This window comes from Ursus americanus, chromosome 4, assembly GCF_024610735.1.
Source record: "Ursus americanus isolate L20-20 chromosome 4, mUrsAme1.1.p, whole genome shotgun sequence".
Classification (NCBI taxonomy): domain Eukaryota; kingdom Metazoa; phylum Chordata; class Mammalia; order Carnivora; family Ursidae; genus Ursus; species Ursus americanus.
The window spans coordinates 31,687,196-31,947,784 of NC_142130.1; the positions used below are offsets into that span (position 1 = coordinate 31,687,196).

Genomic DNA, 260,589 nt, shown 5'->3' on the forward strand with positions numbered 1-260,589 from the left:
TGCTCATGCTCTCTCTTGCTATCTCTTTCTCTCAAATAAATAAATAAATAATTTCTAAAATTTTTAATTTTTCATTATTCAATATATAATATTTTTGCAGTTTCTTTTCTGAGGATAGTCCATGTTTTTTTAATAAAACATTTTCTATAATTTGAAGAATGTATTTAAATATATTTTCTTATGATTCTAAAGATCTTTCATATTCATTAATAATTCAAAAAGGCTTTTCAAAATTGTATTATTAATTTCCCACCTCATTTTCTTTTAGATTGTCTTTTAATCTCCACAAAATCTTTTCTAGAGTTGTGGATAGCATAATCTTGACCACTTTTTCACAAGATTAATTGAAAAATCACATCGCTATATCTGAATTCTAATACCTCAGAAATAAATCTACAGGTTTGAGTTGTAGCTGCAGTAATAACTGCATCTAGTTTTTATAGTCAGTGGTGTTATACCATTTTATTTGGAGCCCGATTTTGCATGGTTGGCTATAGTGACACAGCCTTTAGGATTAAGGCCTTTAGGAAGGAGAGGATAGGGCACCTGGGTGGTTCAGTCTGTTAAGTGTCTGCCTTCAGCTCAGGTCATGATTCCAGGGTCCTGGGATTGAGCCCTGTGTCAGGCTCCCTGCTCAGCAGGGAGTCTGCTTCTCCCTCTCCATTTGCCTCTCCACGCACCCCCCTCCCCGCTCATTCTCTCTCTCACTCTCTCTCTCAAATAAATAAAACCTTTAAAAAAAATAAAAATATTAAAGAAAAAAATGAAGGTTTATTTATTTATTTTAGTGGGGGGAGTGGAAAGAGAGTGCAGGGAGGAGGGGCAGAGGGAGAGGGAGTCTTAGGCAGACTCCACGCTGAACATGGAGCCCAACGTGGGGCTCCATCTCATGACCCTGAGATCATGACTTGAGTTGAAATCAAGAGTCAGATGCTTACCCGTCTCAGCCATCCAGGCACCCCATGGAGTATGCAACTCTTGATCCCAGAGTTGTGAGTTCAAGTCCCATATTGCCTGTAGAGATTACTTAAAAAAAAAAAAAAGATTTAAAAAAAAATAATAAGGAAGGACAACCCTGTCAAAACCCCTCTCACCCTGAGAGCTTTTCCTGTATCCTCACTTAATAAAACTCTTATCACTTTACTCACTCTCAAAAAAAAAAAAAAAAAGTAAGGAAGAGGTCACATTGTTTCTTGTCCTTGTTTTCCTCTCCTTTTTCGCACTTCTGTGTCAGTGTGAGCCAAACAGCTTCCCAAATCCATGACTGGTCTTTAGGATTTCCCAACAAACCCAGAGAATTGCAGTAACCTGGAGGTAGTGGTAGGACCAATCTTCCTCATTTAATTGACAATACTCTTGATAGGGAGTCTGTTTTCTGATATCGTATCAATATCTTCAATCGCAAGATATCAATCATATATTCCTGAAGCTATAACCCTATAGTTATCTTGATTTGACTTGGTTATTTCTTAATTCACCCCAGTAGCACATTTACACACTCTTAGGTTGGGTCAGTTCTCCAGATGACTCCTCTCATCTTTTACTAGACCATTTTCCTATATAGATGCAAAATACGTGGGTGGGAGATTAGAACCTAAATTAAGTCTCCTTAATTTTATTCTCATAAATGAAGGGAGGGATCATCAAATTTGAGTGCGCCTCTATAATTGTTTTAAAAGTATAAGTAATATACTAATATTATCTGTTTAAAAATAAAAGATAGGGGCACCTGGGTGGCTCTGTGGGTTGAGCCTCCCGCTCTTAATTTCAGCTCATGGGTCATGATCTCAGGGTCATGAGATCCAGCCCCACTCTCTCAGCTTTCAGGGCGGAGTCTGCTGGCTTCTCTCCCTCTTCCTTCCCCCAACTCACCCTCGCATCTGAGCTCTCTCTCTAAAATAAATAAATAAAATCTTAAAAACAAAAGGATAAAAAACACTCAAAGTCTCCTTTTGCCATCCCTTTTATTGCTCCCCTCTCTAGGGGTCACCAGTATCCTTTTGAGTACAACTTTCCAATGCTCTTTCTATACATCTATACGTATACTGTATATACAAATACACATTCTATTTTTACCCAAATGACACCTCCTCGTTTTATAGGTGAGAAAACTAAGTGAGACCTTGAGGGGAGACATGGGTTGACAAATTTACTGAAGGAAAGTGGACTGGACAATCATTTATTTAAAACTACTATATGTCAGACTCTGCGCCCAGTGCTTTATTGGCACGAAGGGTTCTGGTATTTGACTTCTGTTGGATGGGTCGTCGCACTCGGTTAGCTAGACAGAGGTTGGGGAGCAGGTGCGAAAGACGCTTCAGTGCGATGTTGTAGGATTTGTATTTTGATAGGAGCTGCAGGAAACCTAGCAGAAAGCTATGGAGCTGCAAAAAAAGAAGGAAAAACTGTCATCGGCGGTTGGATCTGTCAATAAAACTTGTGAAGTTGAAACGCAAAGAGCCGAGCCCGAAGCTTATTTCGGAAACCAGGAACAGATATCGCGTCTATGAGACTGGCCTTGGAGCTTGAAGAGGAAGGCACCAGAGGTTGTAAAGGATGCCGCCGGCACACAGCAACCTCGCAGCCAACCACACCGGGAGAGCAGAGAGCGCTCCCGGACCGGCCTGGAAATGCGCCTGCGCCGATCGCCGCTGGGGGGGTGGGGTGGGGTGGGTGGGGGGCGGGAGGGGCGGAGCTTGGGGGCGGTCAATGAGCCTGCGCAAACCGCGCGGCGAGGTGGGGGAGGGCGGTCCGTGTGTGTCTGTGTTGTTGTTCGGCGGCAGCGGCGGCGGCGGTAAGATGGCTGCCCACGGGGGCTCCGCGGCGTCCTCGGCGCTGAAGGGGTTAATTCAGCAGTTCACCGCCATCACCGGTAAGAGACGCGGTTACCGGAAGGTGGAGAGTGGGGTCTGGAGCGGACGACCGTTCCGCCCCGGGCTTCCCCTTACCTTCATGCATTTCTCCCTCGGGCTTCACCCACAGCTCCCGTCCTCCCTTCTGAGGAAGAGGCGACGACGGCGTCGGGTCTCCGGGTTCAGGCGGGAGACAGCCCCCCCGCGCACCCCATACCTCGTTCTCGGTCTCCTTGCGGTGTGGAGGGAGACACCCCCACCCACCCCCAACGCCCCCCTTGTCAGCCAAGACCCGGGGAATGGGCCGATCTCATCCGCCCCCGCCGGCCCGGGGACCTGGGGGCGGGAGAGGTGGGGGGCCGCACCCGGGCCACCGCCCTCCTCCTCCTTCATCACCTTCTCTTCTCTGTGCAACCCTGGGGTGCAGTGCATCTCTCACCTCCTTTTTCCATTCTTCCTCGGCCAGGTCATTCTCCCCCAGTCCCTGGCCTGCCCTTCCCCTTTCTGGGCCCCTCAGAGCCATCGCCGTGGCCCTGGCGTGCTCGGGCCCTCCCGCCTTAACGGCGAGGCTGGTGGGTTCGGCAGTGCCTTTACCGATTCTGGGGGATAGGCCGCTAGAAAGGGGGGTGCTGAGGAGTACCTTCAAGACAGAGGTTTTAAGAGAAGAATGAGGGGGAACCCCCCAACCTTAATAGGGAAGGCCTGGAGGAATCCTGGGTGGCGTTTCCCACCTCCCCATAATAAAATCATAAAGACTGGGACGATGGCGCCGGAGCCTCCTGCTGATAAAATAGGGATGGCGGCAGAAACTTCTCTGAGAGAAAGTCAGTTTTTGGGTGTCAGCATCCCCCAAACCCTCGGTTATTCTTTTCCTTTGGACCCCTGCGAAGGGCACACGCAGATCCTCTTACCGCCTGGAGGAAAGGCCCTAAGCCATTCTACGAATTCTCTATGCCTTGTTTCTCTCCGATGGTGCTGAACTTTTTTTGCATGAGTTATTAGAGGGCGGAGCAAATGATGAAGTTCTCTGTGGAGTGATTTGAGAGAAGAGTACTCCATGTGCCTGAGTGTAATTTTGCCGTTCTAGTTTGTCATTTTGGAAGGAGGTTAGAATGTTAGTTCCCTCTCTGAGCAGATCTATACTTCATCTGGTTATTTGTTAGGTGCAGAGAAGGTTTCTACTGTTAATGTACCTAGAGTTTGACATATAATATCTGGTTAAGTAAAATTTTATATTGTTTTAACCAGACAGGTTGTATGCACGTTGCTGTTTTATAATTTAAAGCTAGTTTTATCTTTTGCTCTGAAATGACTACTAGACGTTTGATGCATTATCTAGCTGGTGGGCATGAAACATCACGTCAAAACTGGTAAAGTAAAATTTGCAGTAAAATGGGGATGAGGAATGGAGTGATCAACTTTTCTTAATATTTTAAAACTTTTGTAATTGGACTATTAAAGATGTAGTGCATTTCCCAGTGTCTAAGCAGATCACTGTTACTGGGAAAATTAGGAAATTACTGTGTATATAAGTTAATATTGCAGCATTACCTTTTTATAGAAAAATCTTTGTAGTGAATCAGATATAGAATTTGTTATTATTAATCTTTAGATTTTTCTAGAGTTGGTTTAAGATGCCACCTATTTCATTTCAGTTTTTATGTTAATTACCACCACTTCAGGAACTCAGACTGTTTTTATGTTAAGGACCACCCCTTCAGGAACTCACTCACGTTATTTCTTCTAATTCAGCGTTTTTGTTAGATATGGACAAAACCCAAAGTGTGGTGAGATAAAATGGCTCACTTACTTGCTTTAATTCTGATTCTTTCTGCTAGCTTACATGGCTTGTTGCCTGGCTACAGGCCTTTCTATTCCTCAATCAGGTTGGAGACCCTTAGTAGACAATGGTATCTGCAAAAGGGAAGATACCTTAGATTGTTCTTAATGTATTATGAATTTCTATTAATAATTTTGGGGATTCTGGGGCTCCTGGCAGCCTCAGTCAGAAGAGCATGCAACTCCAATCTCAGGGTCGTGAGTTTGAGCCCCACATTGGATGTAGAGATTACTCAAATAAATTTAAAAAAGCTTAAAAAAATAATAACTTGGGGTTTTTTGTTTTTTAACAAGACAGTGATTAACTGTTAGAAACACATGATTAACCCCTTTAGTCTTTTTCACATATTTTAAAAAGTTTGGGGTTCTGTCCACATCTATTTTAAATTGTAGTTTTTATTTTTATTTTTATTTATTTTTTTTAAAGATTTTATTTATTTCTTCGACAGAGATAGAGACAGCCAGCAAGAGAGGGAACACAAGCAGGGGGAGTGGGAGAGGAAGAAGCAGGCTCATAGCGGAGGAGCCTGATGTGGGGCTCGATCCCATAACGCCAGGATCACGCCCTGAGCCGAAGGCAGACGCTTAACCGCTGTGCCACCCAGGCGCCCCTAAATTGTAGTTTTTATGATAAAAGGGTATTTGATATTTATTCATTGCTGGATGAATTAAATTGACCTTAAGAGCTTATGCTATGATTTCAAAAAGATTTTACTTATCTGGAAGCCCAGCATTCTGGTGAAAGCAATGCATTTTCAAAAATATGAGCCTTACCTTTTCTGTGACGTTTAAAAATAGAACAGAAAACTGAAAGAATTTTATGTCTTATTTCTCACTAAGTAGAACAGATCTCTCCATATCATGTATGAGTATGAAGTAATGCTCTGATTTTTTTTTCTTATTTATTTTTATTTGGGTATAGTTAACACAATATTGTATTAGCTTCAGGTGTAATGACTGATTTTTTAAAAGTTTTATTTAAGATTTTCATTTATTTGAGAGAGAGCGTGTGCATGCACAAAGACGAGCAGGGAGGAGGGGCAGAAGGAGAGAGAGAATCAGACTCCCCGAGGTGGGGCTCCATCCCACGACCCTGAGATCATGACCCGAGCCAAAGGCAGACATTTAACAGACCAGGCGCCCCTATTTTTATGTATTGATTTTTAAGGAGGCTCCATGCCTAATGTGGGGGTTGAACTTGCGACCCTGAGATTAAGAGTCACATGCTGTACTGACTGAGACAGCCAGGCAAACCTGACTCTGATTTAAAAAAAAAAAAACTTAAAAAAAATCACACACACACAAAAACCATAACATGAAATGATTTTGAAAAAAGTAAAAACTAATCTCTCACAACAACAATATATTCTTTTTTAAGATTTTATTTATTTATTTGACAGAGCACAAGCAGGGGGAATGGCAGGCAGAGGGGGAAGGAGAAGCAGACTCCCCGCCAAGCAGGGAGCCCAATGCGGGGTTCTATCCCAGGACCCCAGAATCACCACCTGAGCCGAAGAGAGACGCCCAACTGACTGAGCCACCCAGGCACCCCTCACAGCAGCAATATTTATTTTACATATTATCTTCCAATTCTTATTTGCATACTTAAAAAAATTTTTTTTAAGACTTTATTTAATTGGTCAGAGAGATTGTGAGCACGAGCAGGGGGAGTGGCAGGCAGAGGGAGAAGCAGGCTCCCTGCCAAGCACGGAGCTGGATGTGGGTGGGACCTGATCCTGGGACCCTGGGATCATGACCTGAGCCGAAAGCAGACATTTAACCAACTGAGCCACCCAGGTGTCCTATACTTACTTTTATTTTTACTGTGTTTTTTCTTATTTTTACATTGTGGACCATAGTATACATAATTTAGAATTCTAAGATTTTCAGTTAATATTACATCTAAATATTTTTTCTTTGGTTAAACTCTGATAAGCAAGTAGCCAAGGGAAGTGTGACGGTCTTTGAAATACTCACATTGAGAGGCACCTGGGTGGCATAGTCGGTTGAGCATCTGCCTTCAGCTCAGGTCATGATCCTGTAGTCCCAGGGTTGAGTCCCATTTTGGGTCCTCTGCCCGGTGGGGAGTCTGCTGCTCTCTCTGCCCCCATCCTGCTCGTACACTCTCTGTCTCAAATAAATTAAAAAAAAAAAAAGAAGAAGTACATCGAGAAACTGTATACCTTTACCATTGATGATGTTAGAGTCATTTGAAGTTGCATAGAAAACCAGGCCTGTTACTTTATAGTCCACTACATTTTACAGTATTTCTCAGTTTGATCTCCCTTGATATTCATCATACGTGGGTTTGAATGACTGTTGACTGCTATCAGTTCTTAAAACATGAGGAAAGAATGTGCTGCTGGATCTGAATGTAATTGCAAAAGGACAGTTAAAATTTTTATTTAATCTCTACACCCAGTGTGGGGCTTGAACTCATGACCCCGAGATCAAGAGGTGCATGCTTCTCCAACTGAGCCAGGCAGGTACCCCCTAGAAGAACAATTTTTAAAGTTTTGAACCATGACAGTATCCCATTAACACCAACATGGGCTGACATCCAGCCACACATAGACAGAATGCACACATGTAATTAGAATAGTTTCATGGGATGAGGGATATATAGACACTATAGAATTGGTAAAAATTAACAGGCAATAGAAGGTGAGGACAAAATGTGAAGGAATAGAAAGTGGAGGCTGAGAAAAATACAAGAGTTTGTTACTGTAGAATTCCATAAAACTTTGTGCATAGTAGGCATACATGTACTTAATGAAATTATAGAATCTCAGTTATAGAAGAGACCTTAGTGTAATCTCTCTCTAAAATTGTTAAATGAATGCATATTTGTTACAGAAATTAGAAACTGTGGTGTGTGCAGTATTTGGGTTTGTGGCCAATTTCCATTCATATTCTTTTCTACAATACATTTCTGTTGGGTTAGTATTAAAATATGTTTAAGTTCTCTGTCAGGAAAGATGGTTGCAAGTGTTCTAGATATCATGAGAAAACTCTTTTGGAATTTTAAGAACTATTTCAGAAGGTGATGATGTTTGAGCAGAATTTAGAGAGGTAATAAATTTTGAGTTGTGAATGGAATCTTACTGATAAATTCAGTTATTGATAGAGTACTATGTGCCTGGCATGGTTCAGATCCTGGGGAATACTACTGTGAGAAAGACAAGTTTTCTGTGCTCAAAAAGCATAAAGGTTAATGGGAATACAGACACATAAATAGGTATTATAATACAATGGGAGAATGGTAAGTAGCTATTATGGGAGCACAAAAGACAGAGGTAAAGAAAGGTTTCCCAGAAGAAGTAATTTCTTAGCTAAAACTTAGAGGAGATGGAACTTAATTTAAAAGAAAGAAAGAAAGAAAGAACTTAGAGATGTTTGAACTTAATTTAAAAGAAAGAAAGAAGAAAGAAAGAAAGAAAGAAAGAAAGAAAGAAAGAAAGAAAGAAAGAAAAAAAAAAGCCTTAGAGATGTTTCTGATAGGAGGAACATGTACAAAGGCCTGGAGGAGAGACGGACAGATACACACACATACCAAGACAAGAAAGGAGAGACAGTAGATTTAGGGAGTTGATGATAATTCCAAATGAATAGGGCATAGCTAGTGGGAGATGCAGTAAATTGAGCTGAAGAGGTAAGTGGGTGGGTGCCAGATTAGGAAGGGCTTTGTAACCCATGTTAAATCTTGGCAGTATTCTGAGTGTAGTGCGGAGTCAATGAAAAATTTAATTGGGGGAGTGACGTAACCAGATTTAGATTTTTTAGAAAGACCTACTTGGCTATAGTGGAGAAGAGGCAGGCATCGAGACTAGTAGAAAGCTGTTGCTTTAATCCAAGAAAGACACTGGTGTCCTTATTGAAATAAGTTTGTGGCAGAGAAGTGGAAGATAAGGGAAGAAAGTTATGGGAAGAAGCCAGAGGAGTCAGAATGAAGCTTAGGATTCTGTTTTGGACAGTGCTATTCATGAAGGTTATGGAAGAGGTTTGGGGAGAAGATGATTAGTTCAGTTTCAGATAAGTTGCTGCCTGTGAGACTTCCAAAGCGGACTGTTCAATAAGCAAATGACTGCGTCTAGAAAGAGGAGTGACATCTGAGGAGTTGTAGCAATGGCGGTTGAAGCTCTAGATGTGAATAGCATCTTGCAGGGAGAGTGTACTGTGAGAAAACAGTAGGCTCCAGGATACAAAGCTGAAGGAACACTAATATCTGACAGCGCAAAGAAGAAAGTACAGAGAAACCAAAGATTAGGAGGAAAACCAGGAGAATGTAATGGTACTTCCAACATCAGGAGTATGGCAGTAACTCAGATATTAGGTGTGCTCTTGAGGAAACCAGAAATCATTGAATATTCATAGATTTTTTTAAGAGGGCAGGAGGGGCAGTGGGAGAGGGTGAGAGAGAATCTTAAGCAGGCTCCACGGCCAGCACAGAGCCGGATGTTGGGCTGGATCTCACAACCCTGAGATCATGACCTGAGCCGAAATCAAGAGTTGGCCCAACGCTCAACTGACTGAGTGACCCAGGCGCACCTGGGGCTGAAAGATATCTTAAAAACCATCTTGACTCATTTCTGAGTTAACCAAATGAGAAGGAAAGTGACTTAGGGTTATATGTCTAAATCAGTGCTCTTCAAACCTTTTTGGAGGAAAGGACCTCTTTTTTTTTTTTTTTTAATTTCCAGTCCTCATGGACAAGTACTTTTATAATACAATAAAAACTAATTGCTTGAAAAATGAAATAAAAATAACAGAAAATATAAGCCCAAATTCTTTTTACAATTAAGGTATAATTTGCATGCAGTAAAATCTGCCCTTTTTAGTGTGTAGTTATGAATTTTGATAAAGGTGTTCAATTCTGTAACCACAGTGAAGTTGTAAAAACAGTTCTGTCATCCTCAGAAAATTCTTCCTGCCCTTTGTAGTCAATCCCTCCCTCCACCTATAGCCTAATCTTTTTGTCTATTGTTTTTCTTTTCCAGAATGTCATGTAAATGGAATCACAGTATGTAGCCTTTTGAGTATGGCTTCTTTCACTTAGCATACTACATTTGAGATTCATTCATATTGTTGTGGTATGAGTAGTTCCTTCCTTTTTATTGGTGAATAGTATGTCATTAAATGGATATACTACAATTTGTTTATCCATTCATTAAGTGAATGGATAATTGTGCTGTTTCCAGTTTGGGAGATTATAAATAAAGCTACTAAAAATATTAACATACAAATGTGTGAATGTAAATTTTCATTTAATTTGGATAAATACCTAGAGTGGGATAATTGGATTATATGATAGGTGTATAGCTTTAAGAAATTGCCAAATTGTTTTCCAAGGCCACAATTTGCATTCCCATCAGCAATATATGAGAGTTCAGTTGCCCATTTGGTGTTTTTATTTTTTAAATTATTTTATTTTTTGTTCATTTGGTATTTTTAATTTTTTGTAGTCATTTTAGTAGGTGTGTAAAGGTATATTTTTGTGGTTTTAATTTGCATTTCCCTAGCGACTAATGATATTGGGCATTTTTTCATATGACAGTTTGCCATCCATAAATCTTTCAAGCCTGAACTTTTTTTTTTTAAAGATTTTATTTATTTATTTGACAGAGAGAGACAGCCAGTGAGAGAGGAAACACAGGCAGGGGGAGTGGGAGAGGAAGAAGCAGGCTCCTAGTGGAGGAGCCTGATATGGGACTCAATCCCAGAACGCTGGGATCACGCCCTGAGCCGAAGGCAGACGCTTAACGACTGCGCCACCCAGGTGCCCCTCAAGTCTGAACTTTTAATTATTAGATTGCACAGACATAAAATTACTCTATCAAATTGTTATAAAAGTTTCTAAATACTTACACTGGAATTTTTTTATTATTATCATTTTTTAAGATTTTATTTATTTATTTGACAGAGAGAGGCAGCAAGAGAGGAAACACAAGCAGGGGGAGTGGGAGAGAAAGAAGCAGCATAGGAGCCTGATGCGGGGCTCGATCCTAGAACGCCGGGATCACACCCTGAGCCGAAGGCAGACGCCTAACAACTGAGCCACCCAGGCGCCCCTTAACTGGAATTTCTGCTTTAATCTTGTCATGGACTGGAGATAGCTGGTCTGAGGGACCACACACACTTTGGGTACCACTGGTCTTAGGTAATGGCAGAACAGGGTCTAGAATTCTGGTGTCTTTACTCCTAAGCCTATGCATTTTTCATCATATTACTACTACCCTCACTATAGTTTCCTTTTGTTGATCCAACAAAAATTAGCTTTGTTTATCTGTCCCCTACCTCAATCATTTCGTATCTCTTGTACTTACTAAATTTAGTTTTCTGAGTATAACGTTTTGTGGGTGTTTTGTTTTTTTTCAATGTTTTCAGTTCCTGAATGCTTAAAAATTTTACATCAGGATGGGAGACTGATGAAGTTAGCTTTCACCTTACTTCTTACAACTAGCACTCCTGTTTCCTAGGTGGACAGTCTAGCTTACTTTGTTATCATTTCTGGAGGAAAGGTAGAACTAAAAAGTAATCTCTTTGTGTCTTTATCATTTCTGTTCTCTATCCTTCTGGGATAATAAGGGTTTGTTGTATAGAGAGATTCTTTTCTCTTTTCTTTCTTTCTCTCTGACTGCTGTACTTTGGTTCCTTGAAAGTATTGGAGAGACTAATTTTTTTGGCACTTGAAACTGATGTAGAGAATAGGCATAAGGGACAACTATCATTTGGAAAATCTCTTGGTTCTTTCTTCCAGCTGTGGTGGAGATATGGACTGCATTACGGGTTTTGGGCTATTTCCTATATCAAGTCATTAATGGAGAGAGTGTGAACTAAGAGGCAGCAGCAAAGAAATGGCCACTGGTAAATTGTATACCACAGGCTGGGTTAAGTAATGCACTTTGGTGCCATTAGCAGGCTTAAAACAGACGAAAGAAAAGATAAGGGGTAAATAAAAAGGGTGCATGTAGTGAGAAATAGTAAAGTGGAGCTCCTGCCAAAGATTATAGATTGAATTTTTGTGTGCCCCCCCCATTTCATATGTTGAGATCCTAAACCCTCAGTGTGGTGGTATCAGGAGGTGGGGGCCTTTGGGAGGAGATTAGGTCATGAGGATGGAGCTCTCATGAGTGGGACTAGTGTCCTTAAAAAAGAGACCCCAGGGAACACTCTCGCCCCTTCTGTAGGACACAGTGAGAAGACAGCTGTGTTTGTTCTTTTTTTTTTTTTAATATACTTAAAAAAAAGCTTTTTATTTTCTTAAGTAATCTTTACACCCAGTGTAGGGCTCAAACTCACAACCCCTCGATCAAGAGTCACATGCTCTAATGTCTGAGCCAGCAAGGTGCCCCAAGACAGCTGTCTTTGAACCAGGAAGCAGGCCTGTACCACATACCAAATCTGTTGGAGCCTTGATCTTGGGCTTCTCAGGCTCCAGACTGTGAGAAATAAGTGTTTGTTGTTTTAGCCACCCAGTCCTGGGTTTTTTTGTTAGAGCAGCCTGAGCACACTAAGATGCAGGGTTAGATTAAGCTATCCTGTTGCTGCCTGTAATATTAAGACCTCAAAATAAGCCCATTTAAACAAGTGTACAGATAGTTTAAATCTGCAAACTTGTGTTATTAGTCCCTCCCCTTTAAAAAAGATATGTTTTTTATTCTGAATATAATAAGGTAGAAGTTCAAAATTTTTATAGCTGACCCATCAAAAATAGTTATCACCTCTGAATATAAAGATAAAACTTGCAACTTGATTAAACTTGTTGATCGCTATTCCTTTCCCCTGTATCATTTAGTTCTCCATACTTATTCTCTGCCTTCTCAGTTAACCTTCCCTTCTTCCTATTCCTCTTTAGTTCATGGGGAGCGTTACTAGCATTTTGGCTCGGACAGTTTTTTGTTGTGTAGGACTGTTCTATCCGTTTCAGAAGATTTAGCACTTGTATTTATTTCCTGTGGCTGCTGTAACAAATTACCACAAACTTTATGGCTTAACACACATTTATTCTCTCACAGTTCTGGAGGTCGTAAGTCTGAAATGAAGGTGTGAGCAGTCTTTGGGGGAGGGGAGGTGTTTTTCAACTACCTGTAGCATCCCTGGCTTCTCTCCACTAAACGCCGGTAGTGCTCCCTCAGCCCCCAGTCATGAAACACCAAAGATGGTCTCTCACATTACTAAATGCTCTACTACTTCCCAACATTAAGAACTGCTGGAACCTTTAATTATCTCTCCCTTGTCTTCTGTTTCTAAAATGATGCACTAAGTGATACAAGCGATACATTAAGAATGGTTATACAAGCAAGATGACTCAGATAATTTGGCTTTATTTAAGAAAGTGAATGGTGTACTTTGTTTCTTGGGCCCCTCTCTAATACTACCTTCTTCAGTCTTGCCAGGGTTTAGCATGTGCTTTCTTTTAAAAAAAATATTCATAGGTAGAGGCCTCTTTTTTTATTTTATTTTATTTTATTTTATTTTATTTTATTTTATTTTATTTTATTTTATTTTATTTTATTTTATTTTATTTTATTATTTTTAAAGATTTTATTTATTTATTCGACAGAGAGACAGCCAGTGAGAGAGGGAACACAAGCAGGGGGAGTGTGAGAGGAAGAAGCAGGCTCCCAGCGGAGGAGCCTGACATGGGGCTCGATCCTAGAACGCCAGGATCACGCCCCGAGCCAAAGGCAGACGCCCAACGACTGCACCACCCAGGCGCCCCGAGGCCTCTTTATTTTTGAATGCTCTTACAGGTCACTGACAAGCGCCAGTGATGCACGTTATCCTGTCATATTGTCAACAGAGATATGATAGGGCTGTCTCTGGATATGCTGCCTTCAGCTTAGATTCTAGTGTTAAATAGTTAAGTAAGGATTATAAATAAGATGGCAGTTCTGGGCCTCAAGTGTTGATACCATCTGCCCCCAAAATATCACAGTTATTATTTCCCTTATTATAGCTTTATTTTTGTGTCTTAAAGTCATTCCCTGTAGAATCCCTTTTAATAAATTCTATTTCAATCTATAGTTCAATAAACCTATGGACCTAGGAAATTTTGGAATACTTACCTATACTTTTATTAAGTTTTCTACTGCCACTATAACACCTTCTGATGCTTCTCAATCATACTGGAATGCTGCTTAGTTACAGGTTTCTTTAAAGCAGATCTCTTTTGGTATTGTTTTATTCTGTATAGCATTCATTTTTTTCCTAGTGATATTTCTTATTATATTTCTGCTTTAAAAAAAAATAAGTATTTAACGTGAGTGAAGCACATGTTCATAGCATCAGATGAGTGAGGGAAAGAAAACTGAGATGTCTTACTCCGCCTGCCTATTTGCCAATAAGGAGCTGTGCCAAATCCTTTAATGTAAATTTTCTTAATCTACACAGGCACTTCATAGAGTTGGTAATATCCCCATTTTATAACTGAAGAAACTGAGAGCTAGAGAACTTAGTTACTAGATCAAAGTCACACAACTTGACTAGGAGTCAAATTCAGGTTTATTTGAGTAGTATCCATGCTCTTAATATCTATACTATACTCCCTGAGAACGAAGGGAACATGAAGAATGTTTTTTTCTTCCTTACAGTGTATAGGACTGGCCAGAGGAAAAATTTGATATCTTCATTCCAACTGTTTGGTGTCTCTATCCTCAGGTACCCAGTATCTTTTTCATGCTCTAAGGTACCTCCCACCTCAATGCAGCACTTCTTGTAGGCCTTCCTTAGCTTTCCTGCAAAAGGCACCTGGGTGCTAAATCTACTTATATCTCTTTTTTTCCTGACCCACCTCCCTTAATCTCGTATTTTCACCCTCAGTTTATGGGGTTTTAGAGTGTAGCTCTACGTCTAATGAAGAAATTAATAAAAGATTAACTGGGTGGCTCAGTTGGTTAGGCTTCCGACTCCTGATTTCGGCTCAGGTGGTGATCTCAGGGTTGTCAGATCAAGCCCTGCTTCCCGCTCTGCGCTCAGTGCGGAGTCTGCTTAAGACTCTTCCCCATCTCCCTTTGCCTGCCACCTCTAAAAAAATAAAGAAATAAAATAAAAATAAAAAAAGCTTGTTTGTTTACCTAAATCTCGTCAGTGGTTGCATTTTAGGCAGCATAATAAAGTGAAAAAAATGTAGGCAGTTAGGAAAGGCCTTTTAGTATAGGCAGAACATATTGTTGACAGGCGAGCTTGCCTGAGGATTGGTTTTACAAGTTCCTGATTTTCATACCATCTTTTATTTTACTTCAGACCCCACAGATTTTCTGAAGAGTTCCCAGTCAGTTGTGTTGGAGTTCTGATAGTTGGAGGGTGGTAGAGAGGATGACAACACCTATTTGGATGCAGTGGTCATTTTTAAGTTGAATTTCCTTGTGAACATGTTTCAGAAGGAGTGAAAGCAGCCAGCATTGGTTGCTATTATGGCAGAGGGAGTTTCACTCCCCCACCAACATATTCTTTGTGCTTTTTTATGGTGCTTTAGTGCAGTGTGAGCACCTAGAAAGACAAGAGCCAAAAATGATATGAACTCTGCGATTTAATTCTCTGAGAAGGAAAAGATTAGTGGATGCCTTGTGAAGCTGGTTTTAGCATTCTTTATGAGGCAAATGCAGCAGTTCATACATCTCTCTGCTAGAACAAGCAGCCAGAGTGGTCTACCTATGGGAACCTTTTAACTTTCAGAAGTTGCTGTGTAGATAAGTAAATTAAAATGGAATACAATAGACATTGACCTCTTAGCATTTAAGAAGTATAATGGAAAAGTATTAGGAAGGCACTAAAACAAAGCCTCAGGTTTTATGACAACTAGTATGGAAACACATGAGTCTCAAAATTGTTCATCACATTTGTGCTGGTTTTGCCCCGAGATTACCTAAGGTTGGCTCTTGGGATATTTGAGCTCCTCATTCCCCTCAAAAAGTTGCATATGTCTGTGTTTTGAAATTTCTTTTTTTTAAAGATTTATTTATTTTAGAGTGTGAGTGTATGTGGGGGAGGGGTAAAGGGAGAGGCAGGGAGAATCTCAAGCAGGCTCCCCACTGAGTGTGGAGGCCAGTGCAACTGAGGGCTCAGTCTCATGACCCTGAGATCATGACCTGAGCTGAAAACAAGAGTCGGATGCCCAACTGACTGAGCCATGCAGGCGCCCCGAAATTTCATTTTAAAAGTTTTACTAATGGTGAGAATGGTGTTTACTAATGGTGAGGATGTAAATTTGTACATACTAGAACTTGAGAACTTGATTGAGAGCTTGATTGAGACCTTGGGAGAGATAACTGGTATGAGAAATGAGAACTGGGCAAGTTCAGTGAATTTTTGAAGTTTGTAAGATGGAAAAGCTGGCACAGACAAGGATAGAGACTTCATGGAAAAGTATACATCTATTCCTATATCTACTTCAAGGGGAGGAGGAAGGTCTAAAACTTAACAGAATAGTGGGTATTTAGTGTGTTGTCAAGAAAAATGAGGGGACTGATTTGATATAACTATCCATATTATGCAAAGGCATGGCATTCTGAACTAACACCAAGGAATCTGCGTAGGTTACGAAGACCTGTGTGGCTGGAGGGGATGGTATAGGGATGAGATGAGAGGAGAGGGGTATCATTTGGAAGCAGTAAATAAGGGTCAGATCTTATTGGCAGCTTAAGAGAGATGAAGACTTCCAGTCAGCAAAGCACAACTATTGATACAGAGGAGACAATCAAATTTACATTATTTAGCAGTGTAGAAGGTCTATCAAAGGGAGCATGACCAAGAGCCTAGAGAATGCAGTAGTTCATGTAAGAGGTAAAGGCTTGAACGAAGACTATAGCAATGGACTTAGAGCGAAAAGGATGGGTTGGAGTGGTTTCAATTAGATGGAAACTGTAGGAGTTGTTGGTTGACTGATGGGATGTTTGAGGTTGAAGGAGAGAGAAGGGTTGGAAGTTTCTTAAATTTGAGTAATACATGAAGCCTTTTTGAAGGAAAAAGTCTCCCTGGGCCTCTGTAAGTAAAATGACCATCTGTATACCCAGATATACAGCAGACTCCAAATGAGAGGCAATTCTCTGTGCCCAATTCCCAAAAAAGATTTCTCACTAACATAAATATGCAAATTTGTAGGAACTTAAGTCAAATGACCAGATGCTTTTTTGTAATTTTTTAAATTGATTTAACATTACATCCTAATATTATGTAATTATGGTTTTCCCCCTTGTGTTTCATGAAATAATTTTTTTCAAATATTTTTTTTTTTTTTTAAGTAAACTACTCACATGGGGCTCAAACTCACAACCCTGAGATGAAGAGTCATATGCTCTACCTACTGAGCCAGCCAGGCACACCTCATGAAATAATTCTGTTCAGTTTTTTCCACTGGCATCGTAGATAGATGTCTTTGTCAGCTTTCTGACAAAGCAGTATCTGCTCCGTCATCTGCCAGTTTTTTGGAGCATGTGATTTTCGCTTTAGATAGTTTGAGATAGAGCACTTTTAAAATTTGTATGTGATGCTCTCAGTGGAAATTTAATATTAAGAACATGAATAGATCTTAAGTACCCACTTGCTGTTTGTGCTTTCCACAGTGTAACCATATTGCTTTATAAATGAAAGTTAAAGCATAAACATATGCACACAGTATAAAATTCAAAGGATATGGAAGTGGTGTTTTGGCTGAAGCCTGACCTTTTTTCCCTGGTATGTCAGCTGGTGAACTGAAGTACTGTGAGATAGCTCTAAGTCAGTTTATTAGACATTGATCATATGCAAGCAAGCACAGTGGTAGGTGCTGGGTATACCAAGACAAAAGCCAGTCCCTGTGTTCAAGAAGCTTCTCCTCTTTCCTTGGAGCCAAAAAGTAAACCAACATTTACTACTTAGTAGTATACTCATGTATATAATAGAAGAGTATCATAGGGATGGGAGTGGGGAGGTGGTGTAGAGAATGCTTAGCACACAAATGGACAGAGTAACACTTAGGGTGGTTCTTGAGCATGCATGAAGTAGATGAAGGGGAGATGAGGAGGGTAAGGACATTCCAAGCATGTAATTCAGTATGAATTCTGTAGGATGGGGAAGAGGAGAGGGAAAACCAGAGAGATGAGCTGAGGCCTGATCACAAAGGACTTTCCAGATCATAAAGATTTTGGAATTTATATTGTATACTGTGGTGTCAGAGAGCCATTAAAAAGGTTTGGTTTTGTTTTGTTTTAGCCACTAAAGAGTTTTAAGTGGATGTGTGTGTGTATGAGAGAGAGAATGAGAATCAGACTTGTATAGTATAACCGCAGCAGCAAGGTGGAAGATAGAATGGTGATCAGTTAGGAGTCTCTTGGAGTAATCCAGGTAAGAAGTATTGTGGGCTTCATTTAAAGCCTTGGAACTAGTAGTAAAGGGACGCCTGGGTGGCTCAGTCAGTTAAGTGTCTGTCTTCGGCTCAGGTCATGAGCCCAGGGTCCTGGGATTGAGCCCTGCATCAGGCTCCTTACCCAGTGGGGAGCCTGCTGCTTCCCCTGCTTGTGCGTGCACGCTCTCTCTCTCTCTCTCTCTAGCAAATAAATAAATAAAATCTTTAAGAAGAAAAGAACTAATGGTAGAAAAGAGAAAACAAATGAAAGATGTTAAGAGGAGGATCAGCACTTCCATTTCTGGCAGTAGGTGTAAACTAGAGAGAGATCATGAATAACCCTCTTGCTGAGAAAAATCCTAAATGAAATGTGTATTAAAAAATATGTTTTTTTCAAAATACATCATTGGGCGGGTGAGAAAGTAAGGAATACTTTGAGGCTAAAAATGAAATTGGGAATGTGGATGTTAGCTAGATTTAAAGGAAGCCTTCACCCTGGTGGAATCTGCCCAGATTGAGTGGCTTTAAACTTCTCTTTTGATAGCCTCATAGGGCCCAGGAAATGGGAAGCAATGCCTGTGGTCTCCCTAAGGAGAAGAGTCTGATAGGAGACCCTTTCCCCTCATGAAGCTGAGACTTTGTTTCAACCTTGGCATTTGGAGAGTGGCAGGAGATATGTCACTGAGAATTTATAACAAGGGTCTTTATAGGGTCACATTTTCCATGAGGTCTTACGTAACTTAAGTATATATTTAAAGTGCTCTTTGTTGGGGCACCTGGGTGGCTCAGTCGGTTAAGCATCTGCTTTTCAGCTCAGGTCATGATCTCCAGGTCCTGGGATCGAGCCCTGCATCAGGCTTCCTGCTTAGCAGGGAGTCTGCTTCTCTCTCTCTCTTCCTCTGCCCCCCACCCCCACTGCTTATTCTCTCTCTTTCAAATAAATAAATAAAATCTTTAAAAAAAATAATAAAATGGTCTTTGGTAGTGTCCACAGGTGCCTTACAAAATTTATCAAATCAAATCCTCTTAGGAGGAATGTCCCTTCAACCCTTGCTTCAAAAATCTACAGAATTAAAAATCCAAGGCACATGAGATCACAGGAAAAAAAATCACAGAATGCGCAAAAATGCACATGAACAAGAGCCAGCAGAAACCCCCACAGACTGCAGAAAGTTTGTCTTAGTAATTCCAATAAATTTGATCAGTATGTTTGAAGAAATGAAAAGTTTGAAATATGAGTATAAAGGAAGGGTCTCTGAAACATGAACAGGCATATTAGGAAAAAAACAAAAACAGAACTTCTAGTTATAAAAAATTAACTGAAATGAAAAACTCAGTGAAGAGATTAAGAAACAACAATAACCACAACTACGAAAAGAACAGGCTGGCACAGCATAGAGTGAAGAGTTCTAACATATATCTAATTAGAGTTCCAGAAAGAAAGAAGTGTGACTGGAGGAGTATCGTAATTGTTAAATAGAAATAGCTGCGAATTTTTTGGAATTGATAAAAGATAACAGTCCTTACATGGTGGAAGTGCGGTGAATCCCAAGGAAATAAGTAAAATCAGCCACGACAAATTAGTGTGAAACTGCAGAAGACCAAAGAGAAAATCTTAAAAGCAACTAAAGAGGAACAACAGATTGCTATAAAAAGGATTTTCTCTGGTCCAACAACTGATTTCCCAGCAGCAACAACAGAAGCCAGAGGACATTGGAATGCTGTCTTTACTATACTGAGAGAAAATGGCTGTCAGCCTGAAAATAGAATATCCCGTAAAACTGTCTTTCGGGAATGACAACAAAATAAAGACATTTTCAAACCAAACGCACGTGTGCGCGCGGACACACACACACACCCCCACCCTTTAGAAGGAAATTATAAGGTACATGATTCTGGTAGAAGGAAAGTCATCCCAGATGGAAAACCTGCAATGTGTTTTAAATGGTCACAAAATGTTCCATCAAATAGATTCTACAATTTAGATTCTAGTACTATTGGACATTTATGCTTCTGATTTTCCAATATTCACTGAAACTATGCTGGACATGTATATGGACATTTATGCTTGTAGTATTTGATATGGAATATATAAAGGAGTAAATCTTTTGGGGCGTCTGGGTGGCTCAGTCTAGGCATCTGACTCTTGGTTTCAGCTCGGGTCATGATCTCATGGGTCGTGTTACAAGCCCTGTGTGGGGCTTTGTGTTCAGCATGGAGTCTGCTTGAAGATTCTCTCCCTCTTCCCCATGCCCCACTCCTGCGTGCGTGCATGTGCCCTCGCTCAAATAAATCTTTAAAAAAAAAGTCCTTTTTTGAGTAGAAACCCAAATTATTGGGTCAAAAAGGAAGGAGTACTTTTTGATACATGTTGTAAAATTGGCTTTACCAATTTACATTGCATCTAACAGACTATTCTGGCTTTACAAATGAATAAATGTGTGTAGGGTCAGTTTTAAATGTTGAAGATTGACTTTTTTTTTTAGAGAGAGAGAAAGAGAGAGTGGGGGTGGGTGGTTGGGGGGGCAGAGGGAGAGTGAGAGAGAGAATCTTAAACAGGCTCCACGCCGATGGTTGAGTTGGTGAAGGGCTCGATCTCATGACCCTGAGATAATGACCTGAGCCAAAATCAAGAGTCGGAAGCTTAAGTGACTGAGCCACCCAGGTGCCCTGAAGACTGACATTTCTTCCCATTTTGACTTGGTTATAGTTTTGACAAAATGTCTCATCTCACTTCTCTTGCTGTGTTATTAAAAAATGCTTTCTTTTTAATGGAAACGCTAACTGAAATGCATTTTTTAAAAAAAGATTTTATTTGTTTGACGGAGAGAGAGAGAAAGAGAGAGAGGGCATACAAGCAGGGGGAGTGGGAGAGGAAGAAGCAGGCTCCCAGCATAGGAGCCTGATGTGGGGCTCAATCCCAGAACGCCGGGATCATGCCCTGAGCCGAAGGCAGATGCTTAATGACTGAGCCACCCAGGCACCCCTGAAATGCATTTTTTCTAACAAAATATTTCTAACTTTCTAGAATGTAGTCTTTCATTTTTCGTTATCATTTTTTCAGTTTTTAACAAATATATACTTGGTCCATTTAAAGACATGCTTTATTTAGTTTGATTTTATTATGATGGAAGACCACTATTTTAATGCTGGTAGTTCCTTTTCTAGCTTTGTGTATTTACTAATCAGCTAACATTGTAAAAGTAAACAAACAGGTTTTTTAAAGAGAAGTTATTCATCCTAAAAGGGAAAAGGTACTATTAATATGCTTGGGAATTCTGTATTTTAATATAAACCATTAGTAAAAAGGTGTCTTTTTTTTTAACTTTTTCCCTGTCTTTTTGCCATTTCAGGTGCAAGTGAAAGTGTAGGGAAGCATATGCTCGAAGCCTGCAACAATAATCTGGAGATGGCAGTCACTATGTTTTTGGATGGTGGAGGAATTGCTGAAGAGCCCAGTACCAGTTCAGCAAGTGTCTCCACAGTCAGACCACACACAGAGTATGAATTTATTATTTATTGTTAGGAGCTACCCCTTTCTTGAATTGAGCAGTTGCATTTTTATCTGGTTAATTCTCTGGTTTTGAAAAACTTAAAAGTTGAAAACATCTGAAAAAGTGTCACGTGTACATTTTTATACTTAATATATCTTAAATTCTCTAGAGCACTGTCATGTCTGTTATTTAATCTTCAAAAGAACCCTCTGGGATGACATTATCATCTCCATTTTACAGATGAGAAAGCAAAGGTATAGCCATTTTCCTTAGCTACACAGTAATTACATAGCAGATACAGCAATAAAGCCCAATAAAGCTCAGATTTCCCAATTCTAAATTTTCTTACATTGTCTAGGAGAGTTTTAAGTTGCCACAAAAATTTTTGGAAAAATCTGGTCCTTTATACCTTAATGATAGTTACATGTGCTTAATCATTGGAAGCGCCTTTAGCATATAGAACTGCATACTCTGTAGAGAATGATAATAAATGGTGAACAAATTAGGTGTTTTTGCCCTTTACATTTGATACCAATGAGAATTTGAAATGAATACCTTATGGGCAAAATTCCAAGTCTTTGGAAAATATTAGAGATGAATGCTACTCAAAGGAAAACCATTGATTTTTGAAACAAAATTCAACAGATCCTTAAATAAGACTTTAATGCATACAGCCCTTTATAACTCTCAGTGTTTATAACATGAGATACTAAATAAGGGGAATTCCCTGTTTAAGGGAATAGACTAAAGACATGGTTATTATTTTTAAATTAGGGATGGATTTAAAAAGCCAAATAACATTCAAGACATAGTTGCCTATTTTGTTGATCTCGTTCCAGATTCTAAGGTACTAATTGTTTCCACATGAAGAGTGAACTTTAGAGATCATTATTAATACTTCATAAAGTTTTTTCCTGTCAGTGTTGGCTGCGTATTTCAGATGTTGGTATCCCATCCCCCCAACGTAGCTCAAATTTTTCATGGAAATCAATATGAAATCATGGTTTAGTTTACAAAAACTTGAATAACAGGTATTCATGGCTGATTTGGGGGGAATACAATGGTTCTCACTGTATAAAACATGTTTTTAAAATTGTGTTTAAAAACAGTTTTGTTGTGGGGTGCCTGGCTGACTCCGTCAGTAGAGCATGCAACTCTTGATCTCTGGGTTCTGAGTTCAAGCCCCAAATTGGGTGTGGAGCCTACTTTAAAAAAATTATGATTTTGATAGATGAATGTCTTTTCCTACTGAATTACATTATATTTTACAATTTGACGTGGATTATTTGTATTCCGAATTGATTAACATTTTATAATGTCTCCTAATTCCTAAACTATAATTTTCACTCTTTACGGTTCACTTTTTTCTGGTCCATTCTTTCATTTTGTTGGGTAGCTAGCAATTTTGGAACAGATACCCTCAAATATGTAGTAATCAAGATTTTCTGTATAGGGACTGCTACTTAATTCAAACCCCTAATTGATGTATCTCATCAGATTAAGGTTTGTTTTCTGAGTAATTAAATTGTCTTAGATTTAGATAATTATATATATACTATAAAATCAGGTATAGCAATAATGGAAAGATTTATTTAGGTAAAAGATGTCTTCTAAATTGTTTTCTTAAGAAAATGGACTATTTCTTTTTGATGAAAAAGGATTAATAGAGCTTCCTCTTATAGATGCATTGTCTCCTCCTTCAGATTGTTGAAATTTTGTGTGTGAGCAGTGACTGATGTACTTAACTTAATTTTGAATTACCTTTTATTCTCAATCTTTTGGCTTATTGTAGATTTCTTTGTCGAACTAGTTCTTTGATTATAGGATGTTTTTGTTGACAAATGAGTATTCATACTTCGTAAAGTATGTTTTGAAGTTCCACCTATTAGATATCAAAAATAGGGCCTTAAGATGAGTTATTAGTATTAGAAACACCTGAATTGAAAACATTAGGCCTAACTTAAATGAACACTGTAAGCAGGACGGTAATAAATTTGGAACGTATTCTTCGTTGCTATGAACATTAATCAGCAGTGATTAATATTTGAGTTAAAACTATAAAATAAACTTACATTCAAAGGAACATACACCATTTTTACAGTGTTTCTAAATGAGTATTTTTTACTGGTGGAGATGGGTTATTAATAAGTCCTCTGGAAGTAAATTTTGAAGAGTTTATAGGCTTTTAAAAGATGAGTAATTACTTTTTCTGTTCTGTATATATTGGAGTTTATTCAATAAATAATCCAAGGTAATACCTGTGTTAACTATCTTCATCACTAGCATAAAATTTACTGCTTGTTTATTTAAACTTATTTTAATATATGTGATTTAATTATCTATTGTTTGATGTAGTAGTAATGTAATACTGCTTTTATTATGCCTATATTTTTCCTTTTTTTGTCTGATTTTTTTTGTTTTTTGTAATCTCCCCCACCCCTTTCTTTTCCCTGTAAAGAATCTAGGGTAGGGAACTTGAGAGGAAAGGGGAAGTATTTTTTCTTTTTCTGTTTGTTCTCTTTCTTTATAAATCATTTTAGCTATCTACGCCAGGTACTTTTATTCCAGTTGACCTCTGTATGGAAACCATGTAGTAATTTTTTAACACCATGGTTCCTAAAAGTCATGTTTGGTGTTCATGTAACTGGTTAATTCGGATGCATTCACAATAGTTATGGGGAGAACATGTAGCAAAAAAACAGTTTTCCTTTTGATATTTTCCTACTTCTTTTAATAGAGAAGAAGTTCGTGCCCCAATTCCTCAAAAACAGGAAATACTGGTGGAACCAGAACCTTTGTTTGGTGGTAAGTTCATCTTTTTTCCTTCGGTTTATTGGACTCTGTTGTTATCTTTAGGGTTTTAATGAAGTTATCAAAAGATGTGAAGGCTTGCTCAGAGATTATTACTTTAAGTGTAGAGTCCATTCTTATCTTGTAATTCTGTACTTCCTTCAGGAAAATTGCACAGTTGCTTCTTTCCAAGCAGAGAACCAGATTAAAATACTGGTATTTGTTGTAGAAGGCCAAAGGAAGGAAAATTCGCAAAAAGAAATACTGCCTTGTAATGGAAACGAATCATTATTAGATAAAAGACCCCAATTATTTTTTATTTTGGGGGGCACTTACTTGACTGCCTTATCCTTACTGTCTTGATATGCCTTGCTTTACTCTTTCTAAATTTCCAGAAGCACTGTTCCTATTTTGAACAAAGGAGAAAGTAATACCTGATCCATGCAAAAATTGTGGTATCAGTCTGGGTGCATAGACAGACAGTAGAAAACGGAACATTTAATTAGATTTAAAGAAAACTTACAATTTTAGTTTAATAAGCACTTATTTACCTTTTACAAGCTAAATATTTTAGGCATTAATAGGCATATTAAAAGATAGAAAATAAAGTTATAACCTGGGTGGGCAAAGTCATAGAAATGTATATTGTACATATTGAGACCAGTAATGCAGAGAATTAAAAAGTTCTGTAGGTGAACTTGAATAAAGGAGAAGAAATAAATTACAAGACAAGGATGAAGAAAATGATATAAATGCTACGTTTTAATTTGAAAAAGCACCGTAATTGAGAAGTTTTTTTTTTAAGATCAGTTTTTCACTTGGCAGCTTTGGAATTTACTGTAGTGAGAAATACCAGAATATGCTGTCGAGATTCAGAAATAAAAATGGGAGGAAGAAAACTGTAAGAACTGAATATTGAAGTATAATATAGGCTTTCTGGACTTTGATTCAGCTAGTCATTGTGCTTTTAATATACCAGAAGTAATAAAGCATTGTTCATCATTTTTTTTCATATAAATGTTATGGATGGATTTTGGAATTGAGGGGTGATGCCCTTGGAAGCTTTATCTTTTCTTTATTGCAAGGAATAAGGCAGGATTTCTGAGTGGGATAGACTACAGGAAATAAATCCTGTACTATTTTACTGTTGTCAAGAGGCAAAGAGTTTCCATTTGAAACCCCTTTCCTCCTTGTACCTCTGGTTTAATAGACATTGAAGAGGGGGATGGGAATGACTATAGAGTTAGGAAGTCAGTCCTAACTTTCTAATTATTAGATCTTATTATTATTTGATAAAGGTCTTTGGAGAACTGTTTTCTTCTTAGGACAGTATTGATTTAAAGTGTGATTCTCAGAGTGTGGTCCGGGGGGGTCTGTAAAATGAAAACTATTTTCATAATAATTTTCGTAAGAAGTTATTTGCCTTTTTAACATTGTTGACATTTGGACTGATGGTTCAAAGGCAATGATAGATCAGACTGCTGCATCTTAATTGAGTCAGGGCAATGGCACCGAAGTGTAAATTCTTCACTGCCATACACTCACAGTTTTTTAAAAATAAACCTATTTTACTTGATAATATTCTTGAGGAAGCAATCAGAAATTAATTTCATTAAATCTTGACTCATGAGTACACATTTTTAAACTATTCTGTTTTATGAAATAGGATGTATACATAAAGCACTTCTGCATACTGAAGTGTGGTTACTTTAAGGAAAAGCACTTGTACAGTTGTTCGAGTTGTGAGCTAAACTAGCTGCTTTTTTTATGGAACATTATTTTTACTTGAAAGATTCCTGACAAACTGTGGTTATTTAGACTTAAGCATTTGGCAGACATTTTCTTGGATCTGAATAAAAGCCTGTTACTGCTTTAAGACAGAAAACTGACATTGTTGTTACCAGTTACTAAAAAAAAGAGAGAGCTTTCAGGCAAAAATTAGAATTTTAAAAAATTTATATCCACGATTAGGAGCTTGATGGCTTCCCATTACTTAAAGGGTTTCTGATGAGATTAGTGGTGGCATTAACAGATGTTGATTTTTTATTATGATTGTATAATGAAATGGTTCCTGTTTGGAATGTTTGCATAACTCAGTGAACAAATATTTTCTTTTCTTTTTTTAAGGGGGTGTTGGGGGAGGGACAGAGGGAGAGAGAGAATCTTTAGGCAGGCTCCATGCCCAGAGCAGAGCCCAATGCAGGGCCAATCTCACAACCCTGAGATGGTGACCTGAGCAAGAGTTGGATGCTTAACTGACAGATCCACCCAGGTGCCCCTGAACTAATATTTTCAAATGACCAGTGCACCATATTACGAAATTGTGCATAGGTAAAAGAACAGACAATAAGATAAATTGTATAGATAGATAGATAGATAGATAGATAGATAGATAGATAGATAGATAGATTAGTTATCTATTGCTGTGTAACAGATTGTTCCAAAATTTAGCTTCCTGAAACTTGTTATCTCTCAGTTTCTGTGGTTTAGGAATCCAGGTGTGGCTTAGCTAAGGATCTTTGGTTAGGGTCTTTCATAAGGGTATAATCAAGGTGTCAGCCAGAGCTATAATCATTTCAAAGCTTGAGTAGAGGAGGATCTCCTAAGCTTACTCATGTGGCTGTTGGTTGGCTGGAGACATCAGTTCCTTATCATAGAGCAAATGAGAGAGCAAGAGAAGGCAGCCTATTTTAGAAGCCACCATCTTTCTTAGAAGTGACAACCCATCACATCACCTCTGCCACATTCCATTTGATCCTGCCCATATTCAAGATACTCACACAGAGGTTATGAATATTGGGAAATTGGGATAATTGGAGGCCATCCTAGAGACCGCCTACCACATAGACCAATGGATTTTAATGGAGCAGATAATGAAAAGCTCATTGATAAGATTTTAGATTCTGTGCTGCAGTTAACCTTTAAGAAACTACTACTGGTTGAGTTTTGGTGCAGTATCAAAGGAGAATATTCACAGTGATCTCAAAACACTACTAAAATACTCCTGCCCTTTACAACTACGTATCTGTGTTAGGTTGACTTTTAATTTCCTTCATTTACTTGAGCTATAGGAGTAACAACAGATTGAATGCAGAAGCAGATCTGAAAATCCAGATGTCTTCTCTTAAACCAGTTATTAAATTAACAGGGAGTTGTGAAAATGCGATGCAGTGCCACTCTAACTAAATTTTTATTCTCCACCTGTCCCACTTCCCTATTCTATGAATCTCATTTTGAATCTTTTATTAGCATTTTGTAGCTTAGCCTCTTTGACCTCAGTGACCAGCATTCCTGTTATGTGGACAATAGAGTGAGAATACAAAGAACTGATGTTTGCTATATAGCAGATGGCTTGGAAGAGTCAGAAACAAATATTGAAGAGGCAGGTGGTAGTACAGGCATTCCTTGTTTTATTATGCTTCGTAAATATTGTGCTTTTTACAAATGAATGGTTTGTGGCTACACTGTGTTGAACAAGTCTGTCAGCACCATTTTACCAACAGCATTTGCTCACTTCATGTCTCTGTGTTACATATTGGTAATTCTTGCAATATATCAGATATTTTCATTATTATTATATTTGTTACGGTGATCTATAATCCATGATCTTTCATTGTACTATTATAGTTGTTTTGGGGCACCACAAACCACACCCATATAAGGTGGTGGACTTAATTGATGTGACTGATTCACCAGCCACCCATTACCTGTCTCTCCTTCTTCTTGGGCCTCTCTAGTCCCTGAAACACAGCAATATTGAAATTAGGCCAGTCAGTAACCCCGCAATGTCCTTTAAGTGTCCACGTGAAAGGAAGAGTTGCTTGTCTCTCACTTTAAATCAAAAGCTAGAAATGATTAAGGTTAGTGAGGAAGGCATACTGAAACCTTAGATGGCCAAACCTACGCCTCCTGTGCCAGTTAGCCAAGTTGTGAATGCAAAGGAAAAAGTTCTGAAAGGAATGAGAAGTGCTACTCCATTGAACACCTGAATGATGAGAAAGTGAAACAACCTTGCTTGCTGGTAAGGAGAAAGTTTTAGTGTCAGGATCAAAGATCAAACCAGCCACAATTAGACTTAAGCCAAAGTCTAATCCAGAGCAAGACTCTAACCCTCTTCAATTCTTTGAAGGCTGAGAGAGGTGAGGAAGTTGTAGAAGAAAAGTTGGAAGCCAGCAGAGGTTGGGTTCATGAGGTTTAAGGGAAGAAGCCGTCTCTGTAACATAAAAGTGCAAAGTGAAGTAGCTAGTGCTGATGCTGAAGCTGCAGCAAGTTCTCCAGAAGACCTAGCTCACATAATTCATGACGGTGGTTACACTAAGCAACAGATTTTTCAGTGTAGACAAAACAGCCTTCTATTGGAAGAAAATGCGTCTTGGACTTCCGTAGCTAGAGAGGAGAAGTCAGTGCTTCAGATCTTCAAAGGACAGGCTGGCTCTCTTGTTAGGGGCTAATGCAGCTGGTGACTTGAAGTTGAAGCTGGTGCTCATTTACCATTCTGAAAGTCCTAGAGCCCTTAAGCATTATGCTAAATCTGTCCTGCCTGAGCCCTATAAAAAGAACAACAAAACCTGTATGACAACAGGATTTACTGAATATTTAAGCCCATGGTTGAAACCTGCTTGAAAAAAAGATTCTTTTCAAAAAAGGACTGTTCAGTGACAACACACCTGGTCATCTAAGAGCTCTGGTGGTATTGGCCAACAAGATTAATACTGTTTTTATGCCTGCTAACACAACATCCATTCTGCAGCCCATGGATTAAGGAGAAATTTTTATTTTCAAGTCTTATTATTAAAGAAATACATCTTGTAAGGCAATAGCTGCCATAGATAGTGATTCTTTTGATGGATCTGGGCAGTGTAAATTGAAAACCTCATAGAAAGGATTCACCATTCTAGATACCATTAAGAACATTCACGATTCATGGGAAGGGGTCAAAATAACATCATTAGCAGGAGTTTGGAAGAAGTTGATTCCAACCCTCATGAATGACTTTGAGGGTTCAAGACCTCAGTGGAAGAAGTGAGTGCAAATGTGGGTAGAAATAGCAAGAGAACTAGAATGAGAAGTGGAGCCTGAAGGTGTAAGTGAATTGCTGTAGTCTCTTGATAAAATTCAAGTGGATGAGGAGTTGCTTCTTATGGATGAGCAAAGAAAATGGCTTCTTGAGATGGAATGTATTCCTGGTGAAGATGCTGTGAAGACTGTTGAAATGACAACAAAGGATTTACAATATTACATAAACTTATTTGATAAAGCAGCAAGGTTTGAGAGGATCGACTCCAATTCTAAAAAATTTTATTTATTTATTTGTTTGTTTGTTTATTTAAATAATCTCTGCTCCCAGTGTGGGGCTCAAACTAACAACTCCAAGATTAAGAGTCACATGCTCCACCGAGCCAGCCCAGGTGCCGCTTGGTTGACTCTGATTTTGAAAGAAGTTCTACTGTAGGTAAAATGCTAGCAAACGACATCGTATGCTACAGAGAAATCATTTGTGAAAAGAACAGTCAATTAACGCAAAACTTCATTATCTTAAGAGGTTGCCACAGCCATTCCAAATTCGGCAGCTACCACCGTGATCAGTCTAGCAGCCATCAACACAGAGGCAAGGCCCTTCACCAGCAGAAAGATTACAGCTTGCTGAAAGCTCCAATGATGGTTAGCATTTTTTAGCAATAAAATATTTTTAATATTTAATGTGTACATTTTTTTAGACATAGTGCTATTGCACACATAATGGACTACAGTATACAGTTGTCTCTTGAACAACTCAGGGGTTAGGGGAACTGACCGCCAAGCAGTTAAAATCTGCATATAACTTTTGATTCCCCCCCCTCCCGCCCCAAATGTTAACTAATAGTCTGCAGTTGACTGGCAGTCTTACCAATAATGTAAACAGTTGATGAACGCATATTTTGTATATGTACTATATACTGTATTCTTAACAATAAAGTAAGTTGGAAAAAAATGTTATTAAAAAAATCAAGGAAAACACATTTGCAGTATTGTACTGTATTTATTGAAAAACACCTGCATATAAGTAGACCCGTGTAGTTCAAATCTGTATTAGGGGCGCCTGGGTGGCACAGCGGTTAAGCGTCTGCCTTCGGCTCAGGGCGTGATCCCAGCGTTATGGGATCAAGCCCCACATCAGGCTCCTCTGCTAAGAGCCTGCTTCTTCCTCTCCCACTCCCCCTGCTTGTGTTCCCTCTCTCGCCGGCTGTCTCTATCTCTGTCAAATAAATAAATAAAATCTTTAAAAAAAAAATCTGTATTATTCAGTGGTCAGCTTTACTGTAAATATAACTTTTATATGCACTGGGAAACTCACAAATTCATTTGACTCATCTTAATGCAATATTTGCTTTATTGCGGTAGTCTAGAACCAAACTTACATTATCTCTGAGGTATGCCTATAATAATGGTCCTAGGACTAGAGGTGTGTGTGGCCTGAGGAGAGGTTCTTGGTTAGACTTAGCATAAATGAGGAGGAAACAAATGGGAGCAGGTTATGAGCCCAAGAAAGAAAAGGAGCTGTGTCCAAGGCTAGCAAAAGAGGTAGGAGACTTCCCAGGAGATCAGGTGCCTGTTATAGAAGGGCTAAAGTGGGAAAAAAGTGGGTGGGTGTGTGTGAAATATTGAGTGGTCTGCCTTTGGCAATTTCAAAGTAGAAGAAAGCTATCTTTTATGTACTACCTCCCCAATAATCATATGCTCTGTTTAGGCAGCCATTGTATGCCTTATCCTCAGATATCCTTACTTTCTTAATTGTTACGGTTAAAAAGTATCTGCTAAAGAGTTTTAAGAAGGCATTATTTGAGATGCCATATTATTCCTGCTAGAAACCTATACATTTGAAGTAGGAACTCTTTTTTTTTTTTTTTTAAGATTTTTTATTTATTTATTCGACAGAGATAGAGACAGCCAGCGAGAGAGGGAACACAAGCAGGGGGGTGGGAGAGGAAGAAGCAGGCTCCTACCGGAGGAGCCTGACGTGGGGCTTGATCCCAGAACGCCGGGATCACGCCCTGAGCCGAAGGCAGGCGCTTAGCCGCTGTGCCACCCAGGCGCCCCTGAAGTAGGAACTCTTGATTAAAAATAGTTACAAGATTGGAAAGAATAACATTCCTTGCTGCTGCTTTATAAAGGAAAGGAGGGAAAGAGGAAGGGAGGAGAAAATAATGCAATATTTAAATTTAAAAGTTTTCAGTTTAAATAAATTTAATATAAATAAAATTCAATACAGAACTAAAACATGAAAGTTTCTCCTTTTTTAATCAAATATTTTTTCCTTGAGGTAATATTGTGATTCTTTAATATAAATACACAAATGAGGGGGTACCTGGGTGGCTCAGTCAGTTCAGCATCTGCCTTTGGCTCAGGTCCTGATCCCAGGGTCCTGAGATGGAGCCCTGCATTGGGCTCCTTGCTCAGCGGGGATCCTGCTTCTCCCTCCCTCTCTGCCTGCCACTCCCCCTGCTTCTGCGCGCGCTCTCTCTCTCTGTCAAACAAATAAAATCTTCAAAAAAATAAATAAATACACAAATGTGCATAAATTATGTACAGATAATACTTCAAACAAAAATGAGCTTTTTAAATATACGGTTCTGCATTTTTTTTTGGTTTTTTTTACTTAATTGTTCTTGGGTGGAATGAATTGTCTTACATAACGGCATATACAGACTTTTGGGAAAGATGCTTTGACATGGGGTGGGGGACTTTATACTTTTATCTAATCTTAACTGCTATTCATCATTTATTAACATGAAGCATTGTTCTGTTTACATGCTGGCCAGGCATGCCATAAGCCAGTTTAATAACGGTTACCCATACTGAAGGAATTGTTAAGTCCCTGTTTATTGTAATGTATATAAATGATCTGGCAAATGATCTGAACTTACACATATAGGAAGATAACATTTTTATTATTGCTTTCTAGACTTTATAAAATACTTAAGGATTGGGTAATAGATACTCTATCAGGTATCAGAAGACCTTGGTTCTGTTTACTTTTCTTTCAACTAACCCATTATGTGACTGGAAAAAATTTTTCTTCCAAAATTAAAAATGTTTTTGGTGTTTATAATTCTACATGTGTATCTATTGACTAAGAAGTTGTTCTTAAATATGGTTTAGAAGGTAGGTACTCACTCAAGTGTTACACCGAAGGATAGATCCCTTAGGCTAACCTGAATTAGGTGTTTCCAACATGTGTGTAACTTCATCACCGTGGGGAGTCATCCTCAAAATCTTCTTTGTTCCTGTCTTCTACACAAGTTTGGTTAAGTGTCTTAACTGGGTCTTAATTTTCTTATTTGTAGAACAGCATGGTTGGGCTGAAAATGGTTCAGTTAATTTTATATGAATGACTTGAAGGTTTTTAAATATTTTATTTTTTTGAAGGAGGACACCTTTATAAATCTATGAGTGTTTTAAAACAAGAAATACTTACAGATAAGGAAGTTTTTAGAACTGTTTCAAAAATAAGATTTAAATTTTTGTATCATTTCTGTTTTTTTCCCCAAAAGCTCCTAAAAGACGAAGGCCTGCACGTTCGATATTTGATGGTTTCCGAGATTTTCAAACTGAGACTAGTAGGTGTCTTGTACCAGTTTATTATCTCTCTCTCTCTCCTTCCTTCTCCCTCCTTTCTCCCACGTAGAAAACTGCAATATGGAAAAGCACCCATATATTCTCCTATAGGTCAAGATCATGGTTTGTTTCATATAGATTTTCTTAAAAAGAAAAGATGATTAATTGCTAGGCCTGATTACTTTGAGGAGTCACCTTATTTTAAAAGGAGAATTCAGTCTGTAATCATTACTAACTTCCCCTTGAGCTAAATTGTTCCAAATGCTAACCTAACTGGTGATAGAAGAATAATAAGAATGATGGAGAAATGTAAGAAATCTAGTAATTTACGAAGTTAATTAGCTTTTGAATGAGCACTTAAACGCTGACTACAATAAAAGAAAAAGGTGGTTTTCCTCAAGATCCTGACATCTCACCTCACATCAGTCAGAATGGCTAGTATGAAATAGACAAGAAATAAGAAGTGTTGGCAAAGATATAGAGAATAAGGAACTCTTGTGCAGTGTTGATGGGATTGCAAATGGGTGCAGCCACTACGGAAAACAATATGGAGGTTCCCCCCAAAATTAATACTAGCAATACCGTATGACCCAATAATTATAATTGTGGGTATTTATCCTAAGAAAACAGATATGCGCCCCTTTTTTTATTGCAGCGTTATTTTCAGTAGCCGGTTACGGAAGCAGCCTAAGGTGGCCATCAGTAGATGAATGGATAGAGAAGATGTGGTATTATGTACACAGTAGAATATTAGTCAAAAAAGACAGAAACCTTGCCATTCACGGCAACATTATGGACCTTGAGGATATTATGCTAAGTGAAATAAGTCAGACAAAGAAAGACAAATGCCATATGATTGCATGTATATGTGGAATCTAAAAAACAAAACAAATGAACGAACAAGTGAGAAAGAGACTCCTAAATACAGAGAATAAATTGGTTGTTGCCATAGGGAAGTGGGGGATAAGCGAAATTGATGAAGGGGATTAAGAGGTGTAAACTTCCAGTTATAAAATAAGTCACAGTGATGAAAACTACAACATTGGGAATATAGTCAGTTAATACTGTAATAACTTGTATGGTGACAAAGGGTAACTACATTTAACAGTGGTGAGCATTTTGTAACGTATATAATTGTTGAATCACTATGTTGTACGCCTGAAACTAAAAGAATATTATATGTCAGCTGTACTTTAAAACAATAATTGGTGGAAAAAAAGAAATCCTGATATCTGTCAGTTAAAGGAATGACCACAATGAAAATGGTTATTGTAGGGGATTGAAAAACAGAAGACGAAAAAGCTACACCACCCAAAGCAGCCACTCTTAACATTTTGGCTGCAGTTGTTTGGGATAGGTTTATGTCTTTCTGTGGAGGAAGTTAGAATGAGATTCTTGGCCTTGTACCTTTAGAGGTTTTAGTAGTGATTTACCAGTGGAATCTTAAAGAAAAGCAAAGCTGTTGAGAGAGTATATGAAAAACCATCGGACCATGCTTGATTTTGTAGTTGATCTATAATGAGCTCATTGCAGCACAGATAGGTCTTGTAACTTTGGAGAGAGTTGAAGGGGAACCCAAACTGATTCAGCTCATCCAGGGAAGCATGTACCCTTCCAGAAGACAGAAGAAGGTGACGACAGGTGGTGGTCGGTGGTTCTCTCTCACGGCCAGAATTGTTAAAGATGGGGAATGTGGCTAGAAACCACAGATACATCAGGCTCACTTTCAGAACTGGGTAAATGGAGGTGAAAATTTGCTCCTGTGCTCAAGTTCACTTGGAATATGAGAGGGAAATATTTGGATTAGGTGACCCTGCTGTAATTTTCAGCTTTTGTCCTTTTATTTGGATTGAGAGTACTAAGTCTTAAGGCTCCCACCCCACCTTGCTTTGTATGTTTTTCATTTCAGAATCAGCATTAGATATTTGCATTTGCATGAGGTCACGCACATTGTTCAGTAATTCTTGCAGTTGATGCATGCTTTTTATATTTTGAGATTCATTGCTTTTATTTTCTGGCTAACTGAAACTTCTGTCGTCCCGTGTTGCAGTTCGGCAAGAACAGGAATTAAGAAATGGAGGAGCAATAGATAAGAAACTAACTACCCTTGCAGATCTCTTCCGGCCACCCATTGATTTGATGCATAAAGGCAGCTTTGAAACAGTAAGTTGTTGGACATTGTAAGCCTAGCTATGAATCCTTTTGCACTTTCAATGCCATTTTTTTGTTTCTAAGAACAAAAAAGTTTCCAGAATATAGAGAATTGGTACCTTAATAAGTATGACACAAGTATGAAATACATAAAAGATTGCATTGATTTATATTTCTACCAGCAATATATGAGATTGTTTCATAAAATCCTTTTATTATCCTTGTGTGGTATCACTTCAGAATCTTTGCCATTTTCATAGTTTTTGAAAAAAAATCTTAATTTTTTTTTGTTTGTGTTTCTTTGATTGCTACTGAGAGTAGTGTGCCTGTGTTTATTGGCCATTTGTGAATTGTAGGTATCTTTTGCCCATATTTCTGTGGGGATCCTATTGTATTTTAAAAGAATATCTGTGTAGTTGCAAAAGATATTCTCCCTCAGTTTTTTGGTTTAATTTGGCTAAAGCCAAAGAAAAACTTTCCAGAGCAGTTTTACTTGATTGTCTGCTAAATTATAAGCTTAATGAGGGCAGGGGTAACATGTTTTTTATTTTGGTAATTTTTGGGACCCACTTTCTGGTATTTTTTTAAAAGATTTTACTTATTTATTAGAGAGAGAGAGAGAAAAAAAAGAAAGCACGAGCTGGGGGGAGGGGCAGAGGGAGATGGACAAGCAGACTCCCCGCTGAGCAGGGACACTATCCCCCCCTCCAGCCAAAGGCAGACGCTTAACCAGCTGAGCCACCCAGGGGCCCCCAGTTTCTGGTATTTTATAGAAACATCTGTTAAATGAATGAGTTTGGTTGGGATTTTAAATATTCTGTTGAAGTATTCAAAAAGTTGCTTTTGTGTGTTAACTAGTGTGTTAATGCTCTTTGAGTCAGAATAGCATTTCCAAAGACATAAATCACTTAAGTTTCAGTCTTATCTGTTAGCATAAAGTAGGCCAAACAGTACTCACAAAAATGATGTTTGTAGCTGCGTATTTGGAAGTGAATTATGATTGTTTTTTAAAAGATTTTCTACTTTGACATACTCTTTTGGAGTAGCCTAAATGTGAGATTAAAAATTTAAGCCTATTCTTCAGTTTAATTTTCTGAATTGTAAAACCTGAAAGTGTTTGGCTGCGCATAACAGAAAATCCAAGTGATAGTGATTTGACCAAGCAATCACTTTTTTTTTTTTTTTAAGATTTTATTCACCTATTTGTGGGAGAGACAGAGCACAAGCAGGGGGAGGGGCAGGCAGAGAGAGGGAGAAGCAGACCCCTCACTGAGTGGAGGGAGCCCACACTGGAGCGTGACCCTAGGAACCCAGACCACCGACCCAAGCCAAAGGTAGACACTTAACCGACTGAGCCACTCAGAAGCCCCAAGCATTTCTTTTGTCATGTCAGTAAGACTAGAGTTGAGAGTCTGATACTAATTAGTCAGCTCAAAGATGTTTTCTTTTTCTTGGCCTGGTGATCTAAATGTGGCAGCTGCCTATCCTTTCTCCTGTTCTGGCGCTAATTCAGCCATTGAAAGAGAATAGCAGCAATATGAAAAACAAAGGGGATCTGAGTTTGTTTTGCCCTGTTTTCCGTTTTTTAGTAGCTTTTGAGTTGCCCTAGGGCTTAATGAAATAACTGCACTTGGCTTAATTTGATCACTTTGGGCTCATAGAAGCAGTTACTCTGCTTGTTCTTGAGGGAAAATGTGAATCTTTTTTGATATTATCTGACGTTTGATTCATTTTGTTAAGTTATATCACCTTTTTTCTTTGTATTTCATGACCTGTATTATTCATAGCAATCCATTTATTCACTGATAATACTGAACTTTATTGTTTATAAATCTGTAAATGACATAAACATTCCCACAAAAGGTGGGCATTTAATTATGACTAATGATGTGTTTTAGTTTTATAAAAATTAGGTAATATGCAAAATTAAGTCACTGAAGATTAGGAAGGTGAATGTTAAAAATTGGAGGAACACTCTGGCTGCTCAGGCAGGGCCCATAGGTTTGGGCACCATCTGAGATGTAGATTTGAGGCACAGTTTTACAGGTTTAGAAACTGGACTTTTCTTTGTGTAACTAGATGTAGAGTATGTTCAAGTGTTGTGGTTCATGGTAACCAAATGAGAGACGGATTAGTTCACTTGTTTACTCAGTAGCTATTTATTTATTTATTTATTTATTTATTTTAAAGATTTTATTTATTTATTTATTTGACAGAGATAGAGACAGCCAGCGAGAGAGGGAACACAAGCAGGGGGAGTGGGAGAGGAAGAAGCAGGCTCCTAGCGGAGGAGCCTGATGTGGGGCTCGATCCCATAACGCCGGGATCATGCCCTGAGCCGAAGGCAGACGCTTAACCGCTGTGCCACCCAGGTGCCCCTTAGTAGCTATTTATTAAAGCCTTGAATTACAAGGCCTCGTGCTAGGTAATGGGGATTATGTTTGTTGGGATAAAGATTTGACTGCATATGAGAGAGAGACTAGGAAGAAAGCAGACGGTAGCGTAAATAAGATAAGTCCAGACTGTTCGAGTGGTTCTGCTACCTGAAGTTATTAGGAGTGCAGCATTTTCTGTCTTGCACTGCTATTCCCTAGGTCTTACTTGCTTCTCTTCATATGAGTCAAGATGGCTCACCACCTTGTTTGCTTTCCAACCAGCATGGAAGGAAGGGGCTGAGAAGGGTACACTTTTTCCCTTCAAAGGCACAACCTAGGGCGCCCGGGTGGCTCAGTCAGTTAAGCGTCTGTCTTCAGCTCAGGTCATGATCCCAGGGCTCTGGGATCGAGTTTGTTATTGGGGGGGCGGTGTCCCTGCTCACCAGGGAGTCTGCTTCTCCCTCTGCCCCTCCCCCGGCTCTGTGCTCCCTCCCTTCTTCTCTCTCTCTCTCTCGTGCGTGCGCTCTCAAAAACAAATAAATAAAATCCTTAAAAAAAAAAATAAAGGCACAACCTAAAAGTTGTACATATCACTTCTGCTCATATCCCATTAACCAGAACTCAACCACATGGCCAAACCTAGCTGCAAGGGACACTAGGAAATCCAGATGCTTAGCAAAAAAAGTTGGAGGTTCTGTTACTAAGAGGGAGAAGGGGAAAATGGGTATTTAGTACCTATAAGCAGTTTCTGCCATAGAGAGATCGTGATAAACAAATTATACAAAGTTCTTGCTGTCAAAGAGTTTATAATCTAGAGGGAGAAACAGACTATAAACAAATAAAAAACAAGCAATATATAACATATATTTAGTGTATATGTATTTTATGTGCATGTTTGATATGTATATGTAATGAGAGAGTGGAAGAGAGAGGAGGAGAAATTTCAGGTCATAGTTGTTGCCGGGAGAAAGAATAAAATAGAATGAGGGAAAGAGAGAGAAGGCTATTTTTTGTTTGAGGCCATTAAGTTCTAAGTGTTCTTACTGGTGAATTGAAAGCAAGGTTGATTTCATAAATTTCACATATGTTTATAATTGTGAGGGGACAGAACTATCTTATTTTATTTTATTTTTAAAGATTTTATTTATTAGAGAGAGAGAACACACATGGTGGGGAGGGTCAGAGGGAGAAGCAGACTCCCCACTGATCAGGGAGCCCAGTACGGGGCTGGATTCTGGGACTCCGGTATCATGACCTGAGCTGAAGGCAGACACTTAACCAACTGAGCCACCCAGACGCCCCAGAACTATTTTAGATAGAAAGATGAGGGAAGATTATGAAAGGATGAGATTTGATAAAAACCTGAATGTAGTGAGGAAGTGTGAATCATAGGAAGGTCCAGGGGAAGAGTAGACAAAACAGTTAAGTATAAAGGAACTGATACTGGAAAGACCTAGGCCTAGTTTGGATACAGTCAAGGAAACCAATACAGCTGGAAGTGAGTGAGCAAAGCACTTAGGATGAATGATCTGACCTGGGCATTGGAACATTTCTTAGGTTTTCTTTTCTTTTTCTTTACCTTTTTCTTCTCGCTCTCTCTCTCTCTCTCTCTCTTTTTTTTTCAAGTAGGCTCCACACCCAGTGGAGCCCATTGCGGGGCTTGAACTCACAACCCTGAGATCAAGACCTGAGCTGAGATCAAGAGTCGGATGCTCAACCGACTGAGTCACCCAGGCGCCCCTTAGGTTTTCTTATTTCTCCACTTAGCCCTTAAATTCCATGAACATAGGGACTTTGTTTTATTTACTGTTCCACAGTGCCTGGAAGAGTTTCTGGCACATAGCTGGCCCTCATTAAATCTTTGTTAAATGATTGAAAGAATGGCATAATCTGGAGTATATTGTACACAAAGAATCAGAACAATTTCCTTGATATTCCTTATAAGAAATGCATATTTGTTAAAATTGTCCTTTAGTTACACATGCTCCTAGTCCTAATCACTAAGAGTACTTTATTTATTTCAAAAGTACTTGCTATAAATGTGGGTAAAAGTAATTAACGTTTCCATAAGAAAGTACTGTGCATATTTTAATAGTTCCTTTTTAGCTTTGTGGATATATATTTATTATTGAAACAAATTTTTTTTTCTATACCCTTTATTTTTCATACTTTCCTGATCTGTCTAGGACTGAGAGAGAGGTTAGTCTTTACTGTTCCCTCTTGTCATGATAAATCCTATCACATACCTCTCTGTTTGGTATAGCCACACTTGCCCTTGGGTTTCCCTGTAATGGCTTTTGAATATTGACTCAGAACAGCCCTAATAGATTCCAAGAGGGATGATTCATTATTGTCCCATGGTCCACTCTCACCTCTAGTCCTTGACTCTTATAATTTGTATACTTAGTGAGATTGGGTTAAGACCTTTCACCCAGACATTGTTGCTTTGCATGAAATTTGTATCTTCTTTGTCTCCTTCCTTCTAGCAGTAATTTCTTAATAGATCTTCAAGTGGTTTTTTTGTTTTTGTTTTTTTAAGATTTTATTTATTTGTCAGAGAGGGAGAGAGAAAGCAAGAGAGTGGCAGGCAGAGGGAGAATCAGGCTCCCCATTGAGCAAGGAGCCCGACGTGGAACTTGATCCCAGGACCCTGGGATCATGACCTGAGCTGAAGGCAGACACTTAACTGACTGAGTCACCCACGTGTCCCAGATCTTCAGGTGTTTTTGCTAGTCTGTTTTGCCCCCCAGTGTAAGCTTCATGAAGGCAGGGATTTTTGTGTTCTGGTAATTGCTATAAGCCCACATCTATAACTGTACCTGAAACATGGTTCAATAAGTACCTGTCGAATGAATGAATCTGAATTAATGAAAGCATGAATGCAAATAAACGAATTTTTTAAACACAGAAAACGAATGACTCTGCATAATTTTTGAACTCTGGACTTTATTTTTTAAAAGATTTTATTTATTTATTTTAGAGAGGTAGAGTGGGGTAGGGGCAGAGGGGAGGGAGAGGGACCAGCAGACTCCTTGCTGATCATGGAGCCCACGGGCGGGGTGGGGGGGGGGGCTTGACTTCATGACCCTGAGATCATGACCTGAGCCAAAGTCAAGAGTCAGCCGCTTAGTCAGCTGAGTGACCCCAGGCACCCCTAAACTCTGAACTTTTGTTATTTTTGGTGTTACACATTTTTTTCCTTGTCAGTGTTGTATTTGAGGCAGAAATGTAAATTTACCCTGTTAATAGGGGTATGTACTCTTCAGTCTGTCTCTATAGAATGTGTGTTAATTTTTTCTTTATTCTCACATACTTTACTTTTCTTCTCTTTTCTTTCCTTTTCTTTTCTTTTTTTTGGGGGGGGGGGGAGAGTGGCGTGGGGGTAGAGGGAGAGAGAATCTTAAGCAGGCTCCACACTCAGCCTGGAGCCCAATGCAGGGCTCAGTCTCACAGCCCTGAGATCATGACCTGAGCCAAAAATCAAGAGTTGGATGCTTAACCCACTGAGCCACCCAGGCATCCCTCAAATACTTTTCTTCAATTAAGACAGTATAATTACTTACCACCCATTTATCAAATCTATGTGAATGTTATAGGTAAGCAAGTAAGTGGAACACTGTTACTTCCTAGGAGCAAGGAGTTATTATATTTGTATAATAAAATTCTTTATTATACTATACTTTAAAATAAGGCTTTGACCAGTTAAATACAGCTTCCTGGCTCAATACATGGATACTTCTTTTTAGAACTTGGGTTTTCACTTGTGGAATCAGTAGTGAATGTTAGAAAATTATTTTCTCTGGGGGATTCATACAAAAAATAGGATAACAGTATTTGTAAGATTGTATAAACCTTAAAACCTAAGATATTCTTAGTTTTACATCTTATATAATATTTTCAAAATGTGTATGTTGGTCAGTTATTAATCTGAGTTAACTGATCCTTAAGATTTTCCCATGTCAAACTGATAGGAAAAGAATATTATTCCAGGACAAAATTATTCAAAATTATACCTTTCATTTTGGTTCTTATGCAGAGGTTTGAGTAGCATTTGCTTATTTGCCTTCCTGCTATTCTTTCCCTATTTGGCAGCATTTCTTAGGTCTTTGTGGTGATGAGGAACTGTGAAGCAAAAAGTACACACTCAAGATTGATATTTGTACCATACACTGGGGAGTCTCGGAGATCATTCTGAAATACTCTGTGATCCTGTGATCTCATGTTTTGAAATCCACCCTTAGGAATAACAACCTTAAGAGAAGACCCCTCAGCAGTTCTTACTGAAGTGTTTAGGGTGATTCTATAAAATAGCACATGCCTGATAATTGGGATGAAAATGGTGTTTGGAACTGTGTATGGAAAACACATTTTGAAGTATGTATACCATGTATGGAAGTATAGAAAAGAAAACAACAAAGTAACACATGCACACTGCTTACCTCTGTTTAAAAGGAGAGATATTTGTGGATAGGGATCAGAAGAGACAATACAGTATAATTATATGACTTGTCGACCTTTTTTATGGAATCTTTTTTAGGTAAAGATGTTTAAATGTACAGTAGAAATCTAGCCATTGAACAAGTAACAGTGTATAAATGAAAAGCAGTTAATTTAAATTTGAAGAATGCTTGAAAACGGACAGTATAATTATATACGTATATGCAAATTAATGTAAATAATGTATAGATACTGAAAACTCTAGATGTTGTACTTGAGAAAAAAACTTATACCGAAGGCAGCTTCTGAATTCTGAAACATACCAGTTACCAAGTAGAAAGTGTTTCTAACAAATGTTATGTTACTTTACTCTTACAGGCCAAAGAGTGTGGCCAGATGCAAAATAAGTGGCTAATGATAAACATTCAAAATGTACAAGACTTTGCATGCCAGTGCCTCAACCGCGATGTATGGAGCAATGAAGCTGTGAAGAATATTATCCGGGAACATTTTATTTTCTGGCAGGTGAGAAGGAGAGTTAATCAAAATTTTTGTGGTATTTTACTTTTGTAGTATGGTGTGTTGGGGAGGAGGCATTAGGTTTTAAAATGGGGAAAAATTAGTAACAGTTAAATTGTGACATATGAAAAAGTAAAACCACCCATAATGGCTGGAATAGTAAGGACAAGTAAAAATAAGAGCAGCTATGAAGAACTCCTAAGGGAGGGAAGAGAAAAAGAACCATGCCATGTAAACCATATAATACTCCTATCTCAGAAGAGTTTATGTATTTTGATAGAACGTACAACTATACTGTTCAGGAGAAATATAACATGAGCTACATAAGTAATTTAAAGTTTTCTTGTAGCCACATTTAAAAAGGTCAGAAGAAATAAGTGGAATTAATTTTAATATATTTTTAAAATTCACATAGAAAATCAGTACTAAAATATTGAGGGTTTTTGTTTGTTCGTTTGTTGGTGTTAAGTCTTTAAGACCTGATGTATATTTTATACTTAGCAGTATCTGACTAGCCACATTTTAGGTACTTCAATACCACATGTTCTAGTGGCTACTGTAATTGACAATGCGGATGTAGAAGTTCTTGGAATAATAGAAGAACATTTGACAAAGGCCTGGATTTTAGCTTGAGTTTGATACTACCATCCGTATGTCCTTGGACTTGTCACTTAGGGTCTTGCTGGTTGTACTTACTTTTTATATAAATTATCAAGCTAAATTATCAAGTTAGATGACCTTGCTCTGATTTTTTATTTCATGAAAAATTAACTGAAAATAAAAACTTCTGAATGAACTTAATTCTTTTCCCAATGCAAGTTGTGCTATTGATGTTATTAGTGTGCCTTTTCATGTGTGGCAGGCCCCTAAATTCAATATGATTTTTCTGAATGGTAATCTTTTATTCAGCACCTGTTGATTGGTTATCTCTTTGGGTCGTACTATGCTAGGCACTCGAGCATATCATCTTAATATATTGTGATTTATTAAGATGTATATGGTTGAGAGGAGTGACATAGATGGACAGATAACTTAAACAGGAAGGGCAATAAACTGGGAAGGGAGGAAGAACAGATTTATGTTTCTATAAGTTTCCAGAGGGATTGAGGACAAGAAGTTGAGGGAACTCACACCAGAAAACTTTAATTTTCTGTTTAATATAGGAGTAAGATTCTAACATATACCAAAGGTGTATTTGGATAGTTAATTGCTGTTAGTATATAACAAGGATATATTTGACACTTTTTTTAGAAGCTGACTTTTTTTGTAATATCAATGATTTAACAGGTTTATCATGACAGTGAGGAAGGTCAGAGATACATACAGTTTTATAAGCTGGGGGATTTTCCCTATGTTTCCATCCTGGATCCACGGACAGGTAAGATTTATGTCTCATTTATCTTTCAGTTTTCTCTAATTGATCTTTAATATTTGACTTGGATCTAGTCTCAGAATTATTTGTAATAATTTAGATAAAGGGTTTTTATTCATTCCCTTGAGAAATGTTTAAATATCTGTGAAGTATGTATTTAGGAGTCTGTTTCTGGTAACTTTGGGAGATGGTAGTATTTTATTTTATATTTTTGTACAGTTCTGTCCTTTCGAAGAATAGCTGTTTATCTTTCTTGTCCTTTTATAAGGGATCCCCTTAGGTTTTCTATCATTAAAATACTAAGAATGTTCGATTACTGGTTATAATCCCACCAGAGAAGCAGAGGGTACAACTAGTATTATTATTTTAATTGAGTTTCATATAGCTACTGCTTTGTCTGAATCTCTTCTTAAATGGCAATAAGTGCTATCAGCAAATAAAGTAGCTGCCCTGTCATGATGGCTGGGAGTCTCTTATAATTATATGTATGTGTTATAATTAATGTATCCTCTAGTTTATGAAGATACTATGTAACTTATGCTGGTGAAGGGTGGAGTGTGTGGTCCCATACAAATTTTAATTATGCATGTGCCAAAAGAAATATTTAATGAGAATGTTCAAACTGAGTGTTGATTTTATTATATATCCTGGTTTTTAATTTGTAGGTCAGAAGCTAGTAGAGTGGCACCAGTTAGATGTGTCTTCTTTCTTGGATCAAGTGACAGGATTTCTGGGTGAACATGGACAACTGGATGGACTTTCTAGCAGTCCCCCCAAAAAATGTGCCCGTTCAGTAAGTATGACTGAGAAGTGGTGATGGGCAGTTAAGTGTAATTGTATATAAATGTCTTGTGTAAAGTGTTTTGAGTAATGTGATGACATAAGTTTTGGACAGTTACAGTTTGTAGCTGCACAGCATCTTAGACACCCTCTTTATATTTGGATAATTTCCCACATAAGGGTTCAGTCTTCTTAGTGAAATTACAAGATTCATATCCCCAGTCTCCCTTGCAGTTAGGGTACAGGCATGTGACCTGAGACCTGGATTTAGAAGTAAACAGTGTGAGTGTGTAGCAGTGGACAGGACGACTGCTGTGGGAAGCCCAGTGACAGAGGAATCCACTTCTTCAGGGGCAGCACTGCCAGGACTTTTGGTATCCAAGTCTCAGCAGCAGTGGAAATGGTATTTTTCCTAGACAGCTCTCACGATGGTATAGCTGGGCATTATTACTGGTTATATAGCTTTGGGGCTTGGCTCTGTGGCCCACACAGAGATTATTTCTTTAATATGCTTTTATGAGGCAGACCTGTTTGATAATTGGAATCAAGATTAGTGGCATGTAAGAGAGCTTCAAAGATAGGGCAATCTCATGTTGGTTGTAGGTGCTATTTGGGTTTTGATGGCAGTGAGAATAAAATTAGTTTCAGAGGATATGACTTTAGCAGTCTGTATCATGCAGTTGTGAAGCAGTTCCTTAAGTTATCACCTAGAATAAAGTACCCACAGGCACAAAATGCTAATGGTGCTTGCCAAGGAGTGGTACAGAATTCTTTTTCCCCCGTTACAGAAGTTTTATTTAGGTAGACATAGTACTGCAGAACTAAAACATTGTTTCATCTTTATCTATAGACACAGTATTTTGCGAGTTTTTTGTTTTGTTTTGTGTTTTGTTTTTGTTTTTTAGTTTTTTGGTTTTTTTTGGTTTGCTTTCTCATTAGAGAAGTTTTAGTTAAGTAGAATTCTTTTCTTTTAAGGCATAAAAAACCCAGAGATAACATAAGAGAGTTTCTTATCCTTTGTAGTCATAAGGCTGATATTTTCAAAAAGCAGAGCCTGGGCTTGTGCTTTGCTGAATTACAGCAACATTAATTGAGTTTACAACTTCACCAGGTCTCTTACAAAAGTAAGGCTTTTAGTGGGAGAGTGGGACCATAACATTGGACAAATACATAGGGGTCATTGGCGTAACTAGTACCTCAGACCCCATATCGGATACTAAATTCTCTGAATATTACAAATATTGATCAACTGTGTGCAAGAGAAACACCAACAGGGGCACCTGGGTGGCACAGCGGTTAAGCGTCTGCCTTCGGCTCAGGGCGTGATCCCAGCATTCTGGGATCGAGCCCCACATCAGGCTCCTCCGCTATGAGCCTGCTTCTTCCTCTCCCACTCCCCCTGCTTGTGTTCCCTCTCTCGCTGGCTGTCTCTCTCTGTCAAATAAATAAATATAATCTTTAAAAAAAAAAAAAAGAGAAACACCAACAAATAATACCTTAAACAAGGAAGACATCTATTTTCTCAACAAGAAGCTGACATAGGTAGTCTAGGATGTGACTCCTGTGGATGTCATCAATGAACCAGGTTCCTCCTCTTCCCCCCACCCCCTCCTTTATCCTTAGTATTGGCTTTTTGTTCCCATGTTCACAGTATAGATGCTGTGCTCCTGGGCATTATATCCAAGCACGGACAAGGAAGGAGGGGGTAAAACCTCTGCCCAAAAGTTAACAGCTATAGATAAGAATTCTGCTTACTTTAGCTGGACACATTTCCTTGCACAAACACAAGTGAGGTGTTCTGTTAAGGAGGCAAAGAAAACTGAATGTGAGATAGGAAACTAGTAGTATCCATCATAGTGTCGTCCTTTAAAATCAACCTACATGGTACACAGTGTTATTATCTGTAGTCGGTCCAAGCCATTGCATGTCATATGGGCGCATCTGTTTGCTTTTTTGTGTGTGATAAGTTAGCCTTAAGTTTATTTTATTTAAAAAAAGTTATAGGGGCACCTGGGTGGCTCAGTTGGTTAAGCGTTTGGTTTCGGCTCAGGTCGTGATCTTGGGATCGTGAGATTGAGCCCGGTGTCAGGGGTCATGCTCAGCACAGAGTCTGCTTGGGATTCTTTCCCCCTCCTTTTTTCCTCTCCCTGCCCCCCCACCCCCGTGTGCTTACTCGTGCTCTCTTTCTCTCTCTCTAAAATAGTTAAAATCTTTTTTTAAAAAGTTACAGCTTTATGAAGCATAGTTAATGTGCAATAAATAGCATGTTTAACATATACAAATTACAGTTTTTGATATGAGTATCTTTTCATGTGCTTTTATGCTTTCTCTCGTTTGGTAAAGTGTTTACTCAGATCTCCGGCTTATTTTTTTATTGAGTTGTATGTCTCTTACTGGGTTGTAAGAGTTCCTTAGATATAAGCCTTTGTTGAACATATGGTCTGCATATATTTTCTCCTAGTCTGTTGCTCACTTACTCATTTCATAGCAGTCTTTTGAAGAGCAAATTTTAAAATTTTCATGAAATCCAGTTCATAAACTTTTCTTTTATACTTTGTGCTTTTTGTCTCTTATCTAAGAAATCTTAGCCTAACCCGAGATTTTATCCCATGTTTTTTATATTTTAGCTCTTAAGTCGGTGATCCATTTTGAATTAATTTTTGTATATGGTGTCAGGATAGAGTCGACTTGGGGTTTTTTGTTTGTCTGCATATGGCTGTACACTTATTCTGGCACCTTTTCTTAAAAAACACTATCCTTTACCCCATTGAATTGCCCTTTGCACCTTTGTCAAAAAATGATCATATATATGTGTAGGTTTATGGGCTCTTTTCGAATGATGTCTTTCTTTACACAATTATATTCTGTCTTAATGATTACTGTAGTTTTATAAGTCTTGAAATTGCATGGTATAAATTCTTCAACTTTGTTCTTTATAGTTTGTTTTGTTATTTCAGGTCCTTTGTGTTTCCATGCAAGGTTTTTTTTTTAATTTTTCAAATTTTAAAATTTTTATCATGGGAAGGATCTACGGCAGAGAGATCCACATAAGCTTTATTTATTTATTTATTTATTTATTTGTTTATTTGTTTATTTACTTATTTTTAAGTTTATTTATTTTGGCAATCTCCATACCCAGTGGGGTCTCAGACTCACAGCCCTGAGAGTAAGAGTGGCATGCTTTTCTGACAAAGTGCCCCAAGATCCACGTAAGTTTTAGAATCAGTTTATCTCTTTCCACAAGGAAAGCTGCTGGTATTTTGATTGGATTTGCATTGGCTTTATGGATCATTTTGGGGAAGATTAACATCCTAACAATATTGAGTATTCAAATCTATGATCTGTCTATTTATTTGTCTTAAATTCCTTCTCAGCAGTGTTTCACAGTTTTTGTATATTGCCTTTGTAGCCTACAGCCTTCCTAAATTTTCTTATTAGTTCTAGTAGCTTTTTTGTAGATGGTTGTGTTGTCAGCATATAAAGACTTACTTTATTTCCTCCTTTCCAGTCTCTATACCTTTTTCTTATGTAGGACCTCCAGTACAAAGTTAAATAGAGATTGTGAGATTAGACATCCTTGACTTGCTTCTGGTGGTAGGATGAAAGTATTCACTCTCTTCATCATTAACTTTGACGTTAGCTATGTTTCTTATAGTTTATCAGGTTGAGGGAAGTTTCCTTCTGTTCCTAGTTTGCTGAGTTTTTATCATGAGGGGATTCTGTCAGAAGATTTGTTACATCTGTTCAGATGAACATTGGTTTTCTTTTTTATTGAATTCTATTGGTTAGCTTTTTAATGTTAAACCAGCCTTGCATTCCTGGGCTAAAACTTACTTGGTTATCAGTGCATTACTTTTTCATGTATTGTTGGGTTTGATTTGCTAAAATTTTGTCAGGAATTCTTGGGTCTGTGTTTATGAAGGATATTGGTTTGTAGTTTCTTTGTCTTTTGTTTTGTCTTCCTTGTGATGTCTTTGACTAGTTTTGGTATAAGGTTAATGCTGGCTTCACAGTGAATTGGGAAGTGTTTCTATCACTTCTGTTTTCAGGAAGAGTTTGTGTAAAATTGATATTGTTTCTTTTTTTTTAAGATTTTATTTATTAGAGAGAGAGAGTGAGCGAAAGTGAGCACGAGCAGAGGGAAAGGGTAGAGGGAGAAGCAGACTCTCCACTGAGCAGGGAGCCCAATGTGGGGCTCAGTCCCAGGACCCTGGGATCATGACCTGAGTCGAAGGCAGAGGCTTAACCGACTGAGCCACCCAGATGCCCTAAAATTGATATTATTTCTTCCTTAATGTTTGATGACATTTATCAGTGAAGCCATCTGGACCTAGAGCTTTGTGGGAAGTTTTAAACTACAGATTCAATTTAATTAATGGATAAAGGACTACTCAAGTATCTATTTCTTCTTTTTTTTTTAAATAATAGTTTGATTACTACACAAAGTTGGTAGGATACAATAATTTGCTATAAAATATTTACCTTAATAATCCTATTAATCCTGTTATTGGTAATTGGTGGCTTCTTTTTTTCCCTGACAGTCTGGCTAGAGGCTTATCAGGTTTATTGATTTTAAACAACCAGCTTTTGGTTGTCATGATTTTTCTTCTGTTTTCTAGGTCATTGATTTCTGTCCTTTCTCTTTTTCTTTCTGTGTAGTTTGGGTTTAATTTAATTTTCTTTTCCTGTGTGGGTACTTTTTTATTTAAGATGGAAACTTAGTCATTAATTTCAGACTTTTCTATTACATGTGTTGAGTTCTGTAATTTCTCTGTAAGTGCTTCCTTAGCACTTCCATACCATGTTTTTTTTCTAGCTGCAAGGGAAACTGATAATTGGAATTTTTTGGCTGGACATGTTTTCTTTTATAGACATGATTAGGATTCTGTAAGTAAGAAATCAGAGGAAAATGGATATTGGATAGGAAGCCAGTAGTGTGTGCTGTGGAGACAGTCTTTAAAATGAAGCTACATGCTGTACAATGTCATTATTGTAAACCTACAATCCACCTAAAAGCCATTGCAGGTCATGTGGGCATTTTACTTGCCTTTTCTGGTGGTAGATAACCTTAAGTTTATTTAACATTTTTTTCTTAAATTTTTTGCTTTATGATTAGCAGATAGTAAAAGTCAAAATGAGGTTCCTTTAGTTTTTTATTAGCGACCCATACATTTTTTACTTTTTTATTGTGGAAAATTATCAGCATATTCACAAGTAGAAGGAAGTTATTGAACCTCTATGTACCCGTTAACTAATTCCAGTAATCAGTGCACATGGCCGGTCTTGTTTCATTTATATCCCATCCTAGTCACATTATTTTGAAACAAGTCTCAGAATTCATTTTTTCATTCATTAATACTTTGGCATGTATCTTTAAAACATAAAGACTCTTGGGGAGCCTGGGTGGCTCAGTCGGTTAAGTGTCTGCCTTTGGCTTAGGTTTGTGGTCTTGGGGTCCTGGGATGGAGCCCCGTGTGAGGCTCCCTGCTCAATGGGGAGTCTGCTTCTCCCTTTCCCTCTGCCTGCCGCTCCCCCTGCTTGTGCTTTTTCTCTCTCTTCTCTCTCAAATAAATGAATAAAATCTTTAAAAAAAAAGATATTCTTTATTTTTTTAAGCCACAATCACATTACCAGTAACATACCCTTTAAAAATTAACAGCAGTTCCTTGATATCATGAGATGTCTAGTGTTCAACTTTTGATTACCTTACAAAAATTTTTTTTTAATAATATGAGTTAGGATCAAAATAAGTTCCACTCAGATAACCCATATTTTGTGACTTCAATCAGTTTAGTGATATTTGTGATAGAGCTTTACCTGGGGGGAAAGCTGTTGAAATTTGCATTTCTCATGATCACAATGAAACCCTTCATCATAATTAAGCTTGGGAAAACATAGTTGTTGGTTTTTCCTATCATTATCTGCTGTTTTGTTTGGGTTCTAATGCTAGAGATCTGTTAGTTTTTTTGCAAAATGATGACTGAGTTTGTTGATATCCTTCTCTGTGTCAGAACAGTGCTAGTTGAAGAATATAGTGATAAGCAAGGTAGACATCCTTTTCTGTGTTGAGTCATTTTTTTTTTAAAGATCTTATTTATTTATTTGACAAAGAGAGACAGCCAGCGAGAGAGGGAACACAAGCAGGGGGAGTGGGAGAGGAAGAAGCAGGCTCCTAGCAGAGGAGCCTGATGTGGGGCTCGATCCCACAACGCCGGGATCACGCCCTGAGCTGAAGGCAGACGCTTAACGACTGCGCCACCCAGCCGCCCCTGTGTTGAGTCATTTTTAAAAACTAGTGTTTTGGCTTTATATTTAAAAGCTAATTCTTTTATTTTTCTGGGCTGGAAATAAACTGTTTTCTTGATTCTATTCATTTTTATATAAAGGAAACCTGTGCTTGCAACACCATTATGCCAGGTGGTAGGATGGTTATTTTTGTTTTTAAAATACACATTCCAGCTTGGCCATGTAAGACAAAGTTGTTGCACGCAAATAGCTTAAAATTTAGTAAAGACATATATTCAGCAGAAAATAATAGTGGCAAGCTGACTGTTACATTTCTTTTCTTTTTCTAGATTTTATTTTTTTGAGAGAGGGAGAGAGGACAAGCAGGGAAAGGGAGAAGCAGGCTCTTCGCTGAGCAGGGAGCCCAGTGTGGGGCTCAGTCACAGGACCCTGGGATCATGTCCTGAACCAAAGGCAGACGCTTAACTGACTGAGCCACCCAGGCACCTTGACTATTAAGTTTATTATGTTCTGTTCGACTTTATCTATTTTTTTGGTTTAACTGTTTTCTTTTTCTTTCCGCCCATGTTTTATGACTGCATCTCGCAGGAGAGCCTTATAGATGCAAGTGAAGACAGCCAGTTAGAAGCTGCCATCAGAGCCTCCTTGCAAGAGACACACTTTGATTCAACACAGACAAAACAGGATAGCCGTTCAGATGAAGAATCTGAATCTGAACTTTTTTCTGGCAGTGAGGAGTTCATATCCGTTTGTGGCTCTGATGAAGAAGAGGAGATAGAGAATCTTGCCAAGTCCAGGAAATCTCCCCACAAAGATTTGGGGCATAGAAAAGAGGAGAATAGAAGGCCGCTGACTGAACCCCCAGCCAGAACTGAGCCTGGAACAGCCGCAAACCACCAAGGATTGCCAGCTGTGGATTCAGAAATATTGGAGATGTCACCTGAAAAATCAGATGGAATAGTGGAGGGCATAGATGTAAATGGTGAGTTACATTCTAAACCTGCTTCACTTAAAACTTGAATGTTACTGAAGGGCTTTATTTATTGGTTGAAGTTAGTCTTCTGTCTTAAGTTCTTCTTCTTATTTTTTTAACCCTTCCTTTAGGACCAAAAGCACAGCTGATGTTACGGTATCCAGATGGAAAAAGGGAACAGATCACTCTTCCAGAGCAAGCTAAACTGTTGGTAAGTATATCTAATTGGAGGTGTTTACTTGAAGCAGAGAAACTAATTGGCATAATTGGCTTTATGATTCTCTGAAATTGATGGTATTCAGTCTGGCCTCTAACTGGAAACTTAACTGTGATGAATCTTCGGATTACTTTGTTCCCTTCTCAAGTTATCTTAGGCAAGTCACAGAGGGTTTGTCCAGTCAAGATTTTCTATTCCATGGCTGCATGGGATAGAAACCCAACTGAATGGGGCGCCTGGATGGCACAGCGGTTAAGCGTCTGCCTTCAGCTCAGGGCGTGATCCCGGCGTTCTGGGATCGAGCCCCACATCAGGCTCCTCCGCTGGGAGCCTGCTTCTTCCTCTCCCACTCCCCCTGCTTGTGTTCCCTCTCTCGCTGGCTGTCTCTATCTCTGTCGAATAAATAAATAAAATCTTTAAAAAAAAAAAAAAAAAAAAAAAAGAAACCCAACTGAAATTATTACCTGGAAAAAGGGAGCGGGGTTATTTGAAGATTCTACTGGGGCTCCTGGGTGTCCTAGTAGCTGAACCTCCAAAGTGGTTAAGAACCAAAATTGTTTTTCTGTGTGTTTCTCTCATGGGGCCTGTTTTGTTTCCCTTTTGCGATTTTCTGCTTCACAGCATTCTTCTTTCTATATAGTGGTGGGTTTTGTTGGCCTCTCATCTTGTACGTGGTTCATCTTAGTGATGCTGAGGGCTTTTTAGTCTAAAGTCCACAGCTAATGGGCCTTCCCTCTGTTTCTGACTCCTGGAAAAGAGAATGGGTCTGACTAGCTTAGCTTAGCCTATGAGTGAATCGCCCTTGGGTCAGGTATTCATACCTAGCCACTTGCTGTGGCTGGAGATAATTCATCTGATTCTTCAAGACTGTATGACTGAAGTGCAAGAAGGTTCTGGTTGCCAGTGCTGATACCCAGAACTGTCTTCCCGGTCTAGTATTTGGATGGGAATGGGAGATGAGATCATGGCTAGAGCAAGCATAGATCACTTCTTTGGGAAGTTTGGTTGTGAAGCTAGAGGGAGAGCATAGGCGATAATCAGAGGGGAAAAATGATTGAAGGAGAGACTGAGCATGTTTAAGTCTGATAGGAAGCATCTGTAGAGAGTGAGATATTGAAGATACCTATAAAAGGGGATATCGTAGTGGCACGGTTTCTGAGAAGGCAAGAAGGGATTCAGCGCACAGGTGACATGAATGTCTGTAGGTGGACTGAAGGACGTATCTTTGATAAAAGGGAAAAAATTGGTAAAATGTTTAAAAAGAGGACAGTAACTTTACAAATAGAAATTGAGTTTATGTTTATTTGGGAGACAAACATAATCCTGTATATTTCAGTATCACTTACTGGCCCTAAACTATTGGATACAGATTTATTATCTCCCCTTCTAAAGAGTTACATTGGCCCTTCCACAAGGGTAAGCTTTGGTTATGTGAAAGAATAACTTAAACTCGGGACGCTTGGGTGGCTCAGTAGATTAAGCATCTGCCTTCAGCTCAGGTCGTGATCCAGGGTCTTGGGATTGAGTTCTGCATTGGGCTCCCTGCTCAGCAGGGAGTCTGCTTCTCCCTCTGCCCCTACCCCAACTTGTGCTGTTTCTCTCGCTCGCTCTCTCAAATAAATAAATACAATCTTTAAAAAAAAAAAAAATTTAGGGGCACCCGGGTGGCACAGCGGTTAAGCGTCTGCCTTCGGCTCAGGGCGTGATCCTGGCGTTAGGGGATCGAGCCCCACATCAGGCTCCTCTGCTATGAGCCTGCTTCTTCCTCTCCCACTCTCCCTGCTTGTGTTCCCTCTCTCGCTGGCTGTCTCTATCTCTGTCAAATAAATAAATAAAATCTTTAAAAAAAATTAAAATTCACATCTTATCTGATATGATAGAAAGGAATATAAGATATTTAATTCTTTAATATATTCTTTTTTATTTCTACCTAACAGCTCTGTCTTTCTCTTATTTTTCATAGGCTTTGGTGAAGCACGTCCAGTCTAAAGGATATCCAAATGAACGTTTTGAACTTCTCACCAACTTCCCTCGAAGGAAACTCTCTCATCTGGACTATGACATTACATTACAGGAGGCAGGCCTTTGTCCTCAAGAGACTGTCTTTGTACAGGAAAGAAATTAACATCATGGCCTGACCTCTCTCAGCTTACCCCTTTTTTCCCTTTCCTGTGAGATACCATGTCACTAAGTATGCATTTTGGCTCATAGGACCATAGAGCCAAAGTTGGGCAAGCAAGTCACCTGCCTTCTCTTTTATTTCTTGCTCTCTCCTATATTCAGTCTCTTTTCACCCTCCCCCAACCTTTTCACTCTTCTATTTTCTTCTTTTTCCTGCTATTCTTTCTTTCCTACCTAATCTGGTGACCAAATGGAAGTGTAAGGATTAGACCTTCTAGTACTGGCAGCAGGAAATGTGTGTTCCAATAAGTGGTCTCTTGCACGACACTTTTTTGGGATCAAATGATAATGTTACTCCTCAGACTTCTTTGGTAAAGGAATGGCTAGATTCAGAATAAGAACAACCTCCCTTTTTTATAAGCCCCATTTTTGATAGGGAAAAGAAACTCTATAACACGTTTTGTTTTGTTGTTCATGTAAGAAATATCACGTGACAAAATATCCAGGCTTCCATTTACATGGAAACAGCATCCCTTATAATTATTGCTCATCATCTTTAAAATTTTTTTTCAACGGATTCCCATGTTCCCAGCTAGAATTATTTCCATGGTATGTGTTATTGGCAGAATGAGTGTTAAATGTCGGGTGAGTAGCATGGGGTGGCTTTCAATATCCTAGCCTAAAACAGCTTTCTTCATTATTACTTTATAAACTGTATTGATCCTGCTAGTCCTGAAACGGACATTTAGGGAGGCTGTTGTGGTGATTGGGTTAGGAAGGTGCTTGCTGTTTTTGCCAGTACAGCATATTAGTTCCTTTGGCCCTTCCATTGTTTGGGTCCACAAGTGATCTGTGGGAAGGCAGCTGTTCAATAATCATGCAGTACAGTGGCTTATAGTTGTAACCACTATGGTTATTGATTGTCCTATGTGCTTTAAGGCATACTTATGTATGTCCCGGGGGAAAAGAAGAAGACGCAGCTGAGAGTTGCTAGCCATGTTTCTACGGTTAGAAAGAAAGATTCATTTTTTTACCCCTGGTTGGAATAGTTTCTAAAAGGCTCTGGTGACCACATGAGCTTAATTCCTCTACTGTTTTCTTACAAAAGGTGTCAAAACTGAAAACCTCTGTAAGGGGAAAACCTTTAAATTCAATTTATAAGACAACATTTAGTAAGGGAGGTGGAGAAGATTGTCAGCAATCTTCAGGTGTTGTGGGGTTTTTCTGCCAGCAGAAGCCACATTCAAAATGTAGTTGGTGAAAGCTTGTTACAGTATTATGTAGAAGAGGCCATCTTGAATCTATGTAATACTGTTTGACTTATCACCTTCACCGTATGCTCAATTCTTATTTTGAGCTTTAAATAGAGTCCTCTGAAGGGGTAATAATGATTCTGGTGGCAAAATCAGAATTTTAACCTTGTTACATTGAATGGGCGTGTTTTGTCAATTGGGGATTTGGATCGATTGATTCTTCTACTTGAGGAACATAAATTGCTATTGCTCAGAGACCTTTAGGTTCCCATCTACTTTAAGGTCACTCTCTTGCAACTAGGGGATTAAAAAAAAAGATGCTTATGTGTTGCTACTACACAATTAGAGACTGTGGTTTCTAATGGTTGGATTTAGAGGGACCCTTCCTAAAGAATGAGTTATGTATCTCCTCAAGGAAATCATGGAAAATTCTGTTTATTCTTCAGTGAGTCCTTTTGAATTAATGTTCTTACATTTTTTTCTAAGTCTGTGTAAGTGCTTATGTATAAGTATATAATTGTATAAATATTTATAAATATATTTATATAATTACAATTTCATTTATACCTTGAGTCAAAGTTCTCTCTTTAGATTGGTGACTGAGTAATACCATTTCGGTGTTTTTTCATAGGCTCTCGAGTAACTTAGCAACTTCTGATTTATTGAGGAAACATGGTTTTCATGTTAATTCCTCCAATGTATCTCTGAACTTGGATAATATACTTGCTGTCTGAGGAATAGAGCTATATACTAGCAAAGGTGCAGTAGAGGGTTAAAAAACTGTTGGTAGTAGACAAGGTGAGAAATCTAAAAATTCAGGGAGGCACAGGGTAAGAACTGAGGGTATGCCCAGCTTTGGTGCTGTGATGGCACCTATCTCCATTCTCAGCAGAGTCACAGCTAAAGCCCAAATCTGTCAAAAATGTGAAGTCAAGAATTTTCCCTGTGGGACTCTTTCATTCTTTCACTTACTAACTTCTCTTTATAAAACATATCTCAAGAACCTGAGACATGTTCATTAATGATAGGATGTAGTTCTACCTTTTTGATGAGGTCAGCCGTGGCATATCCATTTATGAGAAACCAAAGTGACTTTTTCAACTTGGATTACTGTGAGATGACCGAGTATATATAAAATGATTTAAGTAAGCATATCAGAGACTTAGGGCATGAGATGCTGATCCAGCTTAGATCCAACTGGTGTGTTTAGAGTACAAGATGTAGAGGGTTTTATTTTATTTTGAGGCAGAAGTGTAATTATCCTGGGCTGGATATAGAGGCCTGTGAGGGAGGGATTACGGATTACACATGGGAAGAGTAAGTAAGGAGTATTGCTTCGCTCATGAACTTAATTCATTAAAGGAGTACGCTTCCTCCAGTTTGTCTTTTTTCCTCTGCAAATTCCTTTGCTCTGTGGAGGAGAGATTTTATTGAATAGATTAAATGAGGCTAGTAAGATTAGTTAAAAATAGTTGTTCCTCGTAGGTATTGGAAACGGCTCGGAAGAAAAAGTGGGGAGGAAAAGGACAAGATAGAGTTTGAGAGTGACAAATACAGGGAGATGGAATGAAAACAAGTTGGGGGGGAAAAGTGACAGGAAACACCTTTTGAATTTGGTTTAAAAAGGAACCAAAGAAGAGAGAGAACAGCCAAATGAGGGAAGAATGGGGAACTAATTTTGAGTAACTAGCATGTGCTAGGCACTTTCTGTGCCTTTTCTTCTTTAATCTTGTAAGAGCTCTACAAAATGTATATTTTATATTCTCCCTATTTTGTAGCTAGGACAAAATTGAAGTTTAGAGAACCTGGTCAGGATATCACAGCTAGTAATTGGCAAAATCAAAATTGGCATCCAGAATCCATGCTGTTTTCACTCCCTTGCTGTTGTCTCTTACAACAGGGGAATCAGTTTACTGAAAAGGTTATCTTCCTGTTGTTTGGCTCTGTAAATTACCATTTGGTTTTATTTCCTTAAAGCTTGTGGGATTTGCACTATGCCTATAAATTCTTATTTACACCACTGTTTTGAGGGACTGATTATTGCTTTTTAAAAAAATGATGCACTGATAAAAATGTGAAAGGAAAATATGTGGCATTATTTGCCAAGAATAAATGGAAAGGATAAAAAATATTTTTATCTTTTTTTAAACCATTTTTGGGAAAAGATATAGTTATCTTTTCTTTGTCCCATCCATACCAGATTATTGAACTCTCTATGTGTATGTTTTTAAATCTCCTGTAACATTTTACTTCCTTGACTCTAGAAAGTCAACAAGTATTTATTGAGTCCTTAAAGTTGGAAATATCTTGAGGTCTAACACCTGATTTCTTCTGTTTTATCCAGTTGGAAAGATACACTACACATGAGATAATTGAAGAACATGTAAATGCTTACCTTTCTGGTGCTGAACTAGAATTACAATACAAGTTTAGAAAGGGGAAAGGCTTGCGTAGGCTTTCATTAGGAAAGTCCACAAAAAAAATAAAACCGAAAAGTGGCAAATGCTGTAGCTCAAAGTTTTTGACTCACCTATATTCATTCTTTAGTTCCACCTGGCGTAACTACTAGATTTAGGGCATGACGTTTATCTGTAAGGTACACCCAGCACCCAAGTAGGAAAGGATTATTGATCCGAGGACTAAAGATTTTAGCTAGCAAGAATCTCACTTGGACACTTAGGAAAATACCAGAGGGAGCCACTAGCAACTGGAAAGTGAAGGAAAGATTTAAGTTCTCTCCCCAGGTACAAATCAGATGTATAAAGGCACTGTTTGTAGGCAAAAGTGCACTTGGGTAACAGCTCTGCTATTAAGAGAATTGGACTAGATCAATAGTTCTCAGTCTTTTCAAAAGTAAAAGGACTTAAAATATTAAAATTTGGCAAGAGTGGGGACTTGCAGGGTTAAATATTAATAACATTAAGTCCATAGATGAAGAAAATGTAAATGTGCATATGGAATTGCAGACCCTTTGCAAAAACTCTGGGAACCCACAGATTGTAGACCACCGAATTAGATTATCTTTGAAGTCCTTTCCACTCTAAAATTTTATGCTTCTTATTTCTCCTCTTTATATTATCCCTAGGCTAATTAAAAAGTTTTTTTTGTTAATCAGTTCCTTTGCTTTTTTTGTGTCCAGGTTTCATTTGCCCAGTAACTTAATCTAACCTCACTGTGATGACTAGAATCTCCAAAAGGAGAGCATCATTCTAGATCTAATAATGATCTTTTAAACACAATTCATTAAGTTAAAAAACTTCACGCTGTGTTTCTAATCAGTGTTAAGTATGACTGAAATGTAATTAATGAGAACCGATATTTCATTGACACCAGAGTTAAATTTTATTTTACCTTTGTGCTTAAACAAAGCACTTTACTGGCTGAGCAGTTGTTAGGAAATTGATTTGTGTAAGTTGTAGAATTCACACTTGGTTTTGGCAGAAACAACTTTTTCAAGATTTAATTAGGCTGACTTTCAAAAATATTTCTTACAGAGTGTATCTCCATTATGTCATTCATATTCTGTCTCTCTCTCTCTCTCTCGTCCTCTTTCACTTAACTGCTCAATAGTAAATCATAGGATGCTGGTCGATGAATAAGTGATGGCTTGTGTAAAACTAAATGAGAGTAGGAAGAACCAACCCTACTGATGAACATGGCAGTTTTCCAATATTACAAGCCTTGATGAAAAGGCTAAAGACAGCTTTGTCCTATGAATATTCAACTTCATTGATTTACCTTGCATAGCATATCAATTATCGTCTTGACTTGAAACTTAGTGTTGCATTGTACACAGTTTAGAGTAGGTGGCAAGAAGTTTTTTCGTACAGAAAATAACAATACCAAGGCACTGCCTTGATTTCTCCTGTTCTATAGAAATTTAGTGTTTCACTGACGGTTATTTTGGTCTTTGACTCACCTGTGTGTCAACACTGCTAGAGAGACAGCTTAGAATCAAGAATATTTTTTGATAGAGATTATGATGACCTTGATAGTTTTCCCATGAAGTGAACTTGTGATTAAATTATTGGATGTGATGATGAGATCATTAATTAGAAAATCTTTTCATCCTGCCTTCTCTTTTACTTTGCCATTCTCTTTTCTCGATTTTTTGGACATCCATTCACTGAAAATTAGTCATGGTTTTTAATGAAATATGCTATGTTTAAGAAATTCCATTTCTAAGTTTGAATATGTAACATTTAAAATTTTTTCATGGATTTAAATATAAGGGAACAACTTGAAGCAACATTTTTATAGTTCATTTTCTCTCTCTACCTAAAAATTCTCTCATTCTAAATATAGAACAGCTAGCACCATGATACCCCGCCCCTTTCTTTGACCTACAGAACGTTGTTGTACTGCTTAGAATCTCAGTCATTCTCATAAACATGATAATTTTTGGTTCAACCCTTTCTTTGCCATATGATCTCCAAGTACAGTTGGGCAATCCAGTATGAAGTACTTCAATAAAATGATTTAGCATTTCTGAAGAGTATTTTCAAGAGATGGCAGATTTACTTGGACTGGAGATACAAATACCAATGGTAGTATTTTGCCCAAGAACAATCCCACATTAATCTCTAAATATGGGAAGTTGCCTTGTACTTAATTCTGTGCCCACAAACAGCAAATTTTTGTTATTTGCTTATTGGTATTTCCTGTATAGAGCTCAAAATGCCCTGAGATTTTATATCCCTTACAACTTAAGTTTCCAAATAGGAAGAATAGTCAATCTACATGGGACTGAGCATAAGAAAACTTTTATCTGTATCAAAACAAGTTAATCTAACTGGGCTTACCATGAATCCTTCATTTATAAGATGTGGTAAATAAAATGGGAAGCATTTCAAATCATTGGATAAATTCTGACCTGGAATTATTCTCCTTTTCTTAAAATCTTTTTTATTTGCTTTTTTCATAGACTCAGTATGAGCATCTTAACTAATAAGGGAGAGATTCTTGAGCTGGAGCTATTCCCTGCCGTCCTGCTTTTCTTTCCTTTTGTCAAGCTTGCTGGCTTTAGAAGAGTACACGTCACCAGGTTCTATTTCAGAGTAATGACATTGGAATGCTGATGCTCAGTTGGGTATCTTAATGTTTTCAACAAAATGGTTTGATAGTATGTTTTTCTCAGATATCTGTGTTCTTAATAATGGAAAATATCAATAAATTAAATGGTGTGATTCAAAATATTAAATAGGTTTTTTGCCCTAATCATATGTTCATTTTTTAATAATAACTTTTTGATGATTTATTGACCTGTAAGTTAAACTTCACATGAAGTTACCATTGCCACCAGAAAATCCCCTTTTACCTGCTAATTAGAATGAAAGTACTATGTGACCTCCACTTTTCAGTTAATGAGTGTAGCAAGCTTGTACTAGGGACTGTTTATCTTACCCATTTGGGGACTTGGGCCTTGTTACTTTCTAATGTTCGTCCCTTCAGTTTCGGAAAGGCTATTTAAAACTCTTGCTGGGAAACAGACAGTAAAGCTATGATATAATCCTCTAGTCTTAGATATAGAGAAATGAGTACCAGTTGATACTAACATGATACTTAGATTTGAGGGGCTTTCATCCAAGCTTTGGCATGAATCTGTTAGATACTATTTTTTCACTCCTTTAAAGAACCTTTTCTAGAACGGTTTTCCTTTTTTTTGTTAACAACTTCTAATCATCTGGTGTCTTTTTTTTTTTTTTTCCGACCCTTTAAGAAAAGTCCTTTTTTGAGTAGGTATTGATTGTTCATGGATACTCTCAGGAGTGTTTGTAGGCTCTGTGCATGCTTTGTATGAGTTCCGTTTAAATAATGCGTTTTGAATCATCTGGGATGTCCCAATTCTGGCATGTCCTCACTACTTGTGTTTTTTAAACATTTTTCGTCATTTTTCAAACCTCACTTCCCATCTTATTCAGAGAGGTTAATCAAGGAATGAAATTTGTTTGGGGAATAGGGATGGGGGTGGGTTGGGGACTCGAGTGAAGTCAGCTTGGGGTGTTTGCTTTAAAGTGTTTCTCAAGCAGTTCCTAACAGTATTTAGAGATTCCCTGGGAATCCTTATTCTGGACAAAGTGGCGGTCTTAGTGAGATTTGCATTTTTAATGCAGGACAGGCTCGGAATTTAATCTGTAGTAACTTTGTTATTGAATCCAAGAAGATAATGGACAGAGACAGTGCTCCTGTTGTAGTGTTTCTGGCAAGTACTCCCTAAAATGCACATATCGTTCTCAGTTTTCTGGGCTTTTAATCCCATGGTGCTAGGAGATATTTGTTTCTGCAGCTCTTCTCCAAAGTGGGAAGAAGGTTTGGGACCAGGGAGCAAGGGGCAACTGGATCATCCATGAAATTTTTTTGTTCACAATACACTAGAGACCCTCCTGTATGTCTAGTAAGTGATAATTAAGGTGCTAGGGAAAGCCTTAATTAAATTTGAAGACACATGGAGGCGGTAGAAAATCTGAACTTGGAGGAGGAGAAAAGCATGCCATTAGATAAAGCAGAGCTGTAACTTCTGGCTAAGACTCAATGGAACTTCCACTTGCTCTAAAACCAGGGAAATCTTAGATAACTGGGTGTGATCTATCTATAGATACATATGCTCTATAGGTAAATATTTCTAAAAAGAGGGTCTTTCAGTTGGTGATCCTCTGGTTTTGGCTGTACCAAATTGTGAATATTCTTGCTGTGTTGTACCCAGTTGCTTTATATTGGTACTGCAACTTGAATGGGGGGTGGGGGGGCATTTGGGGTGGGGGAGGGAGGGGAGCGGGATAAGTCTTTTGAAGACATCAGCTCACTGTGCTGAGAGAGGGACCAAACTCAAGGAAACCTCTGATCTATAAATTCAACTGCTGCATTTTTTTATAAATACATGTAAATGTCCTGTTGTAATATTTGATCTTGGAAATAAAATCAAAAACTTTTCAGTATTAGTTTTTTTGGTATTGTTTTTGTGAGATAAGACTCCCTAGATATTATTTTAATTAATACAATTCAGGTTTCAAGAGCTTGCCCTCATATTCTTATGTTTAGGACACTGAAGTATTTATTGACATAGGTTAATTCATAGTCAAATTATCAAGGGTAAAGTTTGCTAGCTTCTCTGCTAGTAGTATGTTGAACATTGATGGTAATTGCTTTATAAATGTTGGTCACGTCATGAAATCATTGGGGTGAGTTGGCTTTTTAAGAAAGTAGGATTCTATAATTGTCATATTTGGGCAATTCCAGCATACAGTCTTTCAGACCAGGAATAATGACTAAGGACCCAACTGAAACAAGTGAAGGAAAAAAGGAATTTTTAAATGAATGGGAGAAAAGCCAGGAGATATGATTATACTGTGTTGTAGAAATTGAGATCACTGCCCAGCTCTCAGTGTTATTCCTCTTTCTCTTGTGGAAATATTCCTCATCCCCATGCTTCAGCAACATATCCTGATGGGACTTGGCCATCTTCTTCCAAGACCCTGTCTCCCTGGCCACACGGACGGACCAAGGGGTGGGCGTAAATACTAAACTGGGCTGAGAGAGTATCGTTCCCATTCCTCCAGCCACAGAACCTTAACTAGCCTCACTGTGTGCCAAATAATAGAAATAGAGTGATGAGCAAAACACAGCCCCGTCCTCAGGGCATTTAACTTCAGTGAATACAAACAATAAACACATGAAAAATATACTGATTTGATTCAAAGACTGAAAAAAAAATTCTTTTTTTTTTTAAAGATTTTATTTTTATTTATGTGACATAGAGACAGCCAGCGAGAGAGGGAACACAGCAGACGAGTGAGAGAGGAAGAAGCAGGCTCCCAGCGGAGGAGCCCGATGTGGGACTCGATCCCGGCACGCCGGGATCACGCCCTGAGCCGAAGGCAGACGCTTTAACGACTGCGCCACCCAGGCGCCCCTGAAAAAAAAAATTCTGCTTTATTTTATTTTTTTAAGATTTATTTGTTAGAGTGGGGGGAGGAGGAAAGGGAGAGAGAGCCTTAAGCAGACTCTGTGCTGAACACAGAGCCCAACATGGGGCTCCATCTCATGACCCTGAGATCACGACCTGAGCCGAAACCAAGAGTTGGACACTTAACCGACGGTGCCACCCAGGCGCCCCAAGAATTCTGCTCTAAATAAGATGTTGGGGAGTTAACATTTAGGCTGAGACCTTGAAGGATGCAAAAAAGGTGGCCATGCTAAGAGTAGGAGGAAAACTTCCAAGCAGAACAACTGCAGAGGCTGGGGAGCAGCAAAGTTTTTGATGGATTTGAGGTATTTAGAGAAGGCAGATGGGTCTGGCATGCAGTGAGCAAAGGGAGTGGCACAAAGTGAGTAAGAGCCAGATCATACAAGGCCTTATTAGGCCCTGGTAAGGAGCGCAGATTGTGTTCCAAGTGTAATGAGAAGCCATTATTATGTGGACAGTGAATTGGAGGAGAGCAAGAGCAGAGACGGTTGCAATGATCAAACTGTAAAACAGAGATCACCTGGGCCAGAGAGTGACAGCAACTGGGAAGTAGTGTATAGAGTAGACCTGCATTATGAAGGTAGAACTGGAAAGACTTAAATGTGGGGGAGTGAAGGAAAGCAAACTCAAGAACGACTCATTTCTGGCTGTGGGTAAGTAGCAGTGTCATCACTGAGGTAGGAAGATGTGATCAGGCAGGTTTGGTGGAGAAGAAATTTTGGATGTGTTCATGGTGACACTTCCAAGGGTAGGAGTAGTATAGGAAGTTGGACATGTAAGTGTGAAGCTTGGAGGAGAGGTAGACTGGAATTAGAGATTTGAAAAATCATCAGCATTACAGATGGAGTTTAGTCCCATGAGAAAAAATCAGGTCATCTAAGGAGAAAGTTAAGAAGGTCCAGAAGCTAGGTCTGGAGATTCACCAACAGAAAGAGGCCCAGTCAAGGACATGCTGTCAGGGAGGGAGGGGAAACACCAGAGTGGGGGGTCAAGGGAGCCAAGAGCAAGAATTTCAAAAAGGATCTAGTGGCCAGCTATGTCTAATTATGTCTTGGGGTCAAGTAGGAAGGACAGTGAAGTGTTTATTGGGTGCAAAAAGTCATTGGAGACCAAGAACAATCTCAGTGTGCTGTTGGAAACAGAAGGCTAATTGGAGTGGCTTGAGTTTGTAATATTTTTATACTAATAGAGAAAAAACAATACTTCCTCTTCAATGAACTAGTATAAATGGCAATTCTTTCAACATCTCCTATCTTCCTTTTTTTGTCCCTCCAATTAAGGAAATATGCTCTCTTGTTTAGTCAGCTGTAAATTGAGGTTGGAACCCACCCACAGGAAGCTGATAGTCTGTCACTCTTTGGGGAACACTGGCCTGATGGTCATCATCTTTTCCCCTTCCCTTCTACCAGTGAAATGTTCTCAACTTCCTCTATTCCTTGCTCAAATCCCACCTCCAGACCCCAGAGCATCCCTCAGAATGGAACATCTGTCTATCCTGTTCTCCTAAGCCTTTCAGTCTTGGTTTATGGTATTAGGCAAATTCTTTTCCCACCCAAGCCCCATTCTTTTTTTTTTTATTTTTTTTAATTTTAATGATTTTTTATTATATTGTGTTAGTCACCATACAGTACATCCCCGGTTTCCAATGTAAGGCTCAATGATTCATTAGTTGTGTATAACACCCAGTGCACCATGCAATACGTGCCCTCCTTACTACCCATCACCAGCCTATCCCATTCCCCCACGCCCCCCCCTCTGAAGTCCTCAGTTTGTTTCTCATAGTCCATAGTCTCTCATGTTTAATTCCCCCTTCTGATTACCCCCCCTTTCTTTATCCCTTTCTTCCCCTACCCATCATCCTAGTTCTTATGTTCCATAGATGAGAGAAATCATATGATAGTTGTCTTTCTCTGCTTGACTTACTTCACTTAACATTATCTCCTCCAGTGCCGTCCATGTTGTAGCAAATGTTGAGAACTCGTTCTTTATGATGGCTGAGTAATATTCCATTGTATATATGGACCACAACTTCTTAATCCAGTCATCTGTTGAAGGGCATCTCGGCTCCTTCCACGATTTAGCTATTGTGGACATTGCTGCTATGAACATTGGGGTGCATATGGCCCTTCTCTTCACTACATCTGTATCTTTGGGGTAAATACCCAGTAGTGCAATGGCTGGATCATAGGGTAGCTCAATTTTTAACTTTTTAAGGGACCTCCACACTGTTTTCCAGAGTGGCTGTACCAACTTGCATTCCCACCAACAATGTAGGAGGGATCCCCTTTCTCCACATCCTCTCCAACAATTGTTGTTTCTTGCCTTGTCTATTTTTGCCATTCTAACTGGCGTAAGGTGGTATCTCAGTGTGGTTTTGATTTGAATTTCCTTGATGGCTAATGATTTTGAACATTTTTTCATGTGTCTGTTAGCCATTTGTATGTCTTCATTGGAAAAGTGTCTGTGATCACAAAGACAGCATGGTACTGGCACAAAAACAGACACATAGACCAATGGAACAGAACAGAGAGCCCAGAAATGGACCCTCGGCTCTTTGGGCAACTAATATTTGATAAAGCAGGAAAAAACATCCGGTGGGAAAAAGACAGTCTCTTCAATAAATGGTGCTGGGAAAATTGGACAGCTACATGCAAGAGAATGAAACTTGACCACTATCTCACACCATACACAAAAATAAACTCCAAATGAATGAAAGACCTCGATTTGAGACAGGAATCCATCAAAATTCTAGAGGAGAACATAGGCAACAACCTCTACGACATCGGCCAAAGCAACCTTTTTCATGACACATCCCCAAAGGCAAGAGAAACGAAAGATAAAATGAATTTATGGGACTTCATCAAGATTAAAAGTTTCTGCACAGCCAAGGAAACAGTCAGAAAAACTAAGAGGCAGCCCACGGAATGGGAGAATATATTTGCAAATGACACTACAGATAAAGGACTGGTATCCAAGATCTACAAAGAACTTCTCAAACTCAATACACGAGAAACAAATAAATCAAAAAATGGGCAGAAGATATGAACAGACCAAGCCCCATTCTTAATTTGTGCCCTTCATAGACTCCCATTTGCTTCTCCCTAGAGATATCGCCACCAAAGTGATAACTAGTAGCTGTCTCCAGGGGAGCCAGGTTTTTTTGTCTGTTTGTTTTTTAAGTAAGCTCCACACCCAGCATAGAGCCCAACATGGCACTTGAACTCACAACCCTGAAATCAAGACCTGAACTGAGATTAAGAGTCAGTTAACCGACTGAGCTGCCCAGGTGCCCCCAGTGGAGCCAAATTCTAAGATTATTGACACATCTGTAAAAAGGTAATGCTGTAGTTCTGTCACGGCATTCATCGGGCCTCTGTTACCATAGAGGTTTACCACAGGGAAGTGAAGAACTAAAGCTGGCCTTATTTAGTAAAACTGCTTTTTTGCAAGTATATAATTTCTGAAAGAAGTATCTTGTGTGTAAGGCTAACCATTGAATTAATTGTCACACATTTACCCTAAGGAACAAAGACCTACAGCTGCTATCACAAGCCCCAAAGAAGTTTGGTCCTTTAAGGGGTTAAAGCCCAGTTCCCCCACTTCCCTTTGCCCCACAAGCACCATTTTAATGGTATAGATATGAGAGTGTCTGCTGTTAGATAAGCCATTGAGTTGGGAATGGAGATGCCTTCTAAAAATCTGAGTGATATCTGGCAGTCAGCCAACAGATTATTCTGATTCCCTAAGTACGAGATGTTCTAATAGATTCCGCATATAAAATCCTTTTGCTAAGCTCAGAGCCAAGAACAGCAGGAGAGGACTAACCCATTCGAGGCAGCTCACATCTTATTTAATGTTCAAAATAAACTTACAAGGTAGGCATCATTTTATAAATGAAAAACTGAGGTCCAGATTATTCCTGGGGCTCAGTGAACTACCCCGTTCACATAGCTGAGAGGAATTTGTAGCAGGAATCGAGACCCGGGTCTCTCAGGTGCCAAAGCACCGCAGTACTGCCTCCAAGAAGAAATACCTTAAGATAGTTGGAGTCTGGGTTGGGGAGAAAATATCTCAAGCATCAATGTGTGGGACTGTCGGGTGTACAGACAGCAGGATCATTTCCCCAGTCTCATTCACTATTACTCTGAGCAGGTCAAACTCTTCTGCGCTATGATCTCTTTATCTGCGTAAGAAAGCTAACCTCACATTTATTTTACTTGCTGTAAGTCTGTTGTAAGGATCTAATGAGATAGTTTGTAAATGTGTTTTATAAGGTGAATAAATGTTTCTTCTTCTTATAAAGCTTGTGAGTACTCAGCCTAGTATCTTTTACCAAAATTCAGTTCTCTGGAAAGACACAAAAATTCATTTAGGCTCTAAATGATTCCCTTTTGCAACAAAAATGAAAACTGGATTCTACTTAATGAACTTTTCAATAGTTGTTTACCAGCTTTTGCGTCAGGCACATATACGTCTGCGTACGTAGAAAGCAGCGCATACGTAGTTGTAAAAAATGTAATAGCCAGTTATGATTATCCCTTCTCATGTACATGCACCACGGGTTTTCTCAGTATTGCTTGTTTTCTCATTAGAAGTAAAATCTCTGTGCACTGTGTGTTCCGTCATCCAGTGCGTGAATTAATTCATTAGCCAAGTGACTCCTGAACGCCTACCATGTTCTAAGCTCTGTGGTAGGTTCTGGGTGCACAGAGCAGAGTAAGATACAGCCTCTGCCCTCAAGGATCTCACAGTTGTTGGAGAAGAGGCATATAACAGCACAGGTAAGTCAAATGCAGCGGGAAGTGGGCAAAGATTTTTTAAACAGGAGACAAAAAAGTGACCATAAAGGAAAAGATTGATCAATGGGACTTAATTAAAACCAAGAACTTCTCCTCATCAAAAGACATCATCATTAAGAAAGTGGAAAAGCAAACCATAGATGGGAGAAGACATTCATAAGACATAAATCTGACAAAGGCCTCACGTCTGGAATTATAAAGAACTCCCACAAACCAGTAAGAAAAAGACAAAGAATCAATAAAAACTGGGCAAAGGACTTGAGCAGGCACTTCTCAAAAAAGGTTCTCCAAATGGCCGGGTGGAGTGCTTACTCATCACGAAAATGAAAACAAAAACCACAATGAGATACTACTAAACCACTGGAATACCGAAAATTAAAAATGTTGGTGGGAATGGGAAGCAACTAGAACTCTCATACATTGCTGCTGGGAGTGGAAATTGGTAGGACCACTTGGGGTTACTGACAATATCCTTTACCAGAATTAAATATCCACCTACCCTATGACTCAGCAATCCCACTCCTAGGTGTATTCCCTAGAAAAATTAGTGCGTACGTTTTCCAAAAGACATGTATAAGAATATTTATAGTGGCATTATCTATAATAGGCAAAAATTGAAAGTAATGTAAATGTCCATCAACAGTAGAATAAATTGTAATATAGTCATATAATGGAATAATAAATCAGAATGAATTATATCATAGATGAATCTTACAGATATTATATTGAATGAAGAAAGCTACAAAAAAGCATTCACTGTATGATTCCATTTTATATGAAATTCAAAGATAGCCAAAAGCTAGTTAATGATAAAAGCCAAAATAGACACACTGGGAATAGGGATAATGATGAGAGAGAAATTTCTGGGGATTTGGAGATGTCCTGTATCCTGATCTATAATGATGGTTACGCTGGGTGCACATGTACAAATTCACTAGGTTGTATTTTTTTATTTTTTTTAACTTTTAAAAAAATATTATTTATTTCTTTATTTATTTGGGAGAGAGCATGAGAGAGAGAGAGCACACGCGCAAACACGCCCAAGCACGGGGGAAGGGCAAGGCAAAAGGAGAAGCAGACGCCCATAGAACAGGGAGCCCGATGCAGGGCTCAGTCCCAGGACCCTGAGATCATGACCTGAGCCAAAGGCAGACAATTAACTGACTGAGCCACCCAGGCACCCCACACTAGGTTTTATAACTAAGATTCGTGGGGGCGCCTGGCTGGCTTGGTCAGTGGAGCGTGTGACTCTTGATCTCAGGGTTGTAAGTTTGAGCCCCTCGTTTGGTGTAGAGATTACTTAAAAATAAGAAAGATCTTTAAAAAATAATTAAGATTTGTGTATTTTACTGTGTGTATATAATACCTACATTTAAAAAAATAATAATAAAGTGCAATGAGAAATACAGAGGAGAAAAGTTCCTAACTCTGAGTGAAGAAATCAGGGAAGACTTCCCTGGGGATGTTTGAACTGGATCTTGGATAAGAGCTTATCAGAAGGGGGTCAGGCTCTCCCGAGCGGAGAGCACCACGAAATGCTCAGCAACCTGGTGTGACCGGGACAAGAAGATGGTGGGCTTGAACAAAAAAGTTAGAAGGCTCGCAGAGGAGCCAGGCCACACATCCAGTCAGCTACGAGCGAAGCAAGGAGGGCGGTAAGGAAAGAATGGTGGCTGCTCTGCTCCGCGCTGGTCCCCAGAGAGCCCCAGTTCTGCCATGAGTGGAACAGACAAGGGCCGCCGCCAGTGCGGGAAACAGTGTTGCTGCTTTGGGAAAGAAGCGAGGATAAGCTATTTCTCATGGTGCTGGTCTGACTCACTGAGACATTTTAACTCACGAGGCCATGCCTCCTGGTTCCTTCCTTAGAGTCACATGAAGATGAGCAGCGGGTGGGTCACCAGGAGAGGGCTCTCCAAGAGGAGAAGCGCTCCCTCAATGGAGGCCTGTGGGCTGTGGCGTGGGGGCGCGCACCCTCACACGCCGGCGCGCCCGCGGGCCTCCCGTATATACAGAGCCTCCCTGCCCTCCTGCAGAGTCCTGAGACGGGAGAGCCTCTGGCCGGCCCTGCGGGAGCCCCAGGGGCGCCGCGGGAGCACAGGCCTCCTCTGAAGACGGACTTCTTCCTCTCCCGCCCTGATTCCTGCCCCTGGACGCAGGTAAGCGGCCACGAAAGGCCCAGCGGGCAGGGAACAGTAGGGCCTACGGGCCAGGAGCACAGACTTGCGACTCTGCTGAGCCCTGGCTCTGCCTCTGAGCCGCTGTGCGTACCCTCACTTTGGCTCCGGTCTGTCAACTTTGGGTTTCCACACCGCTTAGAATGCTTTCCCCTCCCCACGTGCGCCTGCGGAATGCCTTGTAGTCAGTGAAGTTTGAGGCTGGGCAGCACACCTTCTGCAGGACAAGATCAGGGGCTCCTCGGGGTGCTTCCGTGACACCCTCAGTCGGCCACCTCTGCTCAGCACTTGCTTTGTGCCTTGTCAGTGACCCCATTAGGCTTTAAGCTCCTCAAGAAGAGACAGCGTCTCTGGTTCACCGCGGTATCTCCAGCTCCTGGCATCGGGACTGGCAGAAAGCAGTCACTTACACGTAATGCGTATTGACTGATGAAGGGGTAAAGGAAAGGCCGTCTAGGTGACAGGGTGAGGTGGAGACACACAAAGAATTTGCAGTCACTTCCTCCAGATGCCTTAGCTGATCACTCCGACCGTTGCCTAGACATCCGGCCGAGGATTTGGGCGCCCAGCCAGGATCTCAGGTTAGAACTGGGCCTCCCCCAAAGCCCGGTTTTAAGGTTTGACTTTATGATCCTGCTTATCTCTTCAGAGATGAAATTAGCCAACCTCTTGGCTCATCTCCTGGCTCGCATTTGTGCAAGTGTTTCTCAAAATGTTGTGCTTTCTTACGGAACAAAGTCAGGGAGAGGAAGTGAAATGCAAACCAGTTTGAATCAGTGGGAAAAGCACAGCAAGAGCGTTAGCAGGAGGTTAGTGGACAGCCGGGTTGCTCTGAGCTCCACTCGTCCCAAAGGCCATGCTCAACTTTTTTTTTTTTTTAAAGATTTTATTTATTTATTTGACAGAGAGAGACAGCCAGCGAGAGAGGGAACACAAGCAGGGGGAGTGGGAGAGGAAGAAGCAGGCTTCCAGCGGAGCAGGGAGCTCCACGTGGGGCTCGATCCCAGGACCCTGGGATCACGCCCTGAGCCGAAGGCAGATGCCTAACGACCGAGCCACCCAGGCGCCCCCGTGCTCAACTTCTTAATTTCCCCTCTGCGTGTTTATATTTTTTCGTTTCCCTTATAAAACTCTTTTCCTGATGGAAAACTTCCATAGAGGAGATTGTCAGGGGGGTTCGGTTTGGTTATCTACATCTAGACAGGCCTTCCTATGCGTCGGGGGGACCTGAAGGCGGCCGAAGGTACTCCTGAACAAAACTCCCCCCGGCCTGCAGTCTCCAGCTCTTGTTTGAAAGTCCACCTGCACACAGGTCCTTACTTGGGCCGGTGAGAGAATGGCAGTCATCTGGGAGGGGATGTGGGTTAAAGTCGTTTACTTGCTAACACCCTGGATTGGTTAATTGGCTCCAAGACGGAGACACACCGAGAGCCCTGCGCTGGAGGACCGGACAGTCTGGGGGGGAGGCTGCCCAGACATGCACTTACACCCCAAACGTTGGTGGGCAGACTGTGGGGAGGATCGTTTTCCTGCAGGTGCCCTGTCTCCTGACGGCAGGGCCCCTTCCTCACCCTGAGGGCCCGACGACTAGGACTGAGCAGCCAGTACTTCTGGAAAAGAGGCCTGTCATGGGCCAGCTGGGCAAAGGCAGTCGGGAGCAAACACAGCTTGCCTCCTGATCCCTGGGGTAAGGGTCACTGTTCTTCATATCCTTCCCCTACTGTCCCAACGCGTGCCCCCTGTCCTGGAGGCCCGAACTTACTTCCGGGGGTGGGGGGGAAGTTCCTTTATTCCCTGTGAGAAAAATGGCTTAGAGAGCAACTACCCTGTGGAGAGGGCACACAGAGCAGGCCGCTCGCCACACTCCGACAGCAGCAGCTGCAGCAGGAGCTTCCCTGTCGGGTCGGGAGGAGTTGCAGGAAGTGAGCGTGGACTCTGGGATTAGGGGAAGCGAAGATCACTGAAGGCCGCGGGGGCACGAGCCTGCCACCAGCCCAACGGCCTGCTCAGCGCTGTCTGGCCCCAGTCTCTTCACCGGAAGACAGACGGACAACGCGAGGCTAATCAAGTTTTCGTTCTTAAAAATTGAGTTCCTAAGTTGTAAAACTGTTTTAAAAAAGTATGATAAAAATAAAAATTCAGGATAGTCATTTTAGGAAGGAATTCAGGAAACTATGTAGCGCTTCAATAATATTAGCAGTAACGACCTGTTTTGTAAGCTGGTTGTAGTTACACGGGTGTTGTTTAATTTTTCCATACAGTGTATAAGTACAAATATGTACCCTATGTTTACTTCTTTAAACTCTGAAATATTTTATTTTATTTATTTTATTTTTATTTTTTTAAAGATTTTATTTATTTATTCGACAGGAAAGAGACAGCCAGTGAGAGAGGGAACACAAGCAGGGGGAGTGGGAGAGGAAGAAGCAGGCTCATAGTGGAGGAGCCTGATGTGGGGCTCGATCCCATAACGCCGGGATCACGCCCTGAGCCGGAGGCAGACGCTTAACCGCTGCGCCACCCAGGCGCCCCTGAAATATTTTATTACATACGTATGTGTAAAAGAGAGATGGGGAGCTCTGGTTCATACGTATTTTCTTTCTTTCTTTCTTTCTTTCTTTCTTTCTTTCTTTCTTTCTTTCTTTTTTCTTTCTTTCTTTCTTTCTTTTTTAAAGATTTTATTTATTCATTCGACAGAGATAGAGACAGCCAGCGAGAGAGGGAACACAAGCAGGGGGAGTGGGAGAGGAAGAAGCAGGCTCCCAGTGGAGGAGCCTGATGTGGGGCTCGATCCCAGAATGCAGGGATCACGCCCTGAGCCGGAGGCAGACGCTTAACAACTGCGCCACCCAGGCGCCCCCACACGTATTTTCTGATTATACGCAAAATAACGTGTTGGGAGGGGAGTGCCAAGAGTCTTAGGTCAGACAGACTTACCTGAATCGAAAAGCAGCAACAGTCAACTTCTTGGGGATGTCAAGGCACTGATTGTTTTCAGATCCATGTTGACACAAGTCTACCCAAATATCACCAGTCCTATTGTAATTCACTTTTAGAAAAACGATAAGAAAATAAATGAATAAATGAATAAATAAATAAATAATTTTTTAAAAAAGAAAAATAAAATAAATAAAATAATTTAAAAAAAAAGAAAAATGGCAAGGAGTTCATGTATCAGTGAAAATTTAAAAAGGAGAAATGGCAGCCTCCTGGGGGGCTCAGTCATTAAGCGATTGCCTTTGGCTCAGGTCATGATCTCAGGGTCCTGGGATCGAGCCCCGCATCGAGCCCCGCATTGAGCCCCCTGCTCAGCCGGACACCTACTTCTCCCTCTTCCACTCCCCCTGCTTGGGTTCCCTCTCTCGCTGGCTCTCTGTCAAATAAATAAATAAAATCTTAAAAAAAAAAAAAAGGAGAAATGGCTGTAAGCGAAGGTGTGGAGGAGGCATTTTACAATTTATCTAGATGAGACATTTAATTTTTCAATCCATTTCCTTGACATATAATTAAAACACAATAAAATTCACCAATTTTCAGAGCCCAGCTTGATGAGTGGTGTCAGTACATCTAGTTGTGTATTCACTACCAGAATCTAGATACAGAACACGTTTCCATGACCTCCAAAAGTTTCCTAATGCCCTTATATTAATCCCCTCTCCATTCCCCACCCCTGGTAGCCACGGATCTGCCTCCCATCACTAGTTTTGCCTTCTGTAGAATTTCATATGAGCAGAATCATAAGTGAGTAGTCTGTGCGATTGTTCCTGTAGTGCTTTGTCTCTGGCTTCTGTCATGTAGCCTAACGCTTTGAGATTCATCCGTGTGGTCGCACGTGTCAGTAGTTTAGTCTGTTTTATTGCCTCATGGGGGAGCTCATTCGCACAGCTATACGACAGTTTATTCACTTATTGATGAACATTTGAGTTATTTCTCATGTTTTTAAAGATTTTATTTATTTATTTTAGAGAGAGAGTGAGCAAGAGAGAGAGCACAAGCCAGGGGGAGAGGCAGAGGGAGAAGCAGACTCCCCGCTGAGCAGGGAGCTGGAGAAGGGGCTCGATCCCAGAACCCTGGCATCATGACCTGAGCTGAGGGCAGATGCTTAACCGACTGAGCCACCCAGCCACCCGAATTTCTCATTTTTTAATTGATTTTGTTTTATCCTGGTAAAATGTATATATCATAAAATTTATCTTAACCATTTTAAAGTGTACAATGTAATGGCATTAACTGCACTCAAAATGTTGTGTAACCATCACCACTATCTATTCCTCAAATTCTTTCATCACCCCAAACAGAAACTCTGTAACCGTTAAACAATAACTCCCCATTCCTCCACTCCTGGTCCCTGGTAACCACTGATCTACTTTCTGTCTCTACCAATGTGCCTACTCCGGATATTTCAGGTAAGTGAAATCACATGGTATTTGTCTGGCTTATTTCATTTAGCACAGTGTTTTCAAGTTTCACCCATGTTGTAGCATGTTTCAGAACTTTTTTCCTTTTTATGGCTGAATATTTTTCCATCGTGTGCATATGCCACATTTCGTTTATCCATTTATCTTTTGGCGGACACTTAGGTTGTTTCCATATTTCTAATTTGTAGTTATTATGACTAAAGCTGCTGTGGACGTTCAGGTCCTAATCTTTGTGTAGACGTGTGCTTTCCTTTTTCTTGGATAAATATGTAGAAGTGGAATTGCTTGATCATTTGGTAAGTAAATGTTTAACTTTATAAGACACTGCTGAGCTAATTTACGAAGTGGCTTGTACCGTTTGTATTCTCACTAGCTACCCAGGAGAGTTCTGGTTGTGCCACATCTTCACCAACACTTGGTATTGTCCAACTTTTGAATTGAAATGATTCTGGTGGGTGTGTCATAGGATCTTACGTTAGTTTTAACTTGCATTTCCTTATGTTTACGATGTTGAGCGTCTTTTCATGTTCTTAGCTGTCATCCATATATCTTCTTTTGTGGGATGAAATGAGGCGTCTGTTTAAATCTTTGTCCCATTTTTTAAAATCATCGTTTGTCTTATTATTATAGAGTTTTAAGAATTCTTCATGTAGTCTAGTTACAAGTCTGTTATCAGATGTGTATGTATTCACATTCACATACATATTTGCAAAATTTATGTTGTGAATATTTTCTCAGTCTATGGTTTCCTTCTTCATTTTCTTCATGGTGTCTTTTTTTTTTTTTTTTTTTTTAAGAGCCGGGAGATAGAGAGAGGTAGAGAGAGAGAGAATCTTAAGTGGGCTCCATACCCAGCTTCGAACCGGATATGGGGCTTGATCCTACAATCTTGAGATCATGACCTGAGCCAAAATTAAGAGTCGGATGTTTAACCAACTGAGCCACACAGGTGCCCCCATGGTGTCTTTTGAAAAGCAAATTAATTTTGAAGTAGTTTATTATTTTTATGGGTTGTACTTTTTGTCTTTTATCTACTAAATCGCCTAACTCAAGATCCTGGCTGGCATCTGGCTGGCTCAGTCTGTGGAGCGTGTGACTGTTGATCTCGGGGTTGTGGGTTTGAGCCCCATGTTGGATGGAGAGATTACTTAAAAATAAAATCTTTGAAAAAAAAATCCCAATGTTTTCTCCTTTGCTTTCTTCTAGAAATTTAGTAAGTTTAGGCCTAAGATTCATTTCTAACTAATTATTGACTATGGTTTGCAGTAATAATTATGGTATATTTTTGTTTTGCATATAGATTGTTCCAGCACTGTTTGAGACTATCCTTTTCCCACTGAAATAATATCTTTCTCAAAAATCATTTGCTCATATGTGAATGTCTATTTCTGAATTCTCTAGTCTGTTCTAGTGGTCTGTATGTCTTTTTACACCAGCACTTTACTTTTTGTAACTTTACTGTAACTTTATAATGTCTTCAAATCACATGGTGTAGGTCTTCCAACTTTGTTCTTTTTCAAAAGTACTTTAGCTAATCTAGGACCTTAGGATTTCCATATAAATTTAGATTCAGTTTGTTAATTTCTACAAAACTGCTAGGATTTTGACTGAGATATATTGAATCCACACATCAATTTAGAGAGAATTGACGTGTTAATGTTAGTGAATCTTTTGATCCATGAATATGGTTTCTCTCTCCATTTATTTAGGTCTTTAGTTTTTCTCAGCAATATTTTGTTATTTTTAGTGTACAAGTCTTGCACATATTTTGTTGAATTTATTCACAAGTATTTTCTATTCTTATGCTATTTAAGTATTTATTTTTATTTTTTTGACGATTTTATTTATTTATTTGAGTGAAAGAGAGAGCACGAGCCAGGTTAGGGGCAGAGGGAGAAGCAGACACCCCACTGAGCAGGGAGCCAGATGCGGTGCTCAATTCCAGGACTCCAGGATCATGACCAGAGCCAAAGGCAGATGCCTCACTGACGAGCCACCCAGGAGCTTCTAAATATTGTTTTTTAAATTTTTACAATTTATCATTGCTTGCATATAGCAATACAAGAGAATCTTTGTGTATTAATTTTTTATTCTGTAACTTGCTAAACTCACCTATTAGTTCTAGTAACTTTTTGATAGATTCCTTTGGATTTTCTTTTTCATTTTTTTTAAAGATTTTATTTATTTATTTGACAAAGAGAGACAGCCAGCGAGAGAGGGAACACAAGCAGGGGGAGTGGGAGAGGAAGAAGCAGGCTCCTAGCGGAGGAGCCTGATGTGGGGCTCGATCCCCTAACGCCGGGATCACGCCCTGAGCCGAAGGCAGACGCTTAATGACTGCGCCACCCAGGCGCCCCCTGTCTGTATGACTTCTGCTTCTTTTTATTTTCTTATTGCACTGGATAGGACTTCCTGTACTACTGAATGGAAGTGGTGACAGTGAATATCTTTAAAGTGTCATCTTTTAAAGAGGAAGGATGACACCTTTAAACATTTTTTCCTGTCCAAATAGAAATAATCACTGGCTGTATAGAGGTATAAGCAAAATATGATCGGATGAGTGGGGGTTGGCAGAAAATGGAGCAATTAAATCCTATCCATCAGGGACTATTTATAAAAGGCAAAGTTTTTCAGCAAGTTCTTTGGATCTTCTTGATCTGACCTGGGGAGGTGAAAGTATCTGTAGTCTCTTCCCCCCACCCCACCCTTGCTATGGGTGTTCCCCTTCCTGATGTTTCCAGCAACAGAGGTACCATGACTCTCCATCCATTGGTTCCAGGATGCTGTCCTCTCCTGATGTGATGGCATGCTCACGGACCTGCTCCCGCATCCTGGGGCTGAGCCTTGGGACTACTGCCCTGTTTGCTGCTGGAGCCAACTTGGTGCTCCTTTTTCCTAACTGGGATGTGACCTACCTGTTGAGGGGCCTCGTTGGCAGGCATGCCATGCTGGGCTCTGGGCTCTGGGGAGGAGGCCTTATGGTAAGTGTTTGGAGTTCCTTGGGTGCGAACTTCCCAAACACCCCTCAGGGTGGAGCAGGGAGGTGGTAGGGGAGTAGTGTTTTGGTTCTTTGCAAGGATGCTTGATCTTGGGGGTGCCTGGCTGGCTCAATTGGTAGAGCATGTGACTCTTGATCTCAAGGTTGTGAGTTCAAGCCCCATGTTGGGTGTAGAGATTACTTAAAAGTAAAATCTTAAAGATTTTATTTATTTACTAGAGAGAGAGACAGAAATCACAGAAGGAGAGGGAGAGGGAGAGGGAGAAGCAGACTCCCTGCTGAGCAGGGAGCCCAACACAGGGCTTGATCCCAGGACCCCAGGATCATGACCTGAGTTGAAGGCAGACACCCAACTGACTGAGCCACCCAGGTGCCCCAACTTAAAAATAAAATCTTAAAAAAAAAAAAAGAATGCTTCATCTAGCAAGCTGGTCTTGGGTCTATAGCAATTCCAAGGAATAGGAGACTCTAGGAAGACTTATCAAGTCTTGCTGCTGGACTTTGGCTTGGGACTAGAAGGCTGGGTGTAAATGTTGCCGTCCAGAGAGTCAGATCAGGCTAGTCATCCAATTGGGTCCTGCCAGTCAAAGCCAAACCCTCTGGGAAAGCTAGGATCATCAATTCCTTGTGAGGTGTCCAACCGATCTATTTCAACAGCCACAGGTGGCAGCTAGAAATGTCGATTACCCAATCTCTTCTTACCATTCTTTTCTCCTCTCCCAGGTACTCACTGCAGCTACCCTCATCTCCTTGATGGGCTGGAGATATGGCTGCTTCAGTAAGAGTGGGCCCTGCCGAAGTGTAAGCACCAGATTCTACTCTTCTAATACCTAGAATGTCCCCACGTTCTATTACTCTACAGGCAGAGTGGTAAAGAGGCAATTTCAGTCTTGGGGCTTGAAGTTAGGTCCTGACTGTATCGCTTAATAGCCCAAGCTGTTGGGCAAGTTCCTTAACCTTTCTGAGCCTCATCTATAAAATGGGAGTGAACAGGATCAAGTTAAGGGAGTAAGTGCTTAATGAGCCAGAAATGTCTACAAACCTGTGAGGAACTGCTACTATTATTTTTAGCCTATTGAACAATGTGGACATGAGTTAAGTGCACTGCAGTCACGTGTCATTGATAGAAAATTTCCTGGGGCGCCTGGCTGGCTCAGTGGGTGGAGCATGTGCTCAGTTTCCAGGTCATGAGTTCAAGCCCCACATTGGGCATGGAGTCTACTTAAAAAGAAAAAAGAAAGAAAAAGAAAAAAGAAAATTTCTTGGTTATTTTGTTTAATTTTTCTTAGAGTTGGAAGCTTTTCCAGAAATCATCTAATGACTAGATTCTAGCCTAACCCCTCCATTTTACAGAAAATGAAACTGGGGCCCAGAGTAAATTTGCACTTATCAACTGCAGTGGCATTCATATATATCTGAAAAATCTCAGTACATAGACAGTGTAAGCTATATTGCTTACATGAATCATGACACATGAATCTGTGGCCTCCTTACAGTAACTCTACAGCCTACTTTGATATCTGCAGCCCACGTATTGGGAACCCCACTGATTCAGAATTGTATGTTAAAGAAATATAAACACCCACGCATTTCATTCACTATCTGTTCTCAGTCTTTTCTGGTTTTCCCCTAGGCAAGTGAGTGGTTCTCAGACTTGAGTGTGCATCAGAATCCCTGCAGGGTTTGGTAAAACAGATTGCTGGCCCCACCCCCAGATTTTCTTTCTTTCCTTCTTTCCTTTTCTTCTCTTTCCTTTCCTTTTCTTTCTTTCTTTCTTTCTTTCTTTCTTTCTTTCTTTCTTTTTCTTCCTTCCTTCCTTCCTTCTCTCCTCTCCTCTCCTCTCCTCTCCTCTCCTCTCCTCTCCTCTCCTCTCCTCTCCCCTCCTCTCCTTTCCTAAAAATATACTGTCTGAGGAAAGGAGAAGGTAGGAGAGACAGGAAAGTTGACTTTATTTTATTTATTCATTTTTTTAGAGGTGGGGGAGAAGCAGAGAGACAGGGAGAGAGAGAATCTTAAACAGGCTCCAAGCTCAGCACAGAGCGCAACGCAGGGCTCGATCTCACAACCCTGAGATCATGACCTGAGGGCAAATCAAGGGTCAGATGCTTAACCAACTGAGCCACCCAGGCGCTCCAGCCCCAGCTTTTCTGGTTCAGAAGGTGGGGTGAAGTGGGAAGTTGTGCATTTCTAACAAGTCTTCAGGTGATGTGATGCTGCCAGGGCTGGGACCCCATTCTGAGCATTTCCCGGGCCCCTCCCGAGCTCCAAACCAGCTTGACATTGTGGGAAAAGGACTCCATGATTCTATATAAAAACTATATCTATGTTTTATTAAACAAGTTTAAATATGTATTCTTTCAAAGGGAGAAAACAACCTAGTATTCTGAGAAAAAAGCCAATTTAAAAGCAAGCTAGACTCCTGCCAATGAAATGAACTTACGGTTATCTTTGTGGAGGGAAGCGAGCGGTGCACAGACCAAGTGCAGTGACAGAATAGGAGTACCTCCCTAGCTGACTGCGGTTCCTCTCTGTCTCTGTCTCCCTCCCTCCCTCCCTGCTTTTCTACATCCTTCCCTCTTTCCTCCCTTGTTTCCTTTCATGCTTGATTTGAGAAAGAGAGGAATCAGGGGTAGGAGCTTGGAACTTTTGAGAATACAGCTTTTCCTTAAAAGAGTCAGAAATGCTCATGCGGGGGCACCTGGGTGGCTCAGTTGGTTAAGCGTCTGCCTTCGGCTCAGGTCATGGTCCCAGGGTCCTGGGATTGAGCCCCATATCGGGCTCCCTGCTCAGTGGGGAGCCTGCTTCTCCCTCTCCCTCTATTTGCTGCTCCCCCTGCTTGTACTGTCTTTGTCTTGTCAAATAAAAAAATAAAATTAAAAAAAAAATTAAAAAATAGTAAAAAAGAAATGGGCATGTGATGACCATCCAACCCTTCTACCCAGAGGCTGTGTAAAACCTCTTTTTTAAGACTTATTTATTTATTTGAGAGAGAGCAAGTGTGCATGAGTGGGAGGGGGTAGAGGGAGAAGGAGAATATTAAGCAGACTACACGCTTAGTGTGGAGCTCGACATGGGGCTCGATCTCACAACCCTTGAGATCATGACCTGAGCCAAAATCAAGAGTCAGTAACTGACTGAGCCGCCCAAGTGGCCCCTGAGTGTAAAAGATTTTGATGCCAAACTGTTGAGAAGCTCTGGAGAGCCTACTGGGTCAGGGAGACCCAGGTCCAAGTGCCACTGCTTCCCCCTTCTCAGTGCTTTCTCTCCCAAGCCTTCCTGGCTCTACCTGCTGACCCCCTCATCAGCCACTCTGCCTTGGTTATGCTTTAAAGGAGGCGCCTGGGGCAGCGTTATCCCCCATGTGGTATGATGGAGAAGAGCCTGAGTGCCAGAGAAGCTAAACTTGTCCAGATCACCCCATCACCTGGTCATGACCTCATCTCACCTCATGGCTTCTTCCCTCCCTCTACAGATGCTCACTGCTCTGCTGTCCAGTAGCCTGGCTTTTCTTGGAGCCTTGATTTGCTTTATCACTTCCGGAGTAGCCCTGAAAGATGGTCCATTTTGCATGTTTGATGTCTCATCCTTCAATCAGACACAAGCTTGGAAATATGGTTACCCATTCCAAGACTTGCATAACAGGTAAATGGATGGAGACTTGGATTTTCAGTCTTTTCAGAGAGACAAAGACAGACAGAAAGACACACATGGACTACAAACTCCTCTTGGTCACGTGTTCTAGCATCTCCCTTCTCTGATGCTGGGCATTTTGCAGATGCAGCAACAATAGTCACCCTCAAGAGTCCAGGCCTATGACCTTGGCTGGGGGAGGCCCCAGGTTTCTATTGAAGTTGCTTACTTGGCTTTTCTTAACTTATTCCTCAAACCCTGGTCTCCTTTTTCTTTTGGGATAGGAATTATTTGTATGACCATTCACTCTGGAACTCTGTCTGCCTGGAGCCTTCTAAAGCTGTCATTTGGCACGTGTCCTTCTTCTCCACCCTTCTGTGCATCAGCCTTCTCCAGATTCTCCTGGTGGTCATTCATTTCATCAACAGCTTCCTGGGCCTTTTCTGCAGCCTCTGTGAGAAGTGATAGGGAACGCCCTTGCACACGTGAGAGTTTTCCTCAAAAGCTGCCTTGAATCCCCTCTGCAGTACGGATGGTAAACAAACTTTCCTTTTAGGTATTCCTGTAGTGATAATAACAGTAATGATACCTTGCACATATGCTGAATGACATATGCATTTTAAATCACATTGTAAACTGCAAGATGATATATTAGTAGAAGGAATGATGAAGTCATTTTTATCGTGCAGGAACTTATAGTTCATAAAATACCCTCCAGCCATGGTCTCATTTCAGCCTCTCCACAACTCCATAAAACTGGCCACACATCACCAATATAGGAGTTGAGGCTCCTAGACCATAACGGACTTGCTGCCTAAAAGCACTCAACCGGGTTAAGGCAAAGTCAGTACCTGAGCTCTTATCTTCGAAAGTCATGTTCACCCATTGTTATGGATTGAATTGTGTGTCCTCAAAACTCATAGGTTGAAGCCTTAACCCCCAACGTGACTATGTTTGTAGAGAGAACCTTTAAGAAGGTAATTAAGGTTAAACGAGCTCATAAAGGTAGGACCCTAATCCAGTAGGACTGGCATCCTTATAAGAAGAGGATGAGATACCAGATCTCTCTGTCCACACAAGCACAGAAGAAGAGGCCATGTGAGGACACAGCCAGAAGGTGGCCCCCTACAAGCCAAGGAGAGGGCCCTCAATAGAAATCAACCTTGTTGGTACCTTCATGTTGGAACTTCCAGCCTCCAGAAAATAAAGGTCTGTGGTTTGAGCCACTCCGTCTGTAGTGTTTTGTTATGGCGGCCATATGATTATGATGATTAACTCACCAGTGTTCTTCTCTTGAGTGTTCAGTGTGGTTCAGTAAGTGCTATACACTGGCGTATCCACTGTGCGGCTGGCACTGCTGTGTGTGCAGTGGATCCAAAGATGACCGAGACATGGTCCTTGACCTTGGACCCTGCCTTGTCCTTGAAGAGCTCATGATCAGGTTAGGGGAACAAACACATCTACGAACAATTTAAATGTCCTATGGTAAGGGCCATGTTAGAGGTCAACAGGACGTAGAGTGAGTTCAGAGGAACAGTGACCTTCCAAGGAGAGGGTCTGTGAGAAATCAAGGAAGGCACCCCTTGTGCCTGAGCTGATTCTTGAAATAGTTAACCCAGCAAAGAGGGGACGAAGGGATTCTCCAGCAGAGGAAACAGCACAGTCTAAGGCATGGAGGGGAGACACAGGATGGAGCGTGTGGAGAACCGTGGTGCCACAGTGGTTTCTCATGTGGTAGGTGGAGAGCAGAGCACCTCCTTCTCTCCCACTTCTGGATCATGGCTGGGAGGTAGTGCTGGATGGTGAGTTGAGTCAGGAATGGGGTGAAGGAGATCCGGGTGGGAAAGTCTGATGGGCAGGGCACAGGATGGAGCAGGCAGAAGCAGCCTGGGAAGAAACAGGAAGATGGGTACTGGCAAGAGAAGAGGTAGTGGACAGGTCCAGGGAATGAGTTAGAGAACCCTGGGCTGTGGAGCCACAGAGGGGACGAAGTCGGGAAGGAAGTGTGTGGGCCCAGGTGCTGCTGTATCCCAGGGACCCCAGCACTGTCCCAGGTCAGGAAGGAGCTGCTGAAGCACCAGATGCTTCCAGAATACAGGAATTCCTCCGTTACCAGGGGGAGGAAGGGCGGGGGGAGGAGAGGAAAACAGGGGGGTGGGGAGGGGAATGGGTGAAGAGGGAGTTCTGCATTCATTCCACCATGGGCTCCATAGTCCTCCACACCTGGCTGTTGGCTGCCCTCTATGGGATTCCAGAGGATACCTGCATCTGCTTCCTTCTCCCCACATCCCAGGACTACCTCGCACTCAGAACAGGCTTTCACCCTGGTTTTTTCTCCTCAAACGAAAGCTACATCTGGCTCTTGGTTCGGCTTCCAGACAGGTCTTGGGCACAGGGGCTTATGTTAATCTGTTCATCAGGACAGTATTAACATTTTGTTAAGGAAAGAAGTTGTCTGCCCCTTATGTTGTGTATGCCTTCTTGAATATCATCATGGAATGAAGAGGACGTTGCCTTGTTTATGGTCCTCCTCAGAGAAAAGTAAGCCTGTCTTGGGAACAGGTTGTCCTTCAGCTTTCTGTTATAGCAATTGGTGCTCTATTTAGCCCATTGCTCCCCAGCCAAATCTGTTCACTCTTTAGGGCAAGGCCTAGGTTTTATTCACTTTTGTATCTCCAGCCCTTAGCACAGATGGAATAATAAAATGTTTATTGAATTAAATTGTGCATCTAATCTTCCTTTTTTAGTTGGACTGTAGTAGATAGGATGAGAGAAATAGTACTGAAGAAATCATAAAAGGGGAAAGAAAGTCTGCATATTAGTAGTATGATTTCTTAAGGCTGGTGAAACAGCAAGGAGAAAATGCTATCAGCCCCTAGGAGACATTGGATTTCTGTGCCAGGTGAGTCTTTGGATGTATGACCACAGCCAATGATGGGACTGGTGCTGCTGAACCAAGGGGCAGCTAAACAGGGCATGGTTGAGGCAGCACTGAGCTGATGCTGGGTGCACACCTCGCCCCATGGTCCTTGCACAGACCCTGGTCTGCTGGCCAGTGCCAGGAGGAAGGTTCAGCAACCCAGCCAGATCATGAAAGGTCTTACTTGCAGTGAAGGCTGGGGAGGTGGTCAAAAGGAACCATTGAAAGATTTCAAGCAGAGCAGTGACAAAGGAAAGCCATTTGGGGACAATGTGAAGGGCAGACTGGGAAGGTGAAGTTCTGGGAATTTATTGGAGTCAGGGAGACCAATCTAAGCTACACTAACAAGAAAACACATTGTAAGCCAAAACCTGGAATAGTAAAATTAGTTGGTCTCTACTGGAACTTGCAAAGGTATACTTTTACAGAAACTACTCCCTTTCCATCTTAGAGGAGGAAGTTTTGCAGTTTGTTAACCCAACCAATAGGAAGCCTGGATGGATATTGGGGGAATTTCTTTTCCTGTTTTTTTTTTTTTAAAGATCTTATTTATTTATTGAGAGAGAGTGTGTGAGTGAGCAAGAGAGAGAGAGAGCACAAGCGAGGTGAGGGGCAGAGGGAGAGGGAGAAGCGGACTCCCCACTGAGCAGGGTGCTGGATGAGGGGCTGGATTCCAGGACCCTGGAATCATGACCTGAGCAGAGGGCAGACACTTAACTGACCGAGCCACCCAGGCGCCCCTTTCCCTACGTTTTGAAGCTGGTAGAGTACAGGATAATACGGTTTTCCAAAAGCAGGACCAGAAACTGGTGGGGAATACGTCTGAAATCTGCTCCTTTCTGAATTTTGCACTGGATCCAGGGGTGTAGGTGAGGCTGGGGGAACTGCGGGTTTGCAGTTATAGACTAGAGCAGGGCACTGAGAACTTTTTCTGTAAAGGGTCAGATCAAAGTTTAGACTTTAAGGGCCATATGGTTCTGCTGCAATTGCTAAATTCTACCAATAACAGCGCAAAAGTGGCCACACAATGTGCAAGTGAGCATAGCTATATTACGTGAGAACTTCACGGATACTGAAATTTAAATTTCATGTGTAGGTTTATGAATTAATCTTTTGATTTTTTTCGATCATTTAAAAATATAAAACCCGTTCAAAAGTGCATAAAGAAATGAAGGCTGCACTTGCCCACAGGCTACAGCGTGAAGACCCTTTATTTAGAGTCAGGGCTCCGCTACTCAATAGCCTTATATGCTTGGACCTCTACTGGCCTTAGGTTCCGCGTAAATTTCCTAAAATTGTGGCGCCGTTAATAAAACCTGACTCGCTTTAAAGTGCTTTGGAATTCGTGTAGGGCTATACTAGCCTTAGGCCGAAGTTACGGTAGCTGTCGCTCGACCAGTTCCCGCCCAGAAGCCAGTGCGCAGGCGCGCTGGAGGGCCGCTCTGCAGGGAGCGCGCAGCCGCGTCACATCTGGGCCCAGGGAGGCCCTGTTGCCCGGGCGACGGTTTCCCAGCTCCCTGCCGCAACCCGCCAGGCCTTCATCGCGATACACTAAGCCAAGAAGCCCTAGCCATGACCTCGTCCACCCCTGCGTCCTTCCCTATGGGCACAGCCGACGGGTTGCCTGAGACTGAGAAGAACGCAGGGGAGTCCGAGAATACCTACATTCTGCGGCCCATTTTCCAGCAAAGGCGGGTAACGGATGGGTTGTGTGTGTGTGGGGGGGGGCGTCCTACGAGCTGCTGGGTCAGGCAGGCAGAGATCGCCTGGAAGCCCGGGCATCGGGAAAGGGCGCGGGGACCCGCGGGGTGGGCGGGGCGGGACTGAAGAAGGAGGGGCGGGGCTGGGCTGGGGACGCAGGGTGGGAATGGTGAAGGAGGTGGGCTGGGGAAGGGAGGGAGGGAGGGAGGGGCGGAGCGGGGCTGGAGAGGGTGGAGCGGGCTGGGGGACAGAGGAAGGTACCTGGTGGAGTGGAGCAGGGAGGGAAGGAGGGTGGGGCTGGTCTGGGGACTTAGGGGCGAGCCAGGGAGGGGGCGGGCCGGGGCTGGAGAAGAAGGGGCAAGCCAGGAGGGTGGGACGCTATCTTTCTTGAGCTTCCAGCTGCTCTGCGCAGCTGAGGACCCGACCTGCAGTTGCAGTGTTAGGGCGCCGGGAGCGCCTAAGGCTAGCGCAGTGGGAATGGTTGGCCCTAGGAGACCCTGGACGTGGGCAGAGGAAAGGAGATGGGTGGAATAGAGAGAAGAGCAGTAAAGAAGCGCTTTGCATCGAATGCCATTCAGCCATTTCGAGGGTTACTGTGTGCATACGTGTGCCAGAATACGCTTACTCGAAGTCTTACCCAGGTATCATCTGATGTTCTTGGCCCACCACCGTGATACCTTCCCAGAATTAAAGTACACAGTCTAGTGCAGAGGACAGTCCGCTAGGGCTCTAGGGCCCATCACTCAGTTCATTTTCACAAGATAAAAAATTAAATTAAAAAAACAGAGCCCCTCTGTTGCTTGAAACCAGACTACTGAATCAAATGCTCGGCAAATACTGGAAGCCAGGGACTTTGGTTATAATGTGATAAAAAAAATTTCATGCAGTACTTTTTTTTGGTGGGTAGAATGGACATAAAAAAAGGTATGTTCAGTTATCATGGTAAAAGTTTCTAAATGCATAGAATGCCATTCGCCTGCATTTCTGTTGTAAAAGAGAACAAAAGCAGAACAAAATTAACATATTATGAAGGAATAATCCTATGAGATTATTTGTGATTTGTTTGAATAAAACTTGACATTTCACTGAAAATGAGAAAGGCTTAAGTGGAAGAGCCAGATATAGTATATTTGTTAATAGGAAAACCCCTTTTAGAACAGATCAAATCTTGGAAATTTGTCAATGATTCTAAAGTTCATCTGTGAAAATAACCAGGCAAGAGAGCAAAGAAAACACTGTTAAAAGTAATAAGGGTTGCTTCAGAATTTAAATTAAAAAAAGGAACACCCCCCCCCAATAAGGGACGACTAGGGCTACCAAATGTTATACCGCATTATAAGCTGAAAACCTAAAACATTCTGGTCACTTGGCACATAATAGACAAATCAACTGATAGAATATATAGTCCAGAAAATGAACCTCGTGTTGTAATATATGATAAATACAACTAAAATGTGAATGTGTTTTAGGGTGGTGAAATCAAGGGCGATTTTTTTCTCTGTCTTCATTTATTCAATAATCTATTCCTTCCAAAAGTATTTATTGTATACTATGTGCCGGGTCCTGTTCTTTTTTTTTTTTTTTTTTAAGATTTTATTTATTTGACAGAGAGAGACAGCGAGAGAGGGAACACGAGGGGGAGTGGGAGAGGGAGAAGCAGGCTTCCCGCTGAGCAGGGAGCCAGATGCGGGGCTCGATCCCAGCCCCCTGGGATCATGACCTGAGCAGAAGGCAGATGCTTAACGACTGAGCCACCCAGGCGCCCTGGGTGCTATTCTAAGAAATGGGGAGGTAACAGTGAACAAAGCAGATAGAAATCCCTGCCCTCATGGAGCTTATGTTCCAGCTGGGCAAAAGGACAACAAATAGGATAAATACGTAAGTGAACTATATAATGTATGAGATAGTAATGAGTACCAGGAAGTGAGATATAAGGTGATGTGGTAGGAGGGCAATTTGAAGTTTTAGAGAAGGTGGCTAGGGAAAGTGACTTTTGAATAAAGACTTGAAAGTAGTGAGGGAGATAGCTATGCATATAGAATGAGACTCGAATTTCAGGCAGAGGTTAACAGCAAGTGCAGAAGCCCTGAGGTCATGCCTGGTGTGGTCAAAGAACATAGGGAAGACCAGTGTGACTGGAGTGGAGAGAACTAGCAGGAAAGTACTAGAAAGGTCAGAGTGTTTGATGGGGTAGGTCATATGGGGCTGTGCAAGTCACAGTTAGGATGTTGCTTTTACTCTGGGTGAAGTGGGAAGCATTTGGGATTTTTTTTTTTTTAAGATCTAATGTATTTATTTGAGAGAGAGAGAGAGTGTGCACGAGCAGGGGGAGGAGCAGAGGAAGAGAGAGAAGCAGATTCCCTGCTGAGCAGGGAGCCTGACGTGGGTCTCAATCCCAGGACCCTGAGATCATGACCTGAGCTGAAGGCAGACAGATGCTTAACTGACTGAGCCACCCAAGTGCCCCAGGCATTTGGGATATTTTGAATAGAGGAGTGCCATGATCCAACATATATTTTAACAGGACCAGTCTAGTTGCTATGTTCCACAGGATATGGGGGCAAAGGCAGAGGCAGAGAGACTTGAGTGGAGCCATTGTAATCCAGGCAGGAGGTAATGGTAGCTTGGAGCAAGCTGGTGGCAGTGGGGTGGTGAGAGTGATTGAATTTTAGATTATTCTGAAGGTAGAACTGATAAAATTTGCTTATGAATCGGGATGTGGTTTGTGAGAGAGAAAGTCAGCAAGACTGACCTCAAGGTTTTTGGCCTGAGCAACTGGAAGAATGGAGTTACCATCGACTGATAGAGTTTTGAAGAGAGGAGGCAGCCCGGAGCTCAGTGTTGGCTGTATGAACTTTAGTTGTCCATTAGACATCCAGATGGAATACGTGTTGGAATATGTGGTCGGAAGTTCAGGGGAAAGGTCCAGGCTGTAGGTATAAATCAGGAATATGACTTGTTTTCTTAAGTTGTGTATGTCACTTTTATAATAAAAAGTATGAAAAAGAAGAATTAAATTGTTCTAGTGACAAAAGGTTGGGGGCAGTTGGGCTGTGAGGGTAAACTCAAGTTTTGGAGTTACCAATTAGATGTTTCAAACGGTTTCATTTAGGTTCAGACCGTCTGTGGTTAAAGAATGTATCCATGCCGTGCTTAAGGAGGAGCTGGCAAATGCCGAGTACTCACCAGAAGAAATGCCTCAGCTCACAAAACGTTTATCAGAAACCATTAAAGACAAATTAAAAGGTAATTGTGGTGATAATTGGAAATATGTTCCCTTCAAACATTAAATTTTATTCCTTTGTCTCCTTCCCTATCTTTAAACAATGGGCGTAAGCTGTGGATCCTTTTAAACACAATTTTTCTTCAATGTCTAGTCTTCTCAATTATTTGGTAAATTTTACTCATGTGGGTTTTTGCAGATAGTGGGAAAGTTAAAGATATGAAATAAAACATTGTATGCATGCACTATCTGAGAAATTCCAGTATGGGAAAGACCAGAAGTTACAAGGACTCCTTTCTCCCATCATTCTTGGTTGTTTTTCTTACCAACGTATATATTTCTTAGCCTGTCATTCATACCCTCACTGTCTGATCTCAGCCCATCTCTCCTGTTGAGTCCTTGACTAGTCACCAGACTCAACTCTCCACTCTAGCTAAGCTCTCTACATCTATAGAACACACCTCATGCTTTTTGTCCCTGTTCTGTTTGTCTCTGTCTCTCTCTCTTTTTGAAAGATTTATTTATTTGAGAGAGAGAGAGAAAGAAAGTGTGTGTGCATGTGCCAGGGGCGGGGAGGGGGCAGAGGGAGAGGGAGAGAGTCTTTAAGCTGACTCCGTGCTGAGTGTGGACCTGGAGGTGGGGCTGGATCTCATGACCATGAGATTGTGACCTGAACTGAAACCAAGAGTCAGATGCTTAACCGACTGCACCACCCAGGTGCCCCTCTTTTGTTAATAATGTTATACCATCTGAAAAGTCCTATCTACCTTTTTAAAAATAGAACATTTTTTGGAGAGAAGAAAATGTCTATGTAACAGTAATACATTTTCATTGTACTAACCTAGACCATCTAGAAAAGTACACATTTAAGTTTTTTAAATTATATAAAATTCCATTACCCACAGGTAGTTACTGTTTAATGTTTTGGTGTACTTTTTTCTTTTTCTTAATTTATTTTAATTTTTAGAAATTAAAAAATATACAAGAGTACAAAGAAGAAAATAGCAATTCTGTGTATTTCTATCACCCAGAATTAACTACTGTTAATTTTTATTTTTTTTATTTTTACTTTTTTACTATTTTTATTTTTTACTTTTTTAAAAAGATTTTTTATTTATTTGTGAGAAAGAGAGAGAGAGAGCACATGAGTGGGGAGGTGGGCAGAGGGAGAGGGAAAAGCAGACTCCTCACTGAGTAGGGAGCCCGACTCGGGCTTGATCCCAGGACCCTGAGATCATGACCTGAGCCGAAGGCAGACACTTAACTGACTGAGCTACCCAGGTGCCCCGATTTTTACTTCTTATTGAAAATTCACTGTTAAAATTATTGTGAAAAAGATACATGTCCATTATAAATACATTTAAACAATGTAGAAAAATAAATAAAATTAGAAAATCATCCCAAATGCCACCACCGCATATCAATATCAGTATTTAATGATAATCATTAATATTAGGTGAACATCATATCAGACCTCTTTTCTATGTTTATATACATATAAATAAATACCTTAATTACAATTGGGTACTATAGACCTGTTTCACATAGTGGTATAGCATTCATTCTGTAGATATACATATATATATTTTTTTGCATTCATTCTATATTTAAATGGAATGATTGCTCACTGTTTAGTCCATTTATCATGCCATTTGCACTGCCGAGTTCTTTATTTTGGTTTGGTTCTTACCTGATGAGATTTTGTTGTAAGTTTTTAGGAAAGGCTCAGAAATGCTACATTCTCTGGGTTCTCTCATGTTTGAGGATGTCTGCATTTTGCCTTTAAACCAGAATATCTTTTGGATGAATATAATATTTTGAGGTGGTAACTTATTTTCGTGAGAATCTTGTAGACTTTGTTTCGTTGTCTTCTGGCATTGACTGTTACTGTAGAGAAATCTAAAGCCACCTGATCCCATCCTTAGCCTTGATGCTCAATAGCTTTTTTAGAATACCGCTTGATAGTTAGCAGTTTATATCTTTCAATTTGTGGATTTTATTTTTTCCATATCAGGAAAATTTTCTTGTATCTCTGAAAACATTTCCTGTTCCATTTGTTAGGTTCTCTTCTTTAGGACAGCATACTGATATGTTGAATCATCTTTATCTTCCATATCTATTAGCTTTTCTGTGCCATACTTTCTTCCCTTTCCTTTGATATTTACTTGTGATTATCTTAAGCCAGTAATTCAATTTTCATTTGTGTCGGTTCTGTTCCTTGCCATTTTTAATTTTTTAGGTCTGTACTGATATTGTGTGAATATTCAGTTTGTTTCTTAGGGGTGTGATCTTCCTTTTCATCTTTCTGTTGAATATAATCTGATTGAGTTCTTATTTTTTGAATTTATGAGCTTATGTTATATACTGTGAATCAATTGTGAAGAATTTCTCTTTGTTCCTTGGTTTATATTATCTCCTAGGTTGAGGGTTTTGTTTGTTTGTTTTTGTTTTTGTCTTTTAAACAGTATTTTGTTTTGTGTTTCCTGTTATTCTTTTGTTTTTCTTGCTGCATTATTGCATATTCCCACTCTTCTTTCCATTTTACTCTGATGTGGTGTGGTTTTCAGGTTTTTCATTTGCTCTTTTTATAAATGATCCAACATGGTGTGGGATTTCTTTTGTACTCTCCCACCATATCTGAGATTATTTTATTTTTTCCCTCAGAACTACGATTGAAGGGCTGGGTATTTAATAGTCTAGCTGCATAGGTATCAGAAAAGGATGAAGAGAAATGGGTAGGAGAAAGAGGAAGCTCTGCGGAGCTGTGTGCAGTGTTTTGGGCTCTGTCTCCTGAGATTTTGTGAAGTATCCTGAATTAAGGTTCATGTCTCACCTGGGAGGGGACCTGTAGTCTTCAGATTGTTTGCCTAATTTACTATATAATCCTGGAACCTTAATTTTGATCAAAGAGAGTTGGCTATGTTTCAATTTTGTCCATTTCCTTTCCTTTTTTTTTTTTTTTAATCCCCATCCAACTGTTTCCACTATTCCTTGGTTAGAATAGGGGGAAGATACAGATACCCATTCAGTTTTCTTCTCTCCAGATTTGGTGTTAGTGAGAATTTTCAGGATTTTGCTGCTTTAGCAGTATAGTTTCTGGGGAAGCAGCAGAATTGTGCTGGGCCACAGCATTATACTCCAGAATCTTAAGTTGTGGTTTTCTTTTCTCCCTTACTGAACAACTTACAGTTTTCTAAATACCCCATACTCTGTGCTTTTGCACATGCTATTCCCTCTCCATAGAATGGAGACATTGTCTGCCTGGTAAATTCCTACTTGTCTTTCAAGACTTAGCTCATTTATCTCATCCTCCAAGAAGTCTCTTCTGGTCATCCCTTCCCCACTGTCTAGACAAGGGAAGGAGCTGCAGCTCTGCTTGGAATTATTATTTTTTTTAAGAATTTATTTATTTATTTGACAGAGAGACAGCCAGCGAGAGAGGGAACACAGCAGGGGAGAGGGAGAGGAAGAAGCAGGCTCCCAGCAGAGGAGCCCGATGTGGGACTCGATCCTGGATCGCCGGGATCACACCCTGAGCCGAAGGCAGACGCTTAACGACTGCGCTACCCAGGCGCCCCTGCTTGGAATTATTAATATGTTGTTTGTTCATTTTATTCTTCATGTTTGCCTTCCCAACTACTCTGTGCTCTTTAAGGCAAGAAGATTATCTTTTTTTTTTTTTTTTTTTTTACTTTATTTATTTGTTAGAGAGAGAGAGAGAGAGCACAAGCAGGGGGAGTGGCAGGCAGAGGGAGAAGCAGACTCCCCGCCAAGCAAGGAGCCCGATGGGCTTGATCCTGGGACGCTGGGATCATTACCTGAGCAGAAGGCAGACGCTCAACCGACTAAGCCACCAGGCGTCCCAAGAAGAGTGTCTTAATTATCCCTGTGTTTTGAGGACCTACCAGTACCTGACTTACAGTAGGAGACAAAGGAAGGGAGCCGAGATCTATTGAGAAACTAGTATGTATCATCAGTACTGTTCTAGAGCTTTATGTATTACTTGTGAAAAGAAAGGGAAACCTCACTAAAATGGAGTTGGGAGGCCAGAAGGGGGAGCTCTAGTACCGTTCCACTCCTTATCAGCTCAACAGGAAGAAGCCTATACTTTTACTACCCCAGCAGGAGGAAGAGAGATTTTCTCCTTGTCCAGCAACAGCCCTGCCAATGAGAGACTGTCACAATTCCAGCAGTGAAAAGCCACTACATTTCCCACTCCTGGTTTACTTCAAGGGACTTTTTGTTTATAACAGCCCTCCTAACCTCCTCCTCTCTTCTATAAAAGAACCAGCTTCTTCTTTGTTCTCTGGACTTGCCTATGGTTTTGCTATAGCTTTCATGTCCTGAATTATAATTCTCTGCCCTTCCTGAAAAACCCATTTTTTTGCTGGTAAAATAACTTTCAGTTTTATTTTTAAGGTCAATGTACTATATCTTATCTCATCTCACCTCACAACATCCCCCAGGAGGTAGGTTATAATATTCCTATTTAACAGAGGAGGAAGACTTAACCTGAAAGGGTGAACAGCTTGTCTAAGCTTACACACTTGGCAGGCTGACTGACTTATTTACCAAAGTAAGATTTGTCCTCAAGTCTTTCTGACTCCCAAGCTTATCATCCTACTCAGCCAGTCCTTGTGGACTGAATGCCTATGTCCATTTCTAGGCAAATTTACCTTCATTAAATAACTTTACCACTTTCACTTATAGATAACTTTCTTATTTTTCTTTCTAGAAATGGGATTTGACCGATATAAAGTGGTGGTACAAGTAGTGATTGGAGAACAAAGAGGTGAAGGAGTATTGTGAGTAGTTGGTTTTTCCTTCTTGTTTTTATTCTGAGGTGTTTTTTATTAAGTATTCATCCTCCTGACAATTCAGTAAGATTGTGTCTCTGTAAGAGTGAGAGGAAAGGACAGTATAACAAAATGCAGCTGTGAACCAAAAAGACCCTGGCACTGAACAGAGTGGTTGACAGTGTGGGTGAGCTCCGCAATGTAACTCACTTTTCGTAGTATCCGTAGGCCAGTAGGTCTTTTAGGGTTTATGTATATGTGCTCCTAAGTAGAGTATGGCAGTATGTATATATGTTTCTTCCTCAAGTCCTTCTTTTTTTTTTTTTCCTTCCTAAATACCTTCTTGCCTGGTTTTTGTTCCTATCATTCCAAATTAATTTCTTTAAAATTGTCTGAGACCTCCTTATTAGCATATGGAGTAGTTCTTTCTTAGCTCTTGTTTTTGGCCTGGGCTTCTATTTCTTTTTTTTAAATAATTTTTTAAAAGATTTTTTTTATTTATTTGACAGAGAGAGAGACAGCCAGGTAGAGAGGGAACACAAGCAGTGGGAATGGGAGAGGAAGAAGCAGGCTCCCAGTGGAGGAGCCTGATGCGGGGCTCAATCCTAGAACGCCGGGATCACAGCCTGAGCCGAAGGCAGACGCTTAACGACTGCGCCACCTAGGCTCCCCTTTAAATAATTTTTAAAAATATTTACCCATTTCAGAGAGAGAGCGTGTGCGCGCGCACGTGCGGCAAGCATGAGCAGGGGAAGGGGCAGAGGAAGAAGCAGACTCCCCGCTGAGCAGGGAGCCTGATGCGGGGGCTCCATCCCAGGACCCTGGGATCATGACCTGAGCCGAAGTCAGACGCTTACCCAACTGAGCCACGCAGGCGCCTCTTGGGCTTCTATTTCTTAATATTCATTCCAGTTTATTTTGGCCCTGATGTTCCTTATCTAACTTGTTTCTCTTCTGTTTTTCTAACTCTTTCCTTCCCTGGTTCCTCTTTCTCCCCTGCATTGCCAAAGCTGTGAGCTTTCTTCAAGGCTCAATTCTTTTTCTTCTGCTCTTCTCAGTGCTTTCTCAATGAGCTCATTCATTCTCATGACCTCCAGCTGTCGCCCATGTATTGGAGAGTTCAAAATGTGTATTTTCTGTCTTTTCCTATGCCCAAGTGTTAGTCTCCTGTTTCCCTTTGCAAGCAGTACTGAGTATATAATATTTGGTAAGGAAGTATTAAAGTATTTGTTGAACGAATTTTACAAATACATTGTACATAGTATCACTGAGAATTTTTACTATAAAATGTTAGATTTGGAAGGGACTATAGACATTTTCTAGTGTCCACTCCCCTTAATATATGGATGACACTTTCGAGGATCAGTATGATTTGCTCCAAATTCTGTATCTGGCTGGTGTCAGATAAGTAGAGCCTAGCCTTCTGACGTCTGGCACAGTCCTCCTCACCGTGGTGCCCCCTCCCATTTGGTCAAAAGGCTTCAGATTTTCTCACCTCAAAGACGTAAAGAAATACTTTACTACTCTATCACCCCAGATTCAACATGTTCAAATACAGTTGCAAATTTCTTCTCCCTTCTTCTTCAGTCAGCCTGCCATTTTAATTTCTCTGTCTTTCACAGTATTACAAAGGTTCTATTAACTCTGGCTTAAAAACTCGAAGTCCTCTTCTGTCGTATTGAGCCGTTACTCTTTCCCACCACGTGCGCTGTGATCTGGCTGCCAGGCGTACTTAGCAGCCCCTTATCAGCATTGCCAGACTCTGGTCTCTCTCCTCTACAATTCATTTGTATACTAGACCAGTCTTTCAGAAGCACACCTCTTCCATAAACTCTTTAGAGTGTATTTTAAACCCTGTCAAATATAAACTCCTTAAGCTGGTTATGATTCCCTTTGTTAAATGTGATAAGGCCAAACTCTAAAGCATAGCATTCAAAACCACTGCCCCCTCCTTTTTAAAAACTTTTGTCATCTAAAATTTCAAACATGTACAAAACTACAGGGACTAAGGAACTCCCATTTTTCTATTACTTAGCTTCAAAGTTTATCAGCACCTTCGGGTGTTGTTTTATTTATACCCGTATCTATTCTCCCTGTCCCACCAGATTATTTTGAAGCAAATTCCAGTCATCATACCATTTCATTTGTAAATACAGCAGTGTATAATATCTCTAAAATATAAGGACCCTTTTTAACATAATAGTATATCATCACATCTAAAATATTGTCAATCCTTAATATTATATAATATTCAGTTAGTGTTTGGATGTCCCCAGCTGTCTCATATATAGTTGACTCTTGTGCACAGTGTGGAGGTTAGGGGTGCCAACCCCTGCACAGTCAAAAATAACTTTTTATATATGCATATCGCTTTGACTCTCCAAAAACTTAGCTATTAATAGCCCTCTGTTGACTAGAAGCCTTACTGATAACATGAACAGTCAATTAAGACATATTTCTTTTTTTTTTTTTAAAGATTTTATTTATTTATTTGACAGAGATAGAGACAGCCAGCGAGAGAGGGAACACAAGCAGGGGGAGTGGGAGAGGAAGAAGCAGGCTCATAGCGGAAGAGCCTGATGTGGGGCTCGATCCCAGATCGCCGGGATCACGCCCTAAGCTGAAGGCAGACGCTTAACCGCTGTGCCACCCAGGCGCCCCTAAGACATATTTCATATAGGTATTATATACTGTATTCTTACAATAAAGTAAGCTAGTGAAAAGAAAATGTTATTAAATGTTATTTTAAAAATCATAAAGAAAAGATATTTACAGTACTGTGTTTATTGAAAAAACATCGGCACATAAGTGGACCTGTAGAGTTCAAAGTCAAGTTGTTCAAGGATCAACTGTATATGTGTATATATGTGTATTTGTGTGTATGTATTTATGTGTTTATATTTTTTTTTACAATTTGTTCAGAGAAGGATCCAGATAAAGGCCACATGCTGCATTTAATTGATACATCTCTTAAATTTCATGACCCCAAGATCATGACCTGAGCCGAAATCAGGAGTCAGACACTTAACCAACTGAGCCACCCAGGTGCCCATATTGTGGGTTTTTTTTGAGCACTTCCTTACTTTCTGGCACTATAAGATGCTTCATCTTATTCGTTCCCAACCCCAGCCCTATAATTAGCCATTTTTCCAAAGAGCTCTCGTTCATTTTATTGGAGAATGGCATTAGAAACTAACATCTGGGCACTAGGTGTGCCCCTTAACTTTCTAAATATTGCTTCCTCTCTTTTTGCTGTTGTTCTTTTTGGACTCCAATTACCTGTATTTGGATTGAGATGCTCTTTTTACTATATTCCACATGTCTCTTATGCTCTTCTCTGAGTTTTTATTTTTTCTCTCTGTGCTTCCTTTTGGGCATTTTTCCATTGACCTTTCAGTTGACTAATTCTCTTTTCTGTTGTGTCTAATCTGTTATTCAATCCACTAACTGAATTCTTAATATCAGTTATTATGTTTTTCAGGTCTAGAATATCCATTTAATTCTTTTTTATTCATTCTAATTCTCTAGTGAAATCAACTGAGGCACCCAGGCACCCAGACATGAGCTTTATTTGAAGAATTTGTGTAAGAGATTTCTTTTTTTTTTTTTTTAAGATTTTATTTATTTATTTATTTGACAGAAAGAGAGACAGCCAGAGAGAGAGGGAACACAAGCAGGGGGAGTGGGAGAGGAAGAAGCAGGCTCCCAGCGGAGCAGGTAGCCCGATGCGGGGCTCGATCCCAGGACCCTGGGACCATGACCCCAGCTGAAGGCAGACACTTAACGACTGAGCCATCCAGGCGCCCCTGTGTAAGAGATTTCTGAATCTGTCCCGATGAGGGAGGAAGGGGCCTTTCTTTCATGTCTGTTACTAAAATGTAAATCAAGACAATTGCTGATCAAACTTACATACTATTGACGAGTAGTTTTTAGCCCCTATTTTAGTTAGTGTGATCATCAGGGGGAAAAGCCTTTTCCTAAGACACTCAGCTGCAAAGGGCAGGCAGTGCTGGCATCGCCCTCAGTGATACTGCTCTCCTCTGGAAAATATGCTTTCAGGCTCCTTCCTATGGCCCAAGGCAGCAGCAAATCCTTCCTGTCACCTCCTTTTGGCCAAAGCAGCCAAAGACTTAAAAGTCTTTGGTTCACAGATGGCTAGATCCACAAGTACTTTACTGTTGAGCTCCACCTGGCACTTAACTAAATTGACAGTGAATGCTGGGTACTTCAAGCCGTGTTCCTGGGAGGCCCCTGTAATTTGATTAATCCAGAGTGTTCCCATGTTCCTCTTCTTCAGTCTTTGCACTTTTGTGCATTTCACAAATGCTCTGGTCACAGCTCTGACCACCAACCTGTAGCACCGTGCATGCTGCATTACCAGTCAGGGAGGCCAGTGAAATTACTTTTTATCTATGTTCTTCATCCTCCCTCTCTCCTCCTTTTTTACATTTTGGTCATAGCAGTTATTTCATAGTCGTTGTCTGCTTATTCTCGTATCTGGCTCATGTTTGATTCTGTTTCCGTTGATTTTTTTTTTCTTGCTAATCCCTTATGTGACTCTATCTCTCAGCAGGCCTGGTTTAAATCTTGAACATTGTGTCCCAAAATTGTAGACCCTCCAGATAATATTACTGTCTTCCAGAGAGAGTTTTACTCTTTCCTTTTCCATTCAGGTGGACTATGGGCTGCTCACCTTAATCCAATTGGGTACTAAGCGGAGTTGAGGTTAGGGGGCAATTTTGATTTGATGCTCCCTCTACCTTCAGTTCACCCTCCTTTCTTGAATGTAGCCCTCCCGATCTTTCAACTAAGACCCTGGAACTTTCACTGAGACCCCACCCCCATCAGGTACCAAGTTTTATACTTGTTTCCTCAGTATAAAACTACTCTTTCCTTCAACATTTTTTCCTTAGTGTATTGCTTTCCTATTGCTGCTGTAAAAATTATCACGAGCACCTAGTTGGTTCAGTTGGAAGAGTGCGACTCTTGATCTCAGGATTATGAGTTTGAGCCTCACATTAGTGTAGAGATGACAATAAATAAATAAGTAAATAAACTTCAAAAAATTATCACAAACCCAGTGGCATAAAAATATTATTTTACATTTCTGGAGATCTTAAATCCAAAATGGGTTTCATTCAACTAAAATCAAAGTATTAGAAGGACTGCATTCCTGGGGTGCTTTGGTGGCTCAGTTGGTTAAGCATCTGCCTTTGGCTCAGGTCATGGTGCCAGGGTCCTGGGATCGAGCCCCGCAACAGGCTCCCTGCTCAGCGGGGAGCCTGCTTCTCCCTCTGCCTGCTGCTTCCCCTGCTTATGCTCACCCTCTCTGTCAAATAAATAAATAAAACCTTAAAAAAAAAAAAAGGATTGCATTCCTTCCGGAGGTTGTGGGGAAGAATCCACTCCTTTGCCTCTTTCAGCTTCTAGAGATTGCCTGTATTCTTTACCCTTCCTCCATCTTCAAAGCCAGCAGCATAGCATCTTCAGATATTTCTCTGCTTCCCCACTTCCTTTCTTTTATAAGGACTGTGTGATTACACTGAACCCACCCAGATAATCCAGGATGCTCTTCCCATCTCAGGATCCTTAATCATATATCTGTAAAACTCTTTTTATTTTATTTATTTTATTTATTTTTTAAATATTTTATTTATTTATTTGACAGAGATAGAGACAGCCAGCGAGAGAGGGAACACAAGCAGGGGGAGTGGGAGAGGAAGAAGCAGGCTCATAGCAGAGGAGCCTGATGTGGGGCTTGATCCCATAACGCCGGGATCACGCCCTGAGCCAAAAGCAGATGCTTAATGACTGCGCCACCCAGGCGCCCCAACTCTTTTTATTTTAAAACTCTTTTTAGGGGAGCCTGGGTGGCTCAGTTGGTTAAGCATCTGCCTTCGGCTTGGGGCATGGTCCCAGGGTCCTGGGATTGAGCCCCACATCGGGCTCCCTGCTTCTCTCTCTCCCTCTGCCTGCTGCTCCCCCTGCTTGTGCTCTCTCTCTCTTTCTATGTTAAATAAATAAAATCTTGAAAAAAAATTTTAAAAAATAAAAATAAAACTCTTTTTATTTCTTTTGCCATATAAGGTAACATATTCACAGGTTTTGGGGATTAGGACATAGATATATTTGCTGAGAGGGCCATTATTTTGCCTACCATACTTGGCTTTCAGTTTCGGAATTCAGCACATGTCTTGAGGGGAAAACCTACCATGTGACAGGCTCAGTTCTACTTTCTCCTTTTGGTCCCTCAAGTCTCCAATTTTATCTCCCTAGCCGTGCAAGTCTGCCAGCAGTCTTGGCTGGTTTCTTTTTCCCTGAGTAATTGGTTCTCTAGCTGGGCAAAGCCTGGATTCTTAGCTTCTAATCCTGTGCCTGGTTTGGGCAAATGCCCCAGGGAGAATTCCGATGCAGGGTATCAGCTCACCTCCTTGCAGTTCACCTCTCTGGAATTTTGGCTACCCTAGTCTTACTTGCTTCAGCTGCATTCGGATTCATTTTATCCAGCCTTGCTAATTAATCTTGGTGGGAACATTGGCCTGCTACAAACTGTTCCATCATACTTCTGAGTCCTTTTGACACAAATATATATACTTAAATACAGCATTTTTGTCCCTGTATAGCCCAGGCTTTGGGTGTGGCCCAGAAGTCTCAGGTTTATCTTAAACACATTTCTAGCCCTACGCCTGGAATTATTAGTCATTTCTCTGAGGAGCCCTGGTTCCTTTTATTGGCAAATGGTATGAATATAGACCGAATTTTGAAGGCAAGAATTGTGTTTTATGCATCTTTGTATCATTTGCACCTAGCACTTTGCTCCATATATAATAGACCCTCAACCAATGTTAAGTACATTTTTATATTCCTGCCTTCACTTGGTCCAACTCAGCTTAAGGACCACTTCCTTCACGAACTGTTTTTTGGCTTTTTCTCCTGTCTAAATTCTCTAACTTCCGTAGCACTTCTACAAATTTAGTTCAAATGTTATACGACTTGGACTTGGACTAGACAGGCTTTACAATTCTTTTGAATCCTGATAACCTATAAATTAGTATCAACTCTACATTATCTTATTCTTCTTATGTGTTAATTTTTTTCACCTAATTGGGGATTGAGGATTGAGGCAGATTTTATTCTTTTTGGACATATAGTAGTTGCTAAATAAATACTTGTTGGTGATGAGTAGGTTAATTTTATTTCACATTGTTACTGTTGCAGTTTGGAAATAGGTGAAACTTTTTTGACTTAATGTGTGAAATATCAGGATGGGAGAGTTCTTCTATGCAGAACTTAAAAAAAAAGAAACCACTTTCAAAAATGAACCTGGGTGGCTCAGGCAGTCAATTAGGCATGTCCGACTCTTGATAGCTCAGGTCTTGATCTCAGGATTGTGAGTTCAAGCCCCATGTTGGGCTCCACGCTGGGCATAAAACCAAGTTAAAAAAAAAAAAGAACCAATATCATTATGATATACGTGTACATCTGTCTCTACAACTTGAAGCTGAACTGCCTAGGTTCAAAGCCAAGCTTTGTCACTGTTTGTTTGACCTTGACGAGTGTACTTAATTTCTCTGATACTCAGTTTCCATATTTATTAAATGGGTATAGTAACAGTACCTACTTTACAGGGTCGCCTGGGTGGCTCAGTTAGTTAAGTGGCTGACTCTTGATTTCAGCTCAGGTCATGATCCTCAGGGTCCTGGGATCCAGCCCCGTGTAGGGCTCTGCACTCAGCACTGAGTCTGCTTGTCCCTCTCCCTCTGCTCTTCTCCTGCTTTCCCTCTCTCTATAAAATAAATACACGACATCTTTAAAATGCTAATGATGACTCATACATACATTTAATTAAAATGTAAGAACATTTGTAATTTTTTCACTGAACATTGCATTGTGAACGTATTTTCATTTTTTGTAAAGTTTATAAACTTTTTTATAAGTGTTTTGTAAATATCTCTTTAATGGCTGCATAGAATTTCATTGCCATGAAATACCATGATTTCCTCTACCATTTACTGCTGTGCATTTAAGTTGTTTCCATTATTTATTTATTTATTTAAAAAATTTAGTTTTTAAGTAGTCTCTACACCCAACATGGGTCTTGAACCCACAACCCCAAGATCAAGAGTTGCATACTCCACCGACTGAGCCAGCCAGGCACTCCATAAATTGTTTCCATCTTTTAATTGGCTTTGATTTTGCCTGACATTCTTTCTTACTCAAGATTTGGGGAAAGAATGGCTAATTTGAGAATTCAGAGGTAGCATAGCAATTCTGTAGAGAGAATACTGGGTTTAGAACTAGTTAGAAGATTGAGTTCTAGTTCAGAGTTTGTCCCTTTCTTTTCTGGAGCTCGACAAAATGATCAGGTTGGACTAAATAATCTATTGGGTCCTTTCCAGACCTACTTTTTTATATTATTGTGCAGGATTTCAGTCGTAAGTCTTAGGTATTATTTCCTCTAAAAGTTACACAAAAATATCTTGGCTGAAGTAATCTATAACAGCTTCCCACCCAAAATATCAAAGACTCAAGGTATTGACTTGTAAGCTGTCAGGCAGCTGGTCAGAGTCTGGGGTTGCTAGAGTCCCTGGGCTGTTACCTCCAGTGACATCTATGATTCCAGTCCCTTCTAGTTTACCCAGTATATTCTGCTGTATGAACAGGATTTTCTGTGTGCCAACCTGTGAAAAGATTTAGAAGCACTGATCTATAAGAATATATCAAGGAAATAGCGCAGAGGACAATAGGGGAAGGAGGAAAAACTGAATGGGAAGAAATCAGAGAGGGAGACAAACCACGAGAGACTCTTGACTCCGGAAAACAAACTGGGGTTGCAGAAAGGAGGTGGGTGGGGGATAGGGGATAACTGGGTGATGGGCCTTAAGGAGGCCGCGTGATCTGATGAGCATTGGGTTTTATATGCAACTAATGAATCATTGAGCACTGCATCAAAAACTGATGTATTATATGTTGGCTAATTGAATTTAAATTTAAAAAAAAGTATCTAGGAAGAGTTTTGCTCATGGTAAATAGATACAGTTCAGGTCCTTGTTATATTATTTATAATTTTTCATTCTTTGACTTTTTAGCATGGCTGCTCGCTGTTTCTGGGATGCTGACACTGACAACTACACTCATGATGTTTTCATGAATGTAAGTCTATTTGGAAGCCTTTTTTTCCTTTCCAAGGACATGTGGACATTCCAAGTCAAACTAATATCATTAAGATATGAGGACACTTTAGTTTTAGATGTCTGTCTTAGACTCCTGGATGAAATGATTTTACTGTTCCTTTACTGTGTTACTAAGGCAGAAGAAATCTAACGTGCTGCCGATAGGCAAGGAGACTTGTAGGTGTACAGATGACATAACTCTTCACAAGTTTGATTTTGAGAATATCATATATTTATTTAGTGCTAACAGACATGTGGCACTTGGCTAAGTATGAAGAAATTGGGTTGGCAGTGGGGTGCCTGGGTGGCTCAGTCAGTTAAGCATCTGCCTTCGGCTCAGCTCATGATCTCAGGGTCTGGGGATTGAATCCAGTATCAGGCTCCCTGCTCAGCAGGGAGTCTGCTTCTCCCTCTTCCTCTGCCTCTGCCCCCGACTCGTGCTTGCTCTTTCTCAAATAAATAGAATCTTTAAAAGAAAAAAAAAAAAAAAAGGAAAAGAAAAGAAATTGGGTGGCAGGGATTCATGAGCAAAGATGATTTTCATTCAGTAATAAAATTAATTATTTCATCTTAAAGCTATTTCTCAAAACTAAGCAAAAATAAAGAGAAATTTTTAAAAAGAGGTTTCATTTAAACATTGGTACATTATTGGCTGAATGTTTTATATATTTTAATCATATATTGTTATACTTTCTTCCAGAAATGATCCCTTTCTCTCTCCAAATGCTCCTAAGTTGTGAATTAGTAGACTCAGAATTAAAGTATAGAATAGAACAGAAACTTGTTGAGTAAATTAGGAAACGGGTTCCAATTCCAGCTCTGTAACTTTCTAATTGAAAGACTTCAGGTGTCATGAGACTTCTCTCTGATTGTATCAGTAACATTAGGAAACTGAATTAGATTTTCCCAAAGAACGGCTGTGGCTTCCTAACATAATTTGGGGAACTTGTTTAAAATACAGATGCCAAAACCCTACTCAAGTAGATTCTGATCAAATAAATCTGGTATTAAATCAATGAATCTAAATTTTTAAAAAAGTTACATGATTATGCTTACTGCCAGGTTTGGAAGCTGCTTGTGCTGATGATCTTAAGATACCTTTTAGCTCTAAAATTCTGTGGTCCTACCAAAGTTTCGTTTTATGTTCAACTTCCTTAGAGTTCAGGGCTGAATAGTAGGAAGTACTATGTAAATCCCATTTATCAGCTCTCTAGGGGAAGGGTCAAGCTAAGGTGATGATTTTTAATGCTTTTTGGAGTTATTGAGTCCTTATACAATGCAATTCATTCCTTCACCAAATACTCTGAGCTCCCATTAGGTGCCAGCCTCCCCTGGAGGGGCGAGGGATAGAACGATGAATGAGACAGGCATGGAGAACTCTGGGCAGTCCTGTAGAAAGGTGGCCAAAGTGGGATCCACAGACCAGTGCCAGTCCTTGAGCTGTTTGTTTACAGATGCTGTTTACAGGTGAGAGAAGTACATAGAGTGTAAGAGTTTAGAAACTCTTATAGGAATTTGACAAAGTAATTTTATATTGATTAAATCTAATCTAAATTAAATCTAATAGTAAAAAGTCTAGGCTATATTTTGTGTGTTTCTTTTTTCATCTCATTTTCCTACTTACTACTTTTTATTGTATTTTACAAAAGTATCAGTCTGTAAGGGCCTGGAAAGTAAAACAAAAACAAAAACAAGTTTTTCACCACAGATAGCACTGTTGCAGAACACAGCTCATGGTTCTCCCACCCAAGGAAAAGGGACCTGGGCTTAACCAAGAATTTTGCTTTGGTTAGTAATCAGGTACTTGAGTTTAGATTGTTTTCTCCTAGTAGTACGAGGCTAGAGGTGAGATTTGTTGGTCTCAGGAGTCACTAAGGCCGGTGGAACTCCTATAATTACTTAAAAAGTGTTTTAACAAGTTTAACTGGGATCTGGAAAACATTTTGTGATTCTGAGTTAAAAGATAGATAAATGAATTTTATCAATTAAGAACAAACACCCAGAGACCATTTGCCCTTACCCAGAATTTATGACAAGGTGCTATTATGTTTTTTTAAGATTTATTTATTTGAGAGAGAGAATGAGAACGTGCAGGGGGAGAGGCAGAAGGAGAGGAAGAGAGAGAATCTTTAGCAGAGCGCAGAGCCCAACACGGGGTTCAATCTCATGGTCTTGGGATCATGGCCTGAGTCAAAATCAAGAGTCCATGCTTAACTGACTGAGCCACCCCAAGATGCTGTTATTTTTATCTGTGATGTTATAATATAGTTATGCATTTATTCCAAGAAACTCAAAGCATTTCATAATTGTTATTTCTGTGATAAATCAGGAAAAATGGGAATACTCATTTTATGAAATAAAGTTCATTAGTTTGTATTTTACTTCTACCTTCAGAAAGTCTAATTCTTTACCCATCCTACCCTTTGAGCAAGCAATTTTGTAGTTACCCTGAAGCAAGCACCTTTATAGCTATATTCTGGAAACCCTTTGTATATTGAAGAAGGAAAAGAACCTTCATGATTGAAAACTGGCAGGGATCTGAGATGATATTCATTTCATTGCCTTTGCTGCCCTTAGCCCTTCATTAGCACTAACATTCTGGATTTGTGTTTTCTGTTTTGTTTGCTTTTTAGGACAGTTTATTCTGTGTTGTAGCGGCATTCGGCTGTTTCTACTATTGAATTTTGAAAAGTTGGGTAAAAATATGACCATGAAGAAATGTAAACTTTTATATTGTTAACTATCTCAACAAAATAAAGATAATTTGGCATTTTGGCAACTGAGTCCAGTCAGTTTTAGGCCTTATATTTTAGTGTTTTGATTTTATTGTAGTGTGTTCTTATTGTATTTGCAAAGTGGGGAAAATTTGTATTTCAATTGTTCAAACATAACCAATTGTAAATATTTGGGTATATTTTCTACCAGTGTTTATTTTCAGGGTTTAAAAAAAATCATATACACAATTTTGTACCGTGATTTTTCACTTCTTATAATGTCATGTGCAGTGTTCATATCATTTTATTTCCATTATGATTTTCATAAGCATAATTTAATAGCAGCACTTACTCCACTAGGTTATCCCATTGGTTATCGTTGCCATTTCCTTATTAAGGGATTGATTATAATTTTTCACTATTACAAATAACACTGAGATGAATTTATTTGTGCATAAAGGATTTTTGGTACATTTTGAATTGTTGTCTATCTCTCATCCAGTGTTTCTGCTTAGCTATTGTCATCCTACACCTTACACAGCTTATTAGGTTAAACGCACATTAATTTTCTCCAGGGTTTGCTGTAGTGTTAGGAACAGTGTCCCAGTTGTATATGAAATCAGCCCTCCCTTAAGACGCTGAGATTATTCTGGTTACTATCCAAGCTCCCACTCTCTTTGTAGTGATGTTCCCCTTGTAGTCCCTGGCGTCTTCTCCAGCTAGCAGCCCTTATTTGGAGCACCTTAGTTTACAGGACACGTTCAAGTAACTATTTGAAATTCAAAAGGGAAAAAGGGTTACAATTTAAATCCTATTTTTCCCTGGGGACTCCTCAGCACAGTCCTGAGTGTATCCACCCACTTTTCTTCTCAGCCACTTTCAAGGCAAGCATGTAGACAAAAAATAATAATACGTTAAAAAGTTCTTTTACATTCTTCTCCCATCACATTGGGTATTTGCTTGTCTTGCATCTATGGAATCAAAAGGGACCCCTCCAAAGGTTCATTCTAGCAAGGGAAAACTTTTCTCTTTACCAGATACCCTGCTACCTGTGATTTCCTACCAGCTGGCCTCCCTTGAATCCGCTCCTGCTCAACTAGCCCTCGGTTGATCCCTATTGATCATTTTTCGGTGAGCCAACCTGGGTCAAAAATAACGGAAACGAGGGTTTGGGGCCAGCTACAGGTCACCACAGGGCTGGGCTGACCGACATGGATTCTCCCTACATGACCAAGTAGGGCGAAGTTGGCGCTGTGCCGAAGCAGCCGCAGGCCGAGGGGTCTCGGGCGGAAGGCGTCACGGCCACCTGTCCCGCGCCGGACGCCGGCGACGGAGCGGAGAGGCCGGAGACGACAGGTCCTTCCCGGGGGGAATCTGGCCGGAGCTGGGGGGCCACCGGCTTAACGCAACTTGACTGACTGCCAGCGAGCACGCGCGACAGTTCACGGCTGTATCTCCTCACGAGGAGGCGTCTTCACCCCAAACTCCGGTGCCGCATGGAGGCTGGCCCTTAGCCATTTCGTCTCTTGGGTCTGGTGTTCTCTGCTCAGCCACGCCGTCTCCGGAGCCTCTGTGGAGGCGGAACTACTGTGTCAAGGGTCTTGGTTTTCAGGGAAATGTCGTAGTCGGATTGACAAGAGGCGGGCAGTAGGCGGGACTTCCGGCCCGCTGTTCCGTCAGCTGCCTTTCCCGGGCGTCTCCCCGCAACCTCTTCAACTTCCCTTGTCCGTGACGCGGCGCCTGGGAGAAAGCCGAAGAGACTGAGGCCGGGGGAGCGTGAGCTGCAGGTGAGGATCCGGTGTGTGCATCTCCTTGCTGCTCTCAATCAGAGGACACACTGTGTGGCTAGGACCGCGAGGAGACAGACTGAAGAGTGGGTCAGTGACAGCGAGGGGAGTGTGAGGAGGAGTTACGAGGCTGCTGTGACCCAGGGGCAGTGACAGCGAGGGGACCGTGACCGAGATGTAGCTGCTTGCGAGGAGTGTGCGACCCAGGAGCAGTGAATGCTAGGGGACTCTGACCTGGGAGAGCACGAGGCAGAAGCTGCGAGAGGACTGTGACCGAGAAAGTATGAGGCAGTGCCTCGGAGGAGACTCAGGGTCGAGGGAGAGTGACTGTGCGGGGTCTAAGGGAGCGTGAAGCAGCGGCCGGGGGCATCTTGGACCGAGGAGCAGTTAACTTGGACTACAGTGTGGGCTCAGTGACCGGACGTGGTACTGCAGGGTTATGTTTGGGCACGGGGTGTGGTTGAGCGGTCATGACTGGGCAGAGAAGGTCTTTCGTGTAAAGAACACTGGTCTGGGTGGGACTTATCAGACAGACCTGAGTTTAACTTTATGGACAGACGTCTCGTGGCCGGGAAACTTACCTCAAGACCGAGGTCCAGTTTTTTCATCAGTGAATGGGAAGTTTGGACTAGATTAATGTTTCCTGGACTATGGGTTCCATCCTGTTACTGGGTTGTGAAATCCATTTAGTGGATAGCATCAGAATTTTTTTTTTTTAATACAAGAGAAATTTTCAGTGTGTTCATATAGTAAGGGTAAGTATTGCTTCATGAAACTTGTTTCAGTTATGTATGTATGAGATGATGATGTAAAATGGATTTCATGTATCCTAAAATATGTGAAATGTAGTAAAAGTTTAAACTCAGATTATTTCTGAGTCTTCTCTCAGGTCTAAAATGCCACGATGCTTTGTTTAGGGGACTGTTTAGAAGTACAAAGACTGGCTCTATGGCTGGGGGGACAGGCTCCATCAGATTGACTTAACTGGAGAAGACTTCCCGAATATAATTGAGGTGACTGTTATGACTGAGGACTGAAACTCAATATCTCAGTTGGGAGAACCAGAACTTACATACTGAACTAGGGACAGTGATATTTATAGAAGCAGTGAGGATATAGGAGTTTGTGATAGGAGAAACTGCTAGGAAAAGACATTGAGAAAGGGGAAGCTTTGAGAAGGGTAGGAACAAGGCTCAGGAAGGGAACTGAAGATAGAGACAGAAAACATTCTGCCAAGATGGGGTTTGGTAGGTAAAATGGGGGTAGGGAGATGCAGTCTTTAGGGTCCTTTTCAATCTTGTTATTTAGTCATTCTGTAAGTACCAAGAATTGCTGGTAAAAAGATATTAGTTGAGAATGGGATTGGTGCAATAGTCAGTGGTAGGCAGATGGTGACCATCATAGGGAAGAAAGGATAAGGCTAGCAAAGTCAACAGTGGTGACTAGAATACCATATGGGAGAGGGTTTGATGTATTTAGCTGTCCAGCTCACTGATTTATGTACTAGAGGCCAAGCCTGGCAAACTGGGAATAATACCATGTTGTGAGTAATTCAGATGATGTTTTAGCTGGTGATTTTATCCCCTACTGATCCCCATTCCTGAGGGCTGTTAGTGATGCAGATGACATGAACTGGTGAGTTTCACTATATCCTCTCTACATACCTTTGTAGAAGGTGCTACTGATTGTACCGCCCAGTGTTTTTTAAAAACAATATTTAATAGAAGAAACTTGAGATAATTTTAGCTTATCTGACATTGCATTTATCTGATAATCTAATAGTCACCCTCACCTCCTACACACATATACTTTGTGATAGAGGAAGGGAGTTCAGAAAGATTCTTGAATGGTAAGTTATGAGTATAGAGTTATGAATGATGGGGGAGAGTCTTTGTTTAGATAAAAAATGGCTAGTTACACCTTTTTCTAAAACATTAGATGTTTACTTGGCTTACATTATACATAACTGAAAGGAACTATGCAAGAATTTCTTTCTGTAACAGAATACAGTTAACCCTTGAGCAACACATGTTTGAGCTGCATGGGTCCACATACACGTGAATTTTTTTTTTGATAAATACAATACTGTAAATGTATTTTTTTCTTCCCTATGACTCACTTTTTCTTTCTTTCTTTCTTTCTTTCTTTCTTTCTTTCTTTCTTTCTTTCTTTCTTTCTTCCTTCCTTCCTTCCTTCCTTCCTTCCTTCCTTCCTTTCTCCCTTCCCTTCCCTTTCCTTCTTTTCTTTTCTTTTCTTTTCTTTTCTTTTCTTTTCTTTTCTTTTCTTTTCTTTTTCTTTTCTTTTCTTTTCTTTTCTTTTCTTTTCTTTTCTTTTCTCTTCTTTCTAGAAGAGAAAGGAGGGGGGAAGGTCAGAGGGAGAGGGAGAGAAAGAATCTTAAGCAGGCTCCACACCTAGCTTGGAGCTGAAGCGGGGCTTCATCTTACAACCCTAAGAATGTGACCTGAGCTGAAATCAAGAGTCAGACGCTTAACCAACTGAGCCACCTAGGCATCCCCTTATGATTTTCTTTCTTTTTTTTTTTTTAAAAGATTTTATTTATTGATTTATTTGAGAGAGAGAGAGAGCACAAGCAAGAGGAGGGGGAGAGGGAGAAGGAGAAGCAGACTCCTTGCTGAGCAGGGAGCCAAATGTGGGGCTCGATCCCAGGACCCCAGGACTATGACCTGAGCTGAAGGCAAACACTTAACCGACTGAGCCACCCAGGCCCCTCAGCCCCCTTATGATTTTCTTAATAATATTTTCTTTTCAGTAGCTTCCTTGTATTCCTTGTTAGAATACAGTAAATAATATGTGTAACATACAAAATATGTTAATCAACTATTAATGCTATTGGTAAGGCTTCCAGTCAACAGTAGGCTTGTTTTGAAGAAGTCAAAGTATAAGCAGATTTTCAGTGTGTGTGTGTGTGTGTGTGTGTGTGTGTGTGTGTGTGTGTGTTGGGGGACAGTGCCCCTAACCTCTGTGTTATTCAAGGGTCAATGCTGTATGCTTCAAGATAGCTGACTTAGAAGAGTAGACATTTAGGCTTGGGGACTGCAGCACTTCCTCTGGGGACCTTTGTATTTGTTGAATGAAAGGATTCTTTTTGACCTACCCTGCTTTGCAAATTCCCTTCAAAAACCAGTATAATGGCCTGATTGATAAAGAATAAACTTTATTCCTTTCTGAGCCTATGATTTCTCTTCCCATAAATAGGTGAAGTTTTATTTTTCTTGGGGACCTTCTCTTTGGATATGTGATCCCTTAGGGAGAATAATCTAGTCAGAGCCTTAGATTCAGAAATCACAGGTTACTTTATCTGATGTTAACACTAACTCAGTTTGTGACTGAGGGAAGAACTGTTTGCTTTCTCATTTTAGCTTTTCTAACTATAGCAGAGGTAACTGTTATTCTGCTTATAAACAGTTTTTAATAATCAGAAATATAGGCATACTCACCAAATTTTGTATACAATCTCATAGAGTTTGTAAACCACCTGACCCAGTTCATGATTCCCCTATGGAGCTGTCTAACCTCTAAGTTACACATGATTCTCCTAGAGAGCTGAATAACTTTTCCATGTTATAAATGCTGATAAGAATTAATTTATAAAATATTTATAGAACAAGCAACTATGATAATTTGCTATCGTTATTAATGATGGGTAATGACAAAATATCTAGTAATAATGCTTTTCTTTTCATGTATTTGCATAACTGATCTGAAGTCAGATCTTTTGGCTTTTCTACTATTAGGGAACTCCCTTTTCTACAATTCAGTCAGTAAATTCAGGGAATATACATTTTTATGTACTCTGTTTTGCAGTATGTGCCAGAGCTCCACTCCAGAAAAAAAAAAAAAAAACTGTTTGTGAGTCTCTAACAAATATTTGGCACTCTGTTAAGTTTGTTTACATACATTACCACATTAATATAAATAATTGAATTGCTTGTATTTTATTGTTTGCCAACCAGATTAGTAGATAGATATATAGCTGGCTTTTTTTGGTTTTTGTTTTGTCTTTTTGCCCTTTCTTTTGATAACTCTCTTGTTAAAAGTTATATGAGTTTGAAGCTTTCTGTATTTGTACTAGAAGGACTGCCAGTGAGCCAGGGGAACCCCTGGGTCTGCCAGGCTGTTGTATCACACTCACAACTATTTGCAAACCAATTTTGAAGTGAAGACTGGTAAAAAAAATAGTGACATATGGTCTTTGCTCTATGCTAGAGAACAAAATGGGTGTGTGGCACTTAATGGAAAATAGTTTTTTTGTTTTGTTTTTAGGTAGGTTTTTTTTTTTAATTTAAAGGGTATTATCTTAGATGTGATTATCTTTGTTTATTTTTTGGTCCTAGAGAGAAATCTTAATCTTTTTTTGTGCTGTGGGCCCCTTTGGCAGTATGGTGAAACCTTGTGGATTCCCTTTTGGAATAGTATTATTAGACCAAGCAAAGAATTAAATATATAAAGCTAAAAAGGAAACTGTGTTGAAATAAAGCTATCAAAATGCTTTTAAAATGTGTGATATGAGGGACACCTGGGTGGCCCAGTCATTTGAGCGTCTGACTCTTGATCTCAGGATTATGAGTTCAAGCTCCAAGTTGTGCTCCATGCTCCATGTGGAGCCTATTTAAAATATATATATATATATATTTATATTTATATTTATATTTATATTTATATTTATATTTATATTTCCCACCTCACACACATTTCCACTTCTCTGTACTTTCTTAGTAGCAAAATTGATGCATCCAAGCAGGCATTTATTGGAACATTGAAGAACAAGGCAAGCAGTGTGTACTGGGAGGTGAGTCAGCAGAAATGGAGCCAGATTTTGTGAATCTGAGTAAAAATCACAGGCACAGATACTACATTTTGTATCTTGAAAGCAATTTAGAGACACCAATTCACTTAATAGGTGTGGTGGTGGTCTGGTGGTGGTGGCAGTTATGCCTGTATTTAGATCTGTGCATCAGTGGAGATTTTGACTAAAGGTAGGTGACTAGGGACTGAAAGGTAGCAATGTTAGAAAGATCAGGCCTTACAAATGCTGTCAGTTCCATTTGTCTCTCTCTTGTTATAGTTTCATTTTACAAAGAAACTTTTTTTGTAGGATAAACCGCTAGGGAAACAGGAAGCTTTGGCACACCCTAATGAGCTTAAGAGGGAGGCTATGTATCCTAGCTCCAACTACTTTCATTCTGACTCATCCTAGCTTAATTAATATGGATGCTATGGCTGGAAGCCAGGATCCGCTTACAGATTATTAGGTAATTCTCCACTCCCCATCCCCATTCTGATCTTACACTATATTGGTTCTGAGGAGGTGCCATCTTTTTCCAACCTATCACTTTCTGGACAGCCTGTTATGTTAAGGCAGCCTGTGTATGTTTTTGGTTTTTTCTCTCTTGAATGTAGATGTTTAAAGCCACCCCCTTTTCCAGGGAAATCACTGCACCTTTACTTAATAGTGTTGGTTGATTACAAAGGTGAAGTTATCATAAACGGGGAGTTTGAGAAGTAATGTTCCTCATCGTTGGAGGAACTGGACAATTGTGAATGTTCTAAAGGTGAGTGGTTTTAGGTATAATGCACTAAAAGCCAACATGTATTTACCATCCTCAGTATGCTCTCATCCTCCCACATACCTTTTCTCAATGGCAAACCTGATATGTCAGGCATCTTTTGTAACTTTTGGGGAACTGGTAATATTTTCCAGTAAGGCACTAATAATTAAATTATTCTATATGCTTTCATGTTGTATAAGTTATTAGATGTGAGGGAGCATGGGGTTGGTCTAAGAGAGAGCCAGTGAAAAGTGGTTTAAAAAATAGTAGTAGTTTTAGAGGAAAGGCATGAGAGTTAATCTTTTTATAATTTCAAAATTCTTTTAGAGTTATTGTTAAAGAATGTCTGTGATCTTGGTGTTCTCCTTCTAAGAAAGTGGGTAAGATACAGAAGTGTTTTACGTTAAACACCAAAAGTATTAGGTGTATTTGTTCCAAATCCATAGGATGCTAAGACCTGAGTTTAAGTCTAATGTGTAATGTTCAGTTTAAAGTATAATGTAAAATACAGTGTTAGACACAAAAGTCATCTTTAGAAAATAGAAGAACTGTATGTAAGCGGAAAAGAAATAGTGTAAGTAGGTAAGGAAAAATACTTTTAACAGGTTGGGAACTTTGTTGTGCCATCTTTGATACACTTATAAACTGACAAGAACTTGACTTCTTTCAAAACAAAACAGTAATGTATAAAGTGCTTTTCAAAATTTCAAAGTGGTTTTCTATACTTAGTATATTTATTCAAATAGTAATTGAGTGTGCCTACTATGTGCCAGAGCTCATTGCTAGGTATTAAATGTACCAATTATGATTTTTATGGTTCCAAGTGATGAGAAACCCAGTTTAACTAATTTATGCCAAAAGGGCAATATTTTTTTCCTATGGTAGCTTACAGTCAGACTCTAGAAGACTTCTTGCTGCAACAGTGATTCTTAAATGGGATAGGGGTTGGGGAGATGTAGCAGGAGATGTAGCATACTTAATGTTTTACCATAGTTTTACATTCAAAGTATGCTTTTCATGGGGCGCCTGGGTGGCTCAGTCGGTTAAGCGTCTGCCTTTGACTCAGGTCATGATCCCAGGGTCCTGGGATGGAGTCCCGCCTCAGGCTCCCGGCTCAGCAGGGAGTCCACTTCTCCCTCTGCCCTTCCCCCTGCTCATGTGTGCTCTTTCTCTCTCTCTCTCAAATACATAAATAAAATCTTTCAAAGAAAAAAAAAGGTATACTTTTCATAATAGTAATTCTAGGGGGGAAACTTGACAAAACCTTTTTGGATATAGGGGATACACAAGAATGCAAGTTTAAGGCAGATGATGACAACTACTACTACTAAATAATATAGTAGCTATACTTACAAGTACTTACTGTGTGCCAGGCACTGAACTAAGACTTACATGGATTACTCCATTTGAACCTCATTTGTTAGGTGATGCAGCTCTGGTGATTAAGGAATTTGTCCACGTTCTCATGGCTAGTAAGTAGTAGAGAAGGGATTCATATTTAGGTAATCTGATTTTAGGGCCCGAACTCTTAAATCCTTATACTATGCTGACGGAGTGAGGTTAAAATTTCTATATTTCTTGGGGCGCCTGGGTGGCACAGCGGTTAGGCATCTGCCTTTGGCTCAGGGCGTGATCCTGGCGTTATGGGATTGAGCCCCACATCAGGCCCTTCCGCTATGAGCCTGCTTCTTCCTCTCCCACTCCCCCTGCTTGTGTTCCCTCTCTCGCTGGCTGTCTCTATCTCTGTCAAATAAATAAATAAAATCTTTAAAAAAAAAATTTCTATATTTCTTAAAATGGAGCATGCATAAGAATTACTGAGAAATACTGCCTTAGACATTTGATTAAAGGTGCTTATATAAGGCAGATGGAGAGTTTTTTTTATACGTACTCAATTGAAATACAGGTAAAACATATTAGTATTACTATTATTTACCAAAGGGCTTTGTAACATGTTAATAACAATAGTAACCACTGTAACCACAGTAACCACTTGATTCCTTCTATGTTTGTGAATTTTACTTTAATTAGCTAATCATACAAATCCTTTCTCTTGCCTTGAGTCCTCATTGTGATATTTTATATTTTTTGTATGATTTATTAGTCTAGTGGAATAGAACTGGTATCACAAGGTCCAAATACCCCAGATACCAGTTTGGCTGTCGAATATATTTAAACCACACTGGCACTATTTTAACTCTTAGAAGGAGAGCCTTTGCTTCTTTCTAGTACGATAATATCCACCATGTGTTTGTCTAGTTAAGTTGAATCATATGACAAGATGGTTCAGTACTTTAAGAAATAAGCAGTTAGAAAGTAAAGCAAATCTTAATGTTACATGTATTTTGCCACAGTATAAAAAACAAACAACCAAACAAAAAGGTAAAGCAAAGTTGAAGTTGGGGAGGGAGAGATAGATTCTAATGTGGCATGAAGAAACCTGAGAGTGGTAGTTATGTTGATTATCTTAATTTTGATGATTCACAGATGTATAGATATGTTAAAACTCATTAAATTATACACTTTAAATACAGTTTATTGTATGTCAATTAAACTTCAATAAAGCTATAAAAATATTATAGCACACATGCCTTCCCACTCCTCCACCCCCCACACAGAGCAAAGACTTCTAAAGATTCCTATAAACATGTCTTTGGATGTGTTAAGTATTTTCCTATTAAACATTAGGAATTTTAACTTGAAGTTATAGAAAATAATTATTGAAAAAACAATATGACATTTATCCCCTTGATTTATTATGGCACTCTTAAAACTGTTTTGTATCATGAATGGAAAGTACAGGTGCTTTTAAAGTGACACCTATTTGTAATGTCAGAAGAGGGAGGAACAGAGATTAAAGAAATCTTTTCTTTTTTTAAGATTTTATTTATTTATTTGACAGAGAGAAAGCACATATAGGCAGAGTGGCAGGCAGAGGGAGAGGGAAAAGCTGGCTCACCACCAAGCAAACCCCCTGCTGAGCATGGAGCCTGACACGGGGCTTGATCTCAAGACCCGTGAAATCATGACCTGAACTGAAACCAAGAGTCGGATGCTTATCTGAGAGCCACCCAGGCGCCCCAGCTTTACATTTTTTTTAATGTAACATAATATACACAATTTTCTTCTTTCTTCTCCCTCTCATTCCCCACCCCCTGCTCCTCTTCCTTCTTCTGCTTCTGTTTCTTCTGTTCTACTGCTTCTACTACTGCTGCATCTTCTTCTGCTTCTCCTACTTCTGCTTCTTCTGCTGCTGCTTCTGCTTCTTCTGCTTCTCCTCCTTTGGCTGCTTCTCCTGCTGCTGCTTCTCCTTTCTTTTTCTTCTTCTGCTTCTCCTCCTCCTTCTGCTGCTTCTCCTTTTTCTTTCTCTTCTTTTTCTTCTTCTGCTTCTACTTCTTCTGCTTCTGTTTCTGCTTCTTCTGCTTCTCTTTCTTTTTCTTCTTCTGCTTCTACTTCTACTTCTTCTTCTGCTGCTGTTTATGCTTCTACTGTTTCTGCTGCTTCTCTTTCTCCTTCTTTTTCTTCTCCTTCTGCTTCTTCTGCTTCTGCTGCTGCTGCTGCTTCTTGTTCTTGTTCTTGTTCTTGTTCTTGTTCTTCTTCTTCTTCTTCTTCTTCTTCTTCTTCTGCTGCTGCTGCTGCTGCTGCTGCTGCTGCTGCTTTTGCTTCTGCTTCTCCTTCTGCTTCACTTCTTTTTCTTCTCCTTCTTCTGCTTCTTTTGCTTCTGCTGAGGGTAAGTTGCAGCAATCATGACCCTTTATCCCCAGGTACTTCAGCTTTTATCTCCTAAAAACAAAGATAGTCTTTTATATAACACAGTGTAATTATCAAATGTATTTTAACATTGATGTGTATTATGATTTGATACACAGCCTATATTCAAATTTTACTAGTTGTCTTAATAACTATCCTTTATAACAATTTCTCCCCCAACCTAGAAATGAAATTTAGTTGTCTATTCTTTGTATTAATCCCTCAGCCTTTCATTGTTTGTCATGATTGACATTTTTTTGAAGAATAACAGGGTAGAATGTCCTTTAACTGAGGTTTGTTTGCTTGTTCCTCATAAACCCATACAGGGTATGCTTTTTTGGCAGGTAATGTGTCCTCAATGCCTCACTTCAGGAGGCATTATTGGTGATGTTAATTAACTTTGATCACTTAGCTAAGAGATTTTTTCACTTTAAAGGTAACTCTTTTCGCTTTATAATTAATAAGTAATCTATGAGGATTACTTCAAAATACTTGAAGATGCTTTGAAACTGTAAATATCCTGTTTTTTAACAAACTTTCCCCCAGTGGTTTTAGAATCCTAAGGAGCATTTTTGTATCATGAATATGTGGTTTCCTCAGCTGAATTGAAATCTTCTTGAGAAAATAATTTTTACTTTAAAAAATATGTTATAGTACCCTATACACAGTAAGTTCTCAGGACTAGGAACTACCTAACTTTCAACTGACTGACAGGAGATTGCTGATTGCATTTCTCATAATGGATTTTGTCTACTTACCCTGAGAAGTTAACAGATACTTAAGCAAAGTCCTATTGTATGCAAATTAGAAATGGTCACTAATTAGGTTGTTTTTTTTTTTTTTTTAAGATTTTATGTATTTGAGAGAAAAAACATGTAAGAGAGAGAGAGAGTGAGCATGAGCAGGGGGGCAGAGGGAGCAGGCTCTCCACTGAACAGGGACCCAGACTATGCGGGGCTTGATCCCAGGACCCTGGGATCATGACCTGAGCCGAAGGCAGACGTTTAACTGACTGAGCCACGTAGACACCTCTGATTAGGTGTTTTTAGTTAGCCTCTCAGACCAGTGAGGTGAGAGTAATAATACAACCTCTGGATATTTTGAAAGAAAAATTAATAACAATAATGAAGAAAAGCTCTCATCATCACTGAAAAACTTGTTAAATGTATAGTACCCTTATTCCGTTTTAATTTGCATTTGTGATGAAAGGAAGTTTCTGGCTGGTGTTCATCTTTCACTTTGGACTCTGGCATTTTTCATGTCAGCCTAATACTTAGCCAGGACTCATGGGTGTCACCTTCAGTCTTTAAGAATTAGGTCAGGTTTCTTGTAGATCTTGTCACATAAAGTAAGGCACAATTGCAGTTGTTTAGATGAACGTCATCTTCAGGAGAGCTTATTAGAGGCAGTAAGGTGGAGGAGAATGTCCTTATTCTGTCTGGCATGTTTTGTTTTTCACCTCTGCTCTGAGGATTTTTCTTCTACCTTTCATGGTATCATGTCTTGGCAGAAATGGCAATTGATCATTAAAGTTCTTCTATCCCCAATTTCTGGCTGATGCCTAAAATTACATCATTATTAAATTAACTTATTTGTGCAAAATATGATACCCAAGAAAAATGCAAATATCCTTGCAGGGTGTTGGAGAGGTAGCACAAGTCAACATCTAAACATGAAACATCAAATATTCAGATCTTTGCTGTGGTAGCTAGTTGCTAGAAGCTCTCTGCTAAGTGAGACAGTAATAATTAAGTTTTCACTAGGGGAAGGAGAAGCTTGGGTGGGGTTTTAATTATTGGGGGCTCTGAACAAACTTAAGGTGCTGACTCTGAAAGAGGAAGGGAAAATAGGTATTGGAAAGGGAAGAGGAAGGACATTTAAAAGATACAGTACACTTCACAATTTTCATAGATCTAACCCTGTGGAGTGGTCTCTGAAACCTACAGAGCATTTAGAGTTTAAAAATCCAGCTTTGTTAAACCAGGAATTGGTGATGGCTGTCTCTTTTTTAAAAAGCTCTTTTTTTCCCCCCATCTGCACCAAAAACATACCTTTCACATTTTCTTATACTTGTAATAGCTCCAGATGTCCTAGGGATGTTATAAGTGGTGGTGGTAAAAGTCCGTATAACTAACTTTCTCAGCCAAGTTATTCCAATCTTTTACATTTAGTCAGGATATGAAATTAGCAGTTAGTATACAGGCTACACTGGTCAGGGTAATAATTTCCAAGGTCATGTGATTAATTGTGGCCATTTTTCCAGAGAAGCATTTCAGTGTTTCTACTACAGCATGTGTTTATTGAAGCTTTGTTGTTTTTGCCAGATGCAATCAGTTCATCTTGCGAAATGTGTGCTATGGGATTGATCTTTTGCTGAGTGTATCTGTGTTAACATCTCTGAAATACTGGTGACAGACTTTTTCTCCACTTCAATGAGAAAAAAATTCTTTTTCACTTTCTATGACCAGTTAAAAGAAGATGGATGCACAGAGTTCAGCCAAAATGAACACAAGAAAGAGGAGAAAAGAGGTACCTGGACCCAATGGGGCAACAGAGGAAGATGGAATTTCTTCAAAAATGCCACGCTGTGCAGTTGTAAGGAAGAGACTTCTTTGTTGAACACTTAATCTGGTGGGGGGGGGTGTCTAGAAACTGATATAAAATTGATGATATCAGTATGTCAAGTCTTAAATAATGGAAAGAATGAATAGTAAGTGTGAATAGTATTTTCATAGTTGTTGGAAATGTTATGCTCTCTTATCAAGTTGTAGCTCACAGCTCAGTTGCAAGAGCTTTACATTGGAACCGGAAAAAGAATGTTAGAAAAAAAAAAAAGAAGTTTAGGAAAATTTGGAAGTTGTGTGTATATTAGGCTAAAGATCAAATTAAAAGTAATAGAATAGAGAAATTGGAGCCGTCGTCTGATCTTAGTATCATCTCATGGTGTTTAGTTTTCTCTGTGTTATTTTTGTTCTCCAATATCATTCCTTCACTCTATTACTGGTGATATCTTAGATGACAGGCTTTTTCTATTACTGCCTACGTTGTGTTCCTTTATCTCTGGGACGTTGTCTTGTATTTGCTAACTACTGCCAAGCCTTCGACGAAATACCCCATTCCAAACTGCTCATCCTGTCTCAGTTTGGTACCCTTCTTAAAGCTTTCCCTAAAAAACATATCAACGATCACATACACAATTGAAGTTATTATTGATAGATAATATTATTATGAAATCCATGTTTTAAAATTCCAGTGAAAAGGATTGTATGTTTCTGTGTTTTCTTTACAACTATATTGACCATTAGCCATTGATCAAAAACTGCAGTTTCCAGTGTTTAGTCATGGAGCTGCTTGTAGTGCAAAGGGAAAAATATTTTTACTCTGACACAATTAAAATTTGTTCCAAATCAGTACTCTGTCTTGATCAATAAAAGCAACTGGATTCCACCAACAGGAGACATATGCTTTAGGCCTGATATTGATGATGGTATTGATGGTAGGGTTAAGTGTATTAGTTTCCTATTGCTGCTTAACACATTGCCACAAATTTAGTGGCCTAAAACTATACAGATATATTATCTTATAGTTCTGGAGGTCAGAAGTCTGAATTGAGTTTCAGAGGGCTAAAATCAAAGTGTTGATAGGGCTGGAGGTTCTAAGGGAGAATCTGTTTTCTTGTCTTTTCCAGCTTTGAGAGGCTTTGCTCTTGGTGCCAGCCAGCAATCACAACACTCTGACTGCTGCTTCTGTCATCACATCTCTGCTGATTCTGACTTTTTTGCCTCTCTCATTCACTTACGAAGACCTTTGTGATTACATTGAACATACCTGAATAATCCAGGATAATCACCCAGTTTCAAAATTCTTTAATCATATCTGCAAAGCCCATTTTGCCATGTAAGGTAACAGAGTCACAGGTTCTAGAGAATAACATGTAGACATCTTTAGGGGACCATTATTCTGTACACTGTAGCAAGTATACTCAGAAAATGACTCAGCAGTAAACAAAACAGGCCATTGTTAATTTCTGAATGCGTATTAGAGAATTGAGGTTAAGAGATGGTGGTAAGCACCAATTCAGCAATCAGCCTTGGAGTAGGGACAAGTTATAACCAAGTAGGTGATACTCGTTGCCAGTCACAATAGCCAGGGATAGAGCAAAGAAGGCCAGTCTTAGTGGAATAGGCTCTTAAAAGACTTAAATTTCTTGGTCCTTAGAATTGAGGAATTTCAATGCTTTAAGTTACTTTGCTTCATATATTCATGTCACAAATCAGTTGAATGACTTCCTACTTATCCCACATTCCTCTCAAGTACACACTGGCTATTTAGCATGCGCTAATGGTCAAAGATTCACTTACCCAACAGGCTGTACTGACCCTAGTGAGGAGTGTCTGCTAAATAAACTTATCTGTCATCTCTATTGTACACTTGTGCGTTCTGTCTCTGACCCCTTTTCAGCTCTGTAGCAAAAGCAAACGAGATTTTTTTCTTTTTCTTTTTTTTAATAACAGTTCTATTGAGATTATATAATCCACCCATTTAAACTGTACAATTCAATGGTTTGGGGTATATTTACAGCTGTACAACCATCACCACAAACAGTTTTAGAACATTTTCATCACCCCCCAATAAAGTCCTATCCCCATTCTCAGTCACTTCCCATTACCTCCTAACTTCCAGCCTCTGGAAACCACTCTTTAGGTCTCTATAGATTTGCCTGTTCTGGACATTACATATAAATGGCATACATACAATACATAGTCTTGTGGCTGGCTTCTTTTCGCTGAGCATGTTTTCAAGATTCATTAATGTTGTAGCATGTGTTTGTACTTCATTTCTTTCTTTTTTTTTTTTTTTAAAGATTTTATTTATTTATTTGACAGAGAGAGACAGCCAGTGAGAGAGGGAACACAAGCAGGGGGAGTGGGAGAGGAAGAAGCAGGCTCCTAGCGGAGGAGCCTGATGTGGGGCTCAATCCCCAAACGGTAGGATCTTGCCCTGAGCCGAAGGCAGACGCTTAACGACTGCGCCACCCAGGCGCCCCCTGTACTTCATTTCTTTTTGTTGACAAATAATATTCCATCACATACCACATTTTATTTATCACTCATTAGTTGACATTTGAGTTGAGCAAACAAGATTTTATCACACACAGTGTGCCAGCATGGCCTGTAGGTGATAGGAGTATAAAGATAAATATGCCCTTCCCTTTGAGAGATGTGAGCCTAATATGGAGCTCTATAGCTCAGAGCTCAGAAGAGGTTTTTGTTTTTTGTATTTCCCTTGCAAGGGGGAGAGAAATTGTAAGGATCACCAAGTAATAGTAGCTGGGGTGGTGGGTCAGAATAAATTGGAAAGAAGAGAGAAAATAATTAAAGAGGGGGAAAAAAGGGATAACTTTATGGTTAGTTTGTTTATAAGTATAAAGAATTTATTGATACAGATGTTTCTAAAGGTACAATCAAAAAGAATCACAAAAATATTTGTGAAGAATAAGACTTTTAGCCTATCTTAATATTTATCATATGTATAAATAATCACAAATTGGCAACAGTTCTGCTAATGGAGATAGATCTCACAATCTCATATATTGAGAACATCTGTATGCCAGTTGCTATGCGTTGGAGATGCAAAGATGAAAGGATGACCTTGCCCTTAAGAAACTCACAGACAGGGGCGCCTGGGTGGTGCAGTTGTTAAGCGTCTGCCTTGGGCTCAGGGTGTGATCCTGGAGCTCTGGGATCAAGCCCCAAGCCCCGATCCCCACGTCAGGCTCCTCCATTGGGAGCCTACTTCTTCCTCTCCCACTCCCCCTGCTTGTGTTCCCTCTCTCGCTGGCTGTCTCTCTCTCTCTGACAAATAAATTAAAAAAAAAAAAAAAGAAGAAGAAGAAGCTCACAGACAGGGGCACTTGGGTGGCTAAGTTGGTTAAGCGTCTGCCCTCCGCTCAGGTCATGATCCAAGGGTCCTGGGGTCAAGCCCCACCTAGGGTTGCCCGCTCAGCGGGCAGTCTGCTTCTCCCTCTCTCTCTCCCTCTGTGTGCTCGCTCACTCTCTCTTTCTCTCTCTCAAATAAATAAATCTTAAAAAGAGAGAGAAGGTCACAGACAAATAGGGGAAATAGATAAATAAGATACAGAATGAGGGGTGCCTGGGTGGCTCAGTCAGTTAAGCATCTGACTCTTGATTTCGGCTCAGGTCATGATACCAGGGTTGTAAGGTTGAGCCCCACATCAGGCTCTTTGCTGGGGAGGGAGCCTGCTTAGAATTCTCTTTCTCCCTCTCCCTCAGCCCCTACCCTGTTTGCATACTCTCTCTTTCTCTTAAAAAAAAAAAAAGATAGAAAATGAAAGGGCCAAATAGAAGAAAGAGGTACAATGGCTGCCTAGAGAAACAACAGATAAACTTTGATCTAGGGGTGGGGACAGTGGTTTTGGAAAAGCTTCATTGAGGAGATTATTTCTGAGCTGAACTTTGAAGGATAAATAGGAATTCAAGACATGGACAAGGGGCACCTGGGTGGCTCAGTTGGTTAAGCATCTGACTTTGAATCTCAACTCAGGTCTTGAGATCAGGGTTGTGAGTTCAAACACTGTGTTGGGCTCCATGGAGCCTACTTAAAAAAAAAAAAAATTCTCCAAGAAATGGACAAGAGATAGCATACAAGTTCAAGTGTGAAATAATAGTATGTTTAACAAACCATGAGTAATATTACTAGAGTTTAAAGTTTGGAATAATAATCTGCAATAGATAAGGTAAGCAAGGGCCTGATTATGAAGGATCTTGTGGGCTGTGCTCAGAAGTTTGAACTTTATCCTGTGGATAATGTGATCAGATTTGCAGTTTAGAAGATCATCCGGATTGTTTTAGAAAGGATGAGTTGAAATGCAGATTGGCAGAAACCAAAGGACTAGTTGTGAGATTGTTGTAATGATCCAGGTTGGAGATAATGAGAACTTAAGCTAAAATTTTAAGTTTTTAAGGGTTAAAATAGGCAATCCTTGGACATTGGGATGTAAAGGATGAGAGGTGTTAAAGATGACTCCTAGATTTCAGTCTTAGGTAGATTGTATAGATGGGGTGCTTCTTATTTAAAGTAGAAATATGGAAAGATGGTTTAGGAGAAAGATTTTAATTTAGTACAAGTTCAATTTAGAAGGCCTAGGAGACATCCCAATAGTGGTTAGATAGATGAGTTCATTGTTTGCATTCATTGAAATGGCAATAGGAGTCAGGGAGAATTATTGCTTTTCTTTTCTCCTTCCTTCCTTCCTCCCTCACCCCCCTTCTCCCTTTCTCCAGCTTCCTTCCTTCCTCCCTTCCTTCCTTCCTTCCTTCCTTCCTTCCTTCCTTCCTTCCTTCCTTCCCTCCCTCCCTCCCTCCCTCCCTCCCTCCCTCCTTCCCTCCCTTCCCCAGGGAGTGGAATCTTTTTGCTCTGTTCCTTATCCCTTCTTTCTCATACCACATGGTATTCCTCTTGACTTCACAGCCTTTCCTCTAGCATTATGGAAAAAAATTGGATCTCAGTAAGACCTGTTACCATTTGTGCAGCATGTTTGGGTAAAAGGGAAATGTTTCTCTGTGTCATTCTGAAAGTTTTTGCTGAAAAATGTTTTAAGAATCCTTGGAAGTAGAGTACTGGGAAGCCAATATCAAATTCTGGTCATAATCTGAGTAATCTCCATTCCCTATTCCTTAGGACACCAGAATCTCATCTCTTTCACTGGAATTTTGAGGAATAGTGAGTTAATATATGTGAACATAATCAGGAAAAGTTTTTGTGAAAGCAATATTGTATTCAGAAGATCATTCATAATTTGGGGATGATGATCATTAATCATTATAATAGTATTCATTATAATTTGGAAAGAATTAGAAACTTGATATAGCATCTAGAATCTAATGTCTTAGATTAGTACAATTTAGTTAATTTTGTTGGCGTAATGAAACCTGTGTACCATAGAATGGGAGAGAAAATGAGCTCACGTTGTTGATGACATAAATTGTTGAGTGCCACTATATGTGAAACATTGTGCTAGTTACTTTGCATATGCTCTTTTATTTAATCCTTGCAGCCACCTTGTGGGGCAGGTATTATCTTCCATTTTATAGAAGATGAAAGCTATGATTTCACAGCTATTAAGTGATAGAGTTGGGATTTAGATCTAAGTTTTTTCAAGTTCTAAATCCATGCCCTTTCATTTATGCTTCACAGTCAGATAGTCAAACGACTTGAAAATAATATTCTGTAGGATTCCCTTGAGGTTAAAATGAAGGAGGTATGTTTTAGGAGAATAAAGGTAGAAGTACTTTGTCCTACTTTTATTAGGTTTAGCTTCTAGAGGTACTGTTTTTAGAAAGATATTTTTAGAAATACTATTCATTCTAACTGGAGGCAACTCTAGAGAGAGAAAGGTTTTGCTGATCTGTTGTAGTTGAAGAACCTTAGGTTTCATTTTCTATACTTAGGAGGAATTGAAACCCTAGCCAGGAGGGATACCTGCATTTGCCTTCTGCTTTGGAACATACACAGTATACAGGGAAGATTGAAGAAACATTGTAAAAGATAGGACACTTTTAAAAAATATTTTATTTTTATTTATTTTAGAGAGAGAGAAGGAGCACGGGTGTGTGCGGGTGGGGGAAGGGGTAGAGGGAGAGGGAGAGAGAGAATCCCAAGCAGAACTCTGTGCTGACCTCGGAGCCTGACACTGGGCTTGATCCTGGGACCCTGAGATTATGACCTGAGCCGAAATCAAGAGTTGGATCCTTAGGACTGAGCCACCTAGGTGCCCTGAAAGATAGGATACTTCAATGTATCGTTTTAAATTGAGATAAAATTCACATAATATAAAATTCACTGTTTAAACCATTAAAAAGGTACAATTCGGTGATTTTTAGTGTATTCACAATGTTATGCAACTATCACCACTATCTAATTCCAAAACATTTTCATCACCACAAAAAGAAGCCCCATATCTATTAGCAATCACCCCTCCCATCCTCCATCCCCTGGCAAGCACTAATCTACTTTCTGTCTCTAGGTATTTGTCTATTTTGGACATTTCATATAAACGGAATCATATAGTATGTGACCTTTTTATCTGGCTTCTCATATTTAACATTGTTTTCGAGGTCCATCCGGGTGGTAACATGTATTAATACTGCTTTCCTTTTTACAGGTGAATAATATTACCCATAGACATACCATTTTGTTTATCCATTCATTAATTCATGCACATTTGGATTTCCACTTTTTGGCTATCATGAATAACGTTGTTATGAACATTGTTCATTTACAGGTTTTTAAATATATATATATATATTTTATATGGCCCTGGCTGGCCCAGTCAGTGGACTGTGCAACTCTTGATCCTGAGTTCATGAGTTCAAGCCCCATAGTAGGCATAGAGCCTACTTAAATAAATAAATAAATAAATAAATAAATAAATAAATAAATAAAATCTTTGTTTTCATCCTCTCGGTTATATACCCAGGAGTGTAATTTCTGGATCATATGGTATTCTGTGTTTAACATTTTGAAGAACTATTTTCCAAAGTTGGGCACTAGTTTACATTCACAGCAGCAGTGTATGGAGGTTCCAGTTTCTCCACATTCTTGCCATCACTGTTATTGCTAGTCTTTTTGCTCATAGCCATCCTAGTGGGTGTGAAGTGGTAACATTGTGGTTTTAATTTGCATTTCCATGATGACTAATGTTGTTGAGCATCTTTCCATGTGCTTTTTGGCCATTAGTATATCTTCTTTGGAAAAGTGTCTAGATCCCTTTGCCTCCTTCTCTTTACTTCCCCCTTCTGCCTCCCTTTCATTTTCTATGGCCTAACCCTACATCTTTCAGTTTCTCTTCCTAGACCTGTTAACTTGGCCTTCTCTAGATTAATGTTGCTGGCTTGATCTGGTCTTAATACAGTGCTCAGTAGTTCCATTAGTCATTTGCTGATGGTCTGGTACATTTCCCACAGTAACTATTCCACATATTTTCTGCTTTCCTCAAGCTTTCAGTCTCATATCAACCTCCCTGTTTTTCATAGGACATTTCATATCCTTCTTACTATACTGATAAAATTGAGGATATCAGATATAAATTTGTGTGTCTTTCCTCCTTTACATCTAACATTGTCCTTTTATCACCTTTCCTTCTGCTTTTAGAATGGGGTGATCCTTCTTATTTCTGAAGCTAATACTTTCCCCCCTGCTTTCCTTTAAAGCCATTCCCTGCCATTTCTCTAGACTCTTCCTTCCTTAGTTATCTGTTTTTTCCTTCTCCAGTATTTTGTCTCTTTGACTCCTTTTCCTCTGTCTTTGACATGTACAGATCTCCTTAACTTAAAAAAAAAAAATGCCACTTGATCTTTCTGTCTCCTCTAGGTATCTTTCAGTTTTTCTCATTCCTTTTATGGATACACATATTTAATGAAAGATTATTACTAATCTATTTCCTTTTCTTCTAATTTTCTTAAAGGCCCTGGTGTTCTGACTTGTATTAATATATTCTAGAAGGTCTCTAATAGTCATTTGAATCTCCAAGTTAAAAGACTTCTCTCAGTTCTCATTTTCTTTGATCTCAACTTCTTTTTTAAAAAACTTCCCCGTTCCTGCTACTGATACTACTGGTACTACAATCTTATTTTCAGTTCAAAAATTCATTGTAAATGCCTCCTTCCCTCAAGTGACAATATTTTTTCTTTTTACCATGTACTACCCATTCTTCCTTCACAAAATCTGCCACCCTTTCTACTCCCACTGCAACATTAATGGAAAAATCTGTAAGCCCATTTTCTTCTCCCTGTAATAACCTCTGAACTGGTCTCTTTCTAAGTATGCAAAATAACCAGTGGTGTCTTAGTAAACTGGCTCACTGCAGGGGAAAAAAACCCCTCTGATATGTAGTATTTGCTGATTTCTGTGGCTGAGATCAGACTACCAATGATTTAATAACTGGCCCACAAAAGTCCTGAATATTTAACAACCAACTCCAGTACTCTATTGGTAATGACTTTCAGAGCAATAAAGCTCATCTTTGATCTATGTGTACTATTGTTAATAAACACATTTTTTTCTACTTGTTTTATAGATTTTTGCCTGTTTTTTATATATAAATATATATACACTTTATTGATATAATTCACATACTATTATAATTCACATATCCATTTAAAGTGTGCAATAAATGGTTTTTGGAATATCCAGAGGGTGCAACCATCATTATAATCTATTTTAGAACATTTCATTACCCCAGAGAGAAGCCCTGTACCTGTTAGCGGTCACTCTCCATTTCTCCCTAACGCTCCAAGCCCTGTATAACCACTAATTTACTTTCTGTATAAATTTTCCTATTCTGGATATATAAATGGAACCATACAATAAGTGGTCTTTTATGGCCAGCTTCTTTCACCTAGCATGTTTTCAAGATATCAGGATCCCTGTTGTAGCATATATCAGTACTGCATTCCTTTTTATGCCCAAATGTCACTTGTTTCTTGCGGTATAACTTACATACAGTAGAGTGCAGAAACCTTAAGTGTACAGCTCAATAAATTTTTACATATGTATATATCCACGTAATCACCAGTATTCCCAGAAAACTCTCATGTCCCTGCTTGTCAGTATCCATTTTACCTAAATTTCCTCCTTTTCCTGTGGCTTCCAGTCATCATAGATTAGTTTTGTGTTTTGATCTTTATATAGATAGAATCATAAATTATGTATTATTTTGTGAATAGCATATGCTTTTAGAAACACAAACTACTGTTAAGCAACTCTTTGAGTACTAACTTCCAGAGGATAAATTGTCTTCTCTAATCTGTAGAGAAATCTGTTAACTACAGAAAATTGTATATTTGGGTCATTGGTCTATTCTTATCTCCTTTAAAAAATGTCCTTAAAAAGGATAGCATGCATATGTGCCCATGTCTCCTAAAAAATGAATGTTTTATCTTTATATAGCTTTAGCGTATCTTAAACTAAGCTTATTATGTAAGTGATTCTTAAAAAGAAATAAGTTTTTTTAAAGATTTATTTATTTTTTTATTTTTAGAGAGAGAGAGTGGGGAGGGGCAGAGGAAGAGGGAGAGAGAGAATCTTAAGCAGGCTCCCCATTCACAATCCTGAGATCATGACCTGAGCTGAAATCAAGAGTCTGACGCCCAACCAACTGAGCCACCCAGGTGCCCCAAAAACAAATATGTTTTAATTTTAAAACCTAATCTTAAAGGATGCCTGGATGGCTCAGTCAGTTGACTTGGCTTAGTCAGTTGGCTTAGTTTCTGCTTGATGAACCCTGCGTTGGGCTCTGCAGCAAGGGGGGGGGGAGTCTGCTTGAGCTTTCTCCCCCTTTGCCTCTCCCCCTACTCATGCTGTCTCTCTCTCTGTCTCTCAAATAAATAAATAAGTCTAAAACTTAATCTTAAAAAATCCATCATTATCTCAAAACAAAACAATGTCTTCCCAGTCGCTGGATTCAGCCCAGTCATGATGTGATCTATTTAGAATTTAAAATTCTAAGCAAACATTACTACAACACAACAGAAATTAAAAGAATTATAAGGGAACGTTATGAACAACTGATGCCAAAAAATTTGACAATTTAAATGAAATAGACATTCCTAGAAAGAGACAAATTACAAAAACTGACCCAAAATGAAATAGAAAATCTGAATGGACTTATCCCTAGTAAAAAAAAAATTGAGTTTTTTAAAATCTCCCCACAGAGACAAGACCAGTCCCAGATGCTTCATTGGTGAATTCTTTCAAACATTTAAGGAAGAAATAGTTTCCTATTCTGAACAGTTTCAGAAAATAGAGAATACTTTCTATCCCATTTTATGAAACCAAACATCAAAGCCAGGCCAAAAAAACCTAAAAAACAAAAAACACAAGAAAAGGAAACTATAGTTCAAAATTTCTCACAAACTTAGATGCAAAAATCCTTAACAATATATTAACAAATTCAGGAACATATAAAAAGATGTATATAGCATGACCAAGGAGGATTTCACTCTGGAATGCAAGGTTGGTTTGACATCCTAAAATCAATTAATTTAATACACCATAAGTAACAAAAGACAAAACCAGAATATGATTGTTTCAGTAATGCAGAAAAAGCATGTGATAAAATCCAACACCTATTTATTATAAAAACTTTCAACAAATTGCAAAAAGAAAGACAATTCCTCAGTTGATAAATGGCATCCACAAAATACCTACAGTTAACATAATAATGGTGAAAGAGTGCATTATTCACCCCTAAAATTGGGAAAAAGGCAAGGATATTTGTCCTTGCTACCTCTGTTCAACATTGTGCTAGAGATTCCAACTAAGGCAATAAGGGATAATAAAAAGGAAATTAAAGACATCCAGATTGGAAAGAAGTAAAATGTCTTTAGTCATGGATGACATGATCTTATATGTAGAAAATCCTAAGGAATCTACTGAACAAAGTCCTGAACTAATAATTGAGTTTAGCAAAGTCACAGGACCAAGATCAATATATAAAAATCATCTGAAATTATAGACACAGACATTACATTTGCACATATAAATCAATTTGCATTTCTATATGCTAGTGAGGAACAATCCAAAAATAAAGTTAAGGAAAACAATTCCCTTCACAATAGAGGAAAGAGCATTCCTGCATTCTATTTCAGCTTTGCCTCTGAGTAATTGCATATAATTCATATAATTTCTTTGAACCTTGTTTTCCTCATCTTTAAATTGAGAATTATTGTATTTCTTGCCTGTTAATGAACTGTTACTAGCATTAGAACATATTTACAGTGTAAAGCATTATACTGTGATAATCATGCTTAATAAAGCATACAGAAGCTATTTGCCGGGGCGCCTGGGTGGCTCAGTCGTTAAGTGTCTGCCTCGGCTCAGGGCATGATCCCGGCATTCTGGGATTGAGCCCCGCATCAGGCTCCTCTGCTGGGAGCCTGCTTCTTCCTCTCCCACTCCCCCTGCTTGTGTTCCCTCTTTTGCTGGCTGTCTCTCTCTCTGTCAAATAAATAGATAAAGTCTTGAAAAAAAAAAAAAGAAGAAGCTATTTGCCTTCCCAGTCCCCTAGTTGAAGTGGTATGAAAATGTACTTAAAAACCTTGGCAATTTCATCACATAGAACAGGGTCGGGTGTTCTGCCAGACGGCAGAGGAGCCATTATTCTGGACCCAGTTAGTTGGGACATTGCTTAGTGCCCCAGCCACCTCGCTCAATATTACCCTGAAATCACCAGTAAGACATTTATCTTTCATATCATGATTTACTAATTTACCTATTTGGTAAAAGGTTGCAACTTTCATTTGTCATTTTGAAATGCCTTTTTTTCCTTTTGTTATGGTTTTAGGAGGAATTTAATCACCAGTATATTGAATAACTGATTGTTCTTTAAAGCTGCAGTTTTTTGATTATTTCAGTCTGTACCATTGAATTTAACTTTCTTTTCCTTCACTTTCCTCTTTTTAAGGGCTTACAGCAGCCAGCTCCTTTTTCTGACGAAATCGAAGTCGACTTTAGTAAGCCCTATGTCAGGGTAACTATGGAAGAAGCCAGCAGAGGAACTCCTTGTAAGTAAATGCCTAATTATATTCTTGTTTTACTCTTGTTTTTAGCATTCAATTGTATTTATCAAACATACACGGACTTTCTATATTCTTTCCTCAGTTTACTTGTAAAGGCTAGTTGGGGGAGGGTTTCTTCCCATCTCCCAGCTGTTATCTTTGGGGAAAATAACTGTACTCCATAAAATTTCATTTTTTCTTATTATAAACTTGTTTCCTATTATGTTGTTACAGCTATGAGATATAGTCGTACACACTTGCTTCCTGGGCTACTGTCAACAGCTATGAGATATAGTGGAACAGAGATAATAGGATATTAGCCTGAGCTGGATTATAATCTTGTCTATTTTTACAAAGGTCCAAATAGTATGTCAGGCTGTCACATTTTTAATAGCCTTCAAAATTGTCCCCCACATCTCCCTTTCTATAAGTTAGTACCCTAGCTATGATGCTGCTGATTGATAGAGGACAAAAATATCCTAAGTGGAGAGATTCTTATCACTTAACTTTATCTTTACTGATATAATTTTTTAGGTTTTTTTTTTAAAGACACTTTTATTTTTAAACCCTATACTCTTTATTTGTATGCTAAATTTACATGATTAATTAGCAGTTTTTGACTACATAATTTATTAATATGTATACTAGATACCCTTCCTGTTTTGAACAAGTGGATTTAGGGATCATCATAAAGAGAAACTTCCTTGAGTGTTAGGAATACAAAGTCCTATAGGCAGCTGTCCTTACTTATTTGTAAACTCTCCAGTTCTTTTTTTCAATCCTTTTTTGGTTCTTTCCATTACTATGGTAAGTGTTCTGTCTACTCTGTAAATGTAGGCCTGCACTCGAACCCAGGCAAGTACCAGGGAACAAGAGGAAGTCATAGCCACAAGTCTATACATTTCCACTATATAGAAGATATTTGTGGTTACTTCTTAATAGTGTTAGTATGTTTGCTCTCTGTTGTAATTGAAGAGTAGCAAAATATGAATAGACATGAATGCTGGACAATTTCAGGCCAGGGATCCCAGTGCTCCTTAGCTATTTCTTGGCTATTTGGAGCATAGTTTTTGAGTCCTCAAAATTCCAGAGCATGCTTTCTCTTTGCAGAAGTGTTTAGTTGTAGCTCATGTTGATCACGACCCTTCTGACTCATGATGGCATTTTGGACTTGGCTGCCCTTGAGTAATAAGTAGGCCAATCGGGCAGAGTAAAATGATAAAATGACAACAAGATAGGGTGTAGTGGTAGCAGGTCAAATTTCAAAATGCCATCAAACAGTTCAAGAATCACATTCCCATGTGATAGTAGACCTGTTGAGGGCAAGGTCTTTTCATGTGCTCTCTAATAACACACAATCAGAGTGTAGTACCTCACTCAGATCTGATCACATTGGCTATATTACCCAGCTTATTGCTAATCGATCCACAAATCACCTGTGGTACATAAAATGTTTGTGTGCATGTGTAATATTCCCAAGTTTTGAAGCTTATAATTAATAAGCACTAATCTAATTTTTAACAATTTTAGAATCAATAGAATTTCATAAGTAAGTCATTTTTTGAGGTTATCTACTTTATCATCTCTTCATTATATACATGAAGAAACTGAAGTCCACAGAAACTAAGAAGTGAAAGCTTCCCCATAGTAAAACAAATAATTAGTGATGACTTGAAACTAAAACCTAAGTTTTTCCATCTTTGTGTTCTTTTCACCCTGGAGTGATGGTCCTCTTTGTAGACATTAATTATAAATATAGAAGGCCGTTGGCAAACTGATTGCATTTTAGGTGGAACAAAGAGTCACAAATTAGCCTTTAAAGTTTGCTGGTCTAATTTGGTCTCCAGTTTTTCTCCTATATCTCATTCCATCTGTTCAATCTTATGTTAAATAACCACATGACTATTCATGCCAGTGTTGGACAAGGAGTAAACCAATAAAGAATCTACACGTGCCACAATTAGTGAATTTTAAACCAATAACTAGTACAAGGGGGTATTCTTCCCCTCCACACCATGTTTTCACTAGGGAGGTTAAGGGGATACAAGAAAGGTGTTGGTATAATCTAGGAGAAAACTCACTACCCAGAGAAAAAGCAAATATAGCTTGAGAGATGAAAAGCTTATTTCTTTTGGAAGATGAAAGAAAAAAGTCAACAATATGTTTTCTGGGAGAAAGGGAAAAAAAGGCAAAGTCTGAAGGGCAATGGAACCTGTTAGGGACAAAAGTTCTGGTGATAGGTATTGGAGAGAATATATCAAAAGATGCAGTAAATTGAAACCCAAGTCTGTTCTGCCTAACGGAGGACATATATTTATTTAGCCAACAGTAGTGCAAGGACTATAATTTATAATACAGATCAGGACCATTTTGAAAGTGAAAGGGGGTTGCTCTTAATAATATGCTGAGACAACATATAAATCAGGGTTTGATCATCCTAACCAGTGGACACTTTGAAAAAGAATGAATGACTGGTGCTTTGTCCCCACATTTTCTCATTCAACAGTGGTCCCTTCTGGCCATTTGGTTACTATATTAATGGGTTTGCCAAAGACTTGGGGGTAAGTCATGGGAAATTGAGAATTTAGGAGGCTGGGGAAACACTGAAAAGGGCAAGAAGCACATCTGGAGTTTGGTCTGAGAAAGGCTTTGGTGGTGACTTGGCCTGATAACATGATGATTAACCCTGGCAAACAGCCAGTCGATCAACAGCATTCTGTACTATTTCCGCCATCCTGGAAATGTGTTTATGGAGCTAAATCCCCCTCATCTTGCTTTGCCCATGCTATATGCTAATGTCAAAGAAACAACAAAATATTCTTAATTTTTGTATTGTGTGCTTTGTCTTTTAGGATCAAAAAAAGTGAGATCATAGTCATGCTGGACTTGTTTAGGAAAGATGGCAGTATGTTAGTTACTTCATGGTCATGATTTCTAGGAAATAGAAGACAGATTATGTTCCTCAGATTTTGTTTTCTTTTGCTTCATTTTATGGATGAGGAAACTGAGTCTTAAAGAGGTTAAGATTACAGAGGAAGGAGGCTGGTTGTTAAGTTGGAGCTATAATCTTTCTGATTCTTAAATCTATTTTTTGTTTTTCATTGTACTGGCATATCTATTTGATTTAAAAATCTTATTGCCTCTATTATAAAACCAATACATTCCCATGGCCTAACATTCATAAAGAACAAACAGGGTACAGAGTGAAATGTCTCCCTATTATCACTGTCTTACAGCCAGCCAGTATCCCTCCCTCCCACCCTTTTAGTGGGTGTATCATAGTACATTCAGTCCTTCTGTTGAAATTTATGTTGTTTCCAAACTTTTATTATTACAAACTATGCTGCAGTGAATAATGTACATACTTACAAATCTATCTGTGAGATAAATTCCTAGAATTGGAATAGCTGGACCATTGTAGAAGATAAGAAAACATCTGATGACTTTAGGTGCTTTCCAGAAAAAAAGGGTAAAAGCATTTATTTGTCTTTTGATAGATATTGTCTAATTGCCCTTCTTTTTTTTAAAGATTTTATTTATTTACTTGAGAGAGAGAGAGAGAGAGAGAGCATGCACACGCTTGTGTGTATGCACAAGCAGGGGAAGGGAGAAAGGGGCAGAGGGAGGAGGAGAAGCAGACTCCCTGCTGAGTAGGGAGCCTGACGAGGGGCTCAATCCCAGGACCCCAGGATCATGACCTGAGCCAAAGGCAGATGCTTAACCAATTCAGCTACGTAGGCATCCCTCTAATTGCACTTAAAAGTTGTACGAATTTAAATTTCAATCACCAGTGTATGATTTCTCAGTTTAAAAGCTACTTACTTATGGGTAAAGCTATCTGGAAAGAAAAGTCCACGAACCTTCTGAGAACCAGTTTTCTCCCCCTCGATTGATTGTCCTCAAGACAGGAGGGAGATGTATCTTACCCCTACCTTCAGTATGGTTTATCTGATGAGGCTCCCCTTCTTTCCCAGAATGATGTAGCTTCTCCTACTGTTATTTTCTGCTGCTATAGTTGAATGCTCTTCTTTTATTCACATATGGGAATATGTTACTAGGACTCGTTAGAGTTATTATTTGAAGCATGAGGAACCATTATGTCAATTCCATTCTCAACGTGTTTGTTTGGCTTTGGTATTAGTCTTGTACCCCCAAGAGATCATTTCCTGGCTTTTCTTTCATAGTCCACTACTACTAAAAATAAACTAACAATCTGTTCTCTATTATTCTCACTAATGGAGAGAAGAGGAAAAGCTCTAATACAAAGTCCTATAAGATTTATATTTGATTTTCAAATAGTCTATCACCCTCTACTGAGAAAGTATAACACCATGCTCACAGTCAGGGAGAAATACTTGAAGGAATCCTATCTGTTATCACAGAGCAGGTATTGAGGGTGACTGGGACTGAGAAGCAATAAGTTGGTAACTGATACTTACCTTCACCCCTTTCACCTTCCCTGTCTCACCCCTCTGGATCACTTCTTACTCACTGGGCAATTGGAGGGAGGTTTATTTTCAAAGCAAAGCTTAGTTATTAGTAATCAAGGCAGCCTGAAAATGAGAGAGAGAGGCAGCGAGAGTATAGCTTAACTATACTCTGTTTAAATATGACTGAAATATAAGCATAAGCCGAAGGTGAAGATATTGAAGTTTAGAACACATGTTACGTAACTCTTCCCATTCATTTTTTTTTTAAGATTTTATTTATTTATTTGAGAGAGAGCGTGAGTGAGCAAGCAAGAGAGCACAGGTGGCAGAGCGAGAGGGAGAAGCAGGCTCCCTGCTGGGCAGAGGACCCTGGGATCATGACCTGAGCCAAAGGTAGATGCTTAACTGATTCCCATTCACTTCTAAAATAACTTCAAGAAAAAGCAATCATGAAATCCAGTTACACGAGCAGCTTAATGATATCAGGCTAACAGAGAGTCAATGGATGTGATGTCAAAAGGGACTTTGGAGCCAAGGAAGTCTGTGATGTTATTCCTCACAACCCCAATCCACCATTCCATTAGGGTGAATATCCAGAGAACACCTTGAGAGAGGTGTATGCAAGGATGGAACACAGTGCCATTTCCATTTGTCAAATATGAGGTATCGAATCAGTATATTTTTGTGATAAATTCTTTCCTTTGGATTTAGGCGATCGGCCTGTGAGAGTTTATGCTGATGGAATATTTGACTTATTTCACTGTGGTCATGCCCGGGCTCTGATGCAAGCAAAGAACCTTTTCCCTAATACATACCTCATTGTAGGAGGTAAGAAAACATCTGATGACTTTAGGTGCTTTCCAGAAAAAAAAAATTATAGTAGCCTTTTTCTCCTATTGTAACATGAATACTGGCTCTTGTTTTGGTTTTTAAATGAGGGATCTAGAACAGCCTCTCTAAAACATGAAGTATATGAAGTATATAACATGGTAAGAGGAGCTCCAAACTCTTTGGCGTGAGATGTCCAGTTTTTATCTCAGTGTTTTCAGTTGCATTTCTGCAGTTTTGGGAGCAACAGTGACCCCTATTGTCTACTTAAGAATAGCATTTATTCTAGATTTCAGTTTGTCAATTTTCTTTTTTTTTCAAGATTTTATTTATTTATTTATTTATTTGAGAGAGAGAGAGTGTGTGAGGGGGTTGGGGGGGAGAGAAGCAGAGAGGGGAGAGAGAAGGATAAGCAGACTCTGCTGAGCATGGAGCCCAATACGGCGCTCAATCCCAGACCCTGAGATCATGACCCAAACTGAAACCAGGAGTCAGATGCTCAACTGACAGAGCCACCCAGGCAGCCCTGTTTATCATTTTGAATCAACTGAAGTGCAAAAGTCTGTTAAGCAAATGTTATGTGGTCCAGCACAGTCTTATGAAAATATAATAAGAAAACATTTTTAAAAACTCAAGTGTGCAGAAATTCACAGCAGGTTAATTTCAAAGCCAAAGATTTTAGGCCCTTGTTGTATCCTCTCCTCTCCAAAGAATGAACATACTTTTTAGTGAGTATTGGTCCTGAAGGTGTATCTTGGATTAGGAAAAGCACTGTTACTCAGACTGAGCTGTATCCAGAAAATTCTTCTCCAGGTGGGAAGATTGGTTTCAGTTCTAGGAAATGGGAGAGGTTGGTGACTGAGGAATGGTTAAACAAAGGGGGCTTTGACTTACAACTTTATGATGTGGTGAACTCAGTTTGCAGTGATGAGCTTACGCACAACTTCAAAGGCTTCACGGTGATGAATGAAAATGAGCGCTATGACGCAGTGCAGCACTGCCGCTATGTGGATGAGGTGGTGAGGAATGCCCCCTGGACCCTGACACCAGAGTTCCTGGCAGAACACCGGGTAAGAAACTGAGCACATGTCCCCATTCCTTGTTCTGGAATTCCCTCAACTCTCAAAACTTCTGGGACTTGGGCTAGTTTTCCACTAGCCTTATTTTACTTCTATGCTCTATGTAAATTTTACATAGAAGAGATGACAGTAATATTACTACTAATTATATTGCTACTACTAATAACAGTCACCCCTAACATTTATATGGGGATTGGTGGTTTACAGGCATTTCTACATCCATTATATTTCATTTGTTCCCCAAAACAATCTTATTGGGTAGCTATTATTTCTACTTTACATATGAGAACAGAGCCAGAGAAACCAAATAACCTGGTCCAGGATACACAGTAGCAGGGCTAGAAATTGAACTCTTCAGTTAAGTGATTTTTATACCCCCACACTATGAACGTGTCCATCCTCCTAACATACCAGTCCTTTAGAATATACAAAGCCTCAGCTGTGCTCGCAAGGAGTTCCAGGAAACAAGACAAATAAACATAGACTTCTCTTGTACTGATTTAAATCTAGTTTCAGGGCTTTGATTTTGGGCTTGAAGTTGTATGGGATCAGAAACCAGGAGGTTTCTCACTTTTATTCCTTGAGTTAGTATTATAAAATCCGTCACTCCTTTTAATTCTCACACATTAAAGAAACAAGTTTCCTGTAAAAGGTGGGTATAAAAGGTGAAAAATGTTTATCAGGTCAGGTCGGAGGCCCCCAAGCTTGAGGAACCAGCAAGCATATTGTCAGTTCTTAGCAAGGGTATATGGAATGTCAAAGGTGAGTTGTTCAATGAAGCAGAAAGAGCAGAAAGAACAAAAGTAGCCAAAGTGCTTCAAAAGCAATAGCAGGGGTAGGCCTGAAGCTAAAGGGTATTTGTTAAAACTGCTTGGGATTAGGACAGACCTTTTGTAGTTCTCTAGATTTTCTATATCAATACTTGGCAGCCAGTGGTACCAAAGGTGATGAATAAGATTGTTCTCAGCAACCACAGCCAGGCAGGCCCAGGCAGAAGAGGTTAGAGGAACTTTTAACTTCCCTTTCTCCTTGTTAGCAGTGAATCCTCAGCCAGCAGTCTTTCTTGGCCACCATTCTTATTTTCACTTTGCTGCCTATTGATCCCTGACAGATTGTTCATAGGTAATCAGGATGTTAGCTGAGAGTCTCTGACACGGTCATGATAGTCATGCTTCACACTACAGTGGCTTCTGGGAATTAGCTATAGTCATATTAGCAATTACATTAGTAAAGGGCATATGGCCTACTCAGGAATGACTAAGGTTAGCATATCTCTCTGAAAGATTATTGATCCCAGTGCTATTGATCTTTTCTCACTGTTGCAAGAGGTATTGACAGTAGTAAAATGATAGAGCACAAGACCTAAATGTTTTTTATGGCTTTGAGTTTTACATTCCTCAGCAGTATAGATGCATCTGTTCTAGTAAAAGGGCTCTTGGTTGCTATTTTTATATTCCCACTCATCTCATGGACTGAGGGAGAAACCAGCTAAGGAAGAAGTGACCTCTTTTGCATATTTTTGAAACCCTTATTTGACCAGTCTTTATAGACCCAGGAGGATGGGGAGATTTCCTTTCTTCTTTCCTCAGCTCCACTCACTCACTAACACACCAGCAAATCCTCCAGTCGTGTTTACTGCAGCATGGTGGCTGGTGTGCAGTATGAGGGTAGCACTTCCAGTAGACCAGGATAATTAGCTAAAAAAAGAAACTGGTCAACTTCATATTTATGAGTGATAAATAATTAGATTGAGTGGCTTGTGAATGAATCACAGAATTTATGAAGCAAAGCAAAGAGAAATAAAGAGAAAAGTCCATTTGAGGCCTGGCCTCTCCTTGTCCTTTATCTGGGTCTGGGAGAGTATTTACTGGGAGAGTATTTTCTGGGGGATTATTTGTTGGTTCTTTCTGATGGCAGTGATTGTGGGTTTTAAATGATGTTTCCTTATTTCAGATTGATTTTGTAGCTCATGATGACATCCCTTATTCTTCTGCTGGGAGTGATGATGTTTATAAGCACATCAAGGAAGCAGGTGAGTCAGCTGATAAACATCCTCACTTTATGGAGTCTCAGGGGCAGCATCAGAGATTCAACGACAGTGCTACATGGAAAATTTATACACTCGGAAATTCAATATCTACTTTCAGTCACACTTCAGATAGGAGGTTTAGGTATGTCTTTTAATTTCAGGAAACTCTCTCCCAGGTCCATATTTTTTTTAGTATTAGGGCCATATAGTTTTTCCTTTCTTTACCCCAAGCCTTTTTTTTTTTTTTTAAAGATTTTATTTATTTATTTGACAGAGACAGAGACAGCCAGCGAGAGAGGGAACACAAGCAGGGGAAGTGGGAGAGGAAGAAGCAGGCTCACAGCAGAGGAGCCTGATGTGGGGCTCGATCCCAGAACGCCGGGATCACGCCCTGAGATGAAGGCAGACGCTTAACCGCTGTGCCACCCAGGCGCCCCTACCCCAAGCCTTTGATTCAGTCCTCCTCCTGCCTGTCAGTATCTCCAGACTTCATTTAGTAATAGAAGATTGTTTTTTGAGGAAAATAATGTTGCTCCCAGTTTCCACCTAGTCCTACTGCCTGAGTTAACCAGAATGTCACAGTGTTTGTATGTGTTCTTGGATTAGGTATGTTTGCACCAACACAGAGGACAGAAGGTATCTCCACATCAGACATCATCACCCGAATTGTCCGGGACTATGATGTGTATGCCAGACGGAACCTACAGAGGGGCTACACAGCAAAGGAGCTCAATGTCAGCTTTATCAATGTGAGTTTCAGCTTCATCCCAGAGTTCCCTGGCCCTATAGGACACACGTCTGCCTCCCACTTCATCTGAACTAAAGTTGCTTTTCGGTCTGCTGTAATTATCACCTCCAAAATTCAGTGATTGCCTCTTTGCTGATTATACTGTGCTAAGCTCTTTACAAAGAGAGTAAAACAGAGGCATTCTCTGCCTTTATGGTCTAGTATCAACACGTTGCTATAAAGACACACAGCCAATTAAATAAGAAAATGTTACTTAGCATAGTACAGTATTTATATCAAATATATTTAAAACAGCAGTTCTTAACCTTTTTTTTTTTTTTTTGATTGGATGGTCTTTGGAAAATCTAATGAAAGCAATGGATCTTCTCCCTGTGCGGATAGTGGCACACACATTTTGCATGCCATTTCTCAGGGCATGTGGACGTAGGTTTTAAATTTTGATTTATGAAAGCAAAGTTTACCTTGGCTTAATATTGCCTTTTAGAAACAAACTGCTATGCATTTTGTGTGTAAATGGTATCTTAATAAAGTTGGTTTTAAAAGAAGAAAGCTGCTAACTATATTTTCTATACAAGTAATTTACCATGCTCCCTTACCTGCTGCCAGTTGCGTGAATAATGAATAGGTGAAATGGTTTCATCTAAATATGATTTATCTTTGCAGATAAACCCTAGCTGTTGTTAACCACCTACTACAGAATCTTTTTCAGGTGTTTAAAAATACTAAACATAATCCCGTTCCCCTTTATGATCTGGAAATTATGAAAGTGCTTTTCCTTTGGCTAAACATCCCCACCCCCCATCCCTGGAGGGTTCATACCATTTTCCCTTCTGTTTAGGGAAGCTGATAGGACCATAGAGTATCATCTTCATTTTGCAAATAAGCAAACAGACCTCCAAATACTAAAAGATAAAACAAACAGCTTCGAAAATCATAGAATAGGCCAATGATAGAGGGAAAACATCCAATAAAGTAAACAAATTAAGTAAAAGATCTTCTACTTCAACCTATTATAGTTGTCTTATTCTTGGCAATATTGTGCAGTGATCCTGTGGCTCCTTATATATCTTCATCTAGAATGGGGTTTGGGTTATGTTGTGCCTGTTCTTGTTCCAAGTTTATGATTTTTTTTTCTTTCCTTCTTTTTTATTAACATATAATGTATTATTTGTTTCAAGGGTACAGGTCTGTGATTCATCAGTCTTACACAATTCACAGCTCTCACCATAGCACATACCCTCCCCAGTGTCCGTCACCCAGCCACTCCACCCCTCCCACCCCTCTCCACTCCAGCAATCCTCAGTTTGTTTCCTGAGATTAAGTCTCTTATGGTTTGTCTCCCTCTCCGGTTTCGTCTTGTTTCATTTTTTCCTCTCTTCTATGATCCTCTGCCTTGTTTCTCAAGTTTATGGTTTTGTTTTTTTTTTATTATGTTCAGTTAGCCAACATATAGTACATCATTAGTTTTTGATGCAATCTTAAAAAATCTGACTTCATTTGGCTATATGCCCATCTGTTACTGAGCATACGCAATATATTTAGTTTAGTGCAGGCTTCCACAGTGTTCGAATTGTCACACTTTCATATAAGATGACCATCCAGAGTATATTTAATCTGTTATTATGCTAGAGAAACAAGGGCTAGCTTAGGGCGAAGTGAAATTCTTTTTTTTTTTTTTTAAAGATTTTATTTATTTATTCGACAGAGATAGAGACAGCCAGCGAGAGAGGGAACACAAGCAGGGGGAGTGGGAGAGGAAGAAGCAGGCTCATAGTGGAGGAGCCTGATGTGGGGCTCGATCCCATAATGCTGGGATCACGCCCTGAGCCGAAGGCAGACGCTTAACCGCTGTGCCACCCAGGCGCCCCCAAAGTGAAATTCTAATGACTGGAAATAGTGTCAATAGAGTGCTGAAATGTTTTTTTTCTTCTCCCTTTGGAACAGAGATCAGAGTGAGTATTATTTCTCAAAACAATTATTTCTTTACATAGGAGAAGAAATACCACTTGCAGGAGCGGGTTGACAAAGTAAAGAAGAAAGTGAAAGATGTGGAAGAAAAGTCAAAAGAATTTGTTCAGAAGGTCGAAGAAAAAAGCATTGATCTCATTCAGAAATGGGAGGAGAAATCCCGAGAATTCATTGGAAGTTTCCTGGAAATGTTTGGTCCAGAAGGAGCGCTGGTATGTTCTTTCCTGGTGGACAATTTAGGGAATTTCAGGAAAATTTAGGGAATTTTCATGCTGTGGAAAGAATTATAGCATTATAGAAAGGGACATCACCATTAAGTAGTTATCTAATCTGTTCTTTATAGTGGGCAGAACTATATTTCAACTATTCCCAAAAAGTTGTTTAAAATCTTTACATAAAGAGGTTACACATTCTCCGAAATAATTTTGCCAGCTCTCTGTCAACCTCCAAATCTGGTGATAGGCAAGTAACCTTGCCTAGCTTGCTTCTATATTATAGGTTTAGATAAAAAGGAAAGAAAAGAACGAAGAACAGTCAAAAGAAAGCTGCCTCCACTACAAACAGCTGCTGCAGAGCTGCTGGGTGAGGTGAGAGTTCTGTCCATGAGGAGTAACAAGGTCTTTCCAAGCCAAATAGAAGGTGAGTGTAGTTATTTAGCAAGTGAGCCCTAGGATATCAGGAAGGATCTAACTATGAAAGTGTTTGATACCAGAACAGATTATTCAGGGAGAATATAGAATTTCCTTTTCAGAGAGCTCTAAAACTAGGATAGGTACCCTTTTGTCTGAGTTAGTTCCTTTGTTTTTGCCTGGAGCCTGGACTGCAGACCGAGTAGCCATTTAGGAATTCCTTTGACATAGAAGTCAAGAATTGGGTGACTGTGGATAGCATGTGAGAACCCTTAGATAAGTAGCTTAGCATGGACTACTTTAGGGAGGCAGTTGCTTAAAATTTTAGGTATGTCCTCGCCTAGCTTATTTGATCACTTTTGACATTGCACAAGGCACTCATGATAATTTGAAGTCTCAGATCCTCCAGTGATGATTTAGTAGAATACATAGGTTTCTTCTTTTTTTTTTTTTTAAAGATTTTATTTATTTATTTAACACAGATAGAGACAGCCAGCGAGAGAGGGAACACAAGCAGGGGGAGTGGGAGAGGGAGGAAGAAACAGGCTCATAGCGGAGGAGCCTGACGTGGGGCTCGATCCCAGAACGCTGAGATCACGCCCTGAGCCGAAGGCAGACGCTTAACCGCTGTGCCACCCAGGCGCCCCATCTTCTAATTCTTCCTTTTGGTCTCCCCAGAAACATATGCTGAAAGAGGGGAAAGGCCGGATGCTGCAGGCCATCAGTCCAAGGCAGAGTCCCAGCAGCAGCCCCACTCGGGAACGCTCCCCCTCGCCGTCTTTCCGATGGCCCTTCTCTGGCAAGACTTCCCCGCCTTCCTCCCCAGCAAACCTCTCCAGGCACAAGGCTGCAGCCTATGATATCAGTGAGGATGAAGAAGACTAAGTTTTCATCCCTCCTTTCCTCTCCCCTCCCTCTGTTCCATCACCTTCGGAAGCTCTCTGTTGAATTTCAAATTGTGATTCCAACACTAAACCTAAGGACAGCTACAAAGGAAAGAAAGTTGGGGCAGGAGGACCTAGGATGGGATCAGACAGCCCATCCTCTAAGAGACATCACCCGTTCACACCAAGAAGGAGGCTGACTACACCTCAGAAACCTGTTCTGCATCCATATCCCTCCCTCCAGACTTTGCTTTACTGTTTATGTTCATGTGATTTTGACAGGGAAATTGTCATTTTTATTAATTTTTTAAAAATTAGTCTTTCAAATGTTGTAAGTAGAACTAATTTTTTGCCCCTGAGGAGTGGGCAGAAGGAAATGGTGTATTACCCAGAGGCCTTTTCTTCCTGATACACTATAATGTTTGCCTTCTGTTCTGAGGCAAAGTGTCTTGCCAAGTCCTTCCAGCAATGAGCCGTGCTGATGAGTGATTTCAGGGGGAGGAGAAATAGCATAGTTTTGGTGTCCTTAAAAAAAGCTAAAAGCTGTGTAAACTCAGTCACAAATCCCCTAAATGTACTGCTGGCACATGTGTCAATGTGGCTGTGAGAAGAAGGAGATCTGAGCCTAACTTTTCTTACTCCCTGAGGAGTTTCTTGTTGGACCCAATGGGGTCCCTGGAAGACACTGATGGGGATGGAGCCAGACCACATGGCATCAGCTGCGGTTCTCCTGCTGTGTTCATCTTCTCAGAAAACTCTGTTGCCCAGTTATTTGGGAGCTCTTGTCAATCTTTTTCCTACAGTCTACCTTTGAAGGAAAGAACACTTTCAGGTTTGTTGTGTTTGGGGGGGCAGTGGGACAGGACTCAGTCCTATACAGGGTCAGGTTAGGTTAATTTTCCCACCTGGGAGTACGCCCCTGGCCCTGCTATATCAATGCTTATTACCTAGCTTTTTACAGAGGATACTTTGTAAATGTCTGCAGTTTGAACATGATCTGTTAATCCGTGTTGCTCAAAGCCATATTGAATATTTAGGAGATTTGCACAGAATGTAAACACGAAAGCATAAAGAAACACCCCCCTTCCTAAAGCCTTATCTTGAACTTGGTCTTTCTTAAGAATGTTCTCGACTGGAACTGATGCTCCAGGTGGTGTTTCTTTTCCTCTGAGAGCTGCAGCTGGTTGGGACTTCCCTCCGCTGCCCCTCCAGCAGGCCACAAAACATTACAAGAGAATGGCAGGTTCTCTCCCTTTCCCATGTGTGCCTGGTGGTTATGGTCCCACTTCCTCTGTTAGGTTGCCCAGGGGGAGTCACTGCTTATATTCAACATCGGAGATGCTGAAGCTTAACACTTGCTATTGAGCATGAGCTCATTTTTAAGCCTCTAGCATTCTGCAACTACATGACCCAGCAGACCGTCATCTTCAGTAATCCTGTAGCTGGGTTCAGGGGAAGATTGCTTATGTCCAGGCCCCACCCCGTCACTCATAAATACCCCTTGTGGGGGTGGAGTTTTGGTGTTTTCAGCTAAGAAAACCACATTTTATCTTTTCTTGCCCCTATGCTAGGGCTGTGAGCATCTCATAGTCTCCTCCCTAAATACTTTCTGGTAAAACCTTCTCTTCTGCCTGAGGATCAGAGGCTAGAATCACTGCCTGCCTGCACAGCAGGACTACCTGGTTTCCTAAAACTCCAATCACCCAGAGAGGCAGAGTATGGCTGAGTAGAGACACAAAGAGAAGGAAATCTCTTGTTGTCATGATGGCTTATGAAAACTACATTTCTGACCCTTCTCATGAAGTGCTGTTTTTGCTATCAAATACGGTTTACATGAGCTTTGGCTTGAAATCCTTTTTTTGTAACAGTTCAAGTTCTTGTCTTCCTACATTAACCAGCTTCCTAGGATCACATAGTTTAACTTTTCTGCTTTAGTCTTCTTGGGAATTCTGCCTATTTCTGTCTTATTCTCCCTGGTGTAGAAAGATGATGAAATCATCTCTGAAGGTCACCTACCTGTTCCCTCAAAGTACATATTGGCCAAGTGTATTTGGCAAGGGAGATGCTCAGAATGCGGTTTTCCTCGTGCATGTCACTCCTCTCAAGTATACTGTCTGGGACCTCTTCCTCTGCTCTGTCAATGGGCTACTTTTGGCATTCCCTGCCCTTGGAATATAACCGCTGTGCTGAGAAGTTCTGTGAGACTGCCGGGGGCCAGCATATGCACACGAGCTTGGAAATCCCTCTCACGCCTTTTAACGAACTTCTGTGGCCCCAGTGTCCTAACACTAGTGCATCTTCAAATAATTTTGACTTAAAGCTAAAAGTTGTATGGTGTGGCATATTAGCTACTTTGGGATAAATGTGATCCTAGGTGCTGGACAAGGATGGGTGGAGGGAAGACGCTGTTGGGATGATGCAGTATTTGATCATTTGTGCCTAATTAAATGAAGTTAGTGGTTGCCTACCATGACCATGCCTGTGATCTGTAAGTCTTCTATTATTAATTGTAATATTAACTATTAATATTGATTTCTTATATTAATATTAATTAGCTATTTCCCTGAATCCCACACACAAAGCAATAAGCCAAATGTAGCAGAGATGGGAGAGCCTTAAACACTCGTTGGCTTCAGAGCTCAGTCTGTAAGACAGAAGAATGGAGACGGGCCCAGGAGCTCGTGCTGAGGAGGTGCTACTTCAGTTACCTGGGGCAGAAGGTTGGCTCTTTTCATACACACTAGACTCAGTAGCACTAAGGAATAGAGGTTGAAACTTCAGAGAAGTAGAAACAGGTCTTTTGTACTGCTGCAGCTGTTTCTGATAGCTAGAGCCAAAGACCATTATTTCGCTGAGGCTTGGGTGAGAAGGTTGGGGATATGAGAAGGTTGAAGACCCTAAATAAGAAAAAATACGAAGGAGGTCAAGAGAACTTCTGACTTTTTCTGGTTACTGATAACCCAGCACCCGAGTTAGATTTTCCTTCTTTACTTGTGATGCACAACTGGTCGGGCAGCCTCTGTCTGCATATCCCCTCTGTGGTGGTTCTTCACAGTGCTTCTGTTTCTCTGGATTATCTTGATTTGTGGGTAGCTTGTTATTCTGGAGCGCATTGCCTTTTGGATCCTGTTCTAGATCGTCTATCTAAAATCTTCCCAAATCCATTATATTTTGCTGCTTTTCTTTAATCTCTAGAAGCCATAGCTTCTACATTTTCTGTCAGCACACACTTTCACCAGAAGTTGAACTAAGACAGGTAGAAAAAGAAAATCTCCCTTAACAATGTTTTTAACTAATGGTTTTTTTTTTAAACTTACCAATATAAGTATTTTTAAAGGTTGTATTTTTCAAAGTCATACAGTGATTATTCTTGTTTTCTCTCATAGAATAGATTGTCATGAGATAAAGAGTGGTCCCTAGCTTCTATTTTTCCAAATAAGTGGAACATGTTCTTGGGATTATACTATTAAATGTTAATTTTCTTTAAAAGAAAGAAGAAAGATTATCTGTCTGCCAAAGTTTTATGTTAATACTCAGACTGGGGTAGAAAACAAAAGTGCTAGGTTTAACACTAGGATGACTCAGGTTGTGTTCCTTTAGGTTTAAAGAGGGCTTTCCCACCCTTCTTAGGGGAGCACTGACTGTTTTAAACGCAGAGTCTTGACTGGTTGGGTTGTTTTGTATTGAGGATCCTGAAAAGAAAAAGGTGTGTTGGGAAGAAACGCTGGCCTTGGCGTGAATGTTAGCCCATCCGCAGTGCCAGCAGCCACAGGGCGTTTTCCTCAATCGGTGTTCAGTATATTGTTTTCCTATGTAAGTGTTATTAATTTGTTCAGTTATTTTGGCCTTTGTCATTTAGCCAAATAAAGGCAAAATGGTTTTACCTAATGTTCCATTTCCTGTGTTTTCGACCTAGTATACATGTGTATAAGATGTTTTATGTATTTGGGACTTTTACCTATACCCTCAGTTCCTTTGCTTTTACATCCTAATTTGTCTCCTCAGAATTGTTCCATGACCATATTATGAGGGATATCCTTGTGCAGCTTTGCAAAGAAGCTCAAAAAGCCATTGTCCCTCTAAGGGAGGCTGATCCAGATCTATGAGGTCTAAATGTCATCAGTGCCCTCATGACACATCTGTAAGGGAAAGAACACCTCCCATCTAATCAGAAGCCTGGTTTCTTTTGAGACTTTAGGTTTGTACTATTTTTGCCTAGTTGAGTTCTTTTTTTTTCTTTTTTTTTTTTAGTTGACACACAATGTTACATTGGTTTCAGGTGTACAACTTAGTGGTTTGACGAGTTTATACATTATGCTATGTTCACCACAAGTATAGCTACCATCCATCCCATTACATTGCTATTACAGTATCATTCACTGTATTCCTTTTTTTTTTTTTTAGATTTTATTTATTTATTTAAGAGAGAGAGAAGGAGAGAGAGAGTGAGAGCAGGTGTACATGGTCAGAGGGAGAGGAAGAGAGGGTCTTAAGCAGACTTTGCACTGAGCATGGAGCCCGACACAGGGCTCAATCTCATGACCCTGAGATCATGACCTGAGCCAAACTCAAGAGTCAGATGCTTAACTGACTGAGCCACCCAGGTGCCATTCACTGACTGTATTCCTCATGCTCTGTTTTTTATTCTTGTGACTAACTCATTCCACAGCTGGAGGCCTGTATCTCTCACTCCTCTTTACCCATTTTACCTAACCCCTCACCCTCTCTCCTCTGGCAAGCATCAGTTATCTGTATTTATAGTTCTGATTCCGCTTTTCATTTCTTTATTCATTTTCTTTTAGATTCCATTTATGAGTGGAATCATATGGTGTTTTTCTTTCTCAGTCTGATTTATTTCCCTTAGCATAATACCCTCTAGGTCTATCCATGTTGTCTCGAATGGCACAGTCTCATCCTTTTTATGGCTGTGTAATATTTCATTGTGTATATACACCACATTTTCCTTATCCGTTCATCTACTGATGGACACTTAGGTTGCTTCCATGTCTTGGTTATTGTGAATAATGCTGCAATAAACGTAAGGGTTTGCCTGGTTGAGTTCTACTCCTGTTCTTATAACAGGCAAACTACCATATACTTTCCCCCCTTTCAGTGGCTTTGGGAAAACTCAGAGTGACCTTTCAGTATACAAACTTCAAGGGCTAATAGTGTCACCCACAGAGGCAATGTACCCAATTACAGAATTTTTTTTTTGGTAAGAGTTTTTTTATTATGTTAGTCACCATACAGTACAATTATAGAATTTTAAACTCTATCCTGTTTATTGTAAAACTTAAAATACCTTCTCCAGGTAAGATCCAAAATAATTGCATCCTATTCCATAATTCTCCTTCATCTCCTACAGTCAAATGTAATCTGCCAGCTTGTGCTGAAAATGGAATCCATCCCTGTTTGGTCAAGGTTGAGGGACTGTGAGGAAATCTTGTGCCCGTTTAATGTGTACAGTGTCTTTTTCAATGTCCACCTTGGACCAAATCCAGGTTTGAGGAAGAAAAAGGTTCATATCCAACCTTGTTGTCTTTCCTTCGGTAGTACATGCGTGCCAGCACAGTCATTAGAAAAGTCTCCAGTACCAGGAGGTGGCAATTCATCACTGCAGCATGGAGTGAAAAATAATGTAAGTTATGCTAAATTGTAGAGGTGGTATCCCACTAGCAGCCCTGGCATATGAGTTCAGCAACACTTTTCTCCAGTTTGTCCTCAAACCAAGTCTAGAGCTATTAAGTTGTCATAAGTAACACAGCAGATTGATGGCAGAGCCAGAACCAGACCTTGACTCTACCTTCTGCAATCTGAGGCTACCATTAAACCCCATTTCTTTTGTGTGTTCTATCAGCACAACCTTCCTTTTTTTTTTTTTTTTTTTGAGAGAGAGAGTGAGCAGGGGGCAGAGGGTGAGAGAGAATCCCAAGCAGATTCCATGCTCAGCATGGAGCCTGACGTGGGGCTCGATCCCACAACCCTGAGATCATGACCCAAGCGGACATCAAGAGTCGACGCACTTAACCAACTGAGCCACCCAGGCGCCCCCATCAGCATGACCTTCTGCCTTCATACCACACCCACTCCTCTCCCAGAAGCTGAGGATTGAACAAGTGGCTTCCTGGATTGGTCATCAGGGCTGGCCTCAAGCTATGGGATCGAAGCTCTCCTCTGTGTGGTCAGAGAAGTCACCATCTCCTTAAAACCTCACTAGGATTTCTCGGAGATCCCTTTCTGAGTATTTTGAGCAGAAGCCAGCTGGCCCAACCTCTGTTCTAAGGTTCTGTCTTCCCTGACCCTCCCTTCTCGCCCATTCTGGAATGAGAGAGGGACTCCCTTGTGCTCACCTTGAGACCTGATTTTAGAGGAAAAGGGAGGTGAACAAGCAATCTGCCCATTGTTGGCCAAGACTGAGAAGATGGATGGCTGCAGGGCAGTCAGGATGAGGAGCACCTGCAGAATGGAAGAGAAGCAAGGGCAGGAGGGGCCCAGCACCCATGGCCCTGAGGCTGTGCTTGGCCTTCCATGGTGCATTCAGCTGACCTTTCGATCTGTGCGCTTACAGAGGGTTGAAACTCACTTAAGGTAAAATTTTGTGGAGTTTTAATCTTTAGGCAAAGTACAATCTTGTCTTCTACCCAATATTTTATGAGAATTTGTGACAAGAAACAAGAATTGATTGGCGGTCCATGTTTATTTCCCTATCTCAGCCATGGCTACTAATGAGCACTCAATGGATGAAGAGGGTGGATGGTTAGAAAAGACTATTTCTGTCTGGCTCAAGACCCTGAGATTCCCTGCTCCTTGAATAATGGGCAATTGGCCATGAAGTAAGGCACCTTTGAAAAATCTCTACTGTGCCAGGGGCTGGGCGGAAGGGGGAACGGGGGATTAATGTTCAATAGGTACAGAGTTTCTGTGTGGAAGGTGAAAAAATTCTGGAAATGGATGGTAGTGATAATTGCACAACAATGTGAATGCACTTCATGCCACTGAACTGTACACTTAAAAATACTTAAAATGGTAAATTTTATGCATATTTTGATACAATAAGAAAAAAAAAAAGAAGAAAAAGAAAATCTCTGTCCAGAGGCTCCAGCAACTCCATTTGTCTTAGTACTTGTCCTCCCTTTTTAAAGCATCAGACTCTTTAAGGCAGACTCAGCATGTCCAGGTGTCCCCACAATAGTCACAGGCAGGCTTGGCAGTCACAGGGCTCTTACCCTGTGGCATGACCCTAAGTGCTTCTGGGGCCAGATCCTTTTGGCCCTTTCAGTCCCTGACTCATTTCAGGCTCTTCTGGCCTCTCTCTTCTTCAATTCTACCTACTGTGTGTCCAGAAATCCACATTTTGGAGGCATCTGCTTAGATCAAATGAGAATTTATGTGAAATCACATTGTTAACTGTAAAGCAGTCACTATGCTGTGGGAGTAGGAGAAGGGCCTAGTGAGGAGACAGAAAGAATGGAGAGAGAAGGAAAACACGACTGGGCTAGAAATCACTGCATTTGGTGGAAGTTCTCTGGGCTTTAGAGAATGGAAAGTGTCAAAGTGAAAAAATGTGCCTTGTGGAGAACTTTCAGAAGAGGCGTGCAGGTGAAGAGGCAGCACGATGAGAAGAAGGAATATGGATTTGAGAGTCAGACAGATCTAGGTTTAAATTCTAGCCCCATACCCACATGCCTTCGAGCAAGCCCGATGACATCTCTGGGCCTCGTTTGTACAATAGAAATAATAATGACTCCTAAGATTATTGTGAAAATTTAGATGTAACACATGAAAAGTCCCTAACAGGTGGTAAAGGTAGGTCATAACTATGATAACGCTGATGCTCCTGGTGGTGATTCATTACAGAGCTTTAGAAAGTGTTGGGTAGAAAAGAAAGAAAAAAGCAAAGGTAGAAGAATTTAAGGTTGATGGTACACGTTTTAGGAGTTGAAGTGGATCCCCTAAAACAATATGTTGAAGTCCTAACCCCCAGTACTTCAGAATGTGATCTTATTTGGAAACAACATCATTGTTTTGGTTAACTAATTAGGTGTCATTAGTTAAGATGACGTCGTGCTGGAGGAGAGTGGTTCCTTATTCCCATATACTGTTGTCCTTATAAGGAGAGTAAAAGAGACACAAGACACACGACACATGCCGTGTCATGATGGAGGCAAAATCCGTGATGCAGTTGCTAGCTGGGGATTGCTGGTCAACCACCAGTAGTTAGGAAGAGGCAAGGAAGAATTCTCCCCTATAGGTTTCAGAGGGAGCATGGCCTGGTTGACATGGGCTTGTAGCCTCCAGAACTGTGAGACAAGACATTTCTGTTGTTTTAAGCCACCCAGTTTGTGATCCTTTGTGAGGGCAGTGTTAGGAAGCTATTATAGCACAGAAAAGCAAAAACTGGGAAGTGGCAGGAATCGTTTTCTAAATCTCACAGGAAACTCCGGCTTAAGATTCCCAGACCCACTTTTGTCTTTATTAGTCTCACCTCCTAACCTCTAATATTAATCTTCTTTTCTCTCCCAGGGTATAGTTACCTGAAAGAGGACAAATTTGGCTCCTATATTCTGCGCGCCCAGGTGCATCTTGGCTTGACGGAAGATGATGGCCAGGGACCAGAGAGCCAACAGGGTGGACACGCCAAGGACAGTGTTGATCCACAGAGCTGTGCTTTCCTCAGAAATCTGGGGGCAGATCAGAAAGCAGCCAGTGAGGTAGGCAAGCCTTTTCTCCTCCTTGTATTTCTCCTCTTCCATGGTGGGAAAGGTAATAAAAAGGCCCCCAAACCTTGGCCTGTTCCACTCTCCTCTCCCCACCAGAGTCTCCAAGCCTCTACTTTTCCATGGCCACACTGTACTGGGGCTACCCTGTCTGTGGGGCCCTGGTTGCAGGGAATGTTGGCTCCAGCTCTTCCTTCTAGAGCTCAGAGGTACTAAGTGAGTTTTGGACTTTGCTGCCCCTTACTCCTGGCTTACGTCTGCTGGGTCATAGATGCCATCAGGGATGAGAAACAGGCCCACCAGGCTCAGTGTTATCTTGAAGAAGGCATACTGGAATGGGCCCAGCATCAGCAGCTGAAGCTTCTTCCTGAAGGAAGTAAAGGGTTAGGAACATGAACCCACAAACTGCCTACTTCAAGAACACCTTCAGCTCCTGGGCTGAAGCTTGGCTGCCATAATGGACACCAAAATGGCTAGATGGATGGGGACAGAAGAAACCAGAATGTTGAGAGCATTGGGAACCCTCTTCTTGTCTCCCACTCATCCCCAGACCAGAGGGCTGCCTTTTGAGCAAGAGCTGTCAGAATGTTGACCCCAACCTCATTAACCAAAATGGGCAGAAGGGGCAAGTAAGTAGCCCAAAGTCCACTTTGCTCCATGTGGCTAAAGTTTGTAGGCAGCAGTGAACTTAAGTGAAATTGGAGTTCTCCTTCCTGTGCTTTCCTCACCCCTGGGTGGGTGCCCAGTGTGTGGGTGGTGGCTGTGGGATGTCCACCGTTTCATCACTGGCTTTGCTCCATACCAGCCTGTTTCCAAAAGACTTGAAGCAGGGCTGAGAGAACCAGAGAGGCTCTTGGGAGAAGAGGCTAACCTGTTCCTTGAGGGAGCCTCTCCCTCCCACCTTACCTGGTGAGCGTTAGTGGGGGGCAGCAGGGGCAGCAGCAGCAGCAGGGGCCTGTATGGACCATCATCGGAGTGTCCTTCAGTGTCCTCAGTACCGCCTCCTTCCCACCAAAGCCTTCCACCATGACTCTCATCATCAGGTAAAAGCATACCGCGTAAAACCTGGAGTGGGAGCAGAGGTGGGCCTCACAGAGGGGGAAGTGGCAGCCAGCTAAGGGGATAGCAAAGACAAATAGACTGCAAAAGGTGCAACAGAAGTATGGTTCAGCGAGGGGGTCACAGTAGGGACCAGGCATTCAGAATGTGTGACGCAGCGAGAGGGAGAGAGAGGACAGGGTCCAGGGGCTGAGGAAGAGGGGAACTGGGGCTTGTAGGAACAAAATGGTTGACTGAGGATGAACAGAATGAAAAATTTAAGAGACCTGATTAGCACAAGTTGAAAGGGCCTAGATTCATGGTCAATTGGTTTGCAGGGATTTATGGAAGGGATATGGGATAAAAAAAGACATGGACTCTGGAGTCCTGGGTGAGTGGGGAGCAAAAGGGTACCCAGCTCAGAGCTGGGGGTGGGGCAGGACACTCACGAGGTTATGGCCATTTCCACGAGCATGAGGGAACGAGGGATCCAGAGACCAAAACAGCAGAACACAGACACGACCTACTTGGAGAGGAGCAAGAAGCTGGTTACGGCAAGAAGGGAGTCTTTGGTGCTCACCCTCTCAAACCTTTTATGGCAAAACCTGAACAATTAAGGTGCCATCGCTTAAAAGTGGTTGGCTGGAAAAATAATTAAATCAATGAATTTTTAAAAGTTTTTTTTTTTTTAATTCAGTGGTTAGTTCCTTCTATATCTAGGGTCAGAGACAGCAGGTCACTGTAGGTCAGGTGCTCTTTTGAAGACTGTCTCATCCTATATCCCTGGAGCAGTGTAGGTAAGTTCATCCTTAGGATGAATTGGGTCAAGATCCAACCCTCCCTTTTCAACATTGCATGTTACTAGAGCATCTCTGATGACATGAGATGGCCCAGGCAGGTGTCCTCTGCTAGAAAAGGACCTCAAGGTGCTCCATTCTCCACCCCCCCACACACACACATAGACCTTACAAGGAAACGGAAGTCCAAACTTATGGCCTGGGAGCAAGCCAGAGACCTATATAATGTCTGTGAGAGTGCGTTAAAAAGGTTTACAATGTAAGGGTAGAGCTGAGTATGTCCCCATGGGAAAATAAATTCTTTCCCTCTTCCCCCTCTGAGGAACCACTGCTTTCCTGTACCGGAAGGAAGCTTGCTTTTAACAGTAATACTATGGTGGGAAGTAGTGAGTGGCAGTGCTGGTGGGCTGAGCAGTTTCTGCAGCTCTCTCTTGGCTCTAAGAATTCAAACTCCCTGTCCCACTGCCTATTGGCCTTCCAAGCATGGGGTCCTGACTGCAAATGGAAATCACATTACAACCCCCCATTGTAAGTGGGTAGAAGCAGTCAACCCTCTGCTGACTTGAATTCTGAGTTTAGAGGAATTCTCAAAAATGGTTCCTGTCTCTTGTTTAGTCCCTCCCAAAGGGCAGCTACAAGGCCCTTACCGTGGGTGCAGAGCTGCTCCAGAGCAGGGTCCCCCTCTTGATGGGGCATCGAGTGTTCTTGTACAGGTAGACAGCATCTTCCAGGAAGATGATGACCGAGCCCAGGGTGAACAAAGTCATAATGACTGTGAGGGCAATTTGTGCAGGACCCAGAGCTAAATGGAAAGAGAGGGCAAACTCACCTGAGCTGAAGTCCAGGACTGAGGGGCAGAAGATGTGGGCTTCTTCATTTGGATCTAAATTGCTTTACCGTATCTAGAATTATCTGGTCAACGCTCCCACCCATGCAGAAGAATGGCATTTTCTTAGACCTAGACTATCCAACACGTAGCTAAAAAGTAGTGATTCTTCTGCATGGATGAGAGACTAGACCAGATAATTCTAGGTATGATAAGGCTTACCTCAACCAGGAAATAGACACCAAAGAAGTTTTTACTTAATTAGCAAGAATTTTGAATTAGGAGGTTGGCCGTGCCTAGTCAACTTTACTACTTTCCAGTGAAAGGTGTCATGCTAGCAGACGTGGACCAATGAACATTATAATTAAAGCAGAATGTAATCAATGGTATACTTCAGGGCTGTTTAAATTTGACTTCAAAAATTATGTCATGAAACTGCGACATTAGGAAGGGATTTTAACAAAAGAGAAATGCATACACGTAAAGACTCCAAGGACAATTGACTCATGTTGGCCTCACATTAGTCTTAAATTAAATGTGGTTCAGTAGTTCTCTTTAGTGTTTATTGCAATCATTTGAGTAGTTGTTAAAAATTAGCTGTCCAGGTCCTACCCTCAGAGATGCTGCTTTTAAATCTTTGTGAAGAATGTGTAATATTTTTTTAAAAACGTATTAGCACTCAGTTAAAAAAACAATTTATTAACAGACCCACACATATATGGTCATCTGATTTATGACAAAGGCTTCACTACAATTTATGGGGAAATGGATGTTTTTTTCAAGAAAGGGTTCTGGCTTACTGGATACCCTTTGGCAGATAAAAAGAACATTGACCCCTCCCTCACACCATCTAAAAACACCTAAATGTAAAAGTTAAAACAATAAAGTTTTTAGAGGACAACAGAGAAGTGTCTCTTCATGACTTTGAGATGGGCAAAGATCTTTTAAAATAGGACATAAAACCACTACCCACAAATCTAAAAATTGATAAATTGGACTTTCTTAAAATTAAATATTTTCATTCATCAAAAGAAACCATTAAGAGAGTGAAAAGACAAGCTCAGACTGAGAGAAGATACTTGAAATACAGATATCTAGCACAAGACCAGTATCCATCCATACATGAAGAATTCCTATCGGTCAGAAAAAGACAGCCCGATTTTTACAAATGAAAAAAAGACCTAAACAGTTACTTTACAGAAGATACTTAAATGTTTATGAAGCAAAAAAGGTGCTAAATATCAGCAGTTATCACGGCCACACAGATGTGAGATGCCATTACATACCCACCGAAAGGGCTTGAAAGGACTGATGATTCCAAGTGCTGATGAGGATAAGGGGAAAATGGAACTCATTTATTTCAGCTGGGAGTGGCATAACCGTTTTGGAAAACAGTTTGGTAGTACGTAGTAAAGCTAAACATACCCCTACCCTATGACACAGACATTCCACTTCTGGATACATATTCAACAGAAATGAGTGCTTGTAATCACTGAAAGTATCCTCAGAGCAGCATTATTCATACTGGCCCAAACTGGAAACAGCTTATAAGTATTCAACAAGAATACAGATAAATACAGTTGACCCTTGAACAACCCAGGGGTTAGGGACTCCCACCCCCGCACAGTTCAAAATCTGTGTATAATTTTTGAGTCCCTCCGAGCTTAACTACTAATAGCCTACTGCTGACCGGAAGCCTTACTGATAACTAGGTAGTTGATTAACACGTTTTGTATGTTATATGTATTATGTTTTGCATTCTTACAATACGGTAAACTAGAGAAAAGAAAATGTTATTAAGAAAATCATAAAGAGGCACCTGGCTGGCTCAGTCAGTGGAAAGTGTGACTTTTGATCTTGGGGTTGTAAGTCGAACCCCACGTTGGGTATAGAGATTACTTAAAAATAAAATCTTTATTAAAAAAGAAAATCATAGGGAAGAGAAGATATATTTACAGTACCATACATATATTATTGAAAAAAAATCCTCAAATAAGTGGCCCCGCACAGTTCAAATCCGTGTTGTTTATTTTTTAAAAGATTTTTTATTTTATTTATTTGACAGAGAGAGAGAGAGCATGCGCACAAGCAGGGGGAGCAGCAGGGGGAGAAGAAGAAGCAGGCTCCCAGCTGAGCAGGGAGCCTGACACTGGGTTCGATCCCAGGTGCCCCAAACCCATGTTATTTAAAGGTCAACTGTAAATCGTGATCTATTCTGACAATAGAACATCGTACAGCAATAAAAAAAGAATAAATTACTGATACATGCAACAAAATAGATTAATCTTAAAAACATAGCGATGAGGGGCGCCTGGGTGGCTCAGTTGGTTAAGCGTCTGACTCCTGCTCAGGTCATGATCTCGGGGTCCTGGAATCCAGCCCCGCATCCGGCTCCTTGCTCAGCAGGGAGTCGGCCTCTCTTTCCCTCTACCCCTCCCCCTGCTTGTGCTTTCTCTCTCTCTCTCTGTCTGGAAAATAAATAAAATATTAAAAAAAAATAATGATGAGTGAAGGAAGCCAGATACGAGAGTATATACCATTTGATTTTGTTTATAGAAATTGAAGAATAGGGAAAAATGATCTATAGAGGTGGTAGAGGTTAAAACAGTGGTCTCAGGAGGCCGAGTAACTGGGGAGGGAGTACAAGAGACCCTACTGGTTGCTGGAAATGTTCTATTTCTTGATCTAGCTGGTGGTTTCACAGATGTACACACAGGCAAAAATGCACCACAATATACACTTGACATCATTACCCTTTACTGTATATAATTTATACCTGAGAAAAGGCCTCACGTCAACAAAGAAGATTGCAAAATTAGCACAGTAAAATTATAATCATGTTTGGGGAGAGCAAGGTAGGAAATAGTTGAAGGAAAGAGTGGGGCACGAATATCTTTCTCTTACAAAGTGCAAAGTCAGGAAGTACTGCTCATAGTTAGCAGAATAAGAAATTATCTAAAGGGATAATAAACCTATAAAGATAACCAACTAAAAAGATTGACATAATTGTATGGAGAACAGAAGAAGGTCAGGGCTAAGAAAGAGAGAGAGAGTGCACATGGGTGGGGGGAGGGGCAGAGAGAGAGAGAGAAGAATCCCAAGCAGAATCCTCCCCCTACCTCCACTGAGTGTGGAGCCCCCCCCCAACCCCCATGGGGCTCAATCTCACAACCCTGAGATCACGACCTGATCTGCAATCAGGAGTCCCACGCTCAACCAATTGAGCCACCCAGATGCCCCAATTCAGTAGATTTCTCTAAACCAGTGTCCGTTGTGGGAAGGCAGAGTCACTGCTAGAGGCCTCTCTTGGCAGGACTTGCCCACCCCTGCTTGACCCTTGTCCTCACGAACTCAGGGAGAACTGAGAGTGAAAAGAGCCCTTTCAAAAGGCCAGAGCCTTTCCCTGTCTTCACTGTCTCGACTGCTCCCTCCTCTTTGAAAATCTGCCCCACATTGGCTCCCAGAACCACTGTCCCCTTCATGGCCTCTGACCCTAGGTCTCGGGCACTGATCTCTTATCCTCTCCCACACCCTGCGTTTCCCCATCTCAAACACTGCTGCTCCGGTCTTCTCTGTTTATTGAGGTTCAGGATTTCCCTGCCACTCCTTCAGTCTCCCAATAACCAAGTAAGCTGTGCCACCTCCGGAACTTGGTGGTGCTTGGTTTCTGCCCATTCAGCTTTTCTCCCTGAGCTCCCAGGGCTGGCTTCTCCTCACTGAGTTCTCCGTTCAATGCCCCCCTCAGCCAGCCTTCCCTGAGTGCCTGGCATGCTGCTGCCCCCCATCTGCCACCCACAGTGAGGTTATTTACATATTTATCTACTTGCCTATTTTCTGCTACCTCCCCCTGCCCCCCCCCCCGCCATAAATTCCTGGAAGGCAGGGGCTTTGTCAGGCTTTGTTCTCTGTTCCATCTCCAAGTGCTATTGGTTGAATGAAAGAAATAACCCCATGAGAATTCCTATTGTCATCTCCATTTTATAAGCTTTTCCAGAAAACTAGGCTTGGAGAGTTAAGCACCTTGCCCATGGTCACACAGCCTGGAAGTTATGGGGCTGGGAGCAAAACCCAGGGGTTTCTGGCTGAGCCCATACTCTTAACCATTTCACACGCTGCCTCTTGGTGTGTGTTCCCATAGCTATGGGAGGGAGTGTAGAGTGATATAAACAATGAAATGCAACCCTAAAAAGTTGTTTAAGTTTAGGAAGGTGGGGTGGGGGCATATGTGACTGTTCAGTACAGACATGCTTTTGCAGTCTCTTGTAACTTCTGGTTTTGGCACTCTGTATTCTTTCTCCTGCTTGTATCTGTAGGCTCTTGTATCCACTGCCACAGCACAAAAGCTAAGAAAGAGAGAAGTTTCTTAGCATCCATAGCCTGACACTACTGCTGACCATGAAACTCATTTATCTTCTTTGAAGATTGTCCCCTACCTTATTTTTCTGCATCTTAATAGATATTAGCGTTCTACGGCCAGCGGATTTTTGGAAATGCCTTAAACAAAATTAAGCCTATTTCTTCCCATACTCAAGCTTTTAATCGGATTTATACTGTAATTTCCTAGTGGAGGTTATAGAATGCAACTTTTACAAAACTTATTTTTCTGTAGATTCTGTGTCCATGAAGCAGTACTTGAGACCAGTATTCCGAGAAACACACTTTGGGAAATGCTTGTCTAACTGACCATTTTGAATACAATTACACACTTAGCAACTAGCAAATTTCCCACTGTGTCTGCAATAGTGAAGATTATTTTTTTAATAATGAAAACAATATTGGAGCATTAAAATTTTGAAAGAGTATCCCCCATAATTCCAGCTAGTTCCTAACCAAAAGTTATTTTCATTTTTGCGTATTTGTCTTCATGGGAGTTAAGAGCATAAGCTCTGGAGTCAGAGACACCTGAGTTCAAAGTAAAATCCCACTTACTGCTTGCTCTTGACCTTGGACAGGTTATTCATCCTCTCATCAACCTCTTAGCACAGCACCTGGCGTGTAGTATTTGTTCAATAAAAAGTAGCTTTAAAAAACACCCTGGTTAAAGTGCATACCTATTGTATTACTGCAATTATACTATAAAATCGTGTACGTTTTTAACTAGCATTTCATCACAGCCATTGAAAACGATTTTTTATAATTATTTTTTAAATTACAAAAATTTCAAAAATAAAGAGAATAATAGAGCAAACAGGAATATATATACCCATAACCCATTTTAAGGAGTGTTACAATGTTGCCAATTTTGCTTCAAAAATTATTTTTAGAAGCATAAAACATTACAGATGTATTTGAGGGCCCTTGTACATACCTCCTGGATCATTTTCCCTTCCCCACCTCACCTCCCAGAGCTAACTACTGTTCTGAAGTTGGTGTATATCTTTCTCCCTTATGTTTTAATTTTTCACAACATAGGTACATACTCAACATACCATATTGCTTTGCATTTTACAAAATCTACAGAAATGGGGGCACCTAGGTGACTCAGTCGGTTAAGCGGTTAAGCATGTCTGCCTTAGGCTCAGGTCATGATTCCGGAGTTCTGGGGTGGAGCCTGAGGACCCCCACCTCTGACTTCCTGCTCTTCGGGGAGCCCGCTTCGCCCTCTGCCCCTCCCCCACTTGTGCTCTCTCTCTCTCTCTCTGCTCTCTCTGTCTCTCAAGTAAATAAATCTTTAAAAAAAGACAAAAACTACACAAGTGGCATCATTCTGCAAAATGCTTTCTCCATCCAACATTGTTTTCATGACATTATTTTCATTCTGACGAACAAATGCTTCCATAAATATTCTTGGACGGGTCTCAGCACATATGGGAGAGTTCTTTTATGCGGACACTTAAAATCAGAATTTCTGGGCCGGAGGAGATGAGAATCTGTCGTGCTGCGGTGAGCTGACCACTCTCCACAGTGGCTCTCCCAGTTAGACGCCCGCCGCTGGGCCCTGAGCCCTCACTGTCACCTCAGAGTCACTGGAGGGAAATGCCATCATTTTACTCACGGCTCTCCAGTTCCTGACCAAATTGAGTATCTTTTTGTCCATTTATTGGTCGTTTGGGTTTCTTCTGCTTGAACCGTCTGTGCACATACTTTATACACTTTGTATTGGGTAATTTCTCTTACACCGACTTAATTCTTTGTTAGTTAGGATTGAAAATATCTTCTCCCAGTCTAGGGTTTGGCGTTTAACATCGTTTATAGTGTCCTTAGTTGTATGGAGTCAATCTCCCTGTTCATTTGGGCTGCTTGTGTTTCATTTAAGAAATTATTCTCCACTTGCAAACATAAAGATATCTTTTCTATATTGTCTTTCGTAAAAACGTTTGCATTTTCCAATTAGGTATTTCAGCTGTCTGGATTAAAGCTACCCTGGAGCTATTTTCACACGGATTTTTTTTTGTCCTGGGGACAAATACATTGTCCAGATCACTTCTCGAAGAGTCTGCTTTACCCACTGGTGTGTGTGGCCACCCTTCACGGAGCACGAGCCCGAGCGGGCACCTGTTGGGTTCTGCGTTTCTACTTGTTAGGCCCCTTGCGCTTACTACTCATTGCTTAGTCTTATTAGAAGTCTTAATCCCTGGTAGGGCAGCTACCCTCCATACATATTTTCAAAATTGTCTTGGCTTTTCCTGGCCCTCCATGCTTTCCATAAATGTTTGGATCAGTCCATTTAAGAAATCCTGTCGGGATTGTCACTGCAGTCGTATCGCAGGCATTTTAAACACAGGTTCAGTAGTTCTCCCCTAAGAGCTCCTCCTTAAACGGCAACCAGTTTTAAGGAGCAACAGTTTACAGATGAAGGAGCAGAGCCTTTCCCGGGCTTTCCTGTTTCTCGGGGTCATCGCCTCTGCCCTCACCATCCAACCGCCGCCCCCCCCCCCCGCCCGCCATCCCCAGGGTGGTGACAGCAGCCTCTTTTTCCTTCACTCACCCTGTCAAGCTATTTACCAGGTAGCACACTCTTTCTTCAGCTTGCCTCTGCTTTCCAACCTCCCCTCTCTTTCCCTGACACCGTTCTGGCTCCGACTCTTGTTCCCCGTGCTGGGCTGGGGCGGTAACCTCCAATGTATACCCCTGCTTCTCGAAGCCCTTCTTCCCGGAGATCCATCCTGTCTACGGAGTAATGATTCTGAAGCACTGTCCAGCCCCCTCCCAATCTCAGAGCCCCGACCGCTCCTTCTGTCCGCAGGATCACATACGACTCCTCTGCCTGACACTCATCAGGCCCCAGCTCACCGGCCCGGCCCTCCCGGTTGTCCCCTGCTTCTCCACCAGCAGCCTGGAATCCTGCCAGATTCAGCTCCTTCGTGTCCAGGGAACCTGCCGGCCCCTACTGTACTGCTCCTGCCCCCCTGCACCACCCACTGCTCTCCACTCTCCGACATTCCCCCTGGGCACGACCCAGAACCATTGCCCTACTTTGAACATCCTTGGTGCTTCTATTTGCACGTTCTGCCACAAAGCAATGAGAGACCGATTTTTACTGTGTAAGGCAGGGTTTCTCCATCTCAGCACTGCCGGCACTTAGGCCAAGGTAACTCCTTGTCGTGGGGGACTTTCCTTTGTATTCAGGCCAGCATCCCTGCCCTCTCCCCACTAGAGGCCAATGGCACCCTCTAGCTGTGGCCACTGAAAGGGTCTCTACACATTGCCAGACGTTCCTTGGGGGACAAAATTGCCTCTGGTTGGCAACTGCTCACGTAGGGGAACACTTGTGCCACCAGCCGCAGTCTGAACGAGGGCTTCCCGGAGCTGGATATAGCAGCTAGCCGCTGGCACGAGCCCCAGAGCAGCCGCCAACCTCTCTGTGCACTCCGGCAGTTGTCATTCGCTCTGAAACCACGCTGAACCACGCTCTGAACCATGCCCATGTCCGCCTCCTGATCCACACTGACCACAACCTGTTGGTCAGAAAGTCTACTCACTGAAGTGGCAGTATCAGGAAGGAGGCTGGGAAAAGACATTAAAGGTACCGTAGAGGGGCGCCTGGGTGGCTTCGTCAGTTAAGTGTCTGCCTTGGGCTCAGGTTGTGATCTTGGGGTCCTGGGATCGAGACCCACATGGGGCTCCCTGCTCAGTGGGGAACCTGCTTCTCCCTCTCGCTCTGTCCCCCCCCCACTTGCATGCTCTCTCAAATGAATAAATAAAATCTTTAAAAAAAAAAGATACCACAGAGACACAGACTCCTCTTCATCAATAGCTAAGAGGTGGTTAATCATGTAGTAGGAAAACAAAATAAAATACAGGTAGGAGACGGATTTGCTAGAAAGACGCTTGGGTCATTGGTTGTCATACAGCAGCCAGGGAATAAACTGAGTCCCATCGTCTGCTTTGCACTTTCAAAAGCGATTCAGTATAAGACCTAGTTGGCCAGCATTGTCAGAGTACTTCCACAGGGTTGCCTAAGTTTTAAGAACGTTATTCATAATGACCACCCCTCTAGAACGATGTAGAGCCTTTCCCAGAAGCTATTGTGCAGGCCCCAAGGGGGATTCTTGGGGGCTTGGATCATGCGGGCACCATCTTGAGTCCCTGGATGGCTCTAGGGTTTGAACAATGCTCCAGGCGTGTCCCCAGCTTGCATGAGCTTTGAGGCTGCGATCTGTGGGAGGTCCCGCATGCAGCTTTGTCTCCCTGGCTAGGCCGCCATGCCCCTCTTCTGGCCTCTTGACTCCTTGAGGAGGTGCTCTTCTCCAAGGCCTTAGCCATGATAGGTAGACACTGTCCAGGCTGGCCAGCTCAGGACCACCTCTCATCAGCGTCACTCAACTGTCCTGGCCTCCTGCTGGGATGCTCATTTCTCCTTTCAGTTCCCTCTGGGGAGGGCCCCTGACTCACCTCTCAGAAGCTGGGCTGCAGTGGGAGCGTGAGAGAAGCAGGCAGAAGGGATGCTGTAATTGGTTTTCAGTAACTCCAGAAGATCTGCTGTGTACCTGTAGAGACGCCAGCCTACTTCAGAATATGGGGCTTGGGGAGGTGGAGGGGGGTTACCAGAAGGAACACCAGTTATCTGACCCTCTCTCAAACACTCCTGAGTTCAGGGAGCTTGTACATTTCCCCTCGACGCCCTGATTCTTGGAGGAATAGGCAAGTGAGCCCAGGCTGGTGTGTAAGACAAGTGCCACCCAGACTATAGGCAGGCCTGGCTTCAGTGCCCAAAGAGTCCACGGTTCGCTCTCTCCACTTCCACTGGGGCAGCGGGCCAGGCACTGGCCAGAGAGAAAGAGCAGGGCCTCAGAGAAAGAGTAGACTCTGAGCACCAGGGATGGGCCCACAGCTCGTTGGGGCCCTGTGCCTGCCCCTCATAAGTCTTCAGGGCCAGCCTGACCATTATACGTCTGCCTCATTCTGTGTCCTGGGAGCCGAAGGCCCCGGGAGGGAGATAGGGCCCGGCCCGCGCGATAGGGGCCGCCACTGCTTAGCAACTGACTCCTGGCTCTGGGCCGGCCGCCCTCACTCACCTGGGGTCAAGTTTTATCTGAGTTTTGTCTGGCTCCATCGTCTTCTCTCTGGCTTTCCCAGCAAGCACTGAGGGGCAAGCAGGGGCAGGCTGGTGGGGCCCTGAGGGAGGTGGCTCCCGCTGGTCCTGCTGCCTGCTGGCCTTTGTCAGAGCGAGGGCTGCAGCCACGTGTAGGTGCAATGGCAGGATCTTCCTCTCTGCCTCTCTCTTCTTGGGCTTCCCGTGCCCACAAGTCCCTAGAGCTTATCTCAAGAGTTTACCCCAGAGGAATTTGATCCTCTTGGCTGGCTGAGTTCCCTCATTCCTGACTCCTCCCTCTCCCTAGGTGTGGTCCTTCCTTCCTCCCTCCCCCCCATGCCTTTGGCCACCCTTCACCACCTGCCAGCCCTCATACTTCATCCCCTCTAAGGAGTCTTCTAGGGTGGTGGTAGAATAAAGTTCCCTATCCTCCCTGCAATACTACCAGTCAGCAAACCCCTGTCTCCCAGAACCTGGCTGGAACTTGAGCTCTGGTCCCCTGGAGACGGGAGAGTCAAGGCCAACTCCCTGACTGCGTTGGCACTTTGGTCTGGCGTGCAGAAGGGAGAACTAGCTGGTAAAGCCAGACGAGGCCCATGTGCGTTTCCCAAATCTCAGCCTTCCTCATCTTGATGATGAGCTTATCCTGCCAAATAGCAGCCAAAGACGCAGCAAAGATGCGGAGGTGCTTAAGAGGCAGAGCTGCTGAGGGAGATTTCTGAGCATTTTGACAGATTCCAGAAAGCTGTGCCAAATTATATGTCTCTGAACTTTTTTCATTGATTAGTGATTTCTCTTCTCTCTCCAAGCGGATTTAAAGCCATTTGAGCCCAAGCGCAGTACCCCTGGGTTCCTGGCACAGGGCCCGATACATACGGAGTGTACTTTGGAAGCGGTCATGTGATTGATGAACGAATGAAAGCTGGGCGACAGCAGCAGCAAATGTTTGTTGAGCATTTTTGGTGCCCTGGGTGCTGTGGAAAATGCAGTAAGGTCCTTATCTTGTTGAAACCTCACAACTGCTCTTGGAAGGTAAGTACTGTCTTTATTCCCATTTTACAGATGAAGAAACTGAGACTCCACCAGGTTGGAGAGAAAGCCATGAGTGTGGAGAGAGGCAAAAGGGACCTAGGTCAGGAGTTCTGCTGAGGTTCAGGGAAGAATTTTGAAAGTAAGAAAAGGGCCCCTGAGAGGGTCAAGAGAGTGGATTCTGGGAAGGTGAGGAGTTACAGGCAGAGAAGCAGTTACTGGTGGGTACCAAGAGGACTCTCTACTGCTGGCCCCGTACACCTAAAATGTCTCCCAAGGGTCCAGCATGGTTCTGTCCCTCATTTACCCTCCTCCTAAAGCACAGCTCTCAGGGCAGGATAGTGTAGGGATCCAGGAGTCTCAGGGATCCAGTTACCTCCTGAGGTGGAGGCAACGGCACAAGGAGTACGAGGGCATTGACCCACAGAGGGTCACTTGCCTTGGTCCCACCCCGACAAAGACACAGGCTGACTCAGCGCCTCAACCACCTGACAGGAATGCTCTCTGGGTCATTCACCTCTAGCCTGGTGAGAGGCCTTGAGTTAATTGTCCCAAGTCCTGAACTTTAGACTTCCCCAGAGCAGGTAACAGGGCACCAAGGATGTTCTCTGAAACGTCTTCAGGATGGAACTGGGGGAGGCAGGAAAGCGGGAGTGAAGAGTGAGAGGGGGTCAGGAAGGGAAGGTGGCTGGGCTGACGCTCTGTTTCTGCAGCTGGCAGCAGAAGGGGGAGACTGGCCAATTCTTAGGTTGGATGACCATGGAGAGAGAAATGATGGGGTGTTGGTGAGAGGGAAGGCTTTAGCGCTGAGGGGGTATACTGCTGCCCCACCCGGAGTCCCTAGGTGGCTATCTTCCAGACAGAGTGACCCACAGATTGATTAGTCGAGGGCGGTGACGGCCTGACCCGAGGCCAGCCCACCCCTAGCTAAGGTGTGGCCACAGGTGATGAGCTGGAGCCGCTTATCAGATTCTTCTCTTCCTAATTTTGGGCAGCTTATTGTCAAACACTGAATTTTAGACCCAAGAATGAATCATTCTTCATTTCATTGTTCGGGCTTAATTATTCACACCAAATTATATGATTGCATGGAGGACGCCTGTCACTTCAATTTTGGCTCTCTCAGTGTAAGGACCATTTTTGAAAAATCCAAATATAAAAGACCCCATAAATTTCATCAGTTTTCCTCGGGGGTCCTCAGTCATTTGATGTTTCAAGGCCATTCTCTCTTTTTAAAAAAAAAATGTCTTATTGAGATAAAATTCACATAACATAAAACTCACCTTTTTAATCATTGTAAAGTATATAATTCAGTGGTTTTTAGTGTATTCATAGTGTTGTGCAACTGCCATCATTAACCTAATTGCAGAATATTTCCATCAGCCCAGAAAGAAACCTCCTACTTCCCAATTCTTCCTTCTTCCCATCCCGCTGGCAAGCACTAATCTACTTCCTGTCTCTATTGATTTGGTCCGACTCCGGACATTTACCTAAGCAGACTCTTAACATGCAATACGTGGAGTCGCATGCCTGACCTTTTATTCAGCGTGCTCTCAAGGTTTGTCTGTGTTGCAGCATATGCCAGTACTCTACTCCTTCTTCTGACTGAACGATATTCCATTGTGTGGATGTGCCGCATTTTGTCTATCCGTTCCTCAGTTATGGGCATTTGGTTGTTTCCATTTTTGGCTGTTATGAATAATGCTGCTATTTTTCCTGAACTCATTTACTATCTCTGATTGTGTGTGTGTGTGTGTGTGTGTATTCTTTAAGGTTAACTATATACAAAATTGTGTCATCTGCAAATGGAGTGTGGATGCCTTTTTTTTTTTAAGATTTTATTTATTTATTTTTGCAAGAGAGAGCATGAGCGGGGGGGGGAGGGGCAGAGGGAGAAGCAGACTCTCTGCTGACCAGGGATCCTGATGTGGGGCTGGATCCCAGGACCCTGGAATCATGACCTGAGCAGAAGGCAGACGCTTAACTGACTGAGCCACCCAGGTGTCCCTCCTCTTCTATGTCTTGAAAGAGTTTGAGGAGGACTGGTGTTCATTTTTTCATGTCAGAATTTAACAATGAAGCTATAGGCCTTTTTTTTTTTTTTAAGAGCCTATTAGGTTGTCAACCTTGTTGATTTTCCCTCTTCAACTTTTAGCTGTTTCAGACTAGCTTCTTATCAGTTGATGACTTTTTGGGTGATTTAAATGGTATTCCAATATCACTTCTATCAACATCATAAAATTCTGCTGCTTTGCCAGATTTTAAATCTCATTTTGTAGTAAATTGTCATTGTACCTGCAGTTGGCATTGTTTTGCATTGCCATTGAGGAAAAGGAACATGATAATTTGAATGAAAGGTGATGCTTGAGTGGGGCCTCGGTTCTTATTCATTAGTTAACATTTTTGTGTTATGCTTTTTGTATACTACATAGCATCGTAATTTAGGAATTCAGATAATGACAACTAAGAATGCAAAAAGCCCCCTGGATTCTAAAACCACCAACATCAAAATATGTGGTGCTATATTCAATAAATAAATAAAACAAAAAGTTTGCAACAGACTCTTGAGATCAGCATGCAGGATGCTTGTTAGGGAATCATTTTCAATCAATGCCTGTAAAAGTGAAGGAAAGGAAGCGGGTTTGAGTAGAGAAGTCAATCTGTGGTAAAGGGCCCAACAACAGCCTCAGCCAACCTGGAGGTCACAAAGGGGCTGGATAGCCCTTCAGAACTGTCCTGCACTGGGGCAAAGTGTCTGGGCCTTTCTACTTCATGTTCATCACTCCTTGGACGCAAACTGCTACGGAAGGACGTGGGACCTTGGTGAGGTAATTTTTGTGAGGGGAGGCACTCCCCCAAGCTGAGGCTGTCTTCCAGCAGCTGGGGGATAAGTTCTTCATTCCTGAGGGGAGTCTGAGAGGCCCCTCACAGTGCACCCACATATCTTAGCATATGTAAAGAAGTCAGAACATATCAACTTTCAGGACTGCTAAAGGCCAATGCTGAACCTGAGGACATTATGCTGAGGGGAAGAAGCCAGATGTAAAAGGACAGATACTGTGTGATTCCACTTACATGAGGTCCCTAGAATAGTCAGAACGTAGAACAGTGGTTACCGGACGCTGAGGGAGGGGAAGTAGTGAGGAGTTACTGTTTAGTGGGTAGAGTTTCTGTTTGGGATGATGAAAAAAGGCCTGAAGTGGACGGTGGTGACGTTTGCACAACATGGTGAATTTACTGAATGCTACAGAACTGGACACTAAAAAGTGGTTAAAATAGTAAAATTTATGTTATGTATGTTTATCACACAAGAAAAAAGAGAAAAATACCCCAACACTTCCACATTGAGATGTGAGCAAGCCAAAATGTAAAAGGGCAATTCACAAAGCAACTACAAGAAAATGACCTCTAGGTATATAGAATACTTAATTTTATTTTATTATTTTTATTATTATTTTTTTAAGATTTTATTTATTTATTTGACAGAGAGAGACCACCAGCGAGAGAGGGAACACAAGCAGGGGGAGTGGGAGAGGAAGAAGCAGGCTCCCAGGGGAGGAGCCTGATGTGGGGCTCGATCCCAGGACTCCAGGATCACGCCCTGAGCTGAAGGCAGACGCTTAACCACTGAGCCACCCAGGCGCCCCAGAATACTTAATTTTAAAAAAATAATAATTGATTAATTAACATATAGTGTATCATTAGTTTCAGAGGTAGAGGTCAGTGATTCATCAGTCTTATATAACACCCAGTGCTCATTACATCACATGCCCTCCTTAATGCCCATCACCCAGTTATCCCCCCCTCCCCCCCTCCCCTCCAGCAACACTCAGTTTGTTTCCTATGGTTACGAGTCTCTTATGGCTTGTCTCCCTCTCTGATTTCATCTTGTTTTATTTTTCCCTCCCTTCCCTTATGCTCCTGTTTTGTTTTTAAATTCCAAATATCAGTGAGATCATATGATAATTGTCTTTCTCTGACTGACTTATTTTGCTTAACATAATACCCTCTAGTTCCAACCACGTCATTGCACATGGCAAGATTTCATTTTTTTGATGGCTGAGTAGTCGTCCATTTTATATATATATATATATATATATATATATATATATATATATATATATATATATATATATATAGTGCTCTCCGAGCAGAGAGTCTGACGCAGGGCTCGATCCCAGGACCTTGGGATCATGACCTGAGCTGAAGGCAGACACTTAACTGAGTCACCCAGGCCCCCCAAAAGTTGATGGTATTTTGATAGGGATTGCCCTGAATGTGTAGATTGCACTAGGTAGTAGCATAGACATTTTAACAATATTTGTTCTTCTAATCCATGAGCATGGAATGTTTTTCCATTTCTTTGTGTCTTCCTCAATTTCTTTCATAAGTGTTCTATAGTTTTCTGAGTACAGATTTTTTTCCTCTTTGGTTAAGTTTATTCCTAGGTATCTGATGATTTTGGGTGTAATTGTAAATTACTCCTTAATTTCTCTTTTTCTGTCTCATTGTTGGTGTATAGAAATGCAACGGATTTCTGTGCATTGATTTTATATCCTGACACTTTGCTGAATTCCTGTATGAGTTCTAGCAGTTTTGGGGTGGAGTCTTTTGGGTTTTCCACATAGAGTATCATGTCATCTGCAAAAAGTGAGCGTTTGACTTCCTTGCCGATTCAGATGCCTTTATTTCTTTTTATTGTCTGATTGCTGAGGCTAGGACTTCTAGGACTATGTTGAAGAGAAGTGGTGAGACTGGACATCTCTGCCGTGTTCCTGACCTTAGTTTTTCCACATTGAGAATTATGTTCCACTTTTCGTAAATGGATTTTATGATATTGAGGTATGTTCCCTCTATCCCTATGCTGTGGAGAGTTTTAATTCAGAAAGGATGCTATACTTTGTCAAACACTTTTTCTGCATCTATTGAGAGGATCATATGGTTCTTGTCCTTTCTTTTATTAATATGATGTATCACATTTATTTGCAGATGTCGAACCACTCTTGTAGCCTGGAAGCAAATCCCACGTGGTCATGGTGAATAATCCTTTTAATGTACTGTTGGATCCTATTGGCTAGTATCTTGTGAGAATTTTCCCATCCATGTTCATCAGGGATATTGATCTGTAATTCTCCTTTTTGGTGGGGTCTTTGTCTGGTTTTGGGGTCAAGGTAATGCTGACCTCATAGAAGGGGTTGGAAGTTTTTCTTCGATTTCTATCTTTTGGAACAGCTTCAGAAGAATAGGTATTCGTTCTTCTTTAAATGTTTGTAGAATTCCCCTGGGAAGCCATCTGGCCCTGGACTCTTGATTGTTGGGAGACTTTTGATTACTGCTTCAATTTCCCTGCTGGTTATGGGTCTGTTCAGGTTTTCTGTTTCTTCCTGTTTCAGTTTTTGTAGCTTATACATTTCTAGGAATGCGCCCATTTCTTCCAGATTGCCTAATTTGTTGGCATATAGTTGCTCATAATATGTTCTTATAATTGTTTGTATTTCTTTGGTGTTGGTTCTGATCTCTCCTGTGTCATTCATGATTTTACTTATTTGGGTCCTTTCTCTTTTCTTTTTGGTAAGTCTGGTCAGGGGTTTTTCAATCTTATTAATTCTTTCAAAGAACAAATGCCTAGTTTCATTGATCTGTTCTACTGTTCTTTTCATTTCTATTTCATTGATTTTTTCCCCTAATCTTTATTAATTCTCTTATGCTGGGTTTAGGCTTCATTTGCTGTTCTTTCTCCATCTCCTTTAAGTGTAAGTTTAGGTTGTGTATTTGAGACCTTTCTTGTTTCTTAAGCAAGGCTTGTATTGCTATACATTTCTCTCTTAGGATCTCCTTTACTACATCCCAAAGGTTTTGAACAGTTGTGTTTTCATTTTTATTTGTTTCCATTATTTTTTAAAAATTTCCTTTAATTTCCTGGTTGACCCATTCATTCTCTAGTAGGATGCTCTTTAACCTCCATATGTTTTGAGTTCTTTCCAAAATTCCTCTTGTGACTGAGTTCAAGTGTCAAAGCATTGTGGTCTGAAAGTACGCAAGGAATGATCCCAATCTTTTGATACCAGTTGAGACCTGATTTGTGACCCAGTATGTGATCTATTCTGGAGAATGTTCCATGTTCACTCGAGAACAATGTATATTCTGGTGCTTTAGGGTAGAAAGCTTTGAATATATCTGTGAAGTCCATCTGGTCCAGTGTGTCATTCAAAGCCTTTGTTTCCTTGTTGATCTTCTGCTTAGATGATTTGTCCATTGCATTGAGTGGGGTGTTAAATTCCCCTACTATTATTATATTATTATCAATGTGTTTCTTTAATTTTGTTATTAATTGGTTTATATAATTGGCTGCTCCCAAGTTAAGGGCATAAATATTTACAATTGTTAGATCTTGTTGGATAGACCCTTTAATTATCTCTTATTACAAACTTTGGTTTAAAATCTAATTTGTCTGATATAAGGATTGCTACCCCAGCTTTCTTTTGATGTCTGTTAGCATGATAAGTGGTTTTCCACCTCCCTCACTTTCAATCTGGAGGTGTCTTTGGGTCTAAAATGAGTCTCTTGTAGACAGCATATTGATGGGTCTTGCTTTTTTATCCAATCTGATACCCTGTGTCTTCTGATTGGGGGCATTTAGCCCATTTACATTCAGAGTAACTACTGAAAGATATGAATTTAGTGACTGTATTAATTGTAAAGTCACTGTTTCTGTATATTGTCTCTGTTCCTTTCTAGTCTATGTTACTTTTGGGCTCTCTCCTCACTTAAAGGATCCCCTTTAATATTTCTTGCAGGGCTGGTTTAGTAATCACAAATTCTTTTAGTTTCTGTTTGTCCTGGAAGCTTTTTATATCTCCTTCTATTTTGAATGACATCCTAGCTGGATAAAATTTCTTCGGCTGCATATTTTTCTCATTTAGCACCCTGAATATATCATGCCAGTCCTTTCTGGCTTACCAGGTCTCTGTGGATAGGTCTGCTGCCAGTCTAATGTTTCTACCCTTGTAGTTTATGGACCTCTTGTTCTGAGCTACTTTTAGGATTTTCTCTTTGTCTCTGAAATTTGCAAGCTTCACTATTATATATCGAGGTGTTGACCTACTTTTATTGATTTTGAGGGAGTTTCTCTGTGCCTCTTGGACTTGAATGCCTGTTTCCTTCCCCAGATTAAGGAAGTTCTCAGCTATAATTTGCTCCAATATACCTTCTGGCCCCCAGCCCCACCTTTCCTCTTCTTCTGGGATCCCAATTATTCTATATTGTTTCACTTTATGGAATCACTTATCTTTCGAATTCTTCCCTCATGATCCAGTAGTTATCTTTTTTTCAGTTTATTATCCATCATTTTGTCTTCTATATCACTGATTATTTCTTCAGCTTCATTTATCCTAGCAGTTAGAGCCTCCATTTTTAATTGCATCTTATTAATAGCTTTTTTGATTTTGACTTGATTAGATTTTAGTTATTTTACTTCTCCAGAAAGGGATTCTCTAGTGTCTTCATGGTTTTTTTCAAGCCCAGCTAGTATCTTTATAATTGTTATTCTGAACGCTAGTTGTGACATCTTACTTATATCCACACTTATTAGGCCCCTGGCAGTCAGTACTGCCTCTTGTTCTCTTTTTTAAGGTGAGGCTTTCCATCTTGTCATTCTCCTACCTTCCAGAAAGTGGTCGCTTTTCTATTTGTAGAATTGAAGCATTCTTTTCTTAGATCTCCAGTTGAGGTCACAGGTGTTCAGAATGATTTGATAGCTACCTAGCTGGATTCCTGGGAAAAACTAAGGTCTCTTACTCCTCCACCATTTTGAAAAGTCTTCCTTCCTTAATTTCATATGGAATTTAAGGAGATATAAATGAAAAAATCAAGGTGTCATTTCTCATTTATAAAATTTTAGAAATTACTTTATGTTAATATTTAATTATAGTGTTTGTATTATAATATGGTTATGCTCATAACAGTAGTGTAAACATGTATAAACTCTCTGGAAAACATCTTGCAAATGATGCAAAAGACGTTTCAAGTAATCACATTTATTGACCTGAAATCCAACTGTGGGGAGTGTATTCTGAGGAAACCCGTGGATGTACAGGCATCTGGAAGGCACAGAGGTGCCACATGAACAAAGGACTTGGTGAGGTGAGGAAGCAAACTCTGTGAGTGTTTGTGGCAGAGAATTCCAGGGGAACAGGAGAGCAGGTGTGAAGGACCCAGGGCTGGAGTGTGCCAGGTGTGTTTGGGAAACAGCAGGGAGGCCAGTGTGCCTGAGCAAGGGGCTGAGTGTTAGGAAATGAGATCAGAAAGTTAGAGGAGCCAGGTCAGGGAGGGACATGAAGGCCATGGTAAGGACTTTGGACTTTGAGGGAGGTGGGCAATAGTTGGGGGTTTCTGACCAGAGCCCATGATCTAAGTTCTAAAAGGAGCACTGGCTACTATTTGGAACAGAGTCTACTAAAGGACAGAAGAGGCCCGGTCTGTTAGGAGGTTATTGCAATATCCATACAAGAGTGGGTGGTGGCTTGGTCTTGTGAGGTTCTCTTTTGATGGCAGAGATGGTGGATTGGATGTGGGGCATGGGATAAAGACAGGAGTCAGGTGACTCAGTGGGTTTGCTCTGAACAATAGGGTGAATGATAATCCTAATTACTGGGAAGAACAGCACTGGGGGAGAAGTAGGTTTTTGGAGGAAGGGATCCAGGGATTGACTCTGACAGCGAGGTCTGCTCTGGTGGTCACATCAGCTTACTCTAAGGAAGTCTATAATCATGTGTCTATTCCCTGTATCCCTTTCTGTTCTTCTTTGATGTTTCTTCCAAAAGACCTGACCTCTGGTCTGCAGCTTCTAGCAGGGACTTTCAGACAAAAATGAAAGGAGCAGAGAAACTGTATGGGGATGACAAGGCACATTAACTTGTTACAGTAGCTAACATTATCAGAATGGAGGAGAGTGGAATCTCTACTGGGGTGAGGTACATAAGTGATGGGTCCCCATAATTATTCTGTGAAGATTTAACTGATAATTAACTTGAGGAGAAAAAATAAATTAGTAGACAGTGAAAACACTGACTAATCCATTACATAAAGTGTGTGCCAAAATTGCTGCCAATCGACATATGGGTTTAAAACCAAGGAACAGGGACAGCTGGGTGGCTCAGTGGGTTAAGCATCTGCCTTCAGCTCAGGTCATGATCCCAGAGTCGGGCTTCCTGCTTCTCCCTCTCCCCCGCTTGTGCTCTCTTTCACTCTCTCTCTCAAATAAATAAATAAATAAAATCTTTTAAAAAAATAAAAACAAAATAAAAATAAAACCAAGGAATAAAATGTTCTCAGAAGCCAATTTGTTGACAGTCTATGTTGGGCTTTGCACTGGAATTTGAATGTACTTTTACTCAATCTGCAAGAGTATCCAAATTACTGAGAAACTTATTCATATCGATAACCTTTTACCTATATAGATATTAGATTAAATCCTTTTTAAAAATTTATTAGCTTACCCCACAACACGGGCCTAATAAATAAAGCAGCTCTTACCGTATTGTTGAGCACATAAGAAAATATGGAACGTGTTAATTGTATCTCTATGTTAACACCCTTCCATGCTTGACAGTGCCATGTCACAGGTTATGAGGGGGCAGATGAAGCCTTTGTGTCACCTTGCAGTCAAAAAGACACAAGGTCAAATTTATTTTTCTGAAGTTGGGCCCCAGCATCAGAAAATAGCAACATCAAGAAGAATTGTTGCTATGTGAGAGTACAGGTGCCGGAGGATAGGAAATAAATGGTGATAGTGTTTGCTGTATTATTAATCAGACTAACAGTCTTTTACATAGCATAGCAGAAGGTAATGTAACAAACATTCAGCATTTTATGGTTTTTTTTTTTAAGAAGCAAGGAATCTCCTAACATTCTATTTATTTTCTTATAATTGTCTATGGTCATAAAATTCCCCAAACAACAAAAAAGTATGTAAATGAATAGACCCCATGAGATTATTCATTTAGGTTAGGCGAGATCATGATTCTGTACCATTCAGTAAATTGGCAGAAAGCAAATAATAACTTTTTATTGCATCACATTGAAAACAGACGGTTAACGCAAAGATCATTTCTATTCCAAGCTATCAATTCTCTCCTATTGTAGATATACCATTAAAAAATTAATTTAATTTTTTATTTTTTAAAAAGATTTTATTTATTTATTTGAGAGAGAGAGAGAGAGAGAGAAAGAGAGAGCACAAGCAGCGGGAAGCGGTAGAGGGAGAGGGAGAAGCAGGAGCAAGAGGGAGAAGCTGAGCAAGAAGCCTGATGCTGGACTCAATTCTAAACCCTGGGATCATAACCTGAGCGAAAGGCAGACACTTAACCAACTGATCCACCCAAGCACCCCCTAAATTAATTAATTTTAATATGTATCAATATGTAGGCATTTTAAATGTACATACATAATACTTTTTAAAATTATAACAAATGAAAATGTCTAAAACTTTAAACCTTAGTATTTGAAATATAATCAAGTATATTATAAGGTAGTATTCTTTTTTTTAATGTTTTATTTATTTAAGTAATCTCTTCACCCCAGGTGGGGCTCACACGTGATCATGACCCTGAGATCAAGAGTTGCATGCTCTTTTGACTGAGCCAACCCAAATACCCTTTATAAGATTGTATCCTTATGACATTGATTTTAACCCATTAATTTGAATGTCAAGAAGAAAACCTGTTTCTATAGATAAGAAAATATAAGTAACAATGATTGTGCATTGACAAGGGACTTTTGCTGTTTTTAATCAAATTAATTTTCTCAAAATGTTCCAGTTCATTTAGTCCAATTCAAAGTAGGACTCTTGGGGAGAGGAGTTAAGATGGCGGAGGAGTAGGGGACCCCTTTTTCAGCCGGTCCCCTGAGTCGAGCTGGATAGGTACCAGACCAGCCTAAATAACCACGGAATCAGCCTGAGACGCAGGATGATGCATCTGGATCTCTACAAATGAACATCTCCAGCGCTGAGTATTGAGGTACCAAGAGGGGAGCTGTAAACCGTGCACGGATATCGGAAGATAAACAGAAGGGGGAGGGAGCCGCCGCGTTTGGGCGCCGGGAAGCGGCAGCCACCTGCACGGGGGAGCGGGCGGACTCACAGAGGGCACCCGGGAGAGAGCGGACTGAGACCGGTGAGCCGTGAACGCACGCGCCACCAGGCATCCCCCGGAACACCGGAATCCCGGTGTGCTCACGGGATCCAGACTGAGACCGGGAGCTCCCGGAGCGCGCGCGGGGCGGCTGGCGGGCCACCTGCACGGGGGAGCGGGCGGACTCGCGGTCGGCACCCGCGAAACAGCAGACTGAGACCCTGAACCGGGTGCGCGCGCCACCAGGCTTCTCACGAAACTCCGGAATCGAGGTGTGCTCACCGGGCATAGACTGAGACCGGGAGACCCGGGAGCGCGCGGGGGGCGGCCGGTGGCTGGCGGCATTAGAAACACAAAGGACAGAGACGGGGCGGCCGGTGGCTGGCGGCATTAGAAACACAAAGGACAGAGACGCGCCGGCCCTGGAAGTGAGGGCAGGGTCGCCAAGTTGGTGCGCACATCCCGGGACGCCGCAGGGTTGAGCAGCACCAACAGTAATAGAGTTAAAGTGGCCAGAACATCAGTGGAGAACGGGCCGCAATCCTTCTGTTCTGCGACAATGCAGCCTCTGCTGCTCTGACCCTCAGAAGAGGCATAGCCGGCCGCCAGAGAACAAAAGCCTGGAAACACCGGCTCAGAGAGTGCCCATCCCCATCCTCCCTCGCAGGGGACACGGAGACTCTACCCAAACAGGGTTGCCTGAGTATCGGCGCGGCAGGCCCCTCCCCCAGAACACAGAAGGCAGGCTGAAAAATCAAGAAGCCCACAACCCGGGTGCCTGGGTGGCGCCGTCATTGAGCGCCTGTCTTCGGCTTAGGGCGTGATCCCAGCGTTCCGGAAAGGAGTCCCTCATCGGGCTCCTCCGCTGGGAGCCTGCTTCTTCCTCTCTCACTCCCCTGCTTCTGTTTCATTCTTGCTGACTGTCTGTCTCCCTTTCTCAGATAAGTAAATAAATAAAATCTTTAAAGAAGAAGCCCACATCTCTAAAATCCCTATAAAACAAGGGGCACGGCCTGGGACCCAGTCAATAATTTTGGGCTCTGGAAACCCCGCAACCTCTCCTCATTAGAATGACAAGAAGGAGAAGTCCTCCCCCAGCAAAGAAAAGACAGTGAATCAGTGGCCTCTGCCACAGAAGTAACGGATATGGATGTAACCAAATTATCAGAAATGGAATTCAGAGTAACAATGGTCAAGATAATGAGTAGACTTGAAAAAAGTATTCAGGAAAATATTACTGAGAATATACAATCCCTAAGGGCGGAAATGAGAGCGAATTTGACAGAAATTAAAAATTCTATGAGCCAAATGCAGGCAAAACTAGAGGCTCTGACGGCCAGGGTCACGGAAGCGGAGGAAAGGGTTAGTGAATTGGAGGATGGGTTAATAGAGGAAAAAATAAAAATAGAAGATGGTCTTAAAAAAATCCACGCCCACGAATGTTGGCTACGGGAGATTACTGACTCAACGAAACGATCCAATGTTAGAATCATCGGCATCCCCGAGGGGGTGGAGAAAAACAGAGGTCTAGAAGAGATATTTGAACAAATTGTAGCTGAAAACTTCCCTAATCTAGCAAGGGAAACAAAAATTCGTGTCCAAGAGGCAGAGAGGACCCCTCCCAAGCTCAACCATGACAGACCTACACCACGTCACGTCATAGTGCATTTCGCAAATATGAGATCCAAGGAAACAGTATTGAAAGCGGCCAGGGCAAAGAAATTTCTCACGTACCAAGGCAAAGGCATCAGAATTACATCAGACCTGTCTACACAGACCTGGAATGAGAGAAAGGGTTGGGGGAGCATTTTTAAAGCTCTTTCAGAGAAAAACATGCAGCCAAGGATCCTTTATCCAGCAAGGCTGTCATTCAGAATTGATGGAGAAATAAAGACATTTCAGAATCGACAGTCACTAGCCAATTTCGTAACCACGAAACCAGCCCTACAGGAGGTATTACGGGGGGTTCTATAAAAGTAAAAAGGCCCCAAGAGTGATACAAAACAGAAAGTCACAGCCAATACAAACAAAGACTTTACTGACAACATGGCATATCTCTCAGTACTCAGCCTGAACATTAATGGTTTAAATTCTGGTTTCAAACGCCACAGGGTTGCAGATTGGATAAAAAGAAATGACCCATCCATTTGCTGTCTACAAGAGACTCATTTCGAACCCAAAGATGCATTCAGACTGAGAGTAAGGGGATGGAGTACCATCTTTCACGCAAATGGACCTCAAAAGAAAGCTGGGGTAGCAATTCTCATATCAGATAAATTGGATTTTAAACTACAGACTATAGTTAGAGATGCAGAAGGGCACTATATTATTCTTAAAGGAAGTATTCAACAAGTGGATATGACAATTATAAATATATATGCCCCCAACAGGGGAGCAGCAAGATACACAAGCCAACTCTTAACCAGAATAAAGAGACATATAGATAAAAATACATTAATAGTAGGGGACCTCAACACTCCACTATCAGAAATAGACAGAACACCCTGGCAAAAACTAAGCAAAGAATCAAAGGCTTTGAATGCCATACTCGACGAGTTGGACCTCTTAGATATATATAGAACACTACACCCCAGAACCAAAGAATACTCATTCTATTCTAATGCCCATGGAACATTTTCAAGAATAGACCATGTTCTGGGACACAAAACAGGTCTCAGCCGATACCAAAAGATTGAAATTATCCCCTGCATATTCTCAGACCACAACGCTCTGAAATTGGAACTCAACCACAAGGAAAAATTTGGAAGAAACTCAAACACTTGGAGACTAAGAACCATCCTGCTCAGGAATGACTCGATAAACCAGGAAATCAAAAATCAAATTAAACAATTTATGGAGACCAATGAGAATGAAAATACAACAGTCCAAAACCTATGGGATACTGCAAAGGCAGTCCTAAGGGGGAAATACATAGCCATCCAAGCCTCACTCAAAAGAATAGAAAAATCTAAAATGCAGTTTTTATATTCTCACCTCAAGAAGCTGGAACAGCAACAGAGGGACAGGCCTAATCCACGCACAAGGAAGCAGTTGACCAAAATTAGAGCTGAAATCAATCAAGCAGAAACCAGAAGTACAGTAGAGATCAACAGGACTAGAAGCTGGTTCTTGGAGAGAATCAATAAAATTGACAGACCACTGGCAAGACTTATCCAAAAGAAAAGAGAAAGGACCCAGATTATTAAAATTATGAATGAAAAAGGAGAGGTCACGACGAACACCATTGAAATTGGAAGGATTATTAGAAATTTTTATCAACAGCTATATGCCAATAAACTAAGCAATCTGGAAGAGATGGAATCCTTCCTGGAAACCTATAAACTACAAAGATTGAAAAAGGAAGAAATTGATTTCTTAAACAGGCCAATTAATTATGAAGAAATTGAGTCAGTGATAAACAACCTTCCAAATAACAAAACTCCAGGCCCGGACGGTTTTCCTGGGGAATTCTACCAAACATTCAAAGAAGAAATAATACCTATTCTCCTAAAGCTATTTCAAAAAATAGAAACAGAAGGAAAGCTACCAAACTCATTCTATGAGGCCAATATTACCTTGATCCCCAAACCAGGCAAAGACCCCCTCAAAAAGGAGAATTACAGACCGATTTCCCTAATGAATATGGACGCCAAAATCCTCAACAAGATACTTGCTAATAGAATCCAACAGTTCATTAAAAGGATTATCCACCACGATCAAGTGGGATTCATACCTGGGATGCAAGCGTGGTTCAATATTCGCAAATCAATCAGCGTGATACATCATATCAACAAGAAAAGACTCAAGAACCCTATGATCCTCTCAATCGATGCCGAAAAAGCATTTGACAAAATACAGCATCCTTTCCTGATTAAAACCCTTCAGAGTGTAGGAATAGAAGGTACATTTCTCAATCTCATAAAAGCCATCTATGAAAAGCCTACTGCAAATATTATTCTCAATGGGGAAAAGCTGGAAGCCTTTCCCTTAAGATCAGGAACACGACAAGGATGCCCACTCTCGCCACTATTATTCAACATAGTACTAGAAGTCCTTGCAACAGCAATCAGACAACAAAAAGGGATCAAAGGTATTCAAATCGGCAAAGAAGAAGTCAAAATGTCTCTCTTCGCAGACGACATGATACTCTATATGGAAAACCCAAAAGAAGCCACTCCCAAACTATTAGAAGTTATAGAGCAATTCAGTAACGTGGCGGGATACAAAATCAATGCTCAGAAATCAGTTGCATTTCTGTACACGAATAACGAGAACGAAGAAAGAGAAATCAGGGAATCCATCCCATTTACAATAGCACCAAAAACCATACGTTACCTTGGAATTAACTTAACCAGAGACGTAAAGGACCTTTATTCTAGAAACTATAAATCACTCTTAAAAGACATTGAGGAAGACATAAAAAGATGGAAAGATATTCCATGCTCATGGATCGGAAGAATTAACATAGTTAAAATGTCCATGCTACCCAGAGCAATCTACACTTTCAATGCTATCCCGATCAAAATACCGAGAACGTTTTTCAAAGAACTGGAACAAATAGTCCTTAAATTTGTATGGAACCAGAAAAGACCCCGAATCTCCAAGGAACTGTTGAAAAGGAAAAACAAAGCTGGGGGCATCACAATGCCGGATTTCGAGCTGTACTACAAAGCTGTGATCACAAAGACAGCATGGTACTGGCACAAAAACAGACACATAGACCAATGGAACAGAATAGAGAGCCCAGAAATGGACCCTCAGCTCTTTGGGCAACTAATATTTGATAAAGCAGGAAAAAACATCCGGTGGGAAAAAGACAGTCTCTTCAATAAATGGTGCTGGGAAAATTGGACAGCTACATGCAAAAGAATGAAACTTGACCACTATCTCACACCATACACAAAAATAAACTCCAAATGGATGAAAGACCTCGATGTGAGACAGGAATCCATCAAAATTCTAGAGGAGAACATAGGCAGCAACCTCTACGACATCGGCCAAAGCAACCTTTTTCATGACACATCCCCAAAGGCAAGAGAAACAAAAGATAAAATGAATTTATGGGACTTCATCAAGATTAAAAGTTTCTGCACATCCAAGGAAACAGTCAGAAAAACTAAGAGGCAGCCCACAGAATGGGAGAATATATTTGCAAATGACACTACAGATAAAGGACTGGTATCCAAGATCTACAAAGAACTTCTCAAACTCAATACACGAGAAACAAATAAACAAATCAAAAAATGGGCAGAAGATATGAACAGACACTTTTCCAATGAAGACATACAAATGGCTAACAGACACATGAAAAAATGTTCAAAATCATTAGCCATCAAGGAAATTCAAATCAAAACCACACTGAGATACCACCTTACGCCAGTTAGAATGGCAAAAATAGACAAGGCAAGAAACAACAATTGTTGGAGAGGATGTGGAGAAAGGGGATCCCTCCTACATTGTTGGTGGGAATGCAAGTTGGTACAGCCACTCTGGAAAACCGTGTGGAGGTCCCTTAAAAAGTTAAAAATTGAGCTACCCTATGATCCAGCCATTGCACTACTGGGTGTTTACCCCAAAGATACAGACGTAGTGAAGAGAAGGGCCATATGCACCCCAATGTTCATAGCAGCAATGTCCACAATAGCTAAATCGTGGAAGGAGCCGAGATGCCCTGCAACAGATGACTGGATTAAGAAGTTGTGGTCCATATATACAATGGAATATTACTCAGCAATCAGAAAGAATGAGTTCTCAACATTTGCTACAACATGGACGGCACTGGAGGAGATAATGCTTAGTGAAATAAGTCAAGCAGAGAAAGACAACTATCATATGATTTCTCTCATCTATGGAACATAAGAACTAGAATGATCAGTAGGGGAAGAAAGGGATAAAGAAAGGGGGGGGTAATCAGAAGGGAGAATGAAACATGAGAGACTATGGACTATGAGAAACAAACTGAGGGCTACAGAGGGGAGGGGGGTGGGGGAATGGGATAGACCGGTGATGGGTAGTAAGGAGGGCACATATTGCATGGTGCACTGGGTGTTATACACAACTAATGAATCATCGAGCCTTACATCGGAAACCGGGTATGTACTGTATGGTGACTAACATAATATAATAAAAAATCATTATTAATAAAAAAAAAAAACAAAACAAAGTAGGACTCTTGGAATTCCTTTTTTTTTTTTTTTAAAGATTTATTTACTTATTTTAGAGAGGGAGGAGAGAGCATGAGCAGGAGGGGGCAGAGGGAGGGAGAGAGAGAATCCCAAGCCAACTTCATGCTCAGCACAGGGCCCGATGCGGGAACCAAGAGCCAGATGGTCAACCAACGGCGCCACCCAGGTGCCCCCGGAATTACGTATTTTATCCATGTTGAAGAATAGTACAATCACTGTTGGAATTAAAGTGACATTTAAGATGGCCATTACACTTCAACACGTAGGAGCTCTGCAAATATGTGCAGAAGACTCCCACTTGGTTGGTGGTGGCAGTTCTGAAGCTAACTGGTGGCGCTGGGTCACAGGGCTATGCTCTAGCTGCAGGAGAGGCTTTGAATTTGAGTTTCTGGCCGTTGTAGCTCGCATTGGGCTGGGGAACGGTCTTTGCCCTTCATGAAGAGGTACAGTGCAGGGACTGCTCCAAGCACAGAGGGGTTCAGATGCTCCACAGCTAAAACAAATGACAAATGTCGGCTGCATGTGACAGAAAACTCAGCTATCTTCTCATATAACAAGCAGCTCAGAGGGAGCCAGCTCACGCCTGGGCACTGACTCAACAGTGTCCTCACGCCTCTGTGCAGCATGTCGACATGCTGCCTCGTGGGTCCAAGCACCTGCAGCCAGCACATCTAGGCTCAAGACCACAAGAAACGGACAAGGCAAAGCTTTTCTAGAAACCCTCAGCAGACATCCATTTGTGTCTCCTCGGCCAGAATTGTGTCATGAAGTCAACCCTGGAAATGAGGGAAGCTGGAAAGTTATTTAGCTGCCCCCCCCCCGAAAGCGGAATTTTATAAGAACAAAAAGGAAGGAAGTGGAGATAGGGTGAACTATGAGCACTGTCTGCCCTGATTAGCCCGGAGCCTGAGAGGATGATTAGAATCACCCACCTTCTCCGCATGTGTTTCTCTAATCTCATGTCGTGTCAAAGCCAACCTCACAGGGCCAGGAGCTCTCAATCCCTGGCACAAGTGTGGGGCGGGGGTGTGGTGGTGACGGGTGGGTTTGCTGTTGGTGCAGACAGTTCTGCTGAAGAGCTCCTGGCCTCCATTCTTCTCAACCTCTATGATGTCACACTGGAACTTCTTTCCTTCCACCCTGGGCTGTGGCTTCCGAGGCTGCTGTGGCCATGGGGCTCCTGGAGCCAGCAGGGGTGAGGGAGCCTAGTGGCTCTGATCTCCCCTGGGAGCGCAGGAGGTCCAGCCATGCCGCTCTTGAAGGACGCCATACCCTTCATGAAGCAGCCCCATCCCCCACCTCAGGCCCCGCTTCCGTGGATCCTCCCAAGCCTGTTTGCCGCCTTCAATGTAGTGCTGCTGGTAGTTTTCAGTGGCCTCTTCTTTGCATTCCCGTGAGTCTCCCTCCCACACAAGCTGCAGGTTTCCTACAGAGACAGAAAGGAAAACAGATTTAGAGGCAGGGGAAGTGCAGAAGAGGGGTGAGAGGAGGGAGGATATTCTAGGCTGAGGGACCTGAACGTGCAAAGACACAGGTACACAGTGCTTGGTGCCTCTGGGAGCCACAGGTGGCTGGCAACATCAGGTGACATTTGGTGGAGTCGCTAAGAATCTGTCAGTAGGCTGGATATTTAGAGCAGGCTTCAGGGTGTGTGGGTTTTGACCAAGTGGACTGGGTCGGCGGGGATGGGTGGGGGAGCTTCAGGCCACTCTGGATCAGGGCTGAGCCCTGCTCTGGTCTCAGTTGCAGATGGCTGGCCCAGAACGGGGAGTGGGCCTTTCCCCTTGTCACAGGCCTCCTCTGTGTCCTCACGGTCTTCAGTCTGGTTTCACTCAATTTCTCAGACCCCGGCATCTTGCATCAAGGTGAGGCGCTGGCCCCGGGGAGAAGCAGGCAGCCCCTCCTGAAGGGCTCCTTCCATCTCCCCTCTTTGGGCCTCAGGACCCTTTCACTGCACATCCTCATTTGCCCTGGCCCTGCCTTTGGCACCTCATTGTTTAAGCCACGGAGATGTGGAAAAACACATTTCTGGAAGTTTTCCAGTTGCCTTGTGTGGGAGGGCCCTGGCAGGCCGGGGAGAAGCCAGCTCTTTGAAACCACTCAGTTCTCCCTTCGTCCTTCCCACTGCACAAACTCTTTAAAGCATCAATCATAGTTTCGAAGGGCTGAGTCCTCACAGAACTCTTCTGGCTGGAAACCTACCTTCCCCTTGAATGCCAGTCTCTCTGTGCTTGGGAGGCTCGCTCAGTGGAGACTAGGGATACCCTTGCCCACCTCTTCCCCACACTTCCTGGAGCCCAGTAATGACATAGGGCTGGCCTCCCTACCCCCTGGAGCAGAAAACTGATGGAAGGGCCTCCTGCTGCTGCCCAATCCTCTTCCCACGCCAGGCTCCAACGAACAGGGCCCCATGATGGTGCATGTGGTGTGGGTGAACCACAGGGCCTTCCGCCTGCAGTGGTGCCAAAAGTGCTGCTTCCACCGCCCGCCCCGGACCTACCACTGTCCCTGGTGCAACATCTGTGTAGAAGTGAGTGCCTCTCTTGACTTGCCCACCTGCCCCCACCCCTGCCCACCCACACGAGGGCCAGTGGCGTGAAATGACTTCCGGCACTGCTAAAGGCCAAGAGTGGCAGTAACTCCCAACCGCTTTTGGTCACTCACGCAGGTCACTACCTCTGCACCTGTCCGGGGAGGTTGGCCCTTGCCTGTGTGGGTGTAGGCACGCACAGAGGCATCCACACCTATGCTGGGCCTGGTCAGGCCAGGGGGAGAAAGACACTCCCGTCTTACCCCAGGCTGGCTGACACTAGCTACCCAAGGCCGTCAGGCTGGCTGTAGGCCTGGCTGGAAAGCTTCGCCTGTCCTCTTCGCATGTCCAGGCCGGAGGGTCTTCTGGGCTCTGAGTGCTTGTCTGTCTCATGTGCACAGCCTGCAAAAGTTTACAAAGGTGCTGTCTTATCTGGTCCTCACAACCCTGGGAGGCTGGCTGAGCAAGGGTATTATTATCCTCAGTCAATGGATGAGGAAACAGAAGCCCAGAGATATTCTATTTCCAGCCCACGGTTACACCGGGATGTGTCCCCAGAAGACCAGGCAGGCCTTGTTTCTAAAGGCCTCTTGACATGTGACCTTGTGAGCCAGAGAGACCTAACAGTACTCTAACAGAAATGCCAGCATTAGGGACTTTGGGCTGGGTTTCTCCCTAGGGATGAGAGCCAGTTTGAGGGGCCAAGGGCAGGTGGCTTTTGGGAACGGGAGTGGAAGGGTGGGTAAAGCCTCAGATTTGGGGGCGATGGAAGCTGGTCCAGAGGTTGGATCCTTGAGGTCTGCTCCCCTCCCTCTTACCCAGGACTTTGACCACCATTGCAAATGGGTCAATAACTGCATTGGTCACCGCAACTTCCGCTTCTTCATGCTGCTGGTCCTGTCCTTATGTCTCTACTCTGGCGCCATGCTGGTGACCTGCCTGATCTTCCTGGTGCGCACGACCCACCTGCCCTTCTCCATGGACAAAGCCATCGCGTATCTGCCGGGGGACCCACGTAGAGAGCAGTGGGGAGCGCAGCAGTCGGCCGGGGGGCGGAGTCACAGGGGCGGAGCTAATGGCGGGCGGGGGAGAGCCCCCAGGACTAGGCCGGGGCGGGAGTGTGGGGGGTGGGGGGGCAGGGAGATGGGCGGGGCTAGGAGGGACTGCGAAGAGTTGAGAATCTCGCAGGGTGATGGTGGGGAGTGCTAAAGGTGGCACGGGGCCTGGACAGCTAGGTGGGCTGAGGTGTATGCGGGGGCGGAGCGCGGGGAGCGGGCGGAAGGGGCCGGTTGGGGGCGGGGCTGTTGGGGCGGAGTCGGGCGAGGGGCGGGGCCAGGGAGGAGGGTCCGGCGGCGCTGCTCCTTAGCTGGCGCGCAGCATCCTGGTGGCCGTACCCGCTGCCGGCTTCCTGGTGCCGCTCTTCCTGCTGCTGCTGATCCAGGCCATGTCGGTGAGCGCGGCCGAGCGCTCCTACGAGGGCAAGGTACGCGAGGCTGAGCGGGGCGCCGGGATACCGGGCAGTGGGTGGTCACCTTGCGCCTCCCGGACCTCTGCCCTTTCCGCTCTTTGTCCCCCTCCCTGGCCCCTGACGACCTGACCTCCCTCGAAGGCGCCTCATGAGCCCTTCTAGACCTAATGCATCTCCAGTCTCACCGGCTCGGTGGTGATTCTCCCTCCCGGGTGCCCTGCATCGAGGGCCTACTTGTGTGCTAGGCCTCGTGTGCTTTATTTTGAACGATGGGCGTAGAGGTGAGTAAGGCTACACCCCGCGCTTCTGTCGATACGGAACCTGAAATCAGAGTAACACCCGCCAGACAGCGGTGAACGCCACGAGAAAGGGCCTGTCCCATGTTGAGTAACAGACTCACAGAGGGACTCAAGTTCAGTGAGGACCACCGGGTAGAGTCGGACGCGCCGCTCAGTGGTTTTGGACGGGCAGAAAACGGGGGGCGGGGGGAGAGCAGTGCAGGTGCGGGGCTCAGCCTGCAGAGAGGCAAGGAAGCCTGCAAGTCTGTGGAATGTGGGTAGGATGGAGAGGACACGGTGCTAATTGGAGCAGAAGGTGGCGTGGGAAATCAAGGGGACTGCTTGGGATTGGCCAGAATTAAAAGGCCCAGAAAGTCAGGTGGAGAATTGAGTCTTGGTTCAGGGGAAGCCTGGGAGCTTTGAGAGGATTTCCTTTCTTTTCTTTTTTCCTTCTTTTTTTACATATGCTAAAATTCACCCTGTTTCAGTGCAGTTCTATGAGTTTTGACACACGTACAGTCCGGTCCTGTAACCAGCACCATAATCAAGATTTATAACAATTCCGTCGCCCCCCAGAAACTCCCTCATGGCCTTTTGTAGTCCGTTTCTCTCCCTGCCTGCAGCCCCTGGCAACCACTGATCTGTTTTCTATAGTTTCTCCTGTGTATAGCCACGTGAACATACATTTTCATTTTTTTGTGGGTGAATACTTAAGAACGAGGAATGGTTATATGGTTGGGGTTATATGGTATATATATGGGTTATATGGTAACTATGTTTAGCTTTATAAGAGACCGTCAAATTGTCTTCCAAAATCGCTGCATTTCCGTTGTGCATTCCCACGGGCAATGTGTGAGAATTTCAGTTGCTCTGCGTCCTCACATTTGGTGTTGCCAGGGGTTTTTTGTTTTGTTTTTTTGTCTTTTAATTTTAGTCAGCCTAAAATATGTGCAGTGGTATCTCATGGTGATTTTAACTGACATTTTCTTAACGACTAGTGGTGTTGAGCATCTTTTCACGTTCTTACTTGCCATCTGTATATCTTTGATTAAAAGTCTGTTACAATCTTTTGCCTATTAAAAAAATTGGGTTTTTTGAAATTATTGAGTTCTATGAGTTCTTTATATACTCTGGATTCAGATATGTGTTTTGCAAATATTTTCTCCCAGTCTGTGGCTTGTCATCTCAATTTTTTAACAGTGTCTTCCAAAGATCAGAAGTTTTACATTTTGGTGAAGTGCACTGTTGGTTTTTTTCTTTTATAGACCGTGCTTTTGGTGTTGTTAATTAAGAAAGCTTTGCCTAACCCAAGGTCACAAAGATTTTCTTGTATTTTCTTCTAGAAGTTTTATAGTTTTAGATTTTATATTTAGGCCTATGATTCATTTTGTGTTAAATTTTGTGTATGATGCAAGGTATGGGTCAATATTTATTACTTTTGCGTAAGGGTTGTTCCAGCATGATTTGTTGAAAAGACTATTCTTTCATTGAGTTACCTTTGCGCATTTGTCAAAAATCAGTTGACTAAATAGTTGTGGGTATATTTCTGTACTCCCTGTTCTTTTGCCAAAACCACACTGTCTTGATTAGTAGGTTTGTATGACTTGAAATCACACAGTGTGAGTTCTCCAGATTTGTTCTTTTTCAGAGTTTTTTGTTGTTGTTGTTATCCTAGTTCCTTTGATTTGCCATATAGCTTTTAGAATCAGCTTAATTTCTGCAAAAAAAAAAAAAAGATTGCTGAGATTTTTATTTGGATTACATTGAACCTATAAGTCGATGAGGAAAATTGGTATCTTAGCAATATTGGGTTTTTGAACTCATGAGCTCCTTTTCATTTATTTACTTCTTTGATTTCTTTCATCAGTGTTTTGTAGTTTTCAGTATATAGACCTTGCATACATTGTGTTAGATCTTTTCTAAGTATTTTGTGTGCTATTATAAATATGTTTTTAAATTTCATTTCTATTTGTTTATTCTTTTAAGAAAATAACAGTGGATTTTTGTTTAGTGGTCTTAAATCTTGCAATTTTGCTGGACTCACTTGTCCTAATAGCTTTTTTTGGTTGATTCTACATAGAAAATCATATCATCTATTAATAAGGACAGTTTTATTTCTTTCTTTCCAACTTGGATGTCTTTCTTTCTTTCTTTTTTTCTTCCTACTGCACTGTCTTGGATCTCCAGTAGAGTGTTGAGTAGGAGTGACAAAGTGAACAACCTTGCCATCGGATTCCTTTAGCAGGACAATGACTTGACTAAATATTGGTTTTGTTTTGTTTTTCTTAAGTAGGCCCCACACGCAATGTGGGACTTGAACTCACAACCCTGAGACTCTGAGATCAAGAGTCACATGCTCTACTGACTGAGCCAGCCAGGCACCCCAACTAAAGGTTGTTTTAGGAAGGCTGTAGTTGGCCACATTGTTGAAGGAGGGCTGGAGACAGTAAGACAGCTGAAAGGACAGAGGAACCCTGTCTGCTCACTGCTTCGCATCCCTACAGTCAGCACTCAATCACTCCAGCCCACCCCTGTTTGGCTCCCAGCCCACCTGTGACTCCTCTGCTCTTACCCATTAGCCCTTACTCATTACCTCCTGTGGTCTGCATGCCTTCTCTCTCTAGCTTCAGTCCATCATTTCAGCCTCTCCAGGGCAGCATTCTCCCTTCCCACGTCCCATGGTTCTTCTAGCCCCCAGTCAGGCCATCGGCCTGTCCTTGCTCCACTGCTCAGAATGGGGCTCTCCCAGTCTATGATCTCCAGTCAAGAAATCTTAATGTGCCCTGCACTCTGTGAGTCACTGCACTCTGTGATGAATGTGATTCATTCATTCAGGGCTCTTTCCCGTTAACTCCAAAATCCATTTCAGGCATCCATTCCCTTCCTACCTCCATCCCCAAACCACATCTCCCAGGACCACTTGCTTGGTGGTTGACAGCAAGGGCTCTAGAGCCAGTCTGCATAAATTCAAACCACAGCTTCCTATGGGCAGGGAGATCTTGGGTCTGTTACTTAGCCACCTGGTGCTTCCATTTCCCCATCTGTAAAAGGGAGCAGCATGGGTTAATATGTGTACAACACATACAACAGTGCCTGGTACAAGCAATTGCCCTATAGAATGTTGCTGTTGTTACCATTCCTTCCCGTCATCATTTACACATATTCATGTCTCTCTGATCTTAAAAACAAAGCAAATAGTCCTTAACATCACAGGCCTCCCCTCTGGCTGTTCGCTCTCCCCTCCAGCAGAGGCATATTTCTGGAACAAGTTAGCTGTGCTCACTGGCATCATTCTTCCCCTTCCCCAGCCCACAGCAGCCCGGCCTCTGCTCACTGTCACACTAATGTCATGCTCACCAGGTGGCCAGTGGCAGTCCTAAGACTCATCTTTCCAGGCCGCACACAGCAGCGTGGTGCTGTATTCACCTGCTGTGGCCCTTCCGCAGCCTCTCAGGGCCCCACTCTCTGCTTTCCAGGGCTGCTGCTACTCTCCCTGCCCCCTGGAGTCCTGGCACCGGCTGCCTGCTCTGCCCCCTCATCCCCTCTCTGTGCCGCCCTGACCCCTCACCAGCTGTCTGAAAGTTAAGCCTGGCTTTGTTGGTGGTGGCATGTCCCCAATCCCCAGTGCAGTGCCTAGGACATTGTTGAGGCCCCAGAATATTTATGAGCAAATACATGAATCTATACACAAAGGAATTGCTACTGCTTTGGGAGAGAAGAAGGGAGGAAGGGAGGGAGGGAGAGAGAGAGAGAAAAGCCTGATGCCCTGATCCCCAGGGAAGAAGGGCAGAGAGCAGAGGCAGCAGGGAGCTGGGCAGGAGATGGGGTGAGAAGATGCCCACTTTGGTTACTGTCCTGTGGCGTGTGAGAGCACTCGCGGCACGGATTTGGAGCAGGAGAGCTGGGTGTGGAGCCAGTGTGAGACGACAGGGAACTTCGGAGCTGTTGGATTCTGTTCACATCTGAGAGGCTCTCCTGTGGGGAGAGGAAGGTGCTGCCCCTTTATTAGTAGGTCCTAATGAGTTCATTAGGCAATTATCTATCACTCCTTTAAGCGTTGAACAGTCAACGTGTTTGTATACTTCATATCCATCTAATCAATCAAAATTTATTTCTCTAAATTTAAAATTCTAATTGTAAATGTAATCAAACTCTTCTAATCATTTAATTAAAATTGCAAATAGAATACCACTTTCCCTTAAATGCTTTAAACATGTTAAAGTAGGCCGGACTCAAAGTATCGTGGTTGTTAATGTTGCTTTCGGGCAATGGTGGGACATCGTGGAGGTGTCAGCTGCCCTGCATGGAGTCCTGGCTCCTTTTGGTGGAGAATAGTGTTGAAGGTCAACATCTTTATGACAGGGACATGGGACATAGGGGAGCTAGTGGTGGGCAGAGGTGGCCCTGGGCCACTTTTGGTCATGACAGACATTTTATAGCCAAGGCTCTTGTAGTCACGGTGAGAATCAGCTTGTGCTGGAGAGGAGGAGGGGAGGGAGGCTGATGGGTAGAGGGAGGGGAGGGGGAGAACTCGGTTAAGAGTGTCCAGTGGAGGACTTGACCTTTGGGCTTGACCTTCCCTGCAGAGGTGCTCGGCAACTTCAGTGCAGACTTCCGGATGTTAGGGAATCTGATTGGGCCCCAGGCAACTGCCCTTCTAGACAGTGAAATTCAGTGAAGACACAAGTTTGGAAAAAATGAGAGGTGGGAAAGTAGGAAAGTTGGGAAGGGAGTGGAACTGTCTTTGGAGCAGTTTAGCAAAAAAGGAAGATCTGAAAGTGTATCTGGAAGGAGGTAGCAGGAGGATGTGGTGCGGTCCAAGGAAACAGAAGAGGGGAGGATACTGCAAAAGGGGGTATGGGTGATGGGGGCGGACCCCTGAGAAGGCAGGAAAAGTGGGTGCAGTGCCAGGGGTTGCCTAGAGAGAGCTACTCAGAGGTGGATGGGGGGACGGATTGGCTCACTCTCCCTCCTCTGCCCCTGGAGTCTTGTTGCCGCCCTGAGCTGAGCTGATGGTTCAGGGAGGGCATCAGGGGTGGCCTGCCCAGTGTTGCTGGATCTGAGTTCCTCTTCCGGTCCTTGCCTCCCTCCAGTGCCGCTACCTGCAGGGATACAACCCCTTCGACCACGGCTGTGCCAACAACTGGTATTTAACAATTTGTGCACCGCTGGGACCCAAGTGAGTTGGCAGACCAGGGGACCAATTGGTGGCCCCTGGGGCTGGGGGGCAGGATAAAGCCGGGTCATCTCCCCTGGCCCCTTAGCCCAGCTCCCAGGCCCTTATACTCCCTGTTCTTTTTCTTTCAAGTTTTCTCCAGGGCATTGTGAGAGCCTCTGGAACCCCCCCCCCCCGCCGCCCACTTCCTTGCCTTTGCCCATGAAAGGTTCTTGCCCCAAGGAATGGGGTGCAAGGGCACTATAGCCTGGATGAGACTGGTACCAGCTCTTTACAGGGCCAGGCCTTGGGCTGTGTGCTCCCCAAGCTGAGGGGGACCAGGCCAGGCGGGCCACAGCCCCCCCACCTGACTTGTTGCTCCCCAGGTACATGGCCGAAGCTGTCTGGCTGCAGAGAATGGTGGGGTCTGACTGGGTGCCCATGCAGAGCCTGCACTTCCCAACGTACCCCTCGGTGCTCAGTCCCCCTGTCATCCCAGGGCCTGGGCCTGGCCCCCAACCCCAACCTCTGAGTCTCTACAAACCAGGGAAGGGTCCCCCAGGGAGTGGTGAGGCCTCAGCCCTCCAGGAGGTGAGGAGTATGCGTGTGTGTGCGTGTGCGTGTGTGTGTGTTGGAAGAGGGGGTCTGTGGATTTTACAGGTGTTGGGGGGAACCCCCTCACCGCATGTTGGGCTGGCCCTGAAGCTGGAACACTCAGAACTTGAGGGAGGGGGATCATAGATCTGAGGACTGCTGGAAGTAAAGTCACAGGCCCCCAGAATACACGGGGGGGAGGGGGGGAGTCCCTGGAGACAGGAAGGGAAAAGACCGCACCACTCACTTGCTGGTTGGCTTTGGGCCAGTCACTTACCCTTTCGGGGCATGTTTCCCCAGCTATTCATTAGGATTGAGGCTAGTCCAAGGGGTTCATAATTCTGAGGGGGGATTTCTTTATTTAATGACAACTTTTACTCCAAAGCCCAACATATGAAACACACGGAAGTGGACCGTTAGGAATGAAGTGGGGGTGGGTAATCACAGCCTCCCCCTCCCCCCGGGCCCCTGTAGTGACAGTCTGTGGTGCCACCCCACTCCCTTTGCTCTGCCTGGGGGGATGGTGGCTTGGACAGTTTCTTGCTCCCCAGCTGGTGGGTCATGCGCTGTTGGGCAGGGGCTTGGGGAGAGCCCCCATCCCTCCACTCTGTGTTTAGCTCCATGCAGGCCCAATGCTGCCCCTGCTGCGGGAGTGCCCCAGACGAGGCTCTGTCTGCCACTTGCCCCTTCACACCCAGCGATGCCAGGAGCCCCTGCGCCTGAACCCCATCTCCTGAGCCCCACATGGAGGCCTGTCTGTGCTCTGCCCTCGCCCACTCCCCTGGTGGGAATGTTGAGATCCCAACCAAAGCCCATTAAATACCTGTTGCCTGCCTCCTATAAAGGCCCTACTGCGCTGTCTGTCCTGTGGGCGAGGGAACTTGGGGGCGAGGGGGGCTCTGAGGGGCTGGGACAAAGACTCTGGGAGGGAGGAGCCGGGGTCCCATACTGGCTGGTTCTGCGGCCTTGAGCAAGACACTCAACACCTCTCATCCTTAAAATGGGGCAACCGTAAGGACCACAGTGATATAAGAGAAAACCCAGCGGTCCCAGGAATGTCAGCCCCAGCAAAGTCCCGGCCTCTGCCCTGCTGCACCCCCGTCTGGCTGCAGGGGGCGCCCGCCGCCTAGGAATTCACCAAGCCCGCAGGTCCCGCCCCACTACACTGAAGCCTCCCCTGTGGGTTGGGCCGCCCTCAGGCTGGGAGTGGGCCGTGCCCACGCTGCCTCATCCCCTGGGGGAGGGATGTAGGGGGATGGCAAGGGGTGTTCTCCATCACAGTACAATTCTGCAGTCTTTCTTGCCAGCGGGTGTCACCCTGGTCACTCTCTTCTGTTGGGGAGTCACATGCTGGTTCTGGTCCTGTCCCCAGCGTGGGTCCCAGGCTCTGTGAGTCTGCAAGCCGCTGGGGGTTGAAAGGGGTGAAGGGGGCCGAGAGGAAACCCCCTCAAACTGCAGTTTCTCACTGGAGGCCAGTATGTGACTTTGGGAATAGAAATGATGGCACAAATGAGATGGCTCTTGCCAAACATCAGGAACACAGTAGGCACACAATGAATGCAGCCAGCATGGCTATGGCTGTTTTCTCCACCCAACACCTAACAGACCCCCCCCCCCCGACGTTCCTCCAAGGACCACCTTCTCAGGATTACCTGGGGCCCCAGACCACTGATTCAGAATCTCGGAGAGGGGGGAGGGCAGGAATCTCAGTCTGAATTTTTGTTAAGTGCCCCATGTGATCCTGCCCCCTGAAGTGTCAGAACTGCTGCCTTAGCAGGTGAGGATGGGCACCAGCCCCACTGCTTCCTGCCACCTTGTACCCAGGTGAAATCAGGGTGTGGTGAAGGTGAGGGCACGGGATGTCACCAGGATGAACACCCCAGAGTCCTGTGGAGGTGTGTGCCTGTGTGCATGCTGATACTGGGGGATGGGGTGGGCAGGAGCCCATCCTTTGCGGGTGTCAGCCCAGCCTGGAGAGGTCATAACTCCAGTTCTCCATATGCTGAGTCTCTCTCGATGCTGCCCTTCCTTCTTGCTCCCACCAGGAATGTCTTTGCTCAACCTCACAAACTCCAGCACTTTCTTGTCCCCTTTGCTCTGGTCTTAGGGTCTCCCCATTCCAAACCCTGTCGGTGTTCAAGCCTTTTCTCAGCTCTCATCTTGGCTTAACTCAGGTTCTTGGGCTCTGGGAGGGGTGCAGGGTACTCACTGGCATGCAAAAAGGCAGCCTAGTTTTGGCTTTGTTGTAAATGGCTCCCTTGGCCATGTTTAAGACTCTTAGGGCCCACATTTACAAGTAAAGTCGAAGCAGACTTGTCTGTCTGGGAAGCCTGCAGTCCATGGTTGCTTGGTGAGGGGACGAGGGCATGAGGCCTTTTGAGCCCCCAACCCCAGGTATGTATGTGGCGTACAAATCTGTGTTTGTCACCTGTCTGGGTGGTTTCAGAGGGTACAGCTCAGCCCAGGCTGCCCAGCAGTGAGGAGAGGCACAGGCCTGCTCCCAGATGGGAGTCCTCAGGGTGGTCTGAGCCTGAACCAGAGAGGAAGAGAAACCAGGAACCTGGGCCAAGGCCTGGATGGGGAGATATTCAGGGGGCTGGCTGGGTACCTAGGTGGTGCCTGCCTGGAGTCCCAGCTCCACAGGGGGCCAAGAAGCCCAGACCTCAGGGTCTAGGAGGCCTGGTCCTGCTTTGCACTGCTGCCTGTGTCTCTGCAGCTCTGCCGGTTCAGGGCCCTGTGGCTGCTCTTTAGGACTGAACTTACTGGGTCCCTGCCTCTAGCTGTACAGGGGACTCACCCACTGTCTGGCAGGGCCTTCCAAGTCTTAAGCCAAGTGTGAGTCATCTCACGGAAAGCCTGGGCCTCAGTTTCCCCATTGGGCAAGGACATCACTTTTCTCAGGTTCTCAAAGGTGGCCATAACCCTTCCTGCCCTGGGACATAGCTTCTGGGTCTCTCTCATCCTTCCCAAGTTGAGATATTTAGGTTTCTTTAGGAAAGCCCCTTGGATCAGGCTCCTCAAGGGGAAGTGGATCTAGTTTGTCCCTTCCTTTGACTCCCCCCACACCTGTCTCCTAAGCCTTGGACCTGCCCTCAAAGAGTCTTTCCTTCCAGGCTGGAGGCCTCCGCTGACCTGCACCCACCTTCCCTCTCTGCCCCCTCCCCACTTCGGCTGAACCTGCCCTTGATTCTCAGACACACCCCTTGGAGCCCTTGGCCCACTGATAAGAGCAGGGGTATTATCTGGGCCCAATTATGGGGTCAGCTCTCTACACACCCAAGAAGCCCTGCCATTCCTCCCTTTCCTGGACAGGAGCCAAGGAGTGACCTCCCACCGTGTAGGGTGCCAGGTACCCACATGTCTGGAGCCCCTCTGAGATGTCCCCAGTCCACACTTGGAACCTGATGGAGGGGTTTGGACCTGGGATGGGGAGCCCAGAAGCAGCCATCCCTTTATCATCTCCAAACCTTCCCTCCGTGGGCCTTCTAGAAGGTCAGGGTGTGGGGGGTGGGAAGAGCACTGGGCGGGGTGTCACTCAGCTCTGCTACCAACTAATATGCTATGAGAATGAGTCTCTTCCCTCTGCCTGGCCTTCCGTGGCTTGTCTGTAAACAGGATGATCGTCATGGCTACGTCACAGGTGGCCGGTCACAGGATCCTAACTCTTTAGAGCTCCAAGGGACTCAGGGGTCACCTTACCCAGCTGCCCCTCCACCCCCAGTTTCACAGATGGGGACTAGAGAAGGAAGGGATTGCCTAAGATGACTGGTGTCCAAGCCAGGCGGCGTTCTGTCTGTTTGCCAAGCTGCCTCTTCCAGTCCTGCTCCCAGGGACCATTCCAGAGGAGCAAGGACTTGGGCAGCCACCACGGGGCCCCGCCTTCCAGCCCCCAAGCCTCAGGGCCAGGCAGTGCGTTACAGCACAGGGCCTGGGGAGCCGATAAGAAGGCCCAGCTTAACTCCGTCTCCAGCCCTGCACTGGGAGTGATAACGATGCCCTCCCTGCCCAGCCCTGCCCGCCCCACCCCACCCAAGAGGGCCCTGCTGGTGGTTGAGGGTGGGGTAGGGACATGTGGGGCAGAGGAGGTGGCCGCAGTGTGGGATCGGGGCCCAGAAAGCTACCACGTCACAGAGCCCTGGCCCCTCGCTGGCTGACCCTCGCGAGCACCTGGGCGCAGCGCGTGGCCGCCAGTGATGCTCCCCGGTGTGCACATCCTGCTCTTCCGTTCCTGTGCCTGGAGCACGCACGGCTGAGGGTTTGCAGGGCCCGGTCATGGGTGGCGAAACCTTCCCCGAGCACCATGCGGCCTGGCCTGTGCGGGGGTTCATGTGCGCTTCTCTGATCCCCGCAACTCTCTGCAGTCGTCACCTCGTTCTAGAGATGAGGGGACCAGCGCTGAGCCAGCAGGCATTCCTCAGGGTGCCACCGCTTCTCAGCGGCAGAGCCAAGTCCCTGTCAGCCGTTCCCACTGCACTGAGCTTCTCTAGGAGTTCTGTTTCATTTCCGTTTGTCCCAGGAGTCCCCCTTATCGCGGGGGGCTGCTCCGAGCCCCCCAGCGGAGGCCTGAGACCGTGGTCAGGACTGGACCCCGTATACACCACAGTGAAGTCTAATTTATAAATGAGGCACAGGAGATTAACAACGACAGCTAAAAACAATTCTAGCGGCGCACTGTAATCCAGGTTATGTGAGCGAGTGTGGTCTCTGTCAGCCATCTTGCGACCCGACGTGAGATGTAAAACGCCTGCGCGAGGAGGTGAGGTGACGGATGACGTCACACCGTGACCCGTGTCGTCATGGTCGGCTGCCGCGGGCCTCCTGACGATACGTCGGAAGGAGGCTCATGTGATTCTAAACAGCAGCTGAGTGCGGGTAACTGAAACCGGGGGCAAGGGGAGACTGCTGCGCTGGTGGAGACGCGGGCTCGGCAGCCAGACTGCCCCGGTCGCCCGCTGGAGAAGGGGACGCCTCCCTGCACCTCGTGGCGCTTTCCCTGGGGCGTGTCATGCAGCGCGTGCAGCGAGCTGGGCCCGGGAGCTGCGCGGCTGATGCCGGTGATGACGGCCTCCACACGCCGGAGCCGGCGTCGCCCCAGGCAGGCTCTGCGATCTCCTGGGGCGTCGGGATGCTGGTCACCGTGGCAACAGCGGCCTGCCCCTGCCCGGGGTGGGTGGGCTCCCTAGTGGCCGGGCTGGAGAGCTGAAGGGTGCTGCTTCCGAGGGGAGCTTTGTGGTGCTGCTTTACGGAGAAGCAGCCCGCATGGGCATCTCGGGGCTAAAGCGGAATGGGGGGGCGGGCTGAGAGTGTTCCAGGGAGCAGCACGCTGACCACCCAACGGCTCTGCCTTCCCGCACGGGGAGGGAGTTCCTGGGAAGAAAACATAATGTTGCTTCTGTTGTGTGACCGGCCAGGGTCCCAGGCTGAAGGCGGTCAGAAGCCATGGGCATCTGAGCCCTGGGTCCGGGCTGTGCTCAGAGCCACTGCCCTGGCTCCTGCCTGCTCTCCCCTCTCCCTGCAGCCTCTCCCTGCAGCCTCCCTGCGCCTGTGTCTCACCTCAGTCTCTGCTCCCCACTTCTCACCTTTCCGCTCCCACTGCTCTCTCCCTTGTTCCTCCTCTGCCTCCTCTTCTCCTCTCTCTCTCCCCTTCTCTCCCAGCCACCCCCTTACTCCCCCAGTCGTTCCTGGACTACAGCTTCCAGGAATACAAAGTTAACCGTCTGGCAGCTTTCAAGTAATACCTTCTAACTATGATTCTTGGAAGCCCCTGGGCCTGGGTGTGGAAACCCGCAGAGCTCTGGGCCAGGCCAGGGGCCTCGCCCGCACAGGGCAGCTTTGTCTCCAGCGGGCTTCCTCCTCCCGGCCAGGCACACGCTTTCGCCACTTCCTGGTCGGGGCAGTTTTGCTGCTGAAATTGGAGATTTCCAAACTGGAAGGGTCCCTCCTGAATATCCAGCTTATTTCTCAGAAGAAAACCCCTGGGGTGGGGTGGGGGGATTCAGCAGGGCCTCCCCCAGATCACACACCCAAGTAGAGGCCAGGTGAGGCCGGGTTCCAGACCTCCTGCCTCTGAGCTTTTCCATCACCCCAGCGTGTGCGGCCAGGTGGGTCAGAGGCCCAGATCGTAAACTGGGAGGCACCCTTTCTTTGCCTAGAGGCCTAGTAGCTTGGCTCCGGTGGGCAAGATCACAATGACAGCAATTCTAGCAGTATCTGCTGGAGTGCCCACTGTGGGGGAAGTGCTTTGCTTGCATGATCCCATTTAATCAGAACAACTGGGGAGGAAGGTGCTGCTGTTAGTTTTGGAGATACGACCCTAGATGGTCCTTGGGCCTCCGTCTTCCTATCTGCAAGGACAGAATTTTCTGGAGGCTTCTTAGTGCTGCTCTTGCCCTGACCTCTTAGAAGTCCGTGACTCTGACCAGGAAGGAGGGTCCCTGGTCTGGGGACAAGCCTAGGACCCCTGGCAGGGCTTACTGAATGACTCCTTAGGGGGGGTGCATTAAATCACCAAACAAGGGTACTGAGCCCTGGGCAGGACCCTTGGCCATCTGCTCTGGAAAAGTCCCCTGCCCGGTGTTCACTAGGTAGATGTTCCTCAGCCACTGACAAAGATGGAAAGGCTGTCCTGCCTGCCCTTTTGCTGGCCGGGCAGGGGGACGCTATGGAGAGGGCACAGACTGTGCATCAGGAGAGCTGGGCTGGAAAGTAGGCCCTGCTCCTTCTGGTCATGTGGCCCTGGAAAGCCTCTGGCCTCTCAGAGCCACTGTTTTTACATCTGCAAAAGGGCGATGAAAGCCACCTCACAGCACTGTGGTGTTGCACTGTGACGTTCACCACTTTGCACAGGCCACAACCAAGTGGGTGTGGGTTGCTGGGAAGGGAGCAGAAGGGCCAAACTTGGGTTCCAGTATTTGTCTCCATTTTCCCTCCTTGGGCCTCCTTTTCTGGCTCTGGATTTGGATCATTGGGAAATGACCAGAGCCAGAAATGAGCCACTTCTTTTTAAATCCCAGACAAAGCCTGGGTCACCTTCCTCAGGTGACTTCTCGGCTCCCTCTCTTCCCCACCAAGTATCTGTCTCTAGGGGGAGAGCTGGCCCGACTTAGGTTTGGGGCAGGGATGTGGCCGTCTCCTCTCTGCTCCCGGCTGGTACCATCTGTCCGTCCCTCTGGGCCCTTGACTTCAGGGTGCCCTGGAGTGGAAGCCTCTGGAAGGTCTCAAGGTCTAGCTGGGCCGGGCTCACTCTGACGCCATGGCAGAGACTTGGGCTGCACCCATCTTGGCCAAGAGGCTCTCTCTGCCTTGGACACAATTCAGACCAAAGAGTAAAGGAGGTTTGTTCCTAATGCAGAGACCAGAAGTAGGCACACAGAGGGCTCTTTGCTTTTGGAGTTGGGAAGTTGCTTCTAAAGTTGGAGCTTTAAAGATTTGTTTTCTTTAAATATCCTGCTGCAGGAAAGAGAAGCCAAAAATCAAACATTACTGAGACATAAATTTCAGATGGCTTTAAAGGAGGAATGTGTTTAGTTTCCGTCCCACCCTGTTTCTGCTCAGTAGGGTCCCGGGACTTGTCCCTGGGGTTTGGTGGTGGGTCCACACCCTCCTAGGCTCACCCATCCAGCCTCACTGGGAGGTTTCCAAAGTAGCAGACCCAGCCAGAGGGCCTCCGGGCACAGCCCGGCCCCAGGCTTGGTCCCAGAGAGGGTCTGTGCACATCCAGCTCAGGAAGGGGAGGTAACTTTCCTCCAGCTTTGCTGCATTGGCACTGTTGATTGTACCCTCTTTCTTGAAAACTCTCTCTTTATCCTTGACCTCAGGGATCAGACACACCTGACTCTCCTCCTGACTCCTGCTAGATGACTCTTTCTCTCACCCCCTACCAGGAAAACGTCCAGGCTCTGTCCTGTGCCCTCCTCTTGCAGAACTCATGCCCTTGTCTTCAGTAGTCCTGGGCCTGGCCAGTGCCCCAGGCTCTGGCCTTAATTTTTTTTCTTTCTTTTTTCCAGCTTTACTGTGGTAGAGTTGACAGACAAAATGATAAGGTATTTAAAGTGTACAACATAGGGGCGCCTGGGTGGCACAGCGGTTAAGCGTCTGCCTTCGGCTCAGGGCGTGATCCCGGCGTTGTGGGATCGGGCCCCACATCAGGCTCCTCCGCTATGAGCCTGCTTCTTCCTCTCCCACTCCCCCTGCTTGTGTTCCCTCCCTTGCTGGCTGTCTCTCTGTCAAATAAATAAAATCTTTAAAAAAAAAATAAAGTGTACAACATAATAATTTACTATCTGTATACATTGTGAAAAGATTCTCCCGGTTGAATTGGCCTTAATTTTCTTTTTTTTTTTAATAATATTTATTTTGTTATATTAGTCACCATACAGTACATCCCCAGTTTTTGATGCAATGTTCCATGGTTCATTACTTGCATATAACACCCAGTGCACCATGCAATATGTGCCCTCCTTAATACCCATGACCGGCCTATCCCAATCCCCCACCCCCCTCCCCTCTGAAGCCCTCAGTTTGTTTCCCAGAGTCCATAGTCTCCCATGGTTCATTCCCCCTTCTGTTTACCCCCCCTTCATTCTTTCCTTCCTTCTCCTACCAATCTTCCTATTTCTTATGTTCCATAAATGAGTGAAACCATATGATAACTGTCTTTCTCTGCTTGACTTATTTCACTTAGCATAATCTCCTCCAGTCCCATCCATGTTGCTGCAAATGTTGTGTAATCGTTCTTTCTGATGGCCGAGTAATATTCCATTGTATATATGGACCACATCTTCTTAATCCAGTCATCTGTTGAAGGACATCTCGGCTCCTTCCACGATATAGCTATTGTGGACAATGCTGCTATGAACATTGGGGTGCATATGGCCCTTCTCTTCACTATGTCTGTATCTTTGGGGTAAATACCCAGTAGTGCAATTGCTGGTTCATAGGGTAGCTCAATTTTTAACTTTTTAAGGGACCTCCACACTGTTTTCCAAAGTTGGCCTTTATTTTCTGATTGAATGATTCCCTTGGGGTCCCACCAGAGGCTCGGGGTCTTTCCATAGCCCAGCACAGTGGGGAAAGGAGAGAAAGCAGAGGCAAAATCAGCCATTGAGTAAGAAGAGCACTTTGTTAGATGAGAGAACAGCTGAGCAGGGTACGATGGCCTGGATCCCGGGAGAGGGCATCTGGGGGTCGCAGCGTCTTCCCAAAGCTAATCCAAATGGTGTCCCATAGTTGGCCTTAACCAAGAGAGGAGCAGAGTGGGAGGAATCCTGTGGGCAGCCTCACTGGCCTTTGCCCCCGGAGTCCCTGCTGTGGTAGGGACCCCATGGTAGGCCTGGGTGGGGTGGGGGAGGGAGGGTCCTGGGTGAAGGACCTTCTAGAGGGGAAACCCATCAAGGGCTTAGTGCTGTCATTTAGAGAAGAGCTGGTAAATAAACTGAGGGCTGAACTGGGATAGTGGGACTAACCATTCATTCAGCAAATACTGAATGACTTCAATGTATCCAGGAGGTAAGGAAATTGATTTTAAAAAAGAATGGGTTCACATATGGTATAATTGGTAATTTTCAATTTTATATATGTATTTTTAAGAGACTGGAAGCAAGGTCATCAAATGCTCATGGTGGATAAGCAAGTATTTCCTGGTTGGGGGGTTCTGGCTGCTGGTCTGGGTGTCAGGACACCTGATCTCTAGGCCCAGCTCTTCCTCTGTGGGGCTGTGTGACTGCAAAAAGCCCTTCCCCTCTCTGGGCCTATTCCCTCATCTGTGGAACTATTCTGTGAAGCTAGAAATCTGGGGCTTCTTTCAGCTCTGCTGTTACCTGAGAACATTCAGGGTCTAGGGGGTTATGGACAGTTTCGCTGGCTTGGCGATCAGGCTTTGATCTCAAATTAGAATCATGCCTCTCATCTCTTTACACCCATTTTGAATCATGAAAGGACTCCTGGACCCTTCACTTGTGGCCTCATGATTTGGGGGCCACGACAGAGCTGCTGCCTTCACAGCCTCCACGGCCCCGAAGCCTCAGTCAGGAAGTGGGGGCGCCAGCCAGACCAGGGGTAATGTATTGTTTATGTGTCCCCTGTGCGCCAGATACTCACTGTCTGAGTCATTCATTCTCCACAGCAGCCCTGGGGGGGGGGGCGGAGGTTTGAGTGTCCCCTTTGTATCCTGGAGGAGGAGGTGAGGCTCGAGGGGTAGAGCACCGGGTCCAGCCGCACAGTTGTGAGTGGTGGCCCCCCATCCGAGTGGAAAGCGGCCAGAGTCCCTAGCTGCTCTTCTAAGGGCAGAGGGGGAGTTCCAGCTGCCTGTTAGACCCGACTCCTGACCCCCTGCCAGAATTTTATATGTGGTAGCAGGGGGTTAAATCCATTTCTGATCACACCCATTGGAAACCCATTTGTCTTCCGTAGAAAATCCCACCTGCAGAATTGCTTTGCCCTTCTTTGCTCTCGGGCCTCTGAGTCCCCAGACCCCCCAGCAGTCAGCAGATCCAGCACCTTCTGTTGTCTTTCTGTGAGGAAAGCAGCCTCCTGAATGGGAGAGAATCTAGGGTCCCCAGCCCTCCTGCCATCCCCCTCATGCTGAGCTGGCTTCAGGGACCTGCTTCTTCCTTTCACAACTTCCCTATTTGGTCAACTAATTGTCCTTCTCCCCAGCCTGCTCCCCTGCACCCCCCCCCCCAATACCACCGTTCTTTCTTTAAACTCTAAAAAAGAGCAGGGGGAAATTATGTCTCTTCTCCTTTCTGGCCTCAGATTTTAGGCAGGTGTTCGAGATAAATAAAAAGTACTTTCCTATCAAATGCTATCACTTTTGTTTTAACTACTGACATTATGGTAATATTTTTTGAATATCCATTGCATTTGTTCAGGAATCTGGAGGATTGTGGGTTAATTGGCCCTCCGTGGACTAGCCTGAGTACCTGAATACCATAAGCCTCCTGTTTCGGTTTGAAAGTGCCTTAGAGCACGTCTTGGAATATAACCTAGTTGGAAATCGGGGGCTGCCTATAGTTCTTCACAAATTCAGATCTGCTACATCTTGGGTGGGATTCCTAACCTTGCTCATTTGGCTCATAGTCCATGCTTCACCGGACTGTTCTAAGGATTAAATGAGGTGAGGTATGGAAATGTGCCAGCTCATAATGGGTGCTCTGTGAACCTCCCACGCCGTTCACCACTGCACGCTGTCCTGAGGGCTCAGGTCTTAGCCTCTCCGAACCCCAGGTTTTTCATACGTGAACTGGGGCAACAGTCCTGGAGTTGCTTTGACTACTTCAGAGGGTACTTTCTAGGCTGAAGGCACAGAGCACCATTAAGAAATTGTTACATGCATGCCCCGTTGCACCGCTTAATTGACTTGTTTTTAAAGGGATAATGCTCCACTCCCCAAACTTTTTTTTTTTTTAAAGATTTTGTTTATTTGAGAGAGAGACAGAGAGAGCCCAAGCAGGGGGAGGGGCAGAGGGACAAGCAGACTCTCCGCTGAGCAGGGAGCCCAACTTGTGGCTCGATCCCAGGACCCTGAGTTCAGGACCTGAGCTGAAGTCAGATGTTTAACCGACTGAGCCACCCAGGCGCACCCCAGTGCCCAAATTCTAAAGTCCTGGTTAGGACAGGCCACACGGAGCTCTGGAGTTATGGAGTCGGGCCCTGCCTGGCCCCACAGCTCTAGAGACCTGTAATGAAGGGCAGATCAGCCCTCGCGCTCCTGCTCCCAGCGCTCTCAGTTCCCAGCCCTTGTTTCTCAAGCACTGGCTGCCAGGAGGTCTGTGCTCTGACAGAGGCCTGAGGGCGGGACTCCCAGGATGAGCTGGCCTCTTACTTCCTTCACAGTGAGGCCCTAGGGCTCCTTGTCCCCTGCGTTGTCCCTCTCTCCCAGCGGAGCAGTGGGGGCCCTGGTCCTTGCTCTCCAGGGGGGCCAGTGACTCCTCCAGGCAGAGGTCCCCACGCCCACAGCCACGGCACCCCTGCCAGAGTGGGTGTGGGCTTCGGCTGCCCATCTGTTACCTCGGGCTCTCCCGAAGTGCGCTGCAACAGCCTGCCGGGCCCTTGCCCAGAGGACTTCAGATTTTAATAGGGAAGTGTTTATTGTAATGACTATTGGAAAAGAAAATCGCTAGCTCAAAAGAGGCCTGGCCTGACCAAGAATAGAAGAATTGGAGTCAACGGTTTTGTTTGTTTGTTTGTTTTTTGAGATAGGAGTTTTTTTAATGGATCATTTAAGGGACGCCTGGGTGGCTCAGTCGTTAAGCATCTGCCTGCAGCTCAGGTCATGATCCCGGGGTCCTGGGACTGAGCCCCATGTCGGGCTCCCTGCTCAGCGGGGAGCCTGCTTCTCCCTCTCCCTCTGCTGCCGCTGGCCCTGCTTGAGCTCTCTCTCTCTTGCCCTCAAATAAATAAAATCTTCCAAAAACATGGATCGTCTAAAAGGAACAAGAGAGGTTGCATATGTTAACCTATTGTGTGAGCTCTGTGTTCTTTTTTTTTTTTAATATTTTTTAATTTAAATTCAATTAATTAACATAATTTATTATTAGTTGCAGAGGCAGAGGTCAGTGATTCATCAGTCTTATATAATACCCTGTGCTTCTCACATCACCCAGTTAGCCCATCCCCTTACCCCCCTCCCGGGCTCTGTGTTCTTTAGCAAAGTACATTTTTTACAAAGTGGGGTGATTTGAAGTTGATTTGATGACAAATACCAAGTAGGAAGTAGAGCGGGTAATGTGCAGGTATGGGAACACCTGTGACGGGAAACTGAATGACTCGAGTCTGGGAAATGCTGTTTTCCATTTGATGCTCACAACCATCCCGAGAGGATGTGCTCTTGACTGCTTTTCCAGAGGTGGAAACAGGTGCAGAGAGGCGAGGTGAGTGGCCCCAGATCGGTGGCCATGACCAGTCTTCAGTGGGGTTGCGGGGCCTGGAGAGAGGGCTCCCCGCAGGACCACTGAGCCAGGGGCAGCAGCACCCCGGGCTGACGGTTCCCGACGGCTCAGAGCACACCGCGGCGTTGGTGAGCTGTGCCTGGTGGGGGCTTGTCTTCGGACCAGAAGCGGTTGCATCAGACGGGCTGACCTCATGCCTGTGGCAGGGCAGATAGTGAGGTTGGCTGGGGCTTAGGGAGGGGGGACGACCAGAAGGAGAACCAGGCAGAGACAAAAGGCAGGCAGAGACCTGCCGGGCTGGCCACCGCAGGAATCCAAAACCCAGAGCGGGGAGGAGGAACAAAGTAACGTGCTCTGAGGTTCTTTTAACCACTGGGGTGGCCTCGACTCAGCCTCCAACAGTCTTCCAAAACCAGAACTGAGGGTAGGTGAGAAGAATTTGAGTCAAAGGACAGCTACAAACTGTGCAAATGCATCCACACCCACCCACCCAGACACACAGACACTGTCCTTAGGACAGCCCCCCACATACACACACACCACGAGTGACTCAGGGTCAGGCACCTTCCTGCTTGAAGAGCCATCACAGACCTTTTGTCCCGGTGCCTCTTAAAAAAACTCCTGGGATGTGCTCTCAGCTTTGGAATGACATGTAGCTGCCCTGTCCCTCCGCCTTTGTTGTTGTCACCAAAAACTTAACAGCTGCGTCTCGTGGCTGTAGTTGCCAGAGACGTAAACACAGGTTCGAGGGAAAGGAGCAAGCAAGTACCGAGCACACTTGACGACCAAGCGCTATGCAAGGAATGGGATCCGTTGGGCGAAAAGGAACAGGGAGGGGACGAAAGATGAATGAGGCGGCCTTGGCCTCAAGGGACTTGGAGCCCCTGAGGGGCAGGAGAGGGAGCTCGCCTGAGGAACCCGAAGTGGCCAGCCTGCTGTAAGCCACTTTCAGTAAGATCTGAAGATGACTGACCGTAGAGGGGTGCTCACAGTGAGGTGCATGACTTTTCCCAGGGGCTGGAGTCACCGCCAGGCGGAGAACAGAGTGTCAGGGACGGCCTCCTCTTCCTGGGAGGCTACGGGCACATTCCCCCCTGCCCTGGGGTGGGGCCGGAGTCGTTGGGCCCCCATGGACAGAGGAGGAACCGAGGCTCCGGGCGTCCAGCGCACCAGACGAAGGCAGTGAAGGATAGCATCCAGACCCCTGAAGGGGATGCCAAGCCCAAGAGTGGCCTGGGCCTGGAGGGCGGGGAGGGCACGGGTTACCCCGGGGGTCTGCGGGGAAGGAACAGATAAGGGAAGGGCAGCATAAGCCATCCTGGAAAAGCAGCTCCAGGAGCAGTGACCCGGGTTATTCACTTGAGAGGCTCAGGGAGGGGGGATGTGCAGGTGGAACGGGAGAGGCACACTTGTTGGCGGGTGGGAGGAGGGCACAATGGTGGTTACGGTTGGTTGAGATAAAGATTTCTGGTGCCAGTTAAGAGAAACCTCAAAAAACCTTCCATTCCAGAACTAGCTTTTGGTTTCAGAGATTACTCAACTCTCTTTATTTTTATCTTAAAAGAAAAAAGAAAAAAGAAAAAAGAAAGCTTTTCTTAAGTCAGTTCTATTCTTTTTAATACCTGGAAGCTAAGATGCGAGTGGGGGAGACTAGCAGTTGCCGTTCACCCGGTCTCAGCTATGCCATGGGAGCCACCTGTGCGGGCCACCGAATCCCTCAGTCACCTTCGGAGACTTCACAGTCCCTTCCGTATCATCACTGGGGACACTGAGGCACCAAATGGCCAAGTATCTAGCTCTAGGCCACTCAGCAAGTAAGTGGCAGAGCTGAGATGTGACCCAGGTGCCAACCCCCACCCCCCAGGGCTGGCTTTTTCAGCCTGAGCGAGGCCAGTTCCTTCCGTTATGCTGGCTCCTGGCACCGAGCAACCCCCCACACACCCAGTCTTTGGCTCCCCTCCTGCCAGTCTCCTCAAGGGCCCTGCAACTTAGAGATTGCTCTTATTTTAAGTAAACACTTTTTTCTCCTGACTACAAAAGTGAAACATATCTATTTTGGAAAATTTGTAAAGTATAGAAAAACACAAAGAAGAAAAATGGAAGTTCTCTGTAATCCCACAACCCAGAACTAACCACTGTTAACATTTTGGGGAGTACCCTTCCAGTTTTTCTGGTACCTATCCATATGCATATGTAATAAAAATTACCACCACACTGTTTTGTAATTTTTAAAAAGAAACCTCTTTATTTTTTAGAGAGAGAGAGATAGCAGGGGAGGGGGGAGGGGCAACGAGAGGGGGAGACTGACGCGGGGCTCCATCTCGCAACCCTGAGACCATGACCTGAGCCGAAGTCAACAGTGACTCGAGCCACCCAGGGCGCCCCCCGTTTTGTAATTTTTAACACCTATTTAGAGATATAACTGACTAAACTGGACGTATTTGGCGCGTACAATCTGATAAGTCTTACCACATGTGTACGTCTAGAAAGCCGCCACCACCATCAAGATACAGGACACGTTTGCCACCCACAACATTTCCCTGAGCCCCTTTCACATCCTTCCCTCCCTCCGGTCCTATCCCCCCGCTGACATCCTGGAGCTGGGGGTTTCCGGCCAACATCGCAGGCCTGCGGAGCCGGCACCCGGCCAGGGTGCTTCAAGGAGCACGAACAATACCACCTTCTCTAGGCCAAAGGGTGCGCTTGATTTTGTCAGCTTCCTGCAGCCGCTCGGCCTCTGCTGTCAGGCACGGCCAGTGCCCCAGCGGGCCTGCTCCTTTCCTCCCCCCGGCTCTCAGCCCTCTGCCTCCACCGGCCCTCCATCATACAGATCTGCCTCCTCCTGAAGCTTCCAGCTCTCTGGAGCTGGCCTCAGCCCTCCTCGGGTTCTATAGCCCCTTCTGGGAAGTTCTCAGGGGTCCCCAGTGGCAGGTGCCGCGGGCCTGTCTTTAGCTATTGCTGTGTCTCCAGGCGGAGCAGGAGCTGGGGTGGGGGTGCCGGATGGCGAGGGAGGCGCAGCAGGCTCTCAGTGCGGCCCCCACACTTGCTTTGTGCTGCTTTTGACAGACATCTTTCTGACTCTCATTACTCTGGCACTTTGGTGAGCAGGATTTCCTGAGCGTAATTTAATCTTTTCTCTATGACTCAGGCCATATTTGCAACCTCTTTGCTAACGTAAGGTGGCAGATGCAGCGTGCAGTGTGGGTGGAGGGGAGAACAACCCTGCCGTCTTACTGGAACTTGCCTTCTTGCAAAGGCCACATGTGTCCTCTAGCCTCAGAAAGGGGATGGCAGCTGTGTTTCTGGCTGGTCTATCGGCAGCAGCCTAACATGCCACCAATTATTAGCAGATCGAGGGCGGCAGCCTTCTGTCAAGGCTTCAGGCTTTCTCGTCCTCCATCAGATTAGCATGATGACAACCGTATATGTACATTATTTCAGGGTCCTCAGAGCGTGCTCACACACGCATCTTCTGTTCTGACCTTCACAATAAGCCTGGGAGAAAAGCAGGGCAGGTGCGCCTGCCCATTCCAGATCTCTGCCCCACAGCGGCCTCAGAAATCAATCCCAGCTCCACTCCTGAGGTGGCAGGCCGAAGAGAAGCCCTCAAGTAGGGAGTGTAGGAGAATACGTCTGGGACCTTGGGGTACAAAGAATTTCTTGAAAGCACTAACTGTTAAGAAAAAGAGGAATACATTCTCCTACATTACAAGGGAAAGCTGATAATGATGTGTCCGTGTAGGTGAATGGATTGTAACAAATGTAGTGCTCTGGTGGGGCTGTCGGTAGGCGTGGGGGCTGTCAGTGTGCAGAGGCAGCGGCCGAATGAGAACTGTCTGCACTTTCTGCTCTGGGCTTTTGCCGTAAACCTAAAACCGCCCTTAAAAATAGTCTCTTTAGGGGCACCTGGGTGGCTCAGTCGGTTAAATGTCTGACTCTTGATTTTGGCTCAGGTCATGATCTCAGGGTCGTGAGATCGAGCCCCGTGTGGGACTCTGCGCTGGGCATGGAGCCTTAAGATTCTCTCTCCCTCTGCCCCCCTTCCTCGAGCGTACTGTCCCTCTCTCTCAAAAATATATGTGTATAATAAAGTTCTTAACCTTAAAAAAAGCCTCTTTTTAAAAAAATTTTTTTCATTTATTTATTTGCCAAAGAGAGAGGGAGAGAGCACAAGCAGGGGGAGCGGCAGGCAGAGGGAGAAGCCCGCTCACTGCCAAGCAAGGGGCCCGATGCGGGACTCAATCCCAGAACCCCGGGATCATGGCCTGAGCCGAAGGTAGATGCTTAACCAACTGAGCCACCCAGCATCCCCCCAAAAAACCTCTTTAAAAGGAAAAAAAAGTGAAAAGCTTCTGTTCCTCAAAAGACACTATAATAAAACAAAAAGGAGCAAAATAAGAGAAGATATTTGCAACACGTACATCCGCGCAGGATTGGAGTCCAGAATGCATGAAGCACTAGAGAAAAGTAAGAAACGAAGACGAGCAACACATCCACCCCCAGGTGTTTTGCAAGAGAAACCATGGTCAGCAAGCATATAAAGAGATGCTTAACTTCCTTAGGAATCGGGAAATTGAAGACGCAGGGAAATACCGTTTTATACCCACCGGATTGGCAAAGGCTTTTGAACAGTTAGGATTGTCTTGCCGTGCATGCTGCTGCCCGGGTTGCTGCTGCTGAGTCAAGACCCAGGTGGCACTTCCCTGGAGGGCACGTGGTGCGGGAGGTTCCGGGCGGCCACCGTTTGTCACGTCAGGAAGCCTGTAAGCAAGCCGTATAGCTTGCCAGTCAATGGATAAATTGCCGTCTATCATATAACGGAGCGAGAGAGCATGAAGAACCCTGCATTTTTTATCAGTTTGATCTTTGGTCAAATTCTTTACCTTTTCTGAGCTTCATCTGCGAAAGGGGGCTAATGCCTACCTCGTAGGCTGGTATTGAGGACTGGGGAAATAAGGCGGGTGCCATAGGGCCTGGCACGCTGCAGGTGCTCAGCGAACGTGGCCTCCTGTCCCTCTCCTTCCCCACCCCGTGTCTCGCACAGGCAAGCCTGGGTCCTGTCTGCCTCTCCCTGGCCAAGTGCAGACCACGCACCCACATGCCTGCCCCTGGAAGTGCTGCCTGTGTAAATCTGAGACCTGGTTTTCTGAGCGGACTGTAGAAGGGTCTGAGCCACTGTCCTGGAGTTTTACTGGCCCCTCCTGAGTGGTCAGAAGGCAGCTAGCTGTCACTCAGGCTGTCAAAAGATGGCCCCAGCTGACCCCACAGCTGTTGTGGAACCTGGCACTTGGTGCAGTGAGCTGGAGAATTTACTCTCTGCTGTGACCCCAAACCTCCCCTGGGCAGTAGACCAAGTTCAGTTTTAACTCAGTTTGCCCATCAAGCACAGGGAATATTATCCTCCTTGTGTGCCTAATTTTCCTGCTCTGTAAACTGACAGGCTTGGATGAGGCCATCTCTAAGTCCCTTCCCACGACAGATTCTGGATTTTTTGTAAGATGTCATTGGAACCTACAAAGTTAGCCCGTAGAGACACAGAGGTCCTGTTTTGCTTCGCTTAAATCCTAGAGCACCTAGTTCCCCAGCACCTGCAGGAATCCAATCTAGCGGAAGTGCAGGGAGAGGAAGTCTTGGGTCTTAGAAGCCCTGGAAGGACAGCGTGGAGCCCCGGGTGAGCCCTGGCTCTGTGAACCTACACAGGACTGTCCCCGGGGGCCCGGGGAGTGGGTACCACCACCGCTCTCAACACACCCAGTCTCTAAATCAGTAACTTCACCTTCATTTCCTTCATTTCCAAGGAAATGACCAGAAATATGGACAACAGTACATACATAAGGATGTTTATCACAGTATTGCTTAAAATATTGAAGAACTACAAGCAACCTAATGAAATAGAACGCTAGTTGAATAAATTTTGTTATGTCCATATGATTAAATTTCAGGAAGCCATTAAAAATCATGTTATAGGAGATTTTGGAAATACTTATAATGCATTAAGTGAAAAGGTAGTGTGTATAATTACACCTATTGAATGATATAAACTATAGATGGACAGACAGACATATACACATGTATATATTCAAGATACAGAAGGAAGTATATCATGTTATTAGCAGCAGTTGTCTCTGGGTAGTAGGGTGATGGTAATTTTTATTTCATTCTGAGTTTTTTCATGTAATATATGGGATATATTACATCTTTGCCTCTTCAGACTTTTCCATAAGTTCAAGAATTTTAATAAATATTTCCTTTATATGCAGAAAAACAACAAAATGTTGTTAAGATTTTTATTTTTAATTGTGGCAGATACTTTTAATAGTGGTAAAATACACACAACATAGAATTTATCATCTTAACCACTTCTAAGGGTAGAGTTCAGTAGTGGTTTTTTGCTGTTGTTATGTTTATTTTATTTTATTTTATTTTACTTTATCTTCTCATCATGATAAGTGTACTCTTTAGTCCCTGTCCTCTGTTTCCTCCCTCCCCCCCCACTCCACGTTCCCTCTGGTAGCCATCAGTTTGTTTTCTATAGTTACGAGTCTGTTTCTTGGTTTGTCTCTCTCTTTTTTTCCTTTGTTCATTTGTTTTGTTTCTTAAACTTCATATATGAGTGAGATCATATGGCATTTGTCTTTCTCTGACTGTCTTATTTCCTTAGTATTATACTATCCAGCTCCATCCATGTTGTTGCAAATGGCAAGATTTCATTCTTTTTTACGGCTGAAAAATATTCCAGTGTGTGTGTGTGTGTGTGTGTGTGTGTGTGTATCCCACCTCTTCTTTATCCATTCTTCAATCGATGGACACGTGAGCTGCTTCCATTGTAAATAATGGTGCTATAAATGTAGGGGTGCATGTATCTCTTTGAATTAGTGTTTTCCTATTTGGGGGGAAAATACCCAGCAGTGCTATTCCTGGATCATAGGGTAGTTCTATTTTTAATTGTTTTAGGAAACTCCATACCATTTTCCACAGTGGCTGCACCAGTTTGCATTCCCACCAACAGTGCACAAGCGTTCCTTTCTCTCCACATTCTCATAACACTTTTTGCTTCTTGGGTTTTTTATTTTAGCCAGTCCGACAGGTGTGAGGTGATATCTCATAGATAATTTTGATGTGCATTTCCCTGACGATGAGTGATGTTGAGCCTCTTTTCATGTCTCTGTTGGCCATCTGGATGTCTTTTTTGTAGAAATGTCTGTTCATGGCTTCTGCCCATTTTTAAATTGGATTATTTGATTTTTGGGTATTGAGTTGTATCAATTCTTTATATACTTTGGATACTAACCCTTTATCAGAAATGTCATTTGCAGGAGCACCTGGGTGTCTTAGTCAGTTAAGCCGGTGACTCTTGGTTTCGGCTCAGGTCATGATCTTATTAGTGTCCTGGGATCGAGCCCCGAGTTGCGTCCTGTATTGGGCTCCTCACTCAGCAGGGAGTCTGCTTGAGGATTCTCTCTCTCTCTCTCTCCCTGTGCCCTTCCCCCCATTTGTGCACTCTCTCTCTAAAATAAGTAAATAAATCTTTTTTTTTTTTTTTTGAGATTTTATCCATCCATGTGACAGAGAGACAGCCAGCGAGAGAGGGAACACAAGCAGGGGGAGTGGGAGAGGAAGAAGCGGGCTCCCAGCGGAGGAGCCCGATGTGGGACTCGATCCCGGAACGCCGGGATCACGCCCTGAGCCGAAGGCAGACGCCCAACGACTGCGCTACCCAGGCGCCCCTAAAATAAGTAAATAAATCTTAAAAAAAAAAAAAAAAGAAATGTCATTTGCAAAAATCTCCTCCCATTCCATAGGTTGCCTTTTAGTTTCGTTGATTGTTTCCTTTGCTGTGCAGAAGCTTTTGATTTTGATGTAGTCCCAATGGTTTACTTTTGCTTTTGTTTCCCTTGCTTCAGGAGACATGTCTAGAAAAATGTTGCTACAACTGATATCAGAGAAATTACTGCTTGTGCTCTCTTCAAGGATTTTTATGGTTTTAGTTTTCTCATTTAGATCTTTAATCCATTTTTAGTTTATTTTTGTGTATGGTGAAAGAAAATGGTCCAGTTCATTCTTCTGCATGTTGCTGTCCAGTTTCCCCAACACCATTTGTTGAAGAGACTTTTTCCCATTAGGTATTCTTTCCTCCTTTGTTGAAGATTAGTTGACCATATAATTGTGAGTTTAACTCTAGTTTTCTGTTCTGTTTTGTTGATCTATGTGTCTATTTTTATGCTAGTACTATACTGTTTTAATTACTACTGCCTTGTAATATAACTTGAAATCTGGGATTGTGATACCTCCAGTTTTGTTTTTCTTTTTCAAGATGGCTTTGGCCAGTCAAGGTCTTTTATGGTTCCACACAAATTTTAGGATTGTTGAGTTCAGTAGTATTAAGTACACTCATGTTGTTGTGTAACCAATCTCTAGAAGACTTTCATCTTGCAAAACTGAAACCCTATGCCCATTGAACAAGAACAATCCAGTCCCACCTCTGACAATCACTGTCGTACTCTCTGTCTATGAATTTGACTACTCTGGGTGCCTCATATAAATGGACTCGGAGTATTTGCCCTTTCGTGACTGGCGTATTTCACTTGGCATAATGTCCTCCAGGTTCATCTTTGTTGTAGCATAGCATATATCTTAATTCCCTTCCTTTTAAGGCTGGATAATGTTCCGTGGGATGTGTACGCCATATTTGGTTTATCCATTTGTCTGTAGATGGATATTTGAGTAGCTTTCACCTTTTGGCTGTCGTAATATTACTGCTGTGAACGTGGTATACGCATCGCTCTTCAAGACACTAGCTTCAGTTCTTTCGGATACATACCCGGAAGTGGGATTGTTGGATCCTCTGGTATTTTTAACGCTCTGAGGAACCACCCCACTGTTTTCCACAGCGGCCGCAGCATTTTACTTTCCACCAACAGTGCGCAAGGGTTCCAATTTCTCTCCATATCCTGGCACGTGTTATTTTCCGTGTTTTTGATAGTAGCCAAAAAATATCATTTTTAAAGAGGGCAGGCCAAGCTGAAATTCTGCCTCTACCCTCTGAGCGCCAGATACTGATTCCTGGGCCCAGCACAAAGGGGATACACAGAGGCTCATTACAAAGCCCCAGCTTCCCTGGAGCTTAAGGCCCCGCCCGGTGACCTGTCTTGGCTGTGACCCATCACTCAGGATGCCGCTGGAGGGACCTGGCCGCACGCCCTAAACTCACTTCGGAGAAGGGGCGTTCAGGAAGTCCTCATGCCAGAGCTCAAGCTGCAGAGGACGGTTTGTAAGCCTTCCTGTAACTCAGGGCTGTGAAGGGCTGAGTGCAGGCCTGACCTGGCAAGTGCGGCACGGTTAACCATGACACGCTTCTGGTTTCCTTACCTCTGGCGTCACTGCCAGGAGAATCCCATGCCTAGCCTTGTGTCCTGGCCTGGCGTCTGGGGCTGAAGCTAAAGGAGTGGGGCTGGGCTGCCCCCAGTCAGAGCTGCTCCCAAAGGCAGTGCACGGAAACGGAGGTCCTCAACCAAACTGGGGCATTGGCAGGGATCTGTTCTTGGGCTCTGAGGAGGGTCAAAATAAGTCAGGAGTGGGCAGCAGAGCAGTGGGCGGGAAGCGGCAGTGTCAGCCCTGCGCATCTCCGCACCCGTGAGAGGGCCTCCCGGGTGACTGGCGCCCTAGTGATGTGGAGCATCACAGAACTTTCTGGTTTTGCCCTGAAATAGCTGGAGGCAGAGGGATGGCCTTGACCTCTGGAGGGCCCAACCAGCCCAAGGATTTCACTTGATTTCCCACTTCTATGCTGGTACCAAATAAAGATTTATGTGTACAGTGTAGTTTATTACAGACCCTATTTCAGTTTCCGTCCACGGCATCTGTCTCTGAGAACAGTGTCCCTGGAGCTTCCTTTATTCGGGCTTGCTAGTATCAGTGGCTCCCATCCCTTCTCTTGGCTCGTGAACCTTCTTGCTGGTGGTTTGTGGTGAGCAGAAGACACAGCGAGGGACAGGCCATCGTCAGCCACCCTGAGACAATTGCAGGGCAGCTCTTTCTCACGGTGGGGAAATGGCTGTCCATTTCAGCTTGTGGAAACCCATCGTCACCCCCAGTGACGAGTCTCCTCAGGCAGAAGTGAGGAGCTGTGACACATGGTCACTAGCATGGAGGAGGCCTGCGGGCCCATCTCCCACAGGGTCTGCCCTGTGCCCACTTCCCCCAGAGGCAGCAGCTGCTGTCTCTGCAGGATCTGACTGGCCAGCGTGGGGGTCGTGGAATGGTGGCACCCAGGGCCGGCCGCATGGGCATGTGACCTGTACATCGCAAAGGGCCCCGTGCTCAAAACAGCCCCACATTTGCTTTAAGGCTCTGTTGTTGCTGAAACTCTAATTTTTTTTTTTTTTGCAAGGGGCCCCACAAGTTATATAGCTGGTTCTGGGAGCCCCTTTTCCACAGCAGCCCTGGAGAACTGCTCCTTAGGGAAGGAATGATAAGACCGCACCATGCCCAGAGAGCATGTGCCGCCTCTGAAGTCCCCGCATCTTGGATTATCACGGCGCATCGCTCACCATGCCCTGCCTCGTTTTAGAGGTATGTGGCTGCTCGCGCCATCCTGCAGCTAGACCCTAAACTCCCCGTGCGTAAGACCAGGCCTCGCAGCAGCAGAGTGCCCGGCACGTGGTAGATGCGCGGTAAGGGTGAGCCGAAGTAATGACCGAGGACTTCAAGCCAAGTCAGTGTTTTAGTGGCAAAGGAAAACAAAACAGAGGACTCCGGATTATCGAGTTAGATTTTGTGAGGAAAGTGTGTGGGAAATAGGCAAAACCAGGGGTGGTCCATGGCTGAATTTCCACACTGCTGTGTCGCTAGCCGGGCACGGATATTATCAAACACCTGCTGTTTCCGGGCACTGTGCTCGGTGCCCTAATCCACCATGTACTCGATCCTACGGCCTCTCAAGGCTTGAGAGGCCGGGAGAGCTCGTAGCTCGCCCAATGCCGACGGGAGAAGAATGGGGATTTGCACGCAGGTCTGTTTGATCTCAAAGGCCTCGCTCCCGGTGTCTTGATCCTGGGGAAGGGTCGGAGATCAGTAACTCAGTGAAGGAGGATAGCTTCTTCTATGGCGCCAACAGCTTGGGAGTATCTGCGGTAGAGCCTGTGAGATCCTGACTCAGACGTATTCCTGCGCAGCGTGCGGAGCGGGCCGAGACTCTCCTTCCGGTCTGCAGTGTGGGAGAAACACGGGCAGCTGCCTCGGGCGGTTGCTGTGTAGACAGAAGGAGGCAGTTAGTGATGATTGCAGCGATGGCCTCAAGGGTCTCGGATGGCCGGTCTCTAGCGGGGGCCTCCCTGTTTTCTGGAGACTCTTTCAGCTCCACTTTGGAATATTAATTTAGTCTTTACCGGAAGTGTTTGCCAGTCAGGGTCTCAGGTCTGGCCGCGGTTGCCTTCCCAATATCCATTTCCCCTTCTTCCCCTTGGAGCAGCCCCTGCCTTGGCTCAGCCTTGGCAAGCCTGCGCTCTGCGTCCCCTGCCTGCCTGTGACTGGGGGTGACCACAGGACCCGTTCTGGCCCGTGGGACCCAAGTGGAAGGAACCTCCTAGGACAGGTTGCCTGGCTCCGTTCCCTTCTCTCTCTCTCCCTACTTTGAAAAGGTTCCTGATACTCGAAACCGTGGTAACTATTTCCACAGAAAAAGCCAAGAGAACCACGGAGATGCCAGCCCCAACACCACTGAGCACCAGACCCACCCGCTTTCAGATGTTTTCTTCTGTGAAACAAAGGAACCCCTATTTGTTCAAGTACCTGCAAGGCAGGTTTTGTGCTGCTCGCAGCCCTGTTCTCAGCTGACTGAGGAGAGGCACTTCCTGCTGCTTTCACGCTTGGTCAGGGCTGATGGGATGCCCTTAGGCCTTCCAGAAACTCAGCGTCAGCAGGACCTCTCCTCTCCTTTTGTAGAGTTTTGTTAGACTGTTTTGTGCTCTGGGAGCCTGGAGGGCATCGCTGTCTTTCTCCAACTGCTCCTAGTTTGCCCCACGGTTCTGTTCCCTCTTCTACTCTGACTTCAATTTCCCATATCCTTTGATGAGTCCGCTCCTTACAAAATCAGCTTCCTATCGGACACACTGAGTCAGTGTCCCCCCCCCACATCATGTGGCCCATAAACACCACACACACACACACACACACACACACACACACACACACCTCTCATCATACACCTGTCTCCTGGCCTTTTGGTCTTTTTTTTTTTTTTTTTTAAGATTTTATTTATTTATTTGACGGAGAGAGAGACAGCCAGCGAGAGAGGGAACACAAACAGGGGGAGTGGGAGAGGAAGAAGCAGTCTCCTAGTGGAGGAACCTGATGCGGGGCTCGATCCCGGAACGCTGGGATAACGCCCTGAGCCGAAGGCAGATGCTTAACGACTGCGCCACCCAGGCACCCTGGCCTTTTGGTCTTTTATATTTTTCTTCATGATATATGGAGAGCCACAGATCCGAAACCCAGCGTCCTGATTATGCTTCTGCCCAATTCCATCTGCTCTTGCCAGATGGAGTGTTCTTAATCCACATATAATTTTAGAGTCAGGAGACGTTGCCTCAGGGAACAGACACCCTCACCAGTGCACAGGGAGCCGGTCCTTTCTTCCTCCCAGCTAAGCCCAGCTGGCCTTCCCCAGGGGACACATGCCAAGGAGGGGACAGAGCAGAGCCTCTCCAGGACTCTCAGTTGCAGCACTGACCTTGGAGGCCAGAACTCCCAGGCCACCCTGAGGGCTATTTGGGGATGCGTCCCCAGGCTCCACCCCCACGTGAGTGTGGGCTGAGCTGGCCAGAGTAGATGATACTCGAGGGAATCACCTGTTTTCTCTGCCTAGGCTCACTCCTACTGAGACAATGCTGCACTTCTGGCTGAAGGAGACCCTGACCACGCAGGGAGTCCCCAGCCCTCCCCAGGGCAGGAAAAGGGGGATGGTAGCTTTGCCACTGAAAGGAGGAGTCTGTAAGGAGCTCCTGGGGGGCGTGGCTCACTGCAAGGGGTGGAGGATCCCCTCATTTTTGTAGGAACGGCTACCTGCCTGGCTGACCGACTGGGTTGTAGGACCTGGGCTTTCCTGGGGATCAGCAGCTCTGGCTCCTGACCCACACGGGCATGCACCCTCACCCTTGCAGAAGCTCCGAAAGCTTTCCCGGCTTCCCTGACTCCTGCCCCATAGGCACCTCTCCTGTCCTGGGGAGCCTTGCAGGGGTGTGGCTGGGAGATGGGTAATTAAGACTTTCTTCTGGGTGTCAGGACTCTGTGGGCTCACAGTCCCCCCCCTTGGGCACTCATGGCTCAGGGGGGATCAGCATGTGGTCAGCCAGGTCAGCCCCTGCAGGGCATGGCTGAACGCCAAGAAAGGAGCAACGGGAGGGAGTACCCCAACTTTAAAGCTTCCAGACCTGAGTTGAGGTCTCAGACTCCATGAGGAGGGCCCTAGTATGTTTTTGAGAGGCCTCATTCTGGGTTCAGAAGTCCTGAGTGAGTGAGACCTGGCCATTTGACCTTGAGCCAGTTACCTCAGCTCTCAGAATCTTGGAAGCCTGCTTCTGTGTGGAAGTGCCCTGCGTACTTGACAGGTCGCAGAGGAGGATTTCTCTAGCCGGGGGCTGCGTCTCTTGTCCACCTCCCCACAGTGGGGCTCCCTCCTCTCCCGTGTTCTTTCCGTAGGCCCTGGAAATACTTTCCTGTGGAAGCCCCGGCAGAACCGACCCAACACAGTAAGCCGAGCCTGCAGCCCACATTGATATTTTCTGCGGTAAACTCTCTGAAAGAGATTTAAGAAAGTTGCTTTATAAATTATTTGGCTAGAAATAACATTGAAGGTTGATTGGTTGATTTTTCAATGATCGTGGTGTATATTGGAAATTCTTGGAAAGCAAGAAAAGCTACAAAGAATTCTCAGTTGATGCCACTATACTGAATGAATGAGTTTGCAAGCCACTTAATGGGCCATGCGGTGGGGGCATTTACACCACGGAAACCGGCAAGAACCTAAAGTAATGTAGTGTGAATTCACAGCTCCCCACCCCCAATCAATTTACCCCCACCCGCTGGGAAATTGTTTGCTTGTTTGTTTGTTTTAAATCTTCCTGGGTGGTTCAAATGTGTAGCCACTGAACTGGGCTGGGAGTTCACTGCTCTGGGCCCTGACAAGGACAGCGGCTCAGCAGGACGGCAGACCCGACCCGATGCCAGGAGGAAGGATGAATTCTTGCAGGATAGAGGAAGTAGTCCCATGGGGAGGTGCTCCCTGCCACCCACCTTAGGCCTTGTTCTGTTGAGTCCTAATTTAGATCAAGGCCTGGACAAAAAGGGTCTAATCTCTCTTTGTTTTTGTATTTGCGCTGGAATCAGTTGGTTTGTTTTTATTGTTTTACTGCTGCCTTTCACTCAGTAACAGCCCAGTTATCTTGTTTATTGTACTTCTCTTTTTATCTCCCACTGTTAGCAGGTCCTGTTGGCAAGCAGAGCTGTGGAGGCCTGGACAGAAGTTTGCAGCAAGTTCTCGAGGCTCTGCCGGCCTTCCTACTTCTGCAGCAGGTGGCCTGGGGGAAGTCCTTGATCTTGAACCCGGACAATTAGGGTCTGCGGGTTGTCCTGCTTTCAAAGTGAACTCCCCAGGATCCTGGCCTTTCCAGCTGAGTAAGTGTGTGAGCCCAGGTGGCTTCCTGAAAAGCAGGCTGATGACCTGCCCCACGATGCCCCCAGCCCTCAGAAGCAGGGGAAATGGGGCGGGGGTGAGGGCTACCACCAGGGGAAGAAGGGCTGATCAAGCGTAGCCCCTTTGAGTGGAATACCAGGGACCAAAGGAACAAACCAGCTGTATGTGTTTCAATGGGAGAACTCTCCAAATGTGCTGTGGGGTAAAAAAAAAAAAAAAAAAGCAAGTTGCCAAACCATATGTGATACATGATGCCATCTCTGTAAAAACACTCCCCGCCCCCAAACACAATACAATATATTTTGTGTGGGCTTGTATATAAATAAAGGAATGGAGGTGTCTCTATTTTTTAAAGTTTTGGGGCATACATAGCAAACCCATAAATAGTAGTTACCCCCCGGGGATGTGGAGACAAGGACAAGTTCTGATGGGAAGTGATGGGCAAAGAAACTTGAGGTTTACCAGTAATGTCCGGATTTTTTTAAAGAAAATCAGTTTACATATGTAATTCAGCTTTTGTCACATTTCAGAATTACATATGTAATTCTTTTTTTAAAAATCTAATTTTTTGTGTGTAAAGGCGAAGCGTAGGACTTGGAGTCTGAGGGTGTGGATGGAAGCCCTCCTCCACCCCTGTCACCCCCAGATACCGGAGCCATTGTGAGCCCCCTGCCTTGACTTACTGCCTGGGTAAAATGGGCATGAAGATAAAAATAGTAACTCAAGACGGCTTCCTAAAGAAGTAAGCGGCCTGGTGGAGAAAGATATATATATCTAGTTATAATTAGCGTTTTGTTTCTAAAAACAATTTAGAGCCTTTACAAAGACGGGCTCAAAATAAAATCCAAGGTCTCTTCCCAAGGGCAGAGAAAACAGAGCAGTTTTGAAGGAGCCACGGTGAGTTTCCTAAGAATAGGTCATGTCAGACTAACATTATTTCCTTTGTTCACAGGAGAAGAGGGGAAGGGAAAGAAGCAAAGGTTTATGCTTTAACTGTGCCCCAGGCTCTGTGCTGGGTGCACTCAGAGTTCACAACACCCTGAGAGTCGGGTTTCTCATTTTACAGATGCGGAAGCCTGAAAAGGGTTGAGTCAAAGAACATGCCTCAGGGGACACCGAAGATCTGAATTCAGATCTAGATTCGCCCAGATCCCCAGCCCCTAACAGCAGTAGCAGCAGCAGGAGCAACGGCCACAACAGCCACTTCTATCCTGGGCTGTCATTTCATCCTCTGAGGATGCTAAGTTTTATCACTCACATTTTACAGGTGAAGAAAATGGGGTGTAAGAGAGGTTGAATAAGCTAGCCCAAAGTCACAGTCCCATTCCAAAGTCCAAGCTCTTAACCATGCTACTCTATGGCCTCCCTCCTCCAACTACCCCCTTCCTACCCCCCAGGAGATCCTGGCCTCCCCCAGGGGGAAAGTCGATCACATCTCTGAAAAGTGGAAAGAGATAGGGCAGCCCACATACAGCTCCTGGTAGCAACCGCCACTCTAGACTGTGTGAGTGGATCAGGCTAACTGCTTATGGGGGTTGGGGTGCGTGGACTCCCAGGGCCATCTGGATTGTAGCAAAGCTCTGACAGAGGTGCTCTGTAGAGCTTGGAGGTCAAGAAGGAGATGTGATAGATGACGGCTGACACCACTTGTTGCAGATTGAACTGTGACCCCCAAAAAGATACGTTGGAAGTCCTCACCCCTGGTACCCGTGAATGTCACCTTATTTGGAAATAGGGTCTTTGTTGATGTCATGTAGTTAGGATGAACCATACTGGAACACGGTGAGCACTAAATCCCATGCCTGGTATCATATAAGAAGAGGGAAATTTGGACACAGAAACGCATAGAAGATACACACGGAGGGAAGAATGCCACGTGAAGATGGAGGCAGAGAAAGCCAAGGAATGTCAAAGATTGCCAACCACCAAGAAAGGCTAGGAAGAGGCAAGGAAAGGTTCTTCTCTAGAGTCTAGGGAGCGTGGCCCTACCGATGCCTCAACTTAGGACCTCCAGCCTCCAGAACTGTGAGAGAATGAATTTCTGTTGTTTTAAGCTCCTCAGTTTGTGGTAATGTGTTTTGGTAGCCCTAGGAAACTAAAACAACTTGGTTGCTCCATAGCTGATTGCGTAATCCCAAGATATCATGTGGACTTGGGTAGTAGGACAGAGGGCTTTATCCTTGACCCTAATTTATCCTATTATCCTCTGGGATGAAAATCAAGAGTAGGTCTGCCAATCAAATAGGTGGAATCATGCAAAACCCGGAGTACTTAGTACTGAAGATAGGATCTATTTTCAAAAACACCTCAACAAACTGCAGTAATGGGTCAAATTTTATAAGCTGAAATTTAACAAAGACAAATTCCTTTGTTTAGGTTCAAAGAACCAATTGCATGAATGCAGAATGAGGAACCCCTGGCTTAATGACAGCTCATATCCTGAAAGTTCCTTGGCCAAGGTGAATACGAGCCAACAACGCATTGTAGTCACGACAAAAGCTAACGCACCTGTCAGGTGCTGCGCTGACCAGGGGAAATGAGACGGGCCACCCATGGGCATCGGGTCAGGCCACATCTGGAGCTTCATTCAATCTGGGTACCATGTTTTAGTATTTGACGCTACTCAGCATCTGGGGAAAGAGAGCCAGGAAGGTGAGGGGTCTAGAAACGGTCATGCAAGGAAAATTGGGGAATCTAGGCTTGTTCGCCTGGAGACAAGAAGATGTGGAAACATGGGACATGTCTTTACATACTGAATGGCTCTTGTGAAGCAGAGGGACCCAGGCCAGTTATATAGTATTCTAGGAGGAGGTTCCTGAGTCGCGGCTCCTCGCTGCTGATGGCAAGCAGCAGTCTCAGGCTTCAAGCGAGGGCACACTGTTGGTTTTGCAGCATTCATCCTCTCTTTTTCTAGTAACAACACCCAGGTTTCCTTTGCGAGACCATTTTAGCCTCGCTTTGTCCATGGTTCTAGGGGTGGGCCTGTGACTCAGGCCTGGCCTAGTGCTCCATCTCTTCGACCACGGTAGTCTGTTCAGGGATGGGCGTGTGACCCAAGCCAGATCAGTGAGTGACTATCCCTGGCATTTTGTGGCAACTACCAAGCAGAGACCGTCTCCTTCTACTAGGATCACGAAACCGGCAGGATCAAAACCCAGAGAGCTGGTTGCGGGACACCAGCTTGCCAAGGTGTGAGAGGAGCCAGCTTGAGAATGAAGTCAACACAGGATATAGAGCCAAGAAATGGAGACAGAAAGGTCTCTGCTGGTACCACGTAAACACCTGGATCCAGCCATGACTGAAGCTTGTTTGTGACACGACACAACACAATCCCCTTTTATGCGCTCACCAGTTTGAGTAGAGGCTTTGTCATCTGCAGTCAAGTGTCCTAACATGTCATATCTACCTGTGAGTATGGCAGGCTGTCTGATGAAGATGTCATACGGAGGAAATAGTAATGGTTGACACTTACTGAGCATCTTCTATACGTAGAAATTGTGGTAGACTTCTATTTTTTTTTTTAATTTTTAAAAAGATTTTATTTATTCACTTGAGAGAGAGAGGCAAGCAAGCACGAGTGGGGGGGAGGGCAGAGGGAGAGGGAGAAGCAGACTCCCTGCTGAGCAGTGACCGGGGCTCCATCCCAGGACCCAGAGATCATGACCTGAGCCCAAGGCAGATGCTTAACCATCTGAGCCACCCAGGTGCCCCAGTAGGCTTTTATTTAAGTTTAATTTTAAAAATCATTATACTTACACATAGTTCGATGAGTTAAATGGTTCTGTGAGCCTTGGTATGAAAAACAGTTATCTCTTACAACTCAGACCCCATTTCCAACTCCTCAGAGGCAACCACTTTCCACTTTTCCAGCGAATTTTTGTCTATTCTCACTATGGAAGATTAGTATTTAGCTCATTTGGCTCTCCGCGTCCCCACCACACAACACACTTCCCATCCCCCCTTCCTCCCAATTTAGTTACCTTGTAATTTTCTTTAGATCAACATTCAGTGTTTATGTTTTTGACTTTGTAAACTCTAGTCACAGCTTACGTAGTGTACTACCATTACGTTTTCCTGTACAACATCTTGTTTTTGCTGGAGTTAATAATTACCTTACTTTTCTCATTTGCTTAGTATTCCATATATCTGTTACTAAGTCAGTCCCCACCACACCCCCATTTGTGTATAAATCTCCAGTCATATGCTCATCACACTAGCTGGTCTCAGAGTTGCGTCTTCCTGAACAGAACCATCCCTCGGTCAGCCTTCTGACCTGCTCGGGTCTGCACTGGTCCCCCTCCAGGCCTCTGCCCAGCTGCTGTCCTGGGCTCTTTCCTCACCGTCAGATGAGGCAGTCCCTTTGCTCCTCCCTTTATTGGCCCTCAGTTCCTGAATCTCATTCCTTCTTCTTTCTTGGTTTACATTCCTGCTTTGGCAGAGCCCACCCTTGCGTAGCTTCCTGAGACAATGGATGGGGGCGCAGAAGGCAAATTTTTAAGATCTTTTCAGAAAATGTTTCACACTCCCACTTCGTCACTGGGGGTCGGGTATCATTTTCCCTCAGAATTTTGAAGAACTGCTTCCACCATGTTCTAACTTCCAGGGTTGCTGTTGAGAGGGCTGATGCCAGTCTGAGTCAAAAGCCTTTCTTATGTAACTTTTATCTCATTTATTTTTTTAAGTTTTTTTTTTTCATCCGCCAAACTCATAGTATCTTTTCGTTGTCCCCCGTGAACTGCCCTAGCTGATCCAAAGATGAACACGTCAGTCCCCACGGAGATCGAAGGCCAATGGGGAAGATGTATATTAGTTATGAGTGTAACATATTTCCCCCAAAGTTAAAGGTTTAAAACAACAATCATTTGTTCTGTCAGTTTCTGTGGGTCAGGAACCTGGGGACAGCTTAGCCAAGTGCTTCTAACAATAAAACCGACCAACCCACCATAAAGCCAACCAAGCATCAACAGGTGTTGTGGTCACCTCAGAGGCTCGGCTGAGGAAGAATCTGCTTCCAGCTCACTCACATGGCCGTGGACTCACCTCAAGTCCCTACTGACTGTTGGCTAGAGACATCTGTCCCTTACCTCACGGGCCCCACCCGAGGACTGTGTCACGTGGCAGCTTGCTTCCACCAGAGTGAGGCTCTGAGAGAGGGAAAGAGCGCAACCAAGTCAGAAGCCACAGACAGTCTTTTTGGAACCAATCTCAGAAGTGATTTCCCTTAACTTCTGCCGGATTCTGGTCAGTGAAAGGAAGTTACTGAGCCCAGCTCACGCTCAAGGGGAGGGCATTGCACAGGAGAGACACCGAGAAGCAAGGATCATGTGAGCCATCCTATCAGAGCCTGCCGACCACAAAGGGCAAATGGGTAGTTAGCACATATGTGGCGACTACTGGGAGAGGCCAGGGCAGGCTCTCGCAGGAGCTCCAGAGAAGAAATACTAGCCTCTGCCTGAGGAGATCAGGGAGGGCTTCCCAGAAGCAGCAGCTTTGGGTTGAGACTTGGAAGATGAGTGGGAGATGTCCCAGGTGGCCGAGAAGGTATAAGAGCATCCCAGGCAAAGGAAAAGTATGTGTGAAATCAGATGTGTGAGAAGTCTTGGGTTCTGGAAGCAAGACAGCAGAGGATAAGATGCAAGGCTAAGGTGGGAAAGGCCCGCTCCCGCCGGACTTGCATGCTCTCCCAAGGAGTTGGTGCTTTATCTTGGAGGCTCTGGGGAGCCAGGCCTAGCTTTCAGGAGAGTGAGATGACCAGATTCGTGTTTGAGCTGGCTACGTGGAGGACGGCAGGAGCCCAGGTGGGAGGCAGGGGACCAGTGAGGAGGCTGTGGCAGGTGCCCAGGTGAGTGTGGGGCCTGATCTGGCGTGAGGTAAACGTGACCAAGGGGGCCTTTACGCTGTCAGTGGAAAGGGATCCAGCCTGTGTGTGTGAATGGAGGGGAGGGAGTGAGGGGGAAACAGGAATGAGTGGAGGGAGGGGACTCCACAGATGCCTGTCGACTGGCTAGGCCAGTGGGGAGCGGGCCGCGCCTTGCTTCTGCCTCATGGCGGCGTTGGCGGGTTGGCCCAGTAACCTTGGGAGCCTGGGAAGAGAGTCAGGGAGGAGATGTCCACCACCCCTTTGGGTCCCTGGTTTGGCCCCATGTGTGAGTCCTGTTGGTGGTTGTTCTTCTATACCTCTTCGATGCCCCCCCATCTGTGGCTTGCAGCCAAGGCTCAGCGCCGGACCCGGGGCGGAGAACTCTCCAGGGGCTTCGCAAATCCTCCCTCGAAGCCACTCCAGCCGCTGGCAGAGTTGGACTCACCCTTGCCCTTCTGAAGTTCATGAAAGACCTTTCAGGCTTGACCTAACTGTCACTGATCTCCCAGCCTCATCACCTTCTCCTTCTCTACGTGACTGTGGGCAAGTGAGTCACTTCTCAGTCTTCTGTCTGTAAGATGAGGAGGCTGGGCCAGCTGCTCAGCAGAGTGTGCACTGGCTTGCTGGGATTCCATCTCCCACCCACCTCTCTGGCTTCTGTGGGCCCCGGGCTGTTTCTGGAACGTGCATTCCAGCCATCCTGATGGCTGTCTGCATTCCCTCCTTCCTTCTGCTCAGGCCTGTCCTGGGGAGCTGTCGAGGCTGCAATGAGCATAGTTCCTCATCTTGATTCTGCAAACCTTTTTTTTAAATTTGGTCTTTTTGCCAGCTGAGCAATGAGGTGCTAATATCTGGGTGTCCTGGCCTGGGATCTGTCCAGCACACCATGAACTATCAGTGGGATGGTCTTCCAGAAGTCATACAGTCCACCCCTCCGCTCTGGGCATGCCTATTTTATTCATCACAGATAATCTTTAATTAGGTACAGAAGAAACCCGTGTGCAACATATATTTTGCAGATCTCAATGGTGAAGTTCTTTCTTTGATTTAGCCTAAATCCTTCAGGAAGCCTTAGACCAGAACAGAGCTACATTCCCAGGGTTCCTGGGTAGAAGACTCACACTGGGTCCTGTCCCACTCAGCTTTTCTGCTCCAGAAGTGGGGGCTCAGGTCTCCAGGTGCGAAGGGAACCCCTTCCTCTTCCCTCCCACCCTCTCTGCCTAGGCCTAGCCAACACCTGTGTGGGGCCAGGGCTGCAGTTGCCCTTGGCACCCAGGAGGGCTAGGGTGTTATGTAACTGGTCTTGACCAGACATTCTGGTTCCACAGGTACAGCCTGCAAGTTAAAAATTGTTCTAGAAATGCAGTGCAGCTGCCTAAACACACAGTCCTAGAGGAGGAGGCCAGGGGACAGAGGCCATAGTCAGCAGAAGGATGTGTTTTCCGTGGTGACGTTGGGCCCAAGCGCTTTGACCCCAAGGAAAACATCACACTCGGGGACATGCCTGTGCCCCAGAAATAGGTCTTGCGGCCTCACAGCCTCCAAGCCCTTTTCTCTCGAGCTCCTCTGTCTCCCTCTGGCCACCCCCACCACCCACGGTGAGAAAGTGGCTCTGGCCCCGCCTCCTCATAATCCTGTCTGGTCTCCACCTGTGCCTCCACTAAGTCTTGCTTTTTCTGGGCTTTGTTGTCGTCTTGCTCCATTTCCATACTCTCAGGCTCCTCTGACCTTCCTTTACTTCCTTTCTGGTCCCTTCTCTTCTTTGTTTTCCTTTTCTCCCCCCTTGCCTCTGCTCTCTTCTACCCACCAAGTATGGGGGATGGGAATTCCTTTCTCCCCTCCTTAAACTCTGGTCCCTCCACGGGTGACCTTGGGGAAGTTCCTTTACCTCTCAGCCTCTGTGAAACAGGAACAACCCACTGGATTCTCTGCCTCACAAAACGGTTGTAAAAATCGAAGAGGTGACGCTGCCTTCCGTGCACATGTGTAAGGACCTTAAAGCTTTTGTTCTTAGATTCATTTATTATGTTTTTATTAAGCACCTACAGTTTACCAGACACTAGGGTACGTCCCGGGGTATGCAATGAGGAACGAAAGACATCGATGGGCTGGTGTCATCAGAATTACATGGGGGGGGGGGCGCCTGGGTGGCACAGCGGTTAAACGTCTGCCTTCGGCTCAGGGCGTGATCCCGGCGTTATGGGATCGAGCCCCACATCAGGCTCTTCTGCTATGAGCCTGCTTCTTCCTCTCCCACTCCCCCTTCTTGTGTTCCCTCTCTCGCTGCCTGTCTCTATCTCTGTCGAATAAATAAATAAAATCTTAAAAAAAAAAAAAAGAATTACATGGGGGGCTTCAAAAAAGACAGCCCCCCAACCTCTGCGCAGACCTCCAGGGTCAGAATCTGCAAAGACAGGGCCCCAGAAGGCAGGGGAGTGTCTGTGTTTTTATGGCTTCTCTGCCGGGCCTGAGCCCCAGGTCTGGAAGCCAGTGTGTTGGTGAGGGAAGGCGCTGAGGGAGTAGAGGAGGGGGGGCAAAGCCAGAAGGCACTTCGGGAAGACTCAGATCGCCAGGGTGGGGAGGAAGGTGGAGGAAGCTGGTTCAAGGCAATTACAAGAGGGCATTTTTCTCCTGCTTCTTGACTCCGTCTGCCCTTGTACATCCGTTTCCAGGTTGGCTAGCGACTGAGAGCCTATAATAATAGATTCTTCTAAAAAGTAATAAAAAGAACCGCAAAGGAAATACGGTAGCTCTAATCATTTCTCCATAACAGGTGGCCTTCTCCCCTCATCTAGGATATTTTATAGGATTTTTTTGCTCACAGATCAGCCTTTTCCTATTTGTTTTCTCTAGAGAGTCTATTTTTTTTAAGATCTTTTTTATTTTAAAGATTTATTTATTTTGAGAGAGAGAGAGAGAGAGGGAGGGAGAAGGGGAGGGGCAGAGGGAGAGAATCTTTCAAGCAGACTCCCCGCTGGGCACGGAGCCTGAGGCGAGGCTCAGTTCCAGGACCCATGAGATCACGACCTGAGCTGAATCCAAGAGTCCGAGGCTTAACCAGCCGAGCCACCCAGGTGCCCCAAGATCTATGTTTAAATGATCTCTACACCCAACGTGGAGCTCAGACTTACAACCCCAGGATCAAGAGTCACAGGCTTCACTGACTGAGCCAGCCAGGTGCCCTGATAGTTCATTCTAAAAGTAGGCATATGGTTTCCACTTTGTTCTTGGTGTATGTGTAGGTAAAAAAAAAAAAAAAAAAAAAGTTTGTTTCTTCAAATTTTAGTGACATTTATTCTGATGTTGATGAAGCAGTTATTAAGTCTTAACTGCCTAGAAATTTAAATTTATGCCCTTTAAGAAATGAGCAGAGGGGCACCTGGGTGGTTCAGTCGGTTAAGTGTCTGCCTTCAGCTCAGGTCTTGATCTCAGGGTCCTGGGATGGGTCCAGGGTCGGGCTCCCTGCTCAGCGGGGAGTCTGCTTCTCCCTCTCACTCTCCCTCTGTGCTCTCTCTCTCTCTTTCAAATAAATAAATAAATATTAAAAAAAGAAGAAAGAAAGAAAGAAAGAAAGAAAGAAAGAAAGAAAGAAAGAAAGAAAGAAAGAAAGAAAGAAAGAAAAAAAGAAAGAAAGAAAGAAAGAAAGAAAGAAGCAGAGGGGCACCTGGCTGGCTGGGTCGGTAGGGCATCTGACTCTTGATCTCGGAGTCGTGAGTACAAGCCCCATGCTAGGCATAGAGATTACTTAAAAAAAAAAATTAAAAAAATAAAAATAAAAATAAATGAGCAGAAAAAAAAGACAAAGATCTAACATCTCCAACCTCGATGATTTTTATACATTTTTTAAAAAAATTTTAGAAGGGTCCTTTGGGAACCATAACCTGATGTTCAGCAACTCCCTCATTCTACGACAGTGTCTTTTTCCTTCTGTTAAATTTGTTAAAATGAGTATCTGTAGTTTTAAATCGTTATCAGTGATTTTGTTTTTTGTCCCACAGTTGTTTGAGGAGCCAGTCACCGTGGACGGGAAGAGCCATGGACGAAACGGACGGAAGTCCTTATGGAGTTTACCCTCCAGCTGGGAAGGGGTAACAAGCCAGATGAACCAGACGCAGTAAGAGTACGATGAGTGTGGGAGGTAATAATAAAATGCTATGGAGAAAAAACAAGAATTGAGGATGAAAAATACAAAATAAGAGTCACCAAGATGGGATGGGAATTTTAGGGAGGGAAGCCTGCAATACCTCACGAGAAGATAGGTATTTAGACTTTTCACCCCACAAGATTCAAAGATAGGCAAAGGCAGAGAGAACGATGAAATGAATGCTTATGTGTCCGTCGCCCGGTTTCAACAAATATTAACATTTCGCCAATTTGGATCTAATTTTCTCCAATCTTTTGTTTGTTTGTTTGGTCTTAGGGTTTTTAAAAGCGAATCTGAGATTTCACACGCATTTTCCTGTCAATGCTCCAGTAAGCATCTGAACTGTTAAGCTTATTTTTAAAGTTACATATTTACCTTGTTATCACATGCCCCCCAATTAATAACAATCCCTTAACATCGTCTAACAACCAATCCATATTCTTATTTCCTAATTGACTCAGAAATATATTTTACATTTGGTTTTGAAACAGGTTAACAAAGGTTAATTCTAAGTGAAGACATTCACTTTAATACTCTATTTTTCAAAGTTTCTACCATGAGCAGGTATTGCCTTTATCATTTTTTTTTTTAGATTTTTTTTATTTCCCTTTTGACAGAGAGAGAGACAACCAGCGAGAGAGGGAACACAGCAGGGGAGTGGGAGAGGAAGAAGCAGGCTCCCAGCGGAGGAGCCTGATGTGGGGCTCGATCCCAGGACTCTGAGCCAAAGGCAGACGCTTAAGGACTGAGCCACCCAGGCACCCCTGCCTCTATCATTTATTAAAAACATAACTTGAAAAAAGAAAAAGGAAAGATGACAGATTGGAGAAACAGGTCGCGGCAAGACACGAGACACGAGACACGAGATACAAGACACAAGATTAGGCTCATCAATAGCTAATCGACGATGGTCATGAGCAAAGAATTACAACTAATTTCACTCAAGGGGGAACTTAAATAGTAAATAAGACGCCGTACCAGATTACGCTAACAAGCGTCAATCATATTACCAGCACCCCAAAAGCTCTCCGCAGGGCTGGTGAGCGCGTGCCTACATGCTGCTAGCATGGCGTAAATGGTTCCACTGGGGAGCAATACAGCCACAAAGCATTAAAAAGCTATAAACAAATATATGTTTATCTTTAAGAGCAAAAAAGAAGCAAACTAAATATCCAGCATTAAGAAAATGAATCACGAGGGGCACCTGGCTGGCTCAGTCAGTGGAGTATGTGACTCTTGATTGAGGGGATCTCAGGGTCGTGAGTTCAAGCCCCACTTTGGGTATAGAGATTACTGAAAAATAAAATCTTTAAAAGAAAAAGAAAAATGAATAACTAAATGGAGCTTCATCAACCTGATGGAAAATTGGGCTGCCATGAAAACTTCTGTATATGAAGGGGCACCTGGGTGGCTCAGTGAGCTAAGCGTCTGCCTTCAGCTCTGGTCATGATCCCGGGCCCTGGGATGGAGCCCCGCCTCAGGCTCCTTGCTCAGCATGGAGTCTGCTTCTCCCTCTGCCCTGCCGCTCCCCCTGCTTGTGCTCTCTCTCTGTCAAATAAATAAATGAAATCTATAAAAATAATTCTGTATATGAAGACTACAGGATAACGAAGGAGCATTTATTTTTAAAATGTTAAGGGACATGCATCGTATGACCCAGATCACCAGAGGCACAGCGATATCAGGTATGCCAGCATTTAGCCAAACAGGAAGGACTAGACAGAAAGAAAACAACAATTTGGGGTTAGAATGCTGAGATCATAGGTGTTTGTTTTTCCTTTAAAATTTCCTTTAATGTCTCTATATTGTTTTTACAGCAGTCCTTTTTAAAGAGAAGTCAGGATGTGGGTAAAAATGTGAAATAATGTGGAAAACACACCCACGTGCATCTCTTCCCTCTCCCGTGGTCCTGCCCGGCCTCCACCTCCCGTCCCGCACCCTGGGGGAGCCCGGCCAGGCGGCCAGGTGCACACTCCAGCTCACCAGCCAGCGGAGGCCCCGGCGCCTGGGGCTCTGCGGGAGCAGCCGGGCCAGCTGCTCCCCTTGGCTCGGCCTGCCTTCCTGCCAAGCTCTTAACACACTTTATCTCAGCGTAATCCTCGCAAGTCGCCGAGGCGTTGCTATTATCTGCATTTCCTAGATTTAAAACCTGACTCACAAAGCGTTGGATAACTTGCCCAAGGTCGCAGAGTGGGTCAAGAGCAGAGCCAAATGCAGACCTCTGCTCTTAACCTGTGTGCTGTGCCGCAGGCCTGGGGCTCTGGGCAGCTCTGCCAGGTGGCTTGCTGTGTGGCGGAGCGAGCTCCCTGACCTCTCTGGTCTCCTATCCCCTCCTAGGTAACAAGGTGAAGCACCTGGGGAGAAACCCACCTTCCTGGATCTGGGCTAAGAGCTCCACATGGATCTGAACAGTGCAGAGGACGGTGGGACCCTCACCTCCATTGATTCGCCCATTCATTCATTCATTCATTCATTCCACACACATCTACTGAGCTCTCTCTATGCACCAGGCACTGTTCTATCTTGTGATACGCATAGTAATCCAGGGTTTCCACTTAACAAAGGGAGGAAGACAAATCAACAGTGAAGGATAACGAAGTATTCTCTTCATTCACATGTCACCGGCTCTGGGAGGATGCCCTAGGCCATGTTACCGAAAGCATCTCTCCACAGCCACTCTCTCTCCCATTACCTTGTTGTTTTTTCATATAATGTATTGCTGTCTGAAGTTCTCTTAGTACTTAGAAGTTCCATGAGGACGGACACTTTGCTCATTTTCCTATTTCCCTGGACGAAGCACAGAGTCAATGTTTCATGACTGTTTACTGTTCACCGGGTCATCGGAATGAATGAAAGTGGGGTAGGCATCATGGTCGACACTTGCAGGGCTGAGCAGCGCGGGGAGCCAAGGGAATGATTTCAGCAGGAGGAGAAGGGGCATGTGGGACAGTTTGAGAAAGGGAGGGGAATCTACTTCTTTGGCCAAAGATCACACTATCAACACCCTTCTCACCCAGAAGCAATGTGACCAGGACTTTGGAACAACAACCACAGGGTTTCGAGGTGGAGATTCTGGCCCCAGCCCTGACTGAAGAGAAACTAGAGCCAGAGGGTCCGAGCTGGAGGGAGCCCCTGAGCTCACGGAGGCCAGCACTTGGAGTGTCCCTGCTTTAAAGAGGCATGCCAAAGAGATTGCGTTTCCTCCAGACTAGCAGTTTATCTCCTCTAATTTGGCCTAAGCAAATAATGACAAGTGAGAGCAAAGGCGAGTCCAAGGGTATTAATCACGGCCGTGTTGATAAGGGCAGCGGCTGTAAGAGCCTGCCCAACCGCAGGGGAATGGCTCCTAGAGACCGAGTCACATGACGGAATAGTACGTACTCAACAACATGCATGTGGAGGCCTGCATGTTTACAGATTTGGGAAGGCACTTGAGATATATATTTTCATGAAAAACCGCATTTCCACTGACGCCTGGGTGGCTCAGTCGGTTAAGCGTCTGCTTTTGGCTTGGGTCATGATCCATGGGTGCTGGGATCAAGTCCTGCCTTGGGCTCCTTGCTCGGCAGGGAGACTGCTTCTCCCTCTGCTTGCCGCCCCCCCCTGCTTGTGCTCTCTCTCTCTTTCTCTGACAAATAAATAAATAAATAAAATCATAAAAAACCCCACATTTCCAAACAGTGTGTTTGATGTTATTTCATTTTGACTATTTTATATCTAAGTATGAGACAAAAATAGATTGGTTGGTGGGCCTACAGATAATTTGTGTCTTTTTTTTTTTTTTTTGCTTATTTCTGAAAAATTTTCTGCAATATATATAACTGGTGTGGAAAATAAAAATATAAAGGAAATAAGAATGAATAAGATCTAGACTATGCTCTGGAGCTGGGGTTTAGTAGTGTTATCTGACAGGTGCCAGTTGACTAAAGGGAAAAGCACCTGGGATTCCCAGGGAGCAATATTCCCAGGGGAGGAACCTCAGTCCCCATGTATCCTCAGAGGAAATAAAATCCTCCCCAAACAGAGCAGGTATGAAACCCAGTCAACTAGCTCTAATCAGCTCAGTGTTCATTCCTTACACGCCACTCAAGGCACAGCCTGCCAGGTGTAGAAACAATGGGATTAGAAATGCAAAATTGATTCCAGGACAACAGGGGACGTCGGAAGGTGGCAGGTTGGGGTAGAGGTCAACAGCTCGCTCCAGGCCTCCAAGCAAGTGCCAGGCCTTCTAGGCACTAGGGTGTCTGACCCTCACAGGGAAGGAGGGGTGGCAGAGCCTCCTCCCTGGGGACCCCTTTCCTGTCAGTCCCCATCCAGAAAGTTCTTCCTTACACCAGGTTAAGTGTTCTGCCACTATAATTATAAATATTGTATTTTCATTGTTTTCCTCTGATTATAAAATACTCAAAAGATATAAAACGTATCTGGCATCTGGCTGGTTCATGTGACTCTTGACCTCAGGGTCGTGAGTTTGAGCCCCACATTGGGTATAGAGATTACTAAGGAATAAATAAATGTAAAAATTGTGATTTTGCTTGGCTTTGTTGCTGGTAACCTACATAGGAGAAGCTAGAGGGATCTCCCTCATACCGGTTGGCCTGTTGTTGATTCTCTGACTTGGGAACAGGTGGTTCCCACCTTTTGGCTTCGATGCTCGGCCCTTTATGGGGCCCGCTGAGGCTGTGAGACCCTGGAGCGTCTCCATCTCTGTCCTCCTCATCCAGTCTGTCTGAGGTACCCTAGTACTGCCAGAACATGCAGGCTGACCCAGGGCCCTAGATGGGCCCTACCAGTGAAGTCTACGTAGGCCCAAACCTTATCCCACCGAGCTAGCCTGAGGCCAGCGCCCACCTTCCTCGGCTTCCCTTGCTTCCCCTGAGGCTACGGTACCCGAAGCACATACTCCATCGCAACCGTTTGCCTCTGGTTTATCATCACAATCCCCAAACCCGTACTTTCTAACTGGCTGCCTGCATCAGCACTCCATGGAAATGCAAACTCTTTCTACAAGATGTTCCTCAGATCCCAAACCTCACGGTGGTTTCCTACTTAAAGTTAAACCCATTCCTGGGGCACCTGGTTGGCTCAGATGGTTCAGCGTCTGACTTCAGCTCGGGTCAGGATCCTGGGGTCCTGGAATCGAGCCCCCCATCATTGGGCTCCCTGCTCAGCCAGGAGTCTGCTTCTCCTTCTCCCTCTATGCGCCCCCCCCACCAGCTTGTGCTCTCCCTCTCAAATAAATAAAATCTTTAAAAAAAAAAAAAGTTAAATCCATTCCTTTCAAGGCCATCTTCTACGGCTTCACTGGGCTCCTTACTGTTCTTCCAATACATCAAAGATGGTTCTGCCTCAGGGCCTTTGCATAGCTGCATCCTCTACCTGGAATGCTCTCAACACAGGTACCCATTTGGCCACCTCTCTTACCTCAAGTCTTTCCTCAAACCTCCCCTTCTCAGGGAGGCCCACTTTGTGCCCATACTTCATACTGCAGTCTGCATTCCCAGCAGACCCTCATTCTGCTCTACGCTCCTTTTCCAATAGCTCCTTGGCCTTCTAACGATCTACACAATGAGCTCATTTATTGTGTTTGTTTTTTACGGTCCAGACTCTACCACCCAGAGTGTAGGCTCCAGGAGGGCAGGTATCTCTGTCCCTTTTGTTCACTGAGAGCTCTCTAGAACGGGGTCCTACACAAAGCAGGTACGCAAAAATAGGCATGGAATGAATTAACAAAAGGTATTTAGACTTCTGCTTCTAAGAGGAAATTACTGATGGGGAAGAATGAGTGTACTTTGACTTGGGGCCAGAGGCAAGAGTAGGGTGGAAAATGTCCGCCACAGCCTGAGCTCCCACTTCGTTTTGGAATCTCCAGCTCATTCTCTCACTCTGCCCCGTCTGCGGTGGGGAGGACGTATGCTGCAAGCGCACACTGTACGTCTGTATGCCAGGCCCTCCTGGAGACTTCTAAGATAAACAGACAGAGATGCCCTGGGCCTGCCTTAGCCCCCATCTTCCTGGACAATCCTGGACAATCCCAGGGAGAGAGGTGCCGCTGACAGAGTCCAGCGGGCGGAGGGCCTACAGAATCCTTCTCTCTGGTGATACTATTCTCCCTGGGCCCAGTTGGGTGTGTCTTACCTGGAAGAAATGGGATGAATTCAATGATCCTCTGAAAGTTCCCGGGACAGCTGGGATGTGGTGGGTAAAGTAAATGTGTTGTAGACAGAGGATGTGGGTTCGGGCTGCACCTCTCCGCCAGTTCCTAGCTGAGTGATAGCTTTGGAAATTTTCCTGTGGTAGGAGGAATAATGATCCCCAAGGATGCCCATGCCCTAATCCCCAGAACTGGGAATGTGTTACATGATTTGGCAAGGGGACTTTGCTGAAGTGATTAAGGCTACAGGCCCTAGGGGCGCCTGGGTGGCTCAGTTGGTTAAGCATCTGCCTTCGGCTCAGGTTATGATCCCAGGGTCCTGGGATGGAGCCCCACGTCAGGCTCCCTGATCGGCCGGGACCCTGCTTCTCCCTCTGCCTGCCACTCCCCCTGCTTGTGTGCTCTCTTTCTCTCTCTCTCTCTCTCTGTCAAAATAAGTAAAATCTTAAAAAAAAAAAAAAAAGGTTATAGGCCCTGAGATGGGGAAATCGTCCTGGATCACCCTCGTGGGCCAGTCTAATCACATGAGCCTTCAAAAGCAGAGACCTTTCTCTGACTGAGGAAGGAGGCAGAGGAGGCCCGAGGGGAGGTCCGAGAGATGTGGAACACGAAAGGAGCTCAACCCCCGCTGCTGGCGCTGGAGATGGAGGAAGGGGGCTACAAACCAAGGAGTGCAGGCCGCTGCAGAGGCTGAGCGTGACCCCCAGCTGACGGCCTGCAGGGACCCCAGTACCTCAGCCCACACCGCATGGAGCTCAATTCTGCCGGTTACTGGCTTGAGCTGGGACACGGGTTCATCTTCAAAACCTCCAGAAAGGAACACAGCCCTGCTGACAGCTGACTTCAGTATTGCGAAGCGCGAAGCCGAGAACCAGCTGAGCCAGGCTCTGCCCTGACGTCTCACCTACAGAGCGCTGAGCTGCTGTGCTGGTGTGCTTCCGGGCTCTTGACCTGGGTTCATGTGTTACGGCAACAACAGAAAATGACTGTTCTCTTGGAGCCTTGATTTTCTCAGCTATAAAATGGGGACAGTGATTATAGGATGCCTCTGGCTGACCAGCTCAAGCGGCTAAATGGAACGGTTAAGTATGGGGGTGCTGGGTAGACTGGAAAGTACTCTAAGTTGTTCCATGATTGAGTAATCTATCCCTTAGGAATCCGGGGCTTTCCTCTCAGCCTGGAGAGAGACAAAGAGGGAAGCTCACTACTTGGTAGAGACCAGAACTCCAGCTATGTCCAAGAACAGTGGTGAAGGGCCCCGATTCCTGCATATGCTAGTCCTGGGGGAGGCCCCTTCCTCTCTGACTGTGGCCAAAGCTGCAGGGAAGGGAAGGGCCCGGGTCAGAGGGGGTGAGGAGCCCATCTCTGGCTGTCCTGAAAAGCCACGCTGCTGTTAGCCACACCCCAGGGGAGGTGAGGCCAGGCAGGCAAGGTGGGGAAACAAAACTTTTATGACGGACACTTCTCAGAGCCCTTCCCTTCCCACCCTGCTTCAGTGCGCTTCAGCAACTCTGGCCCTGCCATGCAAGATGAGGAGGCAAAAAGACTCCAGGGAAATGTGAGGCCCTCCCTGTGTCTACCAGGGCACATGGTTCTGGCCTCCGCTGCTGTTCTCTGCTTTTAGGAGTCCCCTCAGATCCCCCAGGCACCTGGGGGATGTCCATTGCTCCTGGCATTCCCACTTGGTGTCCTTTCCCTCCCTCTCTGCCTGCTCTGTCTTGATTGAGGCTAGAAGGGGCGGTCCCTAAGTTGGGAGCACAGAGCAGGAGTAGCAGAGACTCTGTCGTTGAGTCCCTCAAGAGTAGGAAGCCCATCCTTCTAAGACAGGCAAGAGGGCAATGAACCCTCTTCCCAGCTCCTGTGGGAAGCCAAGGCCACAGTGGTTGAGAGGAAAAGAGGTCAGGGACCCCACTGCCTGTTCCTACAACCCCCTGATGCATAGTTCTGCCTCTCCGGGAAGTACTTCACAGACCCTCTCCCCAAGTTAGAAGGGCTCTTTGAGACCATCTGGCCCAAACCGCTATCATACACTTGGGAAACTGAGGCAGGCCCACAGAGAAGGATCCTTGCATCACAGAGGCAGTCACTGTGAAGTCAGCGATGAGGCCTCAGACTTTCTCTCTCTGCAAAATTCACGCTATGCACCAACGAGCTGCACAAAAAAGTAAGCTCAAGTCCCAAGCGGCCCCCCACGTCCACCCAGGACTGGGCCTCCCCTGCACCAGCCCGCCGGCCAAGCCATCCTGTTTACCCTTGGCCAGAGGACTTATCGCAGAGGTAACCACACTCTCCCAAGACAAAATAAAAACAGCCACACTTCCAGATGCTCAGTCACTAATGTATTATTTATGCCACACCCACTCCCAAAGCCTATTTGAGGTGGCTCACGGCAAAGCCACACGTACAACAGAGCGGTTCAAAAGAGGATACATGGCCAGTCAAAAACCTTTCAAGATTTTCAGACTGTGGGAGTGATTTTTTTTTTTAAAGGACAAAGGAGGTCTTTGAGCTGAGGGACTAGAAGCGTCAGGTCTTGAGGGTAGATAGTTAAGGGCGCCTGGTCGGGTTGAGTAGTTAAAGCTGGAGCACCTGACGAAGCGCGGGAATCGGGCAGGAAAGAGCAGCCATCCGCAGGCCAGGAGCAAGTGGAGAAGTCAAAGGCCCGTTTTCTCCTACCCCCCGTTCTTCCTTCTTGGATGCGGAGGCGCGAGGATGCGATGGTTGGAGCGACGGCCACTCTCTTTCAGCCATGAGGCGAGACACACCGCACATGCCGAGGATGACAGAAGGGAGGGAGCCTAGGTCTTTGCTGAACCAACCCCGAAGAGTCCAGCACCTGCTGTTTGCGAGCTGATGAAGCGTTCCTGTTGTGTAAGCCGCTGTTAGTCGACGCGCTGTTCCTTGCCGCTGAGCGTCTACACACGGATGGAATGAAGCTCCTTGTGGTCGGCAGGGGTACAGTGGAAGCGGAAAGGGTGGACGACTTGTTTTACCCAAATGGATCCTAACGAACTTCTTAGAAGACACCATTGAGGAGGGTGTTGGAGAATGAGTAGGAGTTCGCTAGGCAGGCAGGGGAAGGCGGGGCAGGAAAGGCAGGAGGATACTACACGTAAAAGGCGTGGAGGCAAGAAGAAGAGTAGGTCAGAGGGGTCACTCACAGAGAGGCTGGGCTGGAGGAACGTACGCAGAACACGAGGGGAGCTGGGACCAGGGTAAGTGTGGACCGGGTCGAGCGGGCAATAGGGAGCCCGTGTGGGAATGTAAGCCAGGGCTAGCCGAATATCCGTGAGGAAGGGTGAGCCTTGGGAACAAGTGAGAGGGACCCAGCCTACGGAGACGTGGTAGGAACCGGTCACCCCGATGGTGAGAACAGTTAATCACACAAAAAACCAGCAACGGCTGGGAAAAACCTCACAAAGATCAGGAACTCTCAGAACGAGCACGACGGCCTTGCGCAGCGACAGTATCGTAGCCAATGAGGTTGACCAGAGGCACGATTATTGCTAATTGAGGAGGAGCATGCGTGTGCTAGCTCATCAGAGCATCTGGCCACACGCTTCGTAGCACAAATGAGGAAACTGAGCCCTAAGAAGGGGTGTGAGCCGACAGGCCACACGGCCACCCTGGAACCCCGTTAGCCTGGTCCCAGGACTAGCGCTCAGCTCCACCATGCTCAACTCCAATCATAACCATAAATGGCCATGGATCCAGCAGAGAACAAACGAGAAAACCAGAAAACCGGGCCCAACAGGATGACACAGCCCTACCTCCCCTCAAACAAAGAGAAGACAGATCAACGTTTGAAGCTTATGAATAGGGCCCGTCCCCCAGAGTGAGGAAGTTGAAGATAAAATTCCTCAAGTCCATACTGATTACTTTTAATACCCTTTCAGAATTCCTAAGAAACTAAACTTTTATTTAAAAAAAAAGAAACAACAACAAATAGGCTTTGAAGTTGTTTGAAGATAAAAAGCATTTTGTGGGCTAAGGCTGGTGAGGGGATGGTTTTCATGTATTTTGAAGCAAACTTTGGAGAGCTCATCACAGTTTGACAGGATTCTGCTGTGAGACCACAGACATATTTGTCAGCACCTAGCTGAGAGAACGTTCAGCGGCCTCAGAGTCTGTCAAGACTTGCTCCAGACGCCTGGCCCTCACGTGCAGGGCGGCCCAGGCCGGCTGGGTTCAAGCCCCCGTGTCATCGCCCACCAGCTGTAGGCAAGTCCCCTACTCTCTCTGTGCTTTGGTTTCTTCCTCCATAAATAAGGACGATAATAATATTCACCAGCTCGTCATGCTGTTGTGAAGACTGAATGAGTTAGCATTGAGGCTTAGAGCAATGGCTGCCCTTTATTAGCACTAGTTCCAGAAGTCTCGGTGGGGAGAAATAACCCAGCTGTATCCAGCCTGACTGGGCCTCCTCAGGCACCGGCCACTCATCTGCTATTACGTGTGGTCCATGGACCAACAGGAACTGTCACCTGGGAGATGGTTAGGAAGGTTGAACCCAAGGCCCAACCCTTAGACTACTGAGGCAGAATCTTCATTTTAGCAAGATCCCCAGGGGATTCAGGTGAACATTAAAGTTTGAGGAGCCCTGAGACAGGCCCCTGAAATGAGTACCGAGGGCATCTCTAAGTGGAGGGATGTGGTCCCTTTGCACCCAGAATCTTCTGGCGCTCCTGGTCTTGAGACCAGGGCTCCTGGAGCTGCTGTGTTCTGTTTCCCTGCTGCCTGCTAGGGATGGGCCCATTCAGCCTGACTCCTGCTTCCTGCAAGTCTGTGTGGACGCTGACTTCCATTTCCCATTCTCTGGTTTGAGTCCAAACAGTGGGGGCACATGGGAGACCCTGGCCATGCATTGAGTTTGCCTGAACGGGGAATGGGTGGTGTATCTTCTATGGAATTTCTAGCTTAGCCCGAGGGTGACCTTCCACAAATTCCTCTTTCACACGGAGCACAAGGCTCCTTCCTCTAAAAGCCATCTAAAGGGCAGCCCACCCTGCCACTGAGAGTCATGGGACTGACTGCGGGGTGACTAATTCTGAGAAGCTGAAGTCAACTAAAACCCTCAGCCAAGCAGAGCAGGAATCATTCATTCAATCATTCTATCCAGTAGCATTTTTTAAATAGATAACTGCACTTTACTTAATTGGCCCCAACAGTTCCACTTGCTCTAGGAGTCAGGAAATCCTTGGTGTTGCCACGAAATATTGGCGTACGTCAAGCAGCTCGTTTCCATGTCTGGGCTCACAGGGAATTAGTTGTAAAATGAGGGAAGTTCTCTAGGATGCCTCCTGTCTGTTCAGAAGTAAAATAAATGTGCCTGATTCACCGAACGAGGGTCCAGCTGGAAAGGACCCAGAAGGCCAAGCGATAAAATTCCGATTCAACGCTCTACACCTGTGCTGGCCAGCGTGGTTACCGCTAGTCGCTGTGGCTACGAGCGCTGGAGACGTGGCTACTCTGAATTGAGATACGCTGCAAGCCTAGAGTACATACCGGATTTTGAGAATTTGGGGCGTGTGGGTGACTCAGTTAAGCGTCTACCTTCGGTTCAGGTCACGATCCCAGGGTCCTGGGACTGAGCTCCGCATCGGGCTCCCTGCTCAGCGGAGGCTGCTTCTCCCTCTCCCTGCGCTCGTGCTCTCTCTCTGTCAACATAAATAAGTAAAATCTTTAAAAAATAATTTAAAAGAATTTTTAAAAGATTTTGAGATTTTGTAGGACAAAAAGAATGTAAGATATCTCATTATTATTATGTGGATACATGTTGAAATTATAACATTTTAGACATGTTGGGTGAAATAGCATACTTAATTATAATTAATTTCTGTTCTTGTTTTTTTTATTTTATTATAAATGTGGTTACTAGAAGATTTAAAGTTACATATTGAAGTATACGATACATCTACTGAACAACAGCCCTCCAGAGCTACTTAACTTCTCCAAGCGAAGAGGGGTGAAACCAAAGATGAGTTTGTCTTTGAATAGTGCCTTGTGGGGAATCACTTACACATTTAACCATCACGGAAATTATTCATTGGGAGCAATATGGGGGTAATTCTACTGATACTCCAACGAAAGTTCCAGATTTTGCTTGTACCTCCCCAAAATGTCCGTTTGAATGTATAACTTATTGTTTTGTCTTTGCGGCATGACCCAGCGCTCAGTTGGTTGTGAACCAGGGACAGGTCTCTGGAGCGGGAGGACTGTTCTTCAGGTCTGACTTGAATGACCGGGCAGAGAGATAAATAAAGATCAAAAATGAAAAGACATGTTAATGCTGGGAATGGTATTGCCATGTATTTTCCTGATATAGCGAATTCTTCCCAGGCACATGAGGCAATGTTTTGTGGTTTGGATAAAGACTGGAAGACGGGGCCGCTGGGTGACTCAGTCAGTTAAGCGTCTGCCTTCGGCTCAGGTCATGATCCCGGGGTCCTGGGATCCAGCCCCACATTGGGCTCCCTGCTCAGCAGGGAGTCTGCTTCTCCCTCTCCCTTTGCCCCTCCCCCCCACTTGTGTGCTCTCTCTCTCTCAAATAAATAAACAAAATCTTAAAAAAAAAAAAAAAAAAAGACCGAAAGAACAGCAAAATGTTAGCAGCAACTTACAGGAAGGAAATTACCAGATCATGCCTCTATGGATCAACTTCCTCTCATGAAATTCCGCAAAGCGACCCTGTACTCGTTTGCCATGTGGACTTTGAGAAACTGGCACTTTCCTTCCTCCATCTTCTGGCCTCTTGACTTTCTTGACCAGCCACCATTCTAGGAGGCCTGGTCTGAATGCCTCTTCTCCCTTGCACGTGTCTGACCTTGCTCTGTGCAGGGGCTGCCCAGGCCGGAGGCCAAGGTGGCAGTGAGGGTTGCGAGGGCACAAGAGAGGAAGAGTGTTTGCTTGAGTGTCAGCTCTGGGCCTCCCTTGGTCCCAGCCGAAGCCTCCTGCCAAGCTACAGCCCGGCAGACCCAGAGTGGCTCCCACTCCTGGATTCTGCTGACTCTACCCAATTCCCTGAGCCCTTGACTGTTAAGCATGGGACAATGTGAACGGGGCCACTGTACCTCCGTGCCCCCCACCAAGGACCATGTCCCATGGGGCAGTAGGACTGTATGGACTGTGCTCTTTGGGCCCATGCCTTGGACCATGTACAATAAGCCCATTTTTCTCTCAGTGTTTTGGAGAGGAACCAAACTCCCTTGACCTAAGCTCCCTTTGTACAAACAAATGATTCCTCAAAAAGCCCTAGAATGAAAGAGTCATAGTGACTATACTTTTGGAATAAAAAGTACAGATAGAGGATCAGATAAGAGCAGGCTTATTTGTGGTGTGAACGGAGCTGTCTGCTCATTTCATGGAAGCCACTTGCTCCAGCCTCCACAGCGCACCCTCTCCGTGCACCCAGCCGCTGAACACTGAGCTTTCTGTTACAAGGATCCAGAGGAGGGGACCCCTGGTTCCACAGTCCCAGCGGGGAGGAGGCATTTCTAATTCTGGTCCTTCCAGAACCAAGTACCCTTGGAGCCCTGGGCTTTCTCAGCTGGCCTGGCCCTGATTGTCTCAGGCGTCAGGACTGAAACAAGTGTCCTTCCTTCCTTCCTTCCTTCCTTCCTTCCTTCCTTCCTTCCTTCCTTTTTTCTTTCTTTCTTTCTTTCTTTCTTTCTTTCTTTCTTTCTTTCTTTCTTTCTTTCTTTCTTTCTTTTTCTATCAGTCCCTTGTTTTTCATTTTTGCATTATCTTACTTGACAGTTTGACGTGTATAAATAAAATAGACAATTTAAGAATGGGCCAAGAGTTTGGGACAATTTCTCTCAGAAACTAAACCTGTTTAGAGTAAGAGTTCCTGGTCTCCATGCAGCTGAGTTAGGGCTTCGTGAGTTTTACATTTGGTTTCTCCAAAGTAAAAATGTAAGATGACTCCCCACCCTGAGTATTTTTGCTGGAGTCCACCCTCAGGATCCAGCCCCCCTGCCTCCCCTCCCCCCATCCTGCCTCCCCTCCCACCAAGCCAACTTGTGGCTTTCTGTGGAGACTTATTGTGGGAGGTGTCGTCCGGAACATGTAGGTCCAGCTTCAGAGTCAGCGAGCGAGGGGAAGGACAGGGCTGTAAGTTGGGAGCGGGCGTCATTGGCTACGGAGGAGGCAACCTAGTGGGCAAGTTCCACCCATCAGTCCCTGCTTACCCCTTCCCTCCACAGCCAAGGCCACTTAACTCCGGCCATGTGTTCTGGGAACGGTCCTGTTTTAGATCGGGAGCTGAATTTGATTCCAGCCCTGCTCTGACACTATTATTTATTTATAGTTGTAATCATTAACCATTTGTTGCACTCGGCCATGTGTCAGCTGCTCTACAGACACTGACATTTAAAACTCTGGGAAAAGAAAGCAAGCAAGCTCTGGGAGTTCCACCAGGTTGCAACTATTAAGGTCACATAGAACATGACAAAAAGAGGTGGAGGAGATTCAGAGACTTAGTCCCAGAGCCAGGTTCCCTCCAGCTCCAAGTCTGCATTTTGTCTTTCTTGATTTTTTTTAACTGTAAAATAGGTTCTCAACATAGTACATATACACATATAAATGATTTAATACATTAAAACATGTATTTTAGGGGCGCCTGGGTGGCACAGCGGTTAAGCGTCTGCCTTTGGCTCAGGGCGTGATCCCGGCGTTCTGGGATCGAGTCCCACATCGGGCTCCTCGGCTGGCAGCCTGCTTCTTCCTCTCCCTCTCCCCTGCTGTGTTCCCTCTCTCGCTGGCTGTCTCTCTGTCACATAAATAAATAAAATCTTAAAAAAAAAAAAAGTTTGAAGGGGCGCCTGGGTAGCGCAGTCGTTAAGCGTCTGCCTTCGGCTCAGGGCGTGATCCCGGCGTTCTGGGATCAAGCCCCACATCAGGCTCCTCCGCTGGGAGTCTGCTTCTTCCTCTCCCACTCCACTTGCTTGTGTTCCCTCTCTCGCTGGCTGTCTCTATCTCTGTCGAATAAATAAATAAAATCTTTTAAAAAAATAAATAAAATGTGTATTTTATGTACAAATAATATGTTGGTTACATAGTTTATTTTTTTTTAAGGATTTTATTTATTTGAGAGAGAGAGAGCACACAAGCAGGGGCCGCAAAAGACTCCCTGCTGAGCAGGGAGCCTGAGGGCTCGATCCCAGGACCCCAAGGTCACAACCTGAGCGAAAGGCTGATGCCTAACCCACTGAGCCACCCGGGCACTTCTGTTGGCTGTGTAGTTTAGTCATATATTTGTAGCTTGTTTTTTGCTTTCCTTATGGAATCTTTTAATAAAAGCAAATTTTTAGTTTTAATGGGATAGAATTTAGCAATATTTTCTTTTATGATTTGCCCTTTTCCATAGCATATTTAAAAACTCATTTCCTATTCCTAAGTCATAAAGACGGTTTCCTATATTGTTTTCTAGTTTGGCCTTCGTGTTTATATCTTTAAACAAGCTAGAGGTCTTTTGTACGGGTTGGGTTGTTTTTGGTTTTTGGTTTTTGGCGCGTGATGTAAGGTATGCGAAGTCACAGACGTGTGTGTGGTCTCTAAACTCACACAGGAGCTACACAAACCAGGCTTACTCCTTTCAGTTAAATTTTACAAGATTTTATTTAGTATCTACTGTGGGCCTATCTAGAAGTAGGTCCTGTATAGGGAAAAAAAAGGAAATTACAGATTACAAAAGCTTTGAATCATTAATTAGGCATTTACTGTTAAGGAGAACACCGCATATATTTTAGCTTCCTGACTGATTGTTTTCACATGGGCGTCTCTAGTTTATTTAGGTTCTGTGGGCCACTGGGGATCCCCAAACTCACTTCTTTTGAAATGAGTTGTAATCGCTTCTTGGCCTTTTTGGCTAAGATCAAGTGTGAAATGAGTCTGGTAAGCACTGGTGTGTTGGGGTGAGCCTTGGGGTCTTGTTCACATTCTGTTTTGTTACTTACTTTGGATATGCTAGGGTCCAGAAGTTTTTCTTTTTTCTTTTCTTTTCTTTTTTTTTTTAAAGATTTTATTTATTTATTCGACAGAGATAGAGACAGCCAGCGAGAGAGGGAACACAAGCAGGGAGAGTGGGAGAGGAAGAAGCAGACTCATAGCAGAGGAGCCTGATGTGGGGCTCGATCCCATAACGCTGGGATCACGCCCTGAGCCGAAGGCAGACGCTTAACCGCTGTGCCACCCAGGTGCCCCCAGAAGTTTTTCTTAAGATCCTACAATGATCCTCTACTTTTCCACAAGTAGAGAGAAGTGTCTATGAACAACTAAATGCTTCATGTGGCTAGAAGCTTCCAGACCTAGGGATAAGCACGGTTAAGACCAATTGGGCCATGTTTCGGTCATTAAGTCCAAGCAGCCGGCTTACCGTAAACCTACCATTACCACCCTAGATAAACTACTCAAAGCCAATAAATAGTCCGTTATGTTTCAATTTGTAGAAGGGAGGTAGTTAGAGGAGATCTTTCTCATCCAATATGAAAAATTCCTTTTATTATAAAGTCACTACAGTGAGGGTTTCAGCAAAGGCTTCTGGAAGGCTTTTGCAGCCAGACTCCTCATGCAAAAGAAATGGCACTTACAAAGGGGAAGAAAACATCTCCAATAGGACAGAAGGCTATAAAATGAAAACAGATTTCTCTTTCCCTCTTTCCTACCTTGACTCACTCCCCAGAGCTAATCATTATCTGTAATAGCTTATGTGTCCTTTCAGAAATTATTTTTAAGCATATGTAAGGAAAAAATATTTCTATTTCTTCTTTTGTAACACAAATGACCACATCCATGTAACCACCACTCAAAATGAGATATTAACATTTCCATCCCCCAGAAGGTTTCCTCATGCCCCTTTCCCGTCAGTTCCCACTGTCCCCACTTCCTGCCCTCCCAAAGGCAACCATGATGCAACTTGCTTTTTTGATTGAGTCTATCTTGGATGTGATTTGGTATCAGTGCTTAGAGCTCTACCCTGTTCTTTTAAATAGTTGTATAGTATGCATGCTGTGGATGCATCAGAGGTCCTTATAGACAGACATTAGGAATGTTACCATTAAAAAAAAGTACAAACAATATCAATGCAGTGCATTAAATTCCAAGTGACAGCAAGGCAGTGTCTCAGCATGAAGCCCCAGGGTCCTCTCTCACCAGGGACCTCAGGTCTTACCCATCCTTGGGTTGTGTTTGCAACCTTTGCTCCATCCCCTTAAATCCCAAGTCCTGCTTTATCTATGTAAGATGATGCTATTATTTAAAAATCATCCCCGGGAGAAAAAGTAGAAACTATTAATTCTACCAACAAATACAGTATTTCCAAAATCTTGTACCAGCAACTACCCCTCTTCAAAGGAACTCACTGGACCTCAGTACGTGCATGTGTACATTATGGGGAAGGATAACATGAGCACTGAGGATCTTTCTTCCTAAGTGGGCAAATAAATATAATTATGGGCATAAATCTGACGGGTTTTTTTTCAAATAACCAACAAAAACAAACTGAGGCAGAGGCACTGCTGACCAATAAATTCTTGAAAAAGAAAGCCTATTTTGATATTTAATAAAGTATGTAGTGCAGAGGAATGGCTGATATGCTCTCGTACTTAAGGAGTAAGCACACTCGGGAGCGTATACGGGAAGAGCGAACGAATGTTTGCTTCTGGTAAGAGTCAAAGCAAAAAATAAAATTAAGTTATATCAAAATAAAACCAATGTGATCTTGATAGCTAAAGTAGTTTTATGTGTGAAACTTGGTGTCTATCATGCATAGTGTCAGTTGGAAATCCAGAACATTTCTTATCTGACAATAGATTATCGTGACAAGCTTGGTCAACAGACCCAAGACCAAGATGCCTGGGTGGCTCAGTTGGTTAAGAGTCTGCCTTCAGCTCAGGTCATGATCCCAGGGTCCTGGGATCGAGCCCCATGTTGGGCTCCCTGTGCAGCAGGGAGTCTGCTTCTCCCTCTGCCCCTCTCCCCTGTTCATGCTCTGTTTGTCTCTCTCTCTCAAATATGTGAATAAAATCTTTTTTAAAGAAAACAACAGACCCAAGACCGTGTCCCTCTAAAAATAAAGAGAGCTAAAACTGGCCATGTAGACCACAGGACCAGAGGAAATGGAGCTGTTCCCAGTGAGAAGAGAGCTTCTCGCGGCCACTCCTCCACTGACCAGCATCTGCTCTGCACCCCAATAATACACACTGGAGAAAATGTGGCCCAATTAAATTACTGTGATTATGACTATGGCCCGCAAAAATGGTAAAATACACAATGAAAGACATGTCGGTGTTTTTGTGTGTACACAGTTATAAACTGTGTCAAGGACTTCTGAGGACCCTTCTCGGACATGTAGAATAGTCATCCCCGAGCCCCAGAGATTTACACGCATTCTTTCTAATCTCTGCAGCTGAATCGATGCCCTGCAAGTTACCCAGGGGGATGGGCATTCGTTCTCGTAGTTTTGCTGGCGGTGAGCTTCATTTTGCAAGCTGGAAAGTGGCCCCTGTGTGCTTCCCTCTTTCCTTAAATCCCTGCAGTTGGGGCTCCATTAAGAACTCATTATTATCAAAATTTAAAATGTGGGGGCACCTCGCTGGCTCAGTAGGCGGAGCACATGACTCTTGGCCGTGGGGTTAGGAGCTCAAGCCCCACGTTGGGTGTGCAGATTACTTAAAAACAAGAAAAAATCTTTTAAAAATTTTTAAAAATTTTGATTAGTCTTGAAGATTTTTGTCCCTTTTCTTACTCAGCACAACCAGTGGGTTTTTCCTTTTTGCTTAACTTGAGACATCAGGGTGAAAACAAAAACTCGGTTTTTGTAAGGAGCCTTACAGAGTGAAGCAACTTTAATGGCATACTTCTGAGAAGTGTGATTTGGATTGTTCCTCTTCGGTGGTTTGTGGGATTATTAAAAATTTTTTTTTCACTTGGGTAGGAGTGGAGGAAACATTAGGACTTTTATATTTTCTCCCCGTCTCTAGCTTTGATCATTTTCTACAAATTACCAGGTCTGAAGGACACGGTGTCCTATCAGGGGAACCAGCAGGGTACATGCCCGCTGTGGAGACAAACACATGAGGCTGTCAGAGAGGGGGCCACTTAATAATCAAACCAGACAACTGTCACAGGAAGGGTGTTTGGGAAGAAGACTAAGAGGAAGATTTGCATACAGGAGGCCATTAAAGATGTCTTCACAACTACCACCTGCAGAGGGGGGAAGGCAACAGGGTTGGGAGAGGTTGGCCTGGGCCACAGATGGACCATAGGCCTCAGCCAGTCCTACATGAGAAGCTTCTGGAGCTGGGTGACCCTTTCCAAGAGGAAGACATGAGGCAGGTTTCTTCAGTCATGGGTAATCTCCAGAGAAAGATTTCCCTTGTCCTAAATCCATTCTACCAAGCACCCTTCTGATTATATTTCCATTACCTCTGTGTGTTTTTTGATAGGAAAAGAATGTCCCGCATAGCTGCATGGGGAAAGTCTGGACTACCTAAGAGTTTTATCTTTATGCTTGTTTTACCCCTGTATCATTCCCAAAGAGGATTTGAGGTAGCCATGAAGGTAAATACAACTTTTAAATTACTATATGAGCTATCATTTATTTCGTCCTACTCTAGGCTGTGTACCGGGCTAATTATTTTACGTATTTATTAACCCTCAGAACAACCCTGTGGAGTAGGTCCTATTATTTTATAGGTGAGGACAATTGTTGCAGGGAGGGTGTCTGGGAAACAGACCAAGAGGGAGACTTGTACACAGGAAGTTTGGTGAAGATGCCCTTGGGATTACTACCTGCAGAGGAGGGAGGGAGGGCAGCGGGAGGGGAGAGGCTGGCTCAAAGGCGACTCGCAAAGAGGTCGAGGGCCACACAGTTGGTGAACCACAATGCAGAAAATTGGACTGGCTCCAAGTCTGTTGTTTTAACCATTTGGTCCTATGGAGGATGACAGGGAAATAAGACAAAACCAGAGGGGTAGGGCCCCTATCTAAAAAATGCACGCCCTGCTGTCCTGCACAGTTACTGGCAGAGTGCCCCAGAATTGACTCTGACTTCCCAGGGCTACAGCGGAGAAAGAAACACAATCAGGCACCAGATTCCCAGCAGCACGTCTGCGGTAAAAGCAAACCCGCGATGAAAGAAGTCAGAAGAGTGGTTACGCTTGTGGGAAGGGTACTGACTGAGCGGTGGCGGGGGGAGGTTCCTGGGTGCTGGCAATGTTCTGCGCTGTGAAGCAGGACCTGATTACACAGGTTCAAGTGTGCACGAGCATTAGAAGTCCTGCACTTCAGGTCTGTGCTCTTTAGTATGGTATGTTATACTTTAGTTGAAAAAAAAAAAGAAGTAATCAAAAATTTTGTCAAAAATAGAACAACCCAGTTGAGCAAAAGAAGGTCAGCCTTTTCTGGTACTGAAGCCCTAGAAAAATTCCCAGAGCCCCGAAAGATAGACATTGTGTGTGATGCGTTGAAGGCTGTCTTCCTTAATAGCTCCTGTGATAAGCTCAATCAATACTGAGTTTCATGTGGCTTTTCATTACTGTCCCTCAACGAAGGCAGTGGCATGAGGCTGAAGAACTTAGTGAAGGCTTGAGAGCACAGCAGTGTGGTCCCCAGGCAGAGCTCTGGCTTCTCTTTCGCATCATTGTGAAATTGGCCTTCACGGCGCTTAGGAGGGTTCCCGAACGGGCCTGCTCTCCCAGCTCTTTCCAGGGCCGTCCTGAGTCGGGCCGCCCCGGGGCTTGGGCTTAGCCCCATCGCCATAGGGAAGCTGTCGGGGCACCCACAGGCCGGCGCACGGGGCGATTCTGCGGCTGGGGAGCCTGGGCCCATCCCAGCTTGCCTGAGACCGCAGTCCCTGGTCTTACCTCACAGCCAGGGCTACCAGCCACCAGACCTGCAAGTGGCACAGCTCCAGGGAGTCCTACCCACACCGGTGAATGTTGTGCGATGCAGAGACCCCGTCAGCGACGGCTCCTCTTCCCTGCTCTCTCTCTCTGTGGGAGAAGGGGGCTTTCTGCTGAGGAGGGAAGGAAAGGTTCCACCCCAGCCCCATAGTTCAACAGTGGTTGTGCCGTGGGGAGGAGAGGTGTGGGGAGGACCAGGAAGCCCCCAAGGGGGCTGTGGCCTCTGTAGTTGCCAGGCAGAGATGCCCCGGACCCGCTAACCTACCCTTCCGCCATCACCCTGAACCTTGAGTATCAGCCAACCAGCCAACCAGATGGCCATCAGGTTCACCATAGACCAGGCCAACCTGGCCTCCGGAGTCCGTTGACCTGGATTCAAATTCTAGCTGTACACCTTACTAGTTGGGCAAATTCCTAACCACCTGAAGTTTTCTCAGCTGTACAATGGGCATGATGATTACATAAGTGCCCACCTCACCGGGCTGTTATGAGAGCCGACTGACGCAATGTACAGGGCGTGACACATCATACGTGCTCAGCATGAGTTAGCTCTTCGCACAGATCTATTTTCTGCATCGTGATCAGCATAAGAGAAAGGCCTCATTATGTAATAGAAGCCGACCGAGGATGGAAGTGAAAAAGCCAGAGTTGGTTTTTAAATAAATAATCATTTTCTTTTTTCATGGTTAAAAAAAATGTGGTGGGAGAGGGAAACAGGAAGATGTTGCTCAAGGGGCACAGAATTTCAGTTCTGCAAGATGAATAAGCCCTGGGGAGCTAGCGTACGGCAACGGGCCTATGGTTCATAAGGTCGTGTCACGTACTTGAGATTTGCTAAGAAGGTAGATCAGAGAAGAAAATGTAACTATGGGAGGGGAGAGATATGTTAAGTAGCTTCATTGTCGTAAATATCTCACAGCGTGTATGTATACCAAATTGTACCCCCTAAATATATACAATTTCGAATTGTCAGCTATACCTCGATAAAGCTGGGGGAAAATGACCGTTTTTTTTAATGTTCAAAGTAATACACGTTCATTAAGAAACATTGAATGAAAAAGAAAAAAAGTTTAAAAAATTACCTCCCACTAACTTTTTGGTCTTTTTTTTCTTCTATTCCTTATTGACAACTATGTGTACACGCACATTTGTAGGTGTGTTTTTTTGAACAACTTTCAAATTATTATTACGAACTATAGTCATCATGCTGCACGTTACATCCCCAGGACTCGCGTATTTTATAACTAGAAGTTTATACCTTTTGCTCCTCCTTCACCCATCTATAATTTTTTATTTATTTTTATTTATTTTTAAAGATTTCACTTATTTATTTGAGAGAGAGAGAGCGTGAGTGGGGGGTGGGGGAGGAGCAGAGGGAGAGGGAGAAGCAAACTCCCCACTGATCAAGGAGCCAGACACGGGGCTCGATCCCAGGACACTGAGATCATGACCTGAGCTGAAGGCAGATGCCCAACTGACTGAGCCACCAGGTGCCCCCCATATATGTTTTCTTAAATAAACGTTTTACTTTAAATATATATTTTTTATTTATAGAAAAGTTACAATGATAATACAGAGAGTTCCCATATAGCTCACACCAGTTTCTCCTACTGTTACATTGCTGTGGAACATTGTGGTACGTAAATGTACCATTTATCACAACTAATGAACCAACGTTGATACGTTATTCTGTATAAGTGAGCTTTATGCCCTATGTGGGTCTCAAATTCACAACCTGAAGGTCAAGAGTCTTGTGTTCCACCAACGGAGCCAGCCAGGCACCCTGATACATGACTTAACTGAAGTCCATACTGAATTTAGCTTTCTTCATTTTTATGTATGTTCCACTTCTGTTCTAGGTTTTCATCAGGATACCACATTACATGTCGTGACCATGTCTTATCAGGCTATTCTAGAACAGAAGAGTTTCTCAGACTTTTCTTGTTTTTGGTGAACTTGACAGGGTTGAGGAGTCCTGGTTAAGTATTTTGTAGAATATCTTTCATTTGGCATTTATCTGATGTTTTCCTCACGATTAGATTGGGGTTATGGGTTTTGGGGAGGAAAACCACAGAAGTAAAGTGCTATTTTGTCACATCACGTCGAGGTACTATCAACATGACTTATCACTGTGGATGCTGACCTTGATCACCTAGTTGAGGTATTGTTCATAGAGTTTTCTTTTTTCCTGCCCTTTCATACTGTATTCTTTGAAAGAAAGTCACAATGCAGAGCCTATACTTCAGGGGTAGGAAGTTATGCTCCAACTCCTTACTGAAATCACATCCACATTTATTGTTTGGAATTCTTCTGAATTGGAGATTTGTCTTTTTTTCTACTTATTTATTTAGTCAATAATTTGTTGATATCAGTAGTAGGATCTCATGGGTATTTATTTTATACTTTGAGTTATAATCCAGTATTATACTATTTTGTTGTTGACATCATTCCAGCTTTGGCTATTGGGAGCTCCTTCAGTTGGCTCATGTGCCATGGACATATCCTTGTAGGTCTGTCTTTGAGCACTTCCTTACTTTCTGGCACTAGGAAATGCTCCATATCTATGTTGTATATTCCCTGCCCCAGCTATTTCTCCAAGAAGCCTAGTTTCTTTTTATTGAGGAATGGTATTAGAAGCCAAAATCTGGGTACCGGGTGTGCTCAATGTACCTGGGTGTTGTTGCTTCTGGGCCCTTTCAGTGGACAGAACTAAGAAATGTACATGTAGATACTAGTAGTTTTTTTAGTGGATTCATTAGGATTTTCTACATATAAAATCATATTATCTGCAAATAGAGATAGTTTCACTTCCTCCTCTTCAATCTGGATACTTTTTATTTGTTTTTTCTTGCCTAATTGCATTAGCTGGAACCTCCAGCATAATGTTGAAAGAAGTAGTGAGAGTGGACGTCTTTGTCTTGTTCCTGATCTTAGGGGAAAGTATTCAGTGTTTCACCACTAAGTATGATGTTAGCTGTGGGTTTTTTTGTAAATGTTGTTTATCAGATTGAGGTAGTTTCCTTTAGTTTGTTGAGTGTTTTTATAATGAAAGTGTGGTGGATTTTGTCAAATGCTTTTTCTGCATCTATTGAGATGATCATGTGGGTTTGGTCCTTTATTCTATTGTTAGGGTATATTATATTAATTGATTTTCAGATGTTAGGACAACCTTGCACTCCTGGGATAAATCCTGCTTGGTCCTGGTGTAGAATCCTTTTTACATGTTGGCGATTTCAGTTTTCAAGTATTTTGTTGAGAATTTTTGCATCTATAGTCATATGAAATATTGATCTGTTTTTTTCTTGTAAAGTCTTTGGTTCTGGTATCAGGGTAATACAAGCCTCATAGAGTGAGTTGGTAAGTGTTCCTTCCACTTTTATTTTTTGGAAGAGTTTGTGAAGAATTGTTATTCATTCTTCTTTACATATTTGTTAGAATTCACCTGTGAAGCTATCAGGGCCTGAGCTTTTATTTGTGGGAAGTTTTAAAATTACTGATCAATCTCTTGTTGTAAGTTTATTTAGATTTTCTATTTCTTTTTCACTCAGTTTCAGTAGTTTGTGTTTTTCTAGGAATTTGTCCATTTCATCTAAATTGTCTAATTTGTTGGCATATAGTTACTCCCAGTATGGCTTGATAATCTTTTTTATTTCTGTAATGTTGGTAGTGATGTTATCTTACTCCTGATTTTCATATTTTGAGTGAGTTTTTTCTCTTTTTTAATTTGGTCAGTTTAGATAAAATTTTGTCAATCTTGCCAATCTTCTTCAAAGAACTAATTTTGGGTTGGTTGACTTTATTGTTTTGATATGTGTATACTAATCTGTGCAAATCATACAACTATGATTGCATATACATCTATATGTATATACGTATATACATCTATATGTGTCTATATGTATAAGATTCTATATACATCTATATCTATATAGAGCTAAACACAGGTTCGTAATGATGTCTCCAACATCAATCTAGTAGCACATGATTCATTCTAGTCCCTCCCCTTGTTTATCTGTAGCATCACACTCCAAGAGTGATAAATTTGGCTCCCATTATCTGCCACCCATTTTCTTATTTGTTCAACCCCAGTATATGTGTATGGTGGTTTCAGAATTGTTAACCCATATCCCCATGGAAAGTAACTTTACCAATTAGAGTACAGTGCTTATGTACAGTTCCTTTTGCCTTTAGTCTTACAATCTCCACTTATTTTCAAAGTCACTGAGGTAAGCATCCACTCTCTTCAGTTAACTTATACCATATATTTTAATAACAGTTAGATCCTTTTATCATAGTCTACATTCTACTCTGGGATTTTCCGGACCTAATTTTTTTATTTGCATATATTAAGGCTGACTCCTTGTGCTATAAAGTTCTATGGGTTTGAAAAATGCATAGTCTCATGTAACATACAGAACAGTTTAACTGCCCTAAACGTAGTTCACCTATTCAACCTTCCTTCTTCATTCCCCAAACCCCGGCAACCGCTGATATATTTTCCATTTCTATAATTTTACCTTTTTCAGAATGTTACATAAATGGAATAGCCTTTTAAGATTGGCTCTTTTCACTTAGCAATATGCATTTCATTTAACAATATTTTCTATGTTGTTGTATGAATTAATAGCGCATGCCTTTTTATTGCCAAGTAGTATTCCATTGTATACAGGTTTTTTTCATACCTTCCATACAGTGTTTTTTTCATACTTTCACCTTTTGAGTACTATCTTGGTTGTTTACAGTTTTTGTAGATTATGAGTAAATCCACTCTAAACATTCATGTGTTGATTTTTGTGTACATAAGTTTTCAAATCTGTTTAGTAAATGCCTAGGAGTATGATGGCTGGATCGATGGTAAGACTATATTTAGCTTTTTTTTTTTAAGATTTTGATTAATTATTTGAGAGGGAGAGAGAGCACAAGAGAGCAAGAGCAGGGGGAGGGAGAAGCAGGCTCTCCACTGAGCAGGGAGCCAGACACGGGGCTCCATCCCAGGACCCTGGGATCATGGCCTGAGCCAAAGGCAGAGGCTTAACTGACTGAGCCACCCAGGCGCCCCAGACTATATCTGACTTTATAAGAAACTGCCGATCTGTCTTCCAGAGTGGCTCTACCATTTTGCATTCCTGCCAGCACTGAATGAGAATTGTTATACCGTAACAGAGGACTTTTCAGCTAAAATGACTCCAAACCCAAATTTATGGCCCTTTGTTAATCTTGCTCTTTACTGCTTTGATGGATTGAAAGCCGTGGGAAACCGCATGAAAGTAAGGGTGTGCCTGGCAGGGAGATACGGACCCTTGGATTAATTATATCAATCTCTTGGCCAATGGCAACCTTATAAACACCAGATGTCCAAGGATATCTCCTTCTGCTAACAGTAAAGGGCTGTAGTCACGGAGAGGAAAAGTTCTTTCCTCACTAAACTGATAATCTCAACCTCTCGTGTGAGATTTCCCCCAGGCCATATATATTTTGCACCACTCCCCAATAATCCTGATGGTACCATGCTATAGGGGACTACACATAATATATTTCTCAAAAAAAAAATGCTTTAGAAATCCCTTTTGATTTTGTTGTTTATCATAGAAGAAGTATACATTTGGGTTGAATGTCTTAGGGTAAGATGGTCCCTTTCTGGGGCGCCTGGGTGGCACAGTCGTTAAGCGTCTGCCTTCGGCTCAGGGTGTGATCCCAGCGTTCTGGGATCGAGCCCCACATCAGGCTTCTCCGCTCGGAGCCTGCTTCTTCCTCTCCCACTCCCCCTGCTTGTGTTCCCTCTCTCGTTGGCTGTCTCTGTCAAATAAATAAATAAAATCTTTAAAAAAAAAAAAAGATGGTCCCTTTCTTATTATCTTTGAATTCCAACTAGAGATGAATCTTAAGATACAGGGGCAAATAAATATGGTATCTGGAGTAGCTGACAGGTACTAGGACAAATTTGGGGGAAGGGGGTTAGGATGATTAGTGATGGGGAGAGACAAAAGCATAAGAACTTACCTGGGGAACAGGGAAGGAGCCCATGGCGGAGGTGGGCCATCCCCATGGTGGAGAGCACCCTCGGCTTGAAATGGAAGGGGTAGAAAAGAAGACGCAGGAAGTCAGTCTAGAAAGTCAGGAGGGGAGAGCAAAATTGGGGTCTGACCTGAATGGAAAGCTGAGAGTGAGAAGCTTTGGGAGAAGAGCCCGGGGCTTCCATTAGTTTAGGAGTGATTCTGATCTCAAGTTTGGACAGCAGCTTCAGCAACAGCTAACACGCTAAAAGCTCAGGTCATGATCCTGGGGTCCTGGGATTGAGCCCCTGAACCGGGCTCCCTGCTCAGCGGGAAGCCTGTTTCTCCCTCTGCCTGCTGCTCCCCCTGCTTGTGCTCTCTCTCTCTGACAAATAAATAAAATCTTTTAAAAAATAATAGTAATCAATAAATAAATCTGTGAGGTGAGCACTATTATTCACGTTTTACAGATAAGAGATGATTGAAGTTTTGAGAATTTAAGATACTTAGAGACAAGTAGCTCAAAGACACTTTGCTCGAGTTGAGATTTCAGTCTGGGATTGTTTGGTTCCAAAGGACCTTCTTCTGGTCTGTGGGCTCTTGAACACCTTCTATGCTGGGGTAGCAAACTGCTCTCAGCCTGCGCAGATCAAACCTTCGGGATTTCCCAGGCCTCATTTCTTCCAGGAGCCCCGCTGGATGCCCCTGGCTAGTCTCCCCTCCTCTGAACCCCCAGAAGCCCTTGTCCAACAGCTCCCTGGCAAGCACATCTTACTTTGAATTTATTGCAACTCCTGAGCTTTTAACAATCTGCTTTTTCATTTGTTTTTTTTTTCCCTAATCTTTTTTGTTTTCAAATAGACTTTATTTATTTATTTATTTATTTATTTATTTATTTATTTATTTATTTAAAGTATGCTCCATGTCCATCATGGAGCCCAACTTGGGGTTTGAACTCATGAACCAAGCTGGGATTCTAGGGTCCCTGGGTGGCTCAGTTGGTTAAGCATCTGCCTCATGATCTCGGGGTCCTGGGATTGAGCCCCACATTGGGATCCCTGCTTAGTGGGAAGCCTGTTTCTCCCTTTGCCCCCCCCCCATTCCTTCTCTCTCTCTCTCTGATAAATAAATTAAATCTTAAAAAAAAAAAAAAGGACCCAAGCTGAGACCAAGAGTCGGACGCTTCACAGAGTGAGCCACCCAGGCGCCCCTAGACTTCATTTTTTAGAACAGTTTTGGATTCACAGAAACATGTGAAGACAGTAGAGTTCCTGCCCAGCCTCCACACTCCGTTTCCCCTATCATTACCCGTTAGTGTGGTGCATCTCCCTCGTTTTCTATGCACTTACATACAAATCAACGTACTTCCAGAAACATGTTCCGTGTGTCTCAGCTTCCTCCTCACAGCTTAGCCTGGTACTCGGCTGAGAGAAACCATCACTCAACACAGGCCAAGTATCGTGGAGCCCGGCCAATGTGAAATCCTTGCTCTTCCTCCAGGACAGGGATTTGGGGTGACAGGCTGAAGTTTTGAAGCAGGATGTGTCGGTATCTCCCTTCCTTCCTTGTGGAAACCTGAAACTCTCCCAAGAGCGAGCTCTGCTGAAAAACAGAAACAAAGACGGAGATGCTGGGCTCTGTTCTGTGTGAATTGCCAGCAACACCCATTTTTGTGATCATCTCGAATTCAGGGCAACTGGTTTGGGGAAGTTATCCGATGAACAAGCTGGTTTCGTCTGAGCCCAGGAACAAACGGGTGCCAAAGCTCCGTTCAATAAACATGTACCATGCACCCGACAGGTGGCTCTGGGGAGAATCCCCGCAACGGTCAGAAGCGGCCCTGAGATCTGTAAAACACAGTGACCCTGAGCAGGGAAGACACGAGGCAGGGGCAGCAGCTTCAGGGAGGAGGATGCTAGGTTCTCTTGCGGACAGGTCGAATCTGAGTGGGTTATCCAGGTGCAGGTGTCCACAGGCCCCTGGGAATTAAGACCTGGCACTTAGAGCACACAGTTCGGCGTTTGTACAGTGAGCAGAAGGAATCTCATCGTAGAGCTCCAGAAGGGAGCACGTGGGTGCCTGACCTTCCACTCCTCACGTGCTTTCTCTCAGGTAAGTCACGGCATTTGCGTATCTGTTGCCCAGCTCGTTTTGATAAAACTTCTTAGAATTTAGATAATGACGAAGCACTTCCTTGTGTTTGTCTGTTTTAGGTGGTATCCAAATATGAAACAAGGATGCTTCTTGTAATGTTACAAAGGTTTTTTTGATACTGCAGAAGTGGAAGAAAAGGCTTCTGGAAGATGGATAAGGGGTCAGAAAGAACTCAAGGGAAGCATTCTGAGGCAGCCATTTGTCACCAGGGCTTGGCACAGCACCTGACCACAGTAGATCCCCCATAAACATTCATTAAATACGCCATAAATGAGATGAGATGAAGGGAACACGGACCCGTGAAGGTTCACTCATTGATAGACTGCTTCTCTGTGTCCTGTGAACACGTGGACAATCAGAAGTATCCTTCAGACAGGGAGTAGGGACTTGACAGGTGGCCCCAAAGCAGGCTCAGGCTTAGAAACAGGATGAGGACGGCGCCTGGGT

General features: G+C 43.2%; 6 protein-coding genes and 1 pseudogene across 17 annotated transcripts; 6 read left to right on the forward strand and 1 right to left on the reverse strand.

Moving 5' to 3' along the window:
- Nucleotides 1-2,716: 2,716 nt before the first annotated feature.
- Nucleotides 2,717-62,276, forward strand: UBXN7 (UBX domain protein 7). Of its 2 annotated transcripts, XM_087861543.1 has the most exons (12): nucleotides 2,780-2,872; nucleotides 14,285-14,351; nucleotides 21,369-21,516; nucleotides 24,247-24,314; nucleotides 32,831-32,896; nucleotides 34,945-35,057; nucleotides 42,236-42,382; nucleotides 43,664-43,754; nucleotides 44,414-44,541; nucleotides 51,363-51,756; nucleotides 51,879-51,958; nucleotides 53,928-62,276. In XM_087861543.1, the coding sequence occupies exons 3-12, from the start codon at nucleotides 21,395-21,397 to the stop codon at nucleotides 54,087-54,089; spliced, it is 1,371 nt and encodes a 456-aa protein (XP_087717669.1). In that variant the 5' UTR covers nucleotides 2,780-2,872; nucleotides 14,285-14,351; nucleotides 21,369-21,394; the 3' UTR covers nucleotides 54,090-62,276. The 2 variants fall into 2 exon arrangements, with proteins under 2 accessions (XP_045668468.1, XP_087717669.1); XM_045812512.2 differs by lacking the exon at nucleotides 14,285-14,351 and having other exon boundaries at nucleotides 2,717-2,872.
- A 7,746-nt stretch (nucleotides 62,277-70,022) lies between these two features.
- TM4SF19 (transmembrane 4 L six family member 19) lies at nucleotides 70,023-82,537 on the forward strand. 2 transcript variants are annotated; one of them, XM_045812556.2, is made up of 5 exons: nucleotides 70,023-70,256; nucleotides 77,472-77,673; nucleotides 78,414-78,491; nucleotides 81,163-81,332; nucleotides 81,605-82,537. In XM_045812556.2, the coding sequence occupies exons 2-5, from the start codon at nucleotides 77,473-77,475 to the stop codon at nucleotides 81,783-81,785; spliced, it is 630 nt and encodes a 209-aa protein (XP_045668512.1). In that variant the 5' UTR covers nucleotides 70,023-70,256; nucleotide 77,472; the 3' UTR covers nucleotides 81,786-82,537. The 2 variants fall into 2 exon arrangements, with proteins under 2 accessions (XP_045668512.1, XP_045668511.2); XM_045812555.2 differs by lacking the exon at nucleotides 70,023-70,256 and adding an exon at nucleotides 74,345-74,680.
- Nucleotides 82,538-85,673: 3,136 nt separating this feature from the next.
- On the forward strand, nucleotides 85,674-105,916 carry DYNLT2B (dynein light chain Tctex-type 2B). 2 transcript variants are annotated; one of them, XM_045812558.2, is made up of 5 exons: nucleotides 85,674-85,931; nucleotides 89,054-89,187; nucleotides 93,900-93,969; nucleotides 103,050-103,113; nucleotides 105,767-105,916. In XM_045812558.2, the coding sequence occupies exons 1-5, from the start codon at nucleotides 85,813-85,815 to the stop codon at nucleotides 105,812-105,814; spliced, it is 435 nt and encodes a 144-aa protein (XP_045668514.1). In that variant the 5' UTR covers nucleotides 85,674-85,812; the 3' UTR covers nucleotides 105,815-105,916. The 2 variants fall into 2 exon arrangements, with proteins under 2 accessions (XP_045668514.1, XP_045668513.1); XM_045812557.2 differs by lacking the exon at nucleotides 105,767-105,916 and adding an exon at nucleotides 104,452-104,685 and having other exon boundaries at nucleotides 85,703-85,931.
- A 1,237-nt stretch (nucleotides 105,917-107,153) lies between these two features.
- PCYT1A (phosphate cytidylyltransferase 1A, choline) lies at nucleotides 107,154-148,011 on the forward strand. Of its 5 annotated transcripts, XM_087861544.1 has the most exons (10): nucleotides 107,154-107,634; nucleotides 112,372-112,444; nucleotides 119,423-119,549; nucleotides 131,440-131,539; nucleotides 136,675-136,791; nucleotides 137,710-137,861; nucleotides 139,824-139,902; nucleotides 140,506-140,648; nucleotides 142,639-142,827; nucleotides 143,923-148,011. In XM_087861544.1, the coding sequence occupies exons 3-10, from the start codon at nucleotides 119,433-119,435 to the stop codon at nucleotides 144,127-144,129; spliced, it is 1,104 nt and encodes a 367-aa protein (XP_087717670.1). In that variant the 5' UTR covers nucleotides 107,154-107,634; nucleotides 112,372-112,444; nucleotides 119,423-119,432; the 3' UTR covers nucleotides 144,130-148,011. The 5 variants fall into 5 exon arrangements, with proteins under 5 accessions (XP_087717670.1, XP_045668509.1, XP_087717671.1 ...); XM_045812553.2 differs by lacking the exon at nucleotides 112,372-112,444 and having other exon boundaries at nucleotides 107,154-107,645; XM_045812550.2 differs by lacking the exon at nucleotides 112,372-112,444 and having other exon boundaries at nucleotides 107,156-107,634.
- Nucleotides 148,012-149,601: 1,590 nt separating this feature from the next.
- Nucleotides 149,602-165,002, reverse strand: SLC51A (solute carrier family 51 member A). Its single transcript, XM_087861377.1, is given in 9 exon segments — nucleotides 149,602-149,742; nucleotides 150,479-150,584; nucleotides 152,663-152,809; nucleotides 153,101-153,212; nucleotides 153,752-153,910; nucleotides 154,333-154,409; nucleotides 155,328-155,482; nucleotides 164,342-164,436; nucleotides 164,965-165,002. Coding segments are annotated over 9 exon segments (1,029 nt in total). The 3' UTR covers nucleotide 149,602.
- Nucleotides 165,003-184,574: 19,572 nt separating this feature from the next.
- ZDHHC19 (zDHHC palmitoyltransferase 19) lies at nucleotides 184,575-234,601 on the forward strand. 5 transcript variants are annotated; one of them, XM_045812625.2, is made up of 7 exons: nucleotides 184,575-184,720; nucleotides 185,071-185,192; nucleotides 185,718-185,857; nucleotides 186,680-186,852; nucleotides 187,235-187,340; nucleotides 192,697-192,782; nucleotides 193,145-194,227. In XM_045812625.2, the coding sequence occupies exons 1-7, from the start codon at nucleotides 184,575-184,577 to the stop codon at nucleotides 193,497-193,499; spliced, it is 1,128 nt and encodes a 375-aa protein (XP_045668581.2). In that variant the 3' UTR covers nucleotides 193,500-194,227. The 5 variants fall into 5 exon arrangements, 1 of the variants encoding a protein (XP_045668581.2); XR_015724179.1 differs by lacking the exons at nucleotides 184,575-184,720; nucleotides 185,071-185,192; nucleotides 185,718-185,857; ... (1 more) ...; nucleotides 192,697-192,782; nucleotides 193,145-194,227 and adding exons at nucleotides 216,633-216,814; nucleotides 219,941-220,028; nucleotides 220,725-220,915; ... (1 more) ...; nucleotides 223,311-223,393; nucleotides 230,793-234,601 and having other exon boundaries at nucleotides 187,187-187,340; XR_015724181.1 differs by lacking the exons at nucleotides 184,575-184,720; nucleotides 185,071-185,192; nucleotides 185,718-185,857; ... (1 more) ...; nucleotides 192,697-192,782; nucleotides 193,145-194,227 and adding exons at nucleotides 219,941-220,028; nucleotides 220,725-220,915; nucleotides 222,001-222,201; nucleotides 223,311-223,393; nucleotides 230,793-234,601 and having other exon boundaries at nucleotides 187,187-187,340.
- Nucleotides 234,602-240,541: 5,940 nt separating this feature from the next.
- Nucleotides 240,542-240,607, forward strand: LOC148110230 (U4 spliceosomal RNA; annotated as a pseudogene).
- Nucleotides 240,608-260,589: the final 19,982 nt, after the last annotated feature.

Excerpts from the sequence above, each read along its gene's own strand:
- PCYT1A (XM_045812553.2), top strand. The coding sequence starts at position 119,433 with ATGGATGCACAGAGTTCAGCCAAAATGAACACAAGAAAGAGGAGAAAA. Across the intron at positions 139,903-140,505 it reads TAAGCACATCAAGGAAGCAG|GTATGTTTGCACCAACACAG; the intron begins GTGAGTCAGCTG and ends TTCTTGGATTAG. Across the intron at positions 142,828-143,922 it reads TTGGTCCAGAAGGAGCGCTG|AAACATATGCTGAAAGAGGG; the intron begins GTATGTTCTTTC and ends TGGTCTCCCCAG.
- DYNLT2B (XM_045812557.2), top strand. The coding sequence starts at position 85,813 with ATGACCTCGTCCACCCCTGCGTCCTTCCCTATGGGCACAGCCGACGGG. Across the intron at positions 85,932-89,053 it reads CGGCCCATTTTCCAGCAAAG|GTTCAGACCGTCTGTGGTTA; the intron begins GCGGGTAACGGA and ends GGTTTCATTTAG. Across the intron at positions 89,188-93,899 it reads CATTAAAGACAAATTAAAAG|AAATGGGATTTGACCGATAT; the intron begins GTAATTGTGGTG and ends TTTTCTTTCTAG.
- ZDHHC19 (XM_045812625.2), top strand. The coding sequence starts at position 184,575 with ATGCCGCTCTTGAAGGACGCCATACCCTTCATGAAGCAGCCCCATCCC. Across the intron at positions 184,721-185,070 it reads GGCCTCTTCTTTGCATTCCC|TTGCAGATGGCTGGCCCAGA; the intron begins GTGAGTCTCCCT and ends CTCTGGTCTCAG. Across the intron at positions 185,858-186,679 it reads GGTGCAACATCTGTGTAGAA|GACTTTGACCACCATTGCAA; the intron begins GTGAGTGCCTCT and ends CCTCTTACCCAG.
- UBXN7 (XM_045812512.2), top strand. The coding sequence starts at position 2,800 with ATGGCTGCCCACGGGGGCTCCGCGGCGTCCTCGGCGCTGAAGGGGTTA. Across the intron at positions 21,517-24,246 it reads ACAGTCAGACCACACACAGA|AGAAGAAGTTCGTGCCCCAA; the intron begins GTATGAATTTAT and ends TTCTTTTAATAG. Across the intron at positions 35,058-42,235 it reads ATAAAGGCAGCTTTGAAACA|GCCAAAGAGTGTGGCCAGAT; the intron begins GTAAGTTGTTGG and ends TTACTCTTACAG.
- TM4SF19 (XM_045812556.2), top strand. The coding sequence starts at position 77,473 with ATGCTGTCCTCTCCTGATGTGATGGCATGCTCACGGACCTGCTCCCGC. Across the intron at positions 78,492-81,162 it reads AGAGTGGGCCCTGCCGAAGT|ATGCTCACTGCTCTGCTGTC; the intron begins GTAAGCACCAGA and ends CTCCCTCTACAG. Across the intron at positions 81,333-81,604 it reads TTCCAAGACTTGCATAACAG|GAATTATTTGTATGACCATT; the intron begins GTAAATGGATGG and ends CTTTTGGGATAG.